We start from the raw sequence: 288,358 nt of genomic DNA, 5'->3' as shown, positions 1-288,358 counted from the left end.
TGGTCACCTGCTTCAAGGGCTGGACCCTCCGTTGTGTCGTGTTTGCAATGTTTTATTAAGCATTCAACACATTCTCATTGAATGTGTCGATCTTGCTTACCTCCGGCAGACTTTTAACCTTTCTGGCTGTTTGTCATCCCTCTTGGGTGGTGACAGCAGTATTTTAACAAATGTTTTTAGTTTTTTGCGAAGAGCTGGACTCTTCCACCGTCTGTAAGGAGGTTTTTAAGTTTGTTTGTTCTGACTTTTTAATGTGTCGTGTTTGTCTCGTGCAGGTCTCTTTACAACCTTGCACTTTTAGTTTTTCCCAAGGGGCTATCTACACCCCTTTTTTAAATTTTCAGTCAGAATTTTAGATAAGGGGACATTTCCCCGTATACATAGAAGGGTGCGAAATGGCCTTAAGTGCCGACGCACCCAGAAATTTTAATTCAATCAATCAATCAATCATTGTTCAACCAGCTCATGACAAACATTCAATTTTTCTTTCTCTCTTGCATTGACTCTCATTTCTTTAGTCTTGTTCACATTAATAGTGAGTCCTGCTATCTTTGCTTCCTCCTGTAGTCTTTTTAGTTTCTCCTTCATGTCGCTATGTCTTTGAGATAATAAGCAGATGTCATCCGCAAAATCTAGATCTTCTAGTCTATCTTTGAGTCCCCATTGTATTCCTCTTTTCCTGCAACCCATCGTTTTCTTCATAACTGCATCTAGTACTAGCAGAAATATTGTCGGAGATAGAATGCAGCCCTGTCTCACTCCATTTGTAACATCTATGTATTCTGTAAGTATTCATTGTTTTGTTCCAGAATTATGCTTAGAGTATTTATTAAATCGACACAACTACGTTGTCTGCGGAAACCAGCTTGTTCTTTCCTCAATCTTGATTCTACAACATCCTTCACACTATTTAAGATTATTCTCGATAGTATCTTGCTTGGTATACTTAGCAAAGTAATTCCCCTCCAGTTTTTACAGTTAGTTGTATCTCCCTTTTTTGGCAGCTTTACAATTAAACCTACTCTCCATTCTAATGGAAATTTTTCTTCATTCCATATTTTCTCTAACATCGGTTGTAATAGGTCAATGGAAGTTTCTACATTAGCTTTAATTTGTTCCGGATTGATGTTATCCATTCCAGGAGCCTTGCTATTCTTAATTTGCTTTATTGCTGGTCTCACTTCTGCTCTAGTTGCGGGCCCTAATTTAATTTTGGTATCTTTTCTATTTCCTTCTATTCTTGTTCGATTAAAACTTTCTTCTTCTCTTTTTCCATCTCTATTCAATATGTCTGAAAAATATTCTCTCCATCTTTCCATTTGTTGTTCTTGGGTTAGCAATAGATTACCATTTCTATCTCTCACCGGTTTACTCTTCGTGTATGTTTTTCTGGATAATTTCTTAATTGTGTCATATAACTGTTTTAAGTCACCTCTCTTTTCTGCCTCTTCTGCATTTTGTGCTAAGTCCTCTACCCATTTCCTCTTATCTCTCCTCACACATTTCTTCACCTTTTTGTCTATTTCCGAGTACTCTGTTTGGGCTGCTGCTTTCTGTAATCTTGTTCTGCCTTGGTTTATTTTTTGTTTTGCTTGTTTCCTATTTATTATTACTTCCCAAGTGTCTTCAGACATCCAGTCTTTTTGTAGTTGATTTCTAATTCCAAGTACCTTCTCTCCAGTTTCTAAGTAGATTTTCTTCACATTATTCCAATTTGTTTCAATATCTGGTTCATGTTGTGTACTTTCCGAGAGAGCTTGGAATCTACGTATTATTTATTTCTAATTTAAATTCCTTTTGTTTTTCTTTCTCTGTCAATCTTTGAACATTAATTTTCTTTTTTCTTCCTTCAAACTTCTTGGATGTCACACTATGTTTAGCTTAAATTTGGCTACCATAAGATGATGGTCACTGGCTGCATCTGCTCCTCTTTTATTTCTTACATCCATTAGCGATCTCCTAAACTTCCTACTTATTGTTATATGGTCTATTTGGTTTTCTGTAATGCTATCTGGTGAAACCCAAGTTACTTTGTGACAGTTTTTATGAGGGAAGATTGTTCTTCCAATGACCAATTCGTGATATGCACATAGGTTTACCAATCTTTCTCCATTATCATTTATGTCTCCCAAACCATGTTTCCCCATTACATGTTCCAATGTTTAATTTTGCGAACCTATCTTGGCATTCATGTCACCCATGAGGATCAAAATATCTCTCTTCTTCACATTTTTTATTGCGTCATTTAGTTGTTGGTAAAATTCATCTTTCCTCTCGATTTCTGTCGTCTCTGTGGGAGCATAACATTGTTTATAGTTATATTTCTAAAGCGTGTTCTAAACGTAGCTGTAATAATTCTGTCGGAGATAGGTTTCCATTCTATTAGGCTTTTCTTTGCCAGTCTGTTTAGGAGTATCCCTACGCCATTCCTGTGTTCTGCATTATCTCCTATTTGTCCTGAGTACAAAATTGTATTTCCTTCTTGTGTTGTTATTTCACCAAAGTCTATCCATCTCACCTCACTCAACCCAAGAATTTCTAGTCTATATTTTTCCATTTCTCTTTCAACTTGTTTTAGTTCTGAACTTTCTTTCAGAGTTCTGATATTCCAACATCCTATATTCGTTTTCCTTTTATCATCAAAGGTTGTCGCTAAAGCATCGGTCCGGTTTCGTTTCACTTTAGTTTCTTTAATAAAGCAATTTAAGGTGTGCAGGTTATTGGCCTACAGCACCCGAGCTTGGTGGTGGGGCTGCCACCTGAAGCATCCAAGCAGGCTGTTTTCTGTCAGGGTTGTCTCCTTTAGCCTTCCAAGATCCCTCTTCACCACAAGGCAGTGGTTCCCTTTTTATTCAACCCCAGAAGGGAGGGTTGCCTCTTTTGCCTTCTGCGCCATACCAAAGGACTCCTTCTCCGCCGCATCAGCCGTTGAGGTCTTCGCCGTAACCCTGGCAATGGGTCCGTACAAGGTGCTACCATCCGGAGCCAGATGGACCAAAGTTTTTTTTAAGAGGTATTACTCCTCTTGGTTTTCCGCCTCCTTCGCCGTTGAGATGGTCATTCATCTTCTTCCGCCTTTGGAGCCGTTAGGTTGCTTCTTAGTCTGGCTCTTCCTTGCCAGCCTTCCCGGCATGGGTGACCCTACCAGTAGCAATGCTACTGTCGGTTTAGCCTGACAAATCATTAGAGCACGCAAGCCCCACCACCAACTACAAGGTCATGCAACCACTAGGTGGGGCGCCACTGATGAGTGTCTACATAAGTCTACGTGTCCAGAAGTGTTACCATACCGCCCAATTACCGTTTTTGACTGCAAACCACACCAAGGCTGTGAAATATTCTCAATTTCACCCTCCTTCCATTTGCTATATCGAACAGCATTTAAACTTACAATCGCTACGTCACTACCCGCTAGGCATGGACATATCTTACTTTCTCTCTTTCTTTCTCCCTCTTTCACTGCCTTCTTAATGTATCAAAACACTATGCTGCTTGCAACTTCTAATTCCGCTCTCAAAAACCACACTGAAAAATAATTCATCTTTGTTCTCCTTCCATCGTTTCCTGCAAAATATCAAACTATTGTTTTGTTAGTATTTGCAATTTCGGTTTCGCTGTCCGCTGTTTTCCTCTCTTCTCTTCCTTCCCTCCCCTTCCCTTCAAAGCAGAACACTAAGTGCTTGCGGACCCCACCCCCCTATCCTTACTCGGAGCAAGGTGGAATGGCAAACATACCATCCCTTTTCTAAGGAATTTAGTCCCTCGACTTGCAAAGATGTGTGAATTGTTCTCGATTCCGTTACACAGTACCGAATGAAATGGGGTTTCAACACTGCATGTTAGCTCGTGCGTGTTGGTAATAGCTCACAATACTTTTGTGCGCGTTCTTCGAAAGCCAAGCCAAAAGAGTCTTTCCGCTTTCTCTACTTGCATGCTGAAAACAGCGCCAGAGGTAATTAATTCACTTCGAAAAGTGCGAACCTCAGTCAGCACGAGATCTACTGTCTGTGGGAACTCAAAGTACGAAAAAAAATCGAAGATGAAGTGGCGTAAATGTAAATTATTTTATATATATGAATGGCTTATTGCAGAAAGGGACCTGAGTCACTTTTGCACAATTCTGAGAAAAACAAGAAAAATCGTATAATATTGATAGTGTAAGAAAGAAATGTACCGCTGTTGGCTCAAATATTCAGCATAAAGAAAAGTTAATTTTGCAACCCTCAATGCGCCCCCCAGCAGTATTCTGCTAATGCCGGTACCTTTCTGCAATAAAAGTGGAAACTGTGATAAATAAGACGAGAAATATCCTACAAACGCCCGTTTTTCGTTGCCACATAGGCTAGGTTATGTTATATATGCCACAGAAAATTATAGAGTCATCAAAAAATGACAGTGTACTGCACTTTCTGGAATTTATTGTCGGTGTTTGAAGTACAATAATGTACGAGCTCATACAAGCTCAAATTCAAATTCAAATTTTCTTTATTAAAGGGCGAGGTTCAGCCTGAGTCTGTTTCATTGGCGCGTGTAGTGGGCCACTGAAGAATATCTTCATAAAATCCTTTGACGTCGTCTGGTACATACGACAAGGCAGTTCATATGTCTTTCAATGTAGTAAGATTGATCGGCATACGTGTAACTGGGAACGTACGTGGCGTAGGAATTACAATTCTTGCACCTTTGGACAGATAGAAGCCGTAGGCCTCCCCGATGGCACAGTGGTAGCGTCGTCGCCTTGTAATCAAGGGGTTCCGGGTTCGATACCCGGTGGAGTTCGTGGTTCGGATCCCACTTTAAACTGTAGGTCCAGTCCCGATTAGCCTTACTGTGCATAAAGCGGACTTAAAACCAACTCAATCAATCAGATAGAAGGTGTAAGACCTCAAACCTTTGATGAATTCGGAAACTTTGACAGTACCCTTATGTTAAACAACACAGTATTCAAAGTAATGATACTTGGAAATCTGAAAATACTGCCTATTCTTGTAGGAACACATGGTAATTTTCACAGATGCCACATTTTTTTGTAGACATGAGGCCACCACGTTGCGAAATCAATAATGTTACTGGAGTCAATAAGTTTGACAGTATTTTTACGCCCGAGCTGTATTACAGATTAGCGTACACAGTTCGTACAACGTATAAATACGGCTAAGTTTATTGCAGAAAAGGACCCGAGTCAGTGACTCAGGTACCTTTCTGCATTAAAGTACATTTTTCACTGTGCATTTTCTTGGCTATAGCCTCATGTGACTGACGTCCTTTCTGCACTAAAAGATGTGTGTGTAACTAGGAAAATCAAAAATACCATTAATTCTGATACCTCAAAAATGTGACTCTGGTCCCTTTCTGCAATAAGCCATTCATATATATAATTTACATTTACACCACATATATATACACACACACGTACAGTCACGGACACTGCTGGGTTGTATTGATTCCATTGGAAGTCAATGCATTCACTACAACCCAGAACTGTCCGTGACTGTATATTAATAGTGTGCGCCGGACCCTGTGGCCGAGTGGTTAGCACATCGCGCTGCCACGCCAAGGGTCCCGGGTTCGAATTACGCTCGGGCTTGGTTCTTTGTGAATGTCCATTCATCATTTCATCACTCATCCCCATCTTCGCAAATTAGCCAAGAGACAGAAAACGCGAAGTAAAATAAAGTGAATCAATCAATTAATAGTGTGCACACTTCAGCGTGTGAGTGAACTAATATGTTTCTTATTTACAGTCAAATGCAACTGGGGCTATTGTGCAAAGTCTCATCACAAGAGAAATGGACCCTAATCTCAAGGAAGATGTAAGTCGTATTAAGAGATATAGAAGTTAGCTAACGTGCCAAATATTATGAGAGGTCACACAACATCAACTTTGCGATTAAAATATCACCTAACCTTAAAATATTTTCTTTTATTGAGGTGTGGTAGACATTATATTAAACATTATAGGAATCAATATATAAATATACAAGGTGCGTATTGGTGGCTGAAAAGTTCGGTGACTGATCCCATATTTGAAAAACTGCGCTGGTTAGGATGACGCGCCCGCGCATGCGCATCGAGAGACATGTCAACAAGCGCCCCCTATCATGCAAATCACCGAAGTGAAGCAGTGGTGCACGCTGCGACCAAGCTAACTGAGTGAGTGTGCGAACTCGTGTCATTGCAACATGGAGCGCAAAATGGAGCAACGCGTTAACATGAAGTTTTGCTTCAAATTAGGGAAAACGGCGACGGAGACTCATGGAATGTTAGTGCAAGTGTACGGTGTTGAAGCGGTGAGTAAAAAGTGTGTGTTTGAGTGGTTTAAATGCTTTAGAGACGGAAATGAAGGTGTCGAGGATGAGCCGCGTTCGGGTAGACCGTCAACAAGCACAATCCCAGACAACATCGAACGAGTGCGACGGATGCTTGCGGATGATCGGCGACTGTCGTTGAGAATGATCGCAGAAGAGTTGCAGATAAGCAAAGACAGTGTACGCACTATTGTTCACGAACATTTGAAAAAGCGAAAGATTTGTGCCCGGTTTGTACCGCTGACAGACAAGCAGAAGCGAACTCGGATGGAAACGTCTGGAGATGTCATCGACATGTCTGACCGGAATCCGCAGTTTTTGGAAACCATCATTACTGGAGATGAGACTTGGTGCTACCAATACGATCCGGAGACCAAGCGACAGTCAATGGCATGGTTTTCATCGTCTTCCCTGCCTTCCAAAAAAAGTCGGCTGACAAAATCCAAGATTAAGACGATGTTGTTCGCCTTTTTCGACAGCAAGGGCTTGATCCATCAAGAATTTCTACCCGCGGATCAAACTGTCAACGCAGAAGTTTACGAGGGAGTTTTGAAACGGCTGCTGCAACGCATCCGGCGGGTTATGCCAGAACTGTACCGGAGTGGACAGTGGACTTTCCTCCACGACAATGCCCTTCTGCACACTGCGATCCGCGTGGTCAACTTTCTCGCTCAACGCCAGGTGACTGTTCTTCCACACCCTCCGTATTCTCTAGATTTGGCGCCGGCACACTTCTTTTTGTTTCCCCGCCTTAAATTAGCCCCGAAAGGCTTCCGCTTCGCAGACGTTGCGGATATCCAACAACGCGTGACGACGGTGCTTCGAGCGATTCCACAAGAAGCGTTTGCTGCCAGTTTCCAACAGCTTTACAACCTATGTCAGACGTGTGTTGTAGCTAATGGTGATTACTTTGAAGGCCAGTAAAGGTATTTTGTTTGTAACTCTTGTTTCCTTTATTTTCTGAGACCATTCACAAAACTTTTCAGACGCACCTTATATATATATATATATATGTATGTATATATATATATATATATATATATATATATATATATTCATACGGTGCAATGTGACTAATTATTGTACAATACACTGATTTAGATCCAAAACACCATCCTGTATGCTGAATAAAATAAATAAGATAAAATAAGTAGTAGAACTAGGATTTGGTGCATAAGGGTGATATGTTTCTAGAATATATAGAAATACATGTTGTGTCGTGAAAAAATACCATATTGTAACCATTTTTCGGTCATGGCCAGTATATTGTCGCTTTTTCTAGGTATAAAGAGTTTTCTTATACACTTAGCTATTTTCGAAGTGGATTAAATTTGCTCCTCTCGTGTCTGTCGGGGTAGGAAGAAGGTTTTCTAGATATAATACTTTATTAGCTGACAATTACTGTCATTTACATTTGATTTGGTTCAAGCAGGCCCGTAGCCAGGATTTTATTTCGGGAGGGGCTCATTCCATACCAGTCGCCATCTAAGGTGAAAATGTGGAGGGGGAGAAGTCCAAAAGATGAATTTCTTCGCATATTACAAATTATTATGCAAAATATTTAATCCTGATAAGGAAGTAAAATAAATTACCACTATACACTATTTAAATTTGAGATTTGGGATTTCGGGGGGGTGCTTCAGCCGCCTTAGCCCTCCCCCTGGCTACATGCCTGGGTACAAGGTAGTCATTGTACAGTCAACGGCAGAGATAATGGTAGGCAAATTGTCCACCGCTATTTTCACTACTTTTTTATTCTACATCCTGTGTTGTTTTAAGGAATGAAACTATGTTGGTTCGAAGCAGGCATTGTTCTTATTATTTATTTCAATTCTTTTTCATCACATTGTGGAATTCATACCAAATGAAAATGGTGGTGGACAATTCGCCTACTGTTTCTTTCGCCGTTGGCTGTACACTGCAACTCAAGGCTCAAAAAGTGAACTGACAAGAAGTGTCTGAAAATTTTACAGATACTGATATTTACAATAAAATAAAAAGCTCTAGATACTATCAAATTTCATACTTGTGTGTTTACATTGCTTTTTAATCCTAAAAAAAAGGATTCACTACATGAAAAAAATACAATTATTTGATGAGAAACTTATTTTTCTGGGGTCATATTTTGTTAATGTTTTAAGAAATTTTAAGTCATAAGTGCATTTCTAGTAATTTGCATGTGTTGGTGATTTTTAGGTGATGTAATCCCTGGCCTGAGCTATTAGTTTCTAATATAATGTTATTGGAGGTTATATTAATATTATTATTATTATTAGTTTATCTAGCTTACAGATACCAGAATTACAACTACAATAAACTACTTTTTCAGTTGCAGCTCTTTGCAAGTGAATTATCTCACAGAAAAGTCAAATTCACTGTGTGTGGCATATTTCCTTTGGATATGACTTTACTCCATTCGGTACGTAATATATTTCATTCTTCTTGCTTTGCTCGCATTGTAGACTTTCATTCTTCTAATTTAAGGTTGTTACGAGCAAGTAAACACATTTCTTGACGTAGGGGAGACCGGGGCTAGTTGACACACTTTTTTGTTTCTTGCCTACAGCTACCTAAGTATTTATCCAGAATAAGAAAGTAAACTATTGCAAGAACTGCCATAGTGTCCTCTACTAAAGAGAAGAATCAGAGATATTTTTCGTCCAATACGTTCGGAGCTATGAGCACAAAAATGGAGGCATGTGAAGTGTGTCAATGTGCCCCATACACGGGGCTGGTTGACACACTATGTGGGGTAGGTTGACACATTGAAAGGAAACATAAAACCACTGTTTTGTCTACCTCTTTTGTATTTGAAGCTCATACATTGTTCTGTTTTAAACAATACAATCAATATACAATTGTTTTTCAAACTATAGAATTGCTAATACTAGATTGAAGTACACATTTATTCTTAGTAATGAGATTAACACAAATTGGCCAATCATAATTTAGTGATTATACTAAAATGATGTACACTCCACTCTTCTACCTAAGCAGTGATCAGTCTTTTATCATTATGTTTCAGTCAGATAAATCATCCATGGAATCACAGTTGTGGCATACATAGAAATCTCCTCCTGGGGTGCATGCTGTATGAGCCCAATACTTGCAACGGGAACACTGGATCCATGACTCTTTTGGCCTACTATTAGAATAAAGATCTGTGCAAACCAAGCAGAAGACATCATCTTCATCAGAAGATATATCTAAACTATTTGACTGTTTATGCTTCTTTGCTGACTTTCTCTTATCACTGAAGAGTCGCTTTGGTTTTGATGTTTTCTTCTGTTCTTCTAATTTTGCCTTCACAGGTGTGTCTGTCAATATAGCACAACGACGTTTTCTTACATTCCTGTTGTGGCATTCTTTTCTTGGTCCTGCCTTTGGTAATGGTCGTACATCTTCAGGGGATTTTGAATGATTTGCAGGACTAATAGTGAGTTTTTGAACACTGCTAACAGTTTGTGATGTTCCGGGTGTTGCCTGTATGTCCATATTTCCCGAATCCTGAACAGAGTCTCCTTCTGTGCTGGTAAGTTTGTCGACTTTTGTCTCTTTAACACTTTCAGATTGAACATTAGGTCTGTCCGTGACATATCCTGGCATGAAATCCTCATCTTGAAAGATGTGTGGATTAAATGGCATTATTCCCGTTGCTACAAATCCTGATTGGATATTGATTTGAGCTGCTGCTAAAGGTAACGCTGTTTGAACTAGAGCAGGAACATCGTATATGGTAACTGTACGTCCTGGGTTGTTTGCCATCCAAGCGTCTGTGGCTGAGTTAATAAACTTTTTCAAAGGGCCAAATAAGGATCTGTCTAGGGGCTGAAGTTTATGAGAACAATGTGGAGGAAATGATAATAATGTTACTCCATTTTCTTTGCAATAGTTTAGGGCGTCTATTGAAAGGTGGGAATCATGATTATCAAGAAGTAGCAGAATAGGAGTTTCTTTGGTACACTTTACTTCTTTCACAAAGTGTTTCATAAAATCCACAAAGTTAACTTCGTTCATCCATCCTGATGGGTTGGCTCCTCCAATACTACCAAGTGGACCCTTACTTACAAAATGATTCTTGAAATGAACCCTCGGGAAAACAAAATAGGGTGGTATTTTATTTCCGGTAGCAGAAACAGCCATTGACAAGGTAACCAACTGTCCCCTCTCAGCAGATGTAATCTTCCCTATTTGCTTGAAGCCTTTTCTAGCAACTACTTTGTCAGGTTTTTGAACGGTCGAAATACCAGTTTCATCCATATTCCAGACTTCACTTGGCCGTAACTTCAAACGATCATAAACTGTCCTCAGATTTCTGAAAAATTCATCAACATTTACTCTGTTAAAGCCAGATGCTCTTGCTAAACTCGTTGATTCTGGTGTCCTGATTGAAAGCTCTTTGTGACGTTTCAAAAAATTCGAAAACCAATCTGCTCCGGCCAGTTCAGTTTCACTCCAATTTAAAGGCATTCTAATATCCAATGCTTTAGCATACTGAAAGGCAACTTTCCGAACTTCTTTAGGGGTCAGTCCAAAATAAATGTCCGAAGCTTTCTTTAAATAGTTTACAAGTTCTTCCTCCTGTTGCTCTGAAAACACCATTCTACTCTTCACATAACCCACTCTTAAAGTTATATTATCGTTTGCACCTGTACTTACACCTCTACTTTTTGTCCTTCAGCGTCTTCACGTATCTAGCCAATGTTTTAAATGGTATCCCGAAGTCTTTGGCTGCCCCCCGAATAGATCTGCCATCGATCTGAACATCTCTTGCTGCACGCAGCATAACATCTGCTGAAGTTTTTGCTCGTTCAGTCTTCCTATGATAATTGCGTACCATTTTCTGGAAGGAAAGAGAAGCAGATATGTAACACATGTACTTGATCAAATGAGAGTTTATTGTCATGAAAATACGGAATTACAAAGAGAAATTTAAAAATCCTAATTTCAAAAATGATCATTCAGACAATGACAAATTCAGAATTTATTCTGAAACCGAAATTTAAACTGTTAAATATTATTGTAAAATTTAGTTTTCTCTTTATTATATTTCACAATATCAAATTGTGGAATACTTGGCAAAAAGTGATCTACATGTAGCCAATACATCCAGCACTAGCAATAAAACATATATTTATTGCGGAAAAGTATTACCAACGAATATGTATGGATCATTATTTTGCACATGGGGCAAGTTGACACACTGTGTCAACCAGCCCGAAGCGCTTTGTGTCAACTTACCCCATTGCGCCATTTTGAACAAAGAACTTTCCTTCACAACAATCATTACTAAGAAAGATTCTCTATTCATACATTTTATCAACGAAATATGGTTGCTTGAAAGCCAATACCCGGCATCTTCATAACTTCAAATAAACTATACAGAAAAACATAAAATCTGATGATGTCAAAATTTACTTACCCACTCGAAAAACAGTCTTTTTCTTCTCACAAGTTCTGAATGGTTGCGATCCGCTCCAAACTACACCAGCAACTGCGTTTCCGTCGCGCGCTTCCACGACAAAGCCATCAGGACTACCAACTGCAGAATATGGATTTTATCGGCAGCGTGTCAACTTACCCGTGTGTCAACTAGCCCCGGTCTCCCCTAACGTTTCGGGAGAACACATCTACCAGACATAATTGGAAGATGAGAAAATGCAACAATTAACAAAAGCAAAGGAAAACATACAAGACTCTTGTCACCCATGATTTGTTACATAAGATGTAGCTTAACGACTTCATTAACATCTTTTTTTGCAAGTCCAAAATTATCAACTGAGAATATTTTCTGATTTTAATTATAAATATATTTTATTGCACTAGCTTCAAAGGGAATAATATTCGTAGAGGTTACGAGAATGAAGTGAAGAAAAACGAGCTGGAAAATAATGAATATTCGTACCTTATCCAGAGTCGGAACTAGGAACTCTATAATTCTCAAAGAATGGGAAGGAAGCGATAAAAATGAAGATCAATGAATAATATTGAAAATCGTCCTCATCTGTCATGAATGTTTCAATTGCTACAGGGAATGAGAGAGAGAAATACAGTAAAAAGGAGCAGAAGTAAACGAATGAGAAAGAAAGAGACCAACAAAATGCACCGGGTGAGGAATAAACAGATAACATAATCGGAAAAGAGAAAGAAATATAAACTGAAAACTAGAGGGAAAGAGAAATAAAAAAAACTTGAGTAGAGAGAGAAAGAAAGAACATCTAGATCGAGGGGTAACAGTGGGAGAGAGAGAGAAGAGAGAGAGAGAGAAGAGAGAGAGAGAGAAGAGAGGGGGAGAAAGAGAAGAGAGAGCGAGAAGAGAGCGAGAAGAGAGAGAGAAGAGAGCGAGAAGAGAGAGAGAAGAGAGAGATAGAAAAGAGAGAGAGAGAAAGAGGAGAGAGAAAGAAGAGAGAGGAGAGAGAGAGAGAGGAGAGAGAGACAAGAGAGAGAAGAGAGAGACAAGAGAGAGAGGAGAGAAGAGGGAGGAGCGAAGAGAGAGAAGAGAGAGAGAGGAGAGAGAGACAAGAGAGAGAGGAGAGAAGAGGGAGGAGCGAAGAGAGAGAAGAGAGAGAGAGGAGAGAGAGAAGAGTGAGAGAGAGAAAGAAGAGAGAGAAGAGAGGGGGAGAAAGAGAAGAGAGAGCGAGAAGAGAGAGAGAGAAGAGAGAGATAGAAAAGAGAGAGAGAGAAAGAAGAGAGAGAGAAGAGAGAGATAGAAAAGAGAGAGAGAGAAGAAAGAGAGAGAAAGATGAGAGAGAAGAGAGAGAGGAGAGAGAGAAGAGAGAGAGAAAGAGAAATAAATAAATAAATAACGTGTGTCCGTCCTACTCGCAATTAGCCCGTTTATTTTCCCACACAACGCGCGAAAGAACCAACGCATGGAAAGGAAGTTATAGGTGGACTCACGTTGATCTATGAATTGACTGATGATTATATTCAGTCCCGGTAATCTGCGGAGCAAAGGCCGCGCATAACGGTAGAAAAGGGGAGAACCCGAGCGGGAGGAGCGAAGCAGTACGCGCTGCTGCTCACAGCTGGTAGCTGCAGCCGCATTTTCCTCTTCATGTACTCACTTCCGCTTGCATGCGTTCATTAGTCGAGCCCTCTCGAGTCACTACTTCTGTTCCTTTACTTGCTCCAAAGATTCCCGGAGATGAGTATACTTGAGGTGTGGAAAGTGACCGCCGTTGGCATGCAGACACTCTTGAAGCAACGTTCCATGCTATCATACATTCGCACCAGCTGTTCAGCAGTCACAAGCTCAATTTCGCAGCGAATGTTTTATCCCAGTGCCGCAATACTCAGTGGTTTGTTCCGGTACACTTTACTTGTCAATATGCCCCACAGACAGAAATAAGAGGGGGGTAAGATCAGGCGACATCGGTGGCCAAAGTCCTCTGAGAAAAAAGCGACGCATCTCGTGTTCTGCAGCGCCCCTCATGCCCTATACGAACAACAGCCTCACCGCTTACGAATATGCTTTCTCACAATTCCGTCCGTCTCCCCCGATTATTTGTTCTGTACTTTTACAAAGTTATAAGAAAACCCCCGTGCCAATAGCGAGTGAGACGCACTGTAAAATAAACGAGAGAATCCAAGAAAGACAAATAAAAATCAAAAAGAGAGAGAAAATAGGAAAGAGAATGAAGAAGAAATCAAGAGAGAAAGGGAAGGGATAAGGTAGTGAAAAAAATACCTAACAAGAAAGAAGAAATATATTCTAAAACACAGGAAAGAAGGCGAAAATCTAGAGGAATAAATAAATAGAGATAAAAGGAATACATATACAGCAAACAATTTATCTTATAATCCGGTGGAACTCTTTGTGTATAACACACGCATCTCTGCAAAAAATAACTATGACTCTTATTTCAAGTAGGTGAAATGAATTGTACTGAAAGTTGATATTTTCCTTTCTTCCAGATAGCTGCATCTGTATTGACTTACGTGGTAATCCTGGTCGACTTTGTGAAGACGAGGGATGCATCCACAACTACTAAAACTCTTCCTGGAGGTTACAATAGATCTTCGTTCTAAATACACGAAAGAATAGCTCTCCTCGTACGTCCTGTCTCTGTTGCATACGTGGAATTGATTCTGAGCTCAAAGACAAATGTCTACAATGACCAGAAATGTCTCCAAAAAATTATCTATTTGACCTTAAATAACCTACTTTGTATATAAAGTTATTTCAGATATTAAAATGTGAGCTCTAATATTTTATAAATGGCAACAGAGTCATGTACTGGGATACAACATGAATAATTCAACATAATAGTGTGCATATATTGTTCGAAACAACTGAATCTCAGGAGAAAACAATCCAGTGTTATTGTATTTTTAAATTATAGATGCTTCGATTTCTTCCTATCTCTGTCGTTACCAGGCTCTGTGCATTTGAACCAAAGACAAAAATGTATTTTCTCTTGTAGACTTTTGGGAGATACGACTAAAATTCACGAAACAACAGTAAAGAAGGGAAATTCTGATTTAAAAGCTTCAACGATTATAAAAATGCTATAAAAACTTTCAAAATACTGGAAACATGAGCAATAAGCAGAAAACATCCAAACTCCATTTTTCTCTAAATAAGTTTTCTGGTTCTAACTATAATGAAAAATACTAAAAGGACTATAATTATGGTAAGCATCGTTCTCAAGCTCCTAAAAAAATCCAATCAAGGTAACTAACATGCAGTTTGTAATTGTATCCAAATTTTAGTTTTCGTACATGTTTGGATTCATGTAACGTTGCCAAACTCGATTGATTCAGTCTCTTTTCCGTCATTTTCTCTCTGAAAAAAATACATGCATTGTTCATTTATGAGTAAAGTTGCCTGTTGTTTAATATTGTAGTTACGCTCTGAAGAAATATAAGGGGCTCTATGTTTTGATAAATTGCTTTCGAGATTTTGTTCTGCATCTTCTTTTGACTGGCATGTGGTCTGAAACCCGTAAGACATATTATAAAATAAGTTCCCTTTAGCGAGAAAATAATTTACTTTTAAATTTACGCTACGTTAAAATCTATTAATTGAGTTGTTCCATGTGTTGAAAAAACATTAACTTGTATACCTGGGATCGTTTCTAGTGCTTTAGATGTAAGGTGTTGTAGAGTTTTTGAAAGTAAACATTTTCATTTGCGATAAGGAACACACGAAATGTGTTATCAGTTCAAGACCTTTAAAAAATATTTTAATTTATTTTAAGACCGTGGACTGACAAGAAAAATAGATGATAACAGTTCGTTATATCGGAGACACATTAAAATCGGATATTTTGTGTTTCTCATGGCTCGTACTTACGAATACTGTATTGCGGAACATAGTTGAAGGTTCCATTATGCTTTTTACACGAAATTAACATCGATTTTTCACATTACGAGTAATTCTTTTGGTTCCTTTCTTCCGTTCCGGAACATACAATATGGCGCGCACAGCTGTGGATCATCGCTCGTCGTGCTTGTGTTTTGTCGATTTGGAGTGGGTATGCAGTGTTTCAACCTTCTTAACCGAAAAATACCTACTTTCGTGTTCATTATGTCATCACAAACCATTGACTGATAGCCCCAAAAACCATTCACGATAGCCCCACAAACCATTGACGGATAGCCCCACGACCCATTGACGGATAGCCCCAAAAACCATTCACGATAGCCCTAAAAACCATTTACGATATCCCCACGAACCATTGACGGATAGCCCCAAAAACCATTCACGATAGACCCACGGACCATTTCCGGCAAGGTTAGGTTAGGTTGGGTTAGGTTAGGTAAGCATAGTTAAAAAAAATAATTCTCGTAAAAAAAAGGCACGTTTGGAAACACTGGCAAGACCGCGTGACTTTCTACGCTCGCGCCATCTGCAGGTACATAATGGAAACAACGGCATAATGTTGTCGCTTTGCACAAAATGCAGGTTTATTATATCAAAAGCGATTATTTCTTGTTGTGCAGCTTTCTACGGTGAGAAAATACCTCCACGAACTTTCAAAATGCTAAAGAAACTCATTTCCGTAAGTAGTTTCTTCTGTAAAAATGAAGAAATGTGTCTCCGATATAACGAACTGTTACCAAGTAGATATTTTACTCTCTGAAAAAATATTTCATATAAAAAAAACACAGTTAATTTACAGCAGAGGTGAATAACATATTAGTTTCATGTCAGAATAAACTACATCATTGAAAGATGCTGGTGATATATCTGCTAAGTCGTAGACAATCACAAGTTTATTAAGAGTATCTACCTGAAACTAACATAAGTGGCTTATTGAATATTTAATTTGGTACTACTTTACTATACCTGAGACACCTGGGAATCATTTCTTTCGCACTTTTTTACATTGCTAACGTACTATTCTGCATTCCGGAACACTTATTTAGGTGAAATAATTGAATTTGTTAGGAAAGTAATGTATATTTCTTACATTTACGAGTACTTACTGTTCTTGTTTATTTCCACACACAACATGGCGATAGCTTACCGTTGATCGTTCCTTTAGACAGAAAAACCATTGACGTTAGCCCAAAAATTCACGATAGCCCCACAAACCATCACGGGGACGAGGTATGCCTACTATGTTAGGTTAGGCCTGTTAGGTTTGGTTCCATTAGCACTCCTTTCGTTCAATTTAGCATATACGGACAATACGAGAGCGTATTGTGCTCTCATGCAGGAAGCAAATGGCGGCAGCAGCAATAGCGCGTCGGAAATAGAATTTCGTACAAAACCACATGCATTCGCATTAAAATGAATCAAAATTACATTCCCGAACATCAACAACGTTAAAAAAAATGATTTGCGTAAGTACTTTCTCCTGTAAATTTGAAGAAATCTGTCTCAGGTATAGTAAAGTGTTACCTTTAATTTATAACTAATGTGACCATTAAACTTTAAATATTTAACCAATACCATTTCCTTATATACTTGCCAGTCAAATAGTATTATCAAGTCACAAACATAAGAATTGCAAATAAGTGGAATGTAGAATCAGGCCTCCCGCACTGGTGCAAAAATCCGAACAAGGTTAATTTCGGAATTCATTTGTTCGTGCATGAATTAACCAGCTACCAGTCGGCACCACCATCGATGTTAAATCCTAATTTTCTCATTAAAAATTTAGTTTATGTATCTATTAATCAATGATGATCACTTGTACGTGATTTTGTATTTTATTAAATGCCTTTCCCTTCTTAAACATGTATAAGGAAAATTGTATTTTTAAAGTCACTACTTCTACATGACGTAACATCGTTCCATATGATCTGTCATGGACGTACACTAACTATTTTAATAAGAATGTAGAAGAACAAAAAATAAAAACAATGGCTTATTGTGCAGTTTTTATTGTAAAATCTGTCAGAAGAGGAATCCAGAGCTGTCTTTTTTTCGTGTTCTGTCATATCCTGAAAGGTTAGTTATTTATGAATTATGTTCGCTCTTTATGTAAAAATAATTTCTATAAAGTTAGATTCCACGGAGAATAATTCCTAGCATGTCTTCGTATTCTGTATTTTGCTTCATTTAAGAGCCCGTATCAACGTCACTCGAAAAAAGCACCGGACAGATGTCAAATTTTCTTCCTAGTCTTACCAATATTGATTCCATTTCCCCCTTCGAACGCAAATCCATTGCATGGTAGACCGTTTGAGACTTTACTGGTGGGAGGGTTGCTCTGTCGAAAGAAACAGAAGACAAGGTTCCCTGTCCGCTACTCACTCCACCCCCCACCCCGCCTGGAAGGTCAGGCTCTGACCATAACAGACCTTTCTTTTGAGCCCGCACGTTTATAACTCCGAGCCGAGAGGGTTTCTGTGACAGGACAACACTTTTTCCGAGTGTCTGAAAGAAGAAAAACACACATTGACGAACATCGCAATACAACTTACATGTAATAGAGCCAAGGACTATTTAGGGGAAGCGGGGTGTCCAGGGAGTCCGAATCTTCCACGAGAGACTTACGAAGTACTAAAATTAAATTATGTAAATATGCTTGTTTTGTTTAGCATCTGTCGTATAATCGAGAGAGGTGTATTTCCGTCAAACTTATTGTAGGGGAAGGATTACATTGGGGTCATACAACTTTGGATGACTGTATCAAAGAAGATTTATACACACCACTACCTAAGTAATATGCTTAAATATTAAATTAAGAGCTTTACTTTTCGTCAAATGGATCTAACATCCTTTTTCGTTATTCAATAAATATTCAATTCCTTATCTGTTTCACAATCACCTTGCCAGGTCAGTTGTTTTTATACAAATTGAAGCGATCTTAACTATTCATGAGCTAGATAATGAATACGTGCTGTTATATTCCTATTCTTATGCCATCTTTTCCCAGTCATGTGATAACAATATTAATTAATATTTTAATATTATTAATTTAATATTACTGTTATTTTAACTTGTTTTTATTATTAGAAGAAGGTACCAACATCATAGGCGTGCGCAGACCCTCTGATAAGGGGGGGGGGCAAAAACCTTGAAAATTAAGTCAGATCGGCAAAGAAAAACCTCATTTTATCTCACTGTTTTAGTTTTTTGCATTGATGTGATATATATATGTGTGTGTGTTCGCGCGCGCGAGTGTGTGTATTATATATATATATACCTAGGTATTAACATATTATTTAAATACATTACGTAATCTATTCATCCGCCCCTTAACAAACCAACAGCAAAAATGATATAGATTGTCTCTGAAATGTGAGCGCTCGTTTTCCTCCAAACCAAACTGTTATAGCAGCAACTGTCTGAATTACTTATTCGTTCTTACTTTCTTTCTGGTAATTTACAATGCATTGGAGAAAAGAAACTGCGAGCGAAGCGAGCAAGAAAATTTTTCGATCCAAATTTTTGAAAGTTGAAAACAGTATTGATTTAATAGGGCGCAAAAAAATTCATGGGACGGCATGGCATTCTCTTTTACAATTTTTCTCAATCAGATTGTTCGGCGCCCAGGGCCAACTCCCGCTACTTCCTAGCTACGGCTCGGAAGTTGACAAGACTGCAAGAAAAGCAGGTACCCCGAGCGAAGCGAGAAAGAAAATTTTACGAAATGTATTTTTATTTGTATAAAATTTAAAGTCGAGGGGACAATTGTCCCTCTGTAACCCCCTGCAAGTGATCCTGACCGTCTGGAAGAAATAATGAAAGATGGACGTGAAAACTAATTCCGTCTTGAGTATCCTTTGTCCTGCTACTAGTAGATTCTGCTAGTCTTGCTTTCTTTTAATTCAATGATTTCCGTCCAAGGTTGGAAAAAGGCATAAGCAATGCCCTCCTGTCCCATTGTGGTTGCGCCATTTCCTTTTAGAGTATAATATTGTTTAATAACAGCGACAATATTGCTCTCCACTAAATTTCTAGGTGAAAGTATAATAATATAGGGGCATGGAACGTCTGGAAGGGGGGCAAGGATGACCACACCTTGAAAACGAAGGTCAACCTAAAAGTACATATTTCACAAGTATAATTAGATTTCAGTCATAGTAATTTACATTAATTATTATGTAATGGGGACGCAGGAATGCGATAATTTCAAATTCAAGTGGTGTTTTTTTGAGGGGACAGCACTAGTATCGGGGTAATATGCCCCATGAAAAAAATACCTTTCTTGTCCCTTTGTGGAAAAATCTGCGAACGTCCGTGATTAGGGGGCAATCCCCCCCGCCCGTGCGCACGCCTCTGACCAACATATATGGAATAGTTTATAACATCGAGTAGCAGGATATCTCTCCTGTATGGTGCTGTAAACTAGGGAAGTAATGACGATGTTTTGTAGTAGTGCATAGCTATTCACCCTGTTGCGACACATGTGCAGAACAGGCGGAAGACATTCTTTTGTGTTTTCTGCAGTTGGTGGATTATCCTAAGTGAGATGATTTTGATGTTCTTTCTTTTCTTAACATCGAGTAGCAGGATATCTCTCCTGTATGGTGCTGTAAACTAGGGAAATAATGACGATGTTTTGTAGTAGTGCATAGCTATTCACCCTGTTGCGACACATGTGCAGAACAGGCGGAAGACATTCTTTTGTGTTTTCTGCAGTTGGTGGATTATCCTAAGTGAGATGATTTTGATGTTCTTTCTTTTCTTAACGTAATAAAAACGTGTCTTACAACCTAAGGCGTCATGCTTTGTGCTCCTACTGACGATGAATTGTATGATGAAACTGATGAACGGACACTCACAAAGAGCATCCATGCCGGGATGTGCTAACCACTTCATCACGGAGGCCAGTGCTAATGCACATGAATATCAATCCAAGTTAGCCATTTGGAATCATTGGGAAAGTCGTGTAGTTAGTAAAATGTGTACTTTTAGCATTTTTGATACAATTAAAACTATTTACAGCCGATGCATATTACTCATATTGAACCGGAACGACGAATTTGTGAATTTACTACAGGACTTTTCAAACATCCGCAGATAAGGCTAATACAGTTTCTTGTTTATATCTATCATAGTTATCCTGAAATACACGTATGTCAGTTTTCACGCAGCTTACTAGTTTCCAGATATGCTTGATTCTGTTAACTGTACATGTACACTCCTCTTATTCATAGTTGCGAACTATCTCTCCGGATCCGAGCATGCATGCGTTACGTATCCCTCATTTTCATTTTCGAGTTACGTTTAGCTAAGCAGCCTGACAGGAAGTATATAGGAAAGTGTTAACTTCAGCACCAGCTCAGCGAAAAGCATTCGCCAATATTTGCAAAGGAAAATTGACGAGAGAGAAAAAGGGGAGGAGTTTTGATGAGGAGGAAGGCAAGTTGGATGTGGCTCGGGAGAGACAGGGGAGTTGGTCTTGGGTTTTGGAAGAGAACAGGAGAGTGGTTCGGGAGTAAGAAAAGGGGTTTTTTGAGTTTTGGAGAGAGGAGAGTGAGTTGGATTTTGAAGGAGATTGAGGCTGGATGCAGACTTTCAGAAACTTGTTTGGAAGTGGAGTGCAGCGAAGCTGAGTGAGAATATAAGAGGCGAACTTCAGTGAGCGAGTGACAGTTACTTTACAAATCCTTCGGTCCACGCTTCTAAAGAGAGACAGGTAATATGCTTTTCTAATGCCATCCTATGCCAATGCAGACTTAAGGTCATAGTAACCCAAATCATGAGAGTTGCCATTTTATAAAGGGTTCTGTAAATTTAAGTTTATTCAGGTACCTCCTGCAGTTAGCTGATGCAGCCAAGCGAGAGCTTACGAGCTACCGCTAACCCCCAATAGAATAATTACTTTAATCTAAAAGGCTCCAGGTTTGATGCCCGAACCTTTCGAGGTTCACACACTCAGTAAAAGTGTGTCACAAGACGTGGTGGAGGTGCGGGGCAGAGATGTGATATTTGCAATTATCCCAATCATGATTCGTCTGTCTGTTTTCAGAATAGAGACAATTTAAACGACTAGGGACTGTGCATAAAGGAAACATATGCCCAGCAAATGTTGTAGGTCGTACGTTGACAGTTTCCACTTTTCAAAATGCTGACTTAATTTATGTAAATGGTAAAGTCTGTGGTACGCAGCACAAGTTCCTTTTGGATAGCGGATCTCAAATTAGCGTTATAGGAGATATACCAGCGCCCGCCCATACCCCAAGATTTAAAATTAATACAATAGTTCAAGGCGTCACTAATGGGCAACTCCAAATCAATGAAATTGTAATTTTGACCTTTTCTTTTAATGGACATTCTTTCAGACACCCATTCAGATACATTCCAAAATTTTCGCATGGCATTATATTGGGGAATGATTTCTTAAAGAGTCACAAGGCAAATCTTGATTTTGAGTCCAACAAACTTGTTTTAACACGTTTTGGTACTCCTCCCAGAAACCGTATCCAGAGGGAAAGTGGTAAACCTTTTGCTGTGTCCGTGAAAGTTTCAAATATGCTACAACACCTTTTACGACCAGAATTTGTGGCACCTAAAAAGATTAGAGTAAAACCTAGATCTCACTTATGCATTCCCGTGAAATTAGTTAATACTCACGATAAGGCTAGGAATCTTTTAGAACCAGATCAACAATTTCAGACTAAATCCGGCTTGCTAATCCCCCGGGCTCTTCTCAACTCGGATTCACCTCTGATTTGGGTAACCAATCCACTTATGCATAACATTATTATTAAAAAGGGGACAAGACTAGGACAGGCCGAACTTTGGCATCCTCTTTGCACTCGTGACAGCTCTAGCCAGTGCACGGACGCAAGTAGGGAAAGTTTAAGTGAAATCTATGTTCAGAAAGAAAGTTTTGGAGAAAGTACTAAAAATGCACAGGTTAATATCACAGCAGAATCACAACAACCCAGTGGCGTGCAGCCCGACGTCACTACACTTGACATTAATCCAGAACTGCAACCCGAAGAGAAAGAACAATTGCTACAATTACTGCACAAATATAAACAGGTTTTTTCGTGGTCCGAAGATGATATGGGAAAAGCGACAAATTATGTGCACAAAATCAGGCTAAAGGATGATTCAGATTTTCATTTGCCACCTTATCAAGTACCGATTCATCTTCGTGCGCAACTTTATGATCAAGTTGATACTTTGTTACGGCAAGGCGTAATTCGTCCGAGCACCTCACCCTTCAATTCTCCTGTATTTTTAGTTCGTAAAAAAGATGGTGATTACAGATTACTCCAAGATATGAGATTTCTCAATTCACGTACCGTCTTTGACGCGCTTTCGATAAATAATCTCCAGGAAACGCTCTACAACATGGGTGGCAAGCGGTACTATACTTCGTGTGATCTCCGCAGCGGATTTTTTCAAATACCATTATCGGAGAATTCAAAACAGTACACAGCATTCACAATTCCTGGGAAAGGTCACTATGAAATGCAGTATGCTGTACAAGGCCATATTACATCTCCAGCAGCGTTAACCCGCTGCCTCCAATTGGCTTGCTCTGGCTTAAATAACGATCATTTTTCATCCTACATGGATGATCTCTTCTGCTATTCCGACAAATTTTCAGATATGTTAACAACACTTGAACGGCTATTTCAATGCCTGATTGCTGCAGGATTACGCCTGGCCCCACACAAATGTCATTTTGCATATTTTCAAATTATGGCACTTGGGCACAAGATTGGAAAGCATGCCTTTCCGTGTCTGACAAAATAATTGACTCCATCACCAACTATAAAGTTCCAACTACTACAAAGCAGGTCCGACGTTTTTTAGGACTTTGTTCTTATGTCCGAAAATTCATCAAATCCTTTTCAGAAATAGCTGAACCACTACAAAGATTGATCGGTAAAAACAAGAAATTCGTATGGACTGACGAGCAACAAGCAGCCTTCGAGAAGTTAAAACATGCACTAATTACAGCCCCGGTTCTGTTACCATACAGCCCCGGCAAGGAAACGCGTCTTTATACCGATGCAAGCACAAAGGCGATTTCTGGCGTTTTAATGCAGCCTAACGCCCAGAATGAATTCCAACCTATCGCATACTGTAGTCGCACGTTAAAAGAACATGAAAAGAAGCTAGGAATAATTGAATTGGAACTTACTGCAATTCTATATGCTTCTAAAAGCTTTAGATTCTACTTACTTGGCAGGGAGTTCGATTTATTTACAGACAACCGAGCTATTACCTATATTCACATCACGTCATCTTTCTGCTAAACTTTTAAGGTGGTCTTCCATTCTCGAAGAGTACAATTATACTGTATCACACTGTAGATCTACTCAAAATATAGCAGATTCACTTAGCAGAGAGTGTGGCAATTTGCCTGCCGACAACGAGCCAGAGTTGCCAGAACCACGCATGTTTTTATTGCAGGACACCACTGTGGACGTCGCCTCACACCAGCGTGCAGATTCATTTTTTGGTGATATTATTAAAGTTTTGGAAAGCCCAGAAGACGAAAATGTAAACATTTCGCCAGCTCTTCAAAGACAAGCGTGCTCCTACACACTGGAAAATAATTTGCTATATAGGCAACATAAAATGGCAGGTGGATCTCGTAAACTACTATGTATACCCCGGTCCTTGCAAAAATCGGTTGTCGAATCGATTCATTGTTCTCCTATAGGTGGAGCTCACTTCGGCTTTACCAAGACGTATCATAATGCTCTTTCTAGATTTTATTTCCCTTTCATGAAGAATCTCATACAGAAAATTGTCAGGGAATGTATTGTTTGTCAGCAGCATAAGAGGCCTGTCGGATTCCCAAATGGCGAGCTTTTAACCTTCCCCCCACAAAAACCTTTTGAGAGAATTGCGGTCGATTTTAGCGGCCCCTATCCTGCGAGTGGCATGTTACGCCACAAGTATATTTTAGCGTGCTCAGATTTTGCGACCCGTTTTCTCATTGGCAAGGCGGTATCCGACGTTTCAGCTGCGACCGCTGCTGATTTTATTTACGAGGAAGTAATACTTAAATTTGGCTGTCCGCTAGAGATCACTACGGACAGGGGAACAGGATTCACCTCCAAAGTATTCCAGGAATTGAACTCTAGAATGGGGATACAGCTTAAGTTTGCGCCCGCTCAATTCCACAATAGAATCGGGATTATTGAAAAATCACATGGCACTTTGCAACAGATTCTCAAGAGATTTGTCTCGAGCTCACACTGTAACTGGAGCGATTACTTGCAACCTGCTATTTTTTCCTTTAATATTAGCAGGAATGAGAATTTGAAGAGTTCACCATTTTTCCTACTTCACGGCTTTGAACCCCGGACTCCGGCGGAAGCGGCTCTCCACGCAACACCGTGTGACCACCCGTCCAACGAGACGAAGATACGCATCCTGGAAAAAGCACGTTTATCAGCCGCCGAATGCCTACAGAAACGATTCAAGGAGACGAAGAAATACTACGACAAACGGCATAAGTCTGTGAACTTCAATCAAGGGGACCAGGTCTTGATATTTGATCCTACAAACCGCATTGGCGGGGCGCGATGTTTCAGTAATATTTTCCGCGGTCCTGCTACAATTTTAGAAAAAATAAATCCCAACACATACAAGGTGGAATTCACGAACAAGCGGGGTAAAACCGTCATCGATGAAATTGCTGTCCAACGCTTGAAGATTTATCACCCACCTTCAGATGGAGATGGCGACGAAGATCTGCCCATAACGGAAGAAGGGGAGCAAATCGAGGATTAAAAACAATGCATGTACGCGCGTTATCTCGTCATACAGGTTTTACAACATCCTTTTCACTTAAAGATAAAATACGAGTAACATTTCTATAGCTTTTCATTTGTTAATAAATTTTATGTGTGAATAATCAATTGTTACTAACCAAACGGTTGTCACTAAGTGAAATATTCAGTCATGCACACTAAATTACATCGTCAGATGAAAGCAACATTGACTTTCAACAACACCGATATATATATTTTCTGTAATGCGCATAGACACCAGGAGTTTATTTAGTAACTACACAATACCATAATAGTAGTGATACGTACGAAATATATTTTAATGCGCCTTTTGATTATCCTTTCTCCAGTTACCCAGGAATCCCAATTAACTGGTGAAAGTACCTTTCGTTATCGACGAAATGGCATAAGATGTAGGTCTCCAGAAGACTTGTTATATTTTTCAAATAAATGTGCTAAGCACATATAAATAATGAAATGTGAACATAAGATGTTCCACTGTAATTTTAGTGTTAGAGAATTTTCATGGCTGAACAACACATTCACATATTTATTAGCGTCGATTTTTTTATTTCCAGATCATCGGATTTACATCTTCCCAACTTTTTCCTTTTACCCGCCTCTAATAATAAATTTTATAGTGCAAAAACAGAATAGGATTACTTATATTTAAGAACCGAATAGGAAACGCACAGCTACGGTATCCTTTGAAAATATATATATAGAGCTCATAGCACGCCTAATTAACGATAATTTAGTGTATTAAGTGGTCAAGAATGGATTGCAACCATCCTACTATGAATAGTTTGGGAGTACTTATAGTATTATATATTAATTTCCCATCAGTTCAGGCGTTATCATTTACAGAGATATTTTCAGAAGCGTTCCAATTCCCGTACGTAATCTGTACCAGTTTGGTCATTGCGACCTTTGTTATATGTTTTATTTTAGTAATTATTTTACTCTGTTCTCGTTTTTATCGCTCTAAGTCTGCAACAAAGAAGCTTCAAGTACAAGACATTGTGGTACTACATGACATAGCTAGCGAAGTTAACTCAGAAATGAATCATGTTTATGATAATGTTTGGATGGAACTAGAAACAAACACCCAGGGGATAGTACCACTAAACCCTTCTCCAATACCATTTGTTGAGATTGAGTGTAGTCAGCACCTTGCTCCTCCCACCTGTGCTCCTGAAAGACAGTTACATGACGTAATGGATGAAGGTGTTACTGAGCCTTATTTAATACCAATTTCAGTTAATATCTTAGCTCAGGATCACCCTATTGCTTTTGTCCATCACGATATGTATGATGATTTATAATTGATTTACGTGCCAATATAAATTGTTTATAATTTTTTTCATTGCGATAAATTTATAGTTTCCATTATGTCTACACCCCAGATTTGCACGCGAGTTCTTAGTGCACGGTTGAGTACACTTTTCTGCAAGCGTCGTCACGTTTCTCTTTTCCTTACAATTTTTTCTCTTTCTCTCTCTTACCCCCCCCCCCCCCCCCTTCCTAGTACCCAGCGGAGAACCGCACGAACGCAATAACTCACATTTCTTGCAAGTTAATTTCCTCCATTCCGTTTTACCAGCGTTAGTTAATTCCAGCAAACTCTGACGGCTACGATTCAGCGTTCCCATACACCCAGTAACCTTGGACAGTTCCGGCCGAAAGGTGAAAATTGATACAATGACAGGATTGCAATATGACAATGCACAATGGCTAACTCCGCTCCTTTTCCAAGGAACTGACTCTGAGCAGAACAATACATCTCTTGTTACCTTTTCCTGACTTCGCATAATCTGTTGCCTAGCGGCGACTCTATTGCTCTCGCAGCCGGGAAAGATCGAACCATGTTCCAGCATGCTTCCCTTCTAGAATTTCTCCACCCCAGAATTTTAACTAGAATTATCCTGACGCCACAATTTCTTACACTTCAAGTCATCACTCGCATTGAAGCTGCGGTCGATTATAATTCATCATTATTTCCAACGAACTGTTTCAGTACTCATAATGATGGCTGGCCTGTTCCAATGCCTTCGTGCGTAAATGAAAGTGACTTGCCAGAGATATTTAAATATCTTATTTTTACATTCGTAGAATTATACTCAAAAGCCCACAGGCAGATTTAGGTTCATATTACATTTACAAATTCAAATGACATTATTAAGAGACGACGTAACTGTAAATTTAATCAATTTCTTAAACCGTCGTGTGTTTTATTACCTTTGGCTAATTGCAACGCACATCACGACGCATATTGCGACAGTACGCGAATTGATACCGGGGGTTGACCGTGTCCCAATGACTCTCGAGTCAGGGGCGTACCGTCCGGACCGTTGTGGATTCCCCACAACAGCCCGTTTTGGCTTAATTAGCCTTGATTGAAATTTTTGATTGATTTTTTTTGTTTGTTTCATTTTTTTCCACGCCTACATCTCTTGGTCATATGAAATGCAATTTACACCTAGCAACCGCATCAATTTTGCAAATTTACTGATGAGTCTCATTCTCCTTTGTTTCAGACACGAAGCGAGGATGCCTTACTTCGGTTGGATTATATTCCTTCTATCCCTCACCATTCCCCCAACCTTGCCCTTAACGACGTCAGATGAGCGCGATTCGATGTTTATTCAATCACTCGGCTTGCACTATGAAAAACAAAGTCTACTGATCCATACTCACCGCAACATATATACCACGCTTAATGTGCATCTAGATGTGGACATTGACATCAAAGACCCCGCCGACTGCCCTCATGGGTCTCAAATTGCCGCTCAAGCCCACGCAAAAATTGACACTTATTTACTTGAAATTTCCAATTATTTTCCTTGCCGTTTTGTACTCGGCGACACGAGACCCCATTGTAGTTTAACTCCAAACATTTCATCTGACGCTCAGCCTAGGAATAAACGTTCCTTAATCCTAAATTTACTGAACCTATTTAGCGCGGGTATGTCAATTTATAATACTTTCTCTATCCATCACCTTCAGTCCTCGGTACAAACACTCGCCGAAAATCAACATGAGATCTCTGCAGAACTCACACGTATGAAACAAGATGAACTGCGTACCTTTGGTATAGTTAACAACATTTTATTGATCCTTAAACGTTCAATTTTGGATTTGCAGAAAAATTTAATGGCCAGGTTCTGCGATTTGTACACAGCGGAGCGTCATATTTTGTCCCTTCTCCAAACAGCTGGAATTTTTGAGCGTGTAGATTTTCTCATAGCCGAAATAGCAACCAATAAACTATCATATCATATGATATCTCCCCATTGGCTGCGCACTTTTATAAATTTACATCCTGATTTCAAAAACACTCTGTATACGACAGACGTTGGTTTGTTCTACACTTTGTCCAACGTATATCTTATTAATTACGATATGACTTCACGTTCCTTCCATTTATTAATGGAAACTCCTTATCTATCATTAAATTCAATTTCTCCAGTGTTCAGAGCAATCAATCTTGGCACCCTTCGACAGGACAAATGGTCACGAGTTAAAGTACCCGAACTGACTTATACAATCCAGCATAACGGCTCTCCTCGTGTAGTGGAAATTGTGGACAGTAGTTGTCAGTTCATTTCATTTTTATATATATGTAGACACGCCGAATTGTCAATCCAGGAAAACGTTATTTGTCTTCAGAATTTGGTTTACCATAACTCTACAACTTCCTGTGCAATGGAAATAAAATCTCATACTGGCCCCGAGCTACAACGAATTCGAACACGGAATGGTGTTCTGATCTCTGGTAAAGGACAATTTAAACTGTCTCAAATTCTTCATGGCAATGTCAATAGTCAAACCACGGTGTCTGTATTGGAAGGAAATTCTGTGTTTTTGCATTACAATGACTTCGATCAACTTATTTTTGCTGATGAAATAATTCACACTCGCCAATCGCTGGACACGACAGTCAAAATGACAGATGTTAATCTACCTTTTAATTTGTCTCTCAATTTTTCTGACATCATCCTTCCGGATTGGACAGATATGAACTTAGCTTTACTGAAATTAAATCAATCTTTGGCCACAGAAATCCCGTTACATGAGATCGTTTTCTCAAAATACTCAATCGCCATATTCCTTCTGGTCGTCTGGAATTTTGCACTTACCGGCTATGCCTTATATCATTATTACATGAAGTGTCGTTCTTCAACTAGTACATAAGAATTTAACTTTCACTTATTACGTCACTGCAATTACCCTTCCGAGAACCACATTTCTAACAATCACGGCTATATTCCAAATTTTGTTCCGATTCGCATATCTATTTTGCTTTCCCAAACCTCTGTAGATTTACGGACAATTATTGCAATTTTGTTAGCCTTCAATCAATATTTTCACCACGTTTACACTCCCGTAATGGTAAAATAATGTCTCACATCGTGAACCTTCACATCTTTAGCATATCAGTTATTTAAAATTGATTTACATTCTTTATTGCTTTTTATTATTAGTTATTATATTTTATTTGACATTAGGCCCCTTTTTTTTTTTTAGTGATTTTGTACCTTTATTTGAATGGCATACTCTGGGTTATTGTGATTTTAAAGACTGTATTTTGAAACCTTTCCCTGTTCCTTTTTTTTTCATTGGCCACCTCATTCCTATCCTCACCTAATAATGTCTCGTATCTCCATGACGTCTACATCGCATTGCAGAGACTTCCTGAGACGCCTTCAACTTGGAATTCTACGCGCCGGTGGCCTTCAGAGAGCAACTCCATTTACCATCGCCTCTCAGTTCGTGGAGTCAACAATTTCAGTTTTCACCCGGCATACATAAACCCGCCGGGTACTTCGCATTACCTCCTCGAACTCAGGACTGCACTGTGACCGTTGGCCGATGAGATTTGTGCAACCCACCAGAGCACACCTTCAGTTTTCTCCCATTTCTACGCTCCGGCCCTCAAGATGCAGCGGATACACGCCCCCTTTTCCTAAAAGTACTGTCTTTATTTCCGCTGGAACTCCAGTCAGAACTACATTCCAGCTCAAAGTGATGCAGTGGATGAAAACTTTTCCCGTCATGTGTCCCAGCCTACAAGTTTCAAGTGGCCAGAAGAAAACATGACACATTTTACCCCATCTTCAGTATCCTTCGATTTGGTTATCATTCAGACGCCCGTACGCAGCAAGACCAGCTTTACTTTCATGTACGGTCCCCACCACAAGTGTGTTACCATCTTCGAGTGCAGGCATTTGCAACCCGACAAGCACACCTACTTTAGCTGTTACTTCTACAGCATGGCAGACTTTACGAGACTAGGTTCCCTAGTCCGGTGAACAGCATTCTCCCCTGGATGATTAATTTTACAGTACAGTTAGCAGCACAAATTAATCCAACTGTTTCTTCCTTCTGTTCACCCGCCGATCTTCAAGATTTACCCCCCACCCCTCATCAAACGTCCCTCACCCAGAATTTTACATCCAGTGGTACAATCATGAACACTTCTCGTTCCTTAAGCTACAAAAGGACCGATATTCTCACGTGATGATTGGGATGTAAATTGTGACACCCTCGTTCCGGTTTTCGCAGTTGCAAACACTTTTGCACGGACTCCATGGAATGCAGTGGATACTACACGCAAGTGCTTTCGTGTGTTTTCAGAACATTCCGGACCTTACATAGGAACTTTTACGCCATACAGCAAGGACTGTAGGATTTTCATTTTTTTTTTTATTAACCAAGATATACACATATAATGGACATTTGATTTTAATATTCCACTCATTATGTATTTGTAGTGGCCTAAGTTAGGTTTCTTTACTTATCACGTGTGTATTCAAATATCTACTCATATTTAATGGACGGTGTTGGACAATTTTGGTACTTTAATACGTAATACAGTATAGCATTATTCACTATAATATGATATATTTTCAACAATCTTTTTTTTCTCTCATTTTTATTGGAAGATGGTACTTATATCTTCTATACATATATTATTCTCTCAAAGAGATTCAATGGACGGAGAAACTTGCGTGTGCTTCGATACAATATATATTCACCAGGATCCTCTTATATTAGTGCAAATTGTCTTGCAATTTATTGTGGCGTGAGCAGTTGCTCCCATATTCCTAGTGTTTTGGTGTTAGCCCCCCCACATGCTTAGTGGGTGGAGTCACAACTTATGGCTTTGGCCATTCTGACGTCACTTCAGCAGACAAGTAATAAGCAACTCCTCTCATGGGAGGTTTGGCCGAGTTCAGTGGTGTGTGTGTCTGACGTATCAAACATAGTTCTCTGACCCGAGCTGACGTTACAGCTTAGCTCGTGTTGATAAACATTTCTTGGAAGCCAATGTATGCGTGCTCAGCATAAATATTGTAGTACGCACGCGTTCATTTCATTCATGCAAGAGACGAACGAAATATGGCATTGGACTTCTCATTTTTGATTGCCATCTCGGCTTTTAATTTTAGTTTGCTCCCACAGAGCTTTTGTCTTGATCTTCGATAGTCCAAATTAGATTACGACTTGACACCTGTCAACCAAATCTAATTTTGACTGCATTTTTTTTCCTTCCCTTTAGTTTTAGAGTTAGTCTGTAGTGTTCATTTTCACTGATGTGAAATGTATTTTTATTTTTCTTCACTAAATAAATAGACCTTCTAAGGGACTGCATTGGCATAACCGGCACTGTACCTGCAACTTGTCTAAACGTTTTAAAAATTCAAAGGAATTTTTTTTTCGCCCAGCTGGATACCGTTACGTATCCCTCATTTTCATTTTCGAGTTACGTTTAGCTAAGCAGCCTGACAGGAAGTATAGGAAAGTGTTAACTTCAGCACCAGCTCAGCGAAAAGCATTCGCCAATATTTGCAGAGGAAAATTGACGAGAGAGAAAAAGGGGAGGAGTTTTGATGAGGAGGAAGGCAAGTTGGATGTGGCTCGGGAGAGACAGGGGAGTTGGTCTTGGGTTTTGGAAGAGAACAGGAGAGTGGTTCGGGAGTAAGAAAAGGGGTTTTTTGAGTTTTGGAGAGAGGAGAGTGAGTTGGATTTTGAAGGAGATTGAGGCTGGATGCAGACTTTCAGAAACTTGTTTGGAAGTGGAGTGCAGCGAAGCTGAGTGAGAATTTAAGAGGCGAACTTCAGTGAGCGAGTGACAGTTACTTTACAAATCCTTCGGTCCACGCTTCTAAAGAGAGACAGGTAATATGCTTTTCTAATGCCATCCTATGCCAATGCAGACTTAAGGTCATAGTAACCCAAATCATGAGAGTTGCCATTTTATAAAGGGTTCTGTAAATTTAAGTTTATTCAGGTACCTCCTGCAGTTAGCAGATGCAGCCAAGCGAGAGCTTACGAGCTACCGCTAACCCCCAATAGAATAATTACTTTAATCTAAAAGGCTCCAGGTTTGATCCCCGAACCTTTCGAGGTTCACACACTCAGTAAAAGTGTGTCACAAGACGCATGTGAAAAAGAACTGAATCACTCCGCCACGGGGGGCAGCTTTTCTGATTGTAGTTTCTCATTCGAGTATTTGCAATGAACATAATTGTCAGCGATGTTTTCTCAATCCTTTCATCGTTACATCGTTATTGAAAACATCCGAGAGGCAAAAATACGACATTAAGGAATTAAAAGACTAAAGAAACTAACTAACTCTTAAATGTTAATAATTAGAAAGATTATAAGTGAACCTTCCCGCCTCGGTTAGCGGTAATAATGATGCTTTGTAATCGACGGGTCACGAGTTCGATCCACGGTTAGGGACATTTAATTAAGTGGCTCGGATTCCACTATAGGCTGTAGGTTTTGTCCCGATTAGCCTTTGTGCAACTAAACATTGCAATTTAGTGCAAAAATCAGCAAGCTTGGGCAGTTTTATTCCTTGTAAGCCTAGGTCTTCATGTTAATAAATTATTATTTATGACGTTGGAAAATAATTTATGCCGAGTGGCCAATTTCTATTCCATGGAGAAGAATCAGATGTGAAACATATATAAAACTATTGGTAGTTATTTTCACTACTAATCACATCTGCCCAGTGCGAGAGCTGCAACTGTATCCATTGATTTATGTCAATGATATTGATAGTCAATGCTTTTGTCTCCTAGTGTAGGTGAATTTGCACTGAAAATATGTTTGTTCTCTGAGTGTTACCTTCACAATACAATTGGTAACATCCTCCAACTTATAAAAATTAATTTTTAACACTCGTTCCAAAAATAGTGACATGATTTACATAGGATAATAATTGTTAACATTTAACTTCGTAGGCATCGTATTATCATCGTTTGACCCTCCAACAACCAAACAGCAATCCCACAGCCTCTGAACACATCCACCTACCAGATAGGCAGCAGAGTATCTGTACATTTTTTTGGCAAGTTTGGAGACTTGTTATTTAACAATTACTTAGTACGTATTAAATAATCAATGTCCGTTGTTGATCCATGCAGATCTGCAGCTGCCACCTCCAACCACGATTTTACGTACAACACGTTGTAATAATCTTGCGATCTTATAAGAGCAGGAAATGTACTTGAACATTGCAATGGCCTTGCCCTAAGGGAAGTTTTATAATGGAAAATATTTTGTAAGATAGCTTCTACTTCTTTAATTTTCGATCGAAAGGCTCGAAAAAAAATCTGGGGGCTACAGGGAGCTTAGATGTGTTGTTGGGGTTTCATCCCCCCTAACCTCCTTGTAGCTCCGTCCCTGGCTGTATGTATTTCGTCCAATGAGAGCCTCCCCATGGCGCAGTGTTAGCGTCATTGCCTTGTAATCAAGGGGTCCCGGGTTCGATACCCGGTGGAGGCACAAGTGGTTCGGATCCCACTTTAAACTGTAGGTCCAGTCCCAATTAGCCTTACTGTGCATAAAGTGGACTTAAAACAGCAAATCAAATCGTCCAATGAGTACAAGCAAAACTGTGAATTTCAACAAGTTTGTAGATAATTCTGCAGCTGTTCATAAAAACAGACGTATTTTATTAGTTTCTTGCTGTGGTTCATTTTCCAATTTCAGCAAAAAAGTATTCACACTCTTTGCATACGGTGAGTAAATGGGGGGGAAGGGAGAAGTTGCCCCTTAATAGCCTCACTTAGAAATTTAGTGCAGAGGAATCTAATAACAGTTCTTAAACAACATTATGCTTTTATAGAAATAAAAGTAAATACTACTTTCAAACCTACGAAAGTTCCAAGTAACTACGTAAGGAAAGGGTAGTGTATTACTTCCTATGTAATTGGACTCTCCCACTAGCAAATTTCTTATTAACACCTCCACATATTTTATTCTTTAGTTGTATTATCTGTATATGTCTGCAGAATAAATTGCCCATATATTGCACATGAATAAATTATGTGTAGTTCTTTTGAATTTGCGGTACTAAACCACGTTTATACGTACAATAGTCTTTGAACGGCAGAGATGGAAAATAAAGCGCCAGCAGAGAACAATGGTGCCACTGAAGTTGAAATTCATCTAATAAAGTGATTTTAGGTGCGTCGGCACACACACGACCCTGTTTTGTTCCCATCAATGTAATAAAAACAGTGAGATGGAATGAAGGCTTTATTTCGTCAGCTGAACTCTTATCAAGGCCCTTGCTCCCCATAATCGGAGGATCTAAGCACGCCTAAAATTCCTTATACGGAAATAGTGTTATTTGTCGTATATCCAGAAAGTTGATTGATTTGCTTTATTTTACTTCGCTTTTTGTGCCACTTTTGGCCAATTTGCGAAGAAGGGAATAAGTGATGATATGATGAAATTGATGAATGGACACTCACAAACATCCGCGGCCAAGCCGGAATTCGAACCCGGGACCCCTGGCGTCGTAGCGCGATGTGCTAACCACTCCCCCACGGTGGCCGGCCCCAGAAAGTTGAAAGTGAATGAAATTTTTATGGTGTGTTTTGCATGGTCATTATCAATAGTAAGTCTGTCATATTATTCAACTAAATAATGTCTTTGGAAAAGAAAAAACAACATATAATTAATGTATTTTATTTTACATAAGACCTATGCCTAAAAGTATTTTTGTATATGATGACACAGAACTATCTTATATTGTGACTTCTTTGGGTCTGACTGTAATATATATATATAAGTGTGTGTGTGTGTGTGTGTGTGTGTGTGTGTGTGTGTGTGTGTGTGTGTGTGTGTGTGTGTGTGTGTGTGTGTGTGTGTGTGTGTGTGTGTAATTGGTGATAAAATAATGCAGTAAAGTATTAAGTAAATATATTTTATCCCCCTACTTACAAATCATGAAAGGAGCCAAATTCGAGATTAAGTTGAACGGACGTTCAAAATGTTTAAAAATAGCACTATTTCCATAACAGATCATCAAGTATTTTTTACCATTGACCCTCAGAAATATCTCAAACTGACAATGAACGTTCATTGAACTTATTTATGATCGACAGCTAAAAAGTCATTCATTTGCGTGGCTGGTTGATAATCCACCACCAGATAGAATTTACACAATATTTACCTAAAAACTTTGAGTAAAGTCACCTTTCCCCCTAAAAAAAATCCCTTGGTAATGGACTTTTGTGTTCTCACAAAAAAAAAAGTTATAATTTGGCACAATTTTTCTTTTGCAGGCAAACCTTTTGTAAAGGTGTACTTGAGTCTGTGCAACCAGCCCTTCCCATTTGTGAACAATATACTGGGGAAATCCCCCGTTCTTCACTGTTGTCATTGCACTACAACCCCATCGTGATTTAGTATTAGGATATAGCGTAGTGAAGAACTGTTTACAAGCATCGCCCAAACCATTGATTCTCCCCCAAAACCTTTCCCTGCATTCTTTTTTTCTTTTCCTAGCTCTCAGTATGCGGTTTTCTTGGAAGACTGGCCGATTGTGAAAGAAAAAAGGGACGGCGGAGGATTGTGGAGGGGGGGGGCGGGGTTGAGCGCGAGCGGTACAGAGGGGGAAACGGCTAGCGCGACCAGCTTAGAAAAGTCGAAGTTAAAATTTACATACATTGCTCTGTACGTCGACAAACTACAGACATTCTAAAGAAAATTATGTAAGATCAGTTTCATTTCTTTGCTGTAGAAGAACAGTTGAAGCTTTCTTGCGCTTTAAAATGTTGATTTAAGTTATTACATACAATTGGCGAGCAAGTGAATTTTACGAAATTGAGATCAGGAAAACTACGTAATAAATAATATATTTAAAAAAAGGCTGCGCGACATAACTAACTTCATATTTGATCTTTAACTCAGTAAAATTTAAATGCCACACACTTGACTGTTCGAGCACAGAAGGTCGACGCAAGAACCTATTTTTTAGGTATCATCACCAGCGGTGATACGGGCTCTTAAGTAAAAGGCCATGTGTTAAAAAAAAACGTCTGAAAGGGTAAAGGTTCGATTTTGTAAGTTAATGCTATTTATAAGTTACACAGGAGGATAGGAAGCCAACGAGAATAGTAGGAATGACTTGAAGTTTGTTTGAAGTTCAGAAAAGCTCATTTGTGCATGTTATAATGCAGAAAGTTGCAAGTTATTGCACTCCTATTCGCTTCTGCATATAAAACTTTGTCAACATGTACAGGAGATGAAAAAAAGCGTGTAAATATTAAAGCGATGAAACCTAAGGTAACGGTTCCTATCGTTCTATGATTTTTTTAAAAATTCTCTTAGCAGGAAGACTAATTATCGTAGAAATTTAGCAATCATTGTCACACGAAATTTAAACCTTTCTTAAAGTAATTAGCACTCTTTGGATTTTTTTAAAAAAATATTTATGTTGAAAAAACAACTTAAAAATTACCTTACGTAAGCTTGCACGCTTCCCAAGGACAATGTATTTTTCATTGACAAGGGACTGTAAGTATCGTAGACTAGTGGGAATTAATGTAGAAGTAAATCGGAACCTTAGTAAAATGAATTTAGGGAATTTATTTATAATGCTAAGAGAACCAAACCTGGCCTGCCTAACCTAACTACGAAAGCATATATTGAACCAAATCATAAGTAATCACTAGTTTTGGAAACGAAATGAGTGTAACTAACCTACATGTGCAATATATGCAAAATATTTTACGAACATTTACACATGTGTTACTGCAAAGAACAATCCTTTCTCACTGGTGCCACGGGAGGAAGATTTTGTGTTTCAAATCGCATTTTAATCTATGGGCTTTAATCCAACCCTACAGCATTATGGATGTTACTCCTATTATTAATAGTAATATATTTTGTTGATGGAATCATCTATTTATACCTGTAGTTAATATTTTTGCTGTAATAGCTCTTGTTGCTGGTCATGGGCTTTGCTCTACTAGATGATATGCGTGATTTTGATTTGTTGACATATTTCCTGTCCTGGTATCTTCTTCAGAAATATGTTGTGTCATAACATTTTTCTTGAAAGCACTCCCGGGAGTAGATTCCATGATCCATTCAGTGACAAAAATTGCATTGTTAACCAGTTGTAGGTTAGGCAGTAAGCTTCAGGGACTCTTTCTAAAAGATAATGTGGTAAACCTTTGCTTCATATGTTAGGAAGTTTAGTGCAATATCTATAATATTTTTTTATTTGCATTACCACACACTGTATGGTGCCATAAGAATTAGTTACGATGAGAAATAATGTGAAAATTGAGTAAAAATAAATCAATTGAATGGTGACAAGCTCATAAGATTTTCCGCAATAGTTGAAGGAGCTATCATAGAATGGACCCTTATACATTTGACACTACTTTATTCAACAGATACAGATAGTGATCTAATGCATATTCATTTTCAGTAACTTTTCTTTGTGTTGACACGCTTTGACCTTAGCTCACAAACAACTCTTGCATCATGGAATTTATCTTTTTTGAGTGACATAAAATGCAGAATGCTTTGTCTTGCATAGTTATATGTTTCTAAAATAATTTTTCATCTTTTATTTTTCTCGTAGAGCTGAGATATGGCTGGAGAAAATATGGCGAAAGGACTTGAGGCACAAAACATACAAAAGTTACAGAGTTTGTGGAGACAATTTTTCAGAGAAAATGTTTATGAATTCTGTCATGTATTTGTGTCCGTAAGACGGCAAATTCTTTTGCTGAGAAAGAGAAACCGCGAGTCGGCCGCCCTCGTGCAGACCCTCAGCTGAACCCCCACAGGAGAGCTCTTGCCATAGGGAAGGTTAAGGCGGCAGGCAGAAGCTCGGGGTGGGGGTAAGCTATATGGACAAAATATATGGCAAAGGATACTGAGGAACCTTGATCTCCAACCAACGGTCATGCGCAGTTCGTGCTCTCTCAGAAGCCGCAGTAGAAGCCAGAAGGCACCGTCCTCGCTGCGAGTGAGACCCAGCTGGTTCCTCCCTTCCAGTGTTGCCCTGTGAGGTTCAAGTTTGAAGCGCGTTCGTTACACATTCAATCTTCTCTGTTGAATCATTTTTGTACCAAACTTCTTGGCATAATTGCAAAATTGTGGCAGAGAAGGATGAGTAGAAATGAATGAAAGCTGGAATTAGACACGATGAATTAAAATAAAAGAAATACATTACTAAAATAACTCGTGCATGCATTCAGACTTTTTCCTTAAAGATGGGAACACTTCGGATATGTGAAAGTAAAAGAATGGCGCGATCTTAGACAAGAAAGGAAGACGTGACAAACCCTGTCGGTGTCAATGTTTCAAGTTTGTAAGTTTTCGAAGTGCTTGGATAGTTGTTGCAAAATATTGATGCTCCAAAGGATGTTACGTCATTTGATGCAGTGTAGGTGTTGCTGTCTGCGCAGGTAAGAAATGATCGCTAAAATGCATTCAATTAACGGAAACATACCCTCTCGTCTGTTGAAAGAAAATTAGAGATAAAGCGTGTGCTGGTCGACCAACTCCAAATTTGAAGATAGAAAAAAAAAGCTGTAACATTCCAATAAAAGGTTCTCAGGTTTCTAGTACGCATATGCCATTGGTTGCCATTTCCCTTTAATAATTGTAGGACCATTGTGATTAGTCGTTTTATAATTGCAGGCATGGACGTCCGCAAGGAGAAAACGGGTCACACCCGCCTGGAAAATTAATGTCAACCTAAAACTATTTATTACACACATATAATTTCATTTCAGTCACAGTAATTTATGATGATTATTATAAAGACGTTGCAGGGACTGAAGGAGTGTTTTTTGAGAGAACAGTACTATTACAAGGAAAAATCTGCCTCGTTTGTCCCCCCTAGAAAAAAATGATCTTGCTTCTCATCCCTGGAACAAATCCTGAGGACGTCCATGATGCCCATAAATCCCGAAATTTCTTTCATAGATGCACAATTTATTGTACTTAGTTTTAGTCCTAAATTTATACGCACACCTCTACTATGAAACCTCATTCTATGAAAAAATTATGTACCAATCTTTTAAGCCCCCCCCCCCCAATCCCTTTGTTTCCCGAAGAAAGTCTATTTGCGGAAAATGAATTTGTGTCATATGACTTCGGTGAACCCCCAGGAAAATAATGCACGAGCCGCGCCTGAATAAAATACATCAAACATTGTGGCATTTTGTGACAAACATGGCAAGACTACTGCAGAGATTAGTAGTGAGCTCTTTGTTAGTGAAACCTTACTAACTAGGTGCAAGGAGGGGGATTAAAGTGTTGCAGGGTTTACAGCCCGCCCTTGAGAACCTTAGGGAAGCACATGGTCTAAATATTCCAGATAAATAAACAGCTTTTGAGTGCATAATAAAGGATTATTGATAGTTTTGTACGCTTGGAGGGAGCAGATAATCACTCATTAATCTTTATTTACTTATGTATTGAATATTTATTACTGCTAACGTAAAAGGTGCTACCTCCATTTGGTGCAAGGTGCATGAATCTTAATCTTAAACCTCAGCTAGCATATCATCAGGGTAGGGTTCTTTGTAGAACGAAACCAGACAGGATGCCTTCCAATGGAGACATTTAAACGAATATATTATTTAAACACAGGATACATGGAATCAGAATATTTACATAAGTTTACGTTCTTCTATAATTCTTATTTACAGTCAATTTTCATTTCAATATGGTTTTTATTATTTCTTTTGTTGATTTGTATATTCTTCTCTCTGGACTTCCTTTGTAAGGTACGATCTGGATCTGGACTTCCTTATCAATGGACGGTCTGGATTTGGACTTCCTTCTCCATATGGTGGATCTGGATCTGGACTTCCTTCTTAATGGATGTTCTGGATCTTGACTTGCTTCTTAATGGATGTTCTGGATCTGGACTTTCTTCTTAATGGACGTTCTGGATCTGGACTTCCTTCTTGTCTTCTTTGTGAACTTCCCTCTGGATTTCCATTTATTTATGTTTTTGATGATTTAATGAAGTCCTTTATCCTTTTCCAAGCTTTTTCCTTTAAGCTTTGGGAATTATACTAATATCCTCCCTTGCGGCTGCAATTGGAACGTGCCAACACTAACTGGGTACAACAGAGTGTATACTTAGTGCCAAAAGACTGACACGTGCATCCAAGTAGGTGCTACGGTTGAAACTCGCAACCAAAAGTGCTGTGGGGTGTCGACTGGAACGCGTTGCCTCCACTGATGTAAACAAAATTTCCGGTATGGGAATGGTAAATCAATCAGACAGATGCAATATCTGTTCAAAGACACAAACTTGTATCAGTGCTTTGACTTCTTTCATTTTCGTATTAACTTACATATGATCACTGATTTGATTTATCGAATATACCTATAAATAATTTATTTCTTTTATATTTATTCTTTATCTTCTTATGTTTCATCTTTCCCATTCGTTTTATTCTTATTTATATAGTTATTCACATATATTATGCTAATTCTTAATCTTGCATGCCTGGTGCTGCCATCTCTATTCCTCTTTAGCAAACTATTTACATTACTTGGTGCTATTGGGTACGTAACACAATATCCCCCCTGTTATTTTATTAACAACAGTTGACCATTGTGTATGGTTATCATGGCAGTATGTTCTTAACAATCTGACTATCTCTCCATTGTATCGTTCTATGGGATTCGAGCAGGGTGATATCACGTTACCTTTATTACTTTCACTCCTTTGAACTGCATATAGTCTATGAAATACTCCGATACAAACTGTGTACCACCATTATCTGTTAATATCTTTCTAGGAATTCCATAGTTAGTGAAACCGTCTTGGAAACATTTAACTATCTCTTTTGCTGTTGCCTTTCTTATGTTGTAACACATTACAAATTTACTACTTATGTCCACGCATGTCAGGATATACTGGAATCCTTTTGATCTCGGCAGTGATCCAATTAAGTCTATAGATATTAAATCCAATGGCCTTCGAGCTGTAACGTGTAGTTCTTCCTTTTTTAATTTCCATTTAGCTGGCTTAGTCTGTATGCACACAACGCAGTTTCTAACATGGTCCACAACATCCTGTTTCAGAGTCTTCCAAAAATAGAAACGACGTGCCAGTCTCAAAGTTTTGTCTATTTCAAAATGTCTTGATTCTTCATGTACTGTTGTTAAAATCTTATAGATCATTGTTTTGGGTACACATAGCCTTACTTGGTGTGGATTTTCAGCATTCACCTTAAGAATCATGCCTTCTATAATTCTGTAACTCCCTTTGATTCTAGCTGTTCTCATCTTCTTTCATCTCTTTTATCCACTCTTCTTTTACTATATTCTTCATTTCTTCTTCCACAATCGCATTTATGGATAATTTGATTATCTCTTCTGGTTCTTGTTGGGGTCTTATTGGAGCTTTGCTCAATGCATCGGCAATTTGGTTATCTCTGCCCTTTATATCAATTACTTCAGAACTACATTCTTGTATTAACAAGGCCCATCTGGTAAGTCTAGGATTCCATTGCTTTGCCGAATTTACCCAGATCAAGCTTTTGTGATTGCTGAATACCTTAAATCTCCTTCCTTTGAGGTATGGTGCGAACTTTTGTATTCCAAATAGGATGGCTCGGCATTCGAGTTCACTTATAGTATAGGATTTCTCACTTCTCCATTCCCGTCCTTCTGGAATAAATACGCCCCTAGTCCTTTATTAGATGCATCGGTTCCCAAGCAAAATGTTTTCTCGAAATCCGGTTGGCTTATGGCAGGCGATGATATAAGATCGATCTTCAGTACACCGAAAACTTTATCTTCTTCTTCTCCCCAGTCCCACTTGTTAATTTTCTTTAATAGCTCATACAATGGTCTTGCCTTTTGTGCAAAATCCCTAATAAACTTGCTTCTCCAATTACACATTCCGAGAAATCTCTGTAATTGTTTCTTTGTAATTGGCTTAGGGAAAAGTCTTATCGCTTCATCCTTGTCTGTACATAGCTTAATTTCTCCGCCGGAGAAATTAAAAACTAAAAATTTAACTTCCTTTCTGACAAAAGAACATTTCTCTAGTTTTACTGTTAATCCTGCATTTCCTAATTTGCTCAATATCCAATCTATCCCTTTTATATGGGAATCCCAATTTTTACTGTGGATACACATATCATCTACATATATGGATAACCAATTCTTAGTTTCTATTCCAAATATCTTGTTTAACCCATCAGGTCCCAGTGATCTCATATGAGATCACCTAACAAAACTGACATTTTAGTAAATATTTTGCAATAATTTTTTATAAATGCTCTTTCATATCTTTTTCAAAGGTCCATGAATTGTGTATAATGTAAATATAATTTACTAGTTTCTACTAAGACAATGATTTTTAGTGTTCAAAAGTACATACTTGAAGTACAGTCTTGACGCAAGTGACGTCACCTAGTGCAGTTCGAAAGCGCCAAGCAAACGAGTGTACAAGACCAGAGCACGCAGCACACGAGCGGTGCACACTTGCGATCTGTGCTTGCTTTTCATTTGTTAAAAAAATGGACGTCGGAAGTCAATCAGCTGGCAGTTGTGGTTCTTCCATTGTGTGGAAATGTAAGTAAACAAGTTTTTAAAATAGTATGTAATTTTATTTATTGGTTTTATTCATATGTGCGGTACCATCTCTGCTTCAAACGCCGTACCCTTTTGTGAATGAAGACAGTGGATCTTCGAAATTAATAGGATTGAACCATTAAATTGTGCAACGCGGAATTACGAAATCTTTTAAATTTCACGTAAGTAATTTTAAACCGCGTTTACCGCAACCACCATGTATATATATTGTGTTACATTTTCTATTTCTCATGTTTAACTTTAACCCCCGAAGTCCCAGTGATCTCATATGAGATCACCTACTCCCTAGGGAATAACGCATGGCAAACAAAAAATTTCGATTAGGTAGCTCATATTCCATCTTCAGAAGTATATATACGAAAATAAATTAAAATCCAAGCGAAAAAAGTTCTCTGGGACTTCATGGGTTAATGCAGTTATTAATGCAGAGACCGATGAATTTAAACCATATGGCAATCTTCTGAATTGCAACAATCTTGAGCCGTATCTGAATGCTGTATACTTTCTTGACTTCTTCTCGATCTCAACTTGAAAGTATCCCAGGGTCAAATCAAAAGAAGTATAGTATCTGCATCCTGCAAATTAGTGTAGCATCTCATCTATTTTATCCACCTGGTTTCTTGGAATTAATACGTGTTTGTTTAGTTCTCTCAAGTCTAACTCCTCCGTTGGGTTTGTCTACTACATGCATAGGGCTTACATGTATGCTATTTGAATCTTCTATAATTTCCCATCTTAACCATTTCTGAAGTTCTTCTTCTACAGCTTTTTCTTTCGCAAAATGTATCGGATACTGTTTAGATACTATAGGTCTTTCTGTATCTACTTCTATTTCGTAGGAATACCCTCTTGTGAGTCCTGGCTTTTGGCTAAACAAATTCCTATGTTTGTAGCTCCTTCCTCTCTTCTTTGGAGATATCTTCACATTCATCAACCTTATTCTTTATTCCTTCAACAGATGCAGTTTATTTATTGTCTTCTTTATTCGTTTCACTTTCACTTTCTTCACATATATTATTTGACACTGCCTTCATCTGTTCGTACATTAAATTCAGGTTGCCAATGCATTCTTTTCTCTCCATTTCGCTGTTTACAGTTTGCATAGGAACATCTAGTCTTTCTCCTTCCACTGACTCCAGATTCAATCTTCTATCTTTGATATAAATATGGCCGTCATATTTTTCCAAAAATGGTATTCCTAATATCATATCACTTCTTAGACATTTCACTAGGAGGAATCTGACAGGAAAATTTAACCCTTGAAGGTTCATCATTACGCCAACGGTTCCTTGTATTTTATATTGTTCTTTCCCTGCTGCCATGACCAATCTTATTTTATCCTTTTCTCATGCATCTAGACGAGCATGTGGATATTTTCCTTTTATCTTTTTCCAACAATCGTAACTCATCACTTCTACCACACTACCACAATCTATTAGTCACTTTACTTCTAATTCTATAATTTTTGACTTTACATAAAAAGTTCTTCCCGGCTTTAAATCATTTAAATTGGGCTCTTCTAATAAATATAATTCCAAACTTTCTCTTTTACTATGTACATTTCTATTTATAATTTCTCCCTGCCTTACACTTCTCTCTGTTTTTGCTCTCACACCTGGGAGATGCTGCAAGAACCTTACGTGTTTGACCCTCTAGTCTCTTCTACATTCCTTGGGTCTTCATCTGCTCTAATTCCCTCTTGGAATCTTCTTGAGTCATTACAATAATTTCTGGCTAATTCTATGGCTTCGTCTCTTTCTATATCCGGAAGTGCATTTCTTCTTTCCATTTCTTCATTGGGCACACTTTCTCGGTATTCTCTTTCGTTATGTTCATTTCTGTTCTTCCATCGCTGATTTCCTCCTCTTCCATATCTTCAGAAATTATTTCGGCCTCTAAAGTTTCTCCAATTTCCTCGATATCTATAATCATTTCTCTCTTTTTCTTCCACAGAGTCTATGTTTCTTTCATATCTTCCATTGTTTCTTCCTTTGTCTCTTCTATCTTCACCTAGTCTCTGGTTTCTAACTTCTGTTCTTCTTACATGAAATTCCTGTCTCCGGAACTTTGGTTTTGATCACCCTTCTTCTTCTGAATGTTGCCTCTTTCCATAAAATCTTCCTTCCTTATCGTTCCAGGAATTCTGAGTTTTTCTTAGCACATCTTCGTTTCTTAGATATTCAATCAAATCATCCACTGCTTTTATTTTAACCAGCTCCTCTTCCCTGCATCCTTCCTTTAGGTTTTTGAAGCTTCTAAGAGTCTCCCATGTATGTTCTTCAAGGCTGTCGACTTTTGACCAATCTACATATCTTCTTTTTAATACTTCTAGCTGCCTTTCCTTTATGTCTTCATTGCAGTAGTAATTCAGGAATTTGCGGCTGAACTCCTTAAAATTTCTAAATTTGTGCTGATTTGGTTGATACCATCCTGCTGCCGACTGTTCAAAACATGTCTCTATGATGTTCAAAATCATTCCTTCAGATCCTCATAAGTCTGACATTTGTTGTTAGTTCCCTTAAAAACTTTCTAGGATATTTATCAGATATATTCCCGTTGAATTTTGGAAGATGCTGCAATTTTTGTGGCCTAGGTATCCTGGTCGTATAGTTCTCATCTCTCGGGAATTCATTTTCCAATATGTCTAAGAGCCTTTCATTATTACTTCCATCTTCGCTACGCTTCCATTTTCTTTTCTTGTGACATCCTGCTATTCTATCTCTCTTATGCTTCTCTTCTTACTCCAAAGTCGATTCATCGCTTGAACTCTCTTCACTTTCTCGAAACCTAGGTTTTATGTTTTCTTCATTGACGAATAGCTTTCCTAACTTCCTTTCTACTTCATCTACTTTCTTTTCTGTCTTCTGTATCCTTGACACTACCCCGTTAGTGCTGCTACAGTTGAAACACACAACTAAAAATGCTGTGGGGCTTCAACTGGAATGCGCCATCACTGATGCAAACAAAATTTCCACTATGGGAATGGTAAATCAATCAGATAGATGAAATATCTGTTCAAAGACACAATCTTGTATCAGTGCTTTCACTTCTTTAATGTTCGTATTAACTTACGTATGATCACTGATTTGATTTACTGAATATATATATATAATTTATTTCTTTTATATTTATTCTTTATCTTTTTATAGTAGATTTTATTGTTTTTCATCTTTCCCATTAGTTTTATTCTTACTTCTATAGTTATTCACATATATTATGTTAATTCTTAATCTTGCACGTCTGGTGCTGCCATCTCTATTCCTGTTTAGCAAACTATTTACATTGCTTGGTCCTATTGGGTATGTAACAAAGGGTCTGGTGATTTCTGCCTCTATGAATTCCGAAAGCCTTGATGGAAAGTAAGGAGATTCAAATGTAAAACTATCCTTGCGCACTGCATTGTGCCATGAAACCATGTACAGAATATGGAGGTAAAGCCCTCTGAACACTACTTTTAATGCATCGTACAATAGTGCTTCTCTTCAGCCCATATTTACATTTTTCAAAAGGATTCAGCTCACAAGAATGAGCATGAAGTATTACAGTGTTACAGGACCCAGGTTCAGACCCTGGTCAGGCATAGGTGTATTATGTTTGTCCAGTGGCGGCTATTGGGTGTCAAAACTGGAGGGTGGGGGGACAAGAACAGTTTACTTTCTCTTGGTAAATAAGGTTAGCATTAAGAGAACATAGAGCAAGCAAAAAGGGGGGAGAGGCAAATGTCCCCCCTGCCGCCACTGTGTTTGTCCCATCACCATTTCTTCAGTTCATTATTAATCCTCATCCATGAATGATTCCATATATCTTCCTCTTTATATATATCTCATAATTACATTATGTAACTATAACTCGCTATATAACTTAATTATATTTTCATGCCTAAATGGTAGTTGTGCAACTTTGCCACCTAAACAGTAATTTCAACTACTAAGTATGTAGACTATTGTAAAAATTTTACTACATACCTAGTTTGTTATACTTTCTTCCCTAAATGAGGGGAAACTTATTCTTCATCACAGCACTTCTGTCAGCAGCAGTCTCCCCCCCCCCATGAAATTCTATCCCAAGAGAATAAATAAAATAATACTCCCATAAGAGTAATGCTAAGTTTTCTCCCCCTCCTAAAACCACCCAGTGCAAATATCTCTTTCTCCAGTTCGGATGGCGAAAGGTTGGCAAGGGAGGAGCAGCTTAGGTTCCTCCCATCTGGCTGCACATTGAAACTCCTTGTGCCCTTAACACTAGACTGGCAAAAGATTTGATACCACCTACAGATAGAACAGCAGAAAAGGGTCATTTTGACCCCTCGTAAGAAATGCATTTAAAAATTCTAATTATTTTAGAATGGAAACATAATTTTTATTTTTATTATTTTCTGTGCTTTGTGTATTACAATCAAAGTGTTTAGGTGGTTTGTAATAAATTTTGATTCCAAAAAGTACATAACAACTGAGCACTCCAGAATACGCAATATTTCACCACTTCACGAAACCTGTTCGGAGAGATCTTTCCCAGTCCAAGAACACTACCTACATGACGACATGTAAACTGTGACAGGTGGGAACATGCTAAAGACAGGATGACACAGGAACTGCAACCTAACGCTGACATTGCAGCATGCATAAATGAAAATATACAGTGGTCAAATTGACCCCTCCTGCTGTTCTAGGGGTATAACATGAAATTTCACAGAAATAAATTATATTTTGTAGATTTCAATACACCATCTTAAAAAGAACAAAGAATTATAAAAAGACACAAAATTTCTAGGAAAAAATAAGAAAAGCAGGATAGTTATTAAAGAAACAGTGAAGGTAGGGGTCATTTTGACCTCTCTCACCATTCTAGTGTTAAGAAGCTTTCAGACCCAAGTAACATGTCAGTTGGAAAGTAACCTTATTACAGTGCATACTGTTTGTGGTTATGTCACTCGTCACTTCGGTGTGAATCTCCCTTTATTATCATTATTATTCTAAGAGACACGGTTTGGACCTCCCCCAGTGGCAGATTCTCCCATGTTATCTGGTTTACTGCCAGTAAACCAACTTTTTCATAAATATTGAAATTGATGCAACATTTGAAGTTGTCAGATTTTTGTTTTTGTTTTACTTGCGTGCCTACATTAGTGTTTCATTTCTAATATATCTAATAAATATATATAATAAATAAGAATCGTTGCAGTCAACCAGATCAAATTTTCAGAATACAACACTGCTTCCCTCCCTCCTCCCCAAATATATTTCTAATATGTGACTGATGATGAGAAAATGAGTTCTTTTATAACACATTCTATTGTTTCACGAAATCAAGTCCAAATATTATTTTCAGTTAACATCAGGTAAAATAAAAACACTGTGTTAAAATCTGTAAAGTATATTTACAAATATATAACAGCTAGGCTGAACGTAAAACTTGGCAAATATTACTCTCAAAATAAGTTTAAAAAATTCTTCCTGCAATTGTTAACATCAATACACAAGAAGGAAGAAATACGATACATTTTTTTACAGTTCAGCTGGATGGATTGCATATATTTTAACAGAATTAATTTCTGCACAGTTGCTAACTGTAACTGTAATTTACCAAAATAAATACTTAATTTCTTTTATATATGATTTGACTTTTATCTTACAAATAGCTTGAATGGACCAATGTTCTATGCAAGTTCTGATCTCCTGTAACTTTTTAGACATTTCTTTTTACATATTTGCAACACTTCACATACATAACACACTTCTTAAATATATAATGTGAACAGGAACACATTTAAACTGGACAATGATTTCTGGCAAAGTTAACATTTAGCTTAACTAGCACTTAAAAAATTAATCACAGAAGAAACTAGATGATTCAAAAAAACAGTTTCTTCTCCTTTTCATGCATATTTTTCATTAAAAAAGTTTTTCATAATGTAAACAATGGACATAGATGAGTGAGTTCCCGAGTAAAACTCAAGAATTGCTCTTTCTTTGAATACCTTTTATGATATAAATTCATAATGATGAAAATTTTGTGCTCATTGGAACTGAAGTAAAAAATGAAAATGAACTTTCAGAAAGATGTCTTACATTGTGCTTCAGTCATCTGAAATGTAGGGGACATGAATCATTGCTTGCATTATGCTCATTAAAATGTTAATTACAGAACATGAAATGATAAACACATTCAGTTCCACTGCAGAAAGCATGTAACAATTGACTGCTGTTTTTATGACCATCTACATCATTTTCATTAAAATCATTCACAAAATCTGTTGAGTGATACGTTTTTTGTTCATATTTTCCCATCATTATCATCAAATCCTTGGTTATCCAGTCCAGCTTTCTCCTTTGTCGCAGTCATTGCGATTTCACCGTTCGGGCCATCGTCTGAGGCTTCTGAATTCTTGTCCACGTATTTGTACCTCATTGCCATCAGAGCAAAAATCACCATGTCGACAACCATCAGGCCAGCAAAGAGGAAGAATTCAAGTGCCTGTAAAAGAGGACACGTTAATTTATTGGATCAAAATCACGTCAATCATAGAAGAGAGGCACAGAATGGAAGAAGCAAGACCCAAACATAGACAAGTATGAGAGAGTTAAGGAAATGTCATCAGAAATTATTGCACCCACTCCTTATCTAGTCACCCCCAAATCTCTGCTCTATCCCTAGCATGCATTTGCCACTTCTATTTGGGCCTGTCTTCAGGCACATCCAGCATGTAACACGTCATGAAAATCGGTTGCCAAGAGCCCTAAAGCTGGCCTCCTAACCTAACGACATATGCATTATTAGAATTGCAATTTTGAAAATAGTGCATGTTAGTTGGTTAGGAGGGTTACGTTTCGTGATATCAACACGCTTTAGCAACTGATTTTCAAGCTGGATGTGACCACAGACAAACCTCTTCTATTTGCAATTATTAAAAGTAATTTAAATTCCAATGACTGGTTGCAGTACCAGCAGGAAATAGTAAGAGTACTGACGTCAGTCTATACGCAAGAGTTTATACATAATTAACTAAACTCTCTGGCATCCTTAAACCTGAAGGTTAGTTGCTACAACACAGGTCTCCCATTGGTTCTTTTCCTGGACAATTTTGACCCAATCTTCAGCATTAAGCTTCCATCTTCTTCTCATCACCCCAAAAGACCTTCTACACTCAGGTTTCTGAACAAGGATAAGAAACTTAAGTGAAAAATGCATGCTCAAACAGGACTCAAACCCAGCATTCTGTGACTTTGCTCTAACAACTGTGCCAGCCCTGGTTTTCTCTGCCTGGATGCTGCAATGGAATCTGTTGCCTCTGAAATGCTGAGAATGTCAATGGTGCCTAGAATCTCCCAGCATCGAAGTGTATATTACCACATAGGCGCCGACTCCATGGGGCTTGGGTGGGCTCGAGCCCCCCAATGTTAATGATGTGGGGGCTGAGCCCCTCAAATAATTTTGCTTAAGAGGATCTAATGTATTATTTTGCTTCTCTTGTAAAGTTTGCTCTGAATTGTGCCACATGAACTTAACTTTAAATACACATTTAAAATGCTCTAGACAATCAACTTTGGGGGGGCTGAGACCGCTAAACCATCAACTTTGGGGGGGGGGGGCTATGACCATAGACAGCAAAACACATGAATTATTACTATATACTAAGTATATAATTATGAGTATTGTTAACATTTTTACAAAAAAGAGTTTCAAAAGAAGATGTGCATGAACTAGGAGAGTGGATGGGACGTTCGGACTACAAATAACTCTCACATGACATTCAGAATGAGATCATTGATATATGTATTAGAGAGATCTGTTTTGCGCTCCGTGGTAGCAGATATTAAAAGTCGGGAATATTTTGCTATTATGGTTGACGAAATTTGTGACATATCCATCCGTGAACAATTAACATTTTTGCTTCTGAACTGTAAATGAAAATGTTAATATTTTTAAGGAATTCATGGGCTTTTACGAGATTCCGATCACTGAGGCCAAAACTTAAAAAAGGGAGGGAGTGAGTCATTCATTAATTTATTTCAGTGAGCAGAGCCCTCCCAATAATTTTGACAAGTCGGCGTCCCTGTATTACCATATGATTTAGAGCACAGGAGATGTACATCCTAGAAATCTAATGCAGGCTTGACAAAGATTCAAATCCAGATATCTGTCATACCAACTCTTTCCTTTTCTTCCATGCATCACATGTCTGGTCTCCCCAATGATGTAGTGGCAATGATGATGCCTTGTAATCAAGGGGTTTGGTATTTGATCCTCAGTGGTGACACATTGCACAGTGGTTCACTAAACTGTAGGTCCAGTCCCGATTAGCATATCTGAGCATAAAGTGGACTTAAAACAAACTTTGATTTCATTATTCTAATTAATATATACAGTAGATATGAATAGCAATTATTAAGTTCAAAATTACATAATATTTTCTCACTCATGCACTTCACAATATACTTTCAGATTTAAACATAAAAAAAAGTCTTTGTTTTCAAAAGCTCTTCATTTATGTTAATCATTTATTCATATTTGGTGAATAAAAGACATGATAGTTAGAGGCACATATTTTTGATAAATAAAAGAGCAACATTTCGGTACAAGAACAGTCAATTTTGGGTTCAAAAGCGGTAAATAAAGTAAAATTTCACTGTTATAGTGGTGAAAAAGCGGTATATAAAATAACATTTTAGTTTTAAAAATTTGAATATAATCCCAAATTTGATTTAAAAACTGCACTTAATACACAAAATAACAGCACATTTATGTCGTTACCAGAATAATAAGTTTATTCCTGTATAAATATGTCTATTTTTGCTTCTCAAATATTTACAACAGAATTAACTAATTTTCAGTGAATTGCATAACTCACAGGATAATTCTGCCTTCAGAAAGTGTCGTGTCGGTAAATAAACTCTAAATTTCGTGTTTAAGAGTCTATTTCACATTTTGCAGCTCATTTCACATTGTTTCGTGATAAAGCAGAGTGCGAAAATGCACCTCACACATTTCAGAAACATGAAAAATTAACATTACAATGTGTTATTTCACATTTCGTGTTTTGGCAAAAACGAAATATGCATGCCTCTAGTGAGAATACACATAATAGAAATTATAACTTTATCCACTAGACTTACTTTTAAAGGTTCTATTAATTTTGATGGCCCCTACCACCATCCACTTGGAAACTTATTGTCTCATGGATAAAATTAGTAATTGGATTACGTGTATTTATTATGTCATTTAGTTTGTTATTTTACTTTGCATTTCTGCCACTTTTGACTAATTGTGATGATTAGAGGAAATTGATGAAAGGACACTCGCAAAGAACATTCACCAGACTATTACTTGAAACCAGAAACTTCCACGGCGAGATTGAAAGTCGAGCACTTAACATGCTCGGCCAATGAACTAATTTGTCATTGCATGTCAGAGACCACAATTTACTCATAATACTACAGTCAAAATTACTATATTTGCATGTCTTGATCTTTAGCTTATTCGACATTAGACAACCGGATAAAAGTTTATGAGCAGAGACCTTGCACATAGTAATACAAAAATAAAAAAAGAATGGGTACCTGTCTGTCAAAGAACTTTGCTTCAGCCACAATGACAACAATCAGGTTTCCAAAAGCAACAGTGAGAAGCCAGGCAGCCTGAAGCACAGACTTCATGCTGAGTGGGGCCTGAAATGGAGAAAATTAGATGAGAAACACACCTCCATATTACCAGTGAATAATTACCTTTTTTCTCAATTACAAAGAGGAAAACTCAATGTCATATACAGAAGTTCATCTCATTCCTAGACAATGTTTGTGCAATAAAGAGATAGTTCATCGATGTAGAGTTAGGCAACACATAAACGCAATGCATTGAACCAAGTATTTCATAATCTAGTTGTCTCATTTTTATTGCAAGTAACTGTACATTAAGGATCCTGTATCAGGCCACAGTTGGGCTCAAAAATCACACTGTTACTACTCTTGTCAGTAACATTAGACCCGAACAATAATGTGAGGAGTTTTCACTATTATCTGTAAGTTATTGTAACCACATGAAGTCACATTGAGCACTTATAACATGAGAGAAAAACATGATATTCATGTATCACTAATTGTTCTGTATTTGTAAACTTCGTAATATAACTACTTCAAATCGGATGAATGACCCTGTATTTTACTTTGCAAAATAATACAATAAATTTTATATTGTAAAGTATATTTCATTCTTCTATTGATATGTCATTCACACACACACTGACTGACTGACCCACTCTCCAATATGGTTAGCCACTGTACATGCAAACTATTACAAAAGACACCTGTCCATATCTAATGAAACTGAATGTTCGTTCTGTCATTCACACACCACCCACACTCTCTCACATACCTGTGTGAAGGAGAACTCCAGGCCAGTGATTGAGAACATCACCTCTCCAACAGTTATCACAAAGTACTGTGGAATGAGCCACAGCATGTGCACACTATTTGGCTCCGTGATCACAAATTGCTTCACGCTCTGAAAGAAAAATTAGGAACTGATGTAGACCAACTGTGTAGAAGATAGGCAATGATGCAACAAGAAATGAAAAATAAGAAATGTCTTGGGATGGAAAGATTAATTGAGAATTTATTAGTATCAGGCAATATGAACATATTGGTGTAACAGTAAGTGGTAACATTTCCAATATGTTTCTTGGTTTCTGCCCTAAACATGATTTTTTTCGCACTGTCGAAGGTAATTAAGGAGAATTCACATGTATTTCACAGAATTAACAATTCCTTGGAATTCAATGAATTCCCAGTCAATAACACTAAGAATATTTGGGTTAACTAGAGATACTGTTGGTACCTCAAGAATTAAAATGAATAGCAAATCATATTAATAGAGAATGAAAATATAATAAATTATACAAATATCTCAAAGATAGGATGGCTTGGACATTACAAACCTATGGAAATCTATAGCTGCAAGAGCATTAGGAATACTGCAAAATACAAGGTTGATATGTATAAAAAGATACAAATGTATGAAAATAAATAATTGATCAATACATAGATCTAGGTGCAAATTATCTAACACAGTTATTTTTAGTTTTTACTTTATTTTATCTGTGACATTTTGTCCTGGTTTCCCAGAACATCGCAGATAAAATAAAATAAAAACCACTAAAAACTAAAAAATAACTATGTTAGATTATTTTGCATCTTCAAAAAGTGGTTATGCGAACATAGATAGATCTAGATAGATCTAGAATAGACTAAAAATGGAAAGAGACACTGAGAAGGTCCAAACTTTTATAAAGTTACAGCACAAAAAAAATTAGAACTTTCTAATAATTCAATCTACAAATATTAGATAGATTGACATGGCATAGTTGCAAGGGAATACTTGTATCTTTAAAAATTGCTAAGGATGTCAGAATTGATACTGGCCCACCCTAAAGGAAACATAAAAGAAAGTTATTCTTAATACAGATTGAATTATGACTATGAGCTAAACAACAAACAAATAAGCAGATGTAATTAACATATTTTTCAGAATATATCACAAGCTGTGTATTCTCAAGCACAAGGGTTAAAATGTCAAGAATTTTAGAATAGTGGTTAACAGCTCTTTCATTTGAGGAAAAAAAATGAGACTTTCAATCAGTTGTGCAAATGCTATAATTATTTACTTACAGTTATACCATTTGCCCTTTCCACCATAAGTGTGTAGATTCCTCCCAGCTGCAAAGTTGTTCCATTGAGTACAGGGAAGGATTCATACTCTACATTACTTTTCGGAAGCCAAACATCATAGCTGTAAATATATACATACTTTTATCATTGCATACAGTTCCACTTTCTACATGCAAGAATAATAAATACAGTACTTCATACAGAATTAACAGTATTAAGAAACATTTGACTTGTAGGGGTTAAAGTTACACATTGGCTCATCATGTGACTGTTTTCTATTTAATTGTTAAATTGGTTATTAACAACATGTTTTGTAAATATATTTCTGTCGGTGGTGGATTAACATTCCTCTACTGTAGAACATTGATGAGATTTTTAGTGTATTTTCATATTTGAAAGTTCATGATTTTGCTGTCATCTGTTAGGTTTAACAAAGCCTTACTGTTAGTTTTAAGTGTCTTTGGGGGTCATCCAGGCAGGTATCTAGAACTACAGGGTTGGCCACGAAAAACAAGCCCACCCTATCTCACTTGTCTGAAACTAAATTTTCTCCTAAATTAATATTCTTCAAGAACAAGAAGAGGTGCAGCTATGGAGGGAGGGATAACATTAATTGGTCAGATGGGGAGAGTAGTGGAATAAAAATAATATAGTTTGAGACCAAAAAATTAAAATGACTGACAAGATGAGGTGGGCCAGTTTTTCGTGCCCAACGCCGTATATTTCGAGAGGGGTTTGAACCAAGTGTCTCACACGTAAAAATAATAAAATTTGGAAATAATAGTTAATAAGAATAATATGCCTGTTAATAATATTATTAAAATAGGCCAATGAATAATACATTGTTAATATTACATGAACAGGTATAATGATGAGATAAAGACAGGGGCGGTGTCAGGGGGGCTCGAGGGGGTGCTTGTGCATCCCTTAATTCTCTTCCATGCCCCCTACGTTCAACTGAAAACACTAACCCTTAGAGTGTCATATTATGTCATGTCGTCATATCGAGCGTCGAATGTTAGGTACTGAATTCTGCCACGTTTGTCTAATTTGCGAAGATGGGGATAAGTGATGATATGATGAAATTCATGAATGGACACTCACAAACATGCATGCCCATGCCGAGATTCGAACCCAGGACTGAAGTAAGATCCTTATTTTTGTATGCATCAAGCAAGCACTGAAAGAGGTGCCGATATGCATACTTTCCTGTACTGGGGGCAGCCTCTATAAAGATCAGCGGCTGTTTTTATTCTTTCTCAGCATTGTTGTTATGAATTTTTTCTTCCTTTGTTTCTTCAAGTGGTCTGTTTGTGGTTTTCGATAATTGCCTAAAGATTATGCGAGTTATGTTTTTCTTTATTTTTATTTTGCATTGTTGATAAACTGTTTATTTTCCCGCCTATTTGTTCTTCCTCACAATGGAGCAAAAATATCAGCTGCTTTCAAGGTATCACCAAGTCGCTGACCAAGCCCTGCTCGGAAAATCATTTAACGCAAGTTGTAGAGTGAAGCGTAGTTCTCTTGTTAATACATTCTGTGTATTTGTTCCACGTAACATGTCTAGTAAACGTACCATTTCAGGCTTTTTCAAAACCCGTTAGAAAGAGGCCCAATGTTCACAAAGAAATGTTACAGTTCGTTGTTGGGGATAGTGCGGCAGAAGAGATTTTAAAGAAGACTAAGTTGCTGTGCACTTCACGTTTTGTCCTGAAGTGGCAGACTGAATGTACAATGTACTATGTATTTTGTACCTCCATTGGTTACATTGAAAAGGTCCAAAAATTATGTTTTTAAAGACAAGGATAATTTCAGTTTTTATTTCACTACATAGTTCAATAAGACTGAAACGTGTATCTGAATGTTTACACTGTACGATACATATAATCATGTAAGTCCAGGGGGAAGGCAAGGGGGAACAGCCTGCTTAGAAAATGAATGTCAATCTATAGTTATTATATTTCACACATACAATTTCATTTCAGTCAGTAATTTTTGTTAATCAGTGGCGGCAATTAGGGGTGTAGTTGCCCCCGCTTTTTGCTATTTTTGCCCCGTGCTATGCTAAACTGTTCTTGCCACCCCCCATTTTGGCACCTTGCTCCCCAGTTTTGAAAGGTCACATGTGTGTTTCATGGTTTTCCTTATTTTCAGCATCACACCCCCTAAATTTCTTTCCGCACCCCCTCAGCACCCCTTGATGATTAATCCTGGTGCCGTCGCTGGATAAAGAGTACAGTATATCAGATATATCAAAATAAGAGTACATTAAAAGTAGTATTTTGAACTCACTGCTGGATGTTATAATTGGTAAAGCCTTATTTCTTTTCAATAAAGAATTACTTCACATAGAAACCACTAACATAGTTACTGACAATAATGTGAATGAATGAATGATTTTATTTATTTTACTTCATATTTCTAATATCCAAGATGAAGTGCATTGATGGGACAATCACAAACACATATGGGCAGCACACAACACAAGTCTCATAGAGGATTATCCTGATCGCACGTCCAGATGCCAGAGCCTCGTTAGTCTGCAAAATGCAGTCCGGGGTGTAAAATGTGGAAGTGAGGTTGACATTTTGGTGCTTTCTGAGTCACTCCTGACAATGATGTGTACATACACTTATGTGTGTGTGTGTTTCGATGTTGTTCAGTAAGTATATGTGGTTCAGCTTAAATTTCCTTATCTGTCTGCATTGTACAGGTGTTTAAAAAAAAGGTAACTGAACATGGTTTGAGTGCTGAGTTTCAGTTACCTTTTTTTAAAAAAATACCCTGTATGATTAGGTAACATGCTAAGAAAATTGTGTTATCTTTGGAAGCATGGTAAAGTCAGTTGTAGTATGTTACTTTTTCGGTAAGCTTCCCCAAATGTGTGTGGCTTCCTTGAACTGCCAAGTAATTCATGTAAAGGTGGTTTTTTCAAGAGTGATAGAACTTTCGATAGGGATAGGTGTCATTTGTTTTGTTTTGATGACATATTGTTTTGTCATTTCATATCAGTGAGCATTGGCAAATGATCATGGAAAGACTGACGCCGCCACAACGTTTACAAATTGTGGAAATATATTTCCAAAATTAATGTTCTGTTCGCCAAACGAATAGAGCACTTCGGAAATATCGGTGCTGTCAGTGAATTGGCCTCACAAGATCATGGGACCTAACGCCACTGGATTATTTTCTTTGGGATATCTAAAGTCTCTGGTTTATGCTGATAAACCAGCAACAATTGACGCTTTGGAAGCCAACATAACTCTTGTTATTAACGACATACGTCCCCAATTACTTGAAAAAGTGGTTCAAAATTGGACTGATCGAATCCGGTTCATCACAGCTAGTCGTGGTGGACATATGCTGGAAATTACTTTCAAAAAGTAAATGTCACAAAGTTATCTTTCTAATAAAAACACAATTGGCTTCAAACTTATTTTTTTATGTGTTTTATTTCAATTCAAAGTTCTATCACTCTAAAAAAAACACCCTATACAAACTATTACTGCAACAAACAATGTCAAGTGTCAAGTGTAGTTAAAGACTAGACTTCAATTCGATCAGAGTACCTAACACAGAACACAGATATTTCTCTGAATTGTTCAACATGAGAAAAAAGAAGCCTTACCTTCCGATATCCAGTTCTACATATCCAGAAGCATTGACCCCTGGATTAACTTCAACATAAACAGTCTCATCTCCGACTAGCTTAATCTTTGAACTAGTTCCATTTTCCTCTTCTCCAAAATCTAGATTGTAAATTACCCTGTAAAGAAATTGAAACAACATATGAAATTTAGAGTAGACGAAGATGATGATGATGATGAAAATCATACCTGATAATTTTATGAAGTTCTGACGCAGTTTCACCAATTGTATGGAGGTGGTATAAGATATAATATCATAATATGTAAAAATGTTAAAAATACTACATAAAAAGAAAACAAATAAAAATAATTATATTTGAATCTTCCATCTCATGTCTCTTTATCTTTTATTTTTTTACTTTGCTATTCACCAGTTACATTATTTTCATTTCTTCATTCCTTACCATAGTATACTTGATACAGATGCCTTTAGCATAATACACTATCAATTGAAAAATTAACAATTTTGAATTTGGGAGTTTGATTTTGTTTTTAAGTCCACCATATGTACAGACTGGGCCTTCAGTTTAAAGTGAGGTATTAAACCAGGTATTAAACCCAGAACTCCTTAATGAAATCATCTCCATACTACATTTTGCATAATTGTTAGTTATTAGGCATTCAATTTCCTGGGTGCAGTCCCCCTCCCCTTTCTGTATGTCAATGATACTAGACTGCATTTAATTTAATCCATTCATAAAAAACAGCCATATGTTAAACATGATTTTTGGCTTATGATATATTGTGGTAATCATAATGTGGTTGCATTTTTATGAAACTAAATCATGTACTTTGTATTGATTGTAATTTTGTCATGAAGTTTTGTATCAACATACATACACATATATGGGTATAACAATATGTACAGAGAAGTGAGTCAAATTTATCTTAATAAAAGGGGTTCATGTTGATCTACCTTAAAAGTGGGTTTCCATTCTCAGACTTGTCTATGTGATCTTCACTGAAGTACTTGCCGAAGATCCCATCCTTGGTTAGTAAATAGGAATTAGCCTACAATGTAAGAAAGAACATATATTTGAACGAGATGTATCTACAAGGTTTAAATAAAATTATGCCACATTCTATTCAGAGCAGATAGCACATGTGATATCAATGAAGGGAAAAGAAACATATTTTATTGGAGTTACAGGTAAGCAAAAACTTGATATCTACAGAAAAAAAAGAAAAAATCTGTGTTGCAACAGCCATTTGGCAGCTCATATGTGCTCACTATCACTATGCATAATGTAGTCGAAAGTTGTGGACAAGTAAGCTGCTGCCAAGTGGAGGTGTACGATATCAGTATGGAAGGTCAAAGATGAACCACGTGGTTCCTGTGGAAAGAAGGTGTGCCTACAGTTATGATTCATAATCGGCTACAAGCAGTGTGTGGTAAATGCTCTCCAAGTCAAGCAACTGTGTTCCGCTTCACAGCCGGAAGTGCAAGTGCCAAGAAAGGAACCAGCCCTGGACGTCGTCGCTCATCTCGAATCCCTGGCATGATTCAGCAGGTGTCTGACATAGCAATGAATGACAGGCATGTGACGGGAGGTTCCTTCCTTGGCACTCACACATCCAGCTGTGAAACCTGCCACCCAGCGGAACACAGTTGCATGACTTGGAGAGGATTCACCACACACTGCTTGTAGCAAATTATGAATCATAGCTGTAGGCTATGGAGCCATATGGTACACCTTCACATTCCATGCTGATATCGTACACCTCCACTTGGCAGCAGCTTACTTGTCCATAACTCCGACTACACTATGAGAAACAAATGCCTGTCACATGGCGCTGTGTGGAGCATATAGGCACACAGGGCACAGTGTCAATCAATTCTGAATGGCCCAAGTATTTATAAAGACAAACTTGGTGACTACAGCCAGGAAGGAATAACCTGGCAGTGACGTCATTCCCTGCTAAGTCAGCGTTGCCAACTACTATGAAAGGAACCATGGCACGAGTAAGAGTACGAGCAGTAAAGATCGCGGTGCAAACTACCAATCTTCAATTTAATGTTAGCACTGCTAGATGTTTATTTTATGTGTTTATTTTAATTATTTCATATAATTCGGCTTTCAGCAAACCTTCTGCGTGCGGAATATTGTGAGATGACAGCCACGACTTGATTTCATCCTTCCTGCTGTTGATGATGGGTTACTTCTTGTGGTACAGAGCATTGTCGCACACAATAACAGAGTTTGGGGGCAGATTGGGAAGAAGCTGTTTCTCGAACCACAACATAAAATTGTTAGTGTTCATCTCCCCATGATAGTCCCCAGAAGTTGTTCTTGAAAGTAACACTAACTTCGCCCCCTCCACAAATCCACTTTCACCATCGGCATGCACAATAATAAACCTGGGATCCTTTCCTGTTGGCACTTTTACCCCCCCCCCCCCCCGAATCTTTGGAACCCAATAAAATTTGGGGACAGGGTGATGTGTATTCACAAAACTTTCATCCATGTAAATGAAAGACTGGAGGTTGCCCTCTGCACAGTTCTTTAACTTCATGCAAAAATGATGCCCCCCCCCCCTGCAATGCAACGATGCTGTTTCGTTCAAGGAGTAGCTTCCTGCTGCTTACGCTATGCTTTTTAAATTTGAACCCTAATTTTCTTATGATCATACGCAACGACCAACGCGAACCCTTAAAATTAATATTTTCTTGCAGTTCCTTCATCAGTTTATGTACAGTGACAACAATGCCTTTCGTGTATAAATCATGGATTGTTTGGCGCACGACTGCTTCATCAAAAGAATCCAGATTTGTGACACGTTGCTGGGCCTTCGGTCGGTTTTTGCCCTGTTCTGTGAACAGCTGTGGTTTTGTTTTCATCGCAATCAAAGTACTTATACACATTGAAAACTATTTCTCTTGCCTCGCTGTGCAAGGGCTTACCTTTCTTTATGCCACTGCTCATTGTACAACAAAAACAAAACCAGCAAAAAAAAAACTTGCGATCCACGCGAGAGACAAAAGACAGACGATAGATTCGGGAGTTGAATGGCTTCGTCTACGCGGCTGGTCCAGGGATACGTGCCTCCAGGTTACGTTGCCGAGCAATAGGATAGGTGAACCTAACCTACTCACCCACTTTGGGCTTGATTGAACCTACGAAACTACCCTGCTATGCAACCTGGACGCATCCATCCCTGTGCAGCTCTACGCTGTCCTCCAGTGACCATTAACATGGAGGATGTCCCCAGTAGACCAGCATCCATTCCGAGGAATGATTGCTGGTTTATCATAGGGACTTTCAGCCTAGTTATTCCGGAGCGAGAAGTACGCTTCCCGGACTTACCCGCCCAAATATGAATTGATAAATCAAGATGTTGGAAAGACACATTTAATATTCGGGGTATTATTACATTTAACTATATACAAGCACTGCACAAACTTATAGGTTTGATTTTACATATGGAACCAACAAATGGGTAACAAAAACATGGTACTTACATATTCTGCATTCACCTCATCACACCTGGGCCTTGCTACACACACTTGTCACTCCAACTATAAATGGGGGGTTTCAATGAATTTGCACTAAAAATATAGCGTTATCTTAATGCATATGGGTATTGGCTTGCACATGAACTGTTTCAGGGAGCTGTAAGACAAAGGATGGGCCGAATAATCATGGATGTCTTTGGATACAAAACATCATGGTTTCCTGAAGGCTCATTGTCCTCACCATGTGGTTTTGAAAATTTCCGAATTTTCATGGATATTAGTTCCATGCACTTTAAGGCACTTTAAGTGCTGTAAATCATTCATATTATACACTACTGGACTATTTCCAAGCACTTAGTAGATATTTCACATGTTGGAGTCCAATGGCTACTCCATTGTCCTCTCTCCACTGGCCTACTCAGGCCCAACAACTTGGAGCGATGTGAACTGTACTAAATCTCAACACAAAGTGGAATCAAGATGGCTTCCTCTCATGTTAAAAGCTATCTCAGACTCATTGTCTGGTAGCCACGCCCATGAGGCCATCTGATTGGTTCACAGCACCTTGGGTTACTTGCCTTCATCTAGTACCTAAAGAAATCCACTAGATGGCAGCCACTGGCACTCACCAGATGGCTCTGGTGCTGTGAGACCGATTGTCTTTTGTCCAAAAACATCGATTTTTTGATGTTTTTGTGGTTTGTTTGCACATATAATTGTGACTTGGAGTTATTTTCAGGGAAAGCAAGTTAATTTGTGCTTGCACAAATGTTATTCTGAAAATATCTGTGTTAATAAAAAATTTGCATGAAAAGCAACATGTGCTCTCTGAATTCTACCTATCAACAAAAGGTTGTTTTTTTGATAACCAATGAATTTTGGGTCTGGGGCTTATTAATTACTTAATATTTTGATGTTTTATCATACTTTTACTAATTAGGCCTAATTTCTGTTAATCTTAACATATCTGGGAATGTCTATTCCTATTAATTCTACCTGAATTGAATTGGCCTTGTACTTTGGTTGGAGTGGAGTGCTGCCTGTATGTATTGGGGATGTATACCCAACCTTTGGTTGGTTATACATATCCCGGGCCCTCGGGAAAAGAAAAAGGATACGTGAAGCGGATCATTTTTCTTTACCCTTTACTACACTATACCCAAATACATACACAAAATATTTATATACACACTGAATCGTTATGACCACGCTGGTCCGAAAAGAACATATACATGAAAGAAAATAAATTTGCAATTATTCTTGCCCGTCACTTGGATATATGTTTGAGATATTGTTCTGTTCGATATATCGAACGATTTCCTAGACGGTATATACATGGTTAATATAACACACACTTAAAAGTTTTCAATAAATGATTTTAGTTATTCATGTTATGTCTGCTTTTTGTCGCACTGAATACAGTTTTTGTATTCGAACTGATCTGCTTAGTAGTTTTTAGGTACTTATCTAATGTCTCTGCCCCTCATTCACTTGAGGGTGCAGTACCTTCAAAAAAGTTCACCATACACCTTGGTATGTTGTCCACAGTTGATCACCTCACAATTGTTCTTCAATATCTCCTTAGGTGGAGATCGCTGTCGCCTGGCTTTGTGCACTTTGCGTTGCCATCAAATGTTTTTGTTGCTCGATTGGCCGAGCAATGCTTCGACCTGGCTGCCCATTGGGATTGTGTACAATCTGTGGAATGCACTCATTTTGTGAAGTCTGTAGGATTGTCATGGTGGTTCGTTTCTGGATGTCAATGTTCGATTACGAACCCCTGACACACTCCCTGCTTCCCTATATTGCTGGAACGCTGAAAAGATTGTCTCTAGTTCCTGGTATAATATGCTTGGGGGTCTGCTGCTGCCTATGACACCATGCACTTTTGTGTGTTTGCTCCGGGGTTTTGTGGTGACACTGAGGGGGGGTTGGAGTGATGTACTCACTGGCCCCACTTCACACGCAGGCTTTGACCTTACCCTTGTTGGTTTTTGGGTTGTTCCTCATAAACAACCCTATATGTTTGGGGGTGCTCGCATATTTCTATTACTGCTAACCCTGGTTTGGTCGAACCTAACCCATCGGTAGTGCAAATACCCAATGATTGCTAAACAATATTTTGCTTGATTGGTAGTGAGTGATCTAGCATAGATTTGCACTCATAGGGAAATAAATCTCTATATGATGGTTGGACTCACTTTTGTGTCCAACAAAGAAATGGCCCTGGTCGACAATAATGAAATTACCCTTTATACCACAATGAAATTGCCTTGGCATATAATACTGAAATAATACTTTTGTATACAACAATGAAATAGGCTTTTGTATACAACAATGAAATAATACTTTTGTACACAACAATGAAATAGGCTTTTGTATACAACAATGAAATTGACTTTTGCATACAATGATAAAATAATCCCTTACACGATCTTGACATAAATTTTTCTACCCTATGTACAAATGGGCGAATGTCACAGACCAGACAGAACCTCATCCACAAAACCTCTGACCTTTAACATATATTAATACTAGTGTTCAAAAAATGTGTAGCTTTTTCTCCTCATCTTGTACCTGTTGTACACTCCTATCCGTGCGTCTTACCCTGGATGCGCTAGAGGGATACCAATACCTCTTATGCGACTAATACTATGGCGCAGGAGCCGTACCGTCGCGTACTTCTCTCCTAGGTCCTACTGATATCGGGTTTAGGAAGAAACGTAGAGCTGACGAGCAGACATCTACAGTTTCCATGGGAAATTATCACAAGGGTACGGGGGTGGAGCCATTTGTGCGCAGTTACTCATCTTACCAACAGACAAAGCAAGTCGTAAGGAAACGGCTGCACCCCGTCGGGATTGAGGTTGAGTCCTCTTTGAATTCAGAGGTCCCTTGGCTTGAATTAACTTCTTTGAGGTACTCTTGATGCTAACACCGGATGTAGTAGTCTGAGCTTCTCAATGTAATGACTATACACCTTATAGCTACACCTCCACAACTTCATGTTATTCACATGTTGGTTGGGTAGGCTCTTACCGCTAACACAATGAACAAGATTAAATATGTTATCTGTCACCTGATCACTACAAACTAATGGACCGAAGAAGGTGTGGAACAATTTGTGGGTCTGTCCCTCTAGAGCTTTGCTTTGGAGATGGGATTTAAGAAAAGCTAAATCATACACTTTGATCACAGTCCTGTTTTGCTGTGATTCATTTACCTTATTGTTGGCTTTGTTTCGCCTTTCGGCCGTCCGGGATACAGCCATGAACAATTGCTGATCCCATTCGGTTTGTTCACCTGTAGGAATATGAAAGTGTTCCATAACGGAGTTCCTGAGTGAATTGTTTGGCCCTAACTGGGGACCATTGTCTACTATGATTCTTTGGGGAAGTGAAAATTGTACAAAACATATATCAATGAGTTTCCTCACTATTAAATTCCATGCTTACTAACCGAGTAGGAATTGTTACACCCTGGCCACCATCACCCCCAGCGAGAATAGCACAGGCTAGTTTCCCGAGGGTTGCTCATAGGGCAGAATGGCATTCATCTCGCTCTGTCGAGGTTCCATTTGTCTACCCTTGGGTGTGTGACCTGGTTTGGTGAACCATTTTACCTCATCGAGTGCGTTGAGTATGGTATCCATACCTCGTGGGCTGAAGTGAACCAGGTCGGGTCTCATGTTTTGACCGTAACCCATGGTTTCTTCGAACAGCGACATGTTCATTTCTTGGCCCTTGTGCACAAATTTCGATGAGGAATCCAGAACCCTTACATTGCTATTATCATCAAGGGATAATATTTTTGCAATTAGTGAGTCATACATGGCCCAGAACCTGTGTCGGTTCTCATTGGCTAACCTGGGAACTGGTGAAGGAGTCAGAACAATGACCTTCTGAGCACCTTTCCTCTTTAGGGTGTAAATGATATCCTGGAGGTTCCGGAACACCTGGTTGGTGTCCTTCCCTCGGAGCATATCATTTGTGGATACCATTAATAACACATTTTTATGAACACACTTTTCTCTTCTCAAAGCACTGAGCAACTGCGCTGAGGTTTGTCCAGATATGCAAAGTCCGATGTGGTAATTACCATCACTGTCTCTTTGGACAGGATACCCGAATTTTCTTTGCGCAAGACGTGACAACATTGAATCACCCACTGCCCGATACTGATTTATCAGTGGAGTGTGCTTGCATGAATCTGAACATTGTGGGACAGGTTTAGGTTTGGCATCGCCCTTCCCCACGTCAGGACGTTGCCTACCTAGTTTCCCTGGTTGTGCACATTTGGATGCACCTCAGCGAGATGCTCGGAAGACCCGTGTGAGCTGGCGGAACTCTTATGCTGGGATGTTCCACCCTTTCTCCGGTCTACCTTGGTTCTGTTTGGGTACTCCTTAGGCCGGGAGCCCCTCGCAGATTTGCACATGTGAGCGTCCTCCTTTTTGGACGAACCGCTCGCTTCACCCTGACCATGACTCACATAGGTCTGGTTAATGCGAGTCGTGGTTTTCCCGTAATTGGGTCGTGCTGGCCTTGCAACTTCCCTCTCAGGATATTGTGGCACTTGCACACTCTCATACCGAAGTATGGAGTTGGCCACCTCCTGAAGAGAGACGAAGGGAGCCAGGATTAACTGGTCCTTCAAGCTGTGCGGCAGCTGTTGCACAACGTGGGTGAAAACCTGGTTGTCGGCGATTTCTGGCAACGCAAGCCTAATCATTTTGACTTGGCGCCAGAAATATTTGTGCACTGATCTGTGCTGGGATGGGTTGTACCTTTCGTTGAGAGCCTTCGCAAGGGAAGAAGCTCTCCACCCATCCCCTTGGAAATATGAGAGGAACTGCCTTTTGAAATCCGAGTAGGACTTGAACTTTCATTCGTTCCTCTCGTACTACTGCCCTGCCTCGTCCCGTAGACAGAACGAGATTATTTAGAGGGCATCCGTCAAATCTACCTCCAGGAGAGTGAGATCTCTCTCAAACTCCTGCACAAAATCTGAGGCCAGCCTGTTCCCCTGCCCGTTAAAGGTTGGGAGCTGTTTGAGATCAGCAAACCTAACCCTAGGTTTGCTCTTGTTCCTCCTCCGGTTCTTCCTCTTCCTCTGGCTGCGGACTTCGGCGTCCGAGCTTTCGGAATTGGATTCCGGGGAGTTACCAAGTGGGTGGTACTTGTTAGGGGGAGACACATAGCCACTACTCTGGTCAGAGCTTTCGTAACCCTTAGGTCGTCGTTTGGCTTGGTACAAGGCCTGGTGGACAGACACATTCCGTGCAGGTGAGACGGGCTTGGTAGCTGACATCAGTGGAAGGGCGGACTGAGTAATTCGTCTCTCCATCCCCTACAGGCAAGCAAGAATCCTCATCAGGCTTGCATCGTCAGACCTTTGTTCTTCTGGCAGCTGCTCCTCACCAACCCTTTGTTGTGAGGAGGTGCGCTGCTCAGCGACTTGGCCCTCGGAAATGCATTCATGCGATCTGTGGCCTTCCGCCTGACAGTTCGGCATTTCCTTCCTCACTTGCTCGAGAACCCTGTTCTCGATCGTGACCATGTGGTCACTGCAAGTGAGCTCTCTGCATATGTTTTCTAGGGCATCTAACCTCCCTAGAATCTGAGCTGTGGTGGTCTGATTGTCACCGCCTTGCACTTCGCCAACGAGTTCCCTCAGTTGCGAAATCTGGCCTGACACTTGTGTAAAATCCCTTTCTAACCTTGACTCTAAGTCATTACATTGGATCTCTATTTGGTTAATTCTATTGGTGTTGGTCGTTACTTGCTTAGTTAACAATTCTGAGGTCTTCGTGGTGGCATTGTGGATGGAGTCCAGTCTGGCCTGGAATTCCGTCCTTACGGCTTCAAGTTTCCTATTTACTTCGGCCGATGCCTTGGCAAATTCCCTACCCTGAGCATCAATTTTCTGACCCTGTGCTTCAAGTTTCTGACCCTGCGCATCAAGTTTCTGACCCTGCGCATCAAGTTTCTGACCCTGCGCATCAAGTTTCTGACCTTGCGCATCAAGTTTCTGACCCTGTGCCTCAAGTTTCTGACTAACCTTTTCAGAGACTTTCGCTTGCTCCTGGAGCATTGCCACAATGAGGTCAAGTTGGGGGTTACTACTGGTACTTGCACTACCATTGGGTGGGAACCCACAACCTGCTGGCCGTTCCAGCGACCTTGACCTGGTATTCATATTTGGGGAGTGCCGGTATTGAGTCTCATAATCTTGCGATCCACGCGAGAGACAAAAGACAGACGATAGATTCGGGAGTTGAATGGCTTCGTCTACGCGGCTGGTCCAGGGATACGTGCCTCCAGGTTACGTTGCCGAGCAATAGGATAGGTGAACCTAACCTACTCACCCACTTTGGGCTTGATTGAACCTACGAAACTACCCTGCTATGCAACCTGGACGCACCCATCCCCGTGCAGCTCTACGCTGTCCTCCAGTGACCATTAACATGGAGGATGTCCCCAGTAGACCAGCATCCATTCCGAGGAATGATTGCTGGTTTATCATAGGGACTTTCAGCCTAGTTATTCCGGAGCGAGAAGTACGCTTCCCGGACTTACCCGCCCAAATATGAATTGATAAATCAAGATGTTGGAAAGACACATTTAATATTCGGGGTATTATTACATTTAACTATATACAAGCACTGCACAAACTTATAGGTTTGATTTTACATATGGAACCAACAAATGGGTAACAAAAACATGGTACTTACATATTCTGCATTCACCTCATCACACCTGGGCCTTGCTACACACACTTGTCACTCCAACTATAAATGGGGGGTTTCAATGAATTTGCACTAAAAATATAGCGTTATCTTAATGCATATGGGTATTGGCTTGCACATGAACTGTTTCAGGGAGCTGTAAGACAAAGGATGGGCCGAATAATCATGGATGTCTTTGGATACAAAACATCATGGTTTCCTGAAGGCTCATTGTCCTCACCATGTGGTTTTGAAAATTTCCGAATTTTCATGGATATTAGTTCCATGCACTTTAAGGCACTTTAAGTGCTGTAAATCGTTCATATTATACACTACTGGACTATTTCCAAGCACTTAGTAGATATTTCACATGTTGGAGTCCAATGGCTACTCCATTGTCCTCTCTCCACTGGCCTACTCAGGCCCAACAACTTGGAGCGATGTGAACTGTACTAAATCTCAACACAAAGTGGAATCAAGATGGCTTCCTCTCATGTTAAAAGCTATCTCAGACTCATTGTCTGGTAGCCACGCCCATGAGGCCATCTGATTGGTTCACAGCACCTTGGGTTACTTGCCTTCATCTAGTACCTAAAGAAATCCACTAGATGGCAGCCACTGGCACTCACCAGATGGCTCTGGTGCTGTGAGACCGATTGTCTTTTGTCCAAAAACATCGATTTTTTGATGTTTTTGTGGTTTGTTTGCACATATAATTGTGACTTGGAGTTATTTTCAGGGAACGCAAGTTAATTTGTGCTTGCACAAATGTTATCCTGAAAATATCTGTGTTAATAAAAAATTTGCATGAAAAGCAACATGTGCTCTCTGAATTCTACCTATCAACAAAAGGTTGTTTTTTTGATAACTAATGAATTTTGGGTCTGGGGCTTATTAATTACTTAATATTTTGATGTTTTATAATACTTTTACTAATTAGGCCTAATTTCTGTTAATCTTAACATATCTGGGAATGTCTATTCCTATTAATTCTACCTGAATTGAATTGGCCTTGTACTTTGGTTGGAGTGGAGTGCTGCCTGTATGTATTGGGGATGTATACCCAACCTTTGGTTGGTTATAAACTCCCTAACAAAGAAACAAAATAGCCTGCAATCCCTCGCTCATAGCTGCGGTTTGTTAGACTAATGTAGCAGTGTGGGGGTTTGCACGCCTGCTTCACCCCTCTCGGAATGATTTCGATTGGTTTGCACGTCACCTTGTCGTGCGATCTAGCGAATGAGCCTTCGCTTCTGGAAAGAGAGGTGAAGGTGGGAGATGACGTCACTGCCAAGTTATTCCTTCTGCGCTGTAGTTGCTGGGTCTTATGTGAGGATTACATGTCAGGTAAAGGTACCATAATGCATGTAGTTACTAACTGCTCAAGAGAATAAAAAAATTGTCAACGAAATTAATAAAAAATTCACAGATGCCCATGACAATCTGGTTCACATGCTCAAAGTATTCTAACAAACATTTCTTAACCTTACAATATATAAAATACTAATGTTTGGTTCAAGAATGATCAAGACTTACAATTCAAAGTTATTCTCTTAAAGTGTTCAAAATAGAGAGTTTTTCTACAAAACTACTATTATTTTATTAATCATGAAAGTTTACATTGTTTGAAGCATTTCTAATAAAACTGGATGTTGATTGGTGCCACCGTTCCTGAATTATATCAAATCAAAAAATATCCAAGTGTGTGCCGTCACAAGAAAATATAATATAATAAATCTTAACAAGTGTAGATATTATGCAGTTTCAATCATTCATCAGAATATATGCTCCTAATTAACATAATTATGCCTTCACCTTGAGACTCATCTTTTTAGAAATGTCTATTTTTGTGGTATTTTTAGTTGTTTTCATTATTGATGATTTCAGTGTACAATAACCATTATGTGCTGTATTAGAATTTTTATCAATAAATAACGTATATCAGTATGAGAGATCCAAACAGCAAAAGGCACAATTGTTCTATTATTCCCTAATATATTTCTTGACAGAGGATTTCACATACCTGGCTCTCCCACACATTAATTTCTCCACTTCCACTTGCACAGCCTTCATAGAGAACTTGGAAGGTTAAATTATTTGTTACTGGAATGTTAAACTTGGAAAACTCCAAAGCTTGTATTGTTCCATTAAAATTATGTATATCATCCGTACGAATGTTCATGGGACAGTCTAAGCTGTTGAAGATTCTCAGCTGTGCTTCGCCACTCTGTGGGAGCACTGGGTAGGTTTGCTGCCAAATGCAAGATTCCAAAGTTAAAAAACAGTACCATATAAACAAACCGTAAAAATAACAATTACCAGCATACTTCACTTAAAAGTAATGAAAATCAGAGTTATAAAGACAGAGAACTTGTTCTCTCCCTCAGTCATTAGGAGTGTGTGTGTGCGTGTTTGTGTACAGTGTCATCAAAATGGTGCCTGCGGACCACAACCCCCCCCTCCCCCATATAGAGGACATAAAAACAAACAATTTTCTTGGTAACAATATTGTCATTGGTTCACCATTTCGGTACTACAAACATTCAAAAAAGCCTGTTTTGTAGGCTGTATGCTATAGTGCAACCACAGGTAAAAGATTATTTTCCTGTAGTTTACGGTTATTACAAGCATAAGAAAACAGTTTTTTGTTGTGACATTTCAGGAGAACACACGCTGCTCCCTTCATCAGACATTTATTTTCATTTTGACTAAAGATACAGTTATAACAATGGTTAGCAATTTTTTAAACAAAAAGAATCCATTATAAATTGGATGTTGTCAACATTATTTTTGTTTAAAAAATTGCTAACCATTGTTATAACTGTATCTTTAGTCAAAATGAAAATAAATGTCTGATGAAAGGAGCATGTGTTCTCCTCAAACGTCACAAAGAAAAACTGTTTTCTTATGCTTGTAATAACCGTAAACTACAGGAAAATAATTCTACAATGCAAGCAATGCATGCATACAACAAAAACAGGTAAAAGAGCCTGACATAACATTTGATAGCATCTGTGACATTGCTTCCTGTTGTGAAACAGCGCATGCCAGTGTTGCAAGGAACACATCATATTCGGCAAGAAAAAAAAGAGACAAACTACCAACAACATTATGTATTGTAAAAAAGTAGCGAGTCCTGTAACCCAACAGGAAGTAAGGCAACAATAAGAAAATTTATGGGAAAACAAATAATGTATGCAAAAGGAAGTGGTGGAAACTGAGGGATGGGGAAAAAACATGAACCCTTTTCTCAAGGGTGTCTAAGGGCAGAACCAGAAATTGCTGTTGGGGTGGTCGAGGGAGGGAATGGCCATCTAGAAAAGAGCTTTTTTACCTTATACCTGTGTTTCGAGAGGCTCAAGCACAGATACAATACTCCCTCCACCAACTGATCCTCGAGAAAAGTAAGTTTACACTAGATAAAATGTCATTCACCAGTTAACATGCTTGGCCACTGAGCCAGCTATCAATCATTTTCAATTGTTTTAAAAGTTAGTATATATGTAGAAAAAAAAATGCTTGAGTTGCTCTACAATTTAATGTTTGATACGTTCTTTTACTATTTGTCACTAAAATATGCTCGATACTTCTTTATTACACAGTACGTTACACAAAAACAAGAAAAGGATAGGACAATCACTTTACTTACCTCCAACTGCAGCTCCACTATTGCGGAAATGAAGAATGCAGCTGCAGCCAAGAGGCCTCCAACAGTTATCCTCTGCAGTGGTTTCACAAGGAAGTTGATTTTAGCAAAGAGTGGGTAAATGGCTGTCTCAAAAATTGGGATAAGGGCCAGGATGAGTAAAGGGTTCACGACCTGCATCTGATCCGGCTTCAGGATGTATCCTCCAAGATCGCCACTCATACGAGTTGCCTGGAATGTCCAGCGAGATCCCTGGGGAAAGGAATTCAACAAGGCATTAGTTGTTTATAATATTTTGATTTTTTAAAATTGACTGTTTCCAGTAAACTAAATAAGTGTTTTTCATCTTATTTTCCTAAAGAAAGAACATTGTGGTGGCAATTGCAAGAAAAATAACAATTTATCATATTAAAACAACATATAACAATTTAACTCTCAACAACACTTGCATTAACCACTTACAAAACTAAAAATAAAGTAACTGCACTTCTAAACCCAGTATGGTGTTACTATGGGCTAACAACTACAATTTGTTATATCACTGAGTGACATCATAGAGTATAATGTAATCATCAGCATATATAAACTAAAGTTCGTTTCCAATACTTAGGAGGTGATTCTACAAGTGAAAATAAACACAAAAGTTCATGTGATGAAATGCCGAAAACGGCACCCATTCGGAGTTATTGAAGTGGGAAAAAGTGTGATAATTATGTTTACAAGCAAATAGTGGCACAACAGCCAACCATATGAACCCGGCGAAGGGCGTTGCACAAAGAAATGCGGCATGCTATATTCAAAAAAGCACATGGCAGATGTGTGAAGTTGATGCGCAAGGAATTCCCCAAAGGAATCGAATAGGTCTTTTGAAGTTATGGGGGTAGGGAAGGGTTTAGCGAGATGTGTTATCCATGGAAAGTGATATGTGGAGACTGACAACTAAGAAGAAAGCGAATATCCGTAGTGGACATCACCATTACATAGAAAAACAAAGATGGTGGTGGTGCTGCACTAGGTTGCATATGTGTCGACATGTTCACTCTGTGCAGAGTGGAGATGCCGAGGGAACCACATCACAGACGATGTTCAAACTGTCTGCCATTAACTTCCACGCAGAGATGACAACACTGAATCAATGATTGTCTAGTGCGAGCAAACAGCCCCGCGGTGTCTGCTATCGTCGGTGCAGCGACATTAATGTGTGCAACAAGATCCTCGGCCAACATGACGGGTGTTTCAATCTCTCCCCATAGATAGAAGTCCAGGGGAGTGATGTCCGGTGATCTTGATGGCCATGACAGGCCCACCCCTACCAATACACCGATTGTGGAACAAGCCATTGAGGAAGTGACACACATTTTGGTCGAAATGTGGTGGTGCACCATCGTGTTGGAACCATAGTCCTTGCCTCAATACCAAGGACATGTCCTCCAACAGTTCAGGCAAAACATCACGAAGAAATTCATGATATGTACCACCACACAGGCGAACAGGGAAAATGTACGGCCCAATCAAATGGTCATGCACTATCCCACACCACACTTTAACCGCAAATCTGTGCTGATGGTGTGCCACGAGAATTGCATGTGGATTTGCAAAATCCCAAACGTAACTCTTTTTACTATTGAATATGCCCGTTTTGGTGAACATTGCCTCATCGGTCCACAACACCCTCTTCACAAAATTCGGGATAGTTTCCATGTGATGCAAAAACCACTGGCAAAAGACCACACGTGGGTCAAGGTCCTGAGGTAAAAGGTCTTGTTCCTTTTGGAGTTTGAAAGGGTACACCCCCTCTTCGGATAGGACGCGCCACACATTAACATGGGAGGTGTTGTGGGCACTGGCTATAGCGTGCGTACTGGTGTCAGGACGATCCCTGACAGTAACACCGAAACTTCACATATCTGCCATGTGCATTTTTTTAATAGAGCATGCAGCATTTCTTTGTGGAACGCCCTTCGCCAGCAAGATCGCAGGACATCACTCCCCTGGACTTCTGTCTGTGGGGAGAGATGAAATGCCTCGTTAACGAAACACCTGTCGTGTCAGTCGAGGATCTCGTTGCATGCATTAATTTTGCTGCAGCAACGATAGCAGACACCATGGGGTTGTTTGCTCGCACTAGACAATCATTGATTCGGCATTGTCATCTCTGTGTGGAAGTTAATGGCAGACAGTTTCAACATCGTCTGTGATGTGGTTCCCTCGGCACCTCCACTCTGCACAGAGTGAACATGTCGATACATATGCAACCTAGCGCAGCACCACCACCATCTTTGTTTTTCTATGTAATGGTGATGTCCACTACGGATATTCGCTTTCTTCTTAGTTGTCAGTCTCCACATATCACTTTCCGTGGATAACACATCTCGCTAAAACCTTCCCTACCCCCATAACTTCAAAAGACCCATTTGATTCCTTTGGGGAATCCCTTGCGCATCAACTTCACACATCTGCCATGTGCTTTCTTGAATAGAGCATGCCACATTTCTTTGTGGAATGCCCTTCGCTGCGGTCATATGGTTGGCCGTTGTGACACTATTTGCTTGTAAACATAATTTTCACACTTTTTCCCACTTCAATAACTCCGAATGGGTGCCATTTTCGGCATTTCGTCACATGAACTTTGGTGTTTATTTTCACTTGAAGAATCACCTACTAAGCTTTGGAAACGAACTTTAGTAACACCCTGTTGGTATTATATTTTGATAATGGCAAGCATTTGAAGATTATATGTATATAAGAGTGGAAATTGTAGTATGTTTTTGTTAAACTTGTCACAATATATAAAACAATGCACACAGAAATAAACTTCAGTATGGCCGGAAAAGAAGTATACCGAAATTTACCGACTGTGTACAATGTTGCAACTTTCGGTATACTTCTTTTTCGGCCATACTGTACAAAGAGTGAAAGCCTTTTAGTTAATGATTTATTTACATATATGTTTGTGTATGTTAATGACATCACACTTTAATTTCAGGGTATATCAGCAAATAAATGTCATTCACATCAAATATGGAAATGCACATATCAATGTAGTAAGGAGAGATAATTAATTTTGAAGGGCTTATTTTGCTATTAAAGTAAAGGCAAAGTTCCCCATGCATTTAGCACCATGCCATGAAGGCATATGTTTAGGGAATGTGGAGATAGGGCCCACACATTCTTCATTTCTGAAACTTTTGAAGGTGATGTGATCAGCACCATGCTCTGGCTGCCTTTACCCCCCCCAGGTACTCATAGATTTGAGGCTTGGTGAACCCAAGAGCAGCTTTATGGGGGGGGGGCAAGGCCAGGAAAAAATCTGACCCTAGGTCACCCACCCCAGGAATTGATCCCGGGTCTCCTACATGGTAGTCAGATGCCCCACAGACTGTACCACCATGGCTCTTATTTTGCTACTAGTGCATATAATCAGCTCTCAAGATATTTGGAACATTTATATTTAAGTGTGCAAAACAGGAAGTGTAAGTATTCTGAATGCTGCTGTGTACATCACTACAGTCTGTCACAAAGTCCTAAAATAATAAACGTGAATATAATTGGCAGCCACCATATGCTCAAGCACCAAATAACACTCTTAAGTAAACATATTAAAAAGTTGAAGCATCACCTGTTGGTCAAAAAGGGCCCAGAAGACAGGCAGTGGTAGGTAGAGGAAGAGAACATTCAACATAGCCCTCACGTCTGAGATCAACTTGGGTTCGTACTTGTCATCTGCATGGTCCAGCCAGTGGTCACGCTTTGGACCCTTGTTGGACATCTTGTTGGTCAGAGCATGCTGCAAATCATAAAATGTTCGAGTATATTTTTCCTTTAGTAGAAGTCAAAACACAAAAAATTATTATGACAACCATAAGCAAGGCACAATACAATACAGTTATGGCATAAAATATTTTACTAGTATTTGTGGCAAATGTTTATACAAGGAACGATGATTGAAATCATTATAATAAAAAAAGGTAAAGTGCTCCCCTGTGCTTAGCACCATGCCATGAAGGTGTATAGGGGGTGTGGGGGTAACTCCCCACACTTTCTTGATCCGGTCATGAGTGGGGGTGATGTGATCAGCATCATGCCCCTGACCGCCTTTACCCCCCAGGGTTTCCCCCAGGTACCCATGTCATTCGACGCTGGGTGGGCGCCGGGGCCACTTCCTACGTTAGAAAAGTTCCCGGATTTGAACCGGCCGGGGATCGAACCCAGGACCTTGAGCATGGTAGTCAGACGCGTTACCGACTGAGCCACCTTAAATGATGAATTAAATAGCTCCTTTATTAATGGATTACATGAAATTAAAAAAGACGATGAGGTTATTTATTCTTCGAGCTCAGCGAGTGATTCAACTGACATTTCAATGTTCCTGAAGTTTCTCTTGTTTGATGGATTTAGGATGACTTCAAAAGTAGGGATCAGTTGGGTGCTTATTCCTCCACCCTATGTTCTCATTTATTATAATATGACACAAAAGTAGCTTATGTGATTTAACAATATTATTAGGTCAATTTTTATAAGCTGTACATAAAGAGTAATCATTATCACCAATAGATATAAGAATGTGATATTTATTTGGTTATATCTTGCCTACACTCACAGACGCCCCCCAGTAAAATGAATGTCAACCTAAAATTAAGTATTTCACACATATAATTTCATTTCAGTCACAGATATTTATATTATTTATCATAAGGGCGTTGTAGGAACATTACAACTTCAAGCTGAAGTCACCATTATGGGAGAAAATATGCCGCAATTGCCCTCCCCCTGGCAAAAATACCTGGCATGCTTCTCCCTGGAAATAAATTCCACAGACATCCATGTCTACAGTGCGGTCATATTATAGAAATATAAGGTAGAATATTTTAAATGCTGGATGCGGGAACGCTGGCCTTGGGCTCTACTGCAAACCTTACTTGTTACAGATGGGAGACTCTTTTGCCACTATATACACTGCACTAGTAACAGATGATTTTGCAAAATATTTATGAACTGTTAGAGCTGTGTTCACATTTTAATGATCAAAGATTTTCCTTTCACACTTCACTTACAAATACTAACCAACCACTTGAATAATGAATGATTTCTTCAAACACATCAATGGTTCTTCATACAAATTCTTATTTTTAACATTCAAAGAAGCAAGTTTCAGAGAATGTTGATGTTGATATGAAAGAATTGCTCTTTACTTTATGGAAACTTTCATCACATTTTTCAACTTGATCATTTGAAAAAAATAAGATTTTGTTATATTATAGATATATATATAATATATTGAATATTAGAAATTTGACAACGGATAGATTTGTTGGTTTTATTTTTGTTTTAAGTTCATTTTATGCACAGATAGGTTAATTGGGACTGTACCTACAGTTTAAAGTGAGATCCGAACAAATATGTGCCTCCAATGGGTATCAAACCCAGGACCCCTTGATTACAAGCCGACTAGTCATTGGGAAGGCCCCAGAATGGCCTGCCCCTTTGCACCACAGGGTCTGTGCCACCACTCACATAAAGTTTAATAAACTTTAAAGCAACAAAATAAGTAAATCATTTTCTACATCAAAAGACTCCAAATGTTTCAAAATATACCACAATTAGTATGAACATATTCTTAATCCTTATTTCTACTTCAAATATTTTAAAAAAATAATCCCCTCATTGCAGTTAGATTATAATTTAGACTTGTGATTTATTAGAATTCGTTGTGTAATGTGCTATTTTACTAGCAGATGGCAAGCTAATACACTGAAAAAAATGTAATAGCAAAAACAGTGACGTGCGGTGACGTCGACACTTGGGGTAGCAATGAGTGGCGTGCCCAATGGGTCATAATTCCCCCTCCCCTTTTAGGGCCCAGTATTCCTAAAAGAAGAATGTCAAATGCAGGAAAAATTGCAAAGTTAGGAATGACTACAAAAAATTGTACACATAACTTCCACCCACTTTCGAAAATCAAAAACGATTTGATTTGACCACTGAGCCAGAGATGCCGGGTTTGAATCTCGGCATGGCAATCGGTGATCTTTGTGTGTCCCTTCATCAATTTTATCGTATCGTCTTCGCGAATAGCCAAATATGGCGGAAAGCGAAGTAAAATAAACAAAATCAAACAATCAATCAATGAATGATTTGATTTGATTCGCTTTTTTGACACATTTGGTTAATCGCGAAGAAGATACGACAAAATTAATGAAGGGACAAACACAAAGAACACCCATGTCCAGGTAGGGGTTCGAACCCGGAACTCCTGGTGTTGTAGTGCGTTGTGGTAACCACTCCCCCACGGTTGGTTGATATGATGGTTGATTTGACGTTTTAAGTCCATTTTATACACAGAAAGGCTAATCGGGACTAGACCTATAGTTTAATGTGGGATCCGAACCACTATATGCCTCCATCGGGTACAGATCCGGGACCACTTGCACTCCCCCACGGAGGTCGGCCGACAACAAACATGTGAGGAAGGCGCTAACCATTCGGATACGTGGGTATCGGTAAAGCAAACTGCATTTTTCCTGAGTAGTAATTTAAATTGAATTTTTAAAATACCATGCGGTGGCTCAGTCGGTAACGCGTCTGACTACCATGCTCAAGGTCCCGGGTTCGATCCCCGGCCGGTTCAAATCCGGGAACTTTTCTAACGGTGGAAGCGGCCCCGGCGCCTACCCAGCGTCGAATAACATGGGTACCTGGGGGAAACCCTGGGGGGTAAAGGCGGTCAGGGGCGTGATGCTGATCACATCACCCCCACTCACGACCGGATCAAGAAAGTGTGGGGCGTTACCCTCACACCCCCTATACGCCTTCATGGCGTGGTGCTATGCACAGGGGAACACTTTACCTTTTTTTTTTTTTTTATATATATGATTAACGTTTTTTCAAAAATTTTGCATTGCTTGATTTCCCTAATTTCCCCATCTCACGATCTCGTTACTGAAGGATCCGGGCTCGAGCCCTGGGCTTTGCATGAGTGTTTCTTTGTAACTACTCTTCACCCGTTTAATTTAATCAACGTTCATCGTCATGGCAGAAATTAGGTAAAGCGCTGGAAGAGAGAAGAAAATACAAATAATTTCCTCCCAGTGCATCTGCAGAGGACTGTGAAATCAGAAGCCTAGAATTCTCTGTTTATGATTGTCCCTCCCTAGCTCTTAGCTACTTATTGCGATTAAATCTATACAGCTAGAAAAAGCGATGGGGGATAAACAGGTAACAAAACACACCTTTAAACACACCTTTTTCTACTTTCTTCAATTATATTCATTTGGCTTTTTTGAGTTCTGGGATACATTTTTCATTTCTAATTTTTTCATTATTCACTGCAGGCAGAGTACAACACATAAGAACAAGAATGCACGCTCGTCACGAATTCCGGCCTGAATTGTTCTTTGTGAGGTCCGTTCATCAGTTTCATCATATCATCACTCATCCTCATTTTCGCGATAACCAAATGTGGCAGAAAAGCGAAGTAAAATAAACCAAACCAACAACAAGAATTAGAACGCGCGTTCACTTGCCCAAATAAATACATCCGTATTTATGATTGTTTGGCTTATCTATTTTTTTTATTGGAGGCCAAAAGTTTAGTATATTTAAATAAAACACTACTAAAACGAGAGCAAGAATGAGCGTGATCAAATATTTGTTATTTAATCATCATATATTCCATATTTAAAAAAAGCATAACATTTTTGTCTGCACGTTGCATAAATAATAAAAGTACATCCCATATTATACATACAGATATTGTACATCGTGTAAAAAGTAGTGTTAATACAGAGAACAGAAGTACTGCAGAAATTTTTTTCGAGGATTTACAAAGGAAGTAAAGGGAATCCACTCCCCTATCTGTCCTATAGGAGATAGACTGGAGGACCTGAAACCACGGGCTTTCAACCATTGCATCGGGGGCGAGGGGGCAAGGGAGGTAGAGGCAGAAATCTTCCCTTTCCCTTCGAAAACCCGTTTCTACCTGGAACTGTGAGGCGGAGAAAGAGCGAGCTAGGCCGCTGAATGTACTAAGGGACGAGAAGCGCGTGAAAAGAAAGTGTTGCATATGAACTGTGGCTTCAACAAAACAATAAATATTGTGATTTGAAAATAATTAGACATTTGAGATTGATTGATCTATCTCTGCTAGACTAGCTACTCCTCAGTGCACGTCACTGAGCAAAAAAAATTGTTACACTATTACAACACCCAAATACCATTATTTTTTTAATATTAAAGATATTCACTCATATACAGTGAAACCTTGAGGCCTCCCCGATGGTGCAGTGGTAGCATCGTCGCCTTGTAATGAAGGGGTCCTGGGGTCGATACCCGGTGGAGGCACTTGGCACAGTGGTTCGGATCCCACTTTAAACTGTAGGTCCAGTCCCGATTAGCCTTACTGTGCATAAAGTGGACTTAAAACACCAAATCAATAACAATAACAGTGAAACCTTCATTTTAAATTCTCTGATTTTACATTTTCCAATATAGTTCATTCTTCATGAGCCTAATAGATCAAAATGTTATAGTTTGCCCAGATTTTGCATTTTTCTTGATCTTAAGTTACAATTATAGTTATTATTATTACTTTGGTCCCTGAAAAACATAAAATTGAGGTTCCACTGTAAACCATAAACTGACTAATGACTAAATAACTAGTGGTGACTACATCTGGAACTACATAACTACAAAGTTTAGAACTATAGGTACTTATAGTCTGTAAAAGATTAATAATGAGATAGAGAAAAGGCTTAAAGTGAAACATACAGCGATTAATGTGCTAATTACAGAAGTATTCATTGCAAAATGCATATAAAAACTACCTGCAAGTTTCAATTTTTACTTGAGATATCTTCAGTTAACCTTTGCAAAGAGATCTACTCACCCCAATGCACCTGCACACAAGCAAAACTACATTCCCTTCTGGGTCCTTGATCCTATACCAGAATTTACCAATGACAAAGAATACTGCAAGCAAAGAAGCAGGAGATTAAGTAGAGGGATGAAGATCTAGCAGCTACAGAGAAAAGAAGGCTGTGATTATATTAATGCTAAGTTACTACTCAAAGACAAACCTGAAAATCTATACAAGAGACATTATTTAACATCAACACTACATTTGATAGTTCATTAGTGATTACTCCATTCGGCATGCAATAAATCGAGAAGATATTTAATTAGAATTGCTATGCCCTATTTACATCTACGTATGTTCATTTAATGCAGCAATCACAAGCAGTGTTCTTCCTTAAAGTTCGCATACTCACTGTTGTACATTATAAAATAATACATGTTACTTTTAAAGTGGTTCTTGGTTGTGCAAGTTTGAAGTTGTGAGGAAGCAAGACCAAACGTCACACCAAACACAATTAACCACTTTAAAAGCAACATTTATTGTTTTATTTTGTAATCACAAGCAAGTTAAAGTTAAATCACATTGCTTACTTACAGCTAGGAAAAATAACTGATTAATAGGTAAATTTTAGGAATGTGTTAGATTAATTAATATAAAGGTACATCAATGAATTGGTAACATTGGTGATAACTTTACCAATCAAGTTTTAATATAAATAGCTTCTAATTGAATGCATTCTGCCTTCTTTTTTTTAAAAAAAAAATAATGTTAAGGTACAATTCATGCACCCAGGTTTTGTGAAGCAAATTTCTAAACATAGAGTTTCTTTTTCTAAGGTAAAACCCATTACAAGTACTGGTTACCCAAACAGCACAAATCTCAATGGGGCCTCCATTGGGTATTCATAATGTCCAGCTCAAATGCATGGATATTATGGATATCCATTTCTAGATATCCAAGGGGCATCTCTTGGATGTCTCAAGATCTCAAGACTGATTGATGAAACTACGAAAGTTTATAGTTCTTGGGAAAGATGCATGTCAAAGTTTGTTCAAAGTTCACTTAATGCTCACATAGGCAAAAATCAGGACTGGAGTAAAGTTTTATGGGAAGATATGAATCACGTGGAATGTGTCTCCACCTGGGAACAAACCAAGAACCCTTAGATTACAAAGTGACATGGTTAATACTATGTCAGTTTGGAGGCGAGAATGGAGAATGATGATGTGAATTCCATCAAAACATTGAAGAAAATTAAAAAATTCAAGTACCATCAGTGCTGCATTAAATCTATAAGAATAACACTAAAATACTGATCAAATCAGATCTGATCTAACATACCTCCGAAGAGCATGCCTTCCACCATAAATACAAGATGCAAATTCCCATGCATAAAACTTTCATTTTGCTAAATTATTCCTTGGAAATGGAACATATTACCTACCCTATTGACTACTACTACTTTGTAACGTATTTAATTATATATTGGCCATTCAAGCATAATTGGAACTGTTTAAAGTTTCAAAATTACTCTTATTATTGACAAGATAATTAGTTTTGCTGAGTGTTATATGTAAGGCTACATTCTTTGTGTATGTTTTTCGACATGTATTCCTTCATTATTTACCATTACAGGGAGGGGAGGATAGAGTAAATGCAGAATGTGTATTTATTATTAAATTATGGTGTTCTTTAATGTTATATAAACCTTTTTCACTGCCTCTTAGTAGATTTTGTATCCCATCTGCACCATTAGATTCGGCACTACCTATTCTTTTTAGAAACATTCACTTGCATAACACCTGAAGGTAATGTAAATTAGTTAAAATACATTTCAAAAATAGGAAAACATATCACAAATGTATCAGAACTGTTTCTGGTTCCTTCTTCGGCAATATCCAGGAAATAGTTCAGCAACATTTGAAGGAAGATTTGTAGTTTAGCCATTTGTAAGTTGAACTTTGTTAATGTTGTTTTAACATCTTTTATCCAACTTACATTAAGTTTTTAGGAACTTGAACTCAGAACAAGTTCATTTTGGGGGGAAATGACCTGATTAAGTATCTTTTAGAAAGGGAGGAATATTATTTTCTTAAAAACTCTCCAAATTTTGACCATAATCTGTTATCCTAGGCATTCCAGGCTAAAACCAAATGTATGAATATTTCTGAGTGGGTAAGGGAGAGACCAATAGCTCAGCACAGAGCAAATTTCTTGGGAAAGCAAAAAAAAATGTATAGCGCATGCAACGAATTGGCTACAAAGCATAGCGAGAGAAGAATGCATGCAACAATCTTTTGCCTCTTCAGGTACTCACTCCGATGCAGTATCCAACCTTCAACACAATATTTCCTTCTGCAGGTTTGATTTTGTATAATGAGCTACCCATTATAAAAAGGACTGAAAAGAGAAAAATACACTGAAAACACAAAACGGCACAACAATACATAAAATACCAGGGCTGAGCCTACATCAATCTGAGCCAATGTTGAGTCTTGGCATTATAAAGTACTCTGAATAACTATACCAACCGTTTAGAATACAAGAGAGTTAAAACAAGGCCATTGAACAACTCACAGGATTGGTGGAGGCTTAAAGAAGAGGGTCTCACTATGCCATGGCGTTTACCTTTTGGGTCAAGTGTGGAGTACACCCAGCTTGCAACAAATGCTAAAACTAAATGCTAAGAGCTCTAAAACTGGCTCTCCTAACTACCTAAGTAGAACTGTAGGTCAGGAATTGTTAGAATATAATGAAATATACCTATGTATTTTATCTTTACATTTATGACTAGGCAGATTTAAATCTTGCGTTCATTTCAGCTTACAGGCACACAAATTTCTATGTTATATCATCAGCACCAGCTGCTTTGTGCCTTTGGTTCATGCCAAAGCATGGCCTGCCACAGACTATGCATGTGAAGAGGGTCAAAAGTTGCAGCAAGCAACTACAGAGCCATAGAAGGAGGAGGGGTTAATCCATAGTGAATAATTGGTAGTTTACCTACAACTTTATGCACAATATTTCTGAACAGCTCTTGTATAGTGCTTGTTTAATTGTAATCTTTGTTTTTATAAGTTTACAATGAGAGATCCCAATAAGCAATGAACACAATTAAGAAGTGATACGTTTACTCTGGATTGATGATATACTCATACAATACTTCCTGATACCTAACTAAATATATAATTTGATATAGATTGATTGATTGATTGAGGCAGGTTATTTTATGTTGCTTTTGATGTAGATGCATTGGTATCATAATTGGCTCAGCCCTTACACAAAACACAAAAAAATTCCTCCCTCTACCAAGCAACATATAAAAAACACTTCAGAAACACATATACACAGCTAGAATATACTAAAAAAACACAGTGCCGAGTTTGAATGATAATTTACACGTATTGATTTGAAGAATACATATACAACACATTAGAAAACATAGATAACATTCTTAATAACTAAACTACTATTGTTCTGTTAGTAAAACTGAAAAATCAATTTGATCCAATATGCTTTCAGTATGTATCTTGACTCCACAAGTGTTTCAATTGGCTATTATTAAAAGTACAAATTTCTAATTATGAAGTTACTATTTCAGAGTCAAAACACATTAATGTCATCTGCTCATTTACACTGATTAATTACATGAATTTTTAACATCTGATAAAAAAAAATTGGAATTGGCAGAGTGTATGTCGGAAAATCTTCACAGTAGCCCATCTGTACCAAATTACCCTTGCGATAATATGACATCTAACTTTATTTTACTTTATTTCTGCTAAGCATGACTATTTTTGTTCCCTTAATATGAGAATAATTTCAAAATTATGGATCAATAAGCAAGAAAAAGTTATTACTAGAGTCAACGTAATATTTTTGTGAGTCTATAGTCTCCAGCCATGTCTTGAACCCTTTTGTCAAATCTCTGACAGGCATCAGATACCATCAACAAATTCATGTTCATGCTTATAGCACATAGGCTGCCCCTTTGAGCTAGAAGGCATCTAGCTACTAACTTTATAAAATAATTATAATATTATTATTATTAGTAATAATCATAATCACTGCAATTTCTAAATTTCAACACAACTTCTCACTGTTGAGTAGGGTAAAGCATTAACACAAGATGCTTCTTGTAACCTCTGTGCACCATTTCTTCTATTGGCAAAGGGTAATTTCACAAAATAAATCTACTCCTTATGTATTAACTGCATGCAACTAAGCATATTTGGCACTCATCACCAGAACAGGCAAATTCTGCTCATTGGTGGGGGAAAGTGTGCTGTGGCAATTTGAATATTTTTTTTTTAATTTGAATTCAAAATTTTGGGTACATCAGCACTTAGGCTATTTTGCACCTGTCACTTTAAATAGGGTCAAGCACCTTACCAAAACTAAAATAATGTAACTGTAATGTCGTGTCGTAACTAAAATATTATAATATTCTGACTTAGGTTAAAAGCTGAGGCCACAAAGGGGCATTCAGAACACATAAGGACATAAAACAGGACAACACACAGAATTATACTGGCTATGGGGCCAGTCGCCAGAGCCTCGTTAGTCTGCAAAAAGTAGTCCAGGGTGTACTATGTGGAAGTGAGGTTGACAATGGGTGTACTATGTGGAAGGTCACCCCTTACACCCCATGCTGTGGCAATTGAAACACTAATTTATGAAATTTGAAAATTTGTGACCAATAATTATGACACAGTCCTCAAAAATCAAGTTTCTCTCATCATAATATAACAATTTGGACCCACAAAAAACCACATCTAAGACAAATGAACAGCAACACCATAAAAACACTAAAATTAGTAACGGAGTGACAAGTGATGGTAATTTTCTGAGGAATTGCAACGTTGTTGTCCTAATAGCTATTGGTTAAACATTACGGGATGAAATAAACTGGTAAGGGACTCCATTAGTCCATACATATACTGAGACTAAAAGTTTTTGGTGATACAAGATGTAATTCATATAGTGTATCTAAGAAATGAACAGGAAGTGTAATATTCCAGACCACATGGTTCAATGTTATGGTAAAGTACGAGTATATATTCCAAGCAATGGCACACATACTTAAATCTCCTCAAAAACATTCTACATTACAAGGAAAACAAACATAAAAAATGTAAAGACATATGGAAACATGTGCAAGTTAAAATTACAAAAAAGAATGATAAATGTAATGATGATAACATTAATTGAGAAACATAACATTTAGACTTTAACAGAGTGCAAAGTCACAATCAGAACAAACAAACAAAACATTTTCCAATAACAAAAAACTTTTTAAAATTAGAAACATTTAGTTTGTATCTATTCTCAAATTATAGATAAATTTGCTTTAATTTGTGAACAAGCTGTCAGCAGAAGCAAGGGATGGGTTAAAAGTGTATGACTACATGCCACATAAACATTACATATATTTCTGTTATTTTATGTTGTTTGACTGATGATCAGATGAAACTGATGAATAGGCACTTGGAAATGAACACCCATGCCCAAGCCAGGACTAGAACCCAGGACATTCAGTGGTAAGGTCATAAGGGGATCACTCAACACATTCAATTTCCGAATAAGTGAAAAACAGTGTCAGCATTATGTGTGCGTGTGTGATGTGTATATTCAAACAAGTTCTCAGGTTAACAGACAGGTTAAATTGAAGAAAACACAAATCTCAACAGGACTATGAGACTCCAGCTCAGCCTCACCTGGAATCCACTTCTATGTAAAAGCAAGACATCAACCAATAGAACACAGGGATCCAGAGCAAACCAATCGCAAGACAGGGTCTAAGCTTTGCCTCTTAATACATACATATTTAACCTCACCCTTGGTATCAGATCAGCATTCCCTGAATGTATGCACACAATTCCTACTTTCATGTGTATATTCATAATCTACAATACAGTCTATAATTTATGCTCTGCTTTTTATTCTTCTTTTCATTCATGAAAATGGACTGCAAAATTACCCGAATTTTACAAATGGTTGTAAACAATGGCACTGACTTCATATGATTTTTAAGGGGGCAACTGATAGCCAATTCCAAACAGCTTACTAAAATTATCTACTAAACAAATAATTGATTTAGAGAAAACCAAGCTTTAACCCTCAAAACAAACAATATAGGCCACAAAAACCTACCTAACAAACAAAGCCCTGTTCAGTACATCTGAATATATGTAATAATGTGTAACGTGAGATGTAGATACATGAGAAACACTTCTACTGTGTACTTGATATGCATGCACACAAATAGCTATTTCTTGTATACTGTTATCTACTCTTGGTGAAATTTTTGTATAGAGACTATGCTGGTAAGTATTAATAGTTGGGTATAGCAATTAAGGAATCTGCTCTAAACCTCACTGATTATATTTTGAATTTGAATTTAAAATTTTGGGTGTTTCAGCACTTAGGCTATTTTACACCCATCACGTCATGCGGTGTCCAGCCCCTTAACATAACATATAACAAAACTAGTGTCGCATAACTAAAATCTTAAAATATTCTGACCAGTTAAAAGCTGAGGCTGTAATGGGGCACTCAGTACACATAACGACAAGAAACAGGGCAAAACACAGAATTATACTGGCCATAGATAGGGCCAGTTGCCAGAGCCTCGTTAGTCTGAAAAAGGCAGTCCAGTGTGTACTATGTGGAAGTGAGGTTGACCATTGGGTGTACTACGTCGAAGGCCACCCCTTACACCATGGCCGTAGGCAGGAAAAAATTTCGGGGGGGGGGGGTTCATTCATAATTGTTCCCAGGTCATCGCCAGAAATTTGAATAACAGAAATAATAATAATAATTGTACAATAATAATTAAAATTTCATAATAATAAAACAATTTTATTCCATAGTAATAATACTAATAATAATTATTATTATATTATTGGTATATCCTTGAGGGGGCTTACTCAATAAAGCAGATGAGTGAATATCCAGCATAAGTTTTTTTTTTGTTTTTTTTACGTTTCATACAGTGTGTACTGTAATGCACAATTATTTTACTTCGTCATTCAACTTTAGATACCTTCAAGAAAAAACTTTAAAAGTTAGATGGAAATTTTAGTCATAAAGTTTTTGTTGTTTGACTTTAAAATTAAATTTTTGGAATTTTGAAAAGTGTAGAACCAGTTATTCTCTTTAAAAGCTTAGCCTGGTGCATGGATTGTAACCTCAATCGCGAACGTAATGCGCTACGAAACTGGAAGTACTAGGTTTGAACTCCTATCAAGGGGGATTTATTTTCGACTTTATCGGACGGGGAATTTAAAAGCTGGAAAGGGAATTTTGGGACAATCATAAGGGAATCTTCAGTCTATATTCCTTGTGACGCAGGAACAACACTGGAAAGATGACAGCAGAAATGATAATGGAGGGATCGCCGGTGGGCTGCGATTCCGAGAATAAATCCTATTTCACTCAAGTTTCAGAATTCCAAATGTATGAAAATTCTAGCTCGATCGTTTCAACATTGTCTCCTTGTATTTTTGTGATGCTTCAAAAAAAAAATTGAAAATTTGTTACAGATTTTGGTTTATGAATATCCATTAATCCAACATGTCAGAAGTTTCGGGGGGGGGGGGTTTGAATCCTAGAAACCCCCCCCTCTAAATACGGCCATGCCTTACACCCCACTGATTATAATAATTATATATTTATATAATTATATATTTTTGTTGCAAAAGCTTGGCAACATTGTTAATATTTAGTGGCTATGGAGCACTTTACGGGGCAGCAACGTGTTTTTTGTGTTCGTGTGTTTTATAAAAATAATGATTCTTATGTTGTTGTGCGTCGTTTGTACCGGCATCATTATAACCTGGCAGGAATGAGAGACGTCCCAAGCGCAAATTTAATTAAATATTGGGTGAGAAAGTTTGAAAACACTTACTGAAAGAGTAAGGTATACACTCCCAACAGAGGCGAAGATATAGTACAAGCAATGCAAGCACTGCTTGCATAATTCGAATATCATTTAATGTACTTAATGTTCTAACCGTATTTAGTTTCCATCGCACTCAATTTCGTGAAAAAATGCGGCCGCAAACTCCCCCAGCAGCTCTGTAGCAAGCACCAGCCTCAATGCTTGCAGCCGTTCTGCGGGAAAATAAGGCCTCCGAAGGAGTCACATGGCGAAGCGTGAAATTCTGGTGGAACCCGTCCACAAAGCTTCTACAAAAAGCTGTGCTTTCTGAGCTTGCGTGATTCCCGAAAATAGCCGAGTTCAACCGAAAGCAGAAGGATTCATCTATGGGTACGTTGCCAGCAAAAACTAGTAACGAATATTTGTCTTCATGAACACGTAAACAAGATCGCAAATATAATAATAATTGTTAGTCATAAATTAACTAAAAGAAGTTATTATCACTGTTCTAAATTCCATATATATCATATTATATTACAAATTATTTTAGATTTCGCGAAATGTAAAATGCGTAAAAAAAGTTGACATTGGGAGTTGGGGCAGTGGAATTTCTGCACCCCCGTGAAGAGTTTTCTCAGGGAGGGAGGGAAGATTGGACGGACCTTGGTCCTGCACCCTGCTTCCTGGTAGGTCCAGCTCAAATTACACCAGAAGTGTTGACCGCTACCAGTGTTTGCAACTGCCAAATTATTTACTCAGTAATTCAAGTGAGCTCTTTCACAAATTTTACAATCAATAAATTGACTGCTTTTGAATAAAACTTGGGGTGAAAATAAAGCTATCTGAGAAAGAACTATCTACTGATATTTGTACATGGCATAGAAGTAAATCGTATACATTCTGCATATTATGAGCACAAGAATATGTTTTAATGATTGATTGATTGATTTGTTGTTTTAAGTCCACTTTATGCACAGTAAGGCTAATCGGGACTGGACCTACAGTTTAAAATGGGATCTGAAACACTTGTGCCTCCACCGGGTATCAAACCCAGAACCCCTTGATTACAAGGCGACGACACTACCACTGCGCCATCGGGGAGGCCCGAATATGTTTTAAGTTCTATTATTATGATGCAAGTGGTGTTCCCAGGGTCTTTTTACGGTCCCCATTTTGTCATCTTTTCCTTCCTTTGATGTTTTTTCTTAGATATACTGGGCCAAAAGGGGGTTATGTCTACCATCCACCCCCCCCCCCTTCACCCCGGGCACGCCATTGAATGACACTTTATTACTTAAATATTAATGTACATACTCGTTCTGCTGAAATGATTCTGATTCCTCCACGTAATTTTTATCTCCAAACTGATATATCTTTTGTGACGGATAAAAAAAATTAAGGAAATAGGTTGGTATCACTTTCTGTTGTTTCAGAGATTTTCAAAGTGATCTTGTGTGGATGCTTGCAGTTGTGGAAAGCGTGTGGGATAGTGTGAGTGTTTGTTGTTTCGTGTTTTGTGCTGTGAATTTATCGGAATGAACGCGTATTTAGGAACGGTTGATGTGAAGTGCGGGTGTATTATTGAGCAATTGAAAATTGCTTCGTTTAGCTCGAGAGAGATACCAACACCGCATTTACCGAACTTAAAAACAAGTTAGCCCAAGGGGCTTTGTGCGACATTTCCAAAGGGTGGCATCCAATGGACCAAGAGTTTGAAATTTATTGTGGTGAGTACATCGTCTATGCATGTGTTTCTTTGCTTTGAAATGAATTTTTTATTGTTTGTGTTTAACTTTTTATTTAGTGTTTAAGTTACTCCAATGCGGCTTTTAGAGTGCCCAAAAATACTAAATTACATCATGCAGCGTAAAATAAACAAATGATTCCCATTTTTTTTATCTAAATCGGTTTGGTCACTGTTTGACCATATTAAATAATAATGAACAAATAAAGGTACTAATAACTAAGTAAGAAATTCCGTCTCCCTTTAGTCGTATGCGGAAAGTTCGCATATGCAAAACATTTAATATCATATGAATAACGTTACCTGGATTTTTTTAAAAAAGTAAATGTGACGTTTGTGGATCATATGGTTTATTTTTAGTACAGTCACTTTATTACGATATTTTGACAAATCCAGCGACTGGGTAAATGAGGCTATAAACCTTGAATCTTTCCCCTCGGCATGTCGTTGTACTACATGTTTTGTTGTACTGAAACATTGCTTGCCTCCTTCGTAAGACTACACTTCGCTACTGACTCCCAATGCCATAAAATTTGAGAGAATTGAAGCAAAGCATTACAGATGAAATCAATGCTATTTCTCGTGCAATGCTTCGGCAAGTGATCAAAAACTTTATATCAAGAATAATTGACTGTGAAAACATGAACGGTCGCATTTGTCCAATACTCTTTTCCACAAATAAAAATTTAATGTTTAAGCTTTCTTTTGGTAATAAATTTATCTTTATACAAAAAATTTAAGTATTTATTTTAAAAGATTTAAGAACGAAAATATTTCTGAGACACGCTATATTTATTGTATAATTACTATTCATTCTTTATCTTGTCAGTGAAAATATGTAGTCTTAAGATTAATAATTTTTATGTGAGAATTCTTCTCACTCATATATATTAAAGAGGTAAGAGATTTTCTCTCCAGCTGTAGTTTACATACATAGGCAACATATTAATAGTGAAAATATTTGTAAAACATAACATGTAAGCAGTTTATGTAACTTGATGTTTTCTCAGCAAGGATATATGGAAATTAAATAAATAAATAAATAAGATATCGCAGTACACACACACCATGGTAAATGTATTGTCCTTTTAGGAATAGAGGAACAAGTTTTTTTCTTGAGAAATTTTCTCACCTATCACTGATTAATTGATTTGGCTTATTTTACTTCTCATTTCTGCCACTTTCTAATCATGAAGATGAGGATGAGTGATGATATGATGAAATTGATGAAAGGGCACTCACAAAGAACACCTGGGATTAACACATGAGACCCATCGCATAGTACTGTGTTATGCTAACCACTCTGCCAGGGAGGTCGGCTTTCAAACCTATCAGGAATAGTAACTGACAACTAGAAGCTACTTACTGAGTGAGATGATCATGAGAACAGCAGGCACTCCAAAAGCCAAGGAGTAGCAGCTATCGTCTCCAAAGCACTTTACGTCTTCTCTGAGGATGGGTGTGAGGAAAGTGGAGATGAGGCTTCCAGAGTTGATGGAGAAGTAGAAGACAGAGAAGAACTGCTGCAGCTGCCTCTCCTGCTGGGGGAGGATGAACTGGTCCCCTCCAAATGCACTCACACATGGCTTGATGCCTCCAGTGCCAATAGCAATTAGGGCCAGCCCAATCATGCTGAACACTCTGCAACATGAGAACTGATTTTTTAGCTTTATATCATGCAATAGAAAGAAACAATCTTATCCACTATTTTTTACCACAACTAAAAGTTCGAAATTAATTTCCAAACACATACAGTTCAAACTTTATCAGTTATAAATCAATGTTCAAATCCTCCAATGTGTATGAAGATCATGTTATAACTATTTGCCACTAATATTAAAAGAAGCAACAAGTGGGGCTCAGTTGCCAGTTTTGTTATAGGCTCTCCACACATTGGCCATGTCTTCTTTGTCATACAATCTGTCCTGGGAATATCTAGAACAATCGAACGAAAACAAGTCCTCCGTGCAAGGAGGGACTTGAGAGGGCTTGACCAATGAACATGTGAGAGAGAAAGGGAGAGTGAGTGGGTTTTTGTTTTAAGTCCACTTTATGCACAGGTAGACTAATTGGGACTGAACCTACAGTTTAAAATGGGATCCAAACCACAGTGCCTCTACCGGGTATCGAATCCATTATCCCTTGCTTACAAAAAGATGACATTACCACTATGCCATCAGGGAGGCCAGAACGAGAGGGGGGGGGGTTAATGCAATTGCAGCTATCAGCTGTTTGCACTGTCTTGCTCTCCCCATTCGCTTTCTCCCCTTCACCACCATTATGCATGGCCTTGCTCCACAGATTGTCCTGCAGAGTGGCAGTGCTGTCTAGGACATCATGATTTTGCTCCAGGTACAAGATGCACTCAAGTTCCAGTCTCCTGGGGATAAGCGTAACAACTTTTCTCCTGAGATTTCGGCCTGTGTACGGGACCGGTCACCACCCACCATCACGAGGAAATTAGAGAGCTATGAATGAGTAGCGTAACCTGGTCACGGAAACCTACAACAACGACCGGGGGTTCATCGTGCTGACCACAGGTCACCCCTTAACTGGTTGGATGATCTTTCACCTCTGGTGAGTGATTGATTGAATTGGTGTTTTAAGTCCACTTTATACACAGAAAGGCTAATCGGAACTCGACCTACAGTTTAAAGTGCGATCCGAACCACTATGTGCCTCCACAGAGTATTGAACCCCTTCATTACAAGGAGCAAGTGGGAGTGAGGCCCGCAGTTGGTAGTTAGGCCCGGGCCCTAAATAGGCTGTTGCACCTTGGGATAATTACTCTCCAGATTTCAGAGACAATGTGTAGAGGATTGCTGTTTGATTTATCCTTCGTAGAATGGAAATTACTTGGACAGAAAGCAAAATTTTGACATCTCTCACCTTCATACAAATCTTTTATGTTTGCATGTATGTATATATTGCTTGCATTGTATAATTATTTCTGTCATAGTTTATGGTTCTTACAAGGACATTAAACACAATTTTCGATGTAACGTTTTAGGGGAACACCCAGGCATCAGACATTTATTCTTGTTTGATGATGGGAGCGCATGTTCTCCTGAAATATTTTGTCGAAAATTGTATTTATGTGCTTGTAAGAACCGTAAATTACAAGAGAAGTAATATAACTATGGTTGTTGCTGGGAGGAAAAAAATATTTCACTTCTCACAGAGCTTGGTATTTCCCCCAAAAATCAAAACCAACTTCAACTTTCTATGATCTCTTCTATTGTTTTATTTGTACATCACTGCATGAGCCTGAGAACCTCCCATGCAGATATTTTTTTAGAACATAACAATGTCCCATGCACTAAAGGTTAGTAAAACACTGGCAAAAATTAGAATATTAGATTAGATTAGATTTCCTTCATCCATGAATAACGTTTACATTTACATGCTGTGATATTGGACATGTCAATTTGTGTTCATACTAAATTTGTGTTCACACTACAATACACTAACAAAATGATAATATAGGGAGTTGATGCAATGAAATGATAACTCAGCCCATCCAGTCTCATGCTGGAAGGTGTGAAAAGTAACACCAGAGAGACATGTTTAGGCTACAATATAAAAACAATACATGTTTTCCATAATGGATTAAAATATTAAATGAAATAATGTGAGACATTGTAAAGGCAAGACCCACATCATCACAAAATGATACTAAAAGTTGCACTCAACTCACACAAACAGATATGACATGCAAGATGGCATCCAGCCTATTGTGAGTTTATGATGGAACTATTGATTACATTTTTGATTGGACTCTTGTGGATGAATTCATGAACCTCCAATCCATCAACCCACAAGTGAGTTGACGGATTAGGGGTTCATAAATTCACTCACTGAGTAAAAGCAATGGCACAACAGATGATCTGTTAGTTCCTTTTTTAATTCAGCTACTGGTTCAATAGAGTCTATATGATCTGGCAACTGATTGTATAGGTGGATTTTGGACCTTTTTCGAATAGTGATGTGTTATGCATTGGAACTGCAATATGATATAAAGCTTACTGCTGTTAATAAGGGCAAGCATACTGATCTGATAAAGAATGACAAGTATTTAATGAAATAGTACTTCCTTGATATATTCACTTTCTTACTTAATGAATTAAACTAGATTATGGATAATGGGTATTGTTTTTAAAAAAATATGGATATTCAGAAACTTGTAAAAAACCAAACAGTGTACATTCATCTCTCCTATAAGAACAATAACAAGTCAAAATTGTTGAGCAGATAACATGCTACTTAGAGAAATATCAGATCAGTGAGATTAATTACTCGGTAAATTTCTCGTAAGGGACAGACAACTGAAATTTGCTAGTTCATTTAATTTGAATATTCGTACTTACGTATTCTGCATTGAGAAACATTGCTGAAGGTGGCATTTCGCTTATTTCATGGGAAAAAGCTCTATTTGCAACATATCGAGTAAGTTTTCTTCGTTTCTTTCTGCCTTCGGTAACACACAAAATGGAGGTCCCAATTTCACTACCGTTCTCGGCATGCAGTGTTTCCACCCCCACTGCACCCAAAAATACCTAGGTAGCCCCACAAACCATTGACGCATAGCCCCACGAACTATTTCTGGTAAGGTTACGCTAGGTAGGGTCACGTATAGGTTACAATACTTAAAAAATTGGTTTCAAAAACAATATACGTAGCCCCACACACCATTCTCACATAGCCCCATGAACCATTGACACATAGCCCCACAAACCATTTGCGGAAACGTACCTTCTTCAGTTACAAAAACACATGTTTGGAAACACTGACCGGGATTATGTCATCACACACAGGCTACATCCACCTGGAAGTAAATGGATGCAAGAGCTTTCGTGCATCGGTCACACATTTATATCGAAAAATAGATGATTTACCAGCAAAATTCAATGAACAATGCGAGAAAACACTTCCCCCAACTTCCACAAGTATAAAGAAACTGCATTTGGTAAGTAATTTCTCCTGTAAATTTGACGAAATCCGTCTGTCCCTTACGAGAAATTTACCAATTACTACTTACCAATTAATTTGTTCCACCCTTGATATTATATAGTAGAAATATTTGTGTTGTAAATTTTCTTATTTTTTCATATGTTTGGTTTCAAAATAAAATTGTGATGCATAATTAATATAGTGTTGGTCTATTCATAAAACAGCTAAAGAAAGTACTTACACAGGTGGAAGTTGAACTGGTGGTGTGGCTGCTAGTGACAGTATTATGTTTCCAAATGCATATATAATGGAAATATAAAATATTGTTCTGAAAGAAAAATAATGCAATTAATACATGATACCTTCATCTCACATGCATCATAATAACAATATTATTACTATCTGTTTATATTATTCAACTCCAGTATTAGAAGTTCAGTAGAAATTGTATTTTTTTTCAGGTGCACTATCTTCTCTCCATTCACGTATGATTTCTATTTGTTAATCCATTTGTTCACAGTATTAGTTAAAAGATTTTAGAATGTGGAAGACAATATGACTGACAATCGCCAAATGTGAGCTTTGAACTTTTGTCAGTGATGCTACATTCACAGTCCATAACATAATGCACACTAAATTATCATTACCAACTTGTTGCATGGACATCTGTAGGGTCTTTTGTAGGAAGTGGCAAGCAAAGTACAAAATCTGTTTGAATGTGAATTCTGGGCTTCATATGATGAACCTGTATCAATTGTAGTAGTAATAATTAGTTACTATAATAAATAATATAACTGTTTTTTTGTATGTGAGTGTGTTTTGATTTACTTTAGCCTCATTGTTGCAGAAAGGCATTGGAAAATATGAAAACCCCAAATATTCAAATAGACAAGTAGATTTTAGATTCCCTAAACTCTGTGTGAAGTCTGAATATTACATTATGACCTACAATTTCAAGGTATTAGAATTTCATACTCAGTACTTAGAAACAAAAACAATTTTAACCTTTCTAACCCAACTTACCTTCCCATGTTTTAAACTTTGATTATTCTTGTCTTAACTCCTGGAGAGCCCACATAATGTGGTGAAAACTTGATTAAAAGGAAGTAAATGCCGAAACTAGACTTCAGCTACTTGGTGAAATGATAGCATGTGGTGTAAGTTATGCTTGATTTACATAAGCCGGCCCCCATGGTGGAGTGGTTAGCACATCGTGCTACAACACCAAGGGTCCCGGGTTCGATTCCCGGCCTGGGCATGGATGTATTTGTCCATTCATTAATTTCATCATATCATCACTCATCCCCATCTTCACAAATTAGCCAAAAGTGGCACAAAAAGTGATGTAAAATAAAGCAAATCAAATGCTTCATTTACATAAACATGAGCCCCTAAGAAGATTTTTACCCCCAAAATACACCCCTCTGAATCTAAATCGAGTATGAATCAAGTGAAAACAATACTCATATTCTTACCCAAATATTCACAAAACTTCAAATGACCTAAGTAATAATTAACGTACCAAACACATAACATATGTATACGTTTATAGAAAAATAGAAATGTATATGAATACCTGTATTTTCCTAAGAGACTGTCTGCTATCATCGCCCCAAACACAGGGGTAAAGTAACAGAACATTGTGAAGGTGTGGTAAATGACGGTGGCCAGATCGTCCCCAAAGCCAAGTACATTTTTGAGGTACAATGCCAATATTGCTGCAAAGAGTAAGAGTAACATTGAAACATGGAAATGAATATTAAACATTGCACTAAAATATATTCTTTCACGCAATTTTTCAACCAATTTCTGCCATTAGACCAAATACAAATCACAGAATTGAGAGCAAAGAGCACAAGAACTTGGAAAGCAAGGTCTGACTACTCGCGGTTCTTATAGTCACGTATGTTCACAGGATTTCTTCCAGGAAGGATCAAGCAAGTATTTTTTTTTTCAGAAGGGTGCAAAGGAGGCCTATGTTTCCCCATACTAGTGATGCCCTCAAAAAACACTATTTCAGTCTGAAATTATCATGTTTCTTCAACGAATTTATAATAATTAACATAAATTACTGTGACTGAAAAGAAATTATGTGTGAAATATATAATTTTTAAGTGGACATTCATTTTCCAGGGAGGGGCCGTGGCCACATCTTCTGGACGTCCATGTTCTTAGTAATCCAGTGATGGTAATTGGAGACAAATTTTCTTTGATCAGGGGAAATTCTGAAGTAATCTGAAGCAAATGAAAATGGGGAAATTTTCTCAACAGTTAGCAAAATGTAGCTGAAAACAGTGGCAGAACCACACATGTATCTTCAAAGGATAACCGTATGCACAGACTTTGAGGCTACAGGTATTGATTTGCCTCCCTTCCCCACAGTGACGTGCGGTGACGCCGACACTTGGGGTAGCGATCAGTGGCGTGCTCAAGGGGAGGGGTTGGTGTGGGTCATACCCCTCCCCCTTTAGGACACAGTATTCCTAAAAATAGAACGTCAATAACAGGAAAAGATTGCAAAATGATGAATGAGATCCTGGGTTCGAATCTCGGCTTGACCATGGGTATTCTTTGAGTGTGTCCCTTCATCAATTATATTGTATCATCTTCGCGATTAGCCAAAAGTGGCGGAGAAGCGAAGTAAAATAAACCAAATCAAGCAATCAATCAATGATTTGACTTGATTTCTGTTACTTAGCGCCGCTTTTTCTCATATTTGGTTAATTGCAAAGATGATATATAAATTAATGTAATGAAGGGACAAACACAAAGAACACCCATGCGCAGGTCGGAGTTTGAACCAGGAAACTCCTGGTGTTGTAGCGGGCTGTGATAACCACTCCCCCACGGTTGGTTCATTTAGTGTTTTAAGTCCACTTTATGCACAGAAACAAAACAGGTAACAAAACACACATTTTTGTAGTTTCTTCAATAATATTCATTTGGCTTCTTGAGTTCTGAGATACATTTTTCATTTCAAATTATTTCATTATTCACTGCAGAGTACAACACAGGAACAAGAATGCGCGCTCATCACAGGTTCGAATCCCGGCCTGGATTGTTCGAGGTCCCTTCATCAATTTCATCATATCATCCAGCACTCATCCTCATTTTCGCGATAACCAAATGTGGCAGAAAAGCGAACTAAAATAAACCAAACCAACAACAATATGAACATGCGTTCTCTTACAAAGAATCAAGGGAAACGAATCCCCTATCTGTCCTATAGGAGATAGACTGGGGGACCTGAAACCACGGGCTTTCAACCATTGCAGCGGGGGCGAGGGGACAAGGGAGGTAGAGGCAGAAATCTTCCCTTTTCCTTCGGAGGACCGTTTCTACCTCGAACTGGTATGGCGGAAGAAGAGCGAGCTAGGCCAGTTCTGCCCGCGGATCACACCGAGGGACGAGAAGCGCATGAAAAAGAAAGTGTTGCGTATGAACTGTCGCTTTAACAAGACAATAAATATTGCGATTTGAAAATAATTATAGATGTGAGATTGATTAATCTATCTCTGCTAGGCTAGCTACTCATCAGTGCACGTCACTGCTTCCCCACCCCTTTTATTATGTGCAAGGGTTGCAGAACTGTAGGCCATGAATACATACATTCGTAATAGTCTCGTGACTTGCATTTATGAATGTATTATGATTAAATTATGCTGCTACTAGCTTGCATTTTAATTATAAATGATTTTCTCCTTTTCCGCAGATTTTACTAAATAATGTTTTACAATAATTAATTAATAAAATAAATAATATACATGTGTTGAAATGAGGGAATTTTCTGAAGAAAACGAAACTTTTGTGGAAATTTGCTATAGAGCGACCACAAGGAAAAGAACCTTCGACCAAAATTCTCCATGCACCTTCCCCTCCATTGGTTCAACTCGAGCCACAAGGAAACATGCTCCACTCTACCCCTCCCCTCCAAGAGGGAGTACGATCCACAGGAGTCGTGGGTATGCACAGACTCTCTTGCCTGTGATTCCACTATATTCTTGATATGTAGACTAACCAACTTAAAATTAAACCCACAACCTCTCAAATGTGAATACTTACTTCGCATTCCATAATAGGAGAACCTTTCACAGAACTCATTTCCGATGATGAAGAAAACAGACTTAGGATATGGAAGTTTCTGTAAAAAAGAAGAGTGACAGTACATAAATACATACAACTTTTCTTGGATGCATACAGATATTTCAACACAAGCCTACAATTAAATGAAGAGAGTATATCTGCTACATTTTTAAATATAAGTGGCAACAATAGCAAATAATAGCGTGAAATAATTTCAAATGCGAATGGGGGGATGTGAAAATTTTGCTATTTCAAAAATGCTGAAAACTGCATTAAGCTTGTAAGTTGTAAGGCTCCAGTACTTTGATATTCTCTGTGAGCTTATATACTCTTGTGCTGTCCCATGTTTTATCCTTGTTCCCTTGCATGGAATTTGAACTCTCACATTAATGCATTAAGCTAACAATGTCAATTTCACAGTAAAATATATGATGTTCCATTAAATAAAAGCAATCTTGGTATCATACAAAATCATTTTTAATGGTCACAACGTGAGCTGTCATCCCATCAGTTCTATTCTCTAAGACAACCATAAACAGTTAACTATCTTAATATCTGCATGGTACAATTGGAAGAAAGTGCGTATTTACTTTTTTACAGCCATGATACCCACTCGGCAATGAGTTACACTAACAATTATTTTTATGAATCTCCTGCTAGATAATAAAAAAAATCAGACAATTGCATTCTGAAATGCCTGTTTCTGGTTATAAACTCCAATTGTTTTCACAAATAAAAGCACTATCAGTGATAAGAAAAGGCCAGTGCAGAAATACAAACATCAAATGCTATGCTTTGTTAAAGGATTACACACAGTGCGGTATTTGAACATTTTGCAGTGGAATGGGGGTAGGATTCCAGTTATATCCCTAAGCATCAGGATATGATATAATTACACACACTCACTCGCACGCACATATTATCCATCCACCCTCAAGTACTGAACAGCTGATCTCCATTGTGGAATGATTAGCACAGCATACTACAATGCCGGGGGTCCCAGGTTCAAATCCTGACAAGGGCATGCATGTTCCTTGCAAGCTTCATCAATTTCATCATATCATAATTCATCGTTATCATCGCGATTGGCCAAAAGTAGCAGAAAAGCTATGCTAAATAATAAAAAGCAAATCAAATCAAGTACCGAATATTATCGACAGATCCATTATATGATTTTTGGGTTTTGGTAAAGGAGAGAGAGCATGTGCTTGTTGTTTTAAGTCCACTTTGTGCACAGAATGGCTAATCGGGACTGGACCTACAATTGAAAGTTGGATCCGAACCACTATGTGCCTCCACCGGGTATCGAACCTGGGACCCCTTGATTACAAGGCGACGACGGGATATGACTCAAACTCGGAATCGACACTAGGGGTGGTAGTATGTGAAAGCATAGGGGGGATTAAAAAATGTAAGCAAGGGGGAAGATTGGGAAATACTGCATTAGATTTGGAAAGTTACTAGTTTACAGTTGTAGTTAAGTAACTCAGTCAGAGTTTCCATTACTTCAATAAATAACTGTAAGTTACACTTACTGTTGTTATTCTAGATTATCTACAACTGGTAGGCTACCCCTGGAACGTGTTGAAGGTATGAACTACAAGTTTTCTGTTCTTTTCTTTACTCTTGTCGTGTGATCATCTAAAATTAAAACTGATTTTGATTAACTTGTAATAAAACTAGGGCTGATTCGATATCCATGGCGATGTATCGGTATCGGAAAGTATCGGTTACGTTTTATTTCCCGATACCAGCCGATAGTTTTACATCGTTCGCGGCGAACGTAAAAATGCCGCGTGACACACTCACGGAGTCTAATTACACTGGTCAACAGCCAAAATGCGACATGAGTGATATATACAATTTCTAGTCAATATTGGTCTCCTAAATACGAAACTGTAGATAAAAATCGCAATTGACTAATTATAATTGAGTTACAGGGCATTGTTGATTTGGAGAAGTTCCCTATATATATGGTATTGCATAGCTGTAAGAAGTAAATGTTGAGTTTTTATTTTCTTATTTTTTTTTTATTTGTTGTAAGGAAAGGGGGAACTGTTCAAGATCAGCCACAAAACCTCTTTATTCATTGTTTTGTGAGGTGTTAATTTGTGCAGACGTGATTTTGGCTTTATAAAACTAGGTAGAGTGTGTGCATTTATCGAAGATCGTGTTTGCGTATTACGTGGTCCGTTTCTGGTAAGGTTGACATTTAATTAAATTGCTGAGTGACGTTAAAAAATGCCACGTAAATGCATTATCAATGCTAATAATGTCTGTTATGTTTGTGGTCAAATTGTGTTTTCTGGACAGCGGAGAAATATTACCCCTGCTGTAAGAACAGCCTACAATCTATATTTCGGTAAATACTGCAAATTCGGAGATGAAGATAAGACTTGGGCTCCACATTTCTGTTGTAAGACCTGCTACACGAATCTGCTGGACTGGATGAATCACAGAAGACCACCAATGCCATTTGCTATTCCCATGATTCAGCTGAAGCCCACTAATCATACAGACGATTGTTTTTTTTTTTTGTTTTTTTGTATGGTCCCATCAATACAACGTATGTCCAATACTAAAAAGAAGACAATTGTATTTCCAAATATTCATTCTGCTTCTCGTCCTGTGGCACATAGTAATGAACTACCTGTTCCAACACCCCCCTGAATCTTATTCCGTAGACTCACAAGACGAACCGTACGATCCACAACCTTCCACATCTACAGATCCGGACTTTGGAGGTGATGTTAAACTTGCAGAACAGCACAAGGTTAGCCAAGGCAGAGCTATTAGCCTCCAGAGTTCAACAATGGAATTTTCTGGCTAGTAATGTGAAGGTGTCATTTTATCGTGACGGTCAAAAAATGTTGGAAGAATACTTTTCTACCGCTGAAGGAGATCTGATATACTGCAGTGATGATAATGGTTTATTGGGGGCTATGGGCATTACGCACATCTGCGAAGAGTGGCGGTTGTTCATAGATGCATCGGTATAAAGTCTAAAAGCTGTACTGCTTCATAACAGCAATCAATTACCGTTAATCCTTATTGGTTATTCTGTGTAAAAGAAAGAATCGTATGATAGCCTAAAATTCCTCCTTCAATCAATTAAATTGAACAACTAGGTACATACCTATGGAAAATATGTGCAGATTTGAAAGTCATTGCTATTTTAACTGAACTCCAACAAGGCTATACCAAATATTGCTGTTTCCTCTGCGAATGGAATAGCAGAGACAGAGCTTCTCATTTTATTAAAAAGGATTGGCCATTACGTCAAAGTATGGAAACTGGAAATATGAATGTACATAAAGAACCTCTCGTTGAATCTGAAAATATTATACTTCCTGCACTTCATATAAAGCTTGGACTGATAAAAAACTTTGTCAAAAAGTTGGATCGATACTCTTTGGTATTCAAATATTTACTTAACAAATTTCCAAAAATCAGTGAACAGAAGATCAAGGAAGGAATTTTTGTGGGCCCTCAAATTCGTCAACTTCACCAGGACGAGATCTTCGAACACCTGCTAAGTGATGTTGAGAAACGTACATGGAGTTCTTTCGGAGAAGCCTCCAACAATTTTTTGGGAAACAAACGTGCTGAAGACTATGAAAAACTTGTAAATAATTTGGTTTCATCGCATCAAAAAATAGGTTGCAATATGTTCCTTAAATTGCATTTTCTACTCTCATCTCAATTTCTTCCCGAAAAGTTGTGGGGAGCTAAGTGATGAACACGGTGAGCATTTCCACCAACAAATATCTGTAATGGAGAAAGATACCAAGGGGAAGGGAGTAGAGGAATGCTTGCTGACTATTGCTGGACAGTAACCAGGGATGATCCTGAACTTCACTACAAGAGGGAAGCAAAGAGGAAGCGGATTTAATCCCACGTCAGTAGTAAAGAACACACCGTACAGTAGTATAGTAGAAAATGTTTATTTTGTGATTAATGTAAAAACTATGATTCATGAATTTACTTGGAAAGGCAGATGGAAATGTACCCACGTTTTGTACTGTTCGCATAATACAGTTCAAGCGTAAAAGTCACATGCACACCAAGCATACGTCATTCCACTACGTTAGAACATTGGGAAACCCGACTTTTCGACAATACCTCGTATAATTCTTAAACCGGAAGTCGAGTGGCATTTTCATTGTCAGTTTCGTGTTCAGCATCATAGATTGATAAAGAAAAGTGAATTTTCATCCATGTCGCAAAAAAAAATTAAAATTTGTTGACCAGTGTTATCATGGAAGTTTCCATTTATTTTCTACCAATATTATGTGGGAAAACTGTATTTTGTAATTACATAAAAAAAGGTATTGTTTATATTTTGATGTAATTTTTTAATATTTTAAAGCATACCTCTGCTAATTGATGCTTACAACTAACATTACTAACATTAATCCATACTTTGAACAACTTTTTAATTGCTCAAATTTTCAAACATCGTATCGGTGTAAATCGGTAAGAGTATCGGTATGGGAATCTCTTCGAAGTGGCATCCGCTCAGTCCTAAATATAACCCATATATTTAAATGTGAAAGTTGGAAAGAAGCTTCGAAGAAGAAAAGAAAAACGTGACCCAAAAAAATTGCTCATAACAAGATTAAAGGCTTATTATTAGGGAACGGAACTTTAGGTAATTAAATGTCTTTTCTGCGATAATTTAGAGACACTCGTGTTTGCTAAAAACTCTGATCATAGCCTTATATGTCAACACAGCAAATTTTATTTTTACATAAAAACACATATTTTTAAGTTTTCCGTATGTAAATATATATTTTGCGAATTTTCATTTTAAGTACATAAAATCGCTCATTGACTTCAGTTACCTCGAAATCCTCGAATGAAAAATGATTATTCTCCGCACCTCTTTCATATCGAGAGTGCTACAGTCCGGCAGAATTGAGAGAAATGGCCGCTCTGTGAGTGATGCAACCACGCTCGAATTGGCTAGAGCAGGTGACTTCCCGCTGTACCAGTAACGGGCCAACGGAAACCCTAATGTTCGGGAGCGCGTAATGTTACCAACTGTTGAAAGGACTCACGTGCAGTGACTGGTGAAGCAAGCGAAGCGGCAGTGTTTCCAAATTACGGATTAAACGTAAAGAATAAACTGTTTATCCATTTATTGTGTAAGATAGAATACTTATAATTTTCTTAGCATGTCATCTTAAAACAGTGATATTTCCGTTAAACAATGTAATTATTTTTCAAATCTACCGTTGTCAGCTGATTGCCCGTGATTCGCGTTCGTCAAGCGTTCGCTGTAGGTTGGTACTTCTGCAGCGGCAACGGCAGCCATTTCTCTCAAGTTAATTCTGCTGGACTGTAGGTTTGCTTTGTCTTTGAACATGCTTTCTGGCAGACTTCTGGCGCCTCGCCTACAATCCTATTGGGGGAAATACAGGCCCGTAGCTAGAGGGGGGGCAGGGGGGGCAACTGCCCCCCTGAGAGCCTGCTCTGCCCCCCCTGTGAAAAATACAGAACACATTCCTACCTGGAATTCTCACTAATCTTTACAATTATATCATGTGTTACTCTAGCAACATTGCAAAGACACATTGATTTTGTGATTTATTAGGGTGTATGGGATTCCGTATAATGTCGTATCAGGATTGGGGGGAAAAATTCCTTTCCAGATTAGACTTCGGGAAATGATTTCACAATTTTCAGTATCTAGAACAGTTGTGACATTTTGAGTAGTATTGTATTAAAGGTGCCTAATGTGTTTGGATGTTTATCTTGGATGTGTTGCTATGAACTTTGAATTGCTTAAATTTTTGTTTCCCAAGTCCTATCTTTTGGTAATAGTGTGGTAGAGAGAGGGAGTGGATATTTAATTTTTGTTACTTTGCGTTGCTTTTCTGCTACTTCTAGCTAATCGCAACAATGAAGGATGACGTGAAATTGATGAAGAGACACTCATAAACAGTGCCGCAACTACAGGGGGCAGACAGAAGTCCATTCTAGGCGAAGCAAACATTGAAGTAAAACGAACAAGACTAGGAGAAACTAAGAATAGCAGGACAATTGGATACTCATGTTGGAATTAGTTTTTACATGTTCCTTGCACTTTTCTACAAGACTGCCAAGGGCACTTGCAAGGGGCACAGAGGGGCAATTGACCCCCTCGATTCCAAATTTTATACAAATAAAGAAACATTTCGTAAAATTTTCTTGCTCGCTTCGCTCGCAATCTCTGGTGTTCTTATAGTACAAGTTCAGAGCCAGCTATGGGTCGGCAGGGGTCGGACCTGGGAGCCAAAGATCTATATGAAAAAAAAATGTTAAAGAGAATGCCATGGCGCCCCGTGAAATTATTGCACCCTATTAAAACAATTTGTCCTCCTCTGTAGCCGAGCGGGTTAAGGCGTTCACTCGTCTTGAGATCGTTCGCTGCGGGACGGCGTAGGTTCGAATCCGGCTCTGGTCGGAATTTATTCGGCCTACGTATAGGGCCGGTGGCAACCCACCATCGTGAGGAAATTGGGGAGCTCCGAATGAGTGAGCGTAATCCGGTCGCGAAGTCCTACAACGGCTGGGGGTCGGTCGGGCTGACCACCCGTCCCCCTAGTCTGGCTGCAGATCTCCACGCCCCCTTGGTGGCTCGCGTGGGAGGGAGGCCATCAGTCGGTAGGTAAGCCTTGGCCCGATATTGGGCTGTTGCGCTATTGGATTATTATTATTATATTATTAAAACAATTTATTTTTATGACACTTAATATGAAATATTAATGATGATACTGTAATCCGAGAAGTCATTGATCAATCAAGGGATTCCTATTGGTTTGTCAGGTTTCAAAAAATGTATTTCAACTATAATATAATACAATTCACACAATATTTTGCAAAATGGTTAACGTAACCAGTAGGCAAACGTTGTCTGTAGTGATGCAAGTCTCTCCCCTTTGAAAGAAATAGAGTCCGTGGTGGACTAAGGGACCCCTATTTTAATGTTTTAGCAAGTACAAAAAAAATGTATTAGCTACAAATTTTTACACAATTCATCAAAGTGTAGGTAATATGTAACCATTATTATTTAATTAATTCTATTTTTCTTGCATAACACAACACAATGGTGTTGTTGGATTCTCGTTAGATTCCTTTGTGCGTAAAAATCTTGCATACTGGAAACTAGAGCGAATCATTATGAAGCATGATTTATAAAGGGCTCCCTTAATCAGTTCTGCAGAGAGGCCCAAAGTTGTTGGTGCATCTTAATCATCTATTAACATTATCGACCTGTAAATATCAAGCAGATACAGTCCCTATTAGCCTATTTATGTTAAACTTTATATTCTTTGGCAATCTGGAAAGGTCATTATCGAAATATTGTAATTTCATGTTGCTCGAAGTTCTTTTGTTCGTTGCAGTTTCAAGATATCATCCCTTTTCTGTTACTTATCTCTTTTTGGGGGAAGGGGCAAGTGCCTCTGTGTACCCTGTTATATGTGCCAATCCGACATAATATATTAAAAAATTGCCCCCTCTAGGATTGACTTCGCCCCCCCTACAAAGAATTCCTGGCTACGGGCCTGGGGAAATATTACCCAGATGAGGGAAGCGTACAACGTAATGCTTTGGAAAACTTCAGCGTTAGTGACATTTCGTGCTTCAAATATGCAAGAATTGTTTCTTGTGACGTGGAGCGATCTTTCTCACAATATAAGATGCTTTTTAGAGATAATCGTCACAGATTTACAATGGAGAATTTGTTAAAAACTATGGTGATCCACTGCAACTCTTCCAAAAAAATAGGTCGCTAAGAGGTAAGCATTTAGAAACTGATTTCAGGTGTTTAAAATGCATGTAATATTTTGTTTTTGTTACCAAATGTTTTTTTAATTTTTGTCACATATTTTCCTGTTTTTATCACATATTTTCAACATTTATGGCATAAAAGAAATTCCGAGATTTTTAGCACATAAAGTTTCGTTCCCTACTTATTATGCAGTATTTAATTTTAGCAACTACAGTTTTGTTCATTACTGGTGAAAGGTACAAAAATAACTTAATTGCGTTACTTGTAACCTAAGTTGACGATCCGTTAAACTCATTCCAAAAAGTAACTTGTTGAAGTTAACGTTTAAATCTGCAGACCCTTGCTGACAGAGCATGGTATCTAAAGCACAATTACAAACAGAGTTGCTATTGCTATAATCTTTGCATTCTTGCTTGCTGCAAAGTCATTACACGATCATCTCGCCAAGGTGTTTCTGGAGTGTTTTTCTGCCTCCTCATTGCCAGACAACACCTGTTTCCTCTCCCACAAGCTCTAAGTCACGCTGCCTGATAGTCTCCATTGTTCGACGCAGCAGAAGAAAGTTACGGGCTGCAATCAAGCTACAGGACCTTCGAAGGTTTTCCCATAAAACCAAGCGACTCGGAAAAGTGTGCGTTCATGCCACTTCTACAAACCATTTCCATCCAAGTTGTGAAGGTCGCATGTAATTTTTCTGATGCCACATATCGGCTGGAAAATCCTCAGCCACAAACACAAGACGTTGCGTTGGTATTGAGGGTGTGAGATAACCTAGATGTTGTTTTGTTTCAAACCATTTCTCTTTTGCGATACAATTGCTCCTCGAAGCAATCAAGCGTGAAAGAACCTCACACGACATACACATCGCTCACTGTACAGTAGTATGCTAAAAACATACGAGTAAAATTTTCCATCCCTATTTTCATTTGTTATTCTCTAACACCCAACGTAATTAATATAATTGTACTGTTGAGTACTGATATTGAAGTTGTCAACTGTTTCGTTGGCGTTTTGTATTTGTATTGCTCTCAATTAACGTCTTTCTTCTGTCATTTTAGGCTAATCGAGACAATGAGGATGAATGACGGTTAGATAAAAAGGAACAATAACACCCCATATACCCATGTTCATATCTAGAATCTAGGACTGTTGGTAGCAGGGGTTCTCATCCCCCCAAGGCCAATAGGGAATGCCCCAAAATCATGTCATACGTCCCCCCCAAATCATGTCATGCGTACCCCCAAAAGTGTGTGTGTGTGTGTGTGTGTGTGTGTGTGTGTGTGTGTAAAACTCACAATTTGAGTATTTAACACAAATTGTTACACAACTTAAGATAATGATAGAAAATTCATCCTTTGCAAACCAAATAACATGCTCCAGCCGTATGACCGATTCAATTCTGGTTTCACGAGACATTACAGAACCCTAGCTAGAAATTCTTTAGATCAGGGCGATAATACATATAATAAGGTTCCTCTTTTAAAGAACTCACCCCTCCCCGTTTTCGTGGGGTAAATATAATTATTTAAGTAACCCATAACAATAACTCCGTGGATTTTATCTTCAGTGCAAATTTAACTGGTTAAAGTAAAATTGTCCAGTGACAAGAAGTTAGAATGCGGATTCCATATATTTGTGTTCCAAATGATGCACCTGCTTTAAATTAAGCAGTATACCAACAATATGCATTATATTTTAAGAAGTTATGTTATTAATGAATATCGAGAATATCGCTTTGTCTTCTAATGTAGCTATAGTATAAAACTTCACATCCACCTCAGTAAAGCGCCAAACACGCATTTCCGCAACACATTATTGCGAGCGAAGCAAGCAAGAAAATTTTTACATCCAATTTCTTTGCAGGCTTTCAATAATATTAATTTAATGGGGGTTTTGTAAGGATCACGAGATATTTAGTCCTTTCCAGCTTCTCTTTTGGCACGTTCGGGGCTGAAAACGTATGGATACCATATCGCTAAATACAGCCTCCAAAATGTAATGTTCGAACTCTCTCTCCACTACAGAAATCCCTTGGCAATCTAAGATTTAACACTTTATCAAGAGCTTTCTATCTCTCCCTTTAAATTTCATACTCAATCCTACCACCAACATTTCCATGCCAATTTTAGACTTACTGTTGATATTGAAGAGTGGATATTGCCTCCTCCAAAAAATAATTCTCAGTCTCCTCACCAAAATTTCCGCAACAGTCGAAGGCAATAGTAATACACAAGAATTGGATACCCCCTTCAATTTAATGCTCAATCCCCCTCTAACTAAAGTACTCGCCATAATCTAAGACCTAGATACTGTCCCTCCTCCCCAACATTTAATTTAGAATCCCCCCGGAACCCACATGTCAATTAAGGCCTAATATGTAGGAGCTGGATATTCGCCCCCCCCCCTTTCGATAATACCCTTAAACACTTTCTTTTCTTCATCTAATGAATTAAATATGGTGCATTTAAGCTATAAAATTTTTACATATATTTTAAAAAAAAGTGTATAAATGTTGAATTTCATATTACTTGAACTGAAAAAATCCCCCAAAAAAATCTGCATGGCGCAACCTGCGCCATAATCACTCCCCCCTCCCCCCCCCCTGGTTGGTACCGAGGTCTTGAGTTCAATTATTGAGCAAAGTGAATAAAATTAACGACAGACTAATTTGCTAGGTAATATTCCGACTGTCATCTGACATGTGGGGGACTCGGGTTCGATTCCCTGGGCGGGTGAACAGGTGGGAATTTTCCTGTATGAAGTGGCTCTGCAACCCAACCAGACTAATATATTGATACCAGGGGTGACAACCTTGAATTATAATTTAATAATTTGTACCCTGATCATATTCTCTCCCTCTCTCGCTTAAATCAACGTAAGGTATTCGCCTTGTAATCAAGGGGTCCCGTGTTCTATACCTGGTGGAAGCACATAGTGGTTCGGATCCCACTTTAAACTTTAGGTTCAGTCCCGATTAGCCTGTCTGCATAGGAAGTAAACTTAAAACAAACCTTGCTTTCTTAGGACTCCATTGTTGATGAGTGAGTTGCTGCTTTTCTTAAGTCCACTTTATGCACAGATAGGCTAATCGGGACTGGACCTACAGTTTAAAGTGGGATCCGAACCACTATGTGATATAACCGGGTATAGAACCAGGGACCCGTTGATTACAAGGCGAGGACGTTGCCACTATGCCATCGGGAAGATCCCACCATGTACAGTCAACGGCAAAGAAAATAGTAGACAAATTGTTCATCACTACTTTCATTAATTTTTATTCCAAAGTCTGTGTTGTTTTAAGGAATGGAATTCTGTTGATGGAAAACAGATGTTATCTTCCGCCTATTGGCGTTTTTATTTCAATTCATGATCACCACATTGTGAAAAACAGACCGAATGAAAATGGTGGACAATTCGCCTACTATTTCTTTTGCCATTGGGTGTACGTGTGCAATGTTCCTCTGTATCGCTCTCCGCCGTATATACGCCACTTGAAGTCGCCACGTTAAGTTTAGCACAATTTTAGCGCTCGAAAGCACCTGAAACTTCCAGTTCCAGCAACTGTCAGTGAGTAGGGGAGCAATAAAAAACGAAAACAACTACTTAAAGGAAAGCCACGAGGGCGGCACAAGCGCTTAACCTGTCGCTGCGTTTTAAGTGTTATGCAACGCGCTTCCAAACAAACACACGAAAGTGGAACTTGCTTTGGACGACAAACGGCGGGGAATTACCAAGCGAAGAAGGAAGCAAACGAACATGAAGGCGTGAAAAGGTTTTCCCAACGTCTCGCCATTGAAGTGAGTGCGAGGCATTTGTGGTTGAGTTTGAATCCTGGATAAGGCCTAGACACCTCGCAGAGTTCGTTCCTTCTTCTGTTTCATTGTTCATCCTCATCGTCGCAAATTAACCTCCAGGCGCAGAGGGCGACGTAACGATTAAGCCTAATGAATTGATTGTTTCTTATTTTTACTTCGTTTTTCTGCCAGTTTTGGCCACTAAGATGAGGATGAGCGATGATATGAAATTGATGAAGGGACACCCATGCCCAGGTCGGGATTCGCCTGGCGTCTTAAGGCGGTATGCTAACCGCGTTCAGTGATTATAATAAATATACGTATTTTGAATCAAAATTAGATATATAAGCTCATGGAATATGGGTATAGTTATTCCGATACATTATCTTGTTCATGAAAATACATTCAAAATGGGTTTCTAGTAGTTGAACTATTCTTTTTAAAAATCTGGGTGAGGCTTCGTTTATGCGTGTGTATGTGTGTGCGCGCGTGCGCGTGCTCGCATGTTAGAGAAGAGCCCAGGAAAGAGTGAGATATATATTTTACTTTATATCATGTAAGCAATGCGTATATACAACAGAAAAAAGTTATTCAGCTCATTTTTAGTACAGAAAACCTAATTCGACCCAATTTTACGTGTCTTGACCCAAAATCAAACTTCACATTGACAGAAATGGTGCACTATGAACACCACCACTTAGAATTAGCCCATGCTTCTCTTGTGTGTGTCTGTCTGTTGCCCGACTATACGCTGGAATCTTGGATAGTCTGAAATGTCAGGACAGACTCTTTCTTGGAAAAATGTAAAAAGCACAACGACCAACTATTACTGCACTTTGCCCCGGGACAGTTTCTTCCCTAATTTTAGGCTTGCTGGCTGAGCAGACGCCCGATGGCCGTGTCGACCGAAACTTTCCACTTCGAAACCGCCTCAGCTACGGTTCTTTCTCACTACAGCTTCTACTTTATGGACATGCTTATGGCGGTCGGAATGTTATGTGTTCTAAGACGGAGACTGGCAATGGGGGGAAGTGGACTTAATGGGTTTACTATCCTACTAATCTTATAGATATTTGCCAGTAGCTTCTCAGAAAACCATTTAGTTACAGTTCTTCATTAATTTAAACCTCGTAGTCACTACTACCACGTCCTACTATCTAACAGTTGACTACTGTTGCCTATTGGCCATGCAGATTCTTGACAAAAATACCAGACATGGAATCTGGGCGAGATTGTAGACGGGACAACTGAACTGCCTCTCAAACTCTGATATGGTATCAGAAAAATGAAAGGATCTACCAAGAGACGGCTATCAATTTGTTCTTTAAAAATAAAATAAAAATACGTTCACTGAATGACTTTTAAAACCAGTACCTACTGTGTGTTATAATCATAAAACACTTCTCTCCTTCTCGTAAAAGTGCAGTGTATTGAATTCGCCGAGTTCACCATATCACAGGTAGGTTAAGTAACGACCAACGAGTATATTTAGTTTATACGTACAAGGCAATACAGTGAATGCTGAACTATTTGTTATTACTAAAAGGAAAAATAAGTGAAAATACACACAGTATACTGGAAAACAATACATGTTTAATCAGTATTTTAGTTTGAGATTTTGCTTTAAGTCCACTTTATGCACAAATAGTTTATCGGGACTGGACCTACAGTTTAAAGTGACATTCGAACCATTATGCGTTTTCATCGGGTATCGAATACGGGACCACTTGATTACAAGGCGACGACGTTACCATGGCCGTAGGCAGGAAAAACTTTCGGGGGGGGTTCATTCACAATTGTTCCCAGGCCGTCGCCAGAAATTTGAATAATAGAAATAATAATAATAATTGTACAATAATAATTAAAATTTCATAATAATAAAACAATTTTATTCCATAATAATAATACTAATAATAATAATTATTATATTATTGGTATATCCTTGAGGGGGCTTACTCAATCCAGCAGATGAGTGAATATCCAGCATAAGTTCCTTTTTTTTTTTTTACGTTTCATACAGTGTGTACTGAAATGCACAATTATTTTACTTCGTCATTCAACTTTAGATACCTTCAAGAAAAAACATTAAAAGTTAGATGGAAATTTTAGTCATAAAGTTTTTGTTGTTTGACTTTAAAATTAAATTTTTGGAATTTTGAAAAGTATGGAACCAGTTATTCTCTTTAAAAGCTTAGCCTGGTGCATGGATTGTAACCTCAATTGCGAACGTAATGCGCTACGAAACTGGAGGCACTAGGTTTGAACTCCTATCAAGGGGGATTTATTTTCGACTTTATCGGACGGGGAATTTAAAAGCTGGAAAGGGAATTTTGGGACAATCATAAGGGAATCTTCAGTCTATATTCCTTGTGACGCAGGAACAACACTGGAAAGATGACAGCAGAAGTGATAATGGAGGGGTCGCCGGTGGGCTGCGAACCCGAGAATAAATCCTGTTTCACTCAACTTTCAGAATTCCAAATGTTTGAAAATTCTAGCTCGATCGTTCCAACATTGTCCCCTTGCATTCTTGTGATGCTTCGAAAAAAAATTGAAAATTTGTTACAGATTTTGGTTTCTGAACATCCATTAATCCAACATGTCAGAAGTTTCGGGGGGGGCTGAACCCTAGAACCCCCCCCTCTAAATACGGCCATGGACGTTACCACAACGACATCAGAGAGGCATAGAAGAACCCATGTCGACAAATATGTAGCCTACAGCTTCATATTTTATATTTACCTTCCATGACAAAGTCGTTAACACAGAGCGCTACGACGCCAGGGATCCCCGGTTCGAATCCCGGCCTAGGCATGGCCGTTCTTTGTGAGTGTCCCTTCATAAATGTCATCATATCACCACTCATCCTTATCGTCGCGACTAGCCAAAAGTGGCAGAAAAGAGAGGCTAATAACAAAAATCAATGTTAATGAAAATATCAATATTTTTCTAGGAATCTAAAGTCGTTCCCTTTCATACGTGGTGCAACTGTTGTTATTCTTATTATTACTGTTGTGTAAACCACTTTCAAAACTCCTGCCACAGTGATTGCCAACGGGCTATTAAAAAGGAATTGAAAGTAGAGGAATAGAATTTGCAGCAGACGCAAAAATATATATCTGTGGCGACGATGCCAACGCTTAACACTTTAACTGCAAGGTTGAATTTTACATTTTCTTGTAGGACGCCGGACCTATTTTTGATGGTGTATAATTATCATGCACACGGCCTGTGAAATACGCTTTTTAAAATTACTTCTTCCCTAGGCCGTGTGCACAACAATCGTACACATCCTGAAGTGATAAAGTAGTTTCATGGACACATTTGTTTTCAAATTAGCTGTGTATAAGAACTATACACGCTGCCTGCAAGTTGTGTATCAATTTGATACACCTGGCAGTTAAGTGCTGCTTTTTACTGATTGACGGCATTAGACAGGGGCGACGGTTGCTTCAGACCTGGAAATCCAGAAGATTATTGTGATTAATTGACTGATTGAAATTGAAAGGCAGGTGCGTCAGCTCTCGGGCCATTTGCGGGATTCAACAAAAGTAGAACAGGGTCTCGTGAATTAAAAGAAAATCTCTCTGGATTCAAACTAATCTAACGGAGATAAACTCCTTATCAAGGTTAAATTCAACATATGTAACTAAAAACATATACCTAGGATCTGTACCTACAGAGTGGTACGTAATGTATCTACCAGTGTCAGTTGGTAAACCTTTCCGGACGCAGGTGCCATTGCGCAAGAATTTCTCGTGCTTAGGAGGTTGCGAACTTTGTTTGTTGGTTCATGGATGTTTGCAAGGCTCGCAATTACAGGGTACCTCCAAAGTCAGTATCTATTTCAGTGACTAGATTTTTTTTAATGCTCTGCGGTCATAAGATATGTCTTTAGTGCAAATCCGTGTATTTACAAAACGTTATTTGGTTTGTGTAAATGTTAAATTTTCTATTTCAGACACACATCACGGATGATGAATGTGGAATAATAAATAAATTTCTGTTCAGTGATGAAGCGACCTTTCACACACGTGGAAAGGATAATCGACATAACTGTCGGATATGGGCAGACGAAAAGCCAACAAATGTTCTTCAATATACAACCGAAAGTGAATGTCTGACTTATTGCTTTGATCTCTGTAGAGATAATGGTTGTTGCCATGTGGAGCGCCAATTCTTTGTGACAACTTACTTTTCATGTCGTATACCTGTTTTTTTTTCTTTTCTTGTGGAGGCACATAGTGCTTCGGATCCTACTTTAAACTTTAGGTCTAGTCCAGATTAGTCTTACTGTGCATAAAGTGCACTTAACCCTTCGTGGGTCGTGCGAGAAAAGTTACGTCGATGGTCTCAGAGACCGGGTTTTTAAAATATGCCAAATTAATGGTATAAAACGCCAAATCCTCAATTATTACGATTGGATCTTTTCTTTCAACAATTGAGATTCCATAAAACTATAAAAATTGAAATACTATAAAATTACTAAAAGGTACTCTTCGTTAATCGGGCATGGAACGGCATATTGGATTTTCAGAGAAAAATTGGCCTATAACCGCGGATGGACTCAGACAGCAAGTGGCTTCAACGAACAAACCCTCCCTAGCAGTTCGAATAACTTACACTGAAAACAAAATCCTGGGGTAAAAGAGGGAGGTGAGAAACTCAGCTGGACAGAAGGAGGGTGTTGACAAAACAATCATTGATAAATAACGACGTTTAAATCACACACACGGAATGAGAGACTGTGCGCGAGCAACGCAGGGTTAAAACAACAATTCAATTCATACCTGTTTTTCGTAATTCCAATCGTTTTTCAAAATATATAGTAACTTTTGAGACACCCTGTATAATCTGTGGCTCTCAATCAGTTGGCCGATTCAGACTTGAATCACTGCATTGGAGTCGTTCATCCGAACAGGTTCGATTCAGGATACATACACTGGGAAGCATGAGAGTGACAGATAATACGCCTCTTTCGACTTTCGGTTATTCACAATGCTATTGGATCTCGATAGTCTCACCCAGCTGATCATGCCGAGTCGCTGTGGCATAGGTTGATGGCGATCTTCATTGGACCGTTGCAGTGCTCGCTGTCTCTACGCTAGTGTTGCCCACGAGACGAGACTTTGGCCTCTCTCGTCTCGTGGAAATGCTGTGAAATTCTGTCGAAAATATTCGCTTGTCTCGGGACACATGATCAATCTCGTCTCGTCTCGAATTTTTAAAAGCCTGTCCCGTCTCGTCCCATGGGCAACACTACTCTACGCCTTCCACTGGCACAATTCGCGTCTGAACCCACCAACATTTCGTGACAGACTGATTGCCAGCCTTTGCAGCTACTTATACCGCGTTTGTTACAACCTGTTCCGGTTCCCGCGCTAGGCGATCGCTGGCTTCTCTCCGTGCTGGGGAAAGTCAAAGCCAGGCAGCCAATTAAAATACGCAACGTCGGAACAGCGCCTACGTAAGCGCCTCTCTTCTGGCTTCCATTCGCTCCTCGCTGCCCAGCAGACGATTTTTTCCTCGTTTCTCATTGGCACCGAAACTGTCGAGCGCTCCCCAGCGCGGGAAACGGGACAGGTTCTACCAAACGCGGTATAAGCATGGAAAATTACTGCGCATGTGCGTCAGTGTTCGGACAGGGTTGCCAACTCACATTGGTAGACACAATATACACCACCCTGTATAATATACATCGAGGCTGCAGAGAGTCACTCAGCACAAATACGGAGAAGACAAAGAACACAAATCATGTACTACGAGGATGACATTTGAGCACCTTCTTACAAGGTCACCCCTTTACGTCCCTGCCATTTTTGCGGTTTTCCGTTTTGAGTACAAGTAAATGATCTTGGATAGCCTTAGCTCAGGCGTATCTTGGCGGGAGCAAGGGGAGGAACTTCCCCTCCCCCCAAATTCAGGTTTGTTAGAATTTACAAGTTAAGGATACTTTTGTTAACATGCTAAGACCTGAAGAGCTAAGTAATAAATAGACCTCTGATTTTAAGTTTTTAACCTATTTTTTCCTTTGCAGGAAAATAAGAAATAACAAGTTATATCAGCGTTATATTAAAAAAACGAAACAACTGACGAAGTTTCTAGTGCCTAAAATAACCTATTTTGCTTGTTGCAACCTATTTTAGGTTTACGTGCCTAAATTAAACCTTTCTTTAGGTTTTTACATCTCTCAGAGGTATTTACTCGGTTTGGTAACGAAACAATTCAATGCCTGGTGTGTTTGAAACATATCTTCTATCGACCCAAATCTACGATGTTTTTCAAAGCTCTAAACAAAACATAATGTCTGACGCCACTGTTACCTGCATACAGTGGCGGCGATTAGAAAGTGACAGTCTCCCCCTATTTTTGCCCCCGCACTAAGCCTTGTCTACTAAGACAAAGTAAACTGTCCTTGCCCTCTCCCAGTTTTGGCACTCACTGCCTGCAGAGTCCAGAGTGCAAACTTCTGATTCGTGTGATCTTCTTACTCACTTTCATGTCACTTCGGTCCTTTTGTAGCATTCACGCCTTGCGAAGTAATGTTTTACCACTGACTATGTTTCAGTTGAAAATTAATTAAAATATAAAGATAAAATAAAACATCTGCTTGTACCTTTTTATTTTTTCATGTTTTACCAAAATTCACGAATAATTCCCAGAGCCAATAATTCATGCATAATTCCCGGAATTTAAAGAATTTCTGGTGAGTAGCCATCCTGATATTGTGCAGCAAATTATACATACGTAATTCATTTTTAATACCAACAAGTAACAGCACAAGTATAGTAATACATTGATTTGTGGATAATTTTGAAAATTATGCATACAAATGAAAACTTGTTTAGAAAATGAACATTTGGTTGTTATACTTCAGGATTTTAGAGCCTAATTTAATATTTTTAAACCTATTTAAGAATTTTTAGAACCTATTTTAGAATTTTTAGAACCTATTTAAGGATTTTTAGAGCCTATTTTAGGAACCTAAAAAAAGCCTTTTAGAACCTAAAACTCCGAGGTCTAGTAATAAATAATAATATTTATGATTTCGCAAATGTAACAGTTACTTTGCAAATAAACCTGGATATTATTTTTATGGGATGAAAAACTTTTCGACTCTGCACCCCCCCCCCCCACAAACGTTAAGCCTCAAGTTCGTACCTGCATAGTATGTAGATATCCATAGCCGGCTGTATGTAGTTTATAAAAAAAATATGCATAATTATATTAGAGTTAAACCGACCTCCGTGGCGGAGTGGTTAGATCAGCGCGCTACGACGCCAGGGGTCTCGTGTTCGAATCGCGGCTCGGGCATGGATGTTCGTTGTGAGTGTCCTTTCCAGTGGCGTGCCCAGGATTTTCGAAAGGGAGGGGTAACGCACACTTTTTTTTTAACAGTTTGCCCTCATTTTGCCATCTTTTCCTACATTTGACGTTCTTTTTTTCTTAGGAATGATGGATCAAAGAGGGGTTATAACCCCCACCAACCCCCCTTTGGACACGCCACTGGTGTCTCATTGTCTCTATTAGCCAAAAGTGGCAGAAGTGTGCTAAACATCAGTTAATACAGTGAAGCCGAAAGAAATTACAGGAATAAATTTCATTCTTCCGAGACCGTGAATTTCCGGAATGGTGCCCCGGCCGCATAATTTGCTTCTAGACATTGATTCACCGACCGGCGAGAAAACAACCAATCAGTGGTTGAGAAGAACTTCCCGAAGTTCCGCCCACTTGTTAGCAAGTGCAGTTTGTCTGCTTGGATATTTTCATCATGGACTGTGAAGAATATTTCCCATGTCAGTTCAAGGATAAATTTGTCAACATCGAGAAATTGTCACCTGAAAATTTTTCGTGTGAATTCAGAGTGAACTTACTTTCCGAGGTCGATTTTCATAATTGGTTGGCTACGCTTGAAATGAATTCGAACACATCGTGGATAGTCAGGACAGCCAAGAAGTGTCTTGACAATCCTGGTTCTGATTAGCAGAGCCGGACTGGCCCACCGGGACACCGGGCAAAATCCCAGTGCGCCCTTTTAATATGACGCCCTGTTGCCCAAAGGGCGCCGAAAAGATGGACTCAACATGCACCCTTGCTACAAGAACAACCTTTTATGCTATTATCTCCAAATTTTAGATGATTCTTTGACGCTGTAAAACTTATATATTTTGATCATAGATGGCGACACAAGATCATTGTTTTTTGTAAGTTAGAAGCATCACGAAAAACTAGAAAGTTGATGTTATTCTACATATTTTTAAACAATTTTCTTGAGTCCTAAGAGACATGAGAAACATATTATGTATAATTCATTGGATGATGATAATAATTTACAGTTTTAATTCAACTCTTCTAAACTAATGGCTTCTCTATGAATACAAGAGAGGTTTTCAAGTCGACGATTGATTGATTGATATGTTGTTTAAGTCCACTTTATGCACAGTAAGGCTAATCGGGACTGGACCTACAGTTTAAAGTGGGATCCGAACCACTTGTGCCTCCACCGGGTATCGAACCCGGGACCCCTTTCAAGTCGACGAGTTAGCATATTAATATTAGGACTGCTTATTATACTCCAGTGTAACCTCTATCCTAACGCAATTCTAACCTTCCGATCGGTTAAAGTGGATGATATTTTACTCAAGAGGACACCCTACCAATAAAATTCCACCACCCTATTGATGCTCCCAGTCCGGCACTGCTGATCGGTTGTTTTCTCGCCGGTTGGTGAATCAATGTGTACAAGCAAATTATGCTCCCCCGGCCTCCCCGGTGGGGTGGTAACGTCGTTGTAATCAAGGGGTTCGATACCTAGTGGAGGCACATAGTGGTTCGGGGCCCACTTTAAACTGTAGATCCAGTCCCGATTAACCGTTTTGGTGCATAAAGTGCACAAAGGCTTAAAACTCAAACGAACAGAACGGTGTATCTCTTGTTCGCTCTTTTCCAAACGACGCGGGGAAACACCGGTGCACAGTGACAAAAAAATAAAAAAATAAAATAAAAGAGTGCAGTTTTCTTCCTGCACAGCAGAGCTGGTAGAAATATCAGCAGGAGAAAAGAAACTTGCAGCACAGCTTTCGGAAACCGATCGGTGCACGTGAGACCTACTTTCTGCAGCCTGTCCATTCTCTCGCCTAATAAGCTGGCAGAGACAATCGTCCTGCAGTGCTGTGTTAACAGCCACGACGTCAACAATCTAGACAAGTGACACCGAAGCAGTCACATCTCGCTGTCCCTATTAGACTGTTAAAAGGTTCCATGCAAAACACACTTATTGCTATTATGTCGATGGTATTAGATTACATAAAGGGTCGTTGCCATTGCTGAATATAGGGCCTCTCCCGTGGCATAGTGATTCGGAGCCCACTTTAAATTGTAGGTCCAGTCCCGATTAGGCTATCTGTGCATAAAGAGGTCTTAAAACAAGAACTCAATCATTACTGGATATCTATGAGCAAACTTGGAAGCGCAATAATTTCACAAATTCAGCCGATTTCCGTTGCGGAGTGTTTAGCGCAGCGCGCTACGACGCCAGGGAACCGGGTTCGAATCCCGAACTAAGCACGGGTATTCTTTATGACTGTCTCTTCATGAATTTCATCACATCATCACTTACCTTCGCGATTAGCCAAAAGTGGAAGAAAAGTTAAGTAAAATAAATGAAATTAATTTAATAAATTTCCTAATGCCTTATACACAGTGTTCGAAACTATTACATGAAAACAATAATAAAAGTAATAATTTAATCATAAATAATTCATTCTATCCCAATGGTCTTTTCTCAGAGTATTCGCTGTTCCACTGCTGAACATACGGAATATGTATTGTTCATGAATAGCTAATTGCATTTTGAAAAACGTATTAGTCTTAGAATTCTCGTTATACCGAGTGTCCCAAATAAAAGTATACCCAACCCGAATGTAAGTATTTGATCTGGGTATACTTTTATTTGGGACAACCTGTCCAAGAAAGGTGTGTGCTTTATGAAACTAATATTTAAATTCCGTCAACATCTACTCGAGCTCTATACAGGGCAGTGGCGTCGCTAGGCCATCTGCTTTGGGGGGGCTGCAACCAGATACATGACTTACTACTATTGTAAATATTTTTAATGTTTGAAAATAGCAAAGTGATTAATAAGACACTAACATATAACAAACATAAGGAATTAAAACTAACATAGACTTACTGCATTAATTTTTATGAAAACAGATGGATATTCTTGTCCTGTTTTTCTAATGTTGGTGAACTATGTCTTTATGTATCAGCTGTACTCTGCGGTTCGAATTTCTTGCAAAATTATCAATAACACAATCCCTGGAACAAATCCTGAGGACGTCTATGACGTCCATAAAACCCGAAATTTCTTTCATAGATGTACAATTTATTGTACTTAGTTTTAGCCCTAAATTTATACGCACACCTCTACTATGAAACCTCATTCTATGAAAAAATTATGTACCAATCTTTTAAGCCCCCTCCCCATCCCTTTGTTTCCCGAAAAAAATCTATTTGCGGAAACTGAGTATGTGTCATGACTTCGGTGAACCCCCAGGAAAATAATGCACGAGTCGCGCCTGCATGAGAAGCACATTTCTCGTGATCTTTAAATTTTCTATAGCCTTTTTCCAGTTACGAACACCGATACTTGTAAATGCAGGATCTGCCTTACCTGTCTGGCCTCCGAAATGTCTACAGGGAAAACAAAAGGCTGCATCGTGATTAACACTGTACTCAATCCACCGGAAACGTTTGTACCATACTTCATTTAAACACCTATTCTGGTTACCGAAAACACTACCCTCCCGACTTCTTTTGTAGATGAACTTGGAGTGGGAGGACATGTTTCCGATTCAGCTGGTGCAGTTGAAGCAGGTATAGGGTGACCAGATCCTTATCAGCAAAAAACAGTACACACACATACCATGACAAACGTTATTCAAATAAGGAAAGACTTAAAGGATAAAAGTTTTAAAAATAATTATTACTTTATTTGAGGAATCGCCAAAGTATATGAGTGGCATAAAACAAAAATTAAAACTAAATGTATTTAAAATTTGACATATTAAACAAACTACAGTTGTGAGCAAAATTTTGTTGAGAACATGTGACTTACACTTTAAGACTTTAAAACAATTCCAATAACTTCAAATTAACAAATATTTCATAATCAAATGTACCAATATTTAAGTATCATCCTTAATGGTTCTGTACTATTGCTACGAGTGAATAGCATGTAATAACTTTATATTTTCCATACCCATATCATGGAATTCACTACAGGTACAACTGAATTTATAGTTAGTTATTATTAGTTGTTTCAGAGTTTCAGTTTTCAATTGAGATTTCTCAGCAGTCCACATGTTATTCATTAATGATAAAACTCTCTCAGTGGGTGCATTTGTGGCTGGAAGGCACAAACTGAACTCTACAATATCAAATACCTGATAAAAGGAAATACATTTTTCCTGAAAATATTTGAATATCTCAATCCATCTTAAATCTACTCTCATTTGAGCAGTGTTCCATGCTTTCAGTTTTTCAAGAGTAGCATACGCTCTTACATTTGAAATTTCATCAAATAGATAAGAATCATTAAGTTGCTTTCCTGACCATTTGTTGAAAAATTGTACGCTATTTTGCACCCTGTCCCATTCGATCATCGAATCCAGTTTTACCCAATCCAACAAAGTAATTTCAGAAAAGGGAGAGGACCACTGCTTAATATATTCAATACAAATTGGATAAAATGAACGCACATGTTCCTTAAAACTTGACATACAAACAAACTCATTTTCCTCCAGACTTTTCAGTTTCGACTGCACTATAAGAGGCAAAAAAGGGCAGTTATATCTGTCAAATAATTTTTGTTTAAGTTCTGCAATCAATGCAGAACCTTCTATCATAGAAACATATTGACCCTCTAGAAAGTGAACAAAGTCATTAAAAAGTGCTGCATTGGAATGGATAAAATAAAGCCATATTTTAGATAGGGGGTCCTCAAAGAACATTTTAATGATTGTGGGACACTTGTCCTGTAATAGAAAGTATGATTTCAATGCTGGATAGAGTTTAAGTATGCGCTCTGCGGCTGGCAACAAAGAGAGCCACCTAGTTTTGCTATAACAAAGAAGCTTTGAGAACTCTTATCTCCACGAAGTCACAAAATTCACGCAAAGCATGTTCACGTACTGTATATATGTAAAAATATGAGTATATTTTGTGCACCACACTTTCTATGCAAATCGGTAAACAGTCCATCGCAGTTTGTACACAATTGTTCACTATATGAGCAGAACAACCTACACCTACAATTGGTTTGTTTAAGCATTCCTGAACAATACTGTAAACATTTTTTTACCTTTTCTTGCTGCTCCTCCAAACTTGCAGTTGGTGTTGTCAACATATAATCCAACAACTTTAGTTTCAATGTTGTATTCATTTAATGTCTTCAGGATATAGGAAGACACAATATCGGACGTTTCACCACACTGATCTTGAAAATCCAGAACTTTAACGTGCACTCCGCTCAAAGGAAGGAAGTAGCGCACCAACAATGGAAACAATTTCGTAGTTTTATGGTTCGACGAATCTGTGTAAACTGTAATGTAATCACCTGATCCAACTCTTTCTGAAGCTCTGACATTGCATAGGGGCTTTTCACATTTGTCACGATCGCTTCGCATTTTGTTCTTGCACAAGCATATTGTGGTTCGAAGCACTTCTTAACAAGTTTCGAACTACAGTCTGTAGAACGAAACGATTGATTGTGAAATGCAAAACACGCTTCTGCTGCTGCCAATTTTTGTTCTTTAGGCCCAAAATTTGTTTCGAAAAATGTAGAAAGAGTAGCACTAGATGCAGCAGCAGCGTCGGCAGATTTGTGTTTTGCGGTTTGCAGATGTCGTGTTATTTCAAACCTTCCACTGTTTTCAATTGAAAACTCACGTGAACATTTTTTCACAGTGAACATCACTTTCGCTTTTGCCTCTCTTAAAAAAATGGATAAAGAGATTTCAGTTCTGAATTAAATGCACATTTCCTCCTAGGAGGCATCTTCACCCGACAGTCTTGAAATACGAGACGTGCACTTCAGGAACGGGACTGAACCTTTTGTTCGCAACTGTCTACAACCTGCTCTCTGCCGTGATAACTACGCATTGCTCTAACCGGATGTTCATTCTCTCCAGCCCGACCACAACAGAAAAGTATGTACTGCATAAACAGTTGACATGGAAAAGACAAAAGAAAATATAAATAGAAAATAAATATTTGGACTTCGGAGACCGGAGTAGAAATCAGGACATTTCGCAGGACATATGTGAAAGAAAGGACATATCTTAATTTTATACATGGCTTCGCATTCTGCAGGACAGCCCATCAAAAAAAAAGGACTGTACTGCGAAAATCAGTACGGATGGTCACCCTAAGCAGGTACCTTATCTTCATCGAGACAATCTGTGGCTGTGCTGCATTCGCTTAAAGCTTCCGATTTCAGGCGCTTACTTCGAATAATCAATTTGTCCATTGTTGTACGAACAACAGTAAATGTCACAAAAAGCTTTGATAACAAACACACAATATCACAAACTCCGTAACACAAAACGCACCACTACCGTTTCCTCGCGTAGCAACCGTTGTGAAAATAGAACAAATGACGGCGATTGTTTGCAGTTGCCAGCTAAAGACATGGCGTGTCAGATGTAAGATCGTGGTTTAAAAAAAACTATGTCACAACGAAAAGATTCTTTCCCAGAATATGTATCTAGAGGTATGTTCCTGCATTAACAATTGTTCAAATATGTTTTCTCGATATACTGTATGTAATAATAGCTAAAAATTGGGGGGGCTTATCGAGGGATTGGGGGGGCTGAAGCCCCCCCTAAAAGGGCCTAGCGACGCCACTGATACAGGGTAATTATGAAGTCCGTGTAAGATTTTTTAAAATCGGCTAAATTAGACGGTTCGTTAAGTGTAGTAAATCATAAATTAAGTAAAACGCAAACTCGCCACGATTTTTAGATATATGTTACACGGCAGACATATAGTCTATGGTTCATTTCTGCACACACCGACCCAGCTGATGGCATCGGTGATTCGGTGTCGCATATGATCGAAGTCCTATGGTAGGGGGTGGTACAAATACGTGACCTTGACGTAACACCACAAAAAAAGTCGGATGAAAATAAATCCGGTGACCTCGGTGGCCAGCGGACCCTTATCGCCCCCAGCAAACAATAAAAACAGACAAATGCTTTTTTGCCATCAAATATGCACCCTTGCATGGTATGTACTGGCACATTACCTATGATTGCTTCCAGAAAGTATCCTTTCCCCCTCTCTGCCTCTACTCATTTTTATGATGTCACCAAAAAAGTCGAAAAAAACAAAGTAGAATTTCGCGAAGTATAGAAAAAAATGAAAACCTTTAGCGATTAACCCCGACAGTGCGTTGTTTTCCCAAGACCCAAATTGTCACACACTAGATAAAGTTCCTGACCTACTTCATGCATGTTATCTTACCTGGGCATTGCAACACTCGAAGTTAATTTCCACAAAAGAAATCTCAAACATAACTCAAATTCCCTTTGACTTAAAGTTATTTCCAGACATCCATATCCAAGAACTTGAACACAAATGTGAACTTTTATAATTATTTACATGGAAAAAAAAGTGTCATCAAATGAAAGCTTAGATTTTAGTATTTACTTACAGTGTCAGTTACAAGTTCACTACGTGTGTTCCACGGGTAAACCTGCAAACGTCCAATTGAAAATCAAATTTAGTCCATACTTTCTCCAGCATCTTCTGATTGACATGTGTATCGGCTTAAGTTATGCATGCTTGTATACGCAGAGGGGGGGGGGAGCTGATGGGAGCTACAGCCGCCTCCGAAATTTTGAGAAAATCAAAATTTTCAAATAACAGCAGTGAAGAACTCGGTAAAAACAGAGTGGAAAATGCAAACCCCCCTTTAAAATAACCCCCAATTGCCATTTTTGAGAGCAGAAAGTTCAAAATATATTAGGTATACAAATAAATAAATTAAATATAACTTGTTCTCTTAGAAAGCAGCTATACACTATCGACCTTTACAATTAAACCCCTCCCGAAAAAAAATCCTCCGTACGCCAGTGAAGGTAGTCTCTCACAAAATCCCAAAGAAATAAATCTGTAGGAGTAACATCGGGAGATCTTCACCGGAGGTCACAGTTGTAGAAAAGCTTTAATTAATTATATTTCCGATATGTTCCCGAGTCATTTTTGAATAACCCTGCAGTTACACGCTGTAAGAATTCGTGCTATTTTCATCGTCGAAATAATAGGTGTGTAAAAATCTATTTTTGTTCCATGAATAAATTACCCAGTTTAGGATTTTACAAGAGTTCGTAACAGTTACGCTACTTATTGCCTCACGTTACCCCCAACTCTGATTCACTGTTCCCTTCCATTATTATAAAACATAACGGGTGTTCCATTTACAACGCAACCCGGAGTTTGGTATAGTACAACTTTTGAACCGGAAGTGGTACACATATAATCCTTATACCAAATTGAAGCCTTGTTCATGCATATATTTTTAAACCGGGGAACAATGATTGGATTTATTTAGTGTCCACGCAGTGTTGCCAGATGTAACGGGAACTGTAAATGAAATTTTTTACAATGCCTGAAAAATGGCACATAACATACACGTACGGACATGCCGTCGGTAATTTTCAGTTTGGTGAGGTGGATTAGCTCGGCATCTATGGCAGTGAAAAAGGAAATGTTCATTTCTACCGATAGCCAATCTGATGAGGCGTCTTTAAGGGGGAACTAGGAAAATCATAGTTTTTAGAAATGAAGACTGTGCATTTGCAACACTGCTGGTGTTTCAGTGCCGCAAAAGGTGTGTTTCGAAACTGTATACATCATGTAATTACTGAAAACAATAATAAAAAAAGAAAACTTCGAAATTTTCATGAAAATAGTGTTACTTACATGCACCTGGCAACCATGCGATGAGATTACATTCTCCCAGCTTGGAAAGAAATAGAGGAAAGGCCAATCGTGTTCCATTCATAGGTTCCATTCCTGATGCATCGCATGGTTGCCAGGCATGAACAAGGCTTCCATTTGATAAGGATTATATGTGTACCACTTCCGGTTCAAAAATTGTACTATCCCCAACTCCGGGTTGCGTTGTAAATGGAATACCCAGTAAAATTTCAAAAAAGCTAATGAACTAAATGAATATACAAAGCAAGAGAGAGAAAAAAATTACCGTGGAAAGAATTGTGTTATTTCTTCTCCAACGGTGATGTATTCAACACACCGTGTTCAGGAAAATTCTATTTGTATCCTTAAAACAGGTTTACTGTGGGCACTAATTATACAAGATAAGTCAACAGCAACTTTCCCCCACAATATCAGGTCTTTGTGAACATCCAACAACGATAGTAATGCACTAAAGTGAATCTATATTATCTGATATTTATGTATCTAGGTATTTTTCAGCTTTTGCATAATTCATGTTTTATTATGAAAACTTGAATGGTGGTAAGATGAAATGAGTGTGAAGAGAGAGACAATTACAGACAGGCATGGACGGAACAAAAGACCAACAAAGGATTATACTGACTGTGAGTTCGGGCGCCATAGCCTCGTTAGTCTGCAAAATGCAGTTCCTGGTGTAGTACGTGGAAAAGAAGTTGACATTTTGGGGTTTTCAAAAAGGATCACCTCTTACACACCCCTTATATGTACTTGATTGATTTAGTGCTTTTAAGTCCGCACAGTAAGGCTAATCGGGACTGGACCTACAGTTTAAAGTGGGATCCGAACCACTATGTGCCTCCACCGGGTATCGAACCCGGGATCCCTTTATTACATGGCGACGACGCTACCACTGCGCCATCGGGGAGGCCATTTATATGTACTTGAAAAACTTATTTCTATACATGAAATAAAATCCAATTATCTAAAGACAATATCAGGCAAAAATTACACAGGAATACATACATCGTTTACCAAATAATTACAAAAAATATTGAGAGATCCACGATACTTAAAGGTAAAATTAGATATTCCCGATATCCAGAACTTCAAAAGACATCCATTAGATGTGTCTTTGACATTTGTATGCTGTATCGGGTGGTTCTGCAGAGTGCGCCTCAGGGGCAGACAAAGTTGTCAATGTATCAATCTTGCCCTTAAAATATTTATTTTGGAAAATACCTTAAATTATTAGATTCAAGAATATCAGCGAATAAATCATTTGATATGGTAAATTTCTGTTGTAAATTTTATACTTGTATTTTATTTATTACCAATGTTAAAAGAAACAGAACGTAACTTTGATTTATTTTACTTCGCTTTTCCGCCACTTTTGGCTAGTGAGAAGATGAGGATGAATGGTGATATGGGACAATCACAAACATATAGGGACGACAGAACATGAGACCCACGGAGGATTGCAGATAGGAGGCCAGAACATCTCTAGTCTTCCAAATGCAATCCAGGGTGTACTACAAGGAAGGAAGGTTCACACCTGGGGGCGCTGTGCGAATTAAGCTTTTGGCTTTGGAGGGGATGCCCACTCAGTGGCGTATTTGTGATATCATTTTGGGAGGTTAGTTTTCTGGGTATGCAAATTTGTATATACGTTGCCAGTCAGTAAAAAAACTATTGCCTTGCGGTTACTTTCTTTCTAACCTAGATCATTAACCTTTTGTTTACCACGTATCTATAAATAGATACGTTCGGTAAAGCCCAGGTGACCACGTATATATAAATAGATACGTTGTCATGTTCGTAGTTTTCACGTCAAAATGTCGCTATTATTCGCTGGAATTGCAATTTTTTTTAAATATATTATTGTTAGCACATATACAGTCGGCGTAAGAACTGTTGCAGGTCCCTGGAAATTTATTGTTATTCCATTAAAAAAGCGGGAAAATGGCGGCTTTCTTTGAGAAAAAAAAAACATTTTTGTGCACAATCAAAGCCGGAATGTTTGTTCCACGACAATAATGCAAACGTACTTGGGAGTTGGGAAAAGTTTTCCGGTCGGTAGCAGCAAGTTTGTATGTGCTTTCAGTGTCGGCAAAAGGGTGGTGGGGGCGGCAGTAAGGGGTGGAGGAGGGACGCGGGGGTAAGAAAGGACATATTCTTCAGAAATATTGGAATTTCCGGCTCCTCCCCTCCCACCGCATCCATACATACACTCAATGTGTATACATTGTATATAGTCGGAATCTATGGTTCGCTCCTAGTATATCGGTACTTGATTCATCCGTCTAGGGCAATTCGCAATTTCAAGGTAACTCTGCATTTCGCTGAAATCCGAGGCTTGAGACATGTTGTTTGGGGGTTGCATGTCGTGTTCTATTGCGCATAATGATAATAGTGCAATTATCTTCTTGTTCCAAACATGCGTGCGATCATTTCCATGTGTATTTTGACAATGTCCTGTACTTTGTTGTCCAGGGAGAGGGGGAGGCAATTTTTCTGCTCCTCCCCTCCCCCGCATCCATAGATACACTCAATGTGCATAAATTGTATAAAAGTACGAATCTATGGTTCATTCCGCGTATATCGGTACTTGATTCGTCTGTCTAGGACAATTAGCCTCCGAACTACAGTAATCTAAATTAAACTCTGCAGTTTCCTAAAAATTGGCCCCGTCACTGGGTGCTTACCTGCAAAATAGGCTCGGTAATCATTTAGAAAGACTTAAGTTTATTTACATTCTAGGAAAACCCAAAATCATACATAAAAAAAGAAGCTATCGAACATACTAACATCGAAAACGTGACCAAATTTCTATTGCTAAGTTCAAACTTAATGTCCTAATCCACAAGGCATACTACTCGGCAGGGACATCTCTGATGGTTGGACCATTAATGGACAAGAATGATTTTTTATTGCTTGCTATTCCATTTTCTTTGACGGGGATAGAAATATCCCTGGCAGGGATAAAAATAATTTTCTTTTGTCGGGAATAAATTGTGTGTGTGGGGGGGGGGGGGGGGCTGGCATCCCCTGCGTATATTTCGGGATATTTCGGGTGTTGCAAATTCTTTTCAATAAACTCAAAACTAACTTCGCAATAAGCCAAAGCGGTATGAAAGGGAAACGTAAACGAAAATGTATCTCCTGTCGATATTACAGACTCGTTGGCTTGTTATTAACAAGTTACAACGGAGAGGAAAATTCCAGGATCCTTCCGTCTTCGTCCAGTGAAAAAAGGGGGCAGAAATATAACTCGTGATCGTAAAAGCATAATTATCAAGTTGGAAAAGTTTTACAAAGCAGTTTAAAAACAGTACAGGCGATATCACATTACGCAAGGTGTTTTCGAGTCCAAAGACATGCTGTTATTATCCTGGAGAAAATAACGCCACACGTGCTACAAAGTACCTTGACTTGTAATTAGTGGTTTTGCTTAATACAAGCTTCCAGCGCACCTTTCGTGGCGAAATAATCATATCGGATTATCGACACAAACGGAGAAATTAAGCCTTTTGCTAAGCGTGACTTTTCGCAACAAGCGGTAAGAAATATTTTCAAGCATTTGAACTTTCTGGTAATGAAAGTTACAAATTAAACCCTCTCCGCATTGAATATGAAAAACTCTTACCGACAACCTCGTCGGCAGAAAAGCGAAGTACACCAAATCAATCAATTAAAGGGTCGTCTTCGACTTTTAATCAAGGGGTCCCGGTTCGATACCCGGTGGAGGCACAAGTGGTTCGGATCCCACTTTAAACTGTAGGTCCAGTCCCGATTAGCCTTACTGTGCATAAAGTGGACTTAAAACAACAAATCAAATCAAATTAAAGGGTGTTGCGAGAAAAGATTTAGTGAATCAAAACCTATATCACACAGAGATCACATGTGGGTTTTTTCCTTGGGAGGGAGGGGGATATGTATTCAGTCATACGCAGGTGAATCATACTTCAACTAAATGTAAAAAAGGTGATTTATTTAAGCCTCAAAATATCAGACAGAGCGGTGGCCACATGATGACGATTGTATTCTTAAGTTATTATTTCCATTACACACAGGCAATGCGTTTGTACACACATTTCTAGGACTTACGTACATGAGTGTCAGGAGGGGGGTAAGGGGTTCGTCCCCTCCCCATGGAAATTGGCATTGTTCATTTCAAGTTAGAAAAAAGCATAATGTTTGTTATTTTTATTATTAATAATAGAAATAAAGTTAATTTAGTTAGTATTCGAACAGAATAACCAAAGTAAAAAAGTGCACTAGATCGAAAAAATTAAGTGAAAAATACAGGAACCACCAAGGTGTATTTTCATATTCTACACTTTTAAACCAGAGATCATACAACAAACTTTATGAGTAAAATTTGCCCCTAACTTCTAAAGCCTTTTCTTCAACGAGACGTGTAAAAGTTTATAACAAAGTACACAACTGTAAATTTCAGTACATTAACTGTATGAGATGTTAAAAAAATAATGGAAAACCAACATATGCTGGATATTAACTTTTCTGATGGATCGAGTAACAGAAGTCTCCCCATTTATATATATAATAATAATAATACATCTTGAATAAAATATTTGAATGAATAAGTTTGTAATATATATATATATATATATTATTGTATAACAAAAATATTATAACAGTGTTATTAATTATTATTGTCGTTAATATTTCTACTATTAAAATTTTAGAAATGACCTGACTCCCTTGAATGTATTATTATTTTTATTTAATTCAAAATTTTGGGTGCGTCAGCACTTAGGCTATTTTACACCCGTCACTTTATACGGGGTCGAGCCCCTTACCTGAACTAAAATTTAACTAATTGTAACTGTAACGTTGGAAGACTAAAATTTTCTAACTTAGGTTAACAGAACTAAAATAAACATAACTGTAATGCCGTGTCGGAACTAAATTAAAATATTCTGACTTCGGTTAAAAGCTGAGGCTGTAAAGATGCACTGACTCCCTTGAAAAATTTCTGCCGACGCCCATGTGTCCGTATGCTTAGGTGTAACTTGGCGGGGGCACAGGCCCCCATAAAATTTGCGGATTTATGAAAATGTACAAGTTTAATTGTACTTTTGTTCAGCTCCTCGGACCTGAGAATCATTGTTATGATTTCGCTAATTCAACAGTTATTTAGCAAAATAGCCCTGCACACTATTTTTGTGGGATAGAAAACTTTTTTGATTCTGCCCCTCAAAGTTAGATCCCAAGCTGGTTTAAGGTCAATCTCGATAATAAGGATTAAATATGATGATGGGATGACATTGATAAAGGCATACACCAGGACCCAGAACGCCCTCAGCTACCTACATAGTTGCATAAACTGACTTTTAAATGTAAATTTGTTTCCATTACAATGCAGTCAATTATAAACTAGTATTTCGTTGCAACAAGATCGATGACAAAATTTCAGACAATTGGTTTGTGCGCTGCGTGGCCTCATTCACTCGGGTAGCGAAGAATCCAGCGGTTGTTCCACTTTATTCGGAGGATGCCTGTTTCCGTCAACAGCGTGTGGAGAGTGGGACAATCCCCGGCGGCAGGCTCTGATTGATCTGTTTACTCTGACGACGGAGCAGTCACTAATATCCTTCTTGACCCTCGCGACGTGACGCTGAATTAGTGTGTGTTCGCGCTGGATACAACAATAATATCCTTCGTTTTAGAAGGGGGAACGACCTCATGACTGGGTAATATGGAAATCATTCAGGGCTAGGATGTTGATGAAAAATCGCCATCTTTTCTGGGCCTTGAAGATAATGCTAAACCCGATAGTAGTCTCTTTCCCTTCAATTAGGACGAGACAATATTGTCTTTATTTTGCATTTTCAAGTCTCTCTTTTACTTTTAAGTAATTTTTCAGTATATTTTGCCTTTTTTCTTGCATTTTTAATCAATAATCATTTCTGAGTTTTTATATCCTAAGTTAATTTTAAATGAATTTTTACTTTTTGGTATTTTTCTTGTATTTTTATGTAAATTTATTTTTCCTTTAGCAAACTTAAATAACTCCGAGTGAAGTCTACTTTTAGATTTCTTTGCTGGTCACAATAATTGCTTTAATCTGTGCCTTTAAAGTAAAGTTAGTCACAAGTAAAAAAAAAGATATAATCTGATGAAAGCAATATACAACTGTATTTTCAGATGCTGACTGGCTACTGAATCGTGCAAGTCCCACTCTGAAAGCAAGGTGAATGACATACAAGAAAAAAAGGGGAAAAAACTTGATTTTACGTAACCTTGATGTAAAAATAAAGAGGCAGTTTAAACCATCAAACAAGAGATTTACATTGAATTATTCTACTATTCTCTTGTAGTTTAAAAACACTCATTTTCATTTTAATAGGGATTTTTTTTTTTTGAGAAAGTAATTTTTAAATAATATTAAGGCCATTCCATAGGTCATTTTTGAGATTTTTTAGATCATCAACTTCCGAGCCCTTGGAATTATAATTGAAGGGCTAGGGTGTAAAACATGGTAAGTGACATTTTGGTCACTTCTGAGTTCATTAAGAAAAAAGGTTATTAGAAGCTATACTGTAGATAAATTGTTTTCATGTTGCGTTTACCAATTTAAGAAGGCCTCACTGAGTCCAATGCAATTTCACTCGAAAATTGAAAGATGGCACCTTTTACTTTGTAACTCAAAAATGATCAAAATGTCACTTACCAAGTTTTACACCCTTCAATTATTAATGATGATATCGAGACGAAACGAACCAATGTCTTGGTTTAGTCTCGAGTTGATGGCTGAGTTTTGAGTTGTTTTTTTAAGTTCACATTATTCACAGGACGGGTAATCTGGACTGAACCTCAGATTAAAGTGGAATCTCAACCCGAGACCGGGTATCGAACTGTCTCGTTCTCGTATCGGTCTCGAATGGCAAGTCTCGGTCTTGTCCTTGTGTCACAATAAGTATACACAACATAAAAAGCGCGTCGCCGAAATACTTTTCTAGTGTATAGAGGTCATTAAGTAAAACAAATTATCTTGGTAATGCTTCTCTGTTCCGTGTCTTGTTTCGACGCCACGAACTTTGGAAATTTATCTTGAATATATATGCACGCAGCACAGGTTCACAATTGCAAAAACGAGACGTGCATTTGGAACTCGAGACGAGACCGAGGCACTACCAAGTCTCGGTTAGTCTCGTCACCACCCTTACGTGATAGGGCCTCGACGTGAACTCCGACCATGTGATTATTAAATTGTGCATAGGTGAAAACCTGTCTTCCAGTACTATCCAATGAGAGCGAGAGCTTAATCAGAAGGCTTGACAACTCAAGGTCACGGTTGGTTTTGTCACATTTCTCCTACGTACAAAATAAGCCCTTCTGTCCGTCCAGTATATTATAAACGTGAAACAAATCCCGGATGTATGGAAATATCGTTCTTATTTGTATTTTTGTTATTTTGCCTCCCTCTCTTCCTCTTTAGGCTAATCGCAACGATAAATGATAGACGAAAACAATGCAAGGACACTCACGGAGCAACAACACACATGCCAGCACTCGAATCCGGGAAAGTTGTGGACGATTGAAAGATCGTTTTTATATACAGCCATGCACATATACTGGAACTAGGAACTATATTTCCCCGTAAATTGGTCTGAGATAAGAATAGAAACCTGTAACCACATTCACGACGTTTTCAACAAATGAAATTTTCCGAACTATATGTTTACTTGGCCTGATATCTTCGTGGTTGTGCATCCATGGACATAGGCCCGGATTTAGGGGGAGAGAGCTTTGGAGAACTACGGCCCCGGACCTACACATGCAAAAGTTCCGCTGAGGAAGATTTGCTTTGAAAAAAGTCACAGTACGTAAAAACAATAAATATATGAAATGTGGTACGAATATAAACAACAACTGAAGCAACTTGGCCTTAAAGTTAGAACAAAAATTGTGTATACTGCAGGAGAGCTGGTTTCACAATAAAATACACATTCAAATGGAGAAAATCCCTTGTGTATGAATAATATAAAAATATTCATCTAAAACTAAACTCCGCGACGAAAAAACCCTTTGAGATCCAGGGCCTGCCAGGTGATTTACTCTTGGTGACACGTGCTCAGCGTATCGAGTCCCATCGCCGCTGCTTTCTGGCTTTGGAGACCGCTACTATTATTAACAAGTTTCTCCCCCATTGTCCTCGCGATGACGTGTCAATACTTCAATTTTGAAACTAACACCGGGGATCGAACCCGGGGCCGTTCGTACCAAAGGCAACCATTCGGTTAAGTTGGAGCTAAAATATTCATCCACATAACATATAATCTTCAGATATATTTGATACTCTATAAAAAATTTAATTACCCAATTTCAGAATATAGCTGCCATCTTATATCTTAACATAGTAACTGCGGAACGAACGACTCATTATAATTGTATATTCATTACGTCATCGCAGTCCACTACAGTCCTATTAAATCTCACGGGACATTATTTCTTGTGGAATTACAGGCCGTGAGAGTGTTTCACAAGTTACGGAGACTCATCGCGTATTACATGGGCTATGTTCATCTGTCCTTCGGTCTGGGACGACATATCGCAGGCTGAATGCTGCTTTGTCATATCTCCACTTTTTGTCGGAGATGAGTTGGTGGACGTTATTGCGTCACGTTCTAACGTATCTGGTTTTGTCAGGTGGCGTGAATTATCAACAATAATAAAATGTTTATGCAAATCTTGTAGTGTATTCCAAATCCACACAAATCAAACATTAATCAGCTCTCTTGTAAAATTGGTGCAGTTGGACAAATGACAAAATAGTATTCAGCCGACGATATGCTGTCTAACGCATCATTGTTCCAACCACCCTTTGTCAAATTTTGCGTAAAGTGAACGCTCAGATATGGTAATCGGGACTGCTGTTTTTTAAGTGAGATCCGAACGACTGCAATGTCTCTCAACCGGGAATCGAACCTAAGATCCCTTGATTTCAAGGCATAGTAGTTTTTGCTGACGGGATACAAGAGGTGGCCTTTCAGCAAAGCAGCCTTTCTTGCACCTGGAATATCCTGGGAATTAAATTCAGGCACGCTAACGACGCTCTATACCTGGAGCTGAAACCAGCATATTCCTCTGTGAGTCTGTCCCTCATGTCCTGTGGCTTATCCTTTTGTGTGCAGAATACAGATCGTATCGAGTCAAGAATCTCGTGTGGATTAACTTTGTAATATACCTCATTGTAGAACCTCTGCTTGCCTATCTTCGTTCAGTTAAACGGCACCCAAAACTTGGAATGCACTCCGAAAATTACAGAAGTACAAACGCTCTCGTTGGTTGATTTGGTGTTTTAAGTCCACTTTATGCACAGTAAGGCTAATCGGGATTGGACCTACAGTGGAATCCGAACCACTATGTGCCTCCACTGGGTATCGAACCGGGACCCCTACAAATGCTCTGGTAACGTACTGTATGATTCACCAACATTCAATTTGATTTTTTTCTTTTTCTGCACAGATAAGCTAATCGGGACTTGATTTACAGTTTAAAATGGGATCCGAATCATTAAATGCTTCCACAGGGCATCGAACGCTGGATCTCTTGATTACAAGGCGACAACGTTACCTCCACGCCATCGGAAAGGCTCAGGACTACATTTGGTTAAAACTGAATTCAAGGAACTATCCTATCTTCAACTGTACGAACAAACTATTATTATTAATAATATTATTATTGCTGTTATTACCTATTTATTGCACAAACACATTGTACTCTGTTCCCTTTTGTCATTTCTTTGAGTAATATTTTACATAAGTATTTTGTTATTTCATTCATGTAGTGTCTTAAGCTACGTTTCCATTCTGACAAGTTCCAGAATCATGACGCGCAACATGCGCCGGCGCATGTTGAGCTTCATTTAGTGCACTGCTTCCAATTCAAAACTACTTCTGCAAAATACACCCGCAACAACACTGGAGTGCAGGACCGCAATGTAGAGTTGTGCAGTGCTTTAGAATAGTCAGTGTTTCTTCTCTTATATTGTAATAATTTGGATTTAACTTGTGTAAAGATGGACAATACAGCTATGGCGGGTTTTGTGTTATGCCAGGCGCGTACCATGAACTTCTAAAAAAGAGGAGATACCTAGATGGTGGATTAGAAGTTTTCTAGCGAAAAAAAATCGTTGATGAGAGACTTTCGTCTTCAAATTGGATACGAACACTATGTAAGAATGACTGCAAGTGATTTTGAATTGTTATTAAAATCTTGTTGGACCAGAGATTGTAGTCGCGTCGTCTGTTTCTACTCTAGTGCGCATGCCCGTGCCCCAGGAACTTGCTGCAGGCTGTTTCCATTGTCCGCAGCGCATGTTGTGCGTCAAAATCGTTTGGGGCAATTTTGTCCCCGGCACTTGCGCCGCGGCATGTTGCAGACAGTTTCCATTTCAATAAATGCTTGGCACATGCCGAGTCGCATGCCGCGCGTCATGTTGCGCGGCAAATTTGTGGTAATGGAAACGGGGCTTTAATAACATTTCTGCAAAATCAGGGTATAAGGGGTGATCTTCGTTGAAAGAACTCGAACGTCAAACTCACTTCCAGGCTAACTGCATTTCTGCAGGCCAACGAAGATCTGGCGTCTAGACCTATAACCAGTATAATCCTCTGTAGGATTGTGTATTTTCTAATGATTTGTCCTTCTATGTGCTGAGTGCCTCTTTACAGCCTCAGTTTTTAACATGAGTAAGGAGATTTCGATGCTCAGAGAGACTCACTGATTTTAAGTAAATGGTGAAAGGCCCCGGGTGAAAATAGCCAAAGTGCTGACGCACACACAACTTTCGTTTCAATCAATCGATTCTGTACGATCACATACTGTACTAAGTTGTTTTTTTTCATGGGGTTAAGTGATAGATCAAACATTTGTTAAACCTCAACCATAAATAAAGCCCATTGAATTGGATTATAATTTTATCCACTTTCCCACTTTCAGAATGAACCGATAGCGTCGTCGCCTTTTAATCAAGGGGTCCCGGGTTCGATACCCGGTGGAGGCACATAGTGGTTCGGATCCCACTTTAAATTGTGGGTCCAGTCCCGATTAACATTTCTGTGCATAAAGTGGACTTAAAACAACAATTCAATCAATCAATCAGAATGTACCGAAAAACAAAAACTTTCATTTTTTACGCCACACCCCATAAACTATAAACGAACATTTCAACCACATTTTCCATGTATCAACTAAAAAGCCGATGGGTTAAACAGTTGAACATCGCATTAGGATATCAGAGCGTGTAAACAATTCTGCTCTGTTTGCTACGTTGCGTAACACACGTACGAGTGCGTATTTCATTTTTGCTCGTAACAAGTTAAGAATCGTGGTCAGATCTGCATATCGATGCATTGAAATGCAGGTTAGTAGGAAGGTGCGCCATTATGAGGTTAAACAATCGACGGCAAGCGCTTAAAAATTCCATACTGTGGTTTTCGGTTCTAGAAATGTGAGAAATGACAGGGGTAATCCCCTCGTGCTTCCGCATCCTTCAAGGAAACACTTAACAGTAATTTTTGAAGAGTGCCAAGGTTGCCGTGTACAGTGGGATCCATGAGTATTACCGTGCAAATTGTCCATGACTATTTTCATTAATTTTTCTCTTACATTCTATGTATTTTTAAGCGATGGATTTTTATGTATGCTGGTGCAGAAGTTGTCAATAGCATGTTTTGATTTTTCTCTTAATTCTTGAAGCTCTTATTGGGTCAAATAAAGTGCAAGAACATGGTGATGGACAATTTGCACGGCAATACTCATGGATTCCATTGTACAGTGGGATCCATGAGTATTACAGTGCAAATTGTCCATGACTATTTTCATAAATTTTTCTCTTACATCCTATGTGTTTTTAAGAGATGGATTTTTATGTATGCTGGTGCAGAAGTTGTCAACAGCTTGTTTTGAGTTTTCGTTTAATTCTTGAAGCTCTTACTGGGTCAAATAAAGTGCACGAACATGGTGATGGACAATTTGCACGGCAATACTAATGGATTCCATTGTACAGTCACGGAAAAAAATACTTCCCCCACAGAGTCTACATGCCAATAGTCTTATGGGAAAGCATTTCTTTCCACGACTGTACACAACAAGCAGCGCTGATGGTAATGTGAGTCAGGGGCGGCGCCAAGGAAGGCCCGGATGGGGCAATGACCCATTCTGATTAATGCGCTATTTGAAAATTGTAATTCATAATTTGTATAAAAATGCAATAATGAAAATGCTGGTAGGATGCAATCATCATCCTTTATTTCTCCGTTGCCTATAACTCATAACATACCTGTAGTCCTTTATATACTGTATATCAAATATGAACACTAAAATCGTATTTTTAAGATTTTTTACAAATTTAGTGTCGCCTTTCTGTTACTTTTGGCAAATCGCGGCGATGAGCATGAGTGATGATTAGACGAAATTGACGAAGGGACGCTAAGAACACCCATGTTCAGGCCGGTATTCGAACTTGGGACCTTTGACGTCGTAGCACGCTGGGCTAACCGCTCCTCAATAAAATTTTAATATTGACTCTCAAATATGTTGCAGAACAAGAAAATGGATAATGTTGCAAAAATGTAATAACAATAATGAAAAATATAAACTTTAGTATAGGCCGACAATAGGCAGCGAGTGTATAAATGTTAATAACAGAATAACTATGCATTTTACTACTTGAACTGTATATTTAACAAGTAAAATATAATTTGAGTTCAGTCACAGTAATTTACATTATTTATCGTAATGGGGATGCAGAAACTCGATAATTTCAAATTCAAGTGGTGTTTTTTGAGGGCGTAACACTATGCTCAGGGTAATATGCCTCGTTAACACCCCCCCCCCCCCTTGCCCTCCGTCGAAAAATCTGCGGATGTACATGATTAAGGGGTGCAATTGCCCCTCACGCCTATGGATATAACAATAATTAAAAAATGGGAATGAAATTGGTTTATTTGATAAAATTTTTGTTATTTAGCGTTGGTTGAGTGACGATAATGATGAAACTAAGGAAAACACAAAATTGATTGATTCATTGATGATTTTATTTATTTTACTTAGCTTTTTGTGCCACTGTTGGCTAATTTGCGAAGATGGGGATGAGTGATGACATGATGAAACTAATGAATGGACACTCACAATCATCCATGCCCAGGCTGGGATTCGAACCCGAGACTCCTGGCATCGTAGCGCGATGTGCTAACTACTCAGCCACGAAGGCCGGTTAAAATTGGTTTAAAGTTTATAATATATATTATTGTATAATAACCGTAGCCAAGTTGATGATAATTATGATTGTCATTATTTATACTATTCAAGTTTTTTTTAAAAAAATGGCCTGGCACCCCTGCAAACATTTCTTGCGACCTCCTGCAGTGAGGAAAAATTGTTGCAGGAACATCAAATTACAAACACTGCATCACGTTACATTCTCTGCCAAGAAATAATCGTTACTGGGTTGCGCCACATGATTCGAAAAGGCAGAAATATGTTTGCAATCATGTTTTAAGACTAACTACTTAAAATGTCTCAAGTGAGTCTAGGTGGAAAACAATTCAGGTAGATTGTTGAATGGTGATAAAATAAAATTCATGCTCACCTTCGTTTCTTTCGTGTGTTCCACGTCGTTAACCATCGTGCGAAGTAAACAAAACACAACACCCGATCACATAAGCAAACACCGCGCATTCACTCACTAACACTTCAAACTACCGCGTGCAATCGCGCAGGGCAACTGACGGACAACCTTCTGCGATCGCTCTCAATGAGGTACGGAGTAGCAGTGTGGCAAACTACCATTTCAAATATGTTACCAGATTACACACTGATAAAACGTTCAGATTTTTTTTAAGGCTTGTGCAGTTAGAACAAGGTCTCTCACATTTAGAGATGCGGAGTGGTCAATACAACGCGCTACGACAAAAGGGTTACTGGGTTCGAATTCTGGCCTGGGCATGTCCTTCGTTGAGTTTCCCTTATCAATTTCATCATATCATCACTCATCTTCATCGATGCGATTAGCCAGTGGAAGAAAAGTGACATAAAATTCAAAAGAAATCAAAACGAGAACACGAATAGTTGATCTTGCCATGAATTCGAGTCCCGGCGTGTACATGTATGTTCCACTGTGGATGTCCCGATGTCCCTACATAATTTTTATCTTATCGTAATTCACCCTCTTCGTCGCAATTAGAGTAAAGAGGCAGAAGGCGGAAATAATAAAAATAAAAGTAGAAATAGGATTAACCGTGATACTAGAAAAGTAGAAAATTAAACAGAAGGCTCATCCGTGTTATTTTTACGTCGCTTTTCCGCTACTGCAGGCAAATTTTCCTACTGATTTAACATTTAACACACAAAGCAAAACAATCGAACATTTAAAAAATAACGATTGTGAGAGAGGAAGAGAAGTTGGTATTTCGAAAGAATCAACACGCTCCTTTACGGTGACTGACAAGGAAGAATTCATTTGTTGTATTAACGGGGACACTACTAAAAATGTTATTCTTGTGCAAATATTAGTCATCGGTCAAGAAATTTTTTTCTTGCAGTTCCTAGGAGTCTCTCACCGGTTCTCGCATTCCGAGGCAAGTGTAAATTCCACTTTTTTCATGCTAAACGTCAGGCAACTCTGAATGTTCTTGAAAGTCTACATTTCTTGCTCTAATTTAGTTTTTTTATGTACAAAAATGCAAAAATTGCAGGAGTAAGAAGTATTTTCACAGAAACAAGCGACGTATAATCAGCCGCAAAGATAACATCGTAATCTATTCTATGCGTTTTTAAGAGCGGTTGTCCTTTGTTGACTCGCGCTTCTTGTTTCAATCCTCGAACCGCACGTTGCGGAAAACAAGGTGAATGAGCTTGGTGGTGGACATTTTGCCAACCATTATATTCGCTGTTGGCTTTATAATTAGTTGTGAGGAAGAGATTGATTTGGTTTATTTTAGTTCGCTTTTCTACCATTATTGGCTAATCATGAAGATGAGGATGAATGATGATATGATGAAACTGATGAACACCTCTGCCCTAGCCGGGATTCTAAGCCACTAAATTTCTCTTGTATCTTGTGTTCTTCATGGTTGATTAATCTGATTTATTTATTTGCAAACGGTGGCGTTAGCACTCATTTTCGGTTTTCTATGTTTATCTCAATCCACATTTCTACTCTTTCTCATTCCACCTCTTTACCTTTCTCTCGTTCTCTCCTCTCTATTTTTCTTTCGTCTTTCTAGCTTTTTACCTTTCAAGTTTTCTTTCTCTCTCTTTCTTTTCATCTCTTTGCCTTTGTTTCTGCTCTCCCTTTACCTCTCTCTTCCAAGCTTGAATCTCTCTCATTCATTCTTTCCACATCTTACCTTTCCTTAAAGCTTTCTAACTTTGTGTCTTTCTTTCGTTTTTCTGCCATTCATTCTTCACCCTTCAAGCTTCTAATCTCTTTTTCTATCTTTCTTTCTCGTTCTCTCTCTCTCTCTCTCTCTCTCTCTCTCTCTGTATCCTCTTCTCTCGTTTTATTCTTCGGTTTCCCTATCTCTTACCTATCCCTCTGCCTCTTACTCTCTCTTCTCTATCTCTGTTTTAATGTCTCCCACCATCTTTCTTCACTTTCTCTTATTTCTGTTTCTCATCATTTCTCAGTTTCTATATCTCTAGCCCTCTCTGTGTGATTCTTGATCTACTATTCCTTACTCTCACCTTCTTGATGGTGACGCCTTACCTTACAACTAACATTTTCACAACTATGAGAATATACCGAGATGTTGCGCATATTCAATGTTCCCACTTCGTTGTTTCTGCATAGTCACATTGTGGAGAAGATAGTCGACTACACGTTTTGGCCTACGGTGACAAATTCTCAATAGGAAGGCTACATGAAAGCATTAAAATATTGGCGTCTAGATTTCAGGGGAATCTTTCCGGTTTGCAAGCAAATCGAATTTCCCACAAGACTCACTACCTATTTCAGGGTACAATGGTTTAACGCCATTTATCATATCTGCCTGTCAGTTCGGATGATTCACATCACATAAAGCAGCAGCAATAAGTCACAGTGTTAGGTGGAACTGTCACTTTGTTCTCTTCTTGCAGTTTTCCAATTATATATGACTGCACCAACATGGAGGACATCTGTAGTTGATTGTGCAATCTGTGTGCGCTTAGGAAAGAGGCGCCAACAAGAGTAAAAAAAGAGCTTACTTCTTGTTAATTTCTTTCTTAAATTTGAATTCATTTTCCTGTTTTTCTGTCTCTATCTCTGGGTTTTCACTTTCCTTTCTGGTCTTATATCATCTTGCTTACTCTGTCTCTCTCCTTGATTAATTATTTAACTATATATTCTCTTGCTTTTGCCTTGTTTTCTCTTTTATTCTCCCCCTCTCTGCTTCTCTGGAAACATTTCGTTTTACGACTTGTAACTAAAACGCCACACGATTGTCAGTTTGTGTGTGTGTGTGTGTGTGTGTGTGCGGGTCCTTTTATGTTCCTGCGTTGTATCCACTTGGACGTAAACTGGGATGGCTTTGAGGTTGCGCGATTGGGATGGTATATTCTCGCATGGGAACGTTCACACCATGATACTAAGAGACATGGTAGGCTCATGCGCATCCCCGGGCCCGCTGTGACGTCAACTGGTGAGCAACTCGAGATTTCGCCCGCTACATCTGGCAGTGAATCTTTGTCTCTCGCTAACAAAAAGACGTTTCTTTCTTTTCTGAGAGTTTTCTTCAAAATGGCTTGTGCTGTGTTCGGATGTAATAACTACAACCGTAAGACTAAAGGAGGAGCTGTTAGGTATTTTAGATTTCCGAGAGATGAAAATGTACGAAAACAGTGGATTTCGCTGTGTAGAAGAGCCGACAAGATTGACACTAATACAGGTAATATACACTTTTTTCTTTAACTAATATATGTAAATAAAAATAACCAAATTATGTTTTTAGTGCGTGGAAATATATTAACTACTTTGAGTTATACATTTATTGTAAATATACTAGAATTTTATACATTTATAGAAAATGCAATAAAAAGATAAATAATCTAAATTCTACACATTACAACAACGTTAATATTTATCTTACAGTTTGTGTAGATCAATAATATACTATGTCCAACGTAAGTAAACATTTTTTTATCCATGTAGTTCATTATACTTTATATGTATTTCCTTTTTGCAGCTCGAGTGTGCTCGATTCACTTTTCTGAAGAGTGCTATCATAAAAATCTACAACAGCAGCTATTGAATTATTCGCCCACTAAAAGAAGACGACTCAAATCTAATGCAGTACCATCCTTAGTACTACCGAAATGCAACGCAGCAACACCAAAAGAAAGATGTGAACGATTGCACAACCGTAGTAAGAAACATCTTGTGAGGCAGCTTCTACTAAGTTCAACACACAACGAAAGGTAAGAAATTATTGCATGAATTATTACTGCGGCTTTTAATAGAGTTTGTAGGTAATATTGCTTTCAAATTTGAATCCATGGAAATTAATAAAACTTACATTACGTTCTGCAAATTACAACAACGTTAAATTTTCCGATATCTATGCATCAAAATTTATTACATTTGGTATTTTAAGACACTAATCTTAAGTTCATTTTATATTCTTAATAATGAGAGATTAAATGGCTTGATATGACTGTAACATCACAGTGCCAAACAAAGGAAGCGAGAATATATTTATTACCGGGCGAGGTGTATTTTTGGCAACACAGCCTACAAACAGCCTCATCTTTCTACCCTTGTGCTCCTACTTTTCACCTTCCTCCAATAAAAGACATGACCACGTGGTATCATTACGGTTTTATTGACTTGCTTGATTGATTGATTTGCTCTAATTTACTTCGCTTTTGGTTCACTTTTGGCTAATTTGCGAAGATGGGGATGAGTAATGACATGATGAAATTGAAGAATGGACATTCACAAACTTATATACCCATGCCGTCTTCGAGCCCGGGACCCCTGGCGTCGTAGTGCGATTGCTAACCAGTCCGCCACGGGGTCGGCTCGGTTTCATTGACGAAAAACAATAGCCTCATTTTAAAAACATTTTAAATTTTACTGTTAAAGAACGAGTTTATTGCATGCATGTGTTTATTTAATACCTACATAATTACATGAACATAACTAATCTCTCAGCTTAATTTGCTACATGATTTTGCAATATACTTATTATGTTACGCAGCAATAACTTCAATTAATTCTTGTCAACAATAATAGTGGCAAGTAGTAGTTCCGATCAAGCTTTAAACTGGAGGACCAGTCCCGATTAGCTTTTCCATTCATGAAGTGGACTTAAATAAATACACTAAAACAAACAAACAGCTACGTTCATGAAATCATAAATAAGGTTTTGGCGGTAATCAAGGGGGACGCCCCGGTTTGTAGCCACAGACAGTCGTCCAGCCCTTAGGCTGTCTCTGGGAACAAATGCAACCTGTTCTTTTATTGTTAGAAGAATTTTCCAGCGCATTTAACGCGCTTTTTAGGCGTTGCCTGAATAAATCGTGGCTTATATCAACTGTGATCAACCCACCAACGAACATCCCATTAAATTATATCAGTGACGATGGCCGAACTGTTTGTGTGGCCAACTTTTCATTTTGCCACCGAAATTTCTGGGTTCCAGTCACGGAAGTTTGGGTGCCCTTTCTGAATGTCTAATTATCAGTCATCCTTAGCGTCCCATTTAGTTGAAAAGTTTCAGAAAAGGGATGTAAAAAAAAAATACAATACAAAATAGAAAGGCGATGTGGAGAAGTGTGAAGGAATAAGAAAAACAATAAATCAAAGGAGAATACCTTATCCTTTTCTAACAGTCAATTTCCTTATTTCATTAGTAGCATGGTTAATCAATTTATCAAGAAAATGATACATCGTAAACGGGGGAGGTACTAACGAATATTTTTTGGTAGCATGAATTATATAAGTTACGCCTTGTATTTATGTTAAACTTGACGACAGACAGATGCGTGTTTGTAGTGCTTTTCCGATGGCATAGTGGCAATGTGTAGTCGCCTTGCAATCAAAAGAGTCCTGGATTCGAGGCATGTATTATTTCGGACCACACTTTAAACTGTAGGCCCAGTTCAGGTTTGTCCCATCTTCGCATAGCACCGTGCCAGGAAGGCAGGGGTATGTGGAGGTAGGGTTCCACACATTCTCGACCTCGGCCATTTTTTAAGTTGATGTGATCAGCACCATGCTCCTACCACCTTTATTTCCAAGGGTTGTGGCTGGTTGAACCTCCAGAGCCGTTTTATGCAGAGACAAGGCCAGAAAAATTCCTTTCTTAGATCACCCGGAATCGAACCCCGGTCTCTTGCGTGGCAGTCAGACGCCCTACCGACTCGACCAACGCGGGTCCCATTGTGCATAAAGTCGACTTAAAAGAAAAACTCAAGATGTGTGTGTGTATGTGTATGATGGTTATGACTAAGATAAAATTCCTGGATCTAACCTTGACCCGACCGTGATGTATTTATTTCCTTCATCGATTTCAACTAATCATCACCATCGTCATGATTAGACAAAATGGCTGATTAGTGACGATAAATAACGAAATACAAGCACAGATACAATCTAGCGACAATAGTTACGGACTGTTCAACGTTACCTGTTGCGAGACAGAGATTCTAGGTTCTTACTCTGCTCAAGGCATGGACGTATCTTGCATGTAATTTTCTTGTTTAGTGCCTCCTTCCTTCCACTTTTGGTCAATAGTGACGATGAGGATGAGTTATTACGTGATGAAATTAATGAAGGAACAATCACAAAGAACATCCATGCGTAGGACGGGAACTTCACTGCCGAGAAGATGTATGCGCTTGCCCCATCATCCATTTCATCATGTCATCTTCATCGTCACAATAAATCGTAGAAATAGAAAGGCGACATAAAAATATAACCAAAAAATAACCATGCAGACCACTGTGTAATTACAATTACAATCAGCCTTATTTCAATACGCTTCGGCAACTTTTTATTGGGAGGCCAGAACTTCGTATTTCTTATCGAAGAAGGGTTATTATTTCCATGACGCAAAAGTTACATATACATGGATTCAATTTGTTTTCTGGCCTCCCGGGATGGCGCAGTGGTAGCGTCGTTGCCTTGTCATTAAGAGGTCCCGGGTTCGATACCCGGTTGAGGCACATTTTGGTTCCGATCCCACTTTAAACTGTAGATCCAGTCCCAATTAGCCTTACTGTGCACAAAGTGGACTAAAACAACAAATCAATCAATCAAAATCAATTTGTTTTGTAAAATCTATTTCTTGCATCGGGTCCATAACTTCCGTGATACATATGTCTCGATTGAGATTTATATATGAATTTCCTACTTTAAAACTTAACGTCTAGAAGGTATTTTTTATTATTTAATGCTTCAGTTTCAGTTCAGTTTTCATACTTTGGAGTACTCAGATTTGATTTGTACTTTTCCAGATCTGAAGATCCTTGTGGAACCACAGACGAGACACCCACATCACAGCCCACAGATGTCCGATTGGATCTCACACAGGACACATTAAATCAGCTTCAAAGAAGAATAGAACAACTTGAAGCAGAAAAGGAGCAACTTCTAATTAGTAATCGTGAATTACAACGAGAGAAGCGATCACTACGAGAACAATTAGAAAACATAAGCCAACACTCTAAAGACAATGTCGACGAAGAGGTAAGAAAGGTTCTCTCTACTTTTTTTTACTCCGGGCCAAATAAAGTGCATACTCAACAAAGGAAAACGCATTATGTGGTATGAGGAAGATATTGCCGCTGCAATAACTCTGAAGCACATTAGCCCGAAGGGTTATAGATACTTGAAGAATAAACTTCAGTATCCTCTTCCATCTATTGCTACGATAAAAAGATGGTTGGGTAGGTTTGATTGCAGTCCAGGGATTTTGAATAACATTATAACATTAATGAAATTTAAGGGTCAGAGCATGAGAGAAATGGAAAAAATGGTTGTTCTAAGCTACGACGAAATGAAAATTGACAATAGAATATCTTTGGACAGGAAGCAAGACATTATATTAGGGCCATTTGATTATGTTCAGGTAGCAATGGTTCGTAGTGTCTTTTCTAAATGGAAGCAGCCGGTTTATTACGAATACGATACACCAATGACAGTTGGTACATTAAAAGAAATTATCAAAGCCGTGGAAGATGCTGGTTTCAAGGTTATTGCCCAAGTGAGTGACCTAGGAGGTACAAATCGAGCAATATGGTCAAACCTGGGAATAAAACCTGGAAATTCCTCTTATGTAAATCCCTCTGACCCATCAAGAAGAATATACGTGTTTGCAGATGCTCCACATATGTTGAAGCTTGCGCGCAATCACTTCCTGGACTATGGATATATTTTACATGATGGCAGCGAAGTTAAAAAGGATTGCATTCAACAAATTCTGAACATGTCGTCTGAATTAAATATTATTCCCAAAATTACAGATGGACATTTGTTAGTAAGTAACACAAAAAGACAGAAGGTGAGGTTAGCTGCTCAACTCCTCTCCAATACAGTTTCCAAAGCAATTCTTTATTGCATAGAAAGAAAACTTCTGTCAGTTAATGGAATTGCAACAGCACAGTTTATACAAATTTTTAACGACTGGTTTGATATATTTAATTCATGTGTGCCCTTTGGACCTAACAAGAACAGATCTGGGTACGGAATAAATATTAATGATCAAAACACAGTGCTGGAGAATACATATAAATTACTGAAAACTATGCGTGTAAACAAACTCAGAGGTAAAGTTCATTTTATGTCTGGAATTATGGTCAGCATTGAATCCTTGCAAGGATTACATCAAGATTTCAGCGGTCGATTGGGAACTAAATACATATTGACTACGAAATTAAATCAGGACGTCTTGGAATGTTTTTTTTCTTTCATCCGAGGATTGGGCTCCACGCATGAACACCCAGACGCTTTGAGTTTTAAATACAGATTGCGTGCGTACGTTATGGGAAAACACTCTGCAGCCGTGTTCTCTCAAAATATGAACGTCGTTGAAGAAGGTTCGGAAAATTGTTTGGTGACTGACGAAGTGTTTCATTATCCAGTGAACAATGACACTTTGCTCCAGGAGGAACTTTGCGCCACTGCCCAACTACTGAGCACCATTCTCCCATCAAATGATGAAGATTTTACGGAAGCATTGCCCGAGGAAACTACAGCTTTAATACACATTCCTGCTTCTGTAAATCAAGAGCGTGATTTGTCACTTGAAGGACTGAGGTATCTATGTGGATATGTAGCATATAGGTTCAGAGCAAAAATCCTGAACTGCATTCTGCAGATGTAACATCTTCACGCGATTGGATTCAGGCTGTCTCGAGGGGAGGATTACTGCGACCATCACAAAACTTTCTGGCCTGCATGATGACTGCTGAACGATGTTTCCAGGAATTTCATGGAGAAGCAATGAACAACAGGAAACACGTTCTTAAAAATCTAACCGAAATTGTGTGCCGTGAAATAGGTGAAGAAGTTCCAATAAACGTAATTTCTCTCTTTGTAAGAACTAGAACATTCATAAGAATAAAACATCTAAACAGAAGCCTCATAAACATTTCCGAACGAAGGAAACTAAAGAGAAAAATGTGTAAAATTGTAAATTAAACCAGTATCAACATAACTGAAGTTTAATAATTTTCTAGTGGGTCATAACTTAACAATTTCTTATTGCATTTAAGTAAGCCACATGTTACAATAAAGGTATCTATTATGTTCTTAATGCAACGTGTAATATAATTATGTTTTGTGTGTATGTTAATTCTGTTATTCTGGTAATTTTGTACGTGTTATGTTTTTCTATGTAAATGAAGTTCTTATGTTCATTTGGACTATTTCAAAAGCAGTGAATTAATTATGTACATATCATTTTCCACTATGTTATGGTAAATTGAATATATTATTATTAGGTATATTAATTTCATATATTTTAGAGAATTATGAACTCTAATATGTGTATGTCATTTTAATTCAATGTTATTCTGGTAAATTATTGTGTTATGCTTAATTCCTTAGGTTCTTATGGATTTGATTCTATGTTAAGAAGAATTACGTCAGCACTTGTGCTTGTACGTGTGGTACTGTAATGTTGTTTGTGTACTTTATAAAATTTGTGTTGAACTAAAAAGAAAAAATTGCACTACATAAAATTTTATATTTATATTCTTCATTCTTCCATTAAAGAAAATAAAATATTGAATTTAAATGTTTGTTGTTTCATTGGTACTTTTTTCCACCCGACGAACAAGTCTTGGATGACTACCGTGACTACCTCCCTATGTACTATATTTAACTTATTTTTTACTACTTTTCACAAACACTGTTATGGGTATATTAAACTAATTGAAATTCGTACAATGACACTGAAGGATCTTACAATGTGTTTTAACACGTTACATTTTAGTAATTTAAATATGTAGGCCCCATTTTAAATTTACGTATCATCAGACAATATATCATTTAGTAAACGCAAGTAGTGTCTAGTGAGTTACGAAAGTTCGAAAACCGAAAACTTGCTTTTCCGAAATATAGAAGAAAAAAGCAACAGCCATGGTGAAAATGCGAAAATATTAACACAATGTCCAAACACTTACAAGGATCAATGCAACATGTGTTAACTTGAGGTACAGAGGAAAAAGCAACTAAATTAGCTACAGGTTTTCTTTCGTATGCCCCTCCCCTACGCTCTATTCATTCCCACTTTTGCTGACTTTGTGCACAAAGAAATACCGGTCCTTTTAAGCAGTAAATTAGGTTTTAAACCTTCCCCGGAAGACTTCATTCAATGAAAAAGAACCCCTGCTATGTGTTTTCTACCCGCTGGCTGCGACATTTGCTCACCAGATGACGTAATGCGCTGAAAGGGACGAAAGTCGTCCGCCGGATGAGCCAACCTACTAGTCTTAGAACCATGGTTCACACCGGCCCGGGTGACTCTGCGTATACGAGGAGGACATAGCGCGTGCTGTGTTCTAAGTCTAAATATTGACCCGAATAGCTTATATGAGCATAATGTGTAGGCAAACCAATTGGATGTGTCCGATTTTTGCTGACTCGTGGATCAATAGTGCCTCAGTACTACTAGTGGTTGATCGATTGATTGATTTGTTGTTTTAAGTCCACTTTTTGCAGAGATGGGCTAATCGGGACTGGATCTGCAGTTTAAAGTGGGATCCGAACCTCTATGTGACTCCACCGGTTTTCGAACCCGGGACCCCTTGATTACAAGGCAACTGCAAGTACTACTAGTGGGAAAGATAGTGAAAACTCAGATCTCTTTTCCATGTAGTATACACTGAAACAGCCAGGGTTCCCTGGTTCGAATCCCGGCCTGGACGTTTGTGAGTGTCCATTCAACAATTTCATCATATCATCATCCTCGCAAATTAGCCAAAAGTGGCACAAAAAGTGAAGTAAAATAAAGCAAATCAATCAATCAACACTAAAACAGCATACTTGCACACTAACGAGGCTCTGGCGTCTGCATCCACAGCCAGCATAGACACTAGGTTTTTCCTTGTGGAGCAGGACGCGCACCTTTCGATAATTCTGCGTGAGATACACAAAAGGTTGGGAAGAGTTATGTTAAAGGATAATTTTCCGGTATTTGTCCCATATAATGCAATAACTGTTCAGTTACTCGCCTTTGCTATGAAGTCGTTCGCACGCATCTCCAGCTTCGATGGTCAAATTGCTGTAATTAAACCCGCCTTTGTCGTTGTAATAAACTGTGCGGTTTGACTTCAGAGAAGAAGGAACCGAATTGTGAGAATTTTCTCCTGCTTCTGGGAAATCCCTGACACGGTCCCACTTCTCACGCGATTACGTAAGAAAGTTTACCATCATTGGTTACAACTGCGCGGGGTTGGAAACACTCGCTACCTACCTGTTGCTACTACGCTGACTGTTGACCTCACCGTGGCGACTGCAGCGCCGCCGTGGGAAGGTGAGCGGAGGGAGAGCAGCATTCCAGGACCGGCCGCAGTTTTGCGGTACCTGGATTCTTTATCGGTCAAACGTATCACTATCGCTACCTACAAGTAGGTCCACGGCACATTTTTATTCGTCAGTATTTTGGTAGCTACAGACAAAGAACAATCTCCAATATGCTATTGAAAAATTGGGTTGGTGTTTTAAGTCCACTTTATGTACTGACTGGGACTTGACCTACAATTTAAAGTGGGATCCGAACCACAATATGCCTCCACCGGGAATCGAACCTGGGACCCCTTGATTGCAAGGCGACGACGCAACCACTGCGCCATCGGAGAAGCATCCCAATATGTTATTGTCTGTCCACTACATATAATATCACTGATCTCGTTAGTAAAATATAATCAAACTACAGGTAAAAGCGCCCGAATACACGAAGTGCCTGATTTACTAGTGAAAAACTCATTTACGTTTGAGTTTTTAAGTCCACTTTGCGCATAAAATCGGGACTGGACAAGATTAAAGTATGTGCATCCACCGGGGAGGCCCCCTATTATTTTAAAACGTGTAATACAGGGCATGTATCGTAAGTTAGACATTAGAAACTAGACAGAAGCCCTCCATCCATACCCACGTAATAGGCCTCAATGGATTATTGCAATGTGCAGAGGGAGGATGCAAGGTTGTGTGTAGTTTTCAATTGTCTTATATCTCCATCCCAAAATTCCGGGCAAAATAATCTAATTCCGGGAATTTCCTGGAGTAACCCTAGTTTCTACCAGCCAGCGAATGAGTTACCGACAGAATACAACGACTGGAAGATATTCACCACTCCTTATCTTGATTTCCGCTTTATTTTCCGGGGTTAGTCATTTAATACATAGCACACGACTGTCAAATACCACGAAAAGATTCAACCTGTATTTTTCCACACCTAAGTATTCAGTACAGATGATATGCGCTGAAAAAAATTCTGTGTTCGTTCCGTTTCTCCATTTTTGCTCACTTTGAATCATCAGTAGTTAACCGCAGAAGTATATGCAATACTCAATTATTATTTTTTATTTTATTTATTTATTTATTATTTTTTTAATGTAAGTTTTGAACTTACCTCCTTGATGCTCTCTTCATCTTCGGACGAAATGCTCCTCTTCCCAAGCAAAGCAGTGGCTGGAAAAGAAAAAAACACGTTAAAGCTCTAGAGAGCCAGAGGTTCCATGTTCGAACCCCAGGCAAGACGTGGATGTGTCACTGTGTTTGTCCAATCATGAACATCATGTGTTAATTATCACCATTCTTATGGTTGTGATTAACCTACATCAGCTGAAAAGTATCAGGTTTCTAAACAGAGGTCATATGACACTATACTTTCTGTGTCCTTGTAAAAAATTAAGTTCAAATGTAATTTCTATTATAATTTTAAATATTTTGTGTAATAATTTCAAATGTACTTCAGTATCTTAATTTGTAACACATTTTCTTAAAGCCACAACGTACAGATATGATACAGAATAAATATTTCTTTGTGGCAAGTGGTGGTATACACTGAGAACTTGACTAGTAACATCATTGACAGGGTGAGGAAAGATGGAATGAGAGAGAATATACGTTCAGTTAGGCCTGGTTAGGTTAGGTTAAAATACATTACGTTGCAGCTTCGATTATTTATTTATTTATTGAAATTTCCAGTACAGCAGAAGCTATTTTAAACCAGAAAGAAACAACAGTAAAACAATAGACTAAGATTAAAAACAAAAGAAAGGATAACATAAAATAAACAAAAATAAAACAAGTCAAAAAAGTACCAAGGTAAAAAGATCAGTTTCACAAAAGCATTACTTATGTACAATTTTTTCTATGTTGCTGATAAAAAATGAATATGAAGTGAATATATCTATTTGGTTTGAGATTATATTGAACTGATTCGGTAGCCTATGGAATAGTGAACGTTGTATGAGTGAGAGCCTGGGAGTTGTAGTGTGGAAAGTTTCCTTGCTCCGTGTTTTATGTCTAGGCACTCTGAGTGAGAGTTCGTGGAGTGGGATGCTGCATCTTAAGTTTCCATTTATAATCTTATATAGCAATTTCATATCTGCAATGTATCTACGAGTTTCTGGAGTATTAATATGCAGATTTACAAGCAAATCTCTCTTAGGCAGGTGTCTAAGGGCAGGCACTCTCTATCGAACGATGGAGATGAAAAAGATGAGAACACTGTCGATCTTGGAGGTATGAGAATGGGCAACCATGTTCCAGATTGGTGAACAATATTCTAGAATGGGGGACACAAATGTCTTGAAGTAAATGGAAAGTGCTTTCGGGTTATTGATTTCGGTGAACCTGTAAAGTAGGCCTAGCATACGCATTCCCTTTTTTGTGACGGTTGATATGTGATTATCGAAATTTAGTTTTGAATGTATGAGGATACCTAGATCTCGGTGTTGTGCTTCTTTTGCTAGAGGGAGGTCGGTGAGTGTATAATTACCTTCAAAAATGTTTTGCTTCAATGAAATTGTTATGTAAGAGCATTTCGAAGGGTTTGTGGACAGTTTCCATCCCTTACACCATTCGGAGAATCTATTTATGTCATTTTGGAGAAGTTGCATGTCTGATGGATGTTTTATTTCTCTCATAATCCTGCAATCATCAGCGAACATTGAATTGTGCTTGAGATGGGGGATTTAAAGAGGTCTGTGAGATCATCCAGATATAATACAAACAGGGCAAATGAGTTCCGTTTAGGTCAGGCAAGTTAGGATGTGTACAGTTATGGATAGGTGTAAACATGGTTTAAGTTAGGTTTCATTATATTCAGCAAGGTTATGGTTAGGTTTGATTAAGATTACATTTGATCTAGTATCTTTTAGGTTTGTTAATATACAGTATTGTAGTTTTTGGCTCTTCCTATCCATTTTGTGTCTGTATAAGAAGTTCGTAACATTGTCATTTTCATTTTGTCCTTGTACCTTAACTTTTTAAAGAAGAGATTGTCATTGACCAAGCTTTCAAGCAAGTGTAGTAATTTCATTGGCAAGGAAAACTTACTCCGCATCGTTACAACTTATACTGTGCAAGAGATGATATGGATTCCTGCATTTGATACATTCATTTTCGGAAGGAACACTGAAAATGATGAAAAATACCCACCTTCCTGGACACTGAATTCGTCCACCTCGTCCTCGGAATCCGTGAACACATATTTTCTGTGCCTCTGCATCGCTTCCTCGGACAAAAGGGTGTTCCAGTGTTAGCCGAGGACGACATTCACACCTTAGGCTGATAACACACACGACAGAAACACAGCACACCTGAAGCACACGACACGAATAATCAGCAAAGCACAGCGGACAAATTAGATAACATAAGTAACATGTAATGCACTGAACAAAAGCCACACAAAGCTTCAATAAAAATGTACAGCTTAATTTTTGTACTCTGTCAAGTGTCGAAAGAAACAATGCTAAAGATAACATGTTATGACCATTTAGAGCAAGTCATAATGCACTATATGTAATTACTTTCTCTTATTTAAATATGACAAATGTTATTTAACATTTTCTATTTTAGACATCTAATAAGAATTACGTAGAGCTAAATCTTTGCTTGAGAGTTTAGTTCGCATACTATGCACTTACTAAAACTTTTATTATTTACAAAGAAAGAAAGAAAAATAAGATTATTTCTTTCTTTTGATTTTAGCCATTGCGCACTCAACATTGCGTTTAATAATGATTTATATTTTTTAACAGTTATTGAATTCTAAGCTGGAACATACACAGATGGATCCGTCAGATATTTTTTTTTGTGTTCGGAAATTTCGTGTGGGGTAGTATGAAGGCCATCGTAAATTTCCCCAAACAACTATTCTGGAGTGTTTTTACTAAGGTGTTTGAATAATGTAGGCCTATGAGAGAAATTAATTGTATCGCATCGTTTAAATTATAATATCACGGTGTTTGAAATTCTCTCCACCGGAAAAAGGATGTAAAAAGAAGATTTTGATTTGCTTTATATGCCACTTTTGGCTAATTTGTGAAGATGGAGATGATTGATTGATTGATTTGCTTTATTTTACTTTGATTTTTGTGCCATTTTTGGCTAATTTGCGAAGATGGAGATGAGTGATGACATGATGAAATTGATGAATGGACACTCACAAACATCCAGATCGGGATTCGAACCCGGGACCCCTAGCGTCGTAGCGCGATGTGCTAACCACTCCACCACGGGGCCGGCGTAAAAAGAAGAAAAAGGTGTGTTTATTAAATACCAATCTCATTCATACAGACGTGTAGCAATGATAGATGATTCTCTCATCAAAAATGTATGTAAAAAAAGTGTACCAAATATTAATGTTGATTCAAATCGATTTAGGTTGGTTTCTATACTAATCCCAAATTTCTGAGAGCATAAATGATGTCAAGATATCTTGCGGTACAGAGTAGTCATTGAATTGTAGTTGCGGTCTCTAATTCCGTTGAATGAGAGCACTCATTTGGTATTTAAAAGGTGTGCTATTAAGTATAACCCAATTTAGCAGTGTTGTTGTGTTCGTTGAATATCATGAACGAATCCACCTGTATATATTCACCCTGAGTGCAATACATTGCAGTTAATTTGGACTATATAGTCCTTTCTTAGTCTTTTATGACTTTATGTTTATATTTTTTTTTCAATATGTATGTTCTTCTGCACAACAATATTTGTACATTTCATTTTGTCATACCTTTTACAATGAGAACAAGAATAAGGTAAAAAATTGCACCCTTTACAACAGAACATTACATTTTCTTAAATATGATCGCAGTGGTAGCGTCATTGCCTTGTAATCAAGGGGTCCCGGGTTCGATACCCGGTGGAGGCACAAGTGGTTCGGATCCCACTTTAAACTGTAGGTCCAGTCCCGATTAGCCTTACTGTGCATAAAGTGGACCTAAAAAACACCAAATCAAACCAAAATATGATCATACGGAAGTGGGAAGCGGGACAAGGTTTCACCTGGCATCCGAGTAATTTGCCACTCAAAAACAAAGCTGAAGAAGTTACGTGACACGTGTCACTTGAAAACGAACCTCCTCAAACAAATACAATTTTTCATACCGCAGTAACACGACAAGTTGCACATGTTACTTATTGCGTGTCACTAGAACTGGGCAGTTTTCTCAATAGCGTGCACCCTGTACTGTGAAACACTACCCGGGCTTGACCAGTAAAATTTAATAGAATTAAGAGACGACAGAATTCGGCACTTCCCGTTAAGTTCAGTTTGGCGAGAGCGCGTTTGCTTTCCAATCCTATAGTAGTGTTTAACCGAGGCATCAAAGAGAAAAATGTATATATACAGTATATATTAAGAAAAATGTTGTTTGCCGTAATGACCTCCACTAGCTATGGAAGTGTGTGTGAGTGAAACCCTGAACATGATGATTATACGAGATTTCTAGACTCCAGACCGAGACCATAACGAGATGGATATTTATAAATCGAGACAAAACAGAATCCCGGATCATCTCGTCTCCATACCATCCCCATGTTTGGTCATCACCACCTATTGTTGTTTATTATTTCAAACAAGTACCTTTGGTAGGCTATATATTTTTCAGACTGGTTGTAAACGCCTGTGCTACTGTATTAAATATTAAGCACAGGTTTATTTCCATGAAAAAAGTAGGAGCTTTGTTTTCAAGTCCACTTTATGACAAGATAGGTTAATCGAGACTGGACCTACAGTTTAAATTGGGATCCGAAACACAATATGCCTCCACCGCGTTTCGACACGGGGACCCCTTCATTACAAGGCGACGACGTTACCACATCGGGAAGGCTTTATGCATTATTGCATTGCCATTTGAAAAAAGCATGCATGTATCATTCGAGCAACAGAAAATAATTGCGGTTTTGCGGACAAACTTTTTCAATTTATGCACACCTGCAAATGTTCACTGAAGATTGTCGCTTAGTAACAGATCACGTTCACCTGCTCCTTTCCTAAGCAAACTCGATACACGCTCATCATGAATCTTCCAATTTTTGCCAATGTTTGCTTCAGAAAGCGAGAGGCCTGAGAGAATAACCCGCGAGATCTCATAGAGTTGATATTATTATTTTTGTGAAACGGTTATCACCCAAATGTTTTAAGTTAATTTTAACAAATCAGGTTTACCATCTGTGTGGGAGACAACAAGGCTAACAGCTTTTGTAAATAACATTTTCCTCGTGGAGGTCTGGTTTTTCGACCCTATGAACCCTCGAAAAACGGAATTTCTTATGCTCTATGTGTACAATCACGAGACACATATAATCATAGAATATTCATTCATCTTCATCTCAAGATTGAGCTAAAAAGATGCAAGAGCAACATAATAAGAGCAAGAAATTACTTTCACACCTATGTGCATAATACCGAAAGCAAAATTATGTATTGTACTTAATATTTTAAACGTTACATTCCCCTTTCGAGACAAAAACCTAAAAGTTTCAGTACCATATAATAAATCACAGTCACTGGCGTAAGCAGGGGGAGTTGATGGGACTACAGCCCCTCCCGAAATTTCTAGAAAAGCAAAATTTTCAAGAACTAACATGGAAAGGTAAAGTGACCGAATTTCGGGACGTGGGTCGATTGCACCGCTAGCATAACATGTCAATCAAACGACTGGTCGAATTGCACCCGACTTCCTCGTGACCAAACAAGCTAGTTGCACCGGTTCCGGATACATGACGTCATAACCAGTGTCCGCCTCTCTTCTAGTCAAACAGGCGTTTGCATGTGCTGTGGTAACGTGCATTGCTCTAACTTCATTGGATATTAAAACACACCATGGAGAAGCAATGCTGCAAATTAATAACGAAGAAAAAGGTATTGTTTGTTTTTCAAGTGCCTCTAATCTACAATTTTTGTGTAAAAATGATACGATATTTATCGATGGAACTTTCAAACATTGTCCAAAGTTTTTCCATCAAATGTTTTCCTTGCATGTGAAAGAAAATGGTTAGGTTGATGTATGCTTTAAAAAATAGTGCAGATGTCACAAAGAAACAGTAAATTTCTGAAACAGAGAATGGAAAATATGAAGCAGAAATATAAGAATAAATAACTAACACAATTTGATTTCTTAAAGGCTATTTCCTACTACAGTTCAAAGAAGAATAAGAAGAAATAAAATTGAAACATAGAGGTAAAATTAGACAAAGGAAACTCATCCGCAAATTTTTAAACACGCCATGAGCTTCTAGCCATGACAGTGCTAAGCCTGTGAAAAGTGTGAAGAGAAAATTAGCGGAGAAAGGGTAAGCGGTGCAACTTACCCCTTGGTCCGAAGGGTTTAGCGGTGCAACTGACCCCTTGGTTCGAAGAGTTTAGCGGTGCACCTCGCCCATTTAAGTATTCTCGGGGTCCAACTAACCGTCACCCGAATTTCGGATAGCTGCGTAATTTCGGATACCACAATATCTCGCGAAATAAGTGCTGCAGTCTATCAGAACAGGCGCTTACTAACAGCGAATGACGTTACGATAGCACAGTGTGTATGCAGAAGTGAAAGAAGAAAGTGTGGTTTTGTGGCGGCCATTTTTTCATTTTGAAACCAGCTGAATTTTTGCACCTCCACTTTCAAGACGTGATTCTACAGGAAAGGTAAGGATGCATGATACTAATTTTTATACATGAACACACATAATATAATGGACTTCAACATATATTTATGTGAACTCACTCTCGAACGTCAATGGCCGGTGGCATCGCCTGTTTGTCAAAGCGTGTGAATGTCCGATTTCGAATACCACTGACATCCCAATTTCGGATATCCGAAATTTAGCGACTGTAAGTAATTTCATTGTTTCATCCTTTCAGATGGCTCCGGGTCCACGAAAACCATGGACTGCAGAAAATATGAAGAAAGCCTATGATGTCGTTAAAAGTGAAGAGATGGGTTTTTTAAAACTAGCTAAAACATTTCATGTTCCGAGGTCTACGCTAGAAAATTACGTGAATCACAAAACAAAAACAATTGATGAGCTCCTACATACTAACATAGGAAGAAAGTGTGCTCTAGGGTCTGACATGAAAATAGAACTTGTTGCATATTGTAAGATTATGGACGAACGATCCTTCGGTTTACGTTCGGCGGATATCAGAAGATGGTGACATTTCGCTAGTCTCAACAGACGATGAAGGAAGACAGTTGTGACGAAGAATGAATCTTCTTCAACCAACCATACAAGAGTGACACATGTTGTGAGCAGTGGATAAGATGCATCAAGTGCTTGCGTTGGGTGCATGAATTATGTGCAGGAGTTGGGAAAGACCAGTGCAAAACATATGTTTGTGATTTATGTTCCTAAACAAATCTGTAGCAAATGTAAGAATGGCATTATTGCATAATTAATATGATATCCTTATCACCATATACTCTGCCTATGTTAGCAAGTGTGAAACAATATTGTATGGCAGTAAATTGTATGATTTAATAAATTTGTATTCATTTTCATCTAGATAGGCTTACTTCCTCGGCCGTAATTAACTATCCGAAAATAAGAACCCACAGTATCCGAAATTGGGCACCGTTCTTTTTAAAAAGAGTGAAATGTTCCCATTTCAAATACATGTTAATTATTAGTACTAAAATGTGTTACAATTTCTTGGCATTTCAAACACATAAACTAGAATGTCCAGGCAATCCTCATTCACAAAATTGGTTCAATCGGACTTCCCATGCAGAAGTAGTATTTTTTTAAAAAAAGTATCCGAGATTTGTTAATCCCCTTAAAAAAATTACCCCCGATTACATTGTTTGTCTGTGTAACAACTTTTGAAATGAAGATTTAAAATAGAAGTTACAAAATATTTTACAGTGTATCACGCCCCTACAAAAATCATCTATGTGATATTCACAGTCGTCAACTTTAGCTTCGTCTCTACAATAACTTACAACTGTATTTACTTTCGTAACTATTATACTACACTTTTCCTCAGTGCAAGTTAAAAAGATGACATGCATTGGGTTTCTCCTTTCCTTCGAGTAAGATGAATAAGCCTTTGATAGCATTTTGTCATAATTAGGAATTAATTTGTGAACTCTTTGCAATCCATGCTAGAAGTGTGGTCGTTTTAGAGTATAACAGGAAGGAAGTGGATAAAAGACTGGCTAACCGACAAGAAACTAAGGACACGGAAGGAAACGTACCACAAGATTATGATTTACGTGGCTCTTATACCCTGTTCTGTGGGTTACAGGATATAATACATTGAGGGGAATATCGAAAAATCACAATGAATAGTTGTAGTTAAAATATGTGTTGCAATTATTTGCTTAATCTATTCTTTGACATAATCATGGGAAAACATTACGATATGAAAGTAAAAAATCAAGTAAAATAAAGGGCAGGAAAGGAAATGTAAGGAAAATGGGGGGAAAGGAAACAAAATGATAGGATACGAAAAGAGAAGGACTAGGTAAAGAGCATTGAGGGAATGTTGAAAGGGTTCAATGGTTACGAAGTAACCTGCAAATATAATTACTAATAAAAAAGCATGAACAATTAACCGTGTAAATTGTTTATAATATGCTGTCTTTGTATGCATATATATGTATGTATGTGTGTGTGTGCAGTGGCGTACGCAAGGGGGGGTTACGGGGTTTAAACCCCCCCCTTGAGCTTGTGAAATATTATGAAAAATGCTGTGGAAAAAAATTTAAATGGCCAATTTACCACAGTCAAAGATCTGGGACAATACTATTACTACATATACTACTACTACTACTACTACTACTACTACTACCACTAATAATAATAATAATAATAATAATTTGAATTATTATTTCCATGTAGCATGGAGAAAAGCACAGCATTCCAAGCACACGAGTCTTTCCGAGTGATGCCTTGAAAATAAGCACAAGTTCTTGAAAGTGAAATGTGAGGGTAACTATGATTTAAAAGAGAAATAAAATGTTTTGTATTTCAGTTGCAACAATGTTCAATACTCTGGCGTACGCAGTTTTTTTGGGGGAGGAGGGGCCGGATGTGGATAACACATGGCTTCGTTTTGGAGGACAGGATGCATAATAATATATTTCGTATTTTTGGAGCTTTTCAGTCTATTAAAATTGTATTCAAAGACAAAAATGGTAATCGGGATTCACTTTAAAAGAGATTTCGTATTTACACATTTTGATTTTTTAAAGTTCTTAACGGATTTTTATTTGAAAATTCTGATTTTCTCAAAATTTTGGTAGGGGCTGTAGCATCATCGATAGAGGCATGCATATTTTGTTTTTGACAAAAAGAAAACGAAATTTGAAATAACACATTGCAATGTTAATTTTTAAGATTTCTGAAAGGTGTGAGGTGCATTTTCCTACTCTGTTTTGTCACGAAATGATGCGAAATGAAATGCAAAATGCGAAATAGACTCTTAAACACGAAATTTACCGTTTATATACCGACGCGACACTTTCTGAAGTCTGAAGTATCCTGTGTGTTATGCAATTCACGGAAAATTGATTAATTTTGCTGTAAATATTTGAAAAGCAAAAATGGACTCCTCTATACAGGAATAAACGTAATATTCTGATAATGATTTAATGTGCTATTAGAAGGGATATGTTTATTTTGTGTAATAGTACAGTTTTTAAATCAAATTGGGATTATATTCACATTTTTAAAACCAAAATGTAATTTTATATACCGCTTTTTCACCGCTATAACAGCGAAATTTCATTTTATTTACAGCTTTTGAACCCGAAATTGACTCTGTTTTTATACTGAAATTTTTCTTTTTTATTTACCAAAAGTATGTGCCTCTAACCATCGGCCATGCCTCTACGTACGCCAGTGTTCAACGAACATGTATTTTTTTTGTGTGAACAATGAGAATTAACTAAAGAAAGTTCTTGGTTCGTTGTTAGAGGCTAATGCATAGACAAAGGCTAGGCGGACAAGAATACAGTCAGCAATTCGCCTTCCCATTATATTGTTTACCACAGCTCGTTTGAATGTCTCTCTTTAAAATGTCTCACCTTGTTCACTAGACAATTATTCAAACGACAATAAGCTTAACTATTGTAAAATGTTTTGTTGGCAAGAACAGGGAGACAATCCAGATGTGAATTATCGGGGACATTTATGCGGGGAAGAAGCCGGAAAAATTCCAACCAATTTCGGGAATCGAATCCGGATCTCCCGCGTGATTGTCAGATGCTCTACCGACCAGACCACCGCAGCTTCTTGGATGAGTTCCATACTTTAATTATTTCAATTTATTTTAATGTATTTTCGTGTTTTATGGATTTTCTTCACCTTGAAATGTCTCACCTCGTTGACCAGACAAAAAACAAAAACAAAAACAAAAAAATGCTCCCAGGATTTGATAAAAATCGAATGATTAGAAAGTAATTTATTTCTATTGTTTTCATAAATGGTATATTTATGTAGATCTCTACTACATAATAGTAGTAGTGGTATTAGTAGTAGCATTAGTAGTAATTCAGCTAATTAATTAATTATAAGTATTATTAATTAATTGTGATTATTATTATTTAATTAAAGTATAATAAATCAAAGGTAATGTGAATTTGGAGAAAGTTTTAGAAATAACCCCCCCCTTGACGAAATCCTGCGTACGCTACTGTGTGTGTGTGTGTGTGTATGTATATACATACATACAGCCCCCCCCCACACAAATATATATATATATATGTATGAGTATATATATCCAATAGACAATCTTATCCAACCCCACACTAATTATTCTGAATTGACTGGTTGCTTGTATTAAAGCATGAAAAGTGGAAAAGAAAACTTGGGTTTCCAAGATGAAAGGATAAAAAAGAAAACAACATACCAATACTTGAAATTAAAAGGGGGGATGACGAGAAATGAGATTTTCCCGTACCTACTGTGATTGCAAATTGTTCTTTACTAATATTTAAAAAAAACTCAGTTGCGTTAATATAATTGGCTGATGTACTGTGCCACCGTGACGTCACATCACAATGAAGTCGTCTCCTCCCCCTTCCCGCGGATGTACCGCTCCAGATTGCTATACCTACCTCCTGCGTATGAAATTACACACTGGTCTGACACGGTATTATATATTCAATGAAGAAACAATTGTGCGAATGCGAATTCAGGCCGGGTACACATGTGAACCGTCCCTACACACATTTCTGTAAGGAGTTCCGTACAAGCTAAATGTCCGTGGCCTTGACATAAAGACGGTGAAGTGTAACGTTTTAACGTTATTCAGAATGAAAGAAGCATAAAATTGCCGATTTCTTTTCCCGTTGGAAGTGAAATTCCGTTATTTTCTCTCACTTGCAAACTCAAAGCACAAGAATCTTATTTCGTAAGAAGTTCTGAGTACAGTTATGATTCCAAGAGAGGAAGAATACTCTCACAATTATGCTTGCTTTAATTAATGAAACCGCCTAATAAAATGCAATCAGCATTGACACAAAAAGCGCATTTTAAGAGGAGTGAGTTTCTAGTGACAAATATGGATTTGCGCAGTCAGTGGATTATCAAACTTAAGTCCCCAGCCTCCCCCATCTGAAATATTCCCGAACAAAATTATAATATGCTCAAAATCATTTATTTACTTCCAAATTCTTATAGTGTATGTACAGTCACGAACACTTGTGGGTTGAAATGATCCAATTGAAAACCAATGGGATTGTTACAACCTAGAAGTGTCCGTGACGGTACGAACAAAAAACTGCCATTGCTAGTTAGTTAGTTTGCTGTATTAAGTCCACTTTATGCACAGTAAGGCTAATCGGGACTGGACCTACAGTTTAAAGTGGTATCCGAACCACTATGTTCCTCCACCGGGTATATAACCAGGGACTCCTTGATTACCAGGGGAATAACGCTACCACTGCATCATCGGGGAAAACTGCCGTTGTTACTGAATCATTAAAATACATCTGTGGGAATAACACCCGCAGTGAACGAGTTCAGCCACACAGTAAACAAGAAAACTCCATAAATAAGAATTCTCCTTTAACCACTAAACCAACTTTTATATGACATTAAACATTAAAGGGTATAATAAATGTGACTGTTCCTCAGAAAATATCCACCCTTTACTTCCTCACTCATTTTCTGTTGGCATCGGTACTACCATGATGCGAACTGAAATGTTAATTTCAGAAACTGTAGTGAATAAATATATGGCTCTACCAAGGTGAAAGACTGGTGGGGGAGGGAGAAAGATCTTAATCTACAACCCTCCTCCCCACAAACATACATATAAATTATACGATATACATATTTATAATGTTATTAAAAGTAAAAATAAATTACTAAATTAAAAATATATTATTATTAATGACAAAAACTAAACAAATTTGTTACTTGTATATAGATCAGATATTATAAAGTAGCAAACTACTTTCTTTACTAACTGGTTAAAGATGTTAATAAATTATGATTTAGTTGAAGTAGTTTTATAATGTGCAAAGTTTTTATTAAGTTTTTGCTTTACGTTAATATAAATCAATTAGATTTCATAGTTGTTATTGTTTTGCATTCTTGTTTTACTTTTATTGTGCGTATTGATATAGATTTGTTAATGATCTCTTGAGAGAGAGAAAGCATTGAACACTCACAACTACACTAATTTGTGTATGTATTCGATATTATTCTTAGTACAGTATATTTGAAATTCAAAGTAATTATTTATCTTTTGTTTGTTGTAACAAAAACTCTCTCCTCCAATTTTTTTAATAGGGGGATTTTTGAGACCAAGATTGTTGGTGGGGGAAAATCCCTCCCATCCCACCATGATTTCCGCACCCTGGGCTCCACAAAAAAGGGAGGTAAAGCTGTTAAATCTATTTCGCGATATTTTTTAAAAAAATCTATGTGCTAATTGCGCATTTCTGATTGTCTGGCATTATGTATTACAATCAACTCGCAGAGGAATGTGTTGAGAGAATCTTTGGAATAATTTCCGATTGCATCCCCACTTCTGACATAATGACGCAACAGATCAGGACACACTGTTGACGTTTCCTCCCTACTGATGACGCTGTTTTTGTTTTTGAAACAAATTAATTCGACCTTCACTTCTCCAGTGAAACTTTCCTAGACCTCACTGTTTTGTAACATTTTTATTCCAAGATTTCTCACGTGCCAGATGGTTTCAAACAAGGCGCGTGCATTCGGGAGTAGAAGTGTCATTGGTTGACTGGAAATTCCGTCAGGTGGGGCTATCCGGGACCAAGTATTCGATTTCATGAAATCCGCTACAGAGGGTCTTTGTAGCAAAAACAGCAAATATATAATCCGTGATGGCACTGACACACATTAACCTTGACTTTCTTTCAGGAAGACCATTGTTTCGCTATCACGAAAGTGAAAACACAGAAATAAACATAGAACGTAGAATGAAAGGCATAAATAATACCTCCGACATGTGGAGTAGGGTAATCGGAGTAATGTGCTACGAAGTAAGAGATCCCAGGTTCGAACTCTGGGAATGTTATTGCTTGTCCCATTATGTACACTATACTGCTTTATGCAGCATAAATAATAATTCGTATACTTGCCTCAGTAGTGCCACCATTCGCAGTTCAACCGGCATTATTCGATTGTTTTTAAGTAGAATTTTCCACTACTTCGTATAATTCATTTAATTCTTCTTAGTAAAAGCGAAAACTTTTCTAATCAACCTTTCAAAAAATAATACCGTTAAAATGAGTACATAAAAATTGCCGTGGATAAATTACACAGTATTACTAAATTAGTTCAATGTACAGTGGGGTGCATAAATATTACCAAGCAAATATCACGGTGTTTATGCTCTTTGTTTTACGCAATGGGGGCTTCAAGAATTGAAACAATCTGCCAGACAAGCAGCTTACAATCTATGCACCAGCATACGTAAAATTTCATTGCTTAAAAGCACGTAGGGTTCAAGAGAAAAATTAATGAAAATAGTCATGGACAATTTTCAGAGCAAAACTTGTGCATTCCACTGTACAAGGGACTCTTATCGATAGGAATGCCACAGTGCAATCCACGCGAGTGAATCGTCTTCATTTACATGTTTATCTTGACGTTGACGTGGCGTCAGAACTGGCAAGTTTTTAGCGTTGGTGTAGATCGGCCCTAATATACGTCACATATGAACACTGTGTATGTTTTCGAACGCATGATTGACCCGCCTGTATATACCCATCTTGGTTAACTGGAATGCATAAAATTTAAGACAAACTGAATGAAAATAATGCCACGTATGGTTGTTAGCTGAAATACGCGGTGCATAGCTGTCACATAAAAGCAGACAAGATATGAGGATTTATGTATTTTTTAAGAACGTCATGACTGACGTGAATAACGTGCTCTTCTGTGACTCACAGATACAATTAACAGTACAATACGTTACAGTGTTGCATTAGTACAGCCTTTAAACGAAAACAATGCAGCGAGAGAAAACAAGTTTTTCTTATCGGTTTAGACGTGATATGAAAGCCAAGGAAAGAAATGGGAACATATGGTAGCGGGGACGCATGCAGGTTCCTGAGCTGGAAAATCGATTCGCAATTGTTTCTTTACCTGGCGTTGGGCTGGGCAATGCGTCCTTCTTCTGATCGCCCTGTGACATGCAAACGGGATCCTGGACTGCGAAAACTAGGCGACACGATGCCGAAAGCGGTTCGCTCGCTCCACACTCGGCGATGACACTTCCGCCAAATAAACTCGCGTGAAACCTGCGTTTCCTGTGGAGTCACGTGCCTCCTAGCGAAGCTATGGTGAAATTGTAGGAAGAGCTCGATAATGACATTGAATTCTCGCCTGCGTCGATTTAATTATTGTAGGTGGCGATATCGCTTGCCTAAATAACGACAATTAGTATGTTGCAATATTTTGTTTTATACACACGTACTTCGGACGGTTTCTACTCAGGACCTTGATTTAGACCTGGTAGGATTTACGAATCATAAGCGTGCGCACACCAACTGATCAGGCGGGGGCCAAAGTTTTGATGACATTTCAGTCGGGAAATGAAAATCTACATTCCACTGTTTTACAAACTCCGTATTGATGTGTACAAAACAGGGACATATTCGTTTCTAGAGTTGATCCGGATCCCCTCGATCGAAAACCTCATTTCTGTAAACATTTGGTGTTATTGTAGGCGTAATCAGCAGCGGCGATTGGGTGCCAAACCTGGGGGAAGGGGGGGGCAAGGACGGTTTACTTTTTAATGGTTAAGGCTTAATATTAAGAGGCCATTATGCGGAGCCAAAAAGTGTGAGCAATTGCCCCAACAATGCCATCCCCTAATCGCCGCCTCTGGGCGTAATTATAAGTCATATATAGGGAAAGGAACTTTAGGTAATTAAATGTTTTTTCTGCGATAAGATACAGACCCTCATTTTTGCCAAAATTCTGATTATAGCCTTATATGTCAACACAGCAAATTCTATTTTACATAAAAACACATATTTTCCAGTTTTCCGTATGTAAATACATATTTTGCGAATTTTCATTTTAAATACATAAAATCGCTCATTGACTTCATCCACCTCGAAATCCTCGAAGGAAAAATGTTTATAGGCTACTCTGCACCTCTTTCATATCGAGAGTGCTAGGTTTGTTTTGTCTTTGAACACCCTCGCTGGCAGACTTCTGGCACCTCGCCTACGATCCTATTGGGAGAAAATAGCTGTAAGTAGTAGCTGGGGCTGGCTACACGTAATGATAGCAAGGCTTTTTAATGAAGCAATGCAGCTATTGTGGCCGGAAGGCATAACATTTGACAATGTTCTTCTCCTCGTGACAGATGCTGCAGCTTACATGAAAAAAGCTGCAGTAGGCCTTGCCGTTAGCTACCCCAAAATGGTGCACGTTAAATGTGTGGCCCATGCGTTGCATAGAATATGTGAAAAGATAAGAGCTCTTTATCCCAATGTCGATAAACTGGTTTCAAATGGCAAGAAAGTTTTTATCAAGTTGGCTAGAAGAATAGACAATTTTAAACAAAAATGTCCTGAGGTTCCCCTTCCCCCTACACCTGTAGTTATGCGATGGGGCACTTGGTTGGATGCAGATGTTATGCCCAGAAGTTTGAAAAAATTGTATCTGTTGTAAATGATCTCGACAAAGAAGAATTCTGCAAGAACTGTTGATGGAGCCCTCCGTAAAAGTCGAATTGGCATACATCTCAACAAACCTGTCCATTCTCTCTAATTCCATATGAAAGCTTGAATCGTCCGCGAACACTTTGGCAGCTTCCATTGTTAAAGTCCGTATAGTAGAATCGAAACTGCAAGAACTCACTGGATCTAAGTGTCTAAATGTACAGAATTTTTTGGGAAAAAAACAAGGTTTTCAAACTTTGTGCCAAATTGCATGTGTTTTGGAAAGTGAAGTAGAGGAAGAGGAAGCTTTGGAAAACTTAAGCGTTAGTGACATTTCGTGATTCAAATATGCAAGAATTGTTTCTTGTGACGTGGAGCGATCTTTCTCACAATATAAGATGCTTTTTAGAGATAATCGTCACAGATTTACAATGGAGAATTTGGAAAAAACTATGGTGATCCACTGCAACTCTTCCAAAAAATTGCTCGCTAAGAGGTAATCATTTAGAAACTAATTTTAGGTGTTTAAAATGCATGTTATAGTTTGTTTTTGTTACCAAATGTTTTTATTTTTGTCACATATTTTCCTGTTTTTATCACATATTTTCAACATTTATGACACATAAAAAATAAATATTTCTGTGTTTTTTAGCACATAAAGTTCCGTTTCCTAGTCATATACGTCAGTCATACTTCTGATTCGGAAACTCTCACATTTACAAATATGTTATAGCACATGAAACATTGTTTGACCAACATTAGTAAACTTCTGCAATACGAAAATACCGTATCCTACAATACACCATGCCATGATGCCAACGACGCATTCATATGCATAAGAAATAACACTCTCCCCTCGTAGCTCGGAACTTTCATCAGCTTGAAAATGCTTCACTTTTTTTAAGTGCAGATCTGTAACATTATTAACGGTGATAAATATTAAGGGGAAGGGGCCTCGCTGCGCTCTCGTCTATGATACGAATTTTGAGGAAGCAATTGTGAACCATCGTAATAGGCGCTTCGCTTCGCTTACTTAATTTTCGTTTAATTCTTGTTAAAATTTATTTACCAGCAATTTGGAATAAGCCTACAACTTTATGCCCCGCAGTTGGATGTGATTCAAACCAAAATAGAAGCCGTACGAAAAGTTGTTCTGCTTACTAACCAATATCATGTCTTGTGAGCAGTGTGCGAATTAACGAGGGCGTGGGATGCCGAGGATTTTTCCACCACAATTTTTTTTTATCTCCAGCAGAAGAAAACAACTTTCATCCACGCCAGGGATGTTTTTATCCCCGCCAAAGAAAATGAAAATGAAAGCACATACGTAGTATACCATTTCTTAACTATGGAAAAAACACCACTGAAAAAACATTCTGGAAAACAGTTAATTAACCTTTGAGACAATTTTATCCTGCTTTGCGTCTGAAGTTTTTTGTCCATTGCCAAATAAAGTACAAAAGTCTACCGCCATGGCAAGAAGAGTTGATTTCGTCAGCCTTATTCGTTGGATGTACGCAGATCACATATCTTGTCGCACACCCCCATTGAGTTAAACGCGCAATAGATATTTGGTCGTTTTCTCAGTGTTACTACAGCCTGGAAGGAATAACCTGGCAGTGACGTCACTCCCTGCTAAGTCAGCGTTGCCAACTACTATGAAAGGAACCATGGCACGAGTAAGAGTACGAGCAGTAAGGATCGCGGTGCAAACTACCAATCTTCAATTTAATGTTAGCACTGCTAGAAGTTTATTTTATGTTTGTTTATTTTAATTATTTCATATAATTCGACTTTCAGCCACGGACGTTCTGTGAACAGCTGTGGTTTTGTTTTCATCGCAATCGAAGTACTTATACACATTGAAAACTATTTCTCTTGCATCTTTGTACAAGGGCTTACCTTTCTTTACGCTACTGCTCATTGTACAACAATGACAAAACCAGCAGAAAAAAAATACCTCCCTAACAAAGAAACAAAATAGAATCAATCCCTCGCTCGTAGTTGCGGTTTGTTAGACTAATGTAGCAGTGTGGGGGTTTGCACGCCTGCATCACCCCTCTCGGAATGATTTCGATTGGTTTGCACGTCACATTGTCGTCCGCTCTAGCGAATGAGCCTTCGCTTCTGGAAGGAGAGGTGAAGGTGGGAGATGACGTCACTGCCAAGTTATTCCTTTTGCGCTGTTTTTTTTTTGTAGTTCAATAGCTCTTCTTGTGTATGGATTTGGGTTTTCTTGGAATGTAAATATACTGTTTCTAAGTTAAGTATAAATGTTATCATAAGATTTAATGTCCTAGGTACTTACAACTGACACCTGGCAGGCAATAGTAGAATTTACCAACTGGTCACATACACATTTGCATGCCTGAAATAAACCTTCCCCCCGCGGGAATGAAATCACAAATACGACACTGATTGGGGGCATCCCCCCCAAAGCAAACAAGTTAATTCGTACACTGCTTCTGAGTCTCGCTAGCATTATAAGTATTCGAAATTTGTATGACATGGAAATACAGAAGTATATTTTTCAGAAAAATGGAAAATGCTTTCATTTTTTAACAACAGAAAAGAAGATGTCTACGTTTTCCTGCAAGTGTAAATGAGTTAAAAGTGTCAACAGAGCTTCAAATATAGGAAGGAAGCTAGTAAAACATTGTTATCTGCTTTGAGTGGAAGTTTTGATACGCCAAAAGTATAAAATGTATATTTTAAAAGTTTTATGTGAAACAGATACGTGGTTAAGTAAAGTTGGCATAAAAATAACTCGAAAACAATAAAATACACTGATTTTGACGCATTTAGATCTGAGGTAGCGGGGTAGGAAATGTACTTCTCTAATATAGAACAAAACGAAATGCGGGGACGCGGCATATTTACAATGATGTCCAGAGGTGGCAGCACTGCATATGTGATACACTTCGATATATGAGGTAATTGATAATCGATGTGTCTTGTTCCCTCCACTGTATTTGATGTTATATAAGATGTAACGACTGAAGAAAGCTATTTTGTCAGATACGTTCGGGATGATTACAAGTGTAATCCGTGCGCCTACAGCAGGTTTAAGTTTAGAACTTTGGAATTTTTTTAGGAGAGGATTCTCACGTATAAATACGCCCCTGATAACAACAATGGCTGGAAAATGATATTACAACACCTACAACACGAGAAAGGCTGTTAACGAAAAGGAAGTGCTTCAGTTATCAGTAATAAATAATAAACGGACTCTCATCCCAAGTTTTCTTTACCAACACGTGGGAGCGCATTGGAAGTTATTTACTCATAGCACGCACGTGGCGATGCGTAATGTTGCGTGCATTTAAAGAGTAAGTCAACCTTACCAAATTACCGTTTATCTTAATTGTAGTGTTACAGCAGACGTCATGACGAAAATAAACAAAAATGAAGAAAAAACACATTTTCAGGGAATCTTAACATCTTAGCAATGGACACTAATAGGAAACTCACAAATCTACTTTGAATGCACATTTATTTATATCGTGTTTGTACTAAGACATATTACGATTTTCAGTACACAAAATGTTATTTTTGTGCCTCTTGTAGTTTCTGTGTAATTATCTTTCCATTCGTTTGGCTGCTGGTTTCAATGGACAGGCAATTCAAAACTATTTATAGGCTACTTTGAATTAAATGGTAGGATGTGGAAATGCAAAGTAGTTCTGTATTTTACATTATATTTTTTTAACTAAGCAGTTTTTATTTTGGTTATTCTGTTCGAATTACTAACTAGAATCTTATTTCTGTTATTAACAATAAAAAAAGAAGCTTCTTTCCTTTTTAAACTTGAAATAACTATGCCTCTTCGACTTCTCTCCCGACGCACATGTAGCGATATCAGAAATTTCATGTACAGGATTTTAAGTTCAGTACGGTGAGCCATGGCCCACTCCGGCCCTGTTTTGTTATTCATCCAGCTACTGATTACATACCCATGCTCTCTAGTACTGAAAAAAAATCACCAGCTGTCTTTGAATAGGGGAACACCTGGCGGCGAGATGTGTAACTAACGCTACCAACAGTACATCATCACTTCTGCGTTGAATGAATCAGCAAATAGTTAGGGAAATCCCACACCTGACAACAACGTATTTTCATGGTTCCTTGTTCCTTCCGAGAACTCAAAAAAAGGACACTACTTAGAAACAATTAACAGTCCTAATCACTTTGGACCTAGATCTTCCACCTTAACGCTACAAATACTAAATAATTGGCAATCTTAATTGTTCGTTATGTCATTTATTATCTATGATCGATTACTTAGGCTTATTCTTTGTACGGTAGGTAAGTACAAAGCTCTTCCACTTGGTAATTAAACATCATCTTGATATGACGTACGAATGTACTATAATTGCTAACAAAGATTTAAAAGCACTCAGAGCAAGAAACGCCATTCAGAATGTGGTCAAAGTTTACGTCAGGCATTTAGTATGATGGATAAATTTCTAAAACGCATTCCATCTAGGAAAAAAACAACTGTGATGCAGCAAAATGGTAGCGAGATTGTATCTCATCCGACAAATTAGGACTCCCACATGCATAGTAAGATAATTCCACATGACAGTACATATGCATACGACAACTGTAAGGAAATTGTAGTATCATGCAATTGAAAAAATAACCATAGATAACCCGCCTCGGATCAATGGACGATTCACTATCTCTCCACCAAGGATTTCGAGTTCGAATCCTGGTCTGGGCATAGTGTTCGTTCCGTTCATCAATTTCATATATTCGCCACTCATTCTCAGCGTCATTGTTAGCCAAAAGTAAAAGAAAGGCGATACAAAACAAAAATTAAAATTCTACAGAGATAACTTCAGGAACATTGACCAATTCCTAAACAAACTGATGGAGAAACTGAAGATGTCGACGGTTTTAGAACAAAAACACTACCCAGGGTCGTGCTCAAGAATTTCGTGACGTTATCTGTGTTTCTTGCGGGCGAGGGTAGCAATACTATTTTCCAGACGTTTCACGTATTCAATACGTATGTAAAAAATAACCGCTTCGCAGCGCAACGGCCCTCCGAGGGCGAGGGCTTACCAAGCGGTTTTTCATTGGCTGACGGGTGTCCAGTGCATCGAGTCCCATCGCCGCTGTGTTCTGACTTTGGAGCCGCTTCTTCCTTTCAAGTAGCTCCCAGATTGTCCTCACGATGTGCCAACACCTCAATTTCGAGGACTCCCGCCGAGACTCGAACCCAGTACGGCTCGCATCATAGAGGATGCTTATTCTGGCTCAGGATCAGGTGCCGTTTACTTTACCAAGAATGTGCTACTTGCATCAATGCTGTTGTGATATGAATCTACTGTATATCTACCTACCTTAGCGTTGTTGCCTTGTAATCAAGGGGTCCCGGGTTCGATACCCGGTGGAGGCACATGGCACAGTGGTTCGGATCCCACTTTAAACTGTAGGTCCAGTCCCGATTAGCCTTACTGTGCATAAAGTGGACTTAAAACAACAAATCAATCAATCAATCTATCTATCTGCCTATCTACACACACATAAACATAAGGTAAGGTCCTAAACATTCCAAATCTGGGCAATATGTGAAGTTAAGGTGATGTGATGAGCACCACGCTCTGCCAGCCTGAAATCATCCACGAATGGTAAAGAATCCAGGTCAGACATGCTTGTCGGTTTGTTTCAAAGTCCACTGTATACTCAGGTATACTAATCGGGACTAGAGCTTAAAGTGGGGTCCGAACCACTGTGCGATGTTCCTTCACCGGGAATCGAACCCGGGGCCCTTTGAAAAAAAGACTAGTGGAAATCATGAAGTTATGTACATACAGGATAGTACATGCAGTTTTGGAGAGCATAGATCGTCGCAACGAAGCCTGAAGAATCAAACCGTTCGAAAAGTTGTCCTCTACATGATGTGAAAGTTAGTCGTTATGTGTAGCCAGTCCGTATATGAACCGAAATTTCACTGAAAGCACCGTATACTGCACGTGTCCATTTGTGAAGGGTAAACATTCAAAAAAACTTCTGCGAGTAAAAATTTCAAATCTCTTACTTTCGTATCAACCTCATAATTCTCCAATACAGCAATTTTTACTACGAGAAAATGCACTTTAAATATCATTGCAATGCCCATATACCGCCGACAGAGATTGTTCAACTCAACTTTCCACCAAATTATATAATATAATGTAACGATTACATCTCTGGGAGCATTGCTGTTGACAATTACACTTTCTGCCATATCCTAATAAGTACATCAAGTACAACTTCAAGTAAGTTTTAAAAAAAGTATAAAATTAATTACATAGTAGAGTTTTGCCTTTTTAACATATCGACAAGTTCCAACACACAATGTACTAGTTCTAGATTTTATAAATGGAAACAAGCCAAGTATAACATTTTTACAACTTGCTACAAGTTGGCTCGCACCCAACTGTCAATGCTGAAATTTTCTCACCCTACAACTTAAAATGTATAGAATTTTAATAGCATAACCGTGGAAGATGAGTAACACATGTGAACAATGACTATATTGTAGCCAGTGACATTGATTTTTATATGCATTTGGTAATAACCTGTATCCAATTTGTCACTGCTAAATTTGTGTCTTTCCTTTATGTAACACGGTTAAAATAAAATCTCTATGACTATTATCATACTTTATGCACTTGCTACGTTTGTAAGTATTTTGTGTTAATATGCGATGAAGCTAAATATATGCGTTACTTACGAACTACACTCAACCTTCTTACTCTTTCTTAATTTGTAACAAGATACGACAATAATCCAACATTAAAATTTGTTACTTCCTGAGAAGAAAAAGTCTTTAACACAGAGGAGGCTTCGCTGGCCTTGAAAGCAACAACTTTTGCGTTCGACCGAAAGGAAAGAAATATACATCCGCGGGAGGGCGTGCCCACTAAATCCCTTATACAATGCTGCAAGAGAAAGCCTGGATTACGTGACCGACATATCGCCTGCGTTCAGATCGGTTTCCTTCTGTTTCTGACTTGCAGTTTCACAAGTAGGCTGCCTTTCGTAGTTGCCCCAAGGAAAATCACATTTCTGGACGATATGTGAACGTGCTGAGAAACTTGTTTCAGGCACCGTTAGACATGCGCGAGAGATAATCCATTTAAAATGCACGTAGCAATTTAAAAGATGTTACTTTTATGTTTTAAAATGTATCTCCTATACTTATAATAAACATTTTCAAAAAATGAAGTAACATTAAGTCTTGAAGCTTTCCTGGCGACGAATGATGAAAAGATTCTCTCGGAATATCGACCAGGTGAGTTGTGGAAAAGATTCCAAGCTTTCGAGAGCTAACGTCACTCTCATCTTCAGGGTAGAAGTTGTGGAATCTTTTCCACAACTCACCTGGTCGATAGCCCGAGAGAATCTTTTCATTATTTTCAAAAAATGTTTGTATTTGGTATTTAATACAACTTTATAGCCTTTTATGTTATTATTGAAAAGCTGGATAATGATTCGATGAAGAAGGTGAAGGGACGTCCATAGCACAAGACTTTCTGATGTGGTGGGCCACCGGATGGCTGTCAAAAGATTTAGGTGGGTCACATGTTAAAATAAAAATGTATTTTGATATTAACATTGTTATTATGTCACCTAAACAAGGAATTCTTCCATCATATTCATCGTTATCTATGTTCTTATTTTATATTTATCACGAAATTTGGCTATTGCATTTTTGAGAGGGTGGACCAACCTGATTTTGTGTAGGGTACGACCCATTCTAACCTACCCCTGGCGCCTCCCCTCTCCATATTTCTGAGCTGTTACTCTACTAACCCAGAATCTTGCCGAGTTATGTGTAAAAGCATATTCAGAGGCGGTTTGAAAATCGAAAATAGTCTAGTTCGATCCCCACTTTGGAATGTCTCAGGTGGGAGGTTTTCCGACAACGTGCCTGCATTAAGTGAATCTGGGGCTCACTCAGCTTCTCATTAATTGTACCTGAAAGCAACTGGTGGGTAAAGGAGGTCGGAGAATGGTGTTGATCGCGTCATCTCCACTAGGGTCTACAGTGAGAATTAATGTGTGGTTCATATTCGTATGTGCCTTCACGAGAGTTTTACCTTTACTTTTTGAAGTCATCAATTGAAATTAAGGAAACTCATATTCCGGGAATTAAAATCAGCACAATTTATATCCTTTGGATTCACGGTCCGACACTTATGCTAGTGAAATGGTTCCTACGTAAGGTAGCCTAGTACTTTTTATACAGAAAAAGGGACTGTCATTAACATAGTATTTGTGAGTTTTTTACAGTTGCTCAACTTTGCTTTCACGATCTGGCAACATTGACTTCTTCACAGCATGTCATCATTTATCATCGACCACGTAGACCACTAAGCTCGACAAAGCAAAAAAGGCCTTGGGTGAAGAAATCGAACATGGATTCGGGCGTAACAAATCTGCTATATTTAAAAAATGCATAATTCTTTTTGGGTGAGAAAGACAAGAAGAGGAAAACGATATCTACCGTACTTACGTGGGGGAAAATTTCTCTGCTTGCAGCTCACCAAGCACTTGCCTGCCCTCTGTTGGCAGAATGAAGTACTAAGTGAAGAGCAAGAGCCTGCCTGCATGCAGCTTCATGGAATTTGTTCAGCAATTTGACATTCAGTGTTATATTGAAACTTGGGGAAGGTCTAATAGTGTCCCAGAGTCACTGGGGGAGGGGTTCTCGAAAGTCACGTGTAGGAGGGCTAATAGGGGCAGGCATCCGGGTGGGATAGCAATCATATTTAAACAAAAATGGAAAAAGTTCATAAAACCACTAGATATTAATTATGAGGGGATGCTGGGGATTCAATTTTCGGGGGGTCTCTGAACTTCATGCTAATAGCAGTATACAGGCAACCACCGGGGTCAAAATTCTACTCAGAACAGTTTTTCGATAACCTTGGAAACTATTTGCTGCGTTTGGGGGAGGATCACCCGGGAATCAGCATCGTAGTCACGGGCGACCTGAATGCTCGCATAGGGGGGGGGGAGGAAGTTCCTTGGGATACTTACCGAGAGATCGATGGGGTCCAAATGACGGATGACAGAATGTATTTGGGACATAGGCGAGAAAGCAGGGACAAAACTTTAAACGCGGGGGGGAGGGCGCTGTTGGATCTCTGTGCGATACATAGGATGCAGATATTAAACGGCAAATTTTTCGATGATCAACCAGGACACTTTACGTACGTGGGGGAGGGGGGAAGCAGCACAATTGACTATACCATATGCTCACTCGATTTGCTGAAAGAAATCAGGGATTTTCATGTACATGCCCAAACGCATTCGCATCATATGCCTCTCGAATTCTCCCTCCAGTACAAAATAAACGGGAAGGCAGTTTTCAATAACAGTAATACGAAACTCAAGACAGAGCCGGGGAAAAATATACGTAAATACATATGGACAAAGGAGGGGGAGGAACGATACGTGGGTTTTATGGGAGATGACATAACAAAAATGATGCGTGAACGCATGTGCGCAGCCTTAGACGAATCCAATATAGACGAAGCGGTCCAGCTGGGATATCATATCTTTGAACGTGCAGGAAGAAATATGGTAAAGGGAGGGGGGAAGGGGGACAGGCCTGCAAAGACAGAGTGGTACAACGGGAAGTGTAAAGCGATGAAAAAGAAACTAGATCACGCGTTAAAAGGGTATAGATACGTAAATAGCATGGAAACCAGAAACAATTATATATCGAGCAGAAAGGCGTATAATAACATCTTAACGGAAGAAAAGGAGAAATGGGAACAGGGAAATTTTGAAGATATAAAAAAGGCCGTGGCAGAAAAGAATAACACCGCTTTGTGGGGCATATTACGGAAATTACGGGGACAAAAGAGCAACTGGGCACATATTGAACCTTACATTTGGGAAGCACACTGTCGTCGTGTCGTCGGGGGGGAAGGGGGGCCACCACGCCTAGAAGTTACGCGGGAAATATACTTTTTAGGGGATTTCGTTCCGATTCTCGACGAAGATATAGGGGTCGACGAGATAAAAATGGCGATAAGGAAACTGAAAAAGGGGAAAGCGGCAGGACTTGACTCCATTGGGGCGGAATTTTTCAAAGCCAACGAAACTGACATGCATATGGTGGAAGCACAAAGCAAATTAATGGACAATATTTATAAAGAGGGGTACTTTCCGAAGGACTGGGCAAGCTCCATAATCTGTCCTATTTATAAAGGGAAAGGAGACAAAAATGACGCAAACAATTTCAGGGGCATTTCTTTATTACCTATATGGAGTAAAATCTACACACACATCTTAAACCGTAGGATCCAGAAATGGACAGAAATATTCGACAAAATTTCACCACTACAAGCGGGCTTCAGGAAAGGGTACAGCACGTTAGACAACATATTCATATTACAAACTCTCGTACAGAGGAAAATAAAACAGAAGCGGGGGAAATTATACGCATGTTTCATTGATTTTGAAAAAGCATTCGACAAAGTTCATAGGGATATTTTGTGGGGAAAATTGTATGAGAAGGGAATGTCCGCGCGCATGATCAGAGCACTGCAAGCAATATATGCGAGGGTAGAATTCGGAGTAAGATGCGAAGGAAACCAAGTCTCGGCACTGCAGCCTTCGCTCAGGGGACTCAAACAAGGATGCATCCTTTCACCAGTGCTATTTTCACTGTTCATAGATTGGGTAGCGCATGAAATTAACATGGACCAGGATTCTATCCCATGTATAGGAGTGCAAAGTATACCAGTCCTTATGTATGCAGACGACATAGTCATCTTGTCCGAGACAATAGAGGGTCTTCAAAGGGGCATAGATAGCATATATGAGGGGTGCATCAAATATAAAATGAAGGTAAACATTAAAAAGACAAAAATTATTGCTTTCAAAAATGGCTACATATTTAGCAGACAAGAGACATGGACATACGGGGGAGAGTTAATCGAGCGGGTTAAAAACTTCACATACCTGGGGGCAACGCTCTCCATGACAGGGAGTTGGACACACCACATAAGGGCAAGAAAAACTAAAACAAAATTTGCAATAGGACAAGTCATAAGGACAATAAATAAGGCACCTCAAATGCCTTTCCCGGTCATTCAAAACCTCTATTCATCGGTAGTGTTAGGTACATTAAACTATGGAATAGAACTATGGGGGTTAAGGGGGGACAACACAATAATTGGCATACAAACAGAATTTTATAAGAGAGTAATGGGCGTAAGCAGAGGCACGGCCAACTGTGGGATTCTTAAGGAATTGGGACTGAACAGAGACGCGGTACAAGCACGGATGAGGGTTGTTAAATATTGGATGCGATTATCACAAGAGGGCCAAACTACGCTGAGGGGACAATGTTTGGAAATACAGACAAGAGAGCATAACGTTTACAGCTGGGGCCTGGAAGTGAAAAATCTCTTATATAATAGCGGAATGGGTTGGGTATGGGAAGAGGGAGGAAGGGGGGGCATCTCAACAGAAAATCAAATCAGGGACAGGTTACTCCACATAGACAGGCAAGAAATAATAGCAGACTGCCAAACAAAGACCTCAATCAGGGAACAGCTAAGAGTAAGAGAATGGGGGAAAGCGAAATATATCCAGTTCGTGGGAAAAAATGAAAGAGGCGCGCTGGCATGGTTCAGGTTAGGGGGATGGAAACAACTAAGAAAGAGAAACGAAGCAGGGGAAACGATATGTCCTTTGTGCGATGGGGAGGAGACGGACGAGCATATCCTACTGCACTGCCCTTCTACACGTGACCTAAGGGACAAATGGATGAAAAACTTAACAGGCAGGGAGATGATAGAAGTGGTAGACGACAGAATAAAGATAAAGGAAGCGGCGCAGCAAGTGGGGAAATACCTGGGAGAGGTAAGAGAACGGCGGGGGAAAGCTATTAGAGAAGGTAGCGAAATGAGTGATCATGCTCCAGACGAGCCATCTTTATAGTGTAAGTGTGTGTAAAGCAACATGTATGCGTGTTTTGGTGAGAGTGCAGGAAAAGAGAAGTCAGGAGAAAGACTGAAATAAGAACTGTTGAGGGAGGGGAAGAATGTGTATATATGGAACAAAGTAAGAGACAGCTTAAACGAAGACTAAATGTAACAAAATATTGTAGAAAAATCAAAAATATGTAGTGCGTACAGCCTATGGCTCGCACAAAAAGAAAATAAATCTAATCTAAACTTCACAATGTCCAACAGAAATAAGCTAGCAAAGCAGTGTGTGTAAATAAATTAAATCGAGAAAATTATCTGAAATAAACAGGGGCGGGAAGCTACCCACGTAAAAGCTCTTCTGTCCACCCCAAACAATTTCAAGAAACACTCATTTGCGATCAGTGGCGGCGATTGGACGCCCAACTGGGCCAGGATTATATTTTCTTGTGAATGTAGAGGTCCTCAAAACCGATATCCTTACTGATTCTGTTGGTGTGTACTAACACCATTATCGTAGCATTAACTTTATCAACATGAAATCAAGATGTCCTGAATTCGATTTTCTGTGACTGCAACTTTGAATTTTGAAAAATTATTTGGCATCGCCCCTTGGGGACACGTGACCCTGAAAAATCCTCCAGTAACATAGATGGCGCCGGAGGGGGAGAGGCTTGTTTACTCCCTATTTTAGGCTGAGCAGCCCTTTTCTCATCCCCAAACTTCCCTAATCATGAAGAAAGGTTATACTCATTTTATACAATGTGCATGAAGTCTTGGTGAAGAGGGCCATATCTGAACTCAGTGATTTTATTCACACACTCACAAAATCCCCTAATACTTGTCAAACACAGTTAAAATTGTTTATAAAAGCACAATTTGTGGTCATTTTGACTCTAAATTTACCCTAACACCTTTTCAATACGTACTTAACACTCTCAAATGGAAAATTCTGGAAAGCTGTGTAAACTGGAGGTTCAATCCTAACTATCTTTCGTGTAATACAACTGTTGTTGTCTAACTACCATTCAAAAACAATTTGATTTAAATCAGTCACAAAAAAATGTTGTTCTTTCTGTTTTAGTTAGCATCTCCAGTAAAACCTCGTTAATTCGGACCCCGATAAGCCGGATTTAGCCTAATCCGGACAGGCAAGAAAAAACAAACCAAAATGCAAGGTTTAAATGTGGCTAGAAGTCAACAACATAACTTCCCAAAGAAAAGGCAGTCAACCACTGATTTCTGTTTCCCGCAGGCTTTGTACTGTACTGTATAGTGTATTTAGGCCTATGCCCTTTAAATACACCATAATAAACGTGTTTTGTTGCTATAAACGGAGTTTTAATGCACTTTCTACTGTTCTTTTAGGTTATTTAAGTTGATCCGGACTTTCGTTAAACCGGTCAACTCATCCCACCCATTAGTCCGGATTAACGAGGTTTTACTGTAGTTGCGGAATTTCTTATTATCTCTTTTTTTATTATCTTCTTTCACATACTACATTATGGTCATTTTCAGTATTTCCGTTATATTAACAAATAATATGTTAAATAAGTCTTAATGTTTATTACATTATTAGAAACTTCAGTTCCGCCACAAAATGTAAGAAAGAGGCAACTCAGCTGCGTTAATTCATCATGTGAGGGTGCGAAACTGTAGAACTTCAATTGAAAATATGGTGGAAATGTTTGTGTTACAGGTGATTATTATATTGTTATAGCGGAGAAGCTATATCAGGAGAATTTGGAACGCCCATGCAGTGGCGCAGAAACGTTTTTCATTTTGGGGGGTACAAAATTCAGCGTCCCATATATATATATATATATATATATATATATATATATATATATATATATATATTACTTCACAGGTTCCCATTCCTAGGTAAAATGTGAAGGCATGGGAAATATTCCATTTTAGAACAGCACACTCGAATTTCCTGTTATTTAATGTTCAATTTAAACAAATACAGTAATTTTTATTTATTTCTTTTTCTTAGAATTTATGATAATTTTAAAAACATTATTTAAGATCAGATAATAATTCCGAAACATATAAAGCTCTGGACCTTGATTCCAACCCCCCTTCTGTCTTGAGTCATTCCAACCAGGAATAACCATCTCCCACCTACTGGATATAGAAACCACATTATTGAATGAATCATACTTATGGAGTTCCACTGCAGTTCAGATAATTTTCATGTCCCATGCCTACATATAAAAATATCTTTAAAAAAATCATGGCAAAGCATTTATTTGTAATATAATTAGCTGTACCCAATGACGCTGTTCAAGCACTGAAAGTACTATTATTACACATACAAAACCGAAATCCTTCAACTCTCAGAGCAAGCAAGGAAAACCATACGCTCGAAATTTTTTTCATTTCAATGTTTGGTGGACAATATGAAGAGCCAGCCAAGGTTTCTTTTCATATGTAGTGATATTAAATGTTTCAGAGTGACATGCCAATTCTTCGTACTCTGTGGCGGAGTGGTTAGCATAGCGTGCGCTACGATGACAGAGTTTCCAGGTTTGAATCCCGGCCTGGACATGGGTATCATTTGTGAGTGTCCCTTCATCAATTTCATCATAATCATCACTCATCCTCATCTTCGTAATTAGCCAAAAGTGGCAGAAATGCGAAGTAAAATAAACCAAATCAATCAATCAAACATTCCCATCTTACTCAAAGACCTTGTGAATCCAATCCAAAATCAACTGAATGTGAAAGCGGGTTCAATGCAATAAACCTAACTTAACTGATTAGAGAAATCATTTAGAAGTTTTAAACCTACTTTTCCTTTCAACAAATAGACCCAAGTGCATTGTTTTCATGCAGAAAAAATGAAAGAAGTTGGGTCAAGTCTAAGCATCACAGTGCCCTTAGTGTCCTTGACAAGCAAACTGGCAAACCATAGAACCTGTAGTAAATCTCATTTATCATATGCATTCATCTTATTTTCTTACAGTGTAACATTAGACTTTAACTTAAAATGGAGTTGTGTTTTTGTTTCATTGGATGTCAAATTAGATTTTAAGCAATTAATATCTAATTCTAAGTATACCTAATACATAGGTAAAAATAAGTCCTCCTCCCTCTGATAAAATCACAAATCGCACTGTTTTAATGTGTAGGAAGCATTTCATTTCACATAGGAATGATATCGCGATGACACGAGTCGAGAATTGTCACAGTCTCATCTCGTCTCCTGTGTGGTGAGGTCCTTCTCGTTCTTGATTGTGCTTATTCTTGTCTCGGTTTCGGATCAGAAGTTATTAAAACTTTTTCTAGATTCATTTCATGCTCAGATAGGCTAATCGGGACTGGATCTACAGCACTGTGCATGTGGGACCCCTTCATTACAAGGCGAGATATCTCGTCCTGACCCACAAAATGTTTAGTATAAGCAACATGTACATTGTGTCACCACTCTCACAACGTTCAATATCTCATTAAAGCAAAAACTTGAGTTAATAACGTTCTTCTGCCTGCGAACCATCGAAATACGGAATTTTATCCAGAATAGATTAAAACGGGCAGCACAGGCTTGCAATTGCCACTACTGGATTTACATTGCAATTTTAATAAATAAAATACACGGCTAATTTGAAAAATAAATTAGATATACACTTGGTATGTCTGAAAAAGACATAGCATTTTAAATTTATTTTAAGCAATTTCTTCAAACATGATAACCAGAGTTTCCAACGAGATCGTCTCTTACATCAAGTATCGTCTCACTTTGATTTTGCAGAGATTTATTTCATTCTCGTCTTGAAGTTTGAGAGGAAACAGATTTTTCTTGTCTTAGTAACATCTGTATTTTCAACAAATCTCTTTGTGAAAATTATGGGTGAGGTACAGGAGTAGATTGTAGCCCCCCCCTCCAAGTTGGTCAGTCGTGTCTAGTCTCGTTTGTGTAAGTATTTCGTTTCGGAAAATTCCATTTGAAAAATTCAAAAGAAAAGTAGGTCAGTCATATACTCTTCTGACTAAGGTTTATATCTTATCTTCGAATAGACTCTACCGTTTCTTAAGTGTACCCCCCCCCCCTTACGCAAAAGAGCATTCGCCTGGAGAGTGAATTTCTGAGACTGGGCTAAACTTTACCTAAATCCTCTGTTCCACACAAATGTGTGTGGCACACACATTTTAAACAATTTTCATCTCCTTAAAGAAGTTTCCGAGAACACATGTCAATGAACTAAATCATAGCAAGCATAATAACTTTACAATGGTTTGAATTTCTATGGTAAGGAAGATAATGCTTATAAGTTATAAACAATTTAAACTTTTTTCATTGAGCTAATTGAAAATAGGTTATTTTAACAGTAGCAATTTGCGTCTGTCAAATTATTTAAGGGGGTACAGGGGATACAATTAGATTTACGGATTTAGGGGGTACAGTGTCCCCCTTCAAAAATTTAGGGGGTACAATGTACCCCTGCGCCACTGCGCCCATGCACAGGGAAAAACTGCATTTCGTACGCCATCTTGAACGAAGTTCACTGATTTCGCACTGTCTCTTTCCAACAATACCCGTTTGATATCCGTCACAGCAGATGTAGAACAACAAAAATTGAAAGTACTTATGGACAATTTCCCTCTTAACAAGGATGCATTCCACTGTACATCAGGTCAGGGAAATGTAACGATGGGAATTCATGCACTGAGTCACCGGAGCAACAGTGAAAAAGAGAAGCCGATCTCCGTGGCAGAGTGGTTAGCACAGGGCACTACGATGATCACAAGCAAACCACAAAATAAAGTCCATGCGCTTAAGAAAACAAAACGTTTCATCACTATACATTTAAATAACTCTTACAACTTAATAACTGACTGTTATTAAAAATATTTCACCACCTCCAATATGATACTTTACACCACCCGTAGTCGCATCGCTATTAGGAAAGTGAGGAAAGAGCTCATAACTAGGACGATTTCGCTTACATTCGACACAGATCAGTCATCAAAGTTATCTAGCCACGAAGTCAATTTGAACCCCCATTAATTCGAATTAAATTGCCTAAACGAGAATACAACGCCAAGCTTTTGAGCAAAGCAAGAAATAGCACCCAGTACGAAGAATTTAAGAAGAAGCAATAAAGCACTATACAAAGGCGAAAAATAACTGAACGCCACTTATGCATAATACTTAACACTGTTTTTTTTAATCACTTAATTATCTATTATGTCTGCCTTTCGTACCTTCTGATTCTCATCAACTTTTCAAAGAAAAATGATGAACGTCAAGAGATAATCGTGTTTGATAAGATACAATGGCAGAATTATTATTATTGTTGTTATTTTGAAGAGTAGTTGATGTATTGATTGACAGTGATTGTCGTAAGACCTTGTACACTAAAAAAATACTTGGGATCATTGTATCATTTAAAACACACTGAGGAAGCCTTGCAGTCAAGGGGACCCGAGTTCGATACCCGATTTTCTATCATAATAGTAACATCATAATAACTGTGTAAGGTTGCACCATTCATTTTGAATTACCCTGTATTATTGCATAAAATTATAAAACAAATTCCCGAGTTCAGCCCAGTGTTTTCTAACGTTGGCGCCACTGCGTGTGTGTGTGTTTTAGTACGTAAAATATACCTCTCTATTAAAACAATGTTAGCATTTTGACATTAGAATTATAGCATGGTTAACCTGTGTTTGTCACCCACGGCGACATTCACTCTGGTTCGCAAATCAAGTACACGAGGGGACTTCTTTCACCCAAATGATACTAAAGGTCAGAATCAGAGCGTCAAGTAGTACAGCTATCATGTTCTAACAGGGAAATTTCATCATCCACAAATTATCTCATATCTCCAACGTCTGTCAAACCATTCATTGTCTCTCCCTGGCACGTGACATTATTTATTCTATTGTGACATGAAAATTTCCAGCATTGCTTCATCACAACTCGACTGATTACATCATTATATTTCCTCAAACATTTCTAAGTGTAAATACTTTGCTTATACAATATTTATACTGCAGTGAAAAGAAGCTTTAAGAGAGACATTCAAACTAAAATATCAGGCCTATCTGGAATTTGTCATCCTATACTTCTTTTCATTAACCACAAGAAAATTCCACAATATGCACTGACATGTCTCCCGGCAAATTTTTGAATCAACATCGGTCATGCGCGATTTTATGCACAAATCTATTTTCTCGACAATATCAACTTCCAACTTCTAAAAACCGTTCAACATAGAACCAAACTTAATCTAAATCAAAACTAGATCAAAGTCAGTGTGGCCCAAGAATTACCTAAATCTGAAAAAAATAGTGTAAATCTGGGAACTGTACTGAACAAAATTGGATTTCTATTGTTTGCTGAAAAAAAAAATAGCACACACACACACACATTAATATATTTGCTACGAGTGGATGTTTCAAGTTAGGTATTTTTTTTCAAATGTGAGAGTTGATTTAAAATTTTCTTCCTTCATATGTTCATATTTAAGCATGTGAAGTTTATTAAAATTTAATGAAAATGTATGCTAATTTTAATGATCAGCAAAAAATAACAACTCGTGTCCCGTTCACGCATGTAACAACTTCTACGAGAGTAACATACAGTTACTTTTTACAATAACTAACTGTAACTGAGTTTTATGTTAAAATAAGTAACTTGTAACAGAGTTACCTTTTGAACAAAGCAACTGTAACACAGTTATTTTTACAAAGAAACTTACCAAAAACGGCTGTACGTATACTGTAGATCATAACCGGAGACTTTCTTCACAAAACAAGTGATATTACAGACATTATATTGGATAGTGAATATCTTTGGTATAAAGAGTCTGTCGACCTATTTTTCCTGAGGAATAAAGTCGTCAAATACAAGCTGCTCACGCAATTCTTCCTCGGAGGAGTCCACTTCTGATGAACTGCTAGTGGATACATCAACCCACAACAAATCTGGAGGGGGTAGGATTACGTGATTGTCTGGATCGTGATTAGATAGGTAAAAACCCACGAACTCGTTACTATTCTCTGGTTCCTTGAGTATGCACCAACCAGGGACACCACCTTTCAAGAAGCATTGAGAACTTGATTCCCACATACTGCTAGGATTCTCGTGCAGGGATGTAGACATTCCATCGTTCATTGCTTCATCGTTTGAGGACGAGCTTAAGCGTCTTTCCCAAAAACTAATTCGACGCTTGACATTACTGCAACCGACTAGTTGGTTTCGGGGAACGCTTTTTGATTTTGGTTTTGCTGAAGACTTGGCCATCTTCTCCAAAATCGTTCTCATCGCACGACGCATTGGACTGTATGGACTTCGGAAGTCAGCAGATTGTATTGACGTTTCAGAGGGTATGTCATCAATAAATGCTATCTGGTAATAATCTTTTACCTTTTGCGCAGTATCACTTGTGGAACTCCTAGGAGTTTCCATTTTCTGTTACCGTATTCTTAAAGTACTTCTTGACCTTCTTGGCTTCTAATTGAACGTGTCACAGAATATAAACCCAAGGAAATTTTCTTTCTCAGTAATTTTGGTGATCACAGATATCTAGTAGCAGACTGACAAATAATAGGAAAGGTAATGTGTCGTGTATAAGCGTCGTTACTTTTGAATCACTGGGGGAACACGATGTACAGTGCGATGCATAAACGTTACCGAGCAAATGTCAAAACAAGCTGCTGACAACCTCTGCACGAGTATATATAAAGATCTAGTCTTTAAATTCACGTAGGACGCAAGAGATAATTTAATGAAAGTATCCATGGACAATTTGCGAGCAATACTTGTGCATCCCACTGTACAATACACCAATATCTTCAACACACATGTGCAATACTTTTTCTGGATTACTGAGCGGAGCCGTCTCCCTCATGATAACAAAGATCGTGGTGTCAAATAAATCCAAAGTTTGCTTATCACAGTGAGATCAAAGATTTTTGAGTGATACATGTTTTTCCAAAGCGTGAAAAATATTGCAATTAAAAATTCGAACTTGTCATTGGTAATTCCACTGGATCTAGATTGTTAAATAAAGTAACACGAGATATGACTTTAAGCTGTTTGTGCCTTGTCAATGTAAATGTAGAAATTGACTTCGTTTCTAACAAAGTTACTTGCTACAATTATAAAAATTATATATAATTTTCCCAATTTTGAGAAAATTGGGTATAATTTATTGAAAATTAATTAGGGTATACTGTGACTGTGAATTGTATTTCTAGTGTCAAAAATTATTGTCCGCAATAAAACAGTTTCAGGCGTACGTTTTCATTGGTTCCACTTTTCTCCTTCACTGGGTATTGAACCGAGACTCCTTGATTACAAGACGTTTACATCGGGGAGGTCTTCTGCTTGAAATACTCGCTTTCTCTAAGGCGTTATGGTCTTGCCCAACTTTACGGCGATGACCGAACTAACTACTGAAGCTCACTTATCGCCGTAGAGATGGGGAAACTCATATTTAATTCGGATGACCGTACATTTCTAAAAATATTATATGCGTGCAATTCCGAAACATGCTGTACTAGCGCTATACATTTATTTCTTCAAAAGATCCCACAGTGATGGAAAAAATATTGCAACTACGATAATAATCTGTAAAATAAGCAAGCAAAAGGAGTCATGTGACAATCATCTCACAGTAGCAAGAGGATATAATTAAGAAGTAATTGACCTCGGAGAGGTGATAATTATTATCAATATCTTATCGTGATTCTTCCCAAATGTTAAGTGTCTATTGTTTTATGAATAGCGGTTCTTCTGAAGTTCGATATTCATTTCAATAAAGACTCCTGTTTTATCAGAGCGCACATTTCTTGATACGTACTTTCCTATTTAGCAGTGGCGTCTCGTGGCCTCAAATTTGGCCGGGGCTTATTTTTTAAAGAATTTAAAATATGATGACAATTCACATGAATTACAAAAAAAGGTATTTTTTTCTTCTAGACTACAAAACTGGACTTACTTTTTTGAAAGAATTAAAATGTAATGACAAGTTACATGAATTACAAAAGAAACCGGGTATTTATCTTCTTCTGAACTACAAAACTGGACTTATTTTTTTACAGAATTTAAAATATAATGACAATTCACATGATTACAAAAGAAACAGGTATTGTTGTGAAACATACCTTTCTACGAACGTTGACTTCTGTTCTTCTGCTCAGCAAATTTTGTTATTACTTTTTCGTTGAAGCCCTCTTTGTTTGAAATGTATTCTATCTCTATTGTAAGCAAGTGCCAAGGCATTTGGTCTGTCTTGTCCCATTACATTTCTTAAGCAGGTTTTAATACGCTTCAATGTGCTGAAACATCGTTCAGATTCAGCTGTTGCCACTGGAGTTATTAAAACTATGTTTGTCATTTTTACTGTTTCTCAAAAGGTACCCTCTAAATAATTTTAAATAAAAAATGAATGCAATCTACTGATAGAGTTTATGTTTTTCAACTCTTCACTACAATAAAGAACACGAAGTTCCCTCTTTAGTTTTCCCTCTTCTATGAAGGGATAATAAATCTGGGAAGATGCCTCTGTTTAAAGATTGTTCTCTTTCATTATGTCCTCGTAGAGCAAGTTCATGTCAACCACAGAATTTTAAGCAATCGATAATTCTATTTAATATATGCCTATTTTTCCGGACAAATTCATTGTGTCTTATAATTGACAGCCTATGTCCTTCATCAATTTGTGTTCGAACATCAACCCTGCCAAACTTACTCAAACATAGCGAATGAAAGCCACCAAAACACTACAGAACAACACGCGAGATCGAACGCGACGCGAAGGAAGTATAGTGGAACCACAAGCAAAAAAACCTGCGCAGAAGCACATCGCGCCGGCGGGTGCGGGAAAGGGCAGGGGGAAGCAACATTCGCGCTGGCTCACGTCAGCGTTGCCAGTACTATTGATTTCTCGGGAAAATTCCTTAATAAACTATTGCTATGGAACCTCCAACGGCCAGCTTAAAAACACGTTTCCTGCTCATCTTACTTGAACATGGAGGGGAGATGTGGAGTGGAACTCCACTCAGCCGTGAAAAGTGCAGTTTGAACTGTGAAATTATGTCAAACGCTACGCAATTGTGCTAGGACATTATTTTATTACTTTTGCTACATTACTATTTTTAGGTGGCTGTATTTTATCCCACCCTAAACTCTATTTCTATTTTAGTTATTTTACGTCGCTTTTGTGTCTCTACGGGTAAGCACGACAATATGGATGAATGAAAAACTGATGAAATGGATGAAGTGACACAAACACAGTGAAACGTCCTTGCCTTACGAGGTAGAAACACTGACTTCGTAGCGTGGGCAAATTATGTTATACATGTAAGTGTTTGTGGGTGTGTGTGTGTATTTCTAGCAGATGGGGAGGATGGGTGGCACCCTAGCATAAGCATTGCTATCTTGAATTATTGAGGAAGACATGCTGTCTAATTCACCAAATATATTTCACATACGTAATGCATTTTCTCATTATGGTGCAGGACGCGTACCCACCCCTATCGATAGCTGTACACAGAACACCAGCAGAAGGCAAATTGATTTGTTATTGTTAGCATTCGACTTGAAAGATTGTGGAAAATCGCCGACAACGAAAGGCGGCACGTTAACTTCATATGTGAACACACCTTTCTACCATTTCCTGTCATAAAAATTCCTCGCGATAATAGAGGCATCGCAAACCCCTTGTGTCGGTGCTGAGAAAGGGCAAATTTGAGAGTGTTTTCCACGCACCCTCTAACCGGAAAATGCGGAAGAGATGAAAGATGTTGGTCGGTTCCCTCGGGCGGTTTACTTTATTTTGTTTGAAACATGTCCACTCCTGAAATGGAGATCTTCGATTTATTTTCGCCAAACACAGGGTGCTGGGTTTAGAATCATTGTTACAAAAGTATCTGTGACGTTTACACCGTAAACAATGCGCGCCACTCCCCTTGCCCCGCCCCCCAGTGCGCACGCCTATGCCGCCCCCTAGAACGTCGTTCATCCGCTACTATTAGATCATCGGATTTTGTAGCAGATCTTCTGGTTTCCCAAGGAACAATCTCCCGAATTTTTCAAATCTGACCTGGCAACACTGCCCCGAACACCGATAATGGCAGGGAAGTTGCGCGAACGCTTTGGACGGAAGGTTTTTTTCCTTGTGGTCGAGCTATAGCCCCGAATCAGCACTCAAATCCATTGCACTCTTCCCTCCTCTCTCTGCTAGCATTGGGCCTTCACTGTAGCGTAGGTGGGTGTAGGTCACGCCTTCCTTTGCGACGTGCCCCGGAAAACGATAATTGACACCAATGCCGCTAGGAGCGCTGTCGTATCCATTGCAACAGACGATGAATTTACGTGGGTAAAAATCGCCTTTTAAAAGACTGTGATAGTTATGCGTTATGGTGATTGATAATTACCTGAATACGTCCGTTTTTCTTTAGGGGCTAAGCCCCGGAAACCCCAAGGGACGAGACGCCACTGCTATTTACTCAAAAGGGCCTCCCCGATGGCGCAGTGGTAGCGTCGTCGCCTTGTAATCAAGGGATTTCTGGTTCGATACACGGTGGAGGCACATAGTGGTTCGGATTCCACCTTAAACTGTAGGTCCAGTCCGAATTAACCTTACTGTGCATAAAGTGGTCTTAAATCACCAAATAAATCAACCAATAGTCAATAGCAAAAGGAAATAAGCATCATCGGCACTGGGTTGAGTTTTATAGTTAGGAAAAACGTTGTTTTTTTCACGGAAAAAAGGGACAACATTTCGAAATACTTATTCAGTTTGAATTGGATTAACACCAAGAAGTTTACTAAACACCAATTATTTACTTTAACACATAAAGTATTAGGCAACAAGCAGCGTGCATATCTTTTTCAGAAACTGAACACGAATTCGGGCAGACATGAACATGTAACACGACGATAAAAATTATTGTCAGTCCCAGTACATAATACGACCACCTACGGAAAATCGTATACCGTACTGCCACTAAAGAATGGAATTCCCTCCCAACCGCCCAACATGCATCAACAGCCATAAGCTATTTAAAAAGAATCTCAAACAGTATCTACTGGCAAGTGGCAAGGCAGCGAAATAGTTAATCACGAGCAACTTCTCAATCATAAAAATACTCACTGTAACATTTAGCAACTGTGTGTATATAAATCTTTTTTAATTTCATTATTTTATTTCACTTCATTATTATATGGTCCCGAGACAAGATAGGCTTAATATCCCAGACTCTCGATCTCGTTCGAGACTTTGATAGGGTATTGAAAAAATAACCTAAATCAAATGTACTTTACCATGCAACTCCTTCAGTCATACCAAGCGAATATCTACCTGATCTATCTTATTTGTTTACAAATTATAATTTTGTTCATAGTAATTACAAACTCAATAAAATAGTGGCATTTATGAACCTGTCCTGCGTGGTTGCATACATTTTCAGAAGAAAACCTCCGTTTTTTGAAGGTTCGTAGAGCCGAAACAAGACGTTGAACAGAAAAGTATTATTAAGAAAAGTGTTTGCCTTAACGAGCTCTATTCGTTGTGAAAGCTTGTCCATGTTTTGCTGTGTATGCTCCCCAAAACGAGAAACTGTTGGAAATCTTTGCGTACAATTCAGAAATAGCTAATCGCCTGTTTTCCTATTTTTTGCATTAACATTTTTCTTCGAATCGGCCGTCACGAAAACAAAGGCACCCACTTCTCTTAGTAAAATTCCTCTCTCACTTTTTTTCGATTAAAAACTTATTAACACCCCTCATAGGCGGAAGGATTGACGATATTCACGTCTGTTGTAAACGAACAACTTTCGCAGAATAGTAATCTAGTACGCGTACACAAGCCTCTTCAGTCTAAAGCAATACATTCATCACGTATGCGCGTACAACATACAAGAAAACTACCCAGTCCGAGCGACACCCAAGCAGCTTGTCGTATCGCTTCGGAAAATTGCATTAATTTCCGATTGTTGGTTTCCAAGTGACACATGTCTCTTGTCGCTTCGGTCTGAAATCTCTCTTAAATGCGACGATGAAGCGTCAGCGTTGCTTGCGCTGTCGCAATGTGCAAGCATTTCCTACTTTCTGGACGCTCCTCGTATATGTTCCCGTTTTAATTCATGAATACTTTAAAATGACTTACGTTATTATATTGCAAGGGGCCTGCCCTACATTTGGTTTGTTTACAGGTTTGCCCCATATTATGTACCCGGTGCACAGAGTCATTGTGTTGATGCACCAATGATACAAAAAACAGTAGAGCAAGATTTTAAACTCTCTGTGATACTCACGTGTTTTCTCCTCAGGTATCTTTTCAGATTTTTCTTTCTCAGTCTTCGACATTTTTTTCCGTAGCTTTGGGACACGAGCTCGCACAACGTTTGTAAAGCAGGGTAGATCTTACTGACACTGATGTCTCGAAGTTCTTCTATCGAGTGTCACTCGGTTATCTGATGACTTCATTGATTGAATCCTTCTTTTGATTATAATGTAGTTATCTATATCGGGGAATCAATAAAGGAAAAATGTCTGAGGAAATTTTAGGTTACTACGACATACTTTTTTTTTTAACTTGTCTTTGTTAACCAACATATCGGAGATAGGGAAGCAGTGTTGCCAGTCATCAAGTAGGTTCTCTTCTCTTCTTTATTTAGGCCCGGTTTCTCTACGTACGATTAAGGTTCAAGTTAGCAAGTAACTGGAAGTTTGTGTGAACATAAAAATCGAGACTAGAGCGAGACCAAGACTTACCGTCCGATAATCTCGTCTCGCTTAAACTTTAATAATTTAATGCGTAGTTGGTTTTATTAATTAAATTTAAAACACATGATAATTTCGCCTACATCAAAATTGCTGTACCATTAAGCACATTCACATACCAAAGGAAGGAAAGGGGGGGGGGGTCAGTCTGATTGCATATACATTGCAACACCATAGAATTGGATTAAAAAATATTGCCAAACATAGGCCTATTGTCCATAATGTTCAATCTCTGTTTTATGCAATGCGACACTGGATCAAATCGTCAAACGATTTTTATTTTATTTTAAAAAAAGGACATCGAATGCATGCAAAGATGGTATAATACAGGACTGAATATTGAAAGCCTTTCTGATAAAACCACCCTTTTCGAGGGATCTAAAAATAAAAGCTCATAAGGCCATCAGTAGCGCATTAACAATTTTGACAGAAAAAATGTCGGTGGTAAACCATGAATTTGTGCCACATGGCTGCATACACACAGGATGTAAATGCTTGTAGCTTGGAAACAAGTCCTCAACGAGCAAAACGTTAGAAAAGTTGCTTGTATTTACAGTATGTCCTCCACATGCTGTGGAATTTTGCAGGTGTTGTACTCTGTATAGATAAATTATATGTGGTAGGCACACTCAATACACAAGAACTGTTTGTATTAGGTGTGTCACTTTAGTTTACATTAGTAGTTATTTTTTTACAGTTTTGTACCTAGTATTTCGAAACTCGAGACAACTATTTTAAACACTAGATGAGAGCGAGAAAAAGCATAGCCTAATCATTTACATCAATTATCCCTCAAATTATTAATGATACCGAACAGTGCAGAGGATATCAGGGTTAAAAAAAATAAAACTAAGTAGAATGGAGGAATTCTTACGGGACACCAGTGAACATAAACAGTTCTTTGACAAATTATAATGAGTAGTTGCCTGGCATACTAAGTGCGGATGACATTCGAGGTACACAATAAAAGAGGGGCCTCCCCAATAGTAATGTCATCACCTTGTAATCAAGGGGTTCCAGATTTGATACTTGGAGGAGGCACATAGTGATTCGGATCCCACTTTAAACCATAGGTCCAGTCTCAATTAGCCTGTCTGTGCACAAAGTGGGCTTAACAACATACATGATAAAATAAAAATCACATTGAAATTCCAAGTCTCGGTGGCAGTTGTTCCTCCCCCAACTTTTGGTCTCTTAATGCTATGCCTTGTCTACCAAGAAAAAGTAAACTGCCCTTGCCACCCAATTGCTGCTTGTGTGGCCTCTTTACAAAAATGTAGGCCTTTCACATGAAAATCCGGGAAAGGTTTAATCAGTGTATTGGAATGAATGAATGAAGTGCCTTTGAGAATCAATATTAGCTTAGTGATAGATACGCACATCTGTACACAAAGAATTGACCTAGCTTGCATCATATAAACAGGCTTCAGCTTCCCCCCTTTATTATCAAGTGAAACAACAAGATTGCGCAGCAATTTAACATTGCAAGATCGGGAATTTTCCTGTGCATTGTGATAAATGTAGAGATAAGGTTCTTAAACTCTGCTAACCTCTATTTACTTATCTAAACACCTCACTGACTTCTTCCAACTAGGAATTAAATCCTGTTGACTTACAATGTGGCCTCTCTTGTTCTACTGTGTGCAAATGTGTCGGACACTAATTGTGCCAGACTAAGAGTTGACTAAACAATATAATCGGTGATAGCATGAGTGTTTGTCCAACTCATTCAATCTAACTTTTTGTGTTTACATTAATTTGTACTGCAAATTTAACTGGTACTAGATCAACATGTTGGTAGATTGTGCTCCAATGCACACCGATGTGTACAAATAGAACTCGAAATGCATCCCATCAAGGTTGTTACACATTTGGTGCACCAACTGAAACAGTTTATTTTATTTATTTATTTATTACGTCTTGTTTATCATGGTGAAGTTAAGGGTTTGTAGTCTTTTCTTCCACTTAACCATGTTTACATTGACATTTTAGCATACGAAAATTAGAAAACAACATTTAAACTATTACATAAAAAGTTAAATATTGAAAATAAAGAAAGAAAAATATAAAATTACAAGAAAAGTTACAAAAAAGAAAAAGAAAAAAATACATATAATGTTGGTTTCTTTAAAACAATCTTGTCTTATTGTATCGACTAGTGCATCTTTAGCAGTATTTAGAATTAAATAATTACAAGTAATGATGTTAAAAGTAAGTTACTTTTTTGAGGAATTGTAAGTGTTACTAGCTACTTTAAAAAGCAAGTAGGTAACCAACTAACTTTTATTGCAAGAAAAGCAATGTTATTAACAGTTACTTTTATAGTAGCTTTAATTGTAACAGAGTTACTTTTTTGCAATAGAACAAATGTTATAGGTGTGTTTCACCTACACAAAAGCCAGTTCTTTTAAGCATGTGGAATTCAAGCAGGTGGGAGGAAGATACTAACACAGGCATTTGTGACTTAAAACAAACGTGTAGCTGGTGCAGATGTAATGTGCAACAAGTGCAATGTGCAGTCCCCTCTGTTCTGCTCAGTGATGTGCCGTAGACTATAAGTTTACGTCTACGTGCATTGTCTACGTGTAATCTACATGAAGATTACATTGGCTTATAGTTTACATAGTCTACTGTAGACAATATAAACAACAGGGAAGAAAGAATTCCCAGCTGTTCCAAAGAGAAAGTATTGTTTTCTTCAAACATGTCGATAATCTGGGCCTATAACCAACTTAAGACCATCCAACGTAATGAAAGTTATTGAATTCTCACTAACGAGGGGAAAAGGGGCTACTAGAAAAAAAAATGACAGCCATAGTGAAAACTGACATTATTTTTTACACTGACAAAAGCGAAGGCTAAAAATATTTTTTTGTCTTATTACTGCATAGGAAAGTGCATGTCTTTAAAGCAGATTTTTCCATGTGTGAAATGGTGGAAATAGAAGTAAAACAAATCTTGTCATTCTACGGACATCGCATTTTTTTGGGGCATGTCGCAACTAGTTTATTTTGCAGTTCAGTTAATATCTAGTGAATTGATTGAACGTAAATAAATACTTAAAATACTTGTTTCTGAACAGTGGAATACTTCACGCTTTCTATGTCCACCTGCTGATGCTGGCTGCTGCTTCTAGAACGATGTGCGTGCCTTGCACAGACAATGCAGAGTGCCATGTTGTCTACATTGATTACATAGATTGCATAGTTTACATAGTCTACATGTAGAATGTAGACAATCATTGTTTATGCGTAGACGCACATCACCTGCTGGACAATTGCCTTGATTGTAATTTTCAGGACTAGGTGTAATCTGTATCTGGTATCATATGGTGAACCACATGGGTTTTATGTGAAATATGCTAAACAGAAAATGCAATATCATCAGAGTTGTAGATAGGTGGGGGAGGGGGGGGGAGCAGAACCGTAGCTGAGGCAAAGAGGGTAACCAACCAATTTTCGCTGAAAATTTATACGTAGCACATCTCCTGTGTGTGTCTAATCTACAATAATTAACATCTCTAGGCTGGAAGGAACCAGGCAATGCCGAAGTGTACTGTGTTTCAAAGGCAACAGATCCCGTTGCGGTAGCACTGGCAGAGACAATTCCATGCAGGTAGAAAAGCGGTAGCGAAAAATCAGGTGAGGCCAGGCCGGCTTGGTAGCTCAGTGGTTAAAGCAATGGCACAGTATGCCAGAGACCCGGGTTCGAGTCCTGGTCAAGCTGCATTTTTGCTGAAAATTTCTACGTAGTACATCTCCTGTGCCTAATCTACTACAATAAGCAAGAAAGAAGTTTGTAAAGGAGGAAACATCGCAGCACCCTTGTGTGAGTATTGGTGGCCTCGGTGACATATCCAGAAAATCTAACCTGGTTTAGAGCAACATTTCTTATTAATGGACATTTCCACTTTGACATGAAAAACTTTTTAAATCCATTCATTTTACAGATAATGACACAAACATGAGATGTGCAAAATATCTCAGCGATATTTGTTTTGGTTCTCGAGAAACACGCTTCAAACACCACTGAAATTCACCTCCTGCGTCTCTCTCTCTCTCTCTCTTTCTGGCTCTACAGGCCTTGGTGGGCCTTGGCCTCCTCCACAATCAGCCTCCATTCCAATCTATCATCAATTCTTCTCCTCCATCCTTTAATGTTCATTGTCCGCAAGTTTGCAGCGACGTCATCTATCCATCGAAGTCGTGGTCTGCCCTTTCTTCTTGTGTGGTGAAGCTTTCCTTTCAACATTCTTCTTGGCATCCGGTCTTCCATCATTCTCTCCACATGCCCCAACCACTTTATTCTCTGGGCTTTGACAAATCTCACTATATCTTGGCCTTTTATTAAATCATCTAGCTCTGCATTATATCTTATTCTCCAGTCGTCATCTTCCTTCACAGGTCCATATATCTTTCTTAATATTCTTCTCTCAAATATTCTGAGGGCATTTTCATCTGACAGTTTCAAAGTCCAATTATCTGATCCATAAGTGACAACTGGTCTTACCAGTGTCTTATAAATTTTAAGCTTTGTATTTCTTGTGATCAGTCTATTTCTAAACAACTGCATATTTGCAAAATATGCACGATTGCCTACCTTTATTCTTTCCTTTATTACTTTACTCATATCATTATCACTATATACCATTGTCCCCAGATATTTAAAACAAGGCACTCCCTCAAACTTATTATCTCCAATTGTCAGATCTTGAGGTGCTCTTCTGATCTCAGAGTTTGACATTCTCATATACTTTGTCTATTTTTCATTTACATTGAGCCCTATTTTTATTGCTTCTCTTTCCATTTGCTCATAGATTTGCTTAAGTGTTCTTATTGTTCTAGAAATGATTGTAACATCATCTGCATATGCACATATTTGACTGGATTTTCCAAATATGGTTCCCTTTTGATCAACTACATTCATTACTTTGTGCAATGCTAGATTAAATAATACTGCCGAAAGGCCATCCCCTTGTTTCACTCCTGTGTTGAATGTAAACTCTTCACTCAGTTTACTACAAACTTTCACTCGTGCCTTAGTACCACTCATAGTCATTCTTATTAGTCTTATTATTTTGAGGGGAATATTATACTCTTCAAGTACCTTAAACAGTTCATTTCGATTAACACTGTCAAAAGCCTGCCTGAAGTCAACAAATAAAAAATGCAAATCCACATCATGTTCATAAAACTTTTCCATCATCTATCTAATTATAAAAATCTGATCAGTAGTGCTTCTGCCAGTGCGAAATCCACATTGGTACTCTCCCAGTATATCTTCTGTGTAACATTTTATTCTCTCACTGATCAATCCTGACAAGATCTTATAGACCACACTAAGAAGTGTGATGCCTCTGTAATTTCCGCATATCAATTTATCACCTTTCTTATAAATTGGGCATATTATTCCAGATTTCCATTTATGTGGCATTGTTTCATTTTCCCATATCATTACAATCAATCTATGTATTGCTGCCAACAATGCGTTACCACCAAGTTTGATAAGTTCAATTATCACCTCATCCTCGCCTGGAACTCTATTATTATTCATTTTCTTCATTACAAATTCAACTTCTTCAATACTAGGTACTTGTACATCATGACCATCCCTATTTTGTATATTCCTATTATACTGCTCTTCTTGGTCTTCCACTTTACTCAAAATCTCTTTAAAGTGCTCTGCCCATCTATTGAGTATCTGATTCTCCTCTACAATTACTTTCCCATTCTTATCCTTACATACTTCTATTCTTGGCTCAAATCCTATTCTCATTCTATTTATAGGTCTATAGAATTTTCTTATTTCACTTTGCTGATTTAGTTCTTCTATTTCTTGCATCTTCTTTTTATACATCATTTTCTTCTTTTCCTTGCATACCCTATCTGCTTTCCTTCTTAGTTCTTTATACCTCTCAGTATTACTTCGAGTTTCCCTCTGTAGCATTCTCTCTCTAGCTTTATTCTTCTCATCTATAACCTGTCTGCACTCTTCATCAAACCACTCATTCCTTTTAGTTTTCTCTTCTCCAAAAGTTTCTTGTGCTGCCTCCTTTATCACTCCTTCTATTATTTCCCATTCTTCCTCAACCACTCGAAGTCTGTTATTCTCTTTCTCCTTCAGTTTACTCTGTACCTTACTTACATATTCACTAATAACTTCTTCGTCTTTCATTTTTTTCATATTCCACTTCTTTCTCTTGGCCATCTCGTTTCTTTGCACCGCTATCAATTTTTCCCTCATTACTAATTTTACCAGGTAGTGGTCGCTATCACAATTGGGCCCTCTGCAGCTTCTCACATCAATAACTGATGAGGCATGACGTGCATTAACCAGTATATGATCAATCTGGCTTATTGTTCCGTTAGGTGCCTTCCATGTTCCTAAGTGAATTCTTTTATGTTCGAAACAGGTACTTGTTATGATCATGTTGTTCCTGACAGCAAACTGGCAAAGAAGGTTCTCATTCTCATTGTTTTCTGCATGGAGAGTATGCCGCCCTGCAACCCCTTGTTGATTCTTGTCCTTTCCTATCTGAGCATTAAAGTCGCCCAATACGGTTACCATATCATACTTTTGGATCTTTCCACATGCTTGTTCCAGATTGTCATAGAACTCTTCTTTCTCGTTCTCATCTTTCTCTTCTGTAGGCGCATGTGCATTTATGATTGTTATGTTTCTAAATCTTCCTCTCAACCGTATTCTACACATCCTTTGATTAATTGCTTCAAATTCCATAAGACTTTTTCTCATCTTTTTGGTTATTATAAAGCCTACACCGAATTTTCCGGTCCTCCTCTCTGGTCCACTATAAAATAATGTGTACCCTGGCTTATCAATTCTTCCTTGCCCCTGCCATCTAATTTCCTGAAGTGCAACCAGATCATACCTAAATTTTAATATCTCATTTGACACTTCATTCATTTTCCCAGGTCTTAACAAAGTCCTGACATTCCATGTTGCGAGTGATAAATCATTAGTCCGTAAATATCACCAGGTTCGAATTCCATTACATCCATCCATCATCCGAGGCTGTTGCATTGGTTTCACAACAGTTTTATTTTTTTGCAGGGTGGGGTTGTCAGCCCCACGTCCAACCCCCAACCTGGAGGACCAGGATTTGAAAACGTCCTCTCCACAGACACGAGGTCCTCTGACGTAATCACTTAGAAATGCGTGCAGACAGGGCTTCTGCTCCTCCCGTCAACTTAGCATGAGCCGTGGAAGTGACAGCAAAGTCACTTGTTACTGTGTAAAACAAGTATCTTGTAACTTCCAGTGCAAAAATCTGTGCTCCATTTCTTGGAGATGAATTATGCCCGAGGAGTATAGCAGTATTTACTATAATTCAGCCACTCGGTAGAGGGTTCTCCCATTAGGGTGACAAAGCAAAACTTGTAACAGTCAATGGCTGAACACGTGAACAGCCTTGTTCATCGTGAAGACATAGGTTGGTTCTGACTGGCAAGAACTTAATGTTATAGGAATGCCTTTTCTGGAATTACAATTATTTTTGTCATAATATTTTCTTCGCAAATTTTAAAATAATATGTTTAGAACACTGGTTTACATGCCAATTTCTGCAATATAAGAGGTGATACGGTATAAAAAGGTACGGGGAGTTTTTAAATTTCCTGCAGTAAATGACAGCTTTCTTCAGTTAATATAAAAAAGTAAAGTGCTCCCCTGTGCATAGCACCACGCCATGAAGGCGTATAGGGGATGTGGGGGTAACGCCCCACACTTTCTTGATCCGGCCGTGATTGGGGGTGATGTGATCAGCATCACGCCCCTGACTGCCTTTACCCCCCAGGTTTCCCCCAGGTACCCATGTTATTCGACGCTGGGTGCTCGCCGGGGCCACTTCCATCGTTAGACTATTGCAATTTTTTTAATTTAGCCTACTTTCACGTAGCTTTTCCGTCACTTTGTTTAACCACAACGATGAGAATGCATGGTTAATTTAGTATATATCTTCTCTAACATCACATTTCTTCCCACTTTTGGTTAATTGCTACAATGAAGATGAATGACTACAAGCAATATTCAAAGTCGGGGTGCAGGAGGATACCCCCCCCCCCACATACACACACTACCACCACCACCAAGCACAATCTAAGTATCACCCAACCAGCCACGATACGAGACAAACTTTTTCTTCTGTCCCATCTTATTTCGAAAATATTCACTTGTCCCATCTCCTTTTATTAACAATGGTAGCATCCCCCTAGCTTTCCCCAAAGTCTCGAACAAACCTCTCCCAGGTAACAATTTCCAGTTCAATGAAATGTCACTCACAAGGAAACAAAAATCAAAATATATCGTACCATTGTTATACACATGGGCATATATATAGTTCACGTGGGGGGGGGGGAGGATGGATCAACTTTTGGTATGACTAGGGTTGCTTTATTTCATAAGTGAGAATCCAGGACACTGCTGGCCGGAACCTTGTTGGGGAGAAGAGGGTGCTGGACCTGACAAAGTTGTGTGTATGTAGTCCCGAGGTCACGTTCGTATTGATACTTTTCTGTTCATCTTGTGTCACTGAGTTTTTAAAAACCAAATATCTTTAAGATGACTCGAGGGGGGAAAATAACTGATTTGACAGTCTCAATGCAGTTTCTTATCACAGAAATTCTGAAACTATCAGGAAATTGCAGACATTTGGTCTACAGTCCCGTCTGGTGTGTGGAATTACGTAATTTCCTTCCCATCCGCATACCGTCGTATGTCTCTAATTTAAGAGAATAAAATAAGTCCGAAGAAATTTTTATGAACAAGCGGAAGGAACAGGTAACTCTGGTAATTTTACTGAACCAAAGGGGGGTGGACCAGTTGAACCCCCCTTAAATACGCCCTTGGTTATACACATTATTTCCTTGTAATGATTATACATAAACTAAGTATTAATATGTACTGTGCAACTGATGTAATCTTCTCACTGTATTTTCTCTTAATGCCCAAAAATATTTGATCATAACTTGCGCAACAGAAATGAAACACAAACTGAAATTGCTTTATGGAAAATAAAGTAAAATAGGCTTTATAAATAAAGTGAAGAACGTGAAAATTCTTATTTTGCACTACATAGCTTACGGTAAATTTCGATAAATATAAGTTTGAAATATATATATTTTTGAAAGTTTGGTCAGCAACCAATTTTACAAGCAATATTTTTCGCATGACCTGAGAACATGCACGCAGCAGAACCCTTTCATTTATCTTGCACGTGAGCAGCAGAGATATTTCATGGAAGAATGATCATTACAAAGCATAGCTTTCCTTTCCACTATCGCTCATTCCTCCATTATTTAAATCTGTACAGATTTGTAAAACTGCTGCACATGTTCGTTCACTGTGAGCTACCCGCAGTAAACTGGACTCTCGAAGCAGACGACAAAGAGCTCTCCCTAAGTCGTGATGTATTAACATGGCGGGGCGTGTTTTCAGCGCAACGCTAGCCACGCAACTTTGGAAGTCTCGTTTTTGCCTTAAACTGGATGCAGAGAAACGCGAGAACTTGCAGGGGTAGTTGTTAAAATTGTTGTAAAAAAATTGAGTGGAAATGTCCATTGTCTATCTTTACACAAACAATGGGAGTAGTTGGGAGGAGAGGGTGCAGCATGCCAGAGACCATTCAAAAATCACAAAGTGAAGAATGGAAGAATGACAACTACAGAATCCATCATGTTGATCCGATATGTGTCCACTACAAGATTACATTCAATCTTCTAAGCTCCAAGTTCCACAATCTTGCATACATCAAAAGGCAAAGCATAATAATAGTTACATAATTGGACAACTATCACAGCAATTAATTCACATTTTTTTTAAAAAAAATATCGTATTTCTGCAATCTCTTGCCTGCATCTTGATTTGTGCCGCAAAACTATTTGTAGATTAATTCCACTCTTCTTGCTTTCTTTGTGAAGTTGCGATTTTCTTTTCACCATTTCTTTATTTTTGAGACTCGAATAAATTTCCGAGCATTCAGTTGTGAATCAATGCGTCTCTCATTGCAAAAGTGATGTGACCAGCACCATGATTCAGTTGTCTTAAACCTTCAGGTACCCATTTTGTTAGAGACTGGGTGAACCACGGAGCTGCTTTATGCAGGGACATGATACTCACCTCAGACCACCTACCCTGGGCAGTAGTGGCTTCTGCCTATTCGCACGTGCACATCCAAATAAATCTGTAATGCAATTAATTTTTATTATACTTATTCACTGTACACTATCTCCTTCAAAACATTGAACGTTCCGAAGCCCATTCGCCCCATTGGCTTCACATTACCAGCACCTGCCGCTCGGAACACAAGTCGCCCTGTGCTCGTTTGCCGCTGTTTGCAGCACGCAAGAAAAGAGAAGGGATTATAGATCGCAGTATTATGGGCTTCACGCACACTGCTAGCGTTGTGTTCATGATACAGCAGTGTTGCAATTCAATTCCATTCGAGAGCATGTAGCGGAGTAGAGGCAACCCACACATCATCATAAATCGAGGGATTTTTTTTTTTGGAAAAGGGAATTTCTATTGTATCTTCGCCCACACTGTTCCGAGCATGACAGTGGCAAAATTAAATGGAGAATGGAAAGGGGGGGGGGGCTGAAAGTGAAACGTGTGCTTTAAACAATGTGTTGCATTGTTTTTGCTTAGTGCAGCTTGGTCAAAATAAACTGCCCTTGTAGTGCTGAAGTCAAATTATCAACCTGCGCAGGGGAACCGTGTATCAGTCAGATGTGCCTGCTCGTGCATTACAAAATCGTTGCACTGTCGAAAGCTCGTTCCTGTTTGAGGGCAAAATGTTTGCTTTGATAATGAAAGGAAAAACTGTACATAGCAAAAGCAGAGACGTAATATTTAATGTTGTTGAATATTTGAAGGGAAGTTAGCTACAAAGCATGCAGCGACTGCAGTAATAATATGGATACGGCGGAAGGGAAAGGAAAAGTTTGAAGTACGAAGAGGGCAGTGTGGAGTGGACTGAGTGAGTACTGTTATTTTCTATAATATTTATTCTCTTGATTTCACTTGCTTCTGTCGGTCATTAGAAGTAAACAACTGCTAGATAGATTACAACTGATTTTTTTCTGCATGTGGTCGTTGGATCTGCTACCTTGTTTGCAGGAGTGGCTAGAGATAAAAATTTCACCCGGGCAACATTGAAATTTGGCGACCTTACTTTTCACCCCCCTCCAATATAAATCATAACAATGTTATATATTTATGGTTTAAAAGTTGAAAAATAATAGCTTAGCTTAAATTGCTACATGATTTTGCAATATACTTTCTACGGTTAGGATTTGCCTCTAATCAAGGAGGATCCTCGGTTTCGTGCACCAGATAATCACCCAGCCCTTCTTGTTTGATGTATGCAAATTATGTTATTCTTGTTCACTATTATCAGTGGAGCGAAGGAGAAACTTTTTAATAAATATTTTGCAAATCGACAATAATATTGAATATTGTACATAGATTGGTATTTCAATGTTTATAGTGTTTTTGTCAGGTTATCGAATGTTGAATTAATTATCTATACCCAATAACATTGCTCTTCTCGTGATCGACGAAAAATTCACCGAAGTATTTCCAATTTATATATTTTAATATTTTTGATATTTGTCATTAAATAAAACTCTCTCATAGCCTCATTTTCAGTAAAAGGTGGTCATAACTTGGGTTGCAAATACATTTAGCATCGTTACGTACGCAAAAATGGGTGTGAGTATTTGAGGTTGATAAGATAACACATCTTCTGGACACGAGTCTGAAGTGCACACCCATAAAGCCAGACCACGAGCCGCCACTGACCCTGGGTCTGTCACATGTGGTAAAGCCTGACAAATTAAGTCCCGATATGCGCAGATCGCTGCGGAGCACTTCCTATTATGTCATCCTCCCCACCACTCTTCTACTCAATGGTCTGGCGTTGAGAGTACCAGTGGTGCCAACTCAGAAAAATTAAGCTAAAACAAATATGACAAACAATTTTCACAATGTGCGCCGATCGTAAACTGTAGTATTACGCACATGCATTAAGGTTTGTAATGAAGGGAAACTACAGGGCGAATGACTTCATTTTCTGAATGCGACATCGAGCAGTGGCCAGTTTTATTTTTTTTATTTTTTTAAACGAGTGGGGTGGTGGTTCGTTTGTTTATCGTACAACAATCACTACGAAAAGGCAATCTGATAACACGCTTGCCTGTGTTCTTTTCTAAAGCATTGAAATGTTCATGCTCTTTACTCTTGCTGCAAGATTCTTACTTTGAAAGAGGTGGACTTATGGACGAGCGTGTAGATGAACTGATAATTAGACTTGGTGAAGCCGATTCAGACACGGACACAGATTCATCGTTAGACACAGACTCGGATGAGTGGGAGAGTGAAACTGAAGAAGGAGAACTGGAAAACATTTAGAAGGTGAGCTCAGTTCTATCGTTTATATATTTTTCATTTTTCTGTTTTATTTCATACATTTCTTATGCAGGTAAGAAATATCGCTAATATAACTTAATTCATTTAAGGTTTAAAGGGAAAATATCAAAATGTATTTAGAATTTAGCGTAATCAATAGGTAGCGTAGGTGACGGGATACTAATTCATGCCTTTCACATTAAACTTTCGTTGAAAATTCTCAGACAATTCCGGCCCCTCCAGGTTGCAACACTGCGAACGAACGTTGCGCAGACAATGGAGTGGGGAAATGTGATGTGAGGTGCGCAAACAATGGATTGCAGCATCTTGTTTTTAAACTTGTCAAGTTATAGTGAGATGCACTACTAGCTAGACCACCACTGCTCTTTATACAAATATTGGATTCACAAAATTATCAGTCATTTTCTCAATAAGGCTATATAGGCAGATACTAATTAACCTGTCATATCCATAATTTTGTATGTTCATTAAGGAAGCACATATGAAACACTAACAAGTTCCAACGAGGATGGTGGCAGTGGCAAACTGAAATTAATAGAACAAAGAAAAGACAATTTCGCGGATAAAGTGAGTACTAGTTTCTCTGTATTTATCTACTACCACGTCTCTCTTTTCCAAATTATGAACCAAGTTTACAGTCTCAAATTTTACATTTCTCTGCATTGTACATTTTACCTTCCTGGTCTCAATTAAACAATATATTATAAAAAATTCTCGGAACTTTATATACTCCAAGCATTAAGATCCCTGAAAAAAACCTTCATGAACATTCACTGTACGTTATCCAAAAACTGCAATTAGCAATTTAATATTGTATTGGTGTCCTAATGATACATTATAATCAGTACTCTATTGGCAATGATATATGATAGTTCAGTCAATAGGACATCTGCTAATTTTTTAGTTCCTTACAAATGGGCATCTTGGAGCAGCTCTGGGCAGTAAATGTGGCTGGGCCACAGTGCATAACATATCATCTTGAATATCCCAGGGATCAAAAATATGTGGAATCGTACATGCATACTCCCCCCCCTCCCTATGTGCCTTCATAGTATGATGCACAGAACAAGAGCCTTTTATTTTTTTTTCTCTCCATATTAGCTCCTCCCTGTTTCATACCAGTATTGACATTACAGTGGAACTTCGATTTTCACATTTTTCAGGCTACCAAGCTGAATTAAAAATTAAAATACAGGAAAATGTAAAACCAAGGAAAATTTTGTAACATTTTGAAATGTTGGGACCATCAAGATTGAATGTATAATGTGGAAAAATGAAAAATTCAGGATTGTGAAATCGAGGTTTCACTGTATCATTCACAGTCATGGAAAAAAATATTCTTGACAAATGTAAACATTTTTGTACATATTTTACAGATTTAGTGACAGTGAATGTACTAACACAATAAAAAGTAAAGTGTTCCCCTGTGCATAGCACCACGCCATGAAGGCGTATAGGGGGTGTGGGGGTAACGCCCCACACTTTCTTGATCCGGTCGTGAGTGGGGGTGATGTGATCAGCATCACGCCCCTGACCGCCTTTACCCCCCAGGGTTTCCCCCAGGTACCCATGTTATTCGACGCTGGGTAGGCGCCGGGGCCGCTTCCACCGTTAGAAAAGTTCCCGGATTTGAACAGGCCGGGGATCGAACCCGGGACCTTGAGCATGGTAGTCAGACGCGTTACCGACTGAGCCACCGCGGCCACTATTGTGTACTAACACAATATAAGATTAATATATAAATGACAATGATTCTAATGACAAGACTCTCATATTGAGATCCCTTATCTTGCATTAAAGTTAGTATTAGGCAGTTCTTTCAGTCCATCGAATTTTACATTTCTATCTTTAATAGTTTCTAAATACATTAGTATGTATTGATTGGTTCCGATTATTGACTGCAACACTGTACTGGAATGGTCAATTGAGAATGTGGTATGCATTTTTGTTCTATCATCTTAGTATTTCATCACCCGCCCGCGGTTATGGAAACAATGAATTGGAAATATGTCCTAATTTGTTTTCAATATATTCAATACTAAAATAGTATAAAATTGGACTTGCATGAGTGAGTCTTTCCCGGGGTGGAAAGAGAGTTCAAGTTGGAATGGTGACGTAATGGAGGGGAAAGGGAACAGCAAAGGAGGGGAAGTAACCTTCACAACTTCTCGAACTGGAGTTGATCGCCAGTGCTGGCTGTGCAACAGAACGTGTTTTACAGATTTTTAGGACCCCGGTTTTAAGAGGTATCACGGGAAATGGGGAACTTTATAAAACTGGATTTTTAACTGGTGGTTTTTAGACAGGAATGTTGGCAGTGATTTTTTAAATGTTCCTTAACCCAACTTCTAACCTAATCCTTTTTAACACTTCGTGACGTGGCATAATAATTAGTGCCTAGAGAAAATAAGAACCAGAAGAAAGGGGCAGTTGCACCCTGAAACATTGTTTTCAAAACTTCATACTCACTCACATAAGTATACCCGTACTATGTTAGTATTGATTATATTATATAGTGAGTAACACGCACTACACGTAAATTTGTTTTCAATATACAGTAGAAATTTCACGTTTTTCAGAGGACCAAGCTGAAATGTAACTATTTTTGGCTGTTATAATACTGATTATCCATTCCCATTGTTGAGTTTCAACAAATTCCACTTGTACAATGTTGTAAAATAAAATATCCATTTATCAGTGGATTAGACAGATTATACCTAATTGCCATGATTATTTATCTCGGTTAAACATTTCAACTGTTCAAAGAAAAAAAAATGAATCTAGCTCTATTGCTGTACCTAACAATGACATGTTACAAAATATCCAGGTGCATGTTACGATGCAGCAGATATTGGATAAATCTAAACAATTGAACAAAACTACAAATGTGCAACGGGTTGTTCATTTAATCAAAGTAAATATTTTTCCCCCCAAAGGATGAAAGTACAGACATGGCTGTTTATCCCTCCTGGCAAGCCTGAACCTAAGGGGAGGGGGGGGGGACAAGGGTCCATGACCTCCTCCTGTTCGAACTATGTAATATTTTTATGTGAACCTATGCAAACCTATGAAAATAACAATGATGATTTTTATATTTTGCAAGAATTTCGATTTTGTCCTTGCATAAATGAATGGGTTGTTTGTGGAAAGAGGCAGGCTCAAGATGTCAGCAGTCTGCAATATTTGGTAATTTTTGTTTTCTCCCATTGATGTAAGGCTACCAGATGCCCTGATTTAGTTGGGACAGTCCATTCTTTTAATCTATGTACCAACTTTTTCTTTTAAACAGCAGTCATGATGTGAAAATGTAGCCCCTACTTCTTTAGGTTAACTCGCATTCAGATGTGTTCTTCATTTCAAGATACATTGCTAATATGTTTTCATTTAATTTATAAATATATTATTTTCTAAACATAATATTTCTGAATGAAATATTTTCCAACTATTATCATGGCTGTTCAATGGAACTGGCATAAGAAAATTACAGGAATTCTGAACACATAGTTCATTTGTGGAATACAATACAGTTCGAATACTTCTGAGAATAGAATGTAAGTAATAACCACCAAACTGTATGTCATGTGACAGCCTTTGTCCTTAAGCGACTGTGTTGCTGATTGTTTGTCGGGTCAGAGGAGTCTATTGGTAAGTTGAATTTTTTCCGTTACTTTGGACCATAATAATGCAAATCTATAATTGTACATTTCGCTACAATACTACAATAACATTGGTGGTCACTTACTCCAAACAACATTTTGAATCTTCTTTTTGTTCCACATTTATGGACCCCTTTCCCTCCCCCCAAAAAATCCTGGGTACAGGCCTGCCTCTTAGAAATTATAGTTATAATTTGCACACTAACTGAATGACATTCACACCACAAAAATTTTCAAAAATGAAGAATTAAGTAATTTATTCTGCTGTTAACATGTTCAAAGACATTAACTTTTTTATGTAACTAATGGCAAGAAGCTGTAACACAAAATCTACTGAAACATTTTAACCACCAAGAATTTTATCAATCACGTGTTATATGGTATTTTTAATTACAAATGTATTTTACTGATTGCAACAATATTTTAAATACATATATAAATATTTTTCTATTTGACAGAAACTCTTGACAAACTTTTTACTTCTTCAAGGTCCATTGAGGCCTCTCCTCCTTCCGTGGCTGATTGATCCACATACTTGTACGTGGAGGCCATCAGCATGAACAAAATCATAAAGCCAATCATGAGAATCCCAAAGAACATGAATTCATATGCCTGTAACAATAACCATTGAACATGTATACAAACTTAAGAGTAGAAATATTTATCATAAAGTTAACACTATTACCATATGAGGACATTGGGACAGGGTGTCGAACGAGTTCTTTGCCCCCTCCCCCCTGGAAACTGGCACCAATCATTTGAAGTTACAAAAAAGTAGGAAACTTGTTATTTTTATTGTTAATAACAGAAATAAATTTAATATTCAAACAGAATAAATAAAGTAAAAACTATGTTAGATCATAAAAAATGAATAAAATGCAGAATTCAGGTCAAAACTTGATGTTGTCTTATTCTACCATTTAATTCAAAGAATAAATAGTTCCACAATTTCCAAAACTTCAATAGTAATAGTTTTATGAGATGTCACACAACAAAAACTTGGAGAGTAAAATTTAATCCGAACTTTTGAAGCCTTTTCTGGACCGAGGTGTATAAAAGTAAATACAATAACTATGAATTTTAGTACATTAACTGTAAGAAATGTAAAAAAAGGGGAAACAGTTGTGTTGGATATATACTAATCTGATGGATTCAGTAGTAAAGTCTCCCCATTTATATAATAATAAATAAGTTAATTTTTATTAGTTGCTAATAGTTATTATTGCATAATACAGCAGTTCCCAAAGTGTGCACCACGGTGCCCTGGGACATCGTGGATGGGTTACAGGGATGCATTTGCAAATATTCTAATATTTTCACTGAAAGTACACTTATTCCAATTATGTTTATTTTTTAACATGACTACACTAACTGAGAGTTGCAGTGCTAGATAGGCCTACATTCTGACTTGGGCACCATGAAAAAATCTTGAAAGACTAAGGGTGCCATGAAACGAAAAAGTTTGGGAACCAATGGCATAATACTTATTATTGTTATTATTTTTACTAAACGAGTTTTGTCAATGGCCTGACCAACCTCCCCCTACAAAAATTCCGACGGTGTTCATATTAGTACCATGGATCTTGTAAAATGAACACAATATGGTCACAGTATCTCAGCTTACTAAAACTTGGAGCAAAAACAAATGCTCAAAGAATGTGATGATACCTGCCATTTCCAAACTATAAAAGATAGAGCTAGATATATTGCAGATAAAATACATATATTGACACAAACTAAAATGTTAACAGTTTATTGTTTATTTTTAATTATACTGGAATATGCAGTAGCACACTTTTTTTAAATGTCGCTATAAATTTTACGTTACCGCCACACTGATGAATGTTTAATTTTTTAACCACATACTCACTCCCATTCTCCCCTCCCATTGCACGTGTCAAGATTTGTTTTCTCTGAACAGAAATAACAGTTTGTGATAGCAATATGCAGTCTCCTTCAGCAAGAATAAACTTTTTCATTATATCTAAACTCAAAACCACTTCTGGGTGTTATTGTGCACCCCTGTTCAGATAAAGTGACACGTACTCCAACCTTATAAAATGTGCCATATCATATAAAGTGGCACATTTTATAAGGTTGGAGTATGTGTCACTTTATCTGAACAGGAGTGTACATAGTAGTAAATGAAAGGGAAACGGATGTTTCACATACCCACATACCTGGTTACCTTCGAAGAAATTGGCTTTGGCTACGATAGCAGCAAGGTAGTTTCCAACTGCAGTAGTGAGAAGCCAAGCAGCTTGCATTACAGCTTTCATACTCTTCGGGGCCTACAAGAGACAGGGAAAGAGAAAAAAAAAATTAAATAATTACATAAAATAGGCCATTTTGTTGTGTTCAAATGAACATTTCAGATTCAAAATTACATTTGTAGGTAGAAGCAAAAAATTAATCTTAAGATATTCAATTTGAGCAATTTCATTGCAAAGTCCGACATTTCTGGGTTCTAACAAATCTACTGAATTTCAATATTTTCATTACAAGCTGGAGATGTCCATGACCGTACAATTGGTTGACAAAATATATATCAGTTTGTCTACTTATTAACAGTTTCTAAGCTCAAAGAGCAGAATAGAAAAAAAAAACTTGCCAAAGTTGGTTTCAATGTACTTCTGCTTATGACTGTCCTTTAATTACAATTTTAAGCTGCATTTTCCTTCTCTACGTTCATGACAATGTTCAGGACAGATAATAGGGCCATGAAAAAGATAAGGTTGACCCTATAACTCACAAGAGCAGTGAACCCCACATCATAGGCATAACTAGGGGTGTGCTGAAGCCGATTACAGATGTATGAATATCAGCAGAAACTGAGAAATCGGCCTCGGCAAAAATCCTACATTTAAATTGGTACCGATAATGCTAGAGTTTAACTTCTAATAAGTTTTATATTTTAATTTTGTAAGATTTATTGAAAATTAGGTTATGGATCTTCATCACCGTGGAGTTTTTGAGATAAAATTATTGCAAACTCTCATTCAGAAGATCAACCTACCTCAAAATCAGAAATAGAACAGTACATTGCTGAACTGACTATTCCACGTAACCAGGGTCAACTGTTGTATTGGAAATTCAAAAATGAATATTCAAACCTGAAGCAAGTGGTGAGAAAACACTTGGGCATCCTTGCTGCATTAGTATTCAGTGAACGAGTGTTCAGTGCTGCTGGATAGTTTTGTGATAAGAGATGAAGTAGGTCACTTCCAGAAGGGCTTCAAAAACTCATGTTTCTCAAGTTGAAGTTGCCAGCATTAAATTTACAAAATTAAAAACAAAAATTCATTTTGCATTTCAAAGAACTGCTTGTGTACTAATGCTAAATCTCTTTCCTCTCCTCCCCGAAACTACCCACCTACCTCACAGTAAACACTGGTTAAAGTACTTTTTGTTCTCTATCAACTGTTTCTGGCAACACTGACCGTAGAGACGCTACGGTCAGTATTCTGTGCCTCTACTCTATGTGACGCCGATCTATCTATCTTCTACGTTGAAAATGCGTTCAAAGTAGAATATAGGTAGAGAACTATTTCTCTTCGTGTGGTAAGTGTTTACTGTCTCCTTCATCATTTGTATTTATCTACCCTTCTGGCACCTTTTCTGATCCTATTCCTGTGTGTGTGTGTATATATATATACACACAGAGCATTCCCTGACATTCACTACGAGACTCGTGTGTGTGTATATATATATATATATATAATATGGATAAAAGCAAGGAGGGCCAAAAGGGATAAGTAAAAATCAAAGAAGGTAAAAGGAAACACTCACCGGACAGTAGAAAAATTCAAAATTTTCGCTAATTTCAACGGTTCCGTCTATTTCTCCTCACACCGATGATGCTATGAAATTAGCGAAAATTTTGAATTTTTCTACTGTCCGGTGAGTGTTTCCTTTTACCTTCTTATATATATATATATATATATATATATACACACACACACCGTGCGTCCATTTCGATCTGCAGCCGAGAGATCGGGAGAAGCGTGGCGGGCGGCGCTGACGGAGATGCCGACATTTGCGGCCTGAAATGCCCGCTTATTTTTATGGACATATGCAGACATTTATATAAATATTGCAAAACGAGCACTAACCTGTGTTATAAGAGTATGTTTTAATTTTAGTAGCTTAGTGGCTGTATGTGCTGATGATTTTGACACTCCCATCTCCTGTGAAACACGGCGTAGAGGTTTGTTTGGATAACTTTCTAACGCTGCCCCAATTTCATCGAGTTCATCGAGGAAGCTCACGAAAACCATTGACTTTTAATGGTTTCGTCGGCAGCGTAATCTTGATACAGTGTTGCACATTCGAAACCTCCAAACGATCCCCATCGACACAAAACTCTTTCAAGGATATAAACTTAAGCAGGACGTTGCTGGTCAAAACTATGATTAAAATGTTTTATTATCTGTGACTCTTATCGTCACTTCTAAAGCGTATTTTTTTGTGTATATAATTGCAGAACTTGGATGAATCACAGATGATGAATTATAACCCAGGTTAGTGCTCGTTTTGCAATATTTATATAAATGTCTGGATATGTCCGTAAAAATAAGCGAGCATTACAGGCCGCAAATGTCGGCATCTCCGCCAGCACCGCCTGCCACGCTTCTCCCGATCTCTCGGCTGCAGATCGAAATGGACGCACGGTATATATATATAGTAAGCAATAGAAATATACATAGCAAATTTATTTTTGTCATGCTGAAAATCACATTCCATTTCTGTTGAATAATCTTATGTATTGGAATTGGTTCCAAAAATTATTGGTGAGTACGTCGGCATCGGTAAATTTTCAGCTTCATCACATCACTAGGTATAACTTTGCAGGGACAAGAGATGCCTTGCACATGAAAATTTTTCAGGCCTATTAAAATTTACAAGTTAAGAATATTTTTGTGAACCAACTGGGAACTGAAAAGCAAAGTAATAAAGTGTATTTTCTTATGATGCTATTTTTATGGGATGGAAAGTTTTTTGATTCTCACCCCCATTCCCCCAAATTAAGCCTCACATTTTTGCCAAGAAAGTTTGATTGTTATAAAATATAGTAAAATTCTCACATATAACTAGTTGTTAAACATTCCTTACCTGAGTAAAGGCAAACTCAAGGCCAGAGATTGAGAACAAGACTTCGCTGAAAGTTATCACAAAGTACTGAGGAATCAGCCACAGCATGTGCATTGAGTTTGGTTCTGTCTCTGTATACAGTTTAGCATGCTGAAATAGAGAAGATGCATGGTATTATATTCTGATATTTGATAAACGCATATCCTTTTGGTGGTGGTCAACTTCAGTAAATAATTTTTTTTATTGGGTAGGTGCATTTCAAATTACCATTTTCATGATACATGGGTAAGACAAGTCTAAAAATAATGTGTATGTGATGCCACATATTTGGTAGACATGCGAGTGATTAGCTGTGCTTGTTCAATCGTCAGATGGGCTCTTGTATACTACTGGTCCATGAAAGTGAACTATGTACATTTCATGGTTAGGGTGTTTTTTTTCTGTAATTTTCGAACTTGGTGCTAGTGTTGCACCAATTGTAACTGGTTCGCACAGGTAACACAGTTGGCAATTTATTACAAGCATCTAGAGAAGACCGTAGAAGCTTGCAACTGGAAAAGTACAGTGGGATGCACCAGTATTTCTCGGCAAATTGTCCATAACTACTGTCATTAAATTTTTCTCCTGCATCCTACATGCTTTTGTGGAAAAGGTTTTTAAATGTGGTTGGTGCAGAGGTTATCAGCAGCTTGTTTATGGTTTTGTTTCAATTCTTAAAGCTCTCACTGGGTAAAATAAAGAGAAGCAGCACGATGATGGACAATTTAATTGGTAATAGTTATGCATCCCACTGTACCTGTGCAATAGCAGAGAAGCTGCATGCCCATCGTGCACCCCTCTACTGTGGTTCGTGCCTGTCAGCAATAGGAAGGCCAAAAATATTACTTGAGTACCCCATGACCAGACTCTAGTGAACCAAGTGCACTATAAGTGTGCACCTCTCTCATGCTGAGGAGTAATGAGGAATTGCATCCAATTGCTACCTACGATGAAAAAATGGATCTGCTACAAGAATCGTAGCCATCAGCATAGTAGTTCGATATTGTTGCTTGTCCAAGATACTGTCCAAAGCTACCCATCCATCCTCAGAAGATGATTCTGCTTGTGTGGTTGAGACCATTCACGGTATCTTCCTCATACAAGATGAAACCATGAATTTGGACCACTAATGTGCTGCACTGTGAGAAATGAACAAACAACTTCACCAGCATTGGAAAACACATGGTGTGCTTGTCATGCATGATAATGTTCGTCCTTATGTCTCACACAGAATGCAGCTAACGTTACATGTGCTGGAGTATTAACCCATTCTTCACCTTCCAAATTCATGAGACCTCTCTTCATTTTGATTACTGCCTCTTTTGCCACTTGGGTTTCTTTCACTCAGATGGGTGGTTTCAGAACAGTGGATGAGTTCCTGACAACACAGCCATGGCACTTCTTTCATCATGTAATGCACACTTTAGCACAATGGTAGCAGCAGTGTGCCTAGATGACTATGTGAGCACTTTTTACTTCATGTTATAAATTTGTGAACATTTCAGTCACCTCTCCGACATTTATTCTGCACTAATCTATGAAGAGTACACAATGTTCTCATTTTGTAAAGTTCCTTAAAGATCTGATATTTCCATAAATAAAAAGTGAATGGGGGGGGGGAGGTGAAGTAGGGACTGTACCATTTATGCAAATTAATCTTCGATACTTCATTGACATAATGCATGCTTTCTCCACATTTCTGAAAATCTTCATTGTAATTCACACAATTAGTGTTGTTTAACCTTTTGGATCCCAAGCATCTCGAACGAGATAACCAACTGTAACCCTCATGGTCCCAAGCGTCTCGATCGACATGCTGTGTCAAAGTCATAGTTTTTACGTTATAACTTTTCTATTTTTGGCTAGAATTTCGATTTTTTTCTTTTATATTGTTCCTAACACATGTATTTAACAGAAATGTTTCTTGCACCTTTTTTTTTCTTCATGAAAATGGAGGTGAAAAGGCGGGAAAAGGGACTTCTCTTTTCAAGGGAAAATATAAATTTCAAACATTTCAACAATTTTTAAAAATAATTTTTGGGGGTTTTCTCCCTTCCCCCTCCATATATACGTCAAATTTGCATAAATTTTGCATTTTGTGCATTTTGAAAAAAAAAAATTGGGGGGCGGGGGGAAACGCCATTTTTTTAAGAAAAGTATTTTTGAGGGGATTTCCCCCCTTTCCCCCTCCATATGTACGCCGAATGTGCATAAATTATATATCGTCTGAATCTGTGATTCATTCTGCGTACAACGGTATATCTTTCATATTTCTAGGGCATTTAGTTTCTGAGCTATAGTCGTTTCAAGGTACCGCTGCATTTTGAAGCTTGAATCAGTGGTGTGCCCACCATTCCTTTTGGGGGTACAACTCAAGTTACATTGGTCATACGACAATGATGCAAATATTTTTGTGTTCCTTACATGCCAGCGATAATTTCTATGTGCATTTTGAACTTTTCATATCCTTTTTTTCGGGGGGGGGGCGAAACCTCATTTTTTTAAAAAAAAAAGTATTTTCAGGGGATTTCCCCCCTTTCCCCCTCCATATATACGCCGCAGGTGCATAAATTATATATCGTCTGAATCTGTGATTCATTCTGCGTACAACGGTATATAGTTCATATCTCCAGGGAAAATAGTCTCTGAGCTAAAGTCATTTCAAGGTACCGCTGCATTTTGAAGCTTGAATCAGTAGCGTGCCGACCATTCCTTTTTGGGATGTACAACTCAAGTTACATTGGTCATATGATAATAATGCAAATATTTTTGTGTTCCTTACATGCCAGCGATAATTTCTATGTGCATTTTGAACTTTTCAAATCCTTTTTTTCGGAAGGGGGGGCGAAACCCCATTTTTTTAAAAAAAGTATTTTCAGGGGATTTCCCCCTTTCCCCCTCCATATATACGCCGAATTTGCATAAATTTCATATAGTCTGAATCTCTGGTTCATTCCGCGTACAACGGTATATCACTCATCTCTCTAGGGCAATTAGTCTCCGATCTACACTCATTTAATTGAAACTCTGCATTTTGCTCAAAATCGGCTCGGGACCGAGAGGCTTACTTGTGAAAATGGCCTTGGGACTCAAAAGGTTAAAAGACTAGACATATGTTGGGCGAAAATCAAGTATCCTCTTACTCAAAATTCAAATATCTTGCAGAATCTAATTAATGCTAGTTCTAATAAACCTACTTACTACAAAATATCAACAAATTGTTGAAAAAGACAATTTCAAGATAACACAAAATACAAGGTGCATTCAATAAATAACTGGAAAAGTAGTATAAAAAACTAAAATATGACCGTGAGGCATCCGTAAGCTATTCATAGCTAGGGCAGGGATGCCTGCCTCATTCATGGGATGCTGGAAAACAGTTACACAAGATCGCGGTACACTTATAGGAGTGCTCCAAGGTGGAGCAGCGAAGTGTGTTAAGATTTTTGGTGAGTAAAGGCGAGAAACCGATAGAAATCCATTGCCGATTGACAGTTCAGTATGGTGACAACTGTATGAGTCAATCACAAGTGTACGAGTGGGCTGAGAAGTTCAAACAGGGCATAACTGTTGAAGATTCTCCACATCCAGGTCGCTCTGTCACTGCAGTCACGGACAGCAACATTGCTCAAGTGGAGGACTTGATATGGGAGAACCGGCATGTTACTGTCAGTGAAATTGCTTCCCAGATAGAAATAAGTGTAGGATCAGCCCACCATATCAGTCATAACATACTGAGGTTCAGGAAAGTGTGTGTGAGGTGGGTTCCGAAACATTTGACACCGGAAATGGAAGAGAAACGTGTTGATGTGTGCAGGGAGCTTTTGCGCCATTATGAAGCTGACGGTGAGGCATTTCTTCATCGTATTGTCACTGGAGATGAAAGTGGGGTTCATTTATATGAACCAGAACATAAAGAGGACAATGGAATGGCAACATCCTTTGTCTCCCAGACTAAACATGGTATGTGCTCAACGGAGTGCCGGAAAGGTCATGTTCACTTTGTTTTGGGACCACAAGGAGCCAATTCTTGCTCCTACTCCAACCTTTTGCGTGAAAAACTGAAACCAGCCATTCTGCAGAGACAACGTAGTCTGATGTCCACTGGTGTGCTCTTGCTCCATGACAATGAGACCCCCCACACTGCCAATGTCACATTGTCTACCATCGAGGACCTAAAGTTTGAGTGCTTAACCCATCCTCCATAATCACCCAATCTTGCACCTTCCAATTTTCACACCTTTGTCCCACTGAAAGATGGATTAAATGGATCGAGGTCAGAATGACGACGAAGTCCAGTCAGCAGTGCATGACTGGTTACACATGCGTCCGAAATAATTTTTCTCCCTGTGCCCTTATCAAGCGCTGGCGTAGGTGCATTGAACTAGAGAGGAAAGGAAGGGGGGCTATGTTGAAACATAGTACTTAGTGCTTTTGGTGCTTGTTAATAAATATTTGTTACAACATATTTCCAGTTATATATTGAATGAGCCTTGTACTAAGGCCTGACATACACACACACACATGTAATTTTTTTAAAATTATGTTCTACAAAAAATATTATAAGATCACACTACTACATTTCTATTTACCCTAATCATTTTCTGACGTTCATATAATAAAGCTAACAACAATAAAACTCTACAGGAGTGAGAGAAGTTTGAAATCACTTAATGTTTCGAGACAATTCACACATGTGTGTTTCAAGAACATACAAACTACTCATAGCTCCTTGACAAAAACAGATGTGAATCATGAATATTACTGTTACCAGTTCTATTATCAATGCGACTACACAAACTATCTGCAAATAGTAATGCTCATATAATAAGCACAACAACATACCAATTTTTTTTATACATATTTCAAGCTGAATGCTACATACCAGAATAACAATATTGCCAATTACGTCATAAAAGCTTCAACACATTTGCTTACCGGAGGCTCATAATCTGTGTGCTGAACAACGATTATATAAACACCTCCAAATTCAATCTTGAAATCCCCTACAGAATGATTTAGACCTGGTAGAATCATTTCACAGCTGTGAGAGAATGTAACAATTCCTTGAAATGCAATGTTTAAATATCAGTTTTATCCATATCAAAAAACAATCAAATATAGTTTTTAGTTTCCCTCCCGAAATTTATTTAGCCTGAGTAGTTTTATGTAGCCTGTAGGCTATAATTGTATTACCTGTAATTATTCTTTGTCAATATCCATTCGACATTGGGTTCCATGAGGAAATGAAAGCTGGATACACACCTCTCACCACTCAATTGCTTCGAGCTACTAAGTGCAGTGTGTCTATGCAAGGTCAAAACACACGTATAGCAAAATGGAAGATTTCTGTTCTGGTATATCCCATAAGTTCATCAAACCTTAAAGTGGCCATGGAATATAACCTGGAAGGCTTGCAACGACTGTGGGGGAGTGATTAACACCGTTACCTACAATGCCAGGGGTCCTGCATTCAAATCCCCTAGTATGGGTGTTCTTTGTGAGTGCCACTTCATCAATTTCATCATATCATTACCCATCCTCATCTTCCCGATGAACCAAAAGGTGCAGAAAAGCAAAGTAAATTAAACCAAATCAGTCAGTCAATCAAAGCTTGCAGTGGCTTCAAAGAACATCTGTGGGTATCAGAAGTCTCTTCTTCTGTATGAGGCATGCTCAATATTAGGGATGGAATGATATAAAATTTTGGCCAAAACCGATAACAATACCTCATATTCTACCGATCCTACATAAAGTTTCAAATCGTGCTTCAAGAACCTGAATGGTTCACTGACCTCCTTAATAAATGTACGCTATGAGGAGACTGCAATGCTAAAGAAATAGCATATTTAGACATTTACTTTTTAAAAAGTAGGGCAAGGAGATTATTCATAAAAATTATAACAAAATGGCAGAATATTGCACAAAATGAAAAATATTTATAGATATATTGTGTTACGACCTTACTTATTTTGTAACTTTGAGATTCCATGTTAAAAGAAAAATCTATATAGTGTTACCTCAAGTCCTTGTTAATGTCCGTGCTACTAGATGTTGTGACGCAAATATGAACGTGCCAATCAAGGCGTTGTTGAACTAATGTATTCACCTTTCTGTAACTATCTAATGAAGTCAGCTCGCTTAAGACAACGGGCATTTATTATGATGTAAATATAGATTTGCCAATCAAAGATTATCAATGGTTGATGAACTAACCTAATTGTAATTAAATAATGGTGGAACATTTAAATTTGTATATTTCCAAAATGTAAGATTTTATCAACGTTAAAGAAATAATTGTTAACTCAAATGAATATGTAAACTTTGTTTGTAAATTATTAATAGCCTAACTATGTATTTTTCAAATATCCTTCTGTTGTAACTTGGAATATTGTAATAAGAAATTACCTAAAGACAGGTGTTCGAGGCTGGAACTTCGGGTATAAATACGAAGCAGTTTGGTCCGTAAGGGGGTCTGTTCTGGTGTCAGTCTAGGAAGAAGTGAATAGGTGCAAGCCGCTCTTCTGTAAAACCTAGACTGGCCAAATAGGAACGGTCTAATCTAGGAAGAAGTGAATAGGTGTATGCCGCTCTTCTGTAAAACCTAGGTTAGCTGAATGGGATATAAGTTCCAATTTAGGAAGAAGTGAATAGGTGCAAGCCGCTCTTCTGTAAAAACCTAAATTGGCCATCTCGGGTGATAACTCCAAGTCTAGGAAGAAGTGAATAGGTGTATGCCGCTCTTCTGTAAAACCTAGGTTTGGGCCACCCTAGTGTGACCTTTCTAGTAAGTTTGAAATTATCTATTAACAATTGATCTCCAAGTTCCAGTTATGAATTACCTAACCACAGGCTGTAAGTACTCAAGCAGTAAATAAACATTTCCTTAAAACTTCACGACGTTGGTTGGATTTGTTCTGCACCTACCCTGAAGATAGGTTTCAGTGTAGACCCTTAGAGCCTCAATGCTCCCGGCTATAGGAGTAAAGGGTGAGGAAAGTTACTAGGAACGTAACAATTGGATTGGTAATTTTATCGATAAACCGATACACCAATATGCCTATATTGGCCGATACCAATAGAGTACCAAATAATCTGTCCCATCCCCATTCAATACGTAACTACATAAATTGCAATGACATTACTCACAGCTGAACATAGTTCCTTCATTGATGTCTATTGATGGATGCCTCTGCCTCCCATCATTAACAGTGGGGTCTCCAGTAGAACAAGCATGAGATGTTTCATCTTCATGGGCATATTAGCAGAGATTTTATTGCAAAATTCTCATTATGTACTGAACATGCCTTGTATCAAGACACAAATTAAAATTTGTGCTTTCCACAATCACAAATAAAAATATTAATTTCTTGTAGTCTGTGGAGGTCAAAAGAGAAATGTGACATGGAAAGAAAACAATACGATAAAGCAAGAAAATGGCAACTTACTTTGCATGGCCTGAAACTTCCAATTCCTTGTACTCTGTTGCATTTATCCCCTTTGAAACCTCATATTTAATATTTTTATCTTTCGTCTTGAGATGTATTGTCCCTTTATTGTCTATCCCCTTTTCCAAATTGTATATTATCCTGAAACAAAATCATAGAAAAAAATAGAGAATATTTATTGTAACTTATGGTGATATGGAAGTAAAGTGTCTTAAATATAAAGTCCTGGTATACACATGTCATTTTTTTTTTGTTGTTATATTCTAAACTTGGGATTGTTCAACAGATCTCCATGACAGAGTGATTAGTGCAACATGCTCCAATGCCAGGGGTCTTAGGTTCTAATCCTGACATGGACATGGGTGTTCTTTGTGAGTGACCTTTCTTCATATCATCTTCCTCATCCTCACTTTTGCAAGTAGCCAAAATTGATAGAAAAACAAAGTAAAATAAACCAAATGAATCGATTGAAAAACACAGAGCAATGGAATAAAAATATGTCTTTCTGTAATTTGGATGCCACAATGAATGTACTTTAAGGAATTGACCCTGGAAAAGCCATAAAAATGTATGCATATTGTGACTTGGTTCCTTTTCAGTTGTGTCCAAAGTACAACAAAATTAATTTGCATTTGAAGTTATATGATTAGATTTTCTTTATGTCATGTCAATTTTTTTGCCACATTTTGCTAATTGTGACGATGGGAATGAGGGGACAATCACAAACAGGTGAACAACACAAAGAAAATCCCCACAGATGATTATACTGGCTCTGGGTCCAAGGACCAGAGCCTCGCTAGCCTGAAAAAATACAACTCACAGTGTACTACATGAAAGAAAGGTTGACACTTGAGTGCTTTCAGTAAAGTGCTTACACCCCAATTTGCATTTCAAAAATCAAAGAGTAAGATAATATATTTTCTTGCATATTCTAAAATAATTCCATGTGTTTTAAATTATAATGCTAAATGTTAATAATATGGAAAAGGAGGAAGGTTAAGACTTTGGCACGCCAGCAATATTGTATTTTGGGGAATTGGGGTGAAGATTGGGGTTAAAACAGGGAAAATCTTAGTGTAGCATGACTCAAGTTATAGATGCATTCATTAGGTAATCTCATATGTATTTATTCCAAGCTGATTGCACGGCGTTGCTGGGTATTTATTTATACCAATCACCTATTAGACAGGAAAATAATGAATTCTAACTATAGTGTAAAATGAACTTGGAGTTGAACGGCATTCGGAGTGTCACTATTCATCTCAGTGACCCCGAAAACTATGGATTCACTAATATCAGTCACTTTCAATTATTTTTAAATGTCGAGCTGTCTTACCCCACCGTATTTCTTTCCAGATTGTAAGTCATACGTTTGGTCATCGTAAATGTCACCAATTAGCTTAGCGACTCCCAATACTATGGATTCAACACTAATCTAGGTCATTTCTTTGACATTTAATATTTTACCCCTCTCACCCCCCATCCCGATAGGTAATGAACTTGGAGTTGAATGGTATTGGGAGTGTCACTATTCATCTTAGCGACCCTGAATACTATGGATTCCACACTATTAATAAGCCACCCCTTCCCACCCGCACCGCTAGGGGTGGCTTACCCCCAAAGTATTTATTTTCAGACTGTAAGTGACATGTGTACAAAGTTTGGTTGAAATCGCTCCAGGCGTTCGAGAGTTATGACAGAACAAACATACACACACATACATCCATTTTTATATATACAGAGGTTGTTCGCTTTATATCCGACCATTGTCAATTTGGTGCTGCCGCCTGGCATATCATGTTGGAACTATGGGTCTGCTTGCGGGAGCAGTGTTGTGTCTGACCTTGTAGGTCCGTGAGTGTTGGTAGTGAATCTTATCAAATGACGCCGAAAATCAACCAGTAGTGGGAGGTTATGTAATGGCCCTTTTCCATGCTAAGTTTTCATACGTACGCATTGTGAAACACTCGGGGTGAGTACTGCGAAAGCTATTGTGGCCCGTTACACACAACAGGCTCTCCTTGCGAAACATTCACCCACGAAAACCACCAGGAGAAGGGATGCAAGCAAAGTGTCACCCGTAGTGCTAAGGGGGATCCGTCGATTGGCATGCCACGAAAATACCCCGACTCAACGTGATATGGCCCACAGATTTCACCTCGCACCATCAACTGTGAACAAAACAATTTGCAAGCGCCTCAGGTTGAAGTGTGTGCGGAAGGCCCATGTACACCACCTTCAACCACAGCACATTGCAGAATGTAAGACGAACTGCAGGAAACTATGAAAAGTACCTGGCAGGTTCCAAATGGAAGAAAGTTGTCACAATGGATGAATCATATGTCCATCTCAATGCTGGTGGTCACATTCGGGCGATCACATACCGTGACACTTACGGCAAGGGGCGCAGCAACTTTGTTTGTAAGTGCAGGGAAAGTTTCCCTCGTGGCTTTATGGTTGTGATGGGATTCAGATATGAGGGTAAGTTGATGATACGCAAGGTGGACAAAAACGTGAAGGTGAATGCCAGATACTTCCAAGACTCCATTCTGACACCTATCTATTGGAGAGACATCCAACAATTGTATGCAATGAACGTGAACCAGGTGATGATCCATATGGACAAGACTTCGAGTCATACTGCCAGAACATCACTACGTTTTTATCAGGAAATGGCAGAGGAATTAGGAAATCATGTCATTCCATTTTAAGACATTCCTGTGAAAAGCCCAGATGCCAGTCCAATGGATTTTTGTGCATTTGGACTGTTGAAACGACGTCTTCAACATTGCTGCCTGTGCACCCTGGATGGTCTATGGAACGCTTGCAGGGAGGAGTGGGACAGAATTCCCTTGCCTGTCCTGCACTGGAGCTTGCTGCAATGGAAACTGCGATGCCGGGCAATAGTCTACAATGCTGGGGGTCCAATAGAACATGATTGGTGGTGGCGGCACGGTATCTCCTAAGGTGAGAACCTGTCAAAAATTCAAAAATGGTTGGATATAAAGCGAACAACCTTCTGTATAGACTAGCTGACTACACAGCATTGCCTGGGTATTTATCTATCCCAATCTTCTATTAGACAGGAATATAATGAATTTTAATTATAGTGTAAAATGAACTTGAAGTTGAATGGCATTGGCAGTGTCACTATTCATCTCAGCGGCCCCGAAAACTATGGATTCCACCCTAATATCAGTCGTTTTACATGTCACCACCTTCCCACCCACATCCCTAGGGGTGCCAGGGGTGTCTTACCCGCACAGTATTTCTTTCCTGATTGTAAGTCATATGTGTACCAAGTTTGGTCATCGTGAATGTCACCAATTAGCTTAGAGACTCCAAAAACTATGGATTCGACACTAATGTAGGTCATTTTTTTGACATTTTATTTTTCACCCCCATGCCGATAGGTGATGAACTTGAAGTTGAACGGCATTGGGAGTGTCACTATTCACCTTAGCGACCCCGAAAACTATTTATTCCACACTAATATTGGTCGTTTTCGATTATTTTTACGTCACCTCCCTCCTACCTCCCACCCCTAGGGCTGTCTTACCCCCACAGTATTTCTATCCAAATTGTAAGTCATACGTGTACCAAGTTTGGTTGAAATCGCTCCAGGCGTTCAAGAGTTATGCCGGAACAAACAAACACACACATATACACACATACATCCATTTTTATATACCTATATACAAGAATATTATATTTCCAGTTTCTCAGCCTGGTAGATAGGCTGAGTTTGGAGAACATCTAAACCATGTTTAAGGGTATGAAAAATGTGGTAATATAGGAATATACTAAAAGCAAGTATTCACATTATTCACAAAAATGATAACTTGTTCCTCTATAAATGGTGACAGTAGCCATTGAAATTAACAGAACATGAAATATCAGTTTTATGGATAAAGTGAGTACTTGGTTTTAATACAAACATACCTTATTAATGGAATTCCCCTATGTGACTTTTCCAACTCATCTTCTGTGAAAGTGCTTCCAGCAATCACAGGCGTTTTGTCTGCTACAGTGAGTAAGTAAGAGACTGCCTGAAAAAGAAAATGTAAACAGTGGTTTCAGGATCAGAAACTAGCTTTTCAAATGTTTAACGATAAGCAATGGGAAATAAACATATCATAAATGGACAAATGTCTTTCATGCATTGTAAAAAATACTAGGTTGGTGCATTTCAAAGGTTTTTTATGAGAAATTAGGTAAAGACCACTGAAAGTTCAAAGGAACCAGTCTGCGACGTGTGATTTAGTTGGTAGACAGGGGCGATAAGCTGTGCTTATCATTAGATTATGAGGTGCACTCTTGTGTAGATCTGGTTCATCAAAGTAAACCATAAACATTACAAAGCTGAGGGTGACTTTCTGTATGAGTTTGAACCTGGCCAAACTGCACACGCTGCACCAGAAAACACCACAGTATTCAGGTCAGATACAGCTCATAAATGCATTATTCATCGCTCATTTTTGTACAGGCGTCATTGTAAAACCAACAATGTACAATGTGGGCATCAACCAATCACAAGCATTATTACATTAGCTTCTGCAGCAGACTGTAGAACTTGATCTGCAGCAAAGTGCCTATGCAATAGCCAAGAGCCTGGATGCAGCATAGTAAAAGTAAAAATCCTGTAGAAAATGGCATTAATGTATTATAAAATTCTTGGTTATTTATGAGAAGAAATCCCCACCTAGTGGTTGCATGACCTTGTAGTTTGTGGTGGAGGTTGCGTGCTCTAATGATTTGTCAGGCTAAACCGGTTGTAGCATTGCTACTGGTAGGGTCACCCATGCCGGGAAGGCTGGCATGGAAGAGCCAGACTAAGAAGCAACATAACGGCTCCAAAGGCGGAAGAAGATGAATGACCATTTCAACGGCGGAGGAGGCAGAAAACCAAGAGGAGTAATACCTCTTTTAAAAAACCTTGGTTCATCTGGAAGAGACCCTTGCCAGGGTTATGGCGAAGACCTCAACGACTGATGTGGCAGAGGAGGCCTTTAGTACAGTGCAGAAGGTGGAAGAGGCAACCCTCCCTCTTGGGCTTAAATAAAAAGGGAACCACTGCCTTGTGGTGAAGAGGGATCTTCCAAGGCTAAGGGAGAAAACCCTGACAGAAAACAAAATGCTTGGATGCTTCAGGTGACAGCCCCACCACCAAGCTCGGATGCTGTAAGCCAATAACCTGCAAATCTTAAATTACTTTATTAAAGAAACTAAAATGAAACGCAACCGGACGGATGCTTTGATGACAACCTTTGATGTTAAAAGGAAAACGAATAGGATGTTGGAATATCAGAACTCTGAAAGAAAGTTCAAAACTAAAACAAGTGCAAAGAGAAATGAAAAATACAAACTAGAAATTCTTGGGTTGCGTGAGGTGAGATGGATAGATTTTGGTGAAATAACAACACAAGAAGGAAATACAATTTTGTATTCAGGACAAATAAGAGATAATGCTGAACACAGGAATGGTGTAGTGATGCTTCTAAACAGACTGGCAAAGAAGAGCCTAATAGAATGGAAGCCCATCTCCAACAGAATTATTACAGCTAGGTTTAGAACCCACTTTAGAAATATAATTATAATACAGAGGTTGTTTGCTTTATATCCGACCATTTTCAATTCGGTGCTGCCACCTGGCGTATCATGCTGGAACTATGGGTCTGCTGGCGGGAGCAGTGTTGTGTCTGACCTTGTAGGTGTGTGAGTGTTGGTAGTGAATGTTATCAAATGGCGCCGAAAATCAACCGGTATTGGGAGTGTTACGTAATGGCCCTTTTCCATGCTAAGTTTTCATACGTACGCATTGTGAAACACTCGGGGTGACTACTGTGAAAGCTATTGTGACCCATTACACGCAACAGGCTCTCCTTGCAAAACATTTACCCACGAAAACCACCAGGAGAAGGGCTGCAAGCAAAGTGTCACATACCGTGACATTGACGGCAAGGGGCGCAGCAACTTTGTTTGTCGTGGCTTTATGGTTGTGACGGGATTCAGATATGAGGGTAAGTTGATGATACGCAAGGTGGACAATAACGTGAAGGTGAATGCCAGATACTTCCGAGACTCCATTCTGACACCTATCGGAAAGACATCCCACAATTGTATGGAATGGACGCGAACCAGGTGATGATCCACATGGACAAGGCTTCGAGTCATACCGCCAGAACATCACTACGTTTTTATCAGGAAATGGCAGAGGAATTAGTAATTCGTGTTATTTCGTTTGAAGACATTCCTGTGAAAAGCCCAGATGCCAGTCCAATGGATTTTTGCGCATTTGGACTGTTGAAACGATGTCTTCAACATCACCGCCCGTGCACCCTGGATGGTCTATTGAACGCTTGCAGCGAGGAGTGGGACAGAATTCCCATGCCTGTCCTGCACCGGAGCTTGCTGCAATGGAAACTGCGATGCCGGGCAATAGTCTACAATGCTGGGGGTCCAGTAGAACATGATCGGTGGTGGCGGCACGGTATCTCTTAAGGTGAGTACCTGTCAAATATGGTCGGATATAAAGCGAACAACCTTCTGTACAATGTTATGTTCCCACAGTGACGACAGAAATTGAGAGGAAAGATGAATTTTACCAACAATTAAATGACGCAATAAAAATGTGAAGAGAGATATTTTGATCCTCATGGGTGACATGTATGCCAAGATAGGCTCACAAAATGAAGGATTGGAACATATAATGGGGAAACATGGTTTGGGAGACATCAACGACAATGGAGAAAGACTGGTAAATCTATGTGCATAACTGGTCATTGTAGGAACAATCTTCCCTCATAAAAACTGCCACAAAGTAACTTGGGTTTCACCAGATAGCATTACAGAAAACCAAATAGACCATGCAACAATACGCAGGAAGTTTAGGAGATCGCTAATGGATGTAAGGAATAAAAGAGGAGCGGGTGTAGCCAGTGATCACCATCTTGTGGTAGCCAATTTTAAGCTAAAAATAATGTCAACATCCAAGAATTTTGAAGGAAGAAAAAAGAAAATGTTCAAAGATTGACAGAGAAAGAAAAACAAAAGGAATTTAAATTACAAATAAATAATAGATTCCAAGCACTCTCGGAAAGTACACAGCATGAGCCAGATACTGAAACAAATTGGGAAAATGTAAAGAGAATCTACCTAGAAACTGGAGACAAGGTGCTTGGAATTAAAAATCAGCTACAAAAAGACTGGATGTCTGAATACAGTTGCTAAATAATAAAAAATAGGAAACAAAAAAAAGACAAAAAATAAACCAAAGCAAAACAAGATTACAGAAAGCAGCAGCCCAAACAGAGTATTCAGAAATAGACAAAAATGTGAAGAAATGTGTGAGTGGACATAAGAGAAAATGGGTAGAGGAGAAATTATTATATGACATAACTAAGAAATTATCCAGAAAAGCATTCAGGAAGAGTAAACCGGTGAGAGAGAGAAATGGTAATCTATTGCTAACCCAAGAACAACAAATGGAAAGATGGAGAGAATATTTTTCAGACATATTGAAGAGAGATGGGAAAAGAGAAGAAGAAATTTGTAACAAAATACGAACAGAAGAAAAGAGAAAAGACACCAAAATTAAATTAAGCCCCCTAATTAGAGCAGAAGTTAGACTAGCAATAAAGCAAATTAAGAATGGCAAGGCTCCTGGAATGGATAACATTAATCCGGAACTAATCAAAGCTAATGTGGAAACTTCCATTGACCTATTACGAGGGCCACTATTTATATTTTGAGCCTTGGCAACAATGATTGAAGTTAGGCGTGATTTGACGTTTGCACGGAATCGTCTGGCATTATTGACCATAACGTACTTCAAATGTTTTGTCAATAGATTCATTTGTGTTGTTTATGTTGCCTTGGAAATTGCACGACAACAATAAAATGGAATTAACTCGTGAACATTTTCGTGCGATGATTTTTTACGATTTTCGGCGTGGATTATCAAGACAAGAGTGCATCGATCAACTTACTTCCACATTTGGCGATGAAGCCCCATCCTTAGCCACTGTGAAACGCGAAGGTCGTCCAAAATCAGTTGTTGTTCAAGAAAACATTGATGCTGTGCAAAACCTAACACTGCAAGATCGTCATGTGACATACTGTGAGATTGAGGCAACCATAGGCATTAGTTCCACCAGCATATATAAAATATTCCATGATCATTTAGCTGTGAGAAAGGTATGTTCTCGTTGGATCCCACACAATTTGACAAAAACTCCAAAAGACGCTCGCGTCAATTGGTGCAAACAAATGCTCAAGAAATACAATCGTGGTGCTTCAAAAGACGTATATAAGATTGTAACAGGTGACGAATCATGGATATATGCATATGAGCCGGAACGTAAACAGCAGTCGACTGTATGGGTGTTTCAAGATAAACCCAATCCAACAAAAGTTGTTCGCGCTCGAAGCACATCGAAACAAATGGTCGCCTGTTTTTTCGGGAAAACTGGTCATGTGGCAACTGTGCCTTTAGAGGAACGTAGAACGGTCAACTCTGAATGGTACACAACAATTTGTTTGCCAGAGGTCTTCGGTCAAATACGGAAAACAAACAAACGCCATCGGATCATTCTTCATCAAGACAATGCCAGCTGTCACACATCTCGTCTAACAACCGACTTTATGAACAGTCAAAAAATCGAATTGATGGGTCATCTGCCGTACAGTCCTGATTTGGCACCCAATGACTTCTTCTTGTTCCCGAATGTCAAGAATAAATTGCGTGGACAACGATTTTCGTCGGCGGAAGATGCCGTTGATGCGTTCAAAAACCATATTATGGAGGTGTCTCAAGAAGATTGGAAAAACTGCTTTGACAAATGGTTCGAACGAATGCAAAAGTGTATTGACCATAAAGGAGAATACTTCGAAAAACAATAAAGCAGTTTTCAAAGCCAAATTCCTGTTTTTTTCATTGTTAGGCTGAAAATATAAATAGTGACCCTCGTACAACCGCTGTTAGAGAAAATATGGAATGAATAAAAAGTTCCATTAGAATGGAGAGAAGGTTTAATAGTATAGCTGCCAAAAACGGGAGATAGAACTGACTGTAAAAACTTGAGGGGAATTACTTTGCTAAGTACACCAAGCAAGATACAATCGAGAATAATTTTAAATAGAGTGAAGGATGTTGTAGAATCAAGATTGAGGAAAGAACAAGCTGGTTTCCGCAGACAACGTAGTTGTGTCGATTTAATAAATACTCTAAGAATAATTCTGGAACAAAACAGTGAATTGCAAGCCATTTTATATTTTACATTCATCAATTTTGCAAAGGCCTTTGACTCACTAAATAGAAGAGTCACGTGGCAGACACTAGCAGAGTATGGTACTCAAATGAAAATATTAAACCTAATGAAAGATATATACAAAGGTTTCAGGTGTAAAATCCTACATGAAGGACAGCTTACAAAATCAGGGTGGACACTCTAGGACCATGATAACATTCAAGTATAATTCCTGGTTTTCAGGTTAACTTTCCAAAAATTCAAGGCTACAAGCAGATGTTTTCTCTATTTAAACCTTACGTATTACCACCTCTGAACACTCACCCACCCACACACACACACACAAATATATTAACAATATAAAGGGACTGTGCGACTTCAATGTATCCAAAAATTCTAATTCAATTCAATTGAACGATATATACACTGCTTGCCATTAAAATTGCAACACCCAGAAGGAAATGAGATAGAAACACGAAACTTGGCAAATATGTAGTTCATAATAAGATAAGAAAATGATTACAGTTAGAGCTCGGTGGTGTGACATGTGACACGTAGAACATGGTTGCATAACCCCAAGGAGCTAGTAGCATGTACAGCCTCCACGGGCGGCAATAACTGCTGCAACACGGCGAGGCATGGACAGAATGAGTCTATCGATGTCTGCTTGCTGTATGGCGTCCCAAGCAGCTTCCACACGGTGCCAGAGGTCTTCAACATTACGTGCCAGAAACCTGAGTTGGGCCCACCATGGACCAGACACGTTCAATTGTCGACATATCCGGCGAACGTGCTGGCCAAGGAAGCAGGGGCACGTGGTTAGCTTCCATAAATGCGAGGACATTCCTTGCAACATGGGGACGCACGTTATCCTGTTGAAAAGTGGCATTATGCAGTGCATGGATTAATGGGACAGCAACAGGGGTGAGAACCTGTGTGATATACCGTTGGCTGTTCAATGTCCCTTGAATGCGTACGAGACGCGAACGAACACCTATGGCGATGGCACCCCATACCATGATACCCAATGAAGGCCCTGTGTGATGATGCATGATGCAGGCGTCATGAAGCCTAGTGCCACGGTGCCGCCACACGCGTGTACGTCCATCATGATGTTGTATACAGAAGCGGGATTCATCAGAGAACACTACAGCATTCCACTCCGCCATCCATGCACGACTGTCTTGGCACCATCTCAGACTCAAATGCCAATGCTCTAGCATCAGAGGAATCCGCAACAGTGGGCGCCGGGAAAAAATTCCCCGGTTTGCCAAACGACGAAGCACGGTTCGTGGGGACACTGGACGTTGTAAAACATCCCGTACTTCATGCGCAATCCTCGTTGACGTGGCCGTTCTGTCTGTAAGGGTCATGCGTATCAGACGTCTGTCCTCTCGTTCCGTCGTCCGACGGTCCGACATGGACGTTGTGAACCTCTACGTCACTCTACAGTTCCTTCCTGGACCCACTGGTTCCATACACGGATCACTGTGGATGCATTCCGTCCTACACGGGCACCGATCTCACGGTAGGATAATCCGCATTCACGGTATGCAACAATTCGGCCGCGATCGAACTGGGAAACCTGCTGGAATCGCTGCCGTATTCGACGACGTGGCATTGCTGACCAATTTTAACACACTACACTCACGACCATGCACTTTCACTGCTCTTCTGCACCTATCTGACCTGCTACAGGTACCACTTACCAGATGGCGTGGCAGGCGCACATGATGCATGACGGCCTTGAACACCTAATCATTTCCTTCTGCACCTCTCCCCTACACACTGTGCACATTTCGTCCGATTCCGATTACTCCTTCTGGGTGTTGCATTTTTAATGGCGAGCAGTTTATATTTAATTTAAGCTGCCAGTTTACATTTGTCATTTCGCGTACTCAGACTAGAAATACATCTACAAACACAAGTCACAAATGTCACGGGATATAGTCAACTACAAAAAATTGTTAATTGTATAAGAATTTCAAACTCAAATTTACCGAATCAACTTCAAGATATCCTTGCAATAATCTTCCGTCTGTCTGATTGACACTAACAAAGCAACGGATTGAGAGAATTTTTGTTTTCCTTCTTCGATACGAATAAAAGCTAAAATGTGAAAAACTTGCCTCAGTGCATTTAAAAATATGTATAAATTGAAGGGGATTTGGATTAATAAAAGTTACAGTTTTTCACGTCTATGGAGAAAAATTCAAGCAAAATTCACGCATAATTCCCAGAGCCAATAATTCACGCGTAATTCCCGGAATTCCCTGTGAGTAGCCACCCTGAAAATGCATAGATGTTACAAATGGAGTGAGACAGGGCTGCATGCTATCTCCGACAATATTTCTGCTAGTACTAGATGCAGTTATGAAGAAAATGATGGGTTGCAGGAAAAGAGGAATACAATGGGGACTCAAAGATAGACTAGAAGATTTAGATTTTGCGGATGACATCTGCTTATTAGCACAAAGACTACAGGAGGAAGCGAAGATAGCAGGACTCACTATTAATGTGAACAAGACTAAAGAAATGAGAGTCAATGCAAGAGGGAAAGAAAAATTGAATGTTTGTCATGAGCTGGTTGAACAAGTAGAGACATTTACATACTTAGGAAGTGTCCATAACAAAAGAAGGAGGTTCAGATGAAGACATACAAAATAGAATCAAGAAAGCCAATGTAGCATTTATACAACTGTATCCCATTTGGAAAGCCTGCAATATTTCTAGAAAGACAAAAATAAGGATTTTCAATACATATGTAAAATCAGTTTTACTGTATGCTTGCGAAACATGGAAAACTACACAACCTAACACAAAAAGGATACAATCCTTTATTAATCGCTGTCTCAGGCATATCCTCAATATAAAATGGCCAGAAATAATATAAATGAGAAACTATGGAGAGAAACTAAACAACAGCCAATTGAAACCCAAATAAAAAGAAGAAAATCGAGTTGGTTAGGACACACACCTTACGAAAACCAACTGGAGCAATAGAGAAAGCAGCCTTAGACCTGAACCCCCAAGGAGCCGAAAAATAGGATGCCTGAAGAAAACATGGAAGAGAACAGTAGATGAAGAAGCAGCCAAGAAAGGAAAAACATAGAGAGAGCTCAAGGAGTTGGCACATCACAGAGCCGAAAGAAGGCATTTCACTGAAGCCCTATGCTCCTGATGGAGCAAAAGGAATTAAGTCAAAGTCAAGTAAATAAGTAAGTATGATAAGAAATAAGGTTATGAGATTTATATTTAAAAATTAGATGAGAACAGCTTCTGAAATTCTGGGTCATTAGATTACTTCTTACAGAAGAACAGTACAACACTATACTTCATTAAACTTGCCAAAATCATATAAACATGTTCTCTATGATATAAATTTTGAAAGTAAGAAGCTCAAATGTCAGAATCAGTCTTAATACCAGATTTTTAAAATTTCTTTTACCAATTCTGAAAATCCCATTTTTGGCTGATATACATTGAAATCTGCTAGTCTTATTCCTAAAAATGAACTTGTTACAAATAACTGATAAAAATGCTTAAAGACATTGACAGAACCCTGAAACCATATTTAGTTCTTAAAGACATACATTTCTACACATAATTATTAACTTGGTTACCTTTTTCTCTGGCATCTTCATCACCATTTTATCAGATCTATCCTTGATTCCCTTGTAGGGATCTATTATTTTGAAAGAAGCTTTGGGACTTCTTCCATCATCCACAAAAATTGAGTATTTCTTATAGTCCAATTCATTTATTTCTATTTGGGAGTCATTGAGAAACCAGTTTTGTAGCTCAACTTTTCTGTTAAGCCCATTGAAGATCCTAACCTGTGATTCTCCAGAACCTGGTAGGACAGCATATGTTTTCTGGAAGGAAAAAAAACGAAGAGATGTACAGTGCATACTAAAAGATTTTGGAAACATATTTCCTAATGGTCAATGATTATGCGGCAAGGTTTTCTTTTTCATGATTCCACTTCAAAACGTTGCTTTTACTTTACCAAATTTCATATATTTAATCTATTTACACGAGAAAACATTTCAACTTAAAGTATTATTAAAATACACTTTATCCTCAATTACCTTAATTTGAATATCAGATGCATGATTCAGGATTTGCATATTGGATCCAAGATTTTGATACGAAATCCTAGTTCCAAGGTAAAGACATCAGATCCCAAATTTGGGATTCAGATATCAATCCAGGATTGTGGATTTGGATATGAGATCCATGATCCTGATTCAGGATTTGGATATTGAAATTGAAATTCAGATACCTAATTCTAGATTCAAGATTCAGATGTCAGATCCAGAATTTGGGATTCGGGTATTAAATCCACGATTCAGGATTCGGTTGATTTTACTTCCCTTTTCTGATACTTTTGGCTAAATCCAAAATTAAGGATGAATGATGGTGTAATAAAAATTATGAAGGGACACGCACAAAACACAGCAATGCGAAGGCCAGGATTTGAAAGTGGGGACCCCTGCAACTGTAGCATGATGTTAATAAATCTGCCGTGGGGGTCAGATTTGGGATTTGGATACAAGTTATATGATTTAGGATTCAGATATCAGATACATAGTTTAGTTATTAGATCCAAGGTTCAGATGCTGAATTCTGGATCAGGGATTTGGATATTGAATCCAGCAATTGTTTTTGTAATTTACTTTCTTTAGGTGCCATCAGGTATTATTTTTACAAACCCACATTCACTAAATATAATTGACTGCTCCCTGCAAATACAAACAGCAAATTTCTTTTTAATAACATACCCATAATGTCATAATAAGTCACAACAAATGTAATGCTAGCCTTGTGGCAGAACAGCCCAGTGTGCTACGACACCAGGTGTCCCATGTTAATATTCTGGCCTGGACACGAGTGTTCTTTGTGAGTGCCCCTTCATCAATTTCATCACATCACCATTCATCTTCATCATTGCAATTAACCAAAAGTGGCAGAAAAGTGACGGTAAATGACAAAAATAAAATGAAACAAATCTTGCATGATTAAAAGAATCCACAAAAATTAATCACACCTCTTACCTGAAGATGAAACTCCACGATCATAGCCACAAAGAAAGAAAGCCCAGCAACGAGGCCACCAAGACTCAATCTCTGCAAAGGCCTCTTCAGCAAATGGATCTTGGCACAGGCAGGATACATGATTTTCTCAAAGATTGGGATGAGTAAGATAACAACAAGGGGATTGACCAATTGCATTGAATCTGGTGGTATTGAGAAGTACTCAGTGACGTAACCATTCATGTGGTTGGCTTGAAACACCCAACGTGATCCCTGGAATGAAGATTTTATCATAAAAAGTAAATAAAAAGGAAGGCAAGGAAAACCATGGATGTCAATTCCTTTAAAACTATATTTCACTACAGATTTTAATAGCGTTAGCCAGTAAGTTTGGAAAATTTACTTTTTTTATTAGGTGTATCCCAAGAAACTACAACCATTGGGACAACTGCAATTTTTACTAGGGATAGTAAAAATATCCAGATTTGTATTGTAGAAAATCACTATTGTTACCACCATCAAAACAGTCATCTATTGAAATAATGGAACTACACATTTTATTGTGAAATTATGAAAAATCCTGACGTGATGGGAAAAATGGATGCCATTTGTGCGACCAGCATTTTAAAATACTTCCATAATCATCTATTGGTTTGTAAACAACCAAAATTTATTTTGTTGCATTCTGTAATAGGTGTAATGATCAGGGTGGCTACAAACAAGCAGAAATGAAATTCTCTGACTTTTGCAGGACAACATTTACATTTTTCCCTGACAATTACAAACTAAACTAAATCGATGTTTTTGCAAATGGAAATAATAAACTGATACAGATCCAGGTATGGATTTCTTAAGTACCAATACTATCTTCTATGAAATTGACTTAATTTCTCTATTCTCTATGATTTTAATTCAAACTGCAAAATAGTGAATTTGGGAAACTATTACAATTCACAATCTAGGGAAGGATTATGGAATTTTATCATACGCAGTAAGTTTAAAATAAAATACTTTATTATTTTTAAAGTTACGACTAAATGAGATAAGAGTGAAGAGTGATTGAATAAGAACTACAATTTGAAATTTATCAGTCTCCTTATATACATTCTCGGTATTATATGTTGATATTCACATTGATGGCATGCACACTGGATAACACTGTACTGACATCAACTGAAAATTAAGTTCTGCATGTCTAACTTCTCACTTTTGTTATTTCAGTGCCACATTTCCACCTGGTGGTAAAAATTTGCAATAATATATTTTTCATTGCTATTCACTTTCCCATGGCCTGCATAGCCTTTATCCTACATTTCACCACAAGCTGTTGCTTTGAATGAAGTACAAAGGGCTCCAAGTAAGGGAACTTAAAGTCTAACTACGTTGCATGTATTTTCTGTTTATGCCAGTCCGTGTGACCCTTCATCTTTCTTTTCATACTATGGTGACAAAAATATTCAACACCAGCTAACCACTCACCCCATAGACAGGAGTAGCATGTGCTACCCCTTAGTACAGTGGAACCTTGATTTTACGTTTTTCAGGGGATCAAGTTGAAAAAAACTAAGATGCGGGGAAAATATAACATTTTGCTGTGTTGGGAACAACAAGATTGAATGTATAATGCGGGAAAATGTAAAATCCGGAAACTTAAAATTGGGGTTCCACTGTAGGTGGAGTGTCCACCACCGTGCAGTACTGAAGAACAAAATACATACTATTGACTTGTATTTTTTTTTAACTTTTAGACTTCACACTATTTTTATGCAGATCATTTTGTGACCTTTGCCAGAAAGTAACAATAAAAAAGAAATCCAGACAATAGATTGACCCATAGGATCACTTCTTGGCCAATTTTTACCCATATCTCTGAATTCTTGTCTATTTTTTATATTTCAACAGTGGAAGTTCTTCTTTTGAAAATTGTATTATGTCTCTCATGCCTGCAGATATTATTCCATAGGTGACTAACCTGTTGGTCAAATAAAGCCCAGTACACTGGAAGGGGCAGAAACATGTACAAAATACCCAGAGTACTTCTCACATCTGCAACCATCTTCTCATCAAACTTGTCATCTGCATACTGCAGCCAATAGTCTCTAGATTCTGTTTTCTTCAGTTTCCTTTTCCTCATCATTGCATGCTAAAATGAGACAATAATAGGCTTCATAGCAAGGCACTGCCTGAAATCCTATGAATTGTATGGAAATAATTAAATTAGGGGTATGCACAGGCAGGTTTGATCCATGTACAGGAGAAAAACCGGCTCAACAAATAACACCCGTGGATAAAAGCAGGCTGACGTCATACCTTGATGACTGTCATGCTCATGCAGGAGCCAGTACTTCGCAGTTCATTCAGGAACTTTTGCATGGACTTCTTCAGGCAGGCCACAGGTCAGACATTTGGTGCGTGGTTTACTTGACAGGGGTTTCATGTGTCAACATGTAGATGGGGGTTTCTTTTGTACCTAATAAAGACATGTTTGCAAAGTAATACATAACATTTTATGAAAAATCTGTTTGAAAGCATATTGCCTAGACAGCACAGTCCTATAAAATTGTGAGCCTCCCTGATAGCATAGTAACTTATGCTGTTGCCTTGTAATCAAGGAGTCCTGGTTTCAATTATTGGTGGGGGTACAATGAACAGTGGATCATATTTCACTTCAAACAATGATATTTGCCAAACTTCAAGACCATGTACAGTCTGTAACTCTAATTTTCTAACCATTCAATGTCATTGCTCTCAACCTGGTCATTTTGCAGGTTAAACACTTCTTTGTTTTTCTTGTATGTACGCATTGCTTGCATGATAGAATTATTTTCCTGTAGTTTACGGTTATTACAAGCATAAGAAAACAGTTTTTTCTTTGTGACGTTTCAGGAGAACACACGCTCCTTTCATCAGACATTTATTTTCATTTTGACTAAAGATACAGTTATAACAATGGTTAGTAATTTTTAAACAAAAAAAAAAAATCCGTTATATAATGGACGTTGTCAATGTTACATTGTTGTAATATAGCAACTTAACTGTGAAAAAAAAAAGTAGTCTGTTGTATTTTTATTTGAGATTTTTTAAATTATGAATCCCAAATATCATCAGGTAATTCAAATTCATCATTGTTTTCACACAGTCTCTTGATGTTTTCTGTTACATTAAATTTCAAAGATGGTGACTTACTCCATTTGTGAAAAAGAAAACTCCATACTGGATCTACATTACCATTTTCATTATTTAATTTATTCCAGTGTTCTTCTGCAATGAACGAAGCTTCCCAGACATTCAACTCTGTTTTTCCCGTTAATCTTTTTAAAACCCTTCTCTTTTTAATCAAATGTTTCTCTTCGATGATATGAGTTGACAAACCTGTTCTTGGGTTTAGATTTATAATGTCCAAATCGTGTTCGTGCCATCTTATTGCCATTTTCCTTGCTGTTTGTCCCACATAATCCTTTGAACATGAACAACTTATATTATATATTCCTGTGGTTTCCGCATCTGGTAGAGAGTTTCTCATTTTGAATTCATTAAATGTACATTCCAAACTTCTTGGTGATTTAAAAACAATTTTGAAATCAAAACTTCTGAAAATTTTTGCAATTTTATGTGAGAATCCCTTGTGGAATGGAATGCACACAAATTTCTTTTCAACAGATTTTTCATCTTTGTCTGTATTTCTCTTTTCCTTAAGTTTTCTTGCAACTTGTTTTTTGATTTGGTTTATTCTGTTAGTGTGAAAGCCATTTTCTTTTGCTATATTAAAGAGCCTTTCTTCTTCATTTTTGATATCCTCATTATTAGAACATAGTCTTTGTGCTCTCAGGAAAAAATTTAAAAATATGTTATCCATTGTTATACGCGAATGTTCTGATTTGGCATGGATGTATTTTTCCCCCGCTAATTTTTTTCTATGGACTGATGTTTGAATTGTTGAGTCAGTTGTCTTAATTTGCAGATCAAGGAAAGAAATTACATTGTTATTCATGGGTTCGCAAGTGAATTTTATGCGACGATGTGATTCATTTAACGATTTAAATACGTCCATGATGGTGTTCTCATTTTTAGCAATAATTAGCACATCATCTACATATCTGATGTAGAGTTTGATATCCGCACCTATCGCATTAACAATTGGAGATTCTATGTAATGAAGGAAAATGCTGGAGATGATTCCGGATACTGGGTTTCCCATTGATAGACCATTATTTTGCTGATAGATTTTGCCATCAAATATAAAGTAATTGTAATTTGCACATACAGTAAACCATCGAACCATTTCCCATGATTCTACTGGGTTAACCTTCATCTCAATAAGCCATCTGTGTAATGCATCTGTGGCACCTTCTATTGGGACACTAGGATATAAATTTTCAACATCAAAACTTGCAATACGATACTCACTATTCCAAACAATATTTTTTAGTTTCTGTTTCACTTCATATGCATTTTTAACACTGAATGGTGTTTGTTGTTTAATTATAGCAAGTCTTTCAACTAAATATTTGGATAGTTTGTATGCAGGATGTGTGAAAGTTGCAATGATGGGTCGTATTGGAGTTCCCGGTTTGTGAGTTTTTGGTAGTCCAAAGGCAATCGGCAGGGTTGAATTTTTGACAATGAGTTTTTTCTTCATTTCTCTTGGTATCGTGATACTGCTTTCAATTACTTTCTTTACCTCATTTATTATTTTAGTTATAGGGTTTCGAGAGGTTTCTGTGAAATTGTTTAATTTGAAACATTCTTCCATTTTTTCTTTATAGTCCTTAATTCGGATAAGGACAGGTTTATTTTCCTTGTCCGATTTTATTAAGAAAATATTGTTTTCTTTCAACCAGATCTTGAAACCATGAACTTTTTTTCCCAACCTTATATGTTCTTTCTCCCGTTCTGTGTATTTTGGACCTCTGTTAGTTCTTCTGTTGTATTCAAAACTTAAACGTTCATCAAGAGCATCATGTGTGAGACTTCGTAATTTTCTTTTTTCCTCCTCATCATCTAAGAAATTCAGTGCTTTCTCTATTGAAATCACGAAATCTTCCTTGTGTATATAAGCACTACCAACTGAAAATTTCATTCCGAATTGAAAAATTTCTATATACTCATCAGGTACCTCAATATCCGTAAGATTTATAAATAATCTGTTGTCAATGTTCTTAGTTTCTATTTTACCAGTGACATTAACTGCTTCTCTTCTTTCATTGTTGTTGTATATAACTTGTTCTTCTTGAATTAGCTGGTAGAATTTCCTATCAAGTCTCCTTTCTGAAAGCTTGCTGTAGTGTTCTACAACTTGTTCTGTAGCTCTGTTTACTTTATCCCATATGAGTGGGTGCAAAGAATTTGACAATGTTATGTGGAGATCATATGTCTTTCGAGAAAGGCTGTCCAATTCTGAGTACGAGTCCCTGATTAGGCGTCCTATCATTAACATTTGTAGCTTTCCTTTAAAATCACTGGTGTAGGTATTACGAGTTCGAACTTTCCACTTCAAAAAATTTGGCACTATATTGTTTAACTTGCATCTTCTCAAAAATCTGATTCTCTGAAGTGTCGTTTGAATCTTGATTTGATATTTCTGGAATGTACGTACCTCTCTCCCCGTAATAGATGAATAATAGTTTTTCTTGTATGTACGCATTGCTTGCATGATAGAATTATTTTCCTGTAGTTTACGGTTATTACAAGCATAAGAAAACAGTTTTTTCTTTGTGACGTTTCAGGAGAACACACGCTCCTTTCATCAGACATTTATTTTCATTTTGACTAAAGATACAGTTATAACAATGGTTAGTAATTTTTAAACAAAAAAAAAAAATCCGTTATATAATGGACGTTGTCAATGTTACATTGTTGTAATATAGCAACTTAACTGTGAAAAAAAAAAAAGTAGTCTGTTGTATTTTTATTTGAGATTTTTTAAATTATGAATCCCAAATATCATCAGGTAATTCAAATTCATCATTGTTTTCACACAGTCTCTTGATGTTTTCTGTTACATTAAATTTCAAAGATGGTGACTTACTCCATTTGTGAAAAAGAAAACTCCATACTGGATCTACATTACCATTTTCATTATTTAATTTATTCCAGTGTTCTTCTGCAATGAACGAAGCTTCCCAGACATTCAACTCTGTTTTTCCCGTTAATCTTTTTAAAACCCTTCTCTTTTTAATCAAATGTTTCTCTTCGATGATATGAGTTGACAAACCTGTTCTTGGGTTTAGATTTATAATGTCCAAATCGTGTTCGTGCCATCTTATTGCCATTTTCCTTGCTGTTTGTCCCACATAATCCTTTGAACATGAACAACTTATATTATATATTCCTGTGGTTTCCGCATCTGGTAGAGAGTTTCTCATTTTGAATTCATTAAATGTACATTCCAAACTTCTTGGTGATTTAAAAACAATTTTGAAATCAAAACTTCTGAAAATTTTTGCAATTTTATGTGAGAATCCCTTGTGGAATGGAATGCACACAAATTTCTTTTCAACAGATTTTTCATCTTTGTCTGTATTTCTCTTTTCCTTAAGTTTTCTTGCAACTTGTTTTTTGATTTGGTTTATTCTGTTAGTGTGAAAGCCATTTTCTTTTGCTATATTAAAGAGCCTTTCTTCTTCATTTTTGATATCCTCATTATTAGAACATAGTCTTTGTGCTCTCAGGAAAAAATTTAAAAATATGTTATCCATTGTTATACGCGAATGTTCTGATTTGGCATGGATGTATTTTTCCCCCGTTAATTTTTTTCTATGGACTGATGTTTGAATTGTTGAGTCAGTTGTCTTAATTTGCAGATCAAGGAAAGAAATTACATTGTTATTCATGGGTTCGCAAGTGAATTTTATGCGACGATGTGATTCATTTAACGATTTAAATACGTCCATGATGGTGTTCTCATTTTTAGCAATAATTAGCACATCATCTACATATCTGATGTAGAGTTTGATATCCGCACCTATCGCATTAACAATTGGAGATTCTATGTAATGAAGGAAAATGCTGGAGATGATTCCGGATACTGGGTTTCCCATTGATAGACCATTATTTTGCTGATAGATTTTGCCATCAAATATAAAGTAATTGTAATTTGCACATACAGTAAACCATCGAACCATTTCCCATGATTCTACTGGGTTAACCTTCATCTCAATAAGCCATCTGTGTAATGCATCTGTGGCACCTTCTATTGGGACACTAGGATATAAATTTTCAACATCAAAACTTGCAATACGATACTCACTATTCCAAACAATATTTTTTAGTTTCTGTTTCACTTCATATGCATTTTTAACACTGAATGGTGTTTGTTGTTTAATTATAGCAAGTCTTTCAACTAAATATTTGGATAGTTTGTATGCAGGATGTGTGAAAGTTGCAATGATGGGTCGTATTGGAGTTCCCGGTTTGTGAGTTTTTGGTAGTCCAAAGGCAATCGGCAGGGTTGAATTTTTGACAATGAGTTTTTTCTTCATTTCTCTTGGTATCGTGATACTGCTTTCAATTACTTTCTTTACCTCATTTATTATTTTAGTTATAGGGTTTCGAGAGGTTTCTGTGAAATTGTTTAATTTGAAACATTCTTCCATTTTTTCTTTATAGTCCTTAATTCGGATAAGGACAGGTTTATTTTCCTTGTCCGATTTTATTAAGAAAATATTGTTTTCTTTCAACCAGATCTTGAAACCATGAACTTTTTTTCCCAACCTTATATGTTCTTTCTCCCGTTCTGTGTATTTTGGACCTCTGTTAGTTCTTCTGTTGTATTCAAAACTTAAACGTTCATCAAGAGCATCATGTGTGAGACTTCGTAATTTTCTTTTTTCCTCCTCATCATCTAAGAAATTCAGTGCTTTCTCTATTGAAATCACGAAATCTTCCTTGTGTATATAAGCACTACCAACTGAAAATTTCATTCCGAATTGAAAAATTTCTATATACTCATCAGGTACCTCAATATCCGTAAGATTTATAAATAATCTGTTGTCAATGTTCTTAGTTTCTATTTTACCAGTGACATTAACTGCTTCTCTTCTTTCATTGTTGTTGTATATAACTTGTTCTTCTTGAATTAGCTGGTAGAATTTCCTATCAAGTCTCCTTTCTGAAAGCTTGCTGTAGTGTTCTACAACTTGTTCTGTAGCTCTGTTTACTTTATCCCATATGAGTGGGTGCAAAGAATTTGACAATGTTATGTGGAGATCATATGTCTTTCGAGAAAGGCTGTCCAATTCTGAGTACGAGTCCCTGATTAGGCGTCCTATCATTAACATTTGTAGCTTTCCTTTAAAAACTTCTTTCCAACATATTTTAACTACATCTGAAGAAGGAGCCACAGCTGTGAAAATTTAAAGATTTCTAGTGTCTGTTGAAGGTTACCTTCAATTCACACATGCCTACTCACACATACCTACATAGTTATATTCTGTATGTAAGAATATCTATTCTTATATTATTAGTTATTATATAAAAATATGAGGTAGGAGACAGTAAACACTTTATTTACTTGTGGTATGTACTATCTACTACCTCACAAATTTGTGTTCATCCGCCCTTCTGGCACTTTTCCTCATTCTATGTAGTTACAAGGAGCGTCTGAAAAGTTCGGTGAATGGTCTCAGAAAATAAAGGAAACAAGAGTTACAAAATACCTTTACTGGCCTTCAATGTAATCACCATTAGCTACAACACACGTCTGACATCGGTTGTAAAGCTGTTGGAAACTGGCAGCAAACGCTTCTTGTGGAATTGCTCGAAGCACCGTGATCACGCGTTGTTGGATATCCTCAACGTCAGCGAAGCAGAAGCCTTTCAGGACTATTTTAAGGTGGGGAAACATAAAGAAGTCTGCCGGTGCCAAATCTGGAGAGTACGGAGGGTGTGGAATAACAGCCACCTGGCGTTGAGCGAGAAAGTTGACCACACGGATTGCAGTGTGCGGAAGGGCATTGTCGTGGAGGAAAGTCCACTGTCCACTCCGGTACAGTTTTCTGGCATAACCCACCGGATGCGTTGCAGCAGCAGTTTCAAAACTCCCTTGTAAACTTCCACGTTGACAGTTTGACCCGCGGGTAGAAATTCATGAAGGATCAAGCCCTTGCTGTCGAAAAAGGCGAACAACATCGTCTTAATGTTAGATTTTGTCAGCCGACTTTTTTGGGAGGCGGGGAAGACGATGAACACCATGCCATTGACTGTCGCTTGGTCTCCGGATCGTATTGGTAGCACCAGGTCTCATCTCCAGTAATGATGGTTTTCAAAAACTGCGCATTCCGGTCAGACATGTCGATGACATTTCCATCCAAGTTTGCTTCTGCTCGTCTGTCAGCGGTACAAACCGGACACAAATCTTTCGCTTTTTCAAATGTTCGTGAACAATAGTGCATACACTGTCTTTGCTTATCTGCAACTCTTCTGCGATCATTCTCAACGACAGTCGCCGATCATCCGCAAGCATCCGTCGCACTCGTTCGATGTTGTCTGGGATTGTGCTTGTTGACGGTCTACCCGAACGCGGCTCATCCTCGACACCTTCATTTCCGTCTCTAAAGCATTTAAACCACTCAAACACACACTTTTTACTCACTGCTTCAACACCGTACACTTGCACTAACATTCCATGAGTCTCCGTCGCCGTTTTCCCTAATTTGAAGCAAAACTTCATGTTAACGCGTTGCTCCATTTTGCGCTCCATGTTGCAATGACACGAGTTCGCACACTCACTCAGTTAGCTTGGTCGCAGCGTGCACCACTGCTTCACTTCGGTGATTTGCACGATAGGGGGCACTTATTGACATGTCTGTCAATGTGCATGCATGGGCGCGTCATCCTAACCAGCACGGTTTTTAAAATATGGGATCATTCACCGAACTTTTCAGACGCACCTTGTATTATGTAAGGTATACATAACATATTACTGTTACATATTCTTTACATAAGTCTTCAAAAAAGACACATGTGAAATTGTGTCAAAGTGTTGAGCAAACAGTTTAGTCTCACCAAAGAAAATGTATAGCTTTAGGTGCATTTCCTTATAGTGTTTAAAAATATTATTTTGTTGGTTTCAACTACATCAAACCTCTTAAGCAACATTATAAATTGGCATTTATTTAATTCCACCATACACTAACTTAAAACAGTTCTTTTACACAATCATTTAGGATATTTATAAAAGTGCACCATTTCAAATTTTCTTCATTCATGTCAACAGTCACAGTTTTTTGTGAGTCGCTTATGCAGCCTCTGATCTCAATACAATTAGTCTTTTCTGCTACACTAGCAATATTAAAGTATATAAAACAACTTAAATACATACAGCAATCTTCTACTGTATTGTTTTGTTGTTGATTTCCTGCTGTTACTGTTTCAGTATAAAATGGTCACACGGTACTCTATCTGAAACTTAGGTAAATAAATAAATAAATTTAGGTACATAAATTAACAGTACTTACAAAAATGCAGTGCATAACTCTGATAAGAATATTTCCACCAGGAGGCAATTTCTTGTACCATGGAGAACCCAGCAAGAAAATAACTGTAAAAATATCATTGGTATGTCAAATATCCAATACATGCAAAGTAGCACAGCTACCAGATAAACAGATTACAATATAATATTGAAATACAGTGGAACCTCGATTTTACATTTCTCAGGGGACAAGGCTGGAAAAACTTAAATGTAAAATCGAAGAAAATTTTATAACATTTTGCTATGTTGGGACCATCACAATTGAATGTAGCTATAATGTAAGAAAATGTAAAACCCGGGAATGCAAAATTGGGGTTCTACTGTAAAAATCTAGGTATGCTTAAGTCACTTGGTAGCACATAATCTCTCTTTTCCTTTAAACACTTTAACTACCTTTTAATGTTTTAATTCCTAAGGTTCCCTGCAGACGGGCCTAGAAAGAGGATTGCAATGTTGGGCAATAAAGTTTTGCAGCGATCCACTTGTTAGCACAGAACTTTTTTTTTTAACAGGATTTTTTGTGAAATTTTAAAATTGTCTTCCTTTCTTACTATGGTTGGTGGAGAGGGATTTCCAAAATATCATGACTCAGAGAAATCTGATTCCTTTCCCCAAAAAAGCAAACCAACTCCAACTGTATATTGTTAACAGTAATCAATCTAGGATTTTTTTTTGTACATCACTGCATATTCGAAAAGCGTACAAGGCTCTTAATGTCCTTAGTACACGCCGTAGTTTAACGCTGCACATATTCTTGATATTTTCAATTCATTCAATGTATATTATTTCAATACATGTTAATTGTGTCAGATACAACCAGTTGAAGAGAGAAGACCTTTTATTTAATCTAGTCCAGATTTAGTTTTCAAATTGCGTTATGATCTCTCTCTGGTAGCATCACACATATTACTCAATAGACCAAGTGGATGGGCCAACCTGGATATATCAACCTAGTGACGAACTACAAAATAATAAAGTTGTCAACATTCTGGCGATCTCGAGGTCAACAATGCAACAAGTGTCAACAGGACAAAAGTAAAAATACCGACATAGATGTTACTTGAAGTATCTTCTTTCCCGTTCAGCTTTTATGGCTTATTCAAATATACGAAAACATCTTGAAATTCTAGTATTTGAGGAATAAACTTCTTATTGAGGTTAATATTAGGCTTTCATTTTACTACGCCCTGAGGAAGTTTCTTGCTCATTGCTATAGGAGCTAAGAGTAATTTCTTTCAGACATGCAGATACATCCCAAGGCTTATAATTATAAAAATTTCCATCCACTAAAGACTAAAGTATATTTAAAGCATAATATTTTGTTTGTGAGTTTATCAGAAGTTGTTTGTTTGAACTGTGGCTCAGATATGCTTAACTGGACTGAACCTATAGTTTAAAGTAGTCTCGAAACCACTGTGCAATGTGACTGCACTGGGTATTGAACCTAGCACTCCTTGATTACAAGGCGACAAAATGACCATTATGTCATCGAGGAGGTCCTGTTATTTTATCAGAAAATTGTGCTACAAGTAAAAATCTGAATTTTGAAAAAAATAACACCAAAAGAGACTAAAGAAATAGCACAATTTTTTTCTTGCATGTACGTATTGCTTGCATTGTAGAATTATTTCTTTTGTGGCATATGGTTCTTACATTAATCAAACTAAGAATAAGTGTCTGATGAAAGGAGCATGTGTTCTTCTGAAATGTTATGTAACAAAATTTTGTTTTTGTGCTTGTAAGAACCTTAAAGTACACGAGAAATACTAACACAAAAATACAACGTACTTAATTCTAGGCAAAAAATTCAATACCAGTTCATCTGTACAAAGAATTGGTGGAAATATCACATGGCTTACTCTGCTTCTATCTTAAGAATAAATGCCTGGTTAGAAATTATTAACCTTTTCAGTCCCAAGGCCATTTTCACAAGTAAGCCTCTCTGTCCCGAGCCGATTTTGAGCAAAATGCAGAGTTTCAATTAAATGAGTGTAGATCGGAAACTAATTGCCCTAGAGAGATGAGTGATATTCTGTTGTACACGGAATGAACCAGAGATTCAGACTATATGAAATTTATGCAAATTCGGCATATATGTGGCGGGGGGGAGGGGGCTAACTCTCAAAATTCGAAAGTTTCGGAAAAAAAATAATTGGTTCCCCCACCCTCCGCCCAAGAAAAAAGTACATGACAGCGTCAACATGCACATGGAAATGATCGCTGACATGTAAGGAACACAAAAATATTTGCATTATTATCATATGACCAATGTAACTTGAGTTGTACCCCCAAAAGGAATGGTCTGCACGCCACTGATTCAAGCTTCAAAATGCAGCGGTACCTTGAAATGACTTTAGCTCAGAGACTATTTGCCCTGGAGATATGAACGATATACCGTTGTACGCAGAATGAATCCCAGATTCAGACGATATATAATGTATGCACATTCGGCATATATATGGAGGGGGAAAGGGGGGAAATCCCCTGAAAATACTTTTTTTTTTTTTAAAAAAAATGGAGTTTCGCACAACATTCACGGACGAAAAGCTAGAACGCAGTGAAAAATGAGCGCCAATTCTTGCAGCTGCTTGAAATTCTAATTTTAGACAATGCAGGGTAACCCCTGTCGCAACTTGTGGACACTTGTGCTAAAAAAACAAAGGTTTCCTTCAGCACGCTTCGAAATTCCATTCTCACAACGCAGATTCAACAACCAGTCTTCACCCTCCCCCCACCCCCTGCTTGCACCCTCACGGAAAACTTTCATTTTGACATCGGATACTGATAAACAAGCTTCCTTCGATTGCAGTTCACAGGCGGGAGTGAAAAGCATTGCTTTAAAACAACAAAGCTGGTCTTCCTTTGTCGGCAAAAATTTTCCCTTGAAAAGAGACGCAAAAGAGAAGTCCCTTTTCCCGCCTTTTCCCCTCCATTTTCATGAAGACAAAAAAAAATGCAAAAAAACATTTCTGTTAAATACATGTGTTAGGAACAATATAAAAAAAATCGAAATTCTAGCCAAAAATAGAAACGTTATAACGTAAAAACTACGACCTTGACACAGCATCTCGACCAAGACGCTTGGGACCGTGAGGCTTACTTTTGGGTATCTCGATCGAGACGCTTGGGACTGAAAAGGTTAAAATTCATGAATTCCAAAGAAATGTTGTTTACTTACGGAGGCCAACAAACATGACGACTGCAGGAACTCCGAATGCAAGGGAGTAGCAAGTATCACTCCCAAAGCAGTGAACATCTTCCTTCAGGAATGGAGTTAAAAACATTGAGCCCAGACTGCCTACATTTATTGACAAGTAGAAGATAGAGAAAAACTGCTGCAACTCTTTCTCCTGCTGTGGAAGCACAAACTGGTCCCCTCCAAATGCTGTTACGCACGGCTTCACACATCCTGTTCCTATGGCTATCAGACAAAGGGACAACATACTGGTGACTCTGTAAAAAAATAATAAAAAAAGATAAAAACAATTAGGTCTGAAGAGATACGGAACTCAATGTACTGGTATCAGAAAGTATTGATAGAGGCATGCATATTTCGTTTTTGACAAAAACACGAAATGTGAAATAACACATTGTAATGTTAATTTTTCATGTTTCTGAAAGGTGTGAGGTGCATTTTCCTACCCTGTTTTGTCACGAAATAATGCGAAATGAACTGCATAATGCGAAATAGACTCAAACACGAAATTTGGAGTTTATTTACCGACAACACTTTCTGAAATCAGAATTATTCTGTGAGTTATGTAATTCACGGAAAATTGACTAATTCTACTGTAAATATTTGAGAAGCAAACATGGATCTCTTTATACTCCTTTTTGGAATACACTTAATATTCTGGTAATGACATAAATGTGTTATTAGAAAGGACATGGTTATTTTGTGTAGTAAGTGTAGTTTTTAAATCAATTTTAGGTTCATTTGGTGTTTTAAGTCCACTTTATGCACAGTAAGGCTAATCGGGACTGGACCTACAGCTTAAAGTGGGATCCAAACCACTATGAGCCTCCCCCGGGTATCGAACCCAGGACCCTTTGATTACAAGGCGACGAAGCTACCACTGTGCCATCAGGGAGGCCCCAAATTAAATTTAGGATTATATTCACAATTTTAAAACCAAAATGTAATTTTATATACCACTATTTCACCGCTATAACAGCAAAATTTTATTTTATTTACCGCTTTTGAACCCGAAATTAACTATTTTTGTACCAAAATTTTGCTTTTTTTTTACCAAAAATATGTGCCTCCAAGTATTGATTGGATTTTATTTACTGACACCAGTTGATATTTTTCCAGTATTTTAGTCTTTTGTGAGGTCTACAACAATGTCAAAGATTGATAAGTAAGTTCTTATGCATTTTACATGTATCCTACATGTCAATTCCTTTATATGACATGAATTTTCCCTGTGTGTCATGTCACAACATTTAACCTTTAAACAGCCGAGCCGGTTTTCAAAAGTAACCCCTCTCTCTCCGCGACATTTGCGTGCGATTTTTAAATTTTTACACTTATTTCAGAAAAACGTTATATCTCTTAAACTATTTGAGCAATCTACTTCGGATAACTTTTGTTTGAAAGCAAAAACATCGGAGCACACGACCGTGTACAATTCAGAAAGCCCAAGTGAGAAAAACGGGGTTGGGAGGAGCCAAGTCCACAAATTTCAATGAAAAAAAAATCTGGCGTTTGCCCCCTCTACTCCCGTTATTTTGAAAGAAGGGCGCAAACTTTTGCATTGTTTTCAAAGAGTAGACCTTTTGCAACAAATTGAAACTTGTTTCAAGTCCCTAGTTCTCATACAGGCTGAAATATGATGCAATATGTACAATCCTGCATTTTGGCTAAAAATAGCTAATTTGCATATTAGAGAAAGGGGGGGAGGGGGTGGGTTTTCTTCCACATGGCATTTCAAAGTCTTATCTCAACATCTGTCAGCGTTCACAACCTCACATACAAGTATGAAGGTCCTAAAACCACGTGAATGTTGTAATCGGCACCATGGGTCACATATGATCTATTGGCTGTTTTCGCCTATACTTTCTATGGGTCATATATGACCCATTGGCTGTTTTAAAGGTTAACAAAATAACAAGCACACAACAAAAAAGTTTAATTTTTTTATAAGACAAGTATTTGTATTGCTGTTATTTAGCATCACTTTTCTGCAATTATTTTGGCTTATTGTGAAGATGAGCGATTGGACTGAAATGTACAGCATGTCCACCTTGGGACTCCAACATTTTGAAAGGTTATTTCTTTTTGATTTCAGGTCAGACTGTTTTTTGAATCCAATAGTAGCAGAAGCAGAAACTCAAAACCTTTATGTGGTAATGCAAGTGCACTGAACTGAATTTTGTGAGTTACACTGAACACTTTGTGAATTATATTATCATTTTCATGTATAGTAATGATGGTATACAAATTTTTCTATCCATTATATTTGTTTCAAATGTTGGAGTCTCATGGTTGACACCCTATATTATTGGACACTCGCAAAGAACACCCATGGCCAGGCCACGACTCAAAACCCAGCAAGGTCGAAAGTTGACCACTTAACACACTCAGCTACTGAGCCAGCCTAAAAGACAAGTGAAGAATATACTTACACCATAGACAGGTGCAGGTCAGGAATATTTGCCACCACCAGCAGGACACATCCTGCGCAATAGCAAAGCACAAAGTAAAAGATAGTCCTTGAATGGAAGAAAATGAAAAAGAATTACAATGAAGCACATAATAAACAAAATTCACATCAAGATATTGAGAAAATAAGAACGTATTTAGAAACAATATTCAGAATAGCTGTAAAACTAATGATATAAGTTTTTAACTTTTGTACTCACGACAGAGCGTATATTGGTGAGCCCAACTTAAGAGTTCAGTATGGGGCTTATGGGGACAGTGTTGCCGCATGGTGCGCAGTGGAAGAAAGCTCCGGCGTGCATCGAACTTCTGCTGTAGTACACGCCGCAACAAAAGTTAGTGATTAACGGAACGGGTACTGTTCAATACAAGAATACAAATCCTTTCGCCATGATTTGATGGGAAGCTGTTCTTTCATGCGGCTGTGGTACAGAGTAATGACGGTCCATGGAGGGAGATTTGCAAATAACTGTTCCCGAATATACTTGTCATACGTCTTGCTGTCCATTTCATCGTGTACGTAGGCCGTGTTTTTCCCTTTAAGTCCACCTTTTGCACAGAAAGGCTAATCGGGACTGGACCTACAGTTTAAACTGGGATCCGAACCACTATATGCCTCCAAAGGGTATCAAACCAGGACGTTACCACTGTGCCATCGGGGAGGCCTGTTTCACATTTATCGGCACACTGTCTTGTTTGAGACAAAACCGTGTTCATTACCGGCATGCACCAAAGCAAATCTCTCCCCCCGATCTGTAAGTGCTCGCAAACAACTCGTAAGACCGCACAGAAAGTCTTGTGTCTTTATTGTTTTGTCCCTCTATTCGTTTTGCACAGCAGCAGCTCGACAGTCATAGGCGGGTCTAGATTATTTTTTTCTGGGACGTGCACAGAATATGCTGTAAGCATTACGTAATATTGGAAATATAATGTGCAGATTTGCAACTTATTTGACACATCAAAGAGTGCCCTTATATCAGTGTTGTGCCCAGTGTTTTCGAAGGGGGAGGGGGGTAGTACGTATACTTTTTAGTAGCTGGTCCTCATATGCCATCTTCTCCTGCTGTTGACCCTCTTCTTTTAGGAATACTTATCCAAGGAAGGGGGGGGGTTATGACCAGCATATACGCCCATTGGACACGTCACGTCATTCACATCAATATAATTGCAAGGGTTCGTTCTAGGTGTAATTTGTGGTCAGATGAACTAATCGGAACTGAGCCTTCAATGTATAATTCATCCTAGAATGTACCTCCGCCAGGAAACGAACCCAGGGCCCTTCGATTATAAGGGGATAGCATTAGCAGAATTTCCGTAGTCGCATTAAAATCAAGTGATCCAGGGTTCGATACCTGCTGGAGGCACATAGTACTTCGTATCTCACATAAAACTGTAGGTTCAGTCCCAACTAACCTATCTGCCCATAAAATTGGACTTAAAACTCAATCAATCAATTATTAGTAGAGGTGTGAAATAAAAGGAGTTTTATTGTATTTTTACTCATATGAAGGATAATTACAGAAAGGAGACTGACATTCTTTTAAATATCTAGGAAAAATGGCTCGTTCATTTTTTTTATCTTTTAATATAACGCTCTCAATACTTTTCATAATACTTAGTCATCATTTTGGGAGGGGCAAGTGAACCTCCTCCCGAAAAAATCCGGCAATGTATTATATACAATGTGCCTGCGAAGTTTCGCCGCACATCGCCTCGTATTAAAGTTATATTCGAAGTCGTTACCTCTTGACGTTTTTTCTGCTCGTTTGGTGTTGCAAAAGGACCTTTAATCGCTTCGCTATTAATTTTGTAAACAGTTTTGAACGAAATTCCAGTCGTTTCAGCATTTTCGCTTGCAGTCCAACTAACACTTTTACCGGGATGTTTCTGCTTGAAGTATATTTATGTTTATTACAATTTGTCTCTCTTTACTTGTAAGACTCTGGACACTTTTATGCTTGATAATACCACCCCTTGCCATTTTGCTGTTGTAGAATAATTATAATAATAAATGGCAGTGTCTGCTGCCACGTTCTTTTTCTGCTGGAACCTCAAAAAAGATGCGCGTGGCAGTAAACTCGGTCTTTGTTTTATCGTGATTTCATCATGCTATGTATGCAATTACGTCTGTAACACATACTGTTAAGTTGTAGCGATTACTTTTACAAAAATGTTTTAAGATTAGGTCCCTCAGCATTCTTCTAATAATAAACCTAAATGCTTTCGTAGTTAGGTTAAGTTCTGTTAGCATTAAAATAATATCGCTAAATGCTTTCTAAAGATAAAGGTTCTAAACACATACTGTTAAGTTGTAGCGATTACTTTTACAAAAATGTTTTAAGATTAAGTCCCTCAGCATTCTTCTAATAATAAACCTAAATGCTCTCGTAGTTAGGTTAAGTTCTGTTAGCATTAAAATAATATCGCTAAATGCTTTCTAAAGATAAAGGTTCTAAATTACCCGTACATTCATTCCCACTAATCATATACTTGCATTTATCTCGTCTTAATCTGTTCTTAAGATTTGTAACATCATTTTAGCAGACGAATTACGTGGCAGCAGCAAATTTGACGCTTATTCTTACTGCTGACACGTGCGTGGCAGCGGACTCGGCCATAATAAATTCCTTCAAGAAATACCCAAAATGAGAAAGCGCGCACGCAAACAACAAACCACTTGACCCCCGACAGGAGCCTATTCACGAACTTTTGCCTGGCCATTCCCCGCCCCCTTCCCTCTTCCCAACACGTGTTTGGAGCAAGTGGCAACCGCCGGACGGCTGTTAGTTTTAACTCCCCAAATCGCGGTAAACACAAGAAAGGAAAACGTCTTGTTTTGATGGTCCGAATTGCAAAAGAAGGTGTAAACCATCAAAGCCTTACATTTCCTCTGGTTTTTGCTTATTTATTATTTTCTCTTCGAATGATAACGACTTTTGTTTCTGACAGAAACACACTTGTTTAGGGGTGGTGATCTCAAAAGTAAAAGCCCATAAGGGCCCATACTGAACTCTTAACTTGGGCTCCACTATAGAAGGAGAAGTGTGCACACTTGACATAGTTCCATGGTTCCACCGCAAGGTGGCTCTAATGTTGAACTCTGCTGGCCCGCTTGATTAGCCCAGCAATGTAACCAAGTAACACTTGTTGTAAATTATGACAGTACGCCACACAATTTTAATTCAAAACACTCTTAACACTTGAAATACATATTTAATAATTTCTGAAGTGAAATTACAGGATTTATTTAACAGAAACTATAACACTGGTCAACAGCCAAAATGCGACATGAGTGATATATACAATTTCTAGTCAATATTGGTCTCCTAAATACGAAACTGTAGTTAAAAATCGCAATTGACTAATTATAATTGAGTTACAGGGCATTGTTGATTTGGAGAAGTTCCCTTATATGGTATTGCATAGCTGTAAGAAGTAAATGTTGAGTTTTTCTTTTCTTATCTTATTTTTTTTTTATTTGTTGTAAGGAAAGGGGGAACTGTTAAAGACCAGCCACAAAACCTCTTTATTCATTGTTTTGTGAGGTGTTAATTTGTGCATTCGTGATTGTGGCTTTATAAAACTAGGTTGAGTGTGTGCATTTACCTAAGATCGTGTTTGCGTATTACGTGGTCCGTTTATGGAAAGGTTGACATTTAATTAAATTGCTGAGTGATGTTAAAAAAATGCCACGAAAATGTATTATCAATGCTAACAATGTCTGTTATGTTTGTGGTCAAATTGTGTTTTCTGGACAGCGGAGAAATATTACCCCTGCTGTAAGAACAGCCTACAATCTATATTTTGGTAAATACTGCAAATTCGGAGATGAAGATAAGACTTGGGCTCCACATTTCCGTTGTAAGACCTGCTACACAAATCTGCTGGACTGGACAAATCACAGAAGACGATTGATACTATTTGCTATTCCCATGATTCAGCTGGAGCCCACTAATCATACAGACGATTGTTTATTTTTTTGTATGGTCCCATCAATACAACGTATGTCCAATACTAAAAAGAAGACAATTGTATTTCCAAATATTCGTTCTGCTTCTCGTCCTGTAGTGCATAGTAATGAACTACCTGTTCCAACACCCCCTGAATCCTATTCCGTAGACTCACAAGACGAACCGTACGATCCACAACCTTCCACATCTACAGATCCAGACTTTGCAGGTGATGTTAAACTTACAGAACAGCACAAGGTTAGCCAAGGCAGAGCTATTAGCCTCCAGAGTTTAACAATGGAATTTTCTGGCTAGTAATGTGAAGGTGTCATTTTAGCGTGAAGGTCAAAAAATGTTGAAAGAATACTTTTCTACCGAAGGAGATATGACATACTGCAGTGATATTAATGGTTTATTGGGGGCTATGGGCATTAAGCACATCTGCGAAGAGTGGCTGTTGTTCATAGATGCATCGGTATAAAGTCTAAAAGCTGTACTGCTTCATAACAGCAATCAATTAACGTCAATCCTTACTGGTTATTCTGTGTTAAAGAATCGTATGACAGCCTAAAATTCCTCCTTCAATCAATTAAATACAACAACTAGGTACATACCAGGCACGTATCCAGAGGGGGGGCTTAGGGGGCTCGAGCCCCCCCCCGAAAGTTTTAGGTTTACACTAGATAAAATGAGGTTTTTGATTTCTTGTGGTGTGAAATAAAATAATGTGACAATAATTTAAGGAGAGAAATAATTATCAAGGCAAGACTGAGAATGTTCCCTAACCCTGTTATTGATAATAGCACGTATCCAAGATGGGGCACAGGGGGCTCGACCCTCTCCCCAGGAAAATTTTCAGTTTACGTTAGATAAAATTAGGTTTTTGGCTTCTTAAATAATGTGAAAATAATGTAAGGAGAGAAATAATTATCGAGGCAAGACGGAGCATGTTTTATACCCCTGTTATTGTTAATGGCTCGAGCCCCCCCCCCTCCCTCAGGAAATTTTTCAATTTACTCTAGATAAAATTAGATATTTGGCGTCTTGAATAATGTGAAGATAATAAATTTATAAATCTGAGAGAAATAATTATCGAGACAAAACGGAGAGTGTTCTATAACCCTATTATTGTCAATAGCACGTATCCAAGGTGGGAATCAGGAGGCTCGAGCCCCCCTTCAGGATTTTTTTCTGTTTACACTAGATAAAATTAGGATTTTGGCTTCTTGAATAATGTGATGATAATTTGGGAGAAATAATTATCGAGACAAGATGGAGAATGTTCTATAACCCTGTTATTGTTCATAGCACGTATCCAAGGTGGGGTTGAGGTGGCTCGACCCCCCCCCCCCCCAGGGATTTTTTTATTTTACACTAAATAAAATCAGGTTTTTGGCTTTTTGAATAATGTGACGATGATTTAAGGAGATAAGACAATTATCGAGGCAAGACGGAGAATGTTCTATGTATAACCCTGTTGTTGATAATATTGCACGTACACTTTTCTTGCGCTTTCGGTGTTGTTGCAGCGCACTTGAGCACTGTGTAGAAACTTGTCAGCATTTGAAAGCTGCACAACTAAGGAAGGTAGCGCCACACGTAGGGCGATTCGTTGTAATTTCTAATCTCTGGAAGGCGGGAGAGGGTACGTTCTTGAATGAGAGAAGGAGTCAACTACTGGCAATATTAACGAATCGTTTTATCTGCGGAACGTTCTAGAATATAATGAGGATATGAATACGCGGATTCAATTTTTCGGTTGATCTGTACAAAGAATCGGTTAATGAGATTTAAGAGGTAAGTGTGACAATTCATACAGTCGATTGGTGATCAGATCAGTCAGCATCCTCTGATTGCTTTATAAGATATAGTGATTCGAAAATGAAGACATTGACGACAGCAGAACTTCCGGGGCCTCAGTGTAGTGCTAGTTCGGTTCGAGGGCCGAAGAGATCAAAGGTCTCTCTCTAAAGTGAATATTTCAGCAGTACCGGATATTGGAGTGGTTTATTAAAACAGAAATAAACTGCATAGATCAACTGAAAAGCAAAGTTTTGAGTGATGATTTAGTTTTGCCAGAACTAAATTTCGTATATCCAGTCCGAGAATTTCATGGTATAAAAAAATACTTTTGTTTAAGCCTACTGGGTTTGAAACACATTCAAACACTTAACTACCATAAAGAGACAGCCGAAAATTTTATGAATGTCGAGAAGACAAAGCAAGAAGATGTTTCATATGTAGACATTTTAGGCGGAAATTGCAGGCTCTACCAGGACCCAAATCAGGGCTCTACCAACTGAGCCACCTAGCCATCCTTGACTTCAACCGATTTTTCGTTAAAATGTCTACATAGTACATGTCCTGCGTATATCAAATCGTAAGGTGTTGCCTGTATAGTGAACAAGCACAGAAAATATAGGAGAGAGAAGAAAACTGAGGAGCATTCCCACCGGTTGAGGATACTTTTTTTCTTTCGTGGTCAATAAGAGCTACTACTTCGAGGTGACAATGACAGTGGCCTAATAAGGGAGATTTCACACCGTGTCGCCTGAAGATTAGGTTTGTGCGGCCTTTTGTGTCGCTACAGTGTGAAACGTTGCTGTTGATTGGCCCATTCCAATCGACATGTATCGCGTGTCCCTTCGGTCTGAAACCTTCCTAAGTCTTGAAAATTCAAGTCACAAGGATGGAAAATTAGGGCCTTGTTAACGTTAGGTGTGAAAGCAGGCAGACGACAGCACTCTAAAGGATCCTATCCAAACCTGCAGGAAGAACGCATCTTACTTCAATCTCCAATACGATGATAAAAACTTCTGGTGAGTTGATTTTAAAAAATGTGTCCGAGATAAAGAGAGGCGTGCCCAGGATTTTCGGAAGGGAGAGAGGGGTTACGCATACTATTGTTGGTGGTCAGTCCTGATTTTGCCATTTTTTCCCTGTCTTTGACGTTCCTCTTTTTTTTTTAAAAAAAAAAAAAGGAATAGATACTGGGTCAAATGGGGTTATTACCTCACCAAACCTCCATTGGGCACGTCACTGGAGATAAATGAGTAAGTATTTCATCATACTGAGAGACGAAACATTAGATGTGTTGGGAACGGAAGGGTTTTCACTGTGCATTCATTGTTTCGTGATCCACCTGTATGTGAGAAGACTTCCTTTGTTTCGAGCCGATATATGACAAGACAGCGGAAGCTGACAGGCATTTTTGAACACTTGTGAGTGCTAAGGTATGAATCTGAGCAATTTGGTGGGTTTCGGCTTTTATAAGAGCTGAAAAAATGGGAGGACAAGACACGTTAGTGGTGTTCAGGCTCGAATCAGAGAGAAATATTAGAGACCTGTCTGCGTCCAGTTCGCAGCCCACAATTTGAATCTCGCGTTGTCGAGTGGATTGTCCATTCCGTGCGTATGTAACAGCTTCGTAAAAACACTTAAAGCCACCATAGATGTTTTTATGCCTGATGAGAAGAAATGGACAAACCCACATACTGAGATGGTTCCGGCACACAATATTAATGCATGGAAACAGGAGTCGAGTGGTAAAAAATGTTCCGATTTCACGTTCTGATTAAAATGATAGCCTTACAGTGGCAACGATTTAAGGGATAGTTGCTCCCCATCTTTTATTTTTTTGCCTCAACATTATGGCCTCTTAATGTTAAGCCTTGGCTACCAAGAGAAAGTAAACTTTCCTTGCAACGCCCTCCGCACCCCCCCCCCTCATTTTGGAACCCAATTGCCACCACTGGTCTTAAACACACAATTGTGAGGTTCTTACTATACCCCTTAAAAAATGGTGTTGAGCCCCCCCCGAAAGGAATTCCTGGATACGTGCCTGGTACATACCTATGGAAAATATGTGCAGATTTGAAAGTCATTGCTATTTTAACTGAACTCCAACAAGGCTATACCAAATATTGCTGTTTCCTCTGCGAATGTAATAGCAGAGACAGAGCTTCTCATTTTATTAAAAAGGATTGGCCATTATGTCAAAGTATGGAAACTGGAAATATGAATGTACATAAAGAACCTCTCGTTGAATCTGAAAATATTATACTTCCTGCACTTCATATAAAGCTTGGACTGATCAAAAACTTTGTCAAAAAGTTGGATCGATACTCTTTGGTATTCAAATATCTACTTAACAAATTTCCAAAAATCAGTGAACAAGGATCAAGGAAGGAATTTTTGTGGGCCCTCAAATTCGTCAACTTCACCAGGACGAGATCTTCGGACACCTGCTAAGTCATGTTGAGAAAGGTGCATGGAGTTCTTTCGGAGAAGTCTCCAACAATTTCTTGGGAAACAAATGTGCTGAAGACTATGAAAAACTTGTAAATAATTTGGTTTCATCGTATCAAAAAATGGGTTGCAATATGTCCCTTAAATTGCATTTTCTACAGTCTCATCTCAATTTCTTTCGGAAAAGTTGTGGGGAGGTAAGTGATGAACACAGTGAGCATTTCCACCAACAAATATCTGTAATGGAGAAAAGATACCAAAGGAAATGGAGTAGAGGAATGTTTGCCGACTATTGCTGGACAGTAAGCAGGGATGATCCTGAACTTCACTACAAGAGGGAAGCAAAGAGGAAGCGGATTTAATCCCACGTAAGTAGTAAAGAACACACCGTACAGTAGTATAGTAGAAAATATTTATTTTGTGATTAATGTAAAAACTATGATTCATGAATTTACTTGGAAAGGCAGATGGAAATGTACCCACGTTTTGTACTGTTCGCATAATACAGTTCAAGCGTAAAAGTCACATGCACACCAAGCATACGTCATTCCACTACGTTAGAACATTGGGAAACCCGACTTTTCGACAATACCTCGTATAATTCTTAAACCGGAAGTCGAGTGGCATTTTCATTGTCAGTTTCGTGTTCAGCATCATGGATTGATAAAGAAAAGTGAATTTTCATCCATGTCGCAAAAAAAAAAATTAAAATTTGTTGACCAGTGTAATTAATAATAAAATGAATAATGATATGTAGGTACTCACCAAAGCTAGTTGTTCGACACTTTGGAAAGTTTCCGGGATGATTTTGCCAACTTGGATGACTGTAGCTCCTTACGAATTTATTTTGTCCCGAAGAAAAATCTGCATTTTATATAATGTAGCACTACTTTGGGAATAATGTCTCTGGAGTGTTCATTTATCAACCTATTTCTGAAGAAGGAATGGGGATATTTTCTGTGGCATTGAGACAGTCAAAAAATAAGTCGCTCCACATTGTATTTGCCAAACACAGTTTACTTTTGATTGCCCTTTCAACATGCAGGAGGATGTTGAGAATGCTGTTTGACGGATGAGTGAGAAACGACGTGTTGTTCTTTGATCCGTAATCTTGTATTTGCGTGAAGGCCGCATCTCCTGATGTTTGTGTGTTATGACTGCGAAGAGAACTGATGCATTGTTGGCACAAAATAAATTTATGCGAGTGTTTTATTATGTAACCTAATAAATAATATGCTAAGGATCTTTCTGTTGCAACATAATCAACCGAGGCTTCATCTGCAATGCGTACGTTACTTTCCCAACATTGATAGGAGTATTCAGCAGGAGTTACAATTTTATCTTTAATGCAATTTTCAATTGAAGATTTCAGTTCCTTATTGCTTTTTTATTTCCTCCTCTAATAGGCGCATCTGACTGACGAACGAAGTGAGTGGCACATCACTTCTGACCTCACAGGTTGCAGACGAAAATAGCGCCTGTTTAACTGGGACATAAATACATTGCAACAAATGCAAATGTAAGAAGTCTATGGTCGAGAGATGGTCGTCACAGCTTAAGGAAGATAAAATTCCAAAATGTCGCTCAAGGGGATCTTGGCTTAATTTCCCCGTTAACACATATTTGTAGCCTTTGTCCCACAGCCATTCACTCAGTTGCAAAGTACTCTGCAAAGAAATTATTAGCGATTCCATGGTCCTATTGGATGAAAAGGTATTATCAGTTGTTTTTAATGTGATTAGAAAATTGCACAAGAGTATGTAATACCTTGAACCATTGTATAAGGCGTTGGAAGGAATTCGAGAATTCAAAGTGTCACTAACGTCGTGCTTTACTGGAACTGGACAAATATTTGGGCACATTTGGGAAAATATGTTGAATGGCTTCAGCTTTCAGTTTCCATTGTACTCTAGGTACTTGTTCACTGTTCACTTGAAACAAATCTTCTATTATCCACTCTTGGGCAAAATGCAGATCGCAAAGCTTGCTAGTGGAACTCAGATCTCTACCTTTCGCGGAATAGCTTTAGTCCATTTCATTAACTGGATCTTGTCTTTCAGTACCGAAAAAAAATGCCTACCTTTCACCTTTCCACTGTAACCCGATTTACAACCTGGCATAAAACACGACGGCATCTTTGTTTCTCATTCACGTTCTTTTGTTGCGCGTGCTGGCAGCAAGCTACAGCAGAATGCGACACCAGTGCCACTAGTTCATTGGTCTGCCATCCGGTATGGGAAAGTCGCAGAGTGCACCCACTTCTCCTTCTATACGCTCTGCTCACAATAAAACAACACTTCACCCAATTTCATATTAGGTAGTTGACGACTCAAATTAACTAGTGTACTTTGAAAATGAAAATGACACATGGAATAATGATCTCACCATAATGACCATTATAAGTTCATATATTTGATATTGGATCTTTTATACACAATACCTCTCGTTAGTAACATTTCTGACATTCTTAACACACCTCAAAACAATCTCAAAAGTGATGGAAGAAAATCATTTGGAAGTCTTCTTTAGGTTGGAATAACATGGAATTCTTTCCATAGCATCTTGCTCAATCTACGACTAATCAATTCTGAAAATGGACTATGTTCTGGTGGAATTTTAGACCAGCAATGTATGGATAAATATACTCATTAACAATTCAAATTCTAAGCAAGTTCAAAATTACAACATTTTTCAATAGTTAAAAAGATTTATAACTAGGACTGGGCAGATACCACTTTGAACTGACACCCGTAATGATGCCTCTGCTCTTACAGACTACCACAGATACTTGACAATTGTAACAATTGAAAGTTGTTTAAAATATCGATTAATATTATTGGTTGAGTATTCCACTTCAATTATAAGTGTCAATTTACCCAAGTTTTGCTATAAAATATTCAAAAATTACATCAGAATGTTAAGACACCTTTTACAGAATCATAAAATACAGTTGTTTTCCACATAATATTGGAGGAATGGAGACCAAATTTTGCATGATTTTCAGGATAACCAAACTCCATGAAAGTGTTGTTTTATTTTTGTGAAGGGCACAAAAGGCCAAACTGCTGGAAAAGTATCAGCTGGTATCAGTAAATAAAATCAAACCATACTTTCTACAGTGCCTCTCGCAGCTTAGGAGACCATGGAGCAGCAGGTAGTGAGCCAGAAAGTACTCTTCTATGGTTTTCTCTTCCAAATAAACGTTATTTGACATTTCTATCGTTAACGATTGTTGAGTTATTTAAATTCTTTATTGGTATATTTTTTCTTGGACACACTGTATAGATATTTAAAAAAACTTCCTCCCCCCCCCCACCGCAAACTGAAAGAATCTGTATTTATGCCTTGCTTAGCTTTGCCCCAGCCCCAAATTATCTGAAGAAATCGGCACGTATGCCTAATCCATACATTAGAAGAATTGAAAGAAAAATACCATGAGAGAAATTGATGCAATTTCGGAAGAAGCACTGACACCTGTTGGTGAAAATTTCCTTAAAAAATGCCGTAAATGTGTGGATGCAGGAGGACATCATTTCCAACACTTCCTGTGACAAGATACATGCTCATTTTAATTGTAACTTTCAATGTAATTATACGAGATAATTTCAATACATAGCTAGCGGTTCCAGTTACGTTATCAATCTTACTTTCTGCCATGCTAGCTGCCACTTCACGGCCACCTAGGCTGACAAAGGCACTGTATATCATCAGCACTGGCTCAGCCCTATTTATGACAAAGTTTTGCAGGGTGTAAAGAATGGCCCTTTAAGATGACACTCAAATTTCAACCTTACTTCCACGTGGTACACCCTAGACTGCATTTTGCAGACTTGCGAGGCTCTGGCATCTCGACTCATGGACAGTATAATCCTCTGTGATCTGTCCATATCTGTTTTTGATTATCCCATCATCGCTTTTTGTTATCAACATTCATCCTCATCTTCGCAATTGGCCAAAAGTGGCAGAAATGCAAAATAAAACAAATCAATTCATTCATTCAACAAGGTTTTGCCATGCAAGCAAGTAACAACTGCGAACCACACATTTTAGTAGATTCTTTCATTAATTCATATGGAAAATATGTAAATTTCAAAATATCAAAGTCCTGGTCACGAAAGCAAAATTTGAGGTGAATACTATCCATTTTCTATACTTTTGAGCCATAAGCAAATAAACGTCTTGCGTTGTGTGTAGCACAGAACGGACATCACATAGAGCACATCTTGTAGGATGCCAAATGTGAACTTCAACTGTGAAAATATCCTTACCAAATAAAGTTAGGGGAAAAATACGAGGGACGATCAGGTTGCTCCGACCCTAACATAGAAGGAATGACGTTATGATTGATTTTTTATTTTGTTATTGTTTAGTGATCCTTTGTATATTTTCATTCTGAATTGCAAGTCTGAGTAGTGTACAGTTTTCTTTTCACAGGGGTATAACTGAGTGAAGTTGCGTCAATGTGCCAGAATGGAGAAAACTGAAGTGAGAGCGGTGATCAAATATTTTGTGAAGAAGAAGTGGATGGTATCCAAAATCCATGAGGACTTGGTGGATACACTAGGGGACACTGCTCCTTCATACAGTATGGTGAAGATTTGATTTGATTTGATTTTAAAATTGTGGGAGTGTCAGCACTTAGGCTATTTTGCTCCCGTCACATTATACGGGGGCCAGCCCCTTATCATTACAAAGCACAACTCTAACGTTGCATAATTAAAAATCTTAAAATGTTCTGACTTCTGTTAAAAGCTGAGGCTGTAAAGGGGCGCTCAGCACACATAAGGACAACAGGACAATACAAACAAAATTATACTGGCCATGGGGCCAGTCGCCAGAGCCTCGTTAGTCTTCAGTCCAGGGTGTACTAACGCGGAAGTGAGGTTGACATTTGGGTGTACTACGTGGAAGGTCACCCCTTACATCCCAGTATGGTGAAGAGATGGTGTCGTGAGTTTAATTGTGGGGGAGAGTCGTGTGAGGATGAACATGCAGGTGGAGCACCAAAAACTGTCATGACGACCGAAAACATTAACACGATATCGTGCTGAAGGATCGTCGAGTCATTATCCGTCATGTTGCTGAGATGTGTGGCCTGTCATATGGCACTGTCCAAAACATAATTACCCAGGAATTGCAAATGAAAAAAAATGCTGCAAGATGGGTCCCTCGAAACCTCACCCCAGATCAGAAGCGCACCCGAGTGCTCCTCAGTCAAGAACTTCTTGACAAGTTTTGTGCTGATATAGACGATTTCCTTGACCGATTTGTAACTATGGTTGAAACATGGGTCCATTACTTCGACCCAGAAACAAAATCACAAAGCATGGGGAGGAAACACCCACATTCTCCACCAACAAAGAAGTTCAAGGTGCAAACGTCAGCCAAGAAGGTGATGGCCTCAATTTTCTAGGACTGCAAGGGTGTCCTTCTTGTGGACTATCTACAGAGGGCAAACCATCACTGGCACATACTACAGTGATCTAATCAAGAAATTACGTGATTCAATCAAGAAAAAGAGGCGCGAGATGTTGACTCGCAGTGTGCTCCTTCAACAGGACAATGCACCTGTCCACACCTCATGCATTGCGAGGGCCGCTATTGCAGATCCATTGTTCGAATTGTTGCCCCACCCACCCTATTCCCCAGATTTGGCCCCCAGTGATTTCCATTTGTTCAAACTTTTGAAGAATGACATTCGTGGGCAAAAATTTTCTGATGATTGTGAGGTGATAAGTGCTGTGGACTCATGGTTGAAGGACCTGTTGGAAGAATTTTTTTTGCAAGGTATCCAGGCGTTGGAACACTGATGGGAAAAGTGCATTGGAGTTGCAGGGGGGTATGTTGAAAAAAAAAAAATTGAAACCCTATTGCCGCTCTTTCTATGTCAGGGTCAGAGCAACCTGATCACCCCTCGTAACTGCATATTCCTATTTCTGAATAAACACACATGTAGAATGATATGCTACATGACCCCCTTTCCATTTGAAAATCTGGATGTAATTCCAAGATGGCGACTTTCAAGATGACCGCCATGATATACACTAGCCCCATCTGGTGCCTCCACCCCAATTACCCATATCGAAAATTTCATCACCCTCTGTCAAGTCATTTTCAAATTAAAAGGTTGGTGCTGGACTTTTGCCTCACCCTGTATTTTGTTACACAGTGATTATCATCTTACGTTGAAAATTCTTATCAGGAACTTTGCAAATTTCCCTTGTAAGAAAAGTAGTAGCAACTGGTGGAGCTCACATCGAAACCTTATAGGTAATGTAAAAATCTTGAATGTTTTCTGCATCTTTAGGTATATTAATAAATAATTTACGTTTGCTATAAGCTTAGCTATGTCATTTTGAAATCACGGACACCTTTTTTGATGACTGTACATTTGAAACACTCGGCAAAGTAACTTCATTTTCAACTAATGGACTCTGCAAATTCTCCATCATTTTGCACCTGCGGTTTCAATACTGAACTTACTTGAATTTCCCCAAGCAAGAGTCAGAAATTATCGCTCCAATAATTGGAAGGAAATAGCAAAAGCCATTAAACACATGAAATCTGGCCGTGGCATCATTTTCAGTGAAATTCAGAGAAGTTTCAAAGAACAGGACAAGAATAACTGAAACAAAAAGAATCTGTTATGATTTCTAAAATACACAAAAAATATGTTAACAACAACAAGAATATTAAAAATTCACTGCAATTTTTCATATTACTATACAAAAAAATCACATTTAAATATAATGTAATGTACATGTTCATTATGTAAAGTCATTTGTATTTGTGCTCATTTGAAGTTCCTTTCTGTCACTTTGGGCTAATTGTAATGATGATGCAAAGAAGAACCAATAGCCAGGTCAGGATTATAACCTGGAATATTCGGTAGTGAGTGCCTGAGTTGATTGTTCAATGCTCTCAGCCACCAAGGCATCATAAGTACTAAGTTTCAAAAAAATTAATTGTTTTTTACCAGGTTGTGCTGGAACACAGGATGCATGCAACTTTGAACTAATGCCAATGTTGATACTGATCCTTCAAAATTGTAATAATTAAAACTTGTTCAAAATAACAATTAATACTGATTTGTAAGTATTCCACTGCAAACACGTACATCAATTTACAATAGTTTTGCTCAAGATATTTAAGAATTACATCGAAATATTAAAATAGAAGCCTCAAACTCACAGAATACACTTTTCACGCAAGCTGGTGTAAAATAAATGAAAATTTTGAGTTCTGCATAAATTCCAGGATAATTCGATTCCATGGAATGTTTTCATACTTTTGCACACCCCATAAATATCCAAATTCTCAAAAAGTATTGGTCAGTATCAGCAAATAAATTCCAATTGATACTTTCTGGTACTGATACCACTTTTATGTACATGCAGCAAATAACCATATTAATACAGTGGAACATCATCATTTTGACAAAGTGCAACACATGACACCTCTTAGGAGTCATTCTCAGCAGATGCTTCCTCTTCCACCTCCAACCAATTGCCAGAGAAGAGGTCCGTGTGTTCCAGAGAGGGAGTCAAAAGCTCAGTACTAGCTTCAGTCATGGTTTTCCACCATAAACTATGAAATGGCAGGATTGCCTAAAAGCTCAGTACTAGCTTTAGTCATGGTTTTCCACCATAAACTATGAAATGGCAGGGTTGCCTATCTGCAATTATTGGATTTGATTGATTGATTTGTTGTTTTAAGTCCACTATATGCACATGTTACGTCCCTGCACATTTTTGTAACATTGCATTATTATTATAAATGTACATGTTGAAAGCTAAAACATTTAGTTCCCTTGGTTTCTTAATAATGTTTATAGATTGGCATGCTGTATGGCTCCGTTTGTGACGTAAATGTGAACTCACCAATCAGGGTGCTTATGAACAAATGAACTAACCTTTATGTACAGTACTAATGAAGTCAGCTCGTTTAACCTGCAATTGGTCGCGGGTGAGCACCCTGCTCACTTTAAATTTTAATGAAGTGCCATTTTAACAGTATTTAAAATATTGGCCTGTGGTGCTCTCTAGCTGACTTTTAGAGTTTCACGACCGACCTGATCGCATTTTTATGAGATGAGGTAAACGGCATTATTAGAGAGACCATTGTTGTGGATATAGTGTTGTCAGTGTGAGTGCAGAGCTCACACGCAACAGATTACGTTATATATTTTTTTTTATTTACATTTGTGCATTATTTAGTCAATAGGACTATAATGTGTCTAGTAAGTTTTCATACCTATATGTTCTTGTCGTGTTAATAGAAGATTCGAAAAGTGTTGCAGCGATTTTATATCATATCACATTTCTGGAGATAAGATAGAACTACCTCAGAGGAACGTGCACTTTTTGTTAACGCTGAGACTTGTTGGCTTCGACGATGTTTGAAAACAAATAAACATTTTGAAACAAAAATGTAATGAATAAGAAGGATTATAATAAACAGATCATAGGAAGTACAAAAAATAAATTTAAAAAAATTAAAATATGGTGAAATATGCCTGAAAAGCAAGGGTGAGCACCGTGCTCACCTGCGACGTAACTACAGCAAGTGTGACCGATCCCGGGTTAACGAAATATGCATATTACTATGATGTAAATATAAACTCGCCAATCAAGAGATTACCGATGTTAATGAACTAACCTAATTGTGATTAGCTAAATATGGAACATTTAAATTTGTAATTTTCCAAATGTAAGAAGATTTACTAACGTTAAAGAAATAATTGTTAACTCAAATGAATATGTAAACTTTCTTTGTAAATTACTCAAAACAGAACTTTGTATATTCCGAATATCTATCTGTTATAATTCAGAATATCGTATCATAACATTGCCTAAAGGCAGGGGTTTCGAGGCTGAGAGCTTGAGTATAAATATGATGCATTTTGGTTTGGAAAGGAGTCAGATGAGAACACCAGTCTAGGAAGAAGTGAACAGGTTTACGCTGCTCTTCTGTAAATCCTAGATTGGCCACCTCAGATAAGAACACCAGTCTAGGAAGAAGTGAACAGGTTTATGCCACTCTTCTGTAAACCCTAGATTTGGACCACCTCAGTGTTGATCTTCGAACTACTATCTTTTTATCTACGAGAAACTATAATCAAGTTCCAGTATTCAGGTTGCCTACCTACCCATTGTAAGTATCCCGGTGAATAAAGAAACATTAATTATTAAACTAAAAACCATGGTTGGATTTTTCTTAAACCTACCTTGAGATGGGTTTCATTGAAGACCATTAGTGTCTTGATGTCCACGCCTACAGGAGTAAAGGGATAGAAGAGTTACCACGAACGTAACAGCTTCTTTTTGGTGCCTCAACGTACAGGACCAAAGGTTGAGAAATTCTGATCACTACAGCACGGAGGTCATCACAGTTTACGATTTCGACCACTACTTGGCGTAGAATATCATCATAGCAGTACAAAGCAGAGAAGTACTAACCATTCCGTAGAATCCAGAAAGGATTGGTTGGTCATCGACTGATGTTTGTGATCCCCAGTGCCAGTTATTTATCCCATAAAAGCGTTTAAGGAGGACTAATATCAAATTACAGAAACTAGTATTTCAAGAAAATACTTAGAAAAGTTTAGGAGAAATCAGTTATTGTAACTTCGTTTGAAATAGGTAATAACATTTGGTCATATCGAAAAGGGTTTTAAGGGGTGAGCAAAGAAAATTAAATATGGCGGCCACAAAGTGCTGCACTGATGATACCAAATCTGAAGAAGAAACTGTCAAATGTCAAGAATGCGAGTGTCTGTTCCATTTGAGTTGTTTAGGTATTGATCCTGCAAGTGAAAATTCTGACAAAACAAATTTTAAATGCAAAGATTGTGAAAGTAAATCTAAGCCGACCAACAAAGTGATAAGAGTTGTTGAAGGCTTGGAGACAAGAAAATTAACAGAACAGACAGAAAGACAAAGAGGAAAGACAGAAAGATACACAAGAAGATAATAAGAAGATGGAAGAATTGATAGAGGGAGTAAGGCAGAAAGACAAAGAGGAAAGACAGAAAGAAAAACAAGAGGATGAAGAGAAAAGGCAAAAAGAAAGACAGGAAATGAAATAATTAATAGAAGAAGTAAGATTGGAGTGTAAGATCAATATGAATGAGTTACTCAAAACTGTAGAAGAGTACCAAATCAGAATGAAGACCGAAATTGATAAATTTAAGCAAGAAACGAGACAAGAAGTCAAAGAACAGATCATGGCAAACCAAAAGGAGTTGCTGGAGGAGGTAGAAAAGGAAAAGAATCGGAGAGAAGTTAAAGAGACAAAATTAGCAAGCCTGTTTGAAAATCTAAAACTCAAGACTACAAAAAGTTTGATAGAAGAAAGGCAGAAAAGGAAAAAAAAAAAAAGAATAGAAGACGAAAGGAAGGAAGTACAATGGCAGTTCCATAAAACCACTAGTGAAATAGATTCTTTGGCTAAGAAGTTGGAACGATTACCTTTAAATACAGATCCAGTTGAAAGAAGGCATGGGATTTACCCTGAAGGTTTGGTAACTCCTAACGCCAGTATGCCTAAGAGGAGATATACTGATAGAAATAACCACTTGTCCTCTAGTGCAACCTTCGAGGAGGATTCAGAACTGAATAGGAGCCGACGATCAAAGAGGGTGAGACTGTCTCAAGAAGTCTACGATAACCCTTCAGAAGAAGATAATAGAACCAGCTTTAAAAAACCTAAGTCTAAGAATTTTAGACTTGCTGATATAAAAGCCCTAAAGAAATTTTCTGGGGAGATGAATTCAGTTTCAGCTGAACGATATATCGAAAGTTTAAGAACTTATCTGGATATAACGGAGGTTCCAAAACCTTACAGGTTGAAAATTTTACCTTCCTTGATGACAGGAAAGGCTAAATCATGGTTTATAGCTAACGAACGGAAATGGAAAAGTTTTGATATGCATTTCGAAAGCAATATGCTTCCTTAGAGGCTAAACAATGGGAAATGCAGCTATTAAGGAATAGGAGATTCCAGAAGTCCCTTGGGTTGACTTTAGAAGAGTACTGCTGGGAAGTCTATGGGAACTACTGCAATTTGATAAACCAAGATGAAGTCTTAAATTTAGAGTTGGAAGTGGAAGATGAAGAATGGAAAATGGTAGAAGGATCTGAACATAAAGATATGACGTTTTCAAAGAAACATGAGATAATCGCTCAAATTTTAGGATTAAAAATTAAGTGCACTATACATACAGGGAGCAAATGCACTATAACGAACTATAAAGTTTGGCTTAAGTTGCGAGACAGATTACCTGGACTTAAACTTCAGAAGTGTCCTGGAGTTAAATTGCAGGATTTTACTGAAAAGGAAAATTCTAAAATAGCAGGATATAGAAGGATTCATTTTGAGATCGGATGATATGTATTTGAAGATCTGGTTTACGTAAGCCAAAATTTAGATGCTGACTTGTTAATGGGCTTCCCATTCTTGAAGAGATATCAGGCGAATTTGGACACTAGAAATCAAAGGCTCTAGTTAGTGAAGAAAGGACAGTTAGTGTAAGAAGGTTCATTAGGCAGAGACACCTTGACGGCCAAAAATAAACCAGACATTGAGGTCTACGTAGGACAGGTAGTCATAGATGCCTGGATAGCTGACGAAGAGGAAATAAGAGGAAATGCCAATTCTTCGGAGATGCTTGATTTTGAAAAAAGAGAAGACTTGTTCTGTTATTGAAGGAGTACCAAGGTGCATTCTCCAGCAAGCCTGGACTAGCCAAAAATGCTAATTGTACGATACCTTTGACATCTAATGAATCAGTATATTTGATTCCCTATCCAATTTCTATGTCGAAATGGGCAAGAAGAGCTGGAGTGATGGAAGAAATGGGGTGTGATAAGGCAATGTCAGTCTCCTTACCTTAACCCCTTGCTGGTGGTTGATAAACCTGATGGGTCCGTAAGGCCCTGTATAATATAATAACAACCCCGAAAAACACAGTACCAGTTCTACAAGAAGGCTTGCAAAAATTCAGGCGAAACAAGTATTTTAGTTGCCTAGATTTAGCTTCTGGATATTTACAAATCCCTATAGAGAGTGAACATCAAGAATATACACCTTTTTCGTATAAAGGACGTTCCTGGTGTTTTACGAGAATGCCTTTTGGTATATTTAATGCAGTGGCTGTGTTTATGCATGCAATTAATCTCATACTGAAGAGTTCCTAACTATTTACATAGATGATTTGCTCATTTTTGATGAAACTCTGGGTAATCATTTCCAGCATATTAGATGGGTTTATCCAAGCTAAAGGCAGAAGGATTTACTGTAAAACTGAAAAAATGTGAATGGATAAAATCAGAGATCAAATATCTTGGCCATATTATCTCTGGAAGCTGGGTTAGAGTAGACCTTAAAAAGGATGAAGTGATCTTAAAATTTCCAAGACCTCGGAATAAGAAGGATCTTCAGCAGTTCCTAGGGTTATTAAACTGGAGGAGAAGATTTGTAAAGGACCTATCTAGGAAGACAGCAAATTTAGAAAGATTGTTAACGAAAAACATCAAATGGGAATGAACTAATGAAAATGAAGCTAGTTTTAGAACTCTGAAAAAAAGAGTTAGTCCAATTACCTGCTTTAGATCAGCCTGATTTCACTAAGCCATTTTGCTTGCTATGTGATGCATCACTAACTGGGCTCTGGCAGTCTTATTTCAGGGAAAAATAGAACAGACCTCTGACTTAGAAAGCATTGCCATTGTACAATATGCCAGTTGAAAACTGAAACGATATGAATGGAACTATACTGTGCAAGAATTAAAATGTCTAGTGGTGCTGTTTGGAATAGATCACTTCAAAGTTTACTTGTATGGTACCAAGTTTTACGTCTACACAGACCATAAAAACTTAATATGGCTATAGAACAGCCGAGATTGGAATGATAGGTTGACCCGTTGGACCTTAAAATTTCAACAGTTCAATTTCTCCATTTTTCACATTACTGGAAAACGAAGTGGGATAGCTGATGTCCTAAGCAGATTGACAGTAATACATAGATTGATTGTAATGATATGGGAAAATGAAACAATGCCCCACAAATGGAAATCTGGAATAATATGCCCAATTTATAAGAAAGGTGATAAATTAATATGTGGAAATTACAGAGGCATCACACTTCTTAGTGTGGTGTATAAGTTCCTGTCACGATTGATCAGTGAGAGAATAAAATGCTACACAGAAGATATACTGGGAGAGAACCAATGTGAATTTCGCTCTGGCAGAATCACTACAGATCAGATTTTTATTAATAGACAGATGATGGAGAAGTTTTATGAACATGATGTGGATTTGCATTTTTTACTTGTAGACTTCAGGCAGGCTTTTGACAGTGTTAATCGGAATTAACTGTTTAGAGTACTTGAGGAGTATAAAAGTCCCCTCAAAATAATAAGACTAGTAAGAATGACTATGAGTGGTTCTAAGGCAAGAGTGAAAGTTGGTAGTAAACTGAGTGAAGAATTTGAATTCAACACAGGAGTGAAACAAGGGGATGGCCTTTTGGCAGTATTATTTAATCTAGCATTTCACAAAGTAATAAATGAAGTTGACCAAAAGGGAACAATATTTGGAAAGTCTAGTCAAATCTGCGCATATGCAGATGATATTACAATCATTTCTTGAGCAATAAGGACACAAACAAATTTATGAGGAAATGGAAAGAGAAGCATTAAAAATGGGACTTGCTGTAAATGAAAAGAAGACTAAGTATATGAGAATGTCCATCTCCGAGACCAGAAGAGCACCTCAAGATCTGACAATTGGAGAGATAAGTTTTAGGGAGTCCCTTGTTTCAAATATCTGGGAACAATGGTATATAACGATAATGATATGAGTAAAGTAATAAAGAAAAGAAACAGGCAGGCAATCGTGCATATTTTGCCAATAAGCAGTTGTTCAGAAATAGACTGATCACAAGAAATACAAAGCTTAAAACTTATAAGACACTGGTACGACCAGTTGTCACTTACGGATCAGAAAATTGGACTTTGAAATTGTCAGATGAAAATGCCCTCAGAATATTTGAGAAACGGAGGGACACGTGAGGGAAGATGACGACTGGAGAATAAGATATAATGAAGAGCTAGATGATTTAATAAAAGGCCAGGATATAGTGAGATTTGTCAAAGCTCAGGGAATAAAGTGGTTGGGACATATGGAGAGAATGATGGAAGATCGGACGCCAAGAAGAATGTTTAGAGAAAAGATTCACCATGCAAGAAGAAAGAGCAGACCAAAACTTCGATGGATAGACGACGTTGCTGCAAACTTGCAGACGATGAAAATTGAAGGATGGAGTAGAAGAATTGGTGACAGATTGGATGGAGGCTGATTGTGGAGGAGGCCAAGGCCCATCAAGGACTGTAGAGCCAGAAAGAGAGAGTTCCTTTGCACCTAGGCCTCCTCACACAAATAGTTGAACGCAGTGCATTAACCCCAAAATATCAAAGTGGGACAATGGGTATCCCATGAAGGTCTGGAATTCAGAAAAGTACTTCGTAAACACTCTGTAGCTCTGTCGGGGTTTCAACCTCTTCATCATTTGCCAGGAAAGCTTCAAGGGTTAGTTCACCCTGCAGTTCGTTTAACATTCCAGAGATTCTCGTTTACATCTTTATACGAGCTTTAAGTGTTTTAAGAGTAATTTGATTGCTGTCACGGCATAATACGAGATGGGGTACGTTTCAAATTACTTGCTGAAAACAATCCTGACACAGAGGCTAACACCCACTAAAACAACTTACGTGTCTAAGAGTTAACCATGAATTTTACTATAAATTACAAATATATAAATTTTACAGACAAAAATAATTTGGATGTTTCTCCCTTGTCTAAAATCTGTACAATATTTCAAAATAGGAAATTAATTTTAAAAATTAGTCTATATAGATGTTTGTGTATTGCTTACCCCTTATTCCATAAAACACAAATCTCTCACAAAATTCATAAGCTATTATGAAAGGAATTGCAATTGGGTACTTTATTACCTGTGAAAGAGACAAAATGAGTTTATTTCTAAGTTCTATACATGTCAAATTATTTTTAAGCATGAAGGCCATATTGGCCTGAAAAGACTACAAAGTATCAGTGCAAAAGAATAATTTAATAGGCAACAAACCCTGGAAATTTGAGTAAAATACCTGATTTTCATATCCATGAACAGAGAATTATAATGGCTCAAGTTTTCCATCAACTGAGACTCATACTTTTTTAAAATGGAAGTGGTTCTGAAAATTGAGATCTGCATTGTGCAGAAAAATATTGACATGAGATCACAATGTTGGTCATTTCTCAAACCCCAAACAATGTGGCAGAAATTTTCTCTTAAACCAATATTTTCAGTAATTTCAATGAGTTTTGTAAAGATTCTTTTCATGAAACGGGTCAACTTTAATATTTTCGATATAAAGATGATTTTTATCTTTGACAAATGCTGGAAAAATACTGCATAGTTACCAACTTGGAGGTTCTTGATGCAGGCCCGTAGCCAGGAATTCTTTGCAGGGGGGCAAAGTCAATCCTAGAGGGGGCAAATTTTTAATACATTGGCAAATATAGCAGGGTACACAGAGGCATTTGCCCCATCCCCAAAAGAGATAAGTAACAGAAAAGGGATCATATTTTGAAACTCAACGAATATTAAAAAAAAAAACTTCAAGCAACATTAAATAGCAATATTTCAATATGACCTTTCCAGACTGCTAAAGAATATAAAGTTTAACATAAATAGGCTAATAGGGACTGTATCTACTTGATATTTACAGGTCGATAATGTTAATAGGTGATTAATATGTACCAACAGATTTGGGCCTATCTGCAGAACTGATTAAGGGAGCCATAAATCATGCTTCATAATGATTCCCTCTAGTTTCCAGTATGAATGATTTTTACGCACAAGGGAATCTAACGACAATCCAACAACACTATTCTGTTGTGTTATGCAAGAAAAATCGATTAATTAAATAATAATGGTTGCATATTATCTACACTTGATGAATTGTGTAAAAAATTGTAATATAGTTTTTTGTACTTGCTAAAACATTAAAGCATGGGTCCCTTAGTCCACCATGGACTCTATTTCCTTCAAAGGGGAGACTCTTGCATCACTACAGACAATGTTTGCCTACTGGTTACGTTAACCATTTTGCAAAATATTGTGTGAATTGTATTACATCATAGTTGAAATGCATGTTTTGACACATGACAAACAAATTGGAATCCCTTGATTGATCACTGAGTTCTTGGATTACAGTGTCATCATTAATATTTCGTATTAAGTTTCATAGAAAGAAATTGTTTTAATAGGGTGCAAATAATTTTCCAGGATGCCATGGCATAGATCGTTTGGCTCTCAGGGCCGACTCTCGCCACCTCATAGCTATGGCTCTGAGCTTGGACTATAAGAACAAAAGGGAATGCGAGTGAAGCGAGCAAGAAAATTTTACGAAATGTATTTTTTTTGTATAAAATTTGAAATCGAGGGGGGGGGGTAGCCCCTCTGTTCCCCTTGCAAGTGCCCTTTGCCGTCTGGAAGAAAAATGGAAGAAACACATAAAAACTAATTCCATCATGAGTATCCAATTGTCCTGCTATTCTTATATTCTCCTAGTCTTGTTATTTTACTTCAATGTTTGCTTCCCCTAGAATGGATTTCCGTCCAATGTAGGGGGGGAGGACATTGCCCCCTGTGGTTGCGGCACTGTTAATGAGTGAGTGTATCTTCATCAATTTCACATGATCACTCATTGTTGCGATTAGCTACGTGGCAGAAAAGCAAAGGAAAGTAACAAAAATCAAATATCCACTCCCTCCTCTCTCTACCACATGAATCACTATTATCAAAAGGTAGACTTGGGAAACAAAAAAATTTAAGCAGTTCCAAGTTCATAGCAACACATCCAAGAAAAACTTCCAAACACATTAGGCACTTTTAATATAAGACTACTCAAAATGTCACAACTGTTCTAGATACTGAAAATTGCGAAATCATTTCCCGAAGTTTGAATCTGGAAGGGAATTTTCCCCCAATCCTGATACGACATTATACAGAATCCCACACACCCTAATAATGATTGATTGATTGATTTGTTGTTTTAAGTCCACTTTATGCACAGTAAGGCTAATCGGGACTGGACCTACAGTTTAAAGTGGGATCCGAACCACTATGTGCCTCCACCGGGTATCAAACCCGGGACCCCTTGATTACAAGGTGACAACGCTACCACTGTGCCATCGGGGAGGCCTATATACACCCTAATAAATCACAAAATCAATAAGTGTCTTTATGTTGCTAGAGTAACACATGATATAATTGTAAAGATTAGTGAGAATTCTAGGTAGGAATGTGTACTGCACTTTTTACAGGGGGGGGGGCAACTGCCCCCCCCCCTTTAGCTACGGGCCTGTCTTCATAGCAAAAGTATCAAGTTTGATTTAATAATATTGATCTCGTATTTATAATTATGAATAATATTTAATGACCTAATATATTATCTTTAAGTCATCATAGTTAATATAAAGATAATTACAAGGGAATTATAACCACACAATACTTAAAATTATGCATGCAGACTTCCGCAGCTGACAGTGTACATATAACATGCTCAGAGAACACTAACATTTTCTTATTTTGGTATGGTTTAATCATCAATGTACTGCGACTGTCTACTTTATTGATATTAATATTTGTTTATTGAAATTTTCCAGTACAGCAGAAGCTCCAAGGACAAAGTTTTGCTTTATTATCACGTTTTTTTCAACACTGTCAGCTCTACTTTTTTTTTAATGTAGTATGAAATTGTGGCAGTGCATTGTGTTTTGCATGGTTCGTACTTACCAGTTGTGTATTGCGGAACATAGTTCAAGGTGCCATTATGCTTTTTACACGAAAAAAAACAACAAAATTTTTAACATACAGTGATTTTTTTGATTCCTTTCTTTGCTTCCATAACACACATTATGGCGGCCACATCTTGACTCACAGTGTAGGTATGCAGTGTTTCCAACCTTCTTCACCGAAAAATACCTACTGTCATGTTAGCCACCAGTGGAAATTGTACATTATGCATGGGTAGCCAACGGATAGCCCCATGAACCATTATGCACGGTAACTGACAGATAACACCAAGAACCATTTCCGATAAGGTTAGGTTAGGCAAGCATAGTAAAAAAAAAAAAAGGTTGGAAACACTGACAGGGGCTTACGTCATCAAACATACGCAACATGCAGTTCACGTAGGGAGAGCAATGGCAATTGTGCGTCGGTGAGATATTTCTCTTGAAAAATACATGATCTCTGGGTCGAATATATTCCACGATGAAAGAAAATACCTCGACAAACGTTGGAAAGATTGCAGAAACTCATTTCTGATAGTAGTTTCTCCTGTAAAAATGAAGAAATGTGTTTCCGATATACTGAACTGTTACCCATATTTTTTTAAAAAAAAAATAAGCAGCACTCGAAGTGAGGGGGGGGATGGTATCCCTCAGCTAGCAAAATTTTGACAAAGCATCCCCCAGCTGCCTTACTGTCACCATATTAGAACATAGGTGCATCATCCCCTGCTATCACTAAGGCACAACTAAACATCCCCAAAGCTAACAATTTCCACTTCAAACGCTGTGAAGAAGCATCTCTCACCTCCACAAAATTGGCAACAATGTGTAAAGTAATATATTTATATTTTAATATATAGGTATGACTGAAGATGACCGGACCCCTCTCCGAATTTTCTTCATATTTGGCATACTTACTAATTGAGGCCTGTTAATGACGAATCTGAAGTTAAAATTTGTCGGAAACGTCTAGAAATTGCAAAATAATTGCAAACCATTGACGCTAGCCCCACGAACCATTGACGTGTGGTTAGGTTAGGCAAACATAGTTAAAAATTTGATGTCGTGGTAGTATCAGGATTATATATATTTGCTTATGAAACAAAAATTTTTTTGCGAAAATCGACTGTTTCCATTCCGAAAACTAATGCCTTATTTTCACTAATTTTCCAATTTCTAGACGTTTCCGACAACTTTTAACTTCAGATTCGTGATTAGGAGGCCTCAAATTAGTGAGTATGCCAAATATGATGAAAATCTGAGAGGGGTCCGGTCATCTTCAGTCGTTCCATTATATATATATTTGGTAAGTTTACTACGGGGGTGATGGATTGCTTCAAATTTACAGGAGAAAATACTTACGGAAATCATTTTCTGTAGCGTTGTGGAAGTTCATGAATGTAGTTTTGATCCATTTTAATGCGAATACAAGTTGTTTTCTATGATGACGTGAATGGTTTTTGGGGCAAACGTGAATGGTTTGTGGAGCTAACGTCAATGGTTTGTGAGGATAACATCAATGGTTTGCGAGGTATTAGCATAATTTCAAATCCAGGCATGAAAGTAGGTATTGTCCGGTGAACAAGGTTGCAACACTGCATAAATCGCCAAAACACTCGCACAACGCGCGATGAACCAGTACACTATCGCCATAATGTGTGTTGCAGAATGGAAATAACAAGTAACAGTAAGTACTCGTAAATTTAAGAAATAGACATTATCTTAGTTAGAAATGCATTATTTCACCTTAGGAAATGTTCCGCATTCCAAAATAGTACGTTAGCAATGTAAAAAAGTGTGAAATAAGTGATTTATAGGTGTCACCCCCATAGTAAACTAGTACCATAAAGACTAATTATTAAACCATTGACGTTAGCCCCAAAAACCATTGACGTTAGCCCAAAAATTCACGATAGCACCACAAACCATCACGGGGACGAGGTATGCCTACTAGGTTAGGTGAGGCCTGTTAGGTTAGGTTCCATTAGCACTCCTTTCATTCAATTTAGCATATACGGACAACGACACGTCATCTAATAGCGAAAAGACAGCGTGGGTTGAAACACTGACTACGGCGTTTACGTCATCAAACGCCTGGAACATTGTGCTCTCATGCAGAAAGCAAATGGCAGCAGCAGCAATAGCGCATCGGAAAGAGATTTTCGTAGAAAACCACATGCTTTCGCATTAAAATGGATCAAAACTACATTACCGAACATCAACAATGCTACAGAAAATGATTTGCGTAAGTACTTTCTCCTGTAAATTTGAAAATTTGAAGAAATCCGTCTCTGGTATAGTACAGTGTTAAAAACTTTTAACATCAAAAGAATAACATTTTCTCTTAAAATTAGAAAGCAAGACATATTTCTGTTGAATAAATTCTCTTGCCGCGATTTCTCAAGAAGTGTGTGGGTTCAAAATACGTGATTTTGAAGCAAATTGGTGGACAAAAAATATGAATTGGGTAGATTGATGTTCTGCCGATACATCTTGATAAATCGTGGCGCGAACAGTGGTCTGCTCATGTAGAAATCGGTAACATTATCGTATGAGGGAAACGGATTCCTTCAAATTTACAGGAGAAAGTACTTACGGAAATCATTTTCTTTAGCGTTGTGGAAGTTCCTGAATGTAGATTTGATCCATTTTAATGTGAATGTGTGTTGTTTTCTGCGAAAATCTCTGTCCGACATGCTGTTTCTGCTCCCGCCATTTGCTTTCTGCACACGAGTGCAATGTTCCGTGTGTTCCAGTGTTTCAGCTTCGCCGAGTTTTCACTAGAACATGACGTGTCGAGTATTTTTAATTTTTTTTTAACTATGCTTACCTAACCTAATTTAACCTAACCTTACGGAAAATGGTTTTTGGGGCTAACGTGAATGGTTTTTGAGGCTAACATGAATGGTTTTTTGGGGCTAAGGTGAATGGTTTTTGGGGCTAACGTCAATGGTTTGTGAGGCTAACGTCAATGCTTTGTGAGGCTAACGTCAATGCTTTGTGACGTATTAGCATAATTTCAAATCCGGGCACGAAAGTAGATATTTTCCGGTGAACGAGGTTGCAACACTGCATAAACACTCTCAGAACGCCCCCTAAACCAGTATGCTTTCACGGCCATAATGTGTTACAGATTCGAAACAACAAGTAACAGTAAGTACTCGTAAATCTAAGAAATGAACATTGATATGCACTATTTCACTTTAGGAAATGTTCCACATTCAAAAATAACACGTTAGCAATGTAAAGAAGTCCGACATATATGATTCGTAGGTGTTTCCCTCATACGATAATAGTACCAAAACATATGTACATGCATAGATATTTGTGATGAATTTAACTAATTAAATTGCAAGCAAATCAATCCCGTTGTTCTCTTTCGTGCACGACACACTGGAAAATCCCTCCCGCTTTCCACGAAAATCCCTTCCGCTAGTTTGCAACACTGTGCAGTAGAATCGCTGTTGTGCTTTTCTATTTACTGAAGCTATAGGTGTCCGAAGGATAGTAAACTGTTACCGAGATCTGATTAGCTCCATTGGGCACATATCGGTTACACAGTAAATTCAGCACTTTGTTTCGTTTTGTAATTGCTTACGAAACAGCTCAACAAAACAAGATATAATGAAATTAACTTACTTCTCCTGGTTTTAGGTCAGCGTCCTCTTCATCAGGATTAACGGCAGGACGAACATCTTCCCCAAGATCTTCCCCTTCAGTTAGTTCTTGAGTTTCAACTTCAGGTTGGTCTGCCATTTCATAAACTCGCCTTTAGCAGATCACAAATCACGATATTAGTGAAATAAGCACATCAGGTATTTGTTTATCGAAGCTTTTACATATACATTTGCATATTTTGTTATGACAAGCTTTCAGCAACTCAACAAATGTACTTAATTAGAAACCTAGGCATTCCTACAGCTCATAGCTACGGCTTCCCGACTTTCATCACAGATTACTCTTGTTACTACGATTTCAACCAAAAAGTATACACTATGAGTATACATCACAGATTAGATATGTATACATCATCCGTTCCAATTTACCGGGTGTCATAAAGAGAATTAATTGTAATTTATACAGCATAATCAATATCCTTATATCCCTCATATGGAAAACTTGATTCATGCTAGAATTTAGACTTTTGACATACGAAGAAGTATAAAAATGCAAACGACTCAAATAAAACATAACACAAATTTAACACTATATCAAATGAAAAATGATGAATGAATTTGGACTTAGACTTAGAGAAAATTGACTTAAGAACAGGGTTGGCAAAATTTGGTTTTTTTAAAAAAGAACAAAACAAACTGTTTTTTTTTGTTTTAAACATGAGTTAAAAAAACATGTTTTAAACAAAACAAATTCAACCTTTTCCCAGTAAATTATACTTAAAGTCGTTAAAGAGAAAAAAATACTCATTTTTATGAGTACAATGGCGACAAGGACAGTTTATTTACCTTTGGAGATAAGGTTTACCATACTACAGGGAAGGGGTGTGCGGGACAGAATTTTTTGGGTCGAGACGGGAAATTCTTTAAATCCCAACATTCGGGACGGGGAAAATTCTCAATTTCCCGAAAAAGTCGGAAAATTTTCGAGACGGGATGTGTTCGAAATTTCCCAAACCTCTTGAAATCTCGAATTCTACCCGTAATTTCCATCTTAAGTGCTTGTTTTTGCACTTCCGGTACAAAACCACAATGCAGAGAACGTCTAGAATTGACGACGTTTTAAAATGACCATTCGAAATTTCCAGACTGCTTGGGATCCCAAAAAGTCGGGAAGTCATTTCCGGAAGTCGGGATCGGGACGGAAATTTTCTTTCCCGGTCCCGACTTTTCGGGATCCCGCACACCTCTACTGCAGGCATAGTCGCCGACTCCATGGGGCTTGGGAGGGCTCTAGCCCCCCAATATTAACAATGTGGGGGCAGATCCCCCCAAATAATTTTGCTTAAGAGGATCTAATGTATTATTTTGCTTCTCTTGTAAAGTTTACTCTGAATTGTGCCATATGAACTTAACTTTTAATACACATTTAAAATTTTCTAGACCATCAACTTTGGTTGCTGAAACCGCTAAACCATCAACTTTGGGGAGGCTATGACCAGAGACAGCAAAACGCATGATTTATTACTAGTATATACTAAGTATGTAATTATGAGTATTGTTAAAATTTTTACTAAAAAAGAGTTTCAAAAGACGATGTGCATGAACTAGGGTAGTGGATGGGACGTTCGGGCTACAAATGGCTCTCGCATGACATTCAGAACGAGATCATTGATATATTAGGGAGATCTCTTTTACGCTCCGTGGTAGCAGATAATAAAAGTCGGGAATATTTTGCTATTATGGTTGACGAAACTTGTGACATATCCATCCGTGGACAATTAATATTCTGCATTCGAACTGTGAATAAAAAAATGATATTTTTGAGGAATTCATGGGCTTTTATTAAGGGTGTGCGGGACGGGAACGGGACGGGAAAAATTTTCAATTTCCCTACTGAGTCGGGAAATGTTCAAAATTCACTAAGCTCTGAAAATCTCGAATTATACACGTCATTTTCACTTTAAGTGATTTCTGGATTAAAAACTAACCATTTACGGTAAGTTCCAGAAATTGACAATGCAGAAAACGTCGAGAAATAACGACATTTTCAAATGAGCATTCGGTATTTCCCGACTGCACGGGATCCCGAAAATTCGGGAAATCATTTCCCGAAGTCCGGATCGGAACGGGAAATTTTTTTCCCGATCCCGGTTCTGACTTTTCGGGATTCCGCACACCCCTAGCTTTTATGAGATTCCGAACACTGAGGCTAAAACTTAAAAAAGGGAGAGAGTGAGTCATTCATTAATTTATTTCAGTGATTAGAGCCCCCCCCCCCAATAATTTTGACAAGTCGGCGCCGTGTCTGCAGGGACAAAAGTTGTGGTAATAACCCCCTTTTTCCGCCACACCTGAAGTAGGTTAGGATTTATATTCATCTAAATTTCAAGAAACTAAATATTATAGAATTACTATCCTCGTCCTGAAAAAATCACGGTGAAATATTTCCTGTTGCCTGAACAGTTTATATAGCAGAAAACAACCTGTAGTGTCATAATAGATTCTCCAAATGAATTTATCTTTCAAAGTACAAAATTATGTTACCAAAAGTAAGCATCTGCGCTTCATTCAGCTATACAGACCAATGAATCGTATCGCAAAAGAAAAAAAATCACGTCATGATCAAAATCACGCATTGTGTATTTAGATAATTAGTTTCCATTTCAAGCTTTCACCAGTCTCGAACTTACAGGACGATACGAAACAAGGAACTGAGAGGTTTCTTGTCGCACAACAATTTTGCTACCTTGTGCATACATAGCTAGCCTGCCTACCCTAACAACATAGGCATTTCTCCCGTGACGTCAGAACAAAAGGTTGCTCAAGTATTGTGCGATAAGTGAGACCCGCAAAGCAAGGATTAATTGACACAGATTAAATGAAAAATAGGGTTGCCAAACAAAAAAAATATCACAGACTATAAAATATCTACCACCAAAATGTGTTTTAAACACTTGTAAAAAAAACATGTTTAAAACACATTGTTTTAAACGTTTAAAACATTTGTAAAAAAAACAAAGCCGTGTGTTTTAAACGTTTAAAACAAAGAGTTTTAAGCACTTTTGTTTTAAACATGCCAACCCTGCTTAAGAACTTGTGTGTTATAACAGTAGGCAAATTGTCCATTGGTATTTTCATTTTCATACCTTTAAGGTCTATATGCTCTTTTAAGGAATGAAATTGTGATGATGTTGAAGCATAAATTCTGTTCTGTTTTGGTTTGAGTTTTCTATAACCATAACTATTCTATGCTATAACCCTACATTGCGCAAAACAGAGTTAAGAAAAATCTGGTGATGGCCAATTCGTCCGCTCTTACCTCTTACTGTTGGCGTCTGCTGTACGAATTTGTCCAGCATTTTGAAAGTTTTTTATAATTTTCAAATCGTGGCTTGTGAGTGTTGTATTTCTGTTGTATGTGTGTAATTCAGTGCAGGTGTCAGAATCCAAGAAACTTCAAATCAATCAAGAAAACTGCATTTAGTGCTTATACACATGATATTTATTACTTACTAAACATTATTCTCTCAGGAAATTTAATGTTAACGTATGTTTTCTTCGTATTTTTCGTTTTTCACTTCATTCACTTCTTATCTTTCAATATTATCATTCCTGTTGATTGATTGATTGTTGATTGATGCACATGAATATGAGGATCACGAGCCAACTGTCCGAGGGATGTTTTACCAGCAGCCAGCTTCCTCAGGACGTCACGTTCCTGTCGGGGCGTCAATTATCGCGGCGTTCCTGGTGTTTTCTTCATTCCATACCTGTCTCCAAGTTTTAAGAAATTGTTCGCCACAAAGGCGCTGTGACAATTTCGGCGTGCAATCTCATTCGAAGACACCCTCTTCCTTATATGCCAATATCTGCCCCTTTTCATTCGGTCCATTCTGCACCAGGCCCGTAGCTAGGCAGGGGCCAGGGGGGCTGAGCCCCCCCTGGCATTGTCGTCAGCCCCCCCTGGCGTTGTCGTCAGCCCCCTGGTATTAGGTAAAACTATTGCATAATTTGTTTGCCGTGACAAGTGAAAATGTAGAGTGTGGATATTATTTGCTCATAACTTGATAGAAGGATAAATTCACAGTACATGAAGAGCAGCTATCACATTTGTTCATCTTGTTTATAAACCGAAGTTTAAGTAACGGGAAGTATTTAGAAGGTTCTCTAAAGTTCTTCCACAGGGGATCTATGCACCTTCGCTCCCCCTCTTTCGGCTTTCACTTGTAGCAGGTCCTTTCCATCTGCATCAAAGGTCATCGGCTCCCAAGTTTTGCGAAGGGAAGTTTTATTGCCCGGTCGGG

At 38.2% G+C, this 288,358-nt stretch overlaps 3 protein-coding genes across 9 annotated transcripts; 1 reads left to right on the top strand and 2 right to left on the bottom strand.

Annotated features, from left to right (window-relative positions):
• The first annotated feature begins 6,182 nt into the window (after nt 1-6,182).
• Nucleotides 6,183-7,232, top strand: LOC145987577 (histone-lysine N-methyltransferase SETMAR-like). Its single transcript, XM_083121925.1, has one exon. The coding sequence runs from the start codon at nt 6,183-6,185 to the stop codon at nt 7,230-7,232; it is 1,050 nt and encodes a 349-aa protein (XP_082978051.1).
• Nucleotides 7,233-48,676: 41,444 nt separating this feature from the next.
• On the bottom strand, nt 48,677-194,945 carry LOC145987659 (solute carrier family 15 member 1). 6 transcript variants are annotated; one of them, XM_083122172.1, is made up of 17 exons: nt 178,100-178,144; nt 155,648-155,808; nt 153,612-153,670; nt 99,946-100,024; nt 97,460-97,601; nt 96,125-96,211; nt 92,300-92,574; nt 81,338-81,420; nt 76,073-76,240; nt 72,457-72,705; nt 70,831-71,058; nt 59,543-59,637; nt 58,608-58,745; nt 54,980-55,100; nt 53,688-53,816; nt 52,877-52,984; nt 48,677-49,793 (listed from the first exon to the last, which is right to left on the bottom strand). In XM_083122172.1, the coding sequence occupies exons 2-17, from the start codon at nt 155,715-155,717 to the stop codon at nt 49,593-49,595; spliced, it is 2,232 nt and encodes a 743-aa protein (XP_082978298.1). In that variant the 5' UTR covers nt 155,718-155,808; nt 178,100-178,144; the 3' UTR covers nt 48,677-49,592. The 6 variants fall into 6 exon arrangements, with proteins under 6 accessions (XP_082978298.1, XP_082978299.1, XP_082978297.1 ...); XM_083122173.1 differs by lacking the exons at nt 81,338-81,420; nt 178,100-178,144 and adding exons at nt 83,625-83,707; nt 168,062-168,140; XM_083122171.1 differs by lacking the exon at nt 178,100-178,144 and adding an exon at nt 168,062-168,140.
• Nucleotides 194,946-211,806: 16,861 nt separating this feature from the next.
• Nucleotides 211,807-284,470, bottom strand: LOC145988220 (solute carrier family 15 member 2-like). 2 transcript variants are annotated; one of them, XM_083123066.1, is made up of 15 exons: nt 284,077-284,470; nt 277,511-277,589; nt 269,059-269,200; nt 254,341-254,427; nt 251,891-252,165; nt 248,696-248,778; nt 240,211-240,381; nt 238,260-238,511; nt 236,826-237,077; nt 227,897-228,003; nt 223,955-224,095; nt 221,445-221,550; nt 216,489-216,617; nt 213,557-213,667; nt 211,807-211,988 (listed from the first exon to the last, which is right to left on the bottom strand). In XM_083123066.1, exons 1-15 carry the CDS (start codon nt 284,191-284,193, stop codon nt 211,824-211,826), a joined length of 2,217 nt encoding a protein of 738 aa, XP_082979192.1. In that variant the 5' UTR covers nt 284,194-284,470; the 3' UTR covers nt 211,807-211,823. The 2 variants fall into 2 exon arrangements, with proteins under 2 accessions (XP_082979192.1, XP_082979193.1); XM_083123067.1 differs by lacking the exons at nt 269,059-269,200; nt 277,511-277,589 and having other exon boundaries at nt 284,077-284,192.
• Between the last annotated feature and the right edge of the window lie 3,888 nt (nt 284,471-288,358).

This window comes from Lepisma saccharinum, chromosome 5, assembly GCF_977018435.1.
Source record: "Lepisma saccharinum chromosome 5, izLepSacc3.1, whole genome shotgun sequence".
NCBI classification, from domain to species: Eukaryota; Metazoa; Arthropoda; class Insecta; order Zygentoma; family Lepismatidae; genus Lepisma; species Lepisma saccharinum.
Note: the sequence above shows the minus strand (reverse complement) of the source record. Positions and strands in the feature narration are given on the sequence as shown.

Coding starts and splice junctions, on each gene's coding strand:
- LOC145987659 (XM_083122172.1), bottom strand. CDS start 155,717: ATGCAGAGGCACAGAAAATATGTGTTCACGGATTCCGAGGACGAGGTG. Junction 71,059..72,456: donor TAGTGGAGCTGCAGTTGGAG/GTAAGTAAAGTG, acceptor TGCATTTGGCAG/CAAACCTACCCAGTGCTCCC. Junction 52,985..53,687: donor TGGAGTTCTCCTTCACACAG/GTATGTGAGAGA, acceptor TCTCCATTTCAG/GCCCCACTCAGCATGAAGTC.
- LOC145988220 (XM_083123066.1), bottom strand. CDS start 284,193: ATGGCAGACCAACCTGAAGTTGAAACTCAAGAACTAACTGAAGGGGAA. Junction 228,004..236,825: donor TGAAGATGCCAGAGAAAAAG/GTAACCAAGTTA, acceptor TTTCTTTTTCAG/GCAGTCTCTTACTTACTCAC. Junction 224,096..227,896: donor AGGGGAATTCCATTAATAAG/GTATGTTTGTAT, acceptor ATTTTGTTTCAG/GATAATATACAATTTGGAAA.
- LOC145987577 (XM_083121925.1), top strand. CDS start 6,183: ATGGAGCGCAAAATGGAGCAACGCGTTAACATGAAGTTTTGCTTCAAA.